We start from the raw sequence: 284,515 nt of genomic DNA on the forward strand, positions 1-284,515 counted from the left end.
GGAAGGCTGTTGCCACGGTCACAAATAATTGAGAATTATTGATAGGTGTGCCGCTGAAGGAATCAAATGGCCATCTGGGAGTTGAGATGGGAGCAGTGGAGGATTAGGAGGCAATGCAGTCCTGGGCCATGGGAAGATGGTGGAAGAGAGGGATTGGGAAGGTAAACAAGAAACATTATTTGCTGGATTCCAGGAACTCAGCCTAAAAATATGGCTGGGCGTGGTGACTCATGCCTGTTATCCCAGCACTTTGGGAGGCCAAGGTGGGAGGATTACCTGTATCAGCAATGCAAGACCAGACTGACCAACATGGTGAAACCCTGTCTCTACTAAAAATACAAAAATTAGCCAGGCATAGTGGCAGGTGCCCGTAATTCCAGCTACTCAGGAGGCTGAGGCAGGAGAATTGCTTGAGCCCAGGAGGCAGAGGTTGCAGTGAGCCAAGATCATGCCACTGCACTCCAGTCTGGGTGACAGAGCGAGACTGTCTCAAAAAAAAAAAAACTTTTTAAAATAATAATAATGCTGAGTATGACTTTGTGAATGTGTGTGCCTAAGGAACTGGGCTGTCATCCTATCAGAGAAAAATGAAAGCAATAATATTCACTGTAGATCAGAGACTCATGGACATTTAGATTTGAACAGAAGGAAACCCCTAAGAAAGGTAGAAAAGAAAAAGTGTAAATGATTCACGAGGCATCTGGGTGGAGAAACTGGGGCACAGGCCAGGAGGCTGACTGTGCTAGGTTGAACGACAAAGCTGAATCATGGATAGGATTCTGCCACACCACCAGGACCCTGACTTTCGAGATCACATATTCTGACCTTTCCAGTAAATAGAAGGCCATTCTGTGAAGGGCCTAGAATGTTTCCTGAATTCTCCTACAGTCACATAATCACAAGCCCATCTCTGGGAGAGAGGGAGGAGAGGCAGCAAGGGCAGAGGCAAGGTCCTGGAGGTTTCAGTAGCTGGCTAGTTCTTCTAAGGCCACAGTCTTCAAACGAGGGTTGGTAGCCCTGAGGGTAAGTGAAGACTCTTCAAAGGGTTCACAGGCAAGACCATCTTAAGGGCACCAGTTTCCAGGACCTCGATGTCCATATCTATGCTTTCCTAAAACTGACAGGCTTGAGAACACCTCTGTGATGAGAATGCTGGACTCTCTCTCAACTCCCCCTTCACGATTGCCCTTCTCCCACTTTTGAAAAGAAATGCATTATTTTTTCTTTCTTTCTTTTTTTCTTTTTTGAGATGGAGTCTTGCTCTGTCGCCCAGGCTGGAGAGCAGTGGCTTGATCTCAGCTCACTACAACCTTCACCTCCCGGGTTCAAGTGATTCTCCTGCCTCAGCCTCCCGAGTAGCTGGGATTATAGGCACACACCACCACGCCCAGCTAATTTTTGTATTTTTTGTAGAAACAAGATTTCACTATGTTAGCCTGGCTGGTCTCCAACTCCTGACCTCAAGTTGTTCATCAGCCTTGGCCTCTCAAAGTGCTGGGATTACAGGCATGAGCCACCACACCCAGCCGAGAAATACATGCTTCTAACGCATGCTGAATCTTATGAGAAGGCATCTCACCAGCATATGCAAACTTCCAGAATACCACACGAAGATATAATTCGATAACTAAGTATTGAAAAAGTAAATAGAGATGCTGCATAGTCCGGAGGCTGTTAGCTAGGCCTGTTCTCTCCTTTCGAATCAGAGGCTTCCGCTGCAGACATGCCCCACCAGACCCTCAGTCAGACCAAGAAGCACCTGAGTTTGATATCCTGCTTCATATTTATTGGAGCTGGGAATACTGGAGCAGCATGGTATGTCTTGTGTCTGGCATTTTCAGTCTAGATGTTAGTTGGGCCAGAAAGAATAACCCAGAACCCTGGAACAAACTGAGTCCCAATGATCAATACAAGTCCTACTCAGTGAATGTGGATTACAGCAAACTGAAGAAAGAAGGCCCAGATTTCCGAATGAAATGCTTCACTGTAAAGCTGCTTAGAATTAGGATCTTCTAGATGCCATCCACACACCTTTCCTCTTAACCAGGAAATATTTCTCCTCCACAAACATGAAATCATGTTGGTGTACTGCGTTGGACATTACACTGATTAATAAATAACTGAGACATGAAAAAAATAAAAGAAAAAGCAACTAACTTTAGAATGCCTATAAAATCCCTTTTTTGGCTTCTTGTAGAAGGAGGCTTATACTTAACTTGGTGTTTGATATAGTTTGGATGTTTGTCCCCACCAAATCTCATGTTGAAATGTGGTCCAAGGTGTTGGAGGTGGAGGCTAGTGGCAGGTGTTTGTGTCTTAGGGGCAGATCCCTCACGAATGTCCTGGTGCTGTCCCCACAGTTAATGAGTGAGTTCCTGCTCTGTTAGTTCATACAAGAGCTGGTTGTTTAAAGGACCTGGCACCTCCTCCCCATTCTCTCTTGCTTGCTGTGTTGCTGTGTAACACACCTGCTCCCCCTTCCCCTTCCTCCATGAGTAAAAGCTTCCTGAAGTCCTGACCAGAACAGATGCTGGGGCTATGCTTTTCAACCTACAGAATCATGAGCCAAATAAGCCACTTTTGTTTATAAATTACCTAGTCTTAGATATTCCTTTATAGCAATGCAGAATAGACTCACAGAAAATTGGTACTGAGAAGTGGAATGCTGCTATAAAGATACCTGAAAATATGGAAGTGGCTTTGGAACTGGGTAATGAACAGAGGCTAGAAGAGTTGGCAGGGCTCAGAAGAAGACTGGAAGGTGAGGGAGAGTTTGGAACTTCTTAGAGACTGGTTAATTGTTGTGATCAAAATGTTAATAGAAATATGGACAGTAAAGGCCAGACTGACGAGGTCTCAGAGGGAAATGAGAAATTTATTGGAAACCGCAGTAAAGGTCACCCTTGTTATGCCTTTGCAAAGAGCTTGGCTGCCTTGTGTTCATGCCCTAGAGATTTGTGGAAGGTTGAATTTAAGAATGATGACCTAGGGAACTGGGTGCAGTGGCTCACATCTGTAATCCCAGCACCTTGGGAGGCCAAGGCAGGAGGACTGCTTGAGCCCAAGAGTTTGAGAATAGCCTGGGTAACATAGTGAGACCCTGTCTCTAGAAAAAATGTAAAAATTAGCCAGGCATGGTGGCACATGCCTGTAGTCCCAACAACTTAGGAGGCTGAGGTGGGAGGATCTCTTGAGCCTAGGAGGTCGAGGCTGCAGTGAGCCATGATCAGTGCCACTGCAATCCAGCCTGAGTAACAGAGTGAGACCCTGTCTCAAAGAAAAAGAAAAATGATGATGACTTAGGGTATCAGGTGGAAAAAATTTCTAAGTAGCAAAGCATTCAAGATGTGGAGTGACTGCTTCTAAAAGCCTATGATCACATATTGGGGCAAAGGAATGACTTAAATCTGAAACTTACTAAAATGTTAGCGCAGTATAAAAATTTGAAGAATCACAACCTGGGCATGTGGCAGAGAAGAGAAAAGCGTTTTCAGGAGAATCCAAGAGGGCTGTGGAGCAACCATTTGCTAGAGAGATTTGCATGAGTACAAGGGAGGCAAGTGCTCATATCCAAGGCAATGGGAAAAAGGCTTTTAAGCCATTTCAGAAATCTTTGAGGCAGCATCTTCTATCACAGGCCCAGAGGCCTGGAGGGGTGGGGGGAATGGTTTCAGGAGCAAGGCCCTAGTCCTTGCAGGTGCCCTGCTCAGCCTCAGGACGCTGCTCCCCTAATCCCAGATGCTACAGCTACAGCCGTGTTTCAAAGGGCCCCAGGTTCAGCTCAGGCCACCATTCTAGAGGGCACAAGCCATAAGCCTTGGTGGTTTCCATGTGGTGTTAAGCCTGCAGGTGTGCAGAGTGCAAGAGTGAAGGAGGCTTGGAAGCTTCTATCTAGATTTCAAAAGATGTATGGAAAAGCCTAGGTGCCCAGGCAGATGCCTCCTGTAGGGGCAGTTCCCCCACAGAGAGCCTTTACTAGGGCAGTACTGAGGGGAAAGATGTTGGTGGAGCCCCCATACAAAGTCCCCACCAGGGCACTGCCCAGTGGAGCTGCAGGAACAGAGCCACTGCCCTCCGGATCCCAGGATGAGCCACTAGCAGCTTGCAAATCCAGCATGGAAAAGCCATTTTAACCCACGAGAGCAGCCATGTGGGCCACACCCAGCAAAGCCACAGAGGTGGAGCTTCCCAAGGCCTTGGGAGCCCACCCCTTTCACCAGTGTGCCCAGGATGCAGGACATGGAGTCAAGGATGACTGTGGAGCTTTAAGATTTAATGTCTGCCTTGCTGGGTTTTGGACTTGTGTGAGGCTTGTTGCCCCTTTCTTTTGACCAATTTCTCCCTCGTGTAATGAAATGTTTACCCAGTGCCTGTACCACTAATGTATCTTAGAAGTAAGTAACATGTTTTTTTATTTTACAGGCTCATAGGTGGAAGGAACTTGCCTGGAGTCTCAGATGAGACTTTGGACTTTGGACTTTTCAGCTGATGCTGGTACAATTAAGACTTTGGAGGACTATTGGGAAGGCATGACTGTTTTGCAAGGGGAAAAGAACATGAGATTTGGGGGGCCAGGGGAAGAATGCTGTAGTTTAGATGTTTGTCCCCTCCACGTCTCCCCACTGTTGGAGGTGAGGCCTGGTGGGAGGTATTTGGGTCATGCGGGAAGATCCCTCGTGAATGTCTTACTGCTCCCTCCATGGTAATGAGTGAATTCTTGCTCTGTCAGTTCACACAAGAGCTGGTTGTTTAAAGGAGGCTGGCACCTCCTGCCCTCTCTTGTGCTCCCTTTCTCGCCATGTGACAGGCCTGCTCCCCCTTCACCTTCCATCACGAGTAAAAGCCTCCTGAGTTCCTGACCAGAACAGACGCTGGTGCCATGCTTGCACAGCCTGCAGAACCAGGAGACAAAGAAATCTCTTTTCTTTATAAATTACCCAGTTTCAGATATTCCTTAATAACAACACAAAACAGATTAAAACAGTGTTCTTCCTCATTGTATCTTGCACAGAAGTAGATATGCTCAAGTAATACTGTTTGAGTGATTGCCAATTGTAAACTCTGCAGATGACACCTGGAGAACTAGCCCTTGCCAGTGGCAACCACACCCCAGTCACCAAGTTCATCTTGCAGGGATTCTCCAATTATCCAGACCTCCAGGAGCTTCTCTTCGGAGCCATCCTGCTCATCTATGCCATAACAGTGGTGGGCAACTTGGGAATGATGGCACTCATCTTCACAGACTCCCATCTCCAAAGCCCAATGTATTTCTTCCTCGGGGTCCTCTCTTTTCTTGATATTTGTTACTCTTCTGTGGTCACACCTAAGCTCTTGGTCAACTTCCTGGTCTCTGACAAGTCCATCTCTTTTGAGGGCTGTGTGGTCCAGCTCGCCTTCTTTGTAGTGCATGTGACAGCTGAGAGCTTCCTGCTGGCCTCCATGGCCTATGATCGCTTCATGGCCGTCTGCCAACCCCTCCATTATAGTTCTATCATGACCAGGGGGACCTGTCTCCTGCTGATAGCTGCTTCCTATGCATTCGGTGGAGCCAACTCTGCTATCCAGACTGGAAATGTCTTTGCCCTGCCTTTCTGTGGGCCCAACCAGCTAACACACTACTACTGTGACGTACTACCCCTTCTCCACCTAGCTTGTGCCAACACAGCCACAGCAAGAGTGGTCCTCTATGTCTTTTCTGCTCTGGTCACCCTTCTGCCAGCTGCAGTCATTCTCACCTCCTACTGCTTGGTCTTGGTGGCCATTGGGAGGATGCGCTCAGTAGCAGGGAGGGAGAAGGCCCTCTCCACTTGTGCCTCCCACTTTCTGGCCATTGCTATTTTCTATGGTACCGTGGTTTTCACCTACGTTCAGCCCCATGGATCTACTAACAATACCAATGGCCAAGTAGTGTCTGTCTTCTACACCATCATAATTCCCATGCTCAATCCCTTCATCTATAGCCTCCGCAACAAGGAGGTGAAGGGCGCTCTGCAGAGGAAGCTTCAGGTCAACATCTTTCCCCGCTGAGCCCTGCAAGGTGATTTGTTGGAATGAGGAAGGTGTAACATCTTCCAAAGCACACTGTGAATTAACCTAACCAACCAAGAGCAGCCCTGGTTTTGGAGGAGATAGAAAAAGTAAAGGAGAAACAGCAAATATATCTTGTACAGACCATGACAGTTTATAAGGCAGCTTCTTACCCATTATCATATCAAATTCTCACCACCATATTGTGAGGCACCCTTTGTTACAATGATCCCGTTTTACAAATGAAAGATACATGACTCAAAAAAAAATAATTACCTAAAGTCATGCCATGAGTGAGAGGATGAGTATCTAAAATCAGGGATTTCACATCACAACCAGAGATAGTTCAAGCACACCACAACCACAGTTGAGTCTCTATTGGCAGCTTATTGTTACTTCCAGGAAACATCAGACAAGGTGCAATACAGTCATTTCTGTTTTGCCACTGATTTAGTGAACTGGGAATGGGCAACAAGTGACTTAGTTCTTTTTTCCTGCTCTAAAAAGAGAGATAACCAGGTTAGAGGTGTCCTTATTTCTTATTGCAACCACATTTTGCTGAACTGCTCCATGATAACCTCAGGATCCAGAGAGATCTTTTTTTGTACATCTGTATCTTGGCCAGATGTGTGTGTGTGTGTGTGTGGCTCATAATTCTCAAGGGTTTGGTGGCAGGGGGACGTGTATGATGATTAGGCAGTTACATCATTACATTAGATACTGTGCTTTGAGAAACTGATTTTTTAAATATTTATATTCGGCCTATCTTTAAGTGTACATGTCATATGGTGAGCATAAGTGTTTTATAGAATCACACCAATGATGAAGCTGAACTTGAAGACCTAATTCAGGGTTGAGCACTGGATTAGAAAGCATACTCTTAAACCAATGCAAAGTCCTAATCTGAATGGAGTTGGTTTTAGCCTGAGATTTTTGGATTATTAAAAAGTTTTTTTTTTTTCAGATATACCTCAAGGCCGTTATTCTAAATACAGAAAATCTTACTATACACATAGGTCTATCATAGCATCATACATGAAAATGAAAAATTGGTAATGACCTAAACATTCAAAAGAGAAAAAGGATGAAATAACTTATTCCCTAGATGTATTATAACATCAACCATTACAAATTATGCTTGTGAAGACTATGTAATAACATGGAAAACAGCAGGCCAGAACATCTAGAGTGCAATCACAATAATCTAATAGAAACAAGAAGCCTGAAAAACACACAAAAATGTAAATTATAGTTTTAGAGGAGGAAAAATGTTTTTCTATTTTTCTCAAACATTTTCCAAAACCTTTTTAATGAGTTTTTTTGTTTTGTTTTGTTTTGTTTTGTTTTGTTTTGTTTTGTTTTTGAGATGAAGTTTTGCTGTTTTTGCCCAGGCTGGATTGCAATGGCGTGATCTCAGTTCACTGCAGCCTCCGCCTCCTAGGTTCAAGTGATTCTCCTGCGTCAGCCTCCCAAGTAGCTGAGATTACAGGTGCATGCCACCACACCCGGCTAATTTTGTATTTTTAGTAGAGACAGGGTTTCACCATGTTGGCCAGGCTGGCCTTGAATTCCTGGCCTCAGGTGATCCACCCACCTCGGCCTCCCAAAGTGCTGGGATTACAGGCATGAGCCATGGTGCCCAGCCTAATAAGCATGTTTAATTTTGATACTTTATTCTTGTTACTGGTGGTGAATCCATACAGGTCTGTAGCAAATTCAATCCTTGCCTCCTTGGAGGGAAAGAATTCAGCTGAGGAGCAGATGTAGGTTTAAGGAACAGGGAGAGACTGAGGTAAGTTTTAGAGCAAGAGTGAAACTTTATGAAAAACTTATGGAGCAGGAATGAAAGGAAGTAAACTTCAAAGAGGGCCAAGTGGGCAACTTGAGAGATCCAAGTGCCTTGATCAACTCTTGACTTAGGGTTTTATACATTGGCATGGTTCTGGGTCTTCTTTTCTCTGATTCTTCCCTTGGGATGGGCTGTGCACATGCGCAGTGGCCTGCCAGCACTTGGGAGGGGCCACATGCGCAGTGTGTTTACTGAAGTTGTAGGCATGTTCACTTGAGGCATTTGTCCCTTGCCAGTTAAGTGTTCCTAGAAGAAGACCACACAGCAGTTAAACTTCGCCATTTTGCCTCTTAGCATGCATGCATGAGCCCACTCGCCCCACTCCTGAGATCTTATGGGGAAGCCACTGGTCATTAGCTTCAGGTGTTTTTTTGGGGGGTGGAGGTTTAGGTTGTTTTGTTTTGTTTTGTTTTGTTTTGTTTTGTTTTGTTTTGAGATGGAGTCTCACTCTGTCACCCAGGCTGGAGTGCAGTGGCACAATCTCGGCTCACTGCAACCTCCACTTCGTGGGTTCAAGCGATTCTCTTGCGTCAGCCTCTTGAGTAGCTGGGATTACAAGTGCACACCACCACACCTAGCTAATTTTTGTATTTTCAGTAGACAATGTGTTTCGCCATGTTGGCCAGACTGGTCTCAGACTCCTGACCTCAAATGATCCACCCACCTTGGCCTCGCAAAATGTTGGGACTACAGGTGTGAACCACCGCTCCTGGCCCAGGTGTTTTCTATCTATTGGAAGACTGTCTCTCCCTGGCGTTGGCTGCAACCAGTTATTACTTTAGAGAGACAGTTGAACAACCCCCTGACCATCACTTGATGGTTGCCTGACATTCCTGGAGGGGGGACCTGTCTTGCCCTGGTCATGTCTGCCTAACTCCCTACCTACCTACTACCTGCATTCTAAAAACGAACAATTTAAAAATCCCTTCCAGGAGGCTGAGTGTGAAAATTTATCATTTTTGTCTTCTTTCATTCAGCAAATCTTTACTAAATTCCTCCTATGCTCCACCTACTTTTAACTTATAAACTAAATTTTTAGTACATTCAGTTGAAGTCAGGACTAGAATCTTATGGTAGAGATTTAGTAAAAGTTAATCTAATTCATTCGTCTGGGAAAATATTTACATGGCAATTAGGTGTGACACAATGTGGTAGGCCCTAGCTCGACAGTCAGAACATCTATTAGGCAGATTGCTTATGCCATAGTAACAAACAAACCCCAATGTCAGTGACTTCATACCACAAAGCTTTTCACCTATGCTAAATTTGAGACACATCAGGTGACTCTCGGGGAAATTTATCCAGCCAGTGACTCCATATCTGAGCCCCTCTCATGTTGCAGTCCTGCCATCTCACCCTTTGCCCTCCAAGATCTTAATGGTGGAGGAAATGGTCAAGGTCACACAGCATTTTTAAACACCTAGCCTGAGGTTGGCTCACATCATTTTGACCCATGTACCATTGGCCTGAAACCAGTCTTAGGGCAGATATATGGCAAAGGAGGCTGGGAAATGCAGTCCTTTTTTCACCCAGAGGAAGGAAAAGAAATGAGATTTAGTAAACGCATAGCTTTATGTGTCACTGGCCAATTGGACATTTGATTAGACCATCATCTGTAAGAAGTACTAAAACATCACTGGAGAAAACCAGAAATAAGGTACTGGTTAACTCATGTTTCTACATAACTGAGGTAGACTGTTTCCTTGAGTGGATATTTTAAAACACTCCTTGCCTGGACTGACCTATCTCTTTTCAGCATTTTTTAAATCACATGCCCAAGTTGCATGGTGCCACTACAAGCAGTAAAACTAATGATGAGACCAGTCATTTGATGGCTGCCTGAAGCTGGGGGTCACAGTTACCTCCTTAAATTCTAAAACTAAATAACGTACAACATAGTGGTATCTACTAAGAGTGATTTTATCTAAGTTTAACCCCATAATCTATCACCCAAGAAGTGGTACACACACAAACACATATCTCATGAAGAAAGAAGAAACTACAAAACAAAAACTCATTGGAAAACATGAAAGTCAGATAAAAATACAAAAGTTGAATGTGCATATCATGTGGCTCAACTGTACAATTTTAACTAGTAGACTATAAGTTGCTATTCACCTCAACTATATAAATATTGAATAAATACTTACAGGCTTTCAATCTGAGAGTGTTAAACTATCCTCCCTTCCACTGTTGTATCTTCTATGTGTAGAATAACACCTGGCACATGGCAGGCACTCAATAAACATCTGTTCAATAAATGAGTGAATGGGTATCCACATGCTTGTTTTCCTTGGACTAGCAACACTGTCATCACCTGGGAACTTTCAAATGTAGAATCTGGGGCCCCACTCCTGATCTGCTGAATAAGAATCTGCATTTTGGCTGGGTGCAGTGCTCACACCTGTTATGCCAACGCTTTGGGAGGCCGTGGCGGGCGGATCACCAGAGGTCAGGAGTTCGAGACCAGCCTGTCCAACATGATGAAGGCCCATCTCTACTAAAAATGCAAAAAAAAAAAAAAAAAAAAAATTATCCAGGCATGGTGGCAGGTGCCTATAATGTCAGCTACTCAGAAGTCTGAGGCAGGAGAATAGCTTGAACCTGGGAGGCAGAGGTTGCAGTGAGCCAAGATCTCACCACTGCACTCTAGTCTGGGTGACAGAGTGAGACTCTGCCTAAAAAAAATAAATAAATAAAAAGAATTTGCATTTTAACATGATCCCCATATAATTCGCATGTGAGTAAAAGTTTGAGAAGCACTGAACCATATGACTCAATCTAGTCCTAAATTTATGAACAAAGTATGCAGTTTTCCTCCTCCCAGAGCTCACAGTTTAGGCCGGGAGAGTGTTCTTAGCAGAGGGAAAAGCATAGCAAAGACCAAGAAGTGAGAAAAGAACAATGTGTCCTCTTCCCTGATCCTCTTTCACCATTGCATATGATCTACATTAAAATGAGCATTAGGAGGAGAATCAGCATTAACAGAGTCATCATGTTACCTAATGTGGGAAGTGGCATGATAGGAAAGCATAGGTTACTATTCCCATAGTGACCTATCCCCAGCAAAACTGGACAAAGTGCTATCTAAAAGTAAACTAAGTAATTTTGATAATGGCAAAAAAGTTAAGCAGTTCATATGAGTTCTCACAGCTAGTAAAGATATGAAGGACCTGGTTAGCTAATAAACATGAAAATCTCATTTTTTGAAGCAACAATTAAAAATCTCAAAATACACTTTCTTGGTTTTTGGTAAGCAATGTGGTTTGTTTTTAATTTTTTAATTGATGAATAACAATTATATGTATTAATGGGGCACATAGTGATGTTTTGATACACATAATGTATAATGATCAGATCAGGGTAATTAGTTTATCCATCATCTCAAACATTTATCGATTCTTTGTGTTGAGAATGTTCAATATCCTCCCTCTAGCTATTTGAAGCTATATGTTATTGTTAACTATAGTCATCCTACAGTGGTAAAGGACACTAGAATTTATTCCTCCTATCTAGCTGTAATTTTGTAGTCTTTAATCTTTCCCTATCCCTCCCTTCCCCCTACCCATCCCAGCCTCTAGTATCCTCTGTTCTACTTTTTACTCCTATGAGATCAACTTTTTTTAGCTTCCACGTATGAGTGAGAACATATGGTGTTTAACTCTCTGCGCCTGGCTTATTTCACTTAACATAATATCCTCCAGTTCCATCCATATTGCCAGGAATAACAGCATTTCATTCTTTTTTTATGGCTGAATAATATTCCATTGCATACATACCAATTTTCTTTATCCATTCACCTGTTGTAGAACACCCAGGTTGATTCCATACCAAGATACACTTTTATAGCCACCTAACCTCCAAAAAAATCTGACCAGCCCAGTGTTAGTGGATGTGGAATGGGGGGCGGGGTGTGAATTGGATTGACTACTTTCAACAACAATTTAGCATCAAAATGAACATTGAAGATGTATATACACTATGATCCTGCAGTTCTATTAGTAGGCATATAATCTAGAGAAATTTTGGCACATTTGCACTGTAAAACATGTACCAGAAATTTGTCATAGGAAAAAAATGAAAACAACCAATGTCCATCAACAATAGAAATTCATGCATAAGATAGGACCTATTCATGGCTGGGTGTGGTGGCTCACGCCTGTAATCCCAGCACTTTGGGAGGCCAAGGCGGTGGATCACCTGAGGTCAGGAGTTCAAGACCAGCCTGGCCAACATGGCGAAACCCCATCTCTACTAAAAATACAAAAATTAGCCGGGCATGGTGGTTGGCGCCTGTTATCTCAGCTACTAGAGGGGTGCTGAGACAGGAGAATTGCTCGAACCCGGGAGGCAGAGGTGGAAATGAGCCAAGATTGTGTCACTGCACTACAGCCTGGGCAACAGTGCAAGACTCAGTCTCAAAACAAAAGCGTATTTATACAATGGAAACTAACAAGTGGCAAAAATTAATGAACTACAGGTCTCTGTATCAACATGAATGTGGCTGTAAAACACAAGGTTGAATAAAATAAGCAAGTCATAGAGAAATGTACACTTATTTCATTTGTATAAAATTTTAAAATAGGTAAAACTAAACAGTTATAACGTTTAAAAATGTATTCACAGGTAAACTATTTCAAATAAAACAAGGAATAATTGACACAAAATTTAAGAAAGTGTCTACCTCTTATGGAGAGAAAAGGGATAGAATTAGAAGCAGCACACAGGAGCCATCTCAGATCATGCTATTCCACGCATGATCATTGGCCTACCAGTATCTGTGTCACCTAGTAGCCTGTTAGAAATACAGAATCTCCTAGGGTTTCTATAGTTTTAGGTCTAACATTTAAGTCTTTAATCCATCTTGAATTAATTTTTGTATAAGGCGTAAGGAAGGGATCCAGTTTCAGCTTTCTACTTATGGCTAGCCAGTTTTCCCAGCACCATTTATTAAACGGGGAATCCTTTCCCCATTTCTTGTTTCTGTCAAGTTTGTCAAAGATCAGATGGTTACAGATGTGTGGTATTATTTCTGAGGGCTCTGTTCTGTTCCATTGGTCTATATCTCTGTTTTGGTACCAGTACCATGCTGTTTTCGTTACTGTACCTTGTAGTATAGTTGGAAGTCAAGTAGCGCGATGCCTCCAGCTTTGTTCTTTTGGCTTAGGATTGTCTTGGCAATGCAGGGTCTGTTTTGGTTCCATATGAACTTTAAAGCAGTTTTTTCCAATTCTGTGAAGAAAGTCATTGGTAGCTTGATGGGGATGGCATTGAATCTATAAATTACCTTGGGCAGTATGGCAATTTTCATGATATTGATTCTTCCTATCCATGAGCATGGAATGTTCTTCCATTTGTTTGTGTTCTCTTTTATTTCACTGAGCAGTGGTTTGTAATTCTCCTTGAAGACATCCTCCACATCCTGTGTAAGTTGGATTCCTAGGTATTTTATTCTCTGTGAAGCAATTGTGAATGGGAGTTCACTCATGATTTGGCTGGCTGTTTGTCTGTTATTGGTGTATAGGAATGTTTGTGATTTTTGCACATTGATTTTGTATCCTGAGACTTTGCTGAAGTTGCTTATCAGCTTAAGGAGATTTTGGGCTGAGATGATGGGGTTTTCTAAATATACAATCATGTCATCTGTAAACAGGGACAAATTTACTTCCTCTTTTCCTAATTGAATACCCTTTATTTCTTCCTCTTGCCTGATTGCCCTGACCAGAACTTCCAACACTATGTTGAATAGGAGTGGTGAGAGAGGGCATCCCTGTCTTGTGCCAGTTTTCAAAGAGAATGCTTCCAGTTTTTGCCCATTCAGTATGATATTGGCTGTGGGTTTGTCATAAATAGCTCTTATTATTTTGAGATACGTCCCATCAATTCCTAATTTATTGTGAGTTTTTAGCATGAAGGGCTGTTGAATTTTGTCGAAAGCCTTTTCTGCATCTATTGAGATAATCATGTGGTTTTTGTCTTTGGTTCTGTGAAAACCTAGGCAATACCATTCAGGACATAGGCATGGGCAAGGACTTCATGTCTAAAACACCAAAAGCAATGGCAACAAAAGCCAAAATTGAGAAATGGGATTTAATTAAAGAGCTTCTGCATAGCAAAAAAAACTACCATCAGAGTGAACAGGCAACCTACAGAATGAGAGAAAGTTTTTGCAATCTACCCATCTGACAAAGGGCTAACATCCAGAATCTACAAAGAATTTAATAAATTTAAAAGAAAAAATCAAACAACCCCATCAAAAAGTGGGCAAAGGATATGAACAGACACTTTTCTTTTTTTTTTTTTTTTTTTTTTTTTTTGAGACGGAGTCTCGCTCTGTCGCCCAGGCTGGAGTGCAGTGGCCAGATCTCAGCTCACTGCAAGCTCCGCCTCCCAGGTTTACGCCATTCTCCTGCCTCAGCCTCCTGAGTAGCTGGGACTACAGGCACCCGCCACCTCACCCGGCTAGTTTTTTTGTATTGTTTTTAGTAGAGACGGGGTTTCACCGGGTTAGCCAGGATGGTCTTATCTCCTGACCTCGTGATCTGCCCGTCTTGGCCTCCCAAAGTGCTGGGATTACAGGCTTGAGACACCGCGCCCAGCTGACACTTTTCAAAAGAAGACATTTATGCAGCCAACATACACATGAAAAAATGCTCATCATCACTGGTCATCAGAGAAACTGCAAATCAAAACCACAATGAGATACCATCTCACACCTGTTAGAATGGCAATCATTAAAATGTCAGGAAGCAACAGGTACTGGAGAAGATGTGGAGAAATAGGAACAGTTTTACAATGTTGGTGGGACTGTAAACTAGTTCAACCATTGTGGAAGACGGTGTGGTGATTCCTCAAGCATCTAGAACTAGAAATACCATTTGACCCAGCGATCCCATTACTGAGGATATACTCAAAGGATTATAAATCATGCTGCTATAAAGACACATGCACACATGTGTTTATTGGGGCACTATTCACAATAGCAAAGACTTGGAACCAACCCAAATGTCCATCAATGATAGACTGGATTAAGAAAATGTGGCACATATACACCATGGAATACTATGCAGCCATAAAAAAGGATGAGTTTATGTCTTTTGTAGGGGCATGGATGCAGCTGGAAACCATCATTCTAAGCAAACTTTCGCAAGGACAGAAAACCAAACTCCGCATGTTCTCACTCAGGGTGGGAATTGAACAATGAGATCACTTGGACACAGGATGGGAAACATCACACACCAGGGCATGTCATGGGGTGGGGGGAGGGGGGAGGGATAGTATTAGGAGATATACCTAATGTAAATGACGAGTTAGTGGGTGCAGCACACCAACATGACACGTGTATAGATATGTAACAAACCTACACGTTGTGCACATGTACCCTAGAACTTAAAGTATAATAATAATAAAATAATAAAATAAAGAAATACAGAATCTCAGGCTCTTTCACATACTGAATCAGAATCCACACTTTAAAATGATCCCCAGGTGATTCATAAGCTACTAAAGATATTTGTAAAGTTCTATTTCTAATGTGGATGGTGCAAAAATGGGTGTTTATTTTAGCAATATTATTTAAATGCCAGAGGTTTTAATACACTTTTGCATTTATCATATATTTTATAATTTAATAATATTTTGGAGCCAGGCACCATGACTCACACCTGTAGTCCCAACACTTTGGGAGACCGAGGCAAGTAGATCGTTTGAGCCCAGGAGTTCAAGACCAGCCGGAGCAACATGGTGAAACCCCGTCTCTATTATAGATTTTTTTAAAAGAAAAATAGTATTTTTGAAATATATAGTTTTAATGATGTTTTATTTTAAAATATATATAAAGACAGAAACAAAAATGAAGACCACAAAGATGACAAAGAACTGAAACCAAACCCAGATATTTAGACTCAAAATCCAAGGCTATTCTCACTATAATGATAATAATAAGGCCCACTATCTTTTTTTTTTTTTTTTTTAACATCTCTTGTGCTGCATCAGTAAACAGAACTTTGGTTAGTTTTATGAAATGCACCATCTAACCCTTGTTTTCTGGGAAAAAGAAACCGCAATGACTTGGAGTTAAGAATGGCCTGGCACGGTGGTGGCTCAGGCGGGGCGCGGTGGTGGCTCACGCCTGTAATCCCAGCACTTTGGGAGGCCGAAGCAGGTGGATCACCTGAGGTCGGGAGATCGAGACCAGCCTGGCCAAAATGGTGAAACCCCGTCTCTACTAAAAATACAAAAACTAGCGAGGCGTGGTGGCGAGGGCCTGTAATCTCCGCTACTCTGGAGGCTGAGGCAGGAGAATTGCTTGAACCTGCGAGATAGAGGTTGCGGTGAGTGGAGATCATGCCATTGTACTCCAGTCTGGGCAGCAGAGTGAGACTCCGTCTCAAAAAAAAAAAACAATGTGGGCCGGGCGCGGTGGCTCAAGCCTGTAATCCCAGCACTCTGGGAGGCCGAGACGGGCGGATCACGAGGTCAGGAGATCAAGACCATCCTGGCTAACATGGTGAAACCCCGTCTCTACTAAAAATACAAAAAACTAGCCGGGCGACCTGGCGGGCGCCTGTAGTCCCAGCTACTCGGGAGGCTGAGGCAGGAGAATGGCGTGAACCCGGGAGGCGGAGCTTGCAGTGAGCTGAGATCCGGCCACTGCACTCCAGCCTGGGCGACAGAGCGAGACTCCGTCTCAAAAAAAAAAAAAAAAAAAACAATGTGGATACCACCTCCCTCGCGAACACTCATTCACAGGCTGTAAAGCATCCCTCACCCTCCTTCTAGCCGGCAAGCATACAGTACCATGTGGCAAAAGTACAGCAAAGATGGGCTTGAGACTCAGGCTCCATCTTTCTCCTCAGTAGCAAAGGAATAAGGTCCACTATCTGAGTGTTTGCCCCAAGACAGTAAGTGAACTGACTCCGATGAATTTATCCATGTCTTTTCTTTTCTTTTCTTTTTCGAGATGGAGTTTCACTCTTGTCGCCCAAGCTGGAGTGCACTGGCAGGATCTTGGCTCCCTGCAACCTCCACCTCCCAGGTTCAAGTGATTCTCCTGTCTTAGTCTCCAGAGTAGCTGGGATTACAGGTGCCTGCCACCACGCCCAGCTAACTTTTGTGTTTTGTTTTGGTTTGTTTTGTTTTGTTGAGACGGAGTCTTGCTCTGTCGCCCAGGCTGGAGTGCGGTGGCCGGATCTCAGCTCACTGCAAGCTCCGCCTCCCGGGTTCACGTCATTCTCCTGCCTCAGCCTCCCGAGTAGCTGGGACTACAGGCGCCCGCCACCTCGCCCGGCTAAGTTTTTTTTTTTTTTTTTTTTTTTTTTTTTTTTGTATTTTTAGTAGAGACGGGGTTTCACCCTGTTAGCCAGGATGGTCTCGATATCCTGACCTCGTGATCCGCCCGTCTCGGCCTCCCAAAGTGCTGGGATTACAGGCTTGAGCCACCGCGCCCGGCCAGTATTTTTTTAGTAGAGACTGTTTCACCAAGTTGGCCAGGCTGGTTTTGACGTCAGGTGATCCGCCTACCTCAGCCTCCCAAAGTGCTAGGATTACAGGTGTAAGCCACCGCACCCGGGCAAATTTATCTATTTCTAATGGTCGTGCTGCAACTGGATGGACAAAATCCCATGATGAAAATCGATAAACTACTAGAAGCTTCAGTGGTTTGATCATTTTCATTTCAATATTCTGGAATGGGGGGTGGGTATGAAAGCTATTTTCCCATTCAGACAGTCCCTGCCTTTAATAATACATAATGCTTTCCCGGAAAATGTTTTGGAAAGTAGAATGCCTGAAATTTGAACTTTATACTTAAATGTTTTATTTGGTGGGGGAAGGAGGAGGAAGGGAGGAAAGAACAGAATTCAATCCACAGAGCTAGAGAAAAAAATTAACGAAGTCTCAAACATGATATTAATGCTTAACTTGATTTTACATCTGAATGTTATACACTGTGTGCAGATATTTAAACTATTAAAAATAGATTATATTATATTTTTTTATTTATTTATATTGAGATGGGGTCTCTCTCTGTCACCGAGGCTGGAGTGTAGTGGTGTGATCTTGGCTCACTGCAACCTCCGCCTCCCGGATTCAAGCGATTCTCCTGCCTCAGCCTCCCGACTAGCTCGGACTACAGGCGTGCGCCACTACGCCCAGCTGATTTTTGTATTTTTAATAGAGACGGGATTTCACCATGTTGGTTGGCCAGGATGGTCTCAATCTCTTAACCTCGTGATCCACCCACCTCGGCCTCCCAAAGTGCTGGGATTACAGATGTGAGCCACTTCACCCAGCAAAAACAGATTACATTTTTTTGCCATCGAATTTAATTTTCTGGTGTATCCTTGCAACTCAAAATCCTTGTTCATTTAGTTTACTTGAAATGATATTTGGCATATTCCTTCTCTCAGGGTTCATAAAGCACCAAGGAATAAGAATGGGACAGAGAGGGATACCTGCATATTGGCATTTACTATAACATCTTATTCCCATTTGCTTTTCAACTGCCAAACCATGTTGATCATATTTATGACTCCATGTCCCAAAAGGAAAGCCTCTCCGGGCTCTCAGCTACTCCTTTTTCTCTCTCAGATGGCAGTGGGCACATCCATCCACTCTCCCATGCCACTCTGGGTCCATAGGAATATTGTCTCAGACCCTCTCTGCCTGGCACTGCCACATGAACATTTCTTCTCAATGTCTACACTTCAAAAAGTACAGAAGCGGCCAAATGGGGTGACTCACACCTGTAATCCGAACACTTTGGTAGGCCGAGGTGGGCAGATCACAGGTCAAGAGATAGAGACCATCCTGGCCAACATGGTGAAACCCCATCTCTACTAAAAATACAAAAAAATTAGCTGTGCTTGGTGGTGCACGCCTGTAGTCTCAGCTACTGGGGAGGCTGAGGCAGGAGAATCACTTGAACCTGGGAGGCAGAGGTTGCAGTGAGCCAAGATCATGCCACTGCACTCGAACCTGGGTGACAGAGCAAGACTCCGTCTCAAAAAAAAAAGAAAGAAAAAGAAAAAAGGTGCAGAAGTTCTAGCAAGTTGGGCCACTGGATGGATTCCTCCTTAAAGATTCACCAGACTTAGAGCTCACTTCTCCTCTGACTGCCTTCACTTTACAAGTCTAAGGAATTTGTTTCTAGTCTTTAAGAGAAAAGAAGGCACTGGAAAAACTGGCTCTGACTGATCACATATGCTTAGTGTCTGTGGTTAAGGCCTGAGTTTATTCTCTGGGTTATTCTCTGACTTTATTCTCAGGATGGTTCTAGCTTTTGAAGTTCAAAAGCTTTTTAATCACAAAGGTTTTATCTCTGCCTTGAGTTTCCAAAACGTATTTTAAACCTCAAAGGCCAAGGATTGACTTCTTTGGTATCTGCACTATGCTGCAACAACCCTATCCCGAAGCATGGCTGCCAAGAGGTCAAGTTTGAACTGGGAAGGACCCCCGGGTTAAAAAAATATGTATTATCTGGAAATAAAACCTGATATATCAAAATAATATTCTGCTACACGTAATTGTAAAGATTCACACATTTGTTCCACGACTGCACCTTATTTTTAGCCACAAGCTTTGCCAACATACTTATAACATTTTGTACATGTGTTTTAAGTTTGATTGTTTTCTTTTGTAATTGAACACAGTTGTCAGATCTGCTTAAATTTCATAAGCATCAAAATTTACTGTTTTTGGCATACTGAATGATAGCTTCCTTTGACACAATTGGAAAATCATTAACATCAGCACTTTATTTTTCCATTTCCACTATACTTTTATAAATAAGGGCAAATATGCAACCAAATGTTCAAGTAACTGCACAGACATTGCCATATTTAGATGGCAACACTGCTAAAATGAAACTATTGGCTGGCAGACGACAGTAACATAATGTAACTTGAAATAGTTATTTGTCTACTAAAATAAGAAAGTCAAAATTTGGTATAGAAAAGTTTAGACCGAGACGGGCGGATCACGAGGTCAGGAGATCGAGACCACCCTGGCTAACACGGTGAAACCCCGTCTCTATTAAAAATACAAAAACTAGCCGGGCAACGTGGCGGGCGCCTGTAGTCCCAGCTACTCGGGAGGCTGAGGCAGGAGAATGGCGTAAACCCGGGAGGCGGAGCTTGCAGTGAGCTGAGATCTGGCCACTGCACTCCAGCCTGGGCAACAGAGCGAGACTCCGCCTCAAAAAAAAAAGAAAAGAAAAGTTTAGAAGTGTTTATGTATAATATATGGAAATGATAGTCATATAAAAGCTAATGACTACCTGCATTTTGATTCATTAATTTTTGTTCATCTTCACCTGGCTCCATATCTCTTAAATATAAACAATTATTTTAAAAATTATTTGTAACAGCTTTATTTAGATACAATTCACACAACATACAATTCACCCATTTAAAGTATGTAATTCAGAGGCCAAGGTTGGTGGATCACTTGAGGTCAGGAGTTCGAGACCAGCCTGGCCAACATGGTGAAACCTTGTCTCTACTAAAAATACAAAAATTCGCGGGGCATGGTGGCAAGTGCCTGTAATCCCAGCTACTCGAGAGGCTGAGCCACGAGAATCGCTTGAACCTGGGAGGTGGAGGTTCCAGTGAACCGAGCTCATGCCATTGTACTGCAGCCTGGCCAACAAGAGTGAAACTCTCTCTCAAAAACTAAAATAAAGTAAAACTAAAGTATACAATTCAATGATTTTTAGTGTATTTACAGAGCTGTACAACCATCACCACAATCAATTTTAGAAAATTTTCATTATCCCAAAAAGAAGCCCTGTACTCTTTAGCCACCATCTGCCAATCCCTCTATACTCCGCAGTTCTTTGCAATCACTAGTCTACTTTCTGTCACAATAATTTGCCTGTTTTGACATTTTATATAAATGGAATCACAAAAAGCTATGTTAGAGATCAGTTTCTTTCACTTAACTAAATGTTTCTAAGTTTATCCATGAAGTACCTTGTATCAGTACTTCATTCCTTCTTATAGCTGAATAATATTCCATTGTATGGATACATGGCTACACTACTCTTTATTTATTTATTTATTTATCAGTTAGTAGATATTTGGATTGTTTCTACCTTTCAGCTATTGTGAACAATACTGCTATTAACATTCATGTACAAATTTTTGCATAAACATGTATTTTCAATTCTCTTGGTTATACATCTAGGAGAGGAATTGCTGGGCTATAGGGAAAGTGTGTTTAACCTTTTGAGGAATTGTCAGACTGTTTTCCAAAGTGGCTGCATCATTTTACATTTCCACCAACAGTGCCTGAGGGTTTCAATTTCCCCACATTCTCACGAACACTTGTTATTATCTGTCTTTTATTATTATAGCCATCCTAATGAGTATGAAACAGTATCTCATTGTGGTTGTGATTTGCATGTTCCTGATAACTAAAATCTCGAGCACCATTTCATGTGCTTATAGGCCATTTTGATCTCTTCTTTGGAAACAACTGTCTATTCCAATCCTGTGCTCATTATTAGTTGGGTTATTTATCTTTTTATTATTGACTTATAAGAGTTCTTATACAATCCAGATAAAAATCCTTTAACCAATATGTGATTTTCAAATATTTCACCCATTGAATAGCTTTCCTTTTCATTCTCTTCTTAATGTCCTTTAATTTATTTTTCTATGTTTTTCTAGAATTTTTTATTATTATTATACTTTAAGTTCTAGGGTACATGTGCACAACATGCAGATTTGTTACATATGTATACAGGTGTTGGTTTGCTGCACCCATTAACTCGTCATTTACATCAGGTATTTCTCCTAATGCTACCCCTCCCCCACAGCCCCACCCCATAACAGGCCCTGGTGTGTGATGTTCCCCGCCTAGTGTGCAAGTGTTCTCATTGTTCAATTCCCACCCTGAGTGAGAACATGTGGAATTTGGTTTTCTGTCCTTGCGAAAGTTTGCTTAGAATGATGGTTTCCAGCTTCATCCATGTCCCTACAAAGGACATAAACTCATCTTTTTTTATGGCTGCATAGTATTCCATGGTATATATGTGCCACATTTTCTTAATCCAGTCTATCATTGATAGACATTTGGGTTGGTTCCAAGTCTTTGCTATTGTGAATAGTGCCCCAATAAACATACGTGTGCATGTGTCTTTATAGCAGCATGATTTATAATCCTTTGGGTATATACCCAGTAATGGGATTGCTGGGTCAAAGGGCATTTCTAGTTCTAGATGCTTGAGGAATCACAACACTGTCTTCTACGATGGTTGAACCAGCTTACAGTCCCACCAACAGTGTAAAATTGTTCCTATTTCTGCACATCCTCTCCAGCACCTGTTGTTTCCTGACATTTTAATGATTGCCATTCTAACAGGTGTGAGATGGTAACTCATTGTGGTTTTGATTTGCATTTCTCTGATGGCCAGTGATGATGAGCATTTTTTCACGTGGATGTTGGCTGCATAAATGTCTTCTTTTGAAAAGTGTCTGTTCATATCCTTTGCCCACTTTTTGATGGGGTTGTTTGATTTTTTTCTTGTAAATTTGTTAAGTTCTTTGTAGATTCTGGATGTTAGCCCTTTGTCAGATGGGTAGATTGCAAAAATTTTCTCCCGTTCTGTAGGTTGCCTGTTCACTCTGATGGTAGTTTCTTTTGCTGTGCAGAAGTTCTTTAGTTTAATTATATCCCATTTGTCTATTTTAGCTTTTGTTGCAGTTGCTTTTGGTGTTTTAGTCATGAAGTCCTTGCCCATGCCTATGTCCTGAATGGTATTGCCTAGATTTTCTTCTAGGGTTTTTATGGTTTTAGGTTGAATATCTAAGTCTTTAATCCATCTTGAATTAATTTTTTTTATGAGGTGTAAGGAAGGGATCCAGTTTCAGCTTTCTTCTTATGGCTAGCCAGTTTTCCCAGCACCATTTATTAAATAGGGAACTCTTTCCCCATTTCTTGTTTTTGTCAGGTTTGTCAAAGATCAGATGGTTGTAGATGTGTGATGTGATTTCTGAGGGCTTCGTTCTGTTCCATTGGTCTATATCTCTGTTTTGGTACCAGTACCATGCTGTTTTGGTTACTGTACCTTGTAGTATAGTTGGAAGTCAGGTAGCGCGATGCCTCCAGCTTTGTTCTTTTTGCTAAGGATTGTCTTGGCAATGCGGGCTCTTTTTTGGTTCCATATGAACTTTAAATTAGCTTTTTCCAATTCTGTGAAGAAAGTCATTGGTAGCTTGATGGGGATGGCATTGAATCTATAAATTACCTTGGGCAGTATGGCAATTTTCACAATGTTGATTCTTCCTATCCATGAGCATGGAATGTTCTTCCATTTGTTTGTGTCCTCTTTTATTTCGTTGAGCAGTGGTTTGTAGTTCTCCTTGAAGAGGTCCTTCACATTCCTTGTAAGTTGGAGTCCTAGGTATTTTATTCCCTTTGTAGCAATTGTGAATGGGAGTTCACTCATGATTTGGCTCTCTGTCTGTCTGTTATTGGTGTATAAGAATGCTTGTGATTTTTGCACATTGATTGTGTGTCCTGAGACTTTGCTGAAGTTGCTTATCAGCTTAAGGAGATTTTGGGCTGAGATGATGGGGTTTTCTAAATATACAATCATGTCATCTGCAAACAGGGACAATTTGACTTCCTCTTTTCCTAATTGAATACCCTTTATTTCTTCCTCTTGCCTGATTGCCCTGGCCAGAACTTCCAACACTATGTTGAATAGCAGTGGTGAGAGAGGGCATCCCTGTCTTGTGCCAGTTTTCAAAGGGAATGCTTCCAGTTTTTGCCCATTCAGTGTGACACTGGCTGTGGGTTTGTCATAAATAGCTCTTATTATTTTGAGATACGTTCCATCAATACCTAGTTTGTTGAGAGTTTTTAGCATGAAGGGCTATTGAATTTTGTCAAAGGCCTTTTCTGCATCTATTGAGATAATCATGTGGTTTTTGTCTTTGGTTCCGTTTATGTGATGGATTACTTTTATTGATTTGAGTATTTTGAACCAGCCTTGCATCTCAGGGATGAAGCCAACTTGATCTTGGTGGATAAGCTTTTTGATGTGCTGCTGGATTCAGTTTGCCAGTATTCTATTGAGGATTTTCACATCAATGTTCATCAGGGATATTGGTCTAAAATTCTCTTTTTTTGTTGGGTCTCTGCCAGGCTTTGGTATCAGGATGATGCTGGCCTCATAAAGTGAGTTAGGGAGGATTCCTTCTTTTTCTATTGACTGGAATAGTTTCAGAAGGAATGGTACCAGCTCCTCTTTGTACCTTTGGTAGAATTCAGCTATGAATCTGTCTGGCCCTGGACTTTTTTTGGTTGGTAGGCTATTAATTATTGCCTCAATTTTAGAACTTGTTACTGGTCTATTCAGGGATTTGACTTCTTCCTGGTTTAGTTTTGGGTGGGTGTATGTGTCCAGGAATTTATCCATTTCTTCTAGATTTTCTAGTTTATTTGCATAGAGGTGTTTATAGTATTCTCTGAAGGCAGTTTGTATTTCTGTGGGATCAGTGGTGATATCCCCTTTATCTTTTTTTTTTTTTTTTTTTTTTTTTTTTTTGGTGTATTTGATTCTTCTCTCTTTTCTTCTTTATTAGTCTTGCTAGCGGTCTACCAATTTTGTTGATCTTTTCAAAAAACCAGCTCCTGGATTCATTGATTTTTTGAAGGGTTTTTGTGTCTCTAGCTCCTTCAGTTCTACTCTGATCTTAGTTATTTCTTGCCTTCTGCTAGCTTTTGAATGTGTTTGCTCTTGCTTCTCTAGTTCTTTCAATTGTGGTGTTAGGGTGTTGATTTTAGATCTTTCCTGCTTTTCTTTGTGGGCATTTAGTGCTATAAATATCCCTCTACACACTGCTTTAAATGTGTCCCAGAGATTCTGGTATGTTGTGTCTTTGTTCTTATTGGTTGCAAAGAACATCCTTATTTCTGCGCTCATTTTGTTATTTACCCAGTAGTCATTCAGGAGCAGGTTGTTCAGTTTCCATGTAGTTGTGTGGTTTTGAGTGAGTTTCTTAATCCTGAATTGTAATTTGATTGCACTGTGGTCTAAGAGACAGTTTATTGTGATTTCTATTCTTTCACATTTGCTGAGGAGTGCTTTACTTCCAACTATGTGGTCAATTTTGCAATAAGTACAATGTGGTGCTGAGAAGAATGTATATTCTGTTGATTTGAGGGTTGAGTTCTGTAGATGTCTATTAGGTCTGCTTGGAGCAGAGCTGAATTCAAGTCCTGGATATCCTTGTTAACCTTCTGTCTCATTCATCTGTCTAATATTGACAGTAGGGGGTTAAAGTCTCCCATTATTATTGTGTGGGAGTCTAAGTCTCTTTGTAGGTCTCTAAGGACTTGCTTTATGAATCTGGGTGCTCCTGTATTGGATGCATACATATTTAGGTTAGCTCTTCTTGTTGAATTGATCCCTTTACCATTATGTAATGGCCTTCTTTGTCTCTTTTGGTCTTTGTTGGTTTAAAGTCTGTTTTATCAGAGACTAGGATTGCAACCCCTGCTTTTTTTTGCTTCATTTGTTTGGTATATCTTCCTCCATCCCTTTATTTGGAGCCTATGTATGTCTCTGCACGTGAAATGGGTCTGCTGAATACAGCACACTGATGGGTCTTGACTCTTTATCCAATTTGCCAGTCTGTGTCTTTTAACTGGGGCATTTAGCCCATTTACATTTAAGATTAACATTGTTATGTGTGAATTTGATCTTGTGATTATGATGTTAGCTGGTTATTTTGCCCGTTAGTTGATGCAGTTTCCTCCTAGCATTGATGGTCTTTACAATTTGGCATGTTTTTGCAGTGGCTGGTACCAGTTGTTCCTTTCCATGTTTAGTGCTTCCTTCAGGAGCTCTTGTAAGACAGGCCTGGTGATGACAAAATCTCTCAGCATTTGCTTGTCTGTAAAGGATTTTATTTCTCCTTCACTTATGAAGCTTAGTTTGTCTGGATAGGAAATTCCAGGTTGAAAAATCTTTTATTTAAGAGTGTTGAATATTGGCCCCCACTCTCTTCTGGCTTGTAGAGTTTCTGATGAGAGATCCGCTGTTAGTCTGATGGGCTTCCCTTTGTGGGTAACCCGACCTTTCTCTCTGGCTGCCCTTAACATTTTTTCCTTCATTTCAACCTTGGTGAATCTGACAATTATGTGTCTTGGAGTTGCTCTTCTCGAGGAGTATCACTGTGGTGTTCTCTGTAGTTCCTGAATTTGGAACTATGTTGGCCTGCCTTGCTAGGTTGGAAAAGTTCTCCTGGATAATATCCTAAAGATAGTTTTCCAGCTTGGTTCCATTCTCTCCATCACTCTCAGGTACACCAATCAAGTATAGATTTGGTCTTTTCACATAGTCCCATATTTCTTGGAGGCTTTGTTTGTTTTTACTCTTTTTTCTCTAAACTTCCCTTCTCGCTTCATTTCATTAATTTGATCTTCAATCACTGAGACCCCTTCTTCCACTTGATTGAATCAGCTACTGAAGCTTGTGCATGCATCATGCAGTTCTTGTGCCATGATTTTGAGCTGCATCAGGTCATTTAAGGTCTTCTCTATACTGTTTATTCTAGTTAGCCATTCAGCTAATCTTTTTTCAAGGTTTTTAGCTTCCTTGTGATAGGTTTGAACATCCTCCTTTAGCTCGGAGAAGTTTGTTATTACTGACCTTCTGAAGCCTACTTCTGTTAACCTGTCAAAGTCATTCACTATCCAGCTTTGTTCCATTGCTTGCAAGGAGCTGCAATCCTTTGGAGGAGAAAAGGCTCTATGGTTTTTAGAATTTTCAGCTTTCCTGCTCTGGTTTCTCCCCATCTTTGTGGTTTTATCTACCTTTGGTATTTGATGATGGTAACCTACAGATGGGGTTTTGGTGTGGATGTCCTTTTTCTTGATGTTGATGCTATTCCTTTCTGTTTGTTAGTTTTTCTTCTAACAGTCAGGTCCCTCAGCTGCAGGTCTGTTGGAGTTTGCTGGAGGTCCACTCCAGACCCTGTTTGCCTAAGTATCACCAGCAGAGGCTGCAGAACAGCAAATATTGCAGAACTGAAAATATTGCTGCCTGATCCTTCCTCTGGAAGCCTCATCTCAGAGGGGCACCCAGCTGTATGAGGTGTCAGTCGGCCCCTACTTGGAGGTGTCACCAAGTTAGGCCACACGGGGGTCAGGGACCCACTTGAGGAGGCAGTCTGTCCATTCTCAGAGCTCAAACACCATGCTGGGAGAACCATGGCTCTCTCCAGAGCTGTCAGACAGGCACGTTTAAGTCTGCAGAAGTTTCTGCTGCCTTTTGTTCAGCTATGCCCTGCCCCCAGAGATGGAGTCTACAGAGGCAGGCGGGCCTCGTTGAGTTGTGGTGGGCTCCACCTAGTTTGAGCTTCCTGGCCACTTTGTTTACGTACTCAAGTCTCAGTAATAGTGGACACCCCTCCCCCAGCCAGGCTTGCCATCTCACAGTTCAATCTTGGACTGCTGTGCTAGCAGTGAGCAAGGCTCCCTGGGCATGGGACCCGCTGAGTCAGGCACGGGATATAATCTCCTGGTGTGCCGTTTGCTAAGACTGTTGGAAAAGTGCAGTATTTAGGTGGGAGTGTCCTGATTTTCCCAGTACAGTCTGTCACGGCTTCCTTTGGCTAGGAAAGGGAAATCCCCCAACCCCTTGTGCTTCCCAGGTGAGGCAGTGCCCCACCCTGCTTCGGCTCACCCTCCATGGGCTGTACCCACTGTCCAACCAGTCCCAGTGAGATGAACCAGGTACCTCAGTTGGAAATGAAGAAATCACCCGTCTTCTGCGTTGATCACGCTGGGAACTGCAGACCAGAGCTGTTCCTGTTAGGCCATCTTGAAATGCTGCAATGTCCTTTAATTTTTATCTATAAAAATCATAGCAATTTATCTATTGTTATGGACTGAATTGTGTCTCCTGCCTCCAAAATTCATGTGTTGAAGCTCTAATCCCCAGTGTAATGGTATTTGGAGATGGGGCCTTTGGGAGATAATAGATTTAGATGAGGTCATGAGGGGTAGAGCCCTCATGATGGAATTAGTGCCTTTGTAAGAAGAGACACCAGAGAATGTGCTTGCTCTGTCTCACTCTCTCCTCTGTGTGAGGACACAGTGAGAAAGTAGCTGACTGCAAGTCAGGAAGAAAGCCTTCATAAGAACGCAACCATGCTGGCACCTGATCTCAGATTTCTAGCCTCCAGAACCAATAAATTTCTGTTATTTAGGCCACCCAGACTATGGTATTTTGTCATAGCAGCTTACGCTAAAACATCTGTTTTTTCTTTTGTTTCTAATGCTTTTGATGTCCTATCCAAAAATCCATTGCCAAATCTAAGGTCATAAAGATTTACCCCCTATATTTTCTTCTAACAGTTGTATAGTTTCAGGTCTTACATTTAAGTCTTTGATCCATTTTGACTTAATGTTTATATACAGTGTGAGGTAGGAATCAGATTTCATTATTTCGCATGTGGATATCCAGGTGTCTCAACAACGTTTGTGGAAGAGATGGTTCTCTCTTCACATCAAAAATCAACTGGGGCCGGGTGCGGTGGCTCATACCTGTAATCCCAGCACTTTGGGAGGCTGAGGCAGGTGGATCACTTGAGGGCAGGAGTTTGAGACCAGCCTGGCCAATATGGTGAAACCCTCTCTCTACTAATGATACAAAAATTAGCTGGGTGTGGTGGTACACACCTGTAATCCCAACTACTTGGAAGGCTGAAGCAGGAGAATCACTTGAACCTAGGAAGTGGAGATTGTAGTGAGTTGAGGTTATGCCACTGCACTCCAGCCTGGGAGACAGAACAAGACTCCATCTCAAAAAAAAAAAAAAAAAAAAAAAAAAAAAAAAAAAAAGAAGAAGAAGAAAGGAAAAGAAAAGGAAAAAAAATAAGAAAGAAAAAGAAAAAAAAATCAATTGGCTGTAAATATACGGGCTTATTTTTGGACTCTGAGTTGTATTCCATTCTATATGTCTATTCTTATGCCACTTCCATATTGTCCTAATTACTGTAGCTTTGTAGTAAGTTCTGAAATTGGGAAGCATGAGTCCTCCAACTTTGTTTTTCTTTTTCAAGAATGTTGTGGCTACTCTAGATCCTTTGAATTCCCATATGATTTTAGGATCACCTTCTCCATTTCTGCTAAGAAGCCAGCTTGAATTTTGACAGGGACTGTGTTGATTTGAAGATCAGTTTGGGGAATATTGCCATCCTAAAAATATTAAGCCAGGCATGGTGTCTCACACCTGTAATCCCAGCACTTTGGGAGGACAAGGCAGGTGGATTGCCTGAGCTCAGGAGTTAGAGACCAGCCTGGGCAACACAGTGAAACCCTGTCTCTACTAAAATACAAAAAATTAGCCAGGGATGGCAGTGTGGTGACATGCACCTGTAATCCTAGCTACTCGGGAGGCTAAGGCAGTAGAATCTCTCGAAATTGGGAAGCAGAGGTTGCAGTGAGCAGAGATGATGTATGATGTTAGCTGTGGGTTTTTTTGTAGATGTCCTTTATCAGGTTAAGAAATTTATCTTCTATCTCTAGTTTGTTGAGTGTTTTTATCGTAAGAGCATGTTAGATTTCTGCAAATGTTTTTTTCCTGCATCTATGGGAACACACCTTTTTTTTTGTCCTATTGGTTGATTTTTGGATGCTAAACCAATCTTATAATACATTGCTAGGGCCAGGCACGGTGGCTCACGCCTGTAATCCCAGCACTTTTGGAGGCCAAGGCAGGCAGATGACCTGAGGTCAGGAGTTTGAGACCAGTCTGGTCAACATGGCAAAACCTGGTCTCTACTAAAAATATAAAAATTAGCCGAGTGTGGTGGCGGGTGCCTGTAATCACAGCTACTCAGGAGGCTGAGGCATAAGAATAACTTGAACCCAAGAGGTGGAGGTTGCAGCAAGCCAAGATTGCACCATTGCACTCCAGCCTTGGGGATAGAGCGAGGCTTTGTCTCCAAATAAATAAATCACTGGGATAAGTTTAACATGCTTATGGTGTACAAGCATTTTTATATGTTGATAAACCCTTTTTGCTAGTTGTTGTTTTTTTTTTTTTTTTTTTTTTTTGAGGATTTGGGAGTCTGTCTTCTCATTTGGGTTTTTTTGTTTGTCTGTCTTGGGGAGGGTCTTGAGACAGGGTCTTGCTCTGTCACCCAGGCTGGAGTGCAGTGGTGTGATAACAGCTCACTGCAGCCCCTACCTCCCAGGCTCAAATGATCTTCCCACTTCAGCCTCCCAAGTAGCTGGGACTACTGGCATGCACCACCACATCCAGCTAATTTTTAATTTTTTTGTAGAGATGGGGGTCTCAGTATGTTGTGCAGGCTGGCCTTGAACTCCTAGGCTCAAAGCCATTCTCTCACCTCAGCTTCTTAAAGGGCTGGGATTATAGGTGTGAGACACCATACCCAGCCAGGGTCTATATTTGTAAAGATACTGATCTGCAGTTTTATTGTTATGTCTTTGTCTGGTTTTGGTATCAGGATAATACTGACCTCACAGAATAAACTGAAAAGTGTTCATCCTTCTTTTTTTTTTTTTTTTGGATAAGTTTGTAAATATTTCTATTAATTCTTCTTTAAAAGGTTGCTACAATTTGCCAGAGAAGATATCTAGGCCTGAATGTTTGTTGTTGTTGTTGTTGTTGTTGTTGTTATTGTTGTTGGAAATTTTATGTTACTTGTCCAATATTTTTACTTGATAAAGATATATTCAAAATTTCTATTTCTTCTTGAGTCACCTTTGGTAATTTGTCTCTTTTCAGGGATTTATTCACTTTATCTAAATTATCTAATTTATTGACATACTATTGTTCATAGTATTATTTTATAATTCTTTTTATTTCCATTAGGTCAGTAGTGATATCCCTTTTTCATTTCTGATTTTAGCAATTTGAGTCTTCTCTCTCTTGCTCAGTCTAGCTAAAATGTTTGTTGATTTTGTTGACCTTTTCAAGGAATTGGCTTTTGGGTTTCATTTTTTTCTCTATTTTTTTAATTATCTATTTCATTAATTTCCACTCTAACCTTTATTATTTCCTTTATTCTGCTTGCCTTAGGTTTGGTTTTCTCTTCTTTTTCCTTAAGTGTCTTAGGGTGGAAGTTTAGTTTATTGATTTGAGATTATTCTTCTTTTATAATATAGATGTTTATAGCTAAAGATTTCCTTTAAGTACAGTTTTAGTTGTATCCCATAAGTTTAGTTTTTTGGGTTTTTTTTGTTTGTTTAGTTTGTTTTTTAGATGGGGTCTTACTCTGTTGCCCAGGCTGGAATGCAGTGGCACAGTCATAGCTCACTGCAGCCTTGATCTCTTGGGCTCAAGCAATTCTCCCACCTCAGCTCCCTGAGTAGCTGGTACTACAGGTGTGCCCCACCACTGCCCAGCTAAATTTTTTTTTTTTTTTGGTAGAAATAAGGTCTTGCAGAGAATTGCTTGAACCTGGGAGGCAGAGGTTGCAGTGAGCCGAGATCACGCCACTGCACTCCAGCCTGGGCAACAGAGCAAGACTCCGTCTCAAAAAAAAAAAAAAAAGAAAGAAAGAAGGTCTTTCTATGTTGCCTAGGCTGGTATTAAACTGGTATTAAACTTCTGAACTCAAGCAATTCCCCCACCTTGGCTTCCCAAAGTGCTGGGATTACAGGCATGAGCCACCACACCTGGCTATTTTGTCTTAGTTTTTATTCATCTCAATGAATTTTCTCTTGTATTTTGTGTGTTTTGTTGTTGTTGTTGTTGTTGTTTGTGTGTTTGTTTTTAAGACAGGGTCTCATTATGTCACTCAGACTGACCTCAAACTCCTCAGCTCCAGTGATTCTCCCAACTCAGCCTCCCCAGTAGCTGGGACTACAGGCACACACTGCACTCAGCTTCTCTTGATACTCTTCTTTAACCCACTGGTTTTTAGTGTGTTAATTTCCATGTATTTGTGAATTTCTCATATTCAGTTGTTGATTTCTCATTTCATTCCATGTAGGTGAAGAACATACTTTGAAGCATTTCAATCCTTTTAAATGTATTGAGGTTTGTTTTATGGTGTAGTATATGGTCTATTCTGACGAAAGTTTCATATGCACTTGAGAAGAATTTATATTCTGCTGCTCCTGGAGTATCTGTTAGGATTAGTTGGTTTATAATGGCCAAATATTCTGTTTCCTACTGATCTTCTGCCTACTTGTTCTATCTATTGCTGAAGGTATTGAAGTCTCCAAGGACTATTATCAAATTGTCATCTCTCCTTTCATTTCTGTCAGTTTTTGTTTCATGTATTTTGGGATGCTGTTAATAGGTGCATATATGTTTATAATTGTTATGTCTTCCTGATAGATTGGCCCTATTATTATTATAAAATATACTTCTTTATCTCTAGTAATATTTTTATTTTAAATTTTATTTTGTCTGACATTATTATAGCCACTTCAGATACCTCTGAGGCTCTGTTCATTTTTCTTCATTCTTCTGTCTTTGGATTTCATAATCTCTGCTGATCTATCTTCAAGTTCAATTCTCTCTTCCACCAGTTCAAATCTACTGTTGAGCTTCTCTAGTGACTTTATTTCAGTTACTGAAGTTTTTAACTCCACAAAATCTACTTGATTATTTTTTATAGTTTCTACCTCTTTATTAATATTCTCTACATAATAAAATATTGTCATCCTATCTTCTTTTACTTCCTTAAGCATGGTTTCCTTACTTTGATAATGGCTACTTTGAAGTCTTTGTTAAGTCTGACATCTGTCCCTCTCACAAGTAGTTTCTGTTGACTGATTTTCATCCTGCATATAGGCCACACTTTCCTGTTTCCTTGACATTAGCATAATTTCTTTTGGAAAAAAAAGCACTTCAGATGATATATTGTAGAAGTTCTGGATATCAGTCCCCTCCCTCTGCTGCCAAGGCTTGTTATTGTTATATGCCTGTTTGTATATTGTCTGGCTGGACTATTTTAGTGAAGTCTATTTCCTTCACACTGTAAAACCTCTGATGTTGTTCCTCAGAGGGTGCAACATTGGGCATATGCACAGCCACCCTAGGATGTCAGTAATGTTATTTTAGCACGGCTCTCTTCCCTTGATCACTCCCAGCTCTTATGCTTCACTAATTGTCAGCTGATTGCTCTATTGTTTGTGACAATGTCCTGGGACATAAATTGCTCCACAGCTAATCCAACTAAATTAAAACTCCCTTTCAGGGTTCATTTTTGAGATGCATGTTTAAGGTTTGCTCTGTCCCCAGGAGGGCTCTTCTTAGGAATCCTTTCCCCTGATTCTCTCTGGTAAACTAGTTGGTCAATGGGTTAGCTTGTATCTATCATAAAGCCACCAGCTGCCTCTTAATTGCTTTCTAATGAAACTGTCATTGTTTGAGAGAACTCTTAGACTTGAACTTCCCTACATCCTGTATCAAACTCCGTTTCTTATGGGAAGACTTTAGATTTATTTGTTTAGAGCCCACTTCTCCCCCTAGGAAAAACATCAGAGCCACAGTTCCAGAGCTGAGGGGTGGGGATAGAAATGACTGGTATGCTTCTCTCTGGGTAACAGCTCTGCCTTAGGCAAACTAATTTTTCCATCCTCTGACCTCCCCTCACTCTGCTCCTTGACTGTAAGTCCCCATTTGTCCTTGTTGTATTCAGAATTGAGCTCAGTTCTACACTGAAGTCTCTTTCCTCTATTGCAATAGTACTGAATAAAATCTGTCCTTACCACCTCTAGTGTCCTGCTCCATTTAACACTCCTCACATTAATATTCCTCACACAGAAGTAAAACCCCACAAAACAATTTTTTGAACACTCTGTCATATATAACTTCTAAGTTTGTAAATCCTGGAATTAAAAATTTAGAAATTGTCAAATGTGTTGGGTATCATATATATGTATTACTAGTATACTTCTAGGGCATTACACAATGTATTACATTTATTTTCATTTCATTCCCAATCCCATCCTGAGCCCATCTCTCACAAAAGCTTTTCCCTGTGAGTTTTGTTTTTGTTTTCGGTTTTTTTTTTTTTTTTTTTTTGAGATGGAGTCTCCCTCTGTTGCCCAGGCTAGAGTGCCGTGGAACGATCTCAGCTCACTGCAACCTCTGCCTCCCGGGTACAAGCAATTCTCTTGCCTCAACCTCCCAAGTAGCTGGGAGCAATTTATGTCCCAGGACATTGTCACAATGCACCACTATGCCTGGCTAATTTTTTATATTTTTTTTTTAGTATAGACAAGGTTTCACCATGTTGGCCAGGGTAGTCTAGAACTCCTGACCTCAAGTGATCGGTCTGCCTCGGTCTCCCAAAGTGCTGAGATTAGAGGCATGAGCCACTCACTGTGCCTGGCCATGATTTTAAAGTTTGTAGAATTTTACATGTCTGCTATTATTATCTCTAAAACTTTTCTGTGGGTCTCTTACCTCTCTTCTCAGCACACTGTCAGCTAACACAGGCATAGACATGCAGTTCAACTGTTAGTGGTTGGCTCAGCAGCACAACAGTGTTGAGTAAATGAAAATACAGCAAGTATCTGAGACTTACCAATGTGCATGGCATAATCCTGCTCAAAGACAACAGTCTAGACCCCCTAAGTGAGCTCTGCATTCAATACATGCTAATAATCCTAGGTAGCCACAGAGAATAAAAATGGAAGCATTACCCCATAGAACTCATCACAACTAAAAAAAATGCTACTGTGCTTCTCCCACATATATGCAAAATATAGGCAAAATGATTTTCAATGAAACATTATTGAATGGAGCAAAAATCAAAAACAACAAAAACATCCATCAACAGGGGAAAGATCAAATAAATTTAGTGTGGCCATGTAACAGAATGCTATGCATAGGGACTGATATGGGCAGATGTTCAAATCATACTGTTGAGTTGCAGAACAATACACACAGAATCGTCATTATTTATTTAAAGAAGGAAGGCAAAAGGAGGGAGGGAGGGCGGGAGGCAGGGAAGAAGGAAGAAAGGGAGGGAAGGAGGAAAGAAAGAAGAAAGGGAAGAAGGGAACTGCATGTAAAAGTATCTTTATGCCTATAAATATATAGGAGGGGTTTTGAATGAAACTCTTAACAGCAAATATTTTTCTGTGAAAAGTAACACTGGAAGTGGCGATGCAGAGGGAAAGGGAAGGCTTTGATGCTTTATGTACTTCTATGTTGTTTGAATTACCTATTCCTTAAAAAAAGTAACTAAATAGGAAAGAAAACGCACTGATATCAGGAAGAATTGAGTTGGAAATTCAGCTCTGCCACTTACTGGGTGACCTTGTACAACTCTGTCCTCTCTGCCTCAGTTTATTGTCGCTATAGTAGAGATTGGCATCAACCTCCTAGAATGTTGTGTCATTAAATGAGTAAGGTATGAGAAGGCTTCTATCAGTCTCTGGCACAGAGTTGGTACTCACTGACATTTTTAAAGATCTTGGCTGGGCACAATGGTTCATTCCTGTGATCCCAGAACTTTGGGAGGCAGAGGTGAAGGTTCACTTGAGCCCAGGAGTTCAAGACCAGCCTGGGCAACATAGTGAAACCTATTTCTACAAAAAATTAAAATAAAAATATATTAGCTGGGCATGGTGGCTCCCACCTGTGGTCCCAGATACTCAGAAGACTGAAGCAGAAAGATTGCTTGGGCCCATGAGGTTGAGGCAGCAGTGAGACCTGATTGCACCACTGCTCTCCAGCCTGGGTGACACAGCGAGACCCTCTCTCAAAAAATTTAAAAAATAAATAAAAATAATTTAAAAGACCTTCATATATCAGTGAATTGCCTTGCCAATTTAGACTCCTCTCTGCCATGTATAAATAGCTTTTCCAACACATTATTAGACAATAGCATTGAAAACTTTTTAGCTAATTTGGTAAGCCCAAAAAGTGAAAATACTTTATTGTTTTTATTTGCACTTATTTTATTACTGGAAAGAGTAAACAATTTTCCATATATGTATTTGTTCTATAGCCGCATTTATTAATTATCTGTTCAAGTCTTCTGGTTATATATATGTATATATATGATATATGTATATGTATATATCAGCTTTTCATATAATGAACACATTTAATGATTTGTCATATCTGCTGAAAATATTTTGCCATTTTTTGAATATCTCATTTTATTTTGTTTATGTAGGTAACTTTTAATGCCTGTGTACTCTATATTTTCCTTCTTGATTTACTCAATCATTTAGAAGTTTGTAAGTTACAAAAATGAAAATACAAGCCACAGACTGAAAGAAAATATTTGCAAAACACTTATCTGATAGGCCAGGTGCTGTGGCTCATGCCCATAATCCTAGCACTTTGAGAAGCTGAGGCAGGACGATCACTGAAGCCCAGGAATTCAAAAGCAGCCTAGACAACATAGTGAGACTGTAGTCCCAGCTACTCAGGAGGCTGAGACAAGAGGATCCCTCAAGCCCAGGAAGTCGAGGCTGCACTCCAGACTGGGTGAGAGTGAGACCCTGTCTGGAAAACAGCCAGCCACAGTGACTCACACCTGTAATCCCAGCACTTTCAGAGGCCAAGGCGGCAAATCACCAGAGGTCAGGAGTTTGAGACCATCCTGGAAAACGTGTTGAAACCCCATCTCTACTACAAATACAAAAGTTAGCCAGTCATGGTGGCACATGCCTGTAATCCCAGCTACTCAGGAGTCTGAGGCATGAGAATCGCTTGAACCCAGGTGGCAGAGGTCGCAGTGAGTCGAGATCACGCCACTGCACTCCAGCCTGGGCCACAGAGCGAGACTCTATTCCAAAAAAAAAAAAAAAAAATCCACTTATCTGACAAAGGATTGGTATCCAAAATATATGAACTCTTCATAGAAAAAAAATGTAAAAGGGGCAAAAGATCTGAACACTTTACCGAAGAAGATATAAAGATTATAGATATGCAGATGAAAAGATGCTCATACCATACATAATTAGGAAACTGCAAATCAAGGCAATGGTGAGAGAGAAAACAACAGGAACAAGATACCACTACACACCTATTAGAAAGACTGAAATCTAAAACATAAACATTTACACCAAGTGCTGGAGAGGATGGGGAACAGCAGGAACTCTCCCTCACTGCTGGAGGAAAAGGCAATTTCAGTTTACAATGCTAAGCACAGACTTACCACATGACTCAGCAACTGTGCCCTGTACCAGTCTGTTCTCACACTGCTATAAAGAAATACCTGAAACTGGGTAATTTATAAAGAAAAGAGGTTTAATTGTCTCATGGTTCTGCAGGCTGTACAGGCTTCTGCTTCTGGGAGGCCTCGGACAACTTAGAATCATGGCAGAAGGCAAAGGGGAAGCTGGCACATCTTACATGGCTGGAGCAGAAGAAACACAGAGAAGGAGGAGGTGCTACATACTTTTAAACAACCAGATCTCATGAGAACTCCCTCATTTTCATGAGAACAGCAAGGGGGAAATCTAACCCCATGATCCAATCACCTCCCACCAAGCCCCTCCTCCAACACTGGGGATTACAATTCAACATGAGATTTGGGTGGGGACACAAATCCATACCATATCATGCTCCTTGGTATTTACTCAAATTAACTGAAAACTTATATCCTCACAAAAACCTGCACATGAATGTTTACAGCAGTTTTATTCATAATTGCTAAAATTTGGAATCACCCCAGATGTTTTTGGTTTTGTTTATCCAGGTAAATGGATAAACTGTGGTACAGCCACACAATGGAATATTATTGAGCAAGAAGAAGAAATGAGCTATCAAACCATAACATGACAGGAAAGAGCTTTAAATGCTATTTCTAAGTAAAAGAACCCAATCTGAAAAGGCTACATACTCTAACCTTTCTGAATAATAATTTAGTACTGTATATCAAGAGTCTTAAAAATGTTCATAATTTCTGACCCAACAATTCCTCTTCTAAGGAAAAAATCCAGAAGAAAAAGATTTAGGTACAAAGATGTTTATTAACAGCAAGTTTATAATACTATACATAGGTATTACACTTACGTATCCAACAACTGAGCAAAAGTTAAATAATGGTATATTCATTTAATTAAATATCATGCAACCATGAAAAAAATATGACTTTGAAGAATTGGGAAATGTTATAAAACAATGTTAGGCAAAGAAAAGCAGGTAACTGTGTTGTATATATTGTATAATCTCTATCATTTTAAAAAATAGAAAAACACTAGATGGAAGGATGCCAGAATGTTAATAATGGTTGCCTCTGGATGGCAGGAACTAGGATTATAATTGACTTAGCCTCTACTTTAAAAAAAAAAAAAAAAAAAAAAAAAAAAAAACTTCCTGTACTTTCTTATTTACTTAAAGATGGGGTCTCACTCTGTCACCCTGGCTGTGCAGTGGTGTGATCATGGTTCACTGCAGGTTCAACCTCCTGGGTTCAAGGGATCCTCCTGCCTCAGTCTGCCAAGTATCTGGGAGCACAGGTACACGTGACCACACCCAACTAATTTATTTTTCTTCAGAGACAGGGGGTCTCACTGTGTTGCCTAGGCTGGTCTTGAACTCCTAGGCTCAAGTAATCCTCCTACCTTGGCCTCCCAAAGTGCTGAGATAACAGACATGAGCCACTGTGCCTGGCCCTTTCTGAACTCTGTAAATTATTTTCAATTATTACATTTTTAAAATTGTTTACAGCTAGTAAAAATAATATATTAAAAGTTACTCAATATGACCTTCTCTGCTCTGCTACCAGTTTGTTGTTTGTTTTTGAGACACAGTCTCACTCACTCTGTCACTCAAGTTGGAGTGCAGTGACACAATCTTGGCTCACTGCAACCTTCGCCTCCTGAGCCATTCTTCTGCCTCAGCCTCTTGAGTAGCTGGGAATACAGACATGCACCACCACACCTAGCTAATTTTTGTATTTTTAGTAGAGATGGTGCTTCACTATGTTGGCCAGGCTGGTCTCAAACTCCTACCCTCAAGTAATCCGCTCACCTTTGCCTCCCAAAGTGCTGGAATTATAGGTGTGAGCCACTGTGCCCAGCCCTGTTATCAGTTCTGTACCTCAAAGTACTTCGACCTGCTGGGATGTAAGCTTAACTCTGCAAACCTTTTTACTGTATCCTACCTAGAGGCACTTACAAGGCACTCTAACTCTGGACCGCTGGCTACCACACAGGAATAATACACCTGGATGCAAACATGCAGAAGCACAAGACATCTTGCATGGTGGAAAGCCACACCTCCAGAAGAAGGAAAGTTCCAGTCTGAATTGGGGGAAGATGAGTACAGAAATAATTGATGAGAGACGGACAGAAGAAGGAGGGAAGTGCGGCTCTCTGGGACATGACTTGGCTTTCTGAATTCAGAACTATACCTGAAAATGAAGGAGACCTGGGTCCACTGTCAGATTGTAGTGCTTCTCCATGAAGGGGCTTCACTTTAGCCCTAGAGGAAGGTAGTTGTTCTCTTTAGATAACGACCAGGACTCCAGAGTTTGAACCCCTGTAGCAGGAGTTAAGTGGCGGGAGCGGAAGATGAGATAGACTGTGAAGATAAGCTGAGTCTTTAGAGCAGAACTTCTCAAATCTTAGTGAACTTTAGAATTACCAGGGAGATTGTTCAAATTGGTGATACTGGCACCAGAAATTCTAGGATAGGACAAGAAATACCGCATTTTTTAAAAACCAACCAAACAAGCAGCAATAAAGGAATACTGTATTTTTTATCAAGAAACTCTCTGCCGTCAAATCTTCCTGATGCATTTAAATTGCAGCAGCTTTAAAATTCTAGAGACTCTCAAATGGTAGGCAAAATACTATGTGTGTGCATTTTTCTGGAGCAGGTCCATAACAATCATCAGATTCTCAAGGAGTTCCATAATTCAAGAAGGCTAAGATCTTAATGAGCACAAAAAGTAAGAACTAAAGAGGCTTCACTCAAGCATCAAGTCAGAGGGGCAAAGGCAATGTCAAGAAACTTGCATCCCGCCCACTAGGACATTGTACAGTGAAAGTCAGAGGGATAGAGATGCATAAAGATATACCTAAATGGGCCAGGCGCGGTGCCTCAAGCCTGTAATCCCCGCACTTTGGGAGGCCGAGACGGGCGGATCACGAGGTCAGGAGATCGAGACCATCCTGGCTAACACCGTGAAACCCCGTCTCTACTAAAAAATACAAAAAACTAGCCAGGCGAGGTGGCGGGCGCCTGTAGTCCCAGCTACTCAGGAGGCTGAGGCAGGAGAATGGCGGGAACCCGGGAGGCGGAGCTTGCAGTGAGCTGAGATCCGGCCACTGCACTCCAGCCTGGGCAATAGAGCGAGACTCCATCTCAAAAAAAAAAAAAAAAAAAGATATACCTAAATGATTTTCACCAAATCTGGAATTCTTTTTATTTTTAGACAAGATCTAAATGTTCTTATTTTTATTTTTAGACAAGATCTCACTTTGTCACCCAGGCTGGAGTGCAGTGGTATGATCATAGCTCACTGCAGCCTCAACCTCCCATGTTCAAATGATCCTCCTCCCTCAGCCTCCTGAGTAGCTGGGATTACAGGCACGTAACCCCAAACCCAGCTAATTTTTGGGTTTCTTGTAGAGATGGGGCCTCACTATGTTGCCCAGGGTGGTCTCAAACTCCTGGGAGCTTCCTACCTCAGCTTCCCAAAGTGTTAGGGTTACAGGTGTGAGCCACTGCACCTAGCAGAGTCTGGAATGTTAATAGTTCATTTTTATCAGCCGTAAGCAGCTTGACGCATGAGTATGTGTCCATGTGTTTTAAAAGCACAGGGCTCAGTGAGACATTACGTCTGAGGGAGATTACTAGGAGGGAAAGTCTGTGGATTTGCCTAGTCAGACAGACTCTAAGATTTCACAGAAAAGGGAAGAAGAGATGGCTAACTGTTGGGGTCTTACAGACTGGAGTTTAAGCCGCTATAAGAAGGTAGAGCACTGTCAAGTAGATGTGGTGGTGCATACTGAAAGCAGCTATAGTTGAGACAAGAGCAACAACAATACAGGTGGTTACTGTGAGCCCAAACCACTGGCATTACTCCCTGCCTCACCAAATTATCAGTTCCAGTGCACAGGAGGACAGACCAGAGACTCTGATCAAAGAAGATGCTGAGACAGTTGTAAGGGAGACATGAGCTCTCCGTGTGCTCTGCCAAGAGCCAGATAGAAGAGAAAGGAGCAGGGTTCCAGCCTATTCCCCAGTAGGTGCTAAGGACTGGCTTTGTTGTTACAAGGAGTGAGCACATTTCCAAACCCTCTTTGTTGTCTTCCCTAGGTGTAGGCCTGGGAAACAATAACTATAAATAACGTCTTAAAAGGTTTACCTCCTGGCACCAAATCTTCATTGGCTAAATTCCTCTCAAAACAAATGGCTTTATTCATTTGTCATATTAAAATAACCTCCCAGCTGATTTCCCTACCTCCAATCTTCTGCACTATGGCTCAAGTGACGGTCTTTAAAATATTCAATTGTTCTCTCAATGGCTACAGAGAAATTTTTTGAAGCCTCAGAATCCGGTTTTTAAATAAAATATTACCTGAAAGCCCAATTTAATAAAAGTTAGAAGCAAAGCTGTTCTTGTTAAAATGTCCTGGTATCCCCTCTGTTCAGCTCCTGTTCCCTATCCTTGCTCCAGAGGCTCCATCTCAGAATGCTAGGTCTCCAGGATGGTGTGAAACTCATTTGTCTGCATGAAAAGAACTTTATAGCCCAAGCACCACCCCTGCCACTGCCACTCCCTTCATAACCCCATATCCTGCTGCCCCGTATGTACCTGTGACTCAGCCACATGGAGCTAACAGATCCCAAATATACCATTTTTTAAAAAATTATTACAGGGAATTCTAATTTTAAATTTTAAATAATATACAGAAAAATCAAATAGAATACTATAATGAACCTTGGTGTACCCATACCTCAGCTTGAATTACCCATAGCCAATTGTGTCACTTGTAGCCCCATCTACTCTTCCCCCATACTTAGAAGCAAATTTCCTCATCATAACGTTTTGTCCATTAAAATTTCAGTACATTGCTCAAATTTACAATGAATTAATCATAACCCATGATACCACCGTCACATCTAAAAATAATAATCCCTGAGTAACATCAAATACCCAGTGTTCGAATTTCCAATTGTCTCATAAAATGTCCTCTTTATGTTAGGATCCGAATAAGACCCATACATTGAGATGGATATTTTTTCTTTTAATTTATAGGTCTGTCTCCATTTTTTCTTTTTCTTACAATTGATTTATTAAAGACATTGGGTCATTTGTAATTCCTCCCATTTTGCTAATTACATCCTCATGGTATAGTTTAACATTGCCCCCATCTTCTGTGTTTCCTATAAAATAGTATTTGGATCTACAAGTTTGATCAGACTCAGGATTGATATTTTTTTAAACTACTTCATAGGTGATACCGATCTCTTTTTGTGATGTTAGCAGCTGTTGATGCTCAATATCTAAGATCCCTTTATTAGGGATTGCAAAAAGATAATATTCTATTTCAATCACACCTTCAATTATGAGCTGAAATGTTTCTATAAAGAGAAACTTCCCCTTGCCTATGTGGACACCTAATGAGCCACATTCTTTTTATATTTCTGTACTCTTGCACATTATTCTGAGTTGAATGACTTCACACCGGTGGAATCTTAATTATCCTTTCAAACCAACCAAAATGTCACCTCAGTGAAGCCTTGCCCTCCTTCCTGGCAGAAGTCAACCCTCTTCTAAATGTTAAAAAGAAATCATTATAATAATGCTTACCTCATTAATGAACTTACTGCCTTCATCCCTGGGATCAGAGCTCCTCAAAGACAGGAACAGCCCTAGGCCCTAGCATCTATATGAAGTAGTTTCCCATCACTAGCAACATCGTAATGGTTGTAGTATCATAACACAATGCATTACTCATGTATTTGTGGTGATACTGGTGTAAACAAACTTACTGCACTGTCAGCCATATAAAAGTACAGCACATACAATTATGTATAGTACATAATAGTTGATAATAATAAACGATTATGTTATTGGTTTATGTATTTACTATATTTTATCATTATTTTATATATATATATTCCTCCTACTTATTAAGAAAAAGTTTAACTATGCCAGGCAGGGTGGCTCATGCTTGAAATGCCAGCATTTTGGGAGGCTAAGGCAGGAGGATTGCTTGAGCCCAGGAGTTTGAGACCAGCCTGAGTCTGGGCAACATGGTGAGACTCCAGCTCTACAAAAAAAGATACAAAACTTAGCCAGGCATGGTGGCATGCACCTGTATTCCAGCTACTCAGGAGTTTGAGATGGGAGGATCACCTGAGCCTAAGGAGTTCAAGGCTGCAGTGAGCCAAAATCGTGCCACTGCACTCCAGCCTAGGCAAGAGAACAAGACACTGTCTCAAAAATTAAGAAAGGTTAAGTGTAACATAGCCCCAGGCAGGTCCTTCAGCAGATCTTCCAGAAGAAAGCATTATTACCATAGATGACAGCTCTATGCACATTATTGCCCCTGAAGACCTAACAAGACACAATATGGAGGTGAAAGACAGTGATGATCCTGACCCCATGTAAGCCTAAGCTAACGCATGCTGTGTGCTTGTGTCTTAGTTTTGGCTTTTGTGTGTGATTGATTCATTTTGAGAGACAGGGTCTTATTCTGTCATCCAGGCTGGAGTGCAGTGGCTCACTGTAACCTGGAACTCCTGGACTCAAGGGATCCTCCTGCCTCAGCCTCCCAAGAAGCGAGGACTACAGGAGTGCATCATTGCTCCCGGCTAATTTTTTCATTTTTTTGTAGAGACGGGTTTTGCTATGTTTCCCAAGCTTGTCTTGAACTCCTGGTCTCAAGCTATCCTGCCAAAGAGCTGGAATTATGTCTTAGTTTTTAACAACAACAACAAGAAAAAATGTTTAAAGTAAAAGAACAAAATTTAAATAGAAAATAGCTTATAGAATAAGGATATGGAGAAAGAAAATATTTTGTACAGCTGTCCAATGTGTTTGCTTAAGCTGCTATTACAAAAAAGTCAAAAGTTTTTTTAATTTTTAAAGTTTATGAAGAAAAGCTATAGTAAGCTAAGGTTAATTTATTACTGAAGAAAAATAGTTTATAAATTTAGTGTAGCCTAAGTGTACTGTAATGTTGTAGGTCTTCACATGCACTCACCACTCACTCACTGACTCACCCAGAGCAACTTTCAGTCCTCAAGCTTCATTCACGTAAGTACTCTATGCAGGTATACCAGTTGTTTCATCTTTTATACCATATTTTTACTGCATCTTTTCTATGTTTAGATATGCAGATACCATATTACAACTGCCTACAGTATTCATTATTACTGTAATAATGGTACACACACGCTGTACAGGTTTGTAGCCTAGGAGTAATGGGCTATACCACATGGCCCAGGAGTGTAGTAAATGGTACCATCTAGATTTGCATAAGGACACTCTATGATGTTCCCACAACAATGAAATTGCCTAACGATGCATTTCTTAGAACATATCCTTGCCATTAAGTGATGAGTGACATTACTGATAGGGTCAGGGTTTCACTTTTTAAGTCAGTTTCGTGTAAACAACACTATGGAATGCAGGTAGCAAAGCAACTGGCAATGAGGTACCATCACTAGAATACGAGTTACCAGAATTCAAGACACTCTACAGGAAGTAAAGGTGATGTCAGAGCTGAGATACCAAATGTCCACAGTCAGACATCAGAGAGGCCCAGAAAGGGGAGTTTTGGACCTGACTTCTCCAAACTACAGAGAAGACATGAGAGTCAGGTTGAGCCAGGGTCCTTCCTGGGAACTCCATCAGAAATAAATTAGAAGCAGGCTGTAGCCTTCAAACGGCTGGCTAGGACCCAAAGCCGACTGCATTCCACCTCCTTCCTCTGCACTCATTTCACACGGTGTCAGAACTGTAGGTTTTGGGATGGCAGGCAGAGCAATCCCTATCTTCAGATAAAACGTAGGTTTAAAAAGCCAAAAATCCTCTGTGTTATGTTGCGAAGGAAGGCGGGGACAGGATACTCAGCATCTCTGCCCAGGGGCACAGCGTAGTAGGAAGCATATTTCCAAATCCTCTGGGGAAGTGAGATGGAGGTTGATAAGGCTGAACTGTCCAGAGAGGGGGCAAAACGGCCACACTGTCTGCTCATCCTAACCATAGGATCATGGGCTCTGGACTGAGGTTCCATACTGGGAAAAATGTCTCCTAAGTGGGCTATAAGACTTCCATGTTGGCCACAAAAAGGTGGCCCAGAAGAAGGAAGATACCAGGTCTAAAATGGCACAGACTTACAATGGTAAACTAGGCAATCATGAGGAAAACAAGGAAGACTAATATGCACTATGGTAGAAAGATGTCCATGACATGCTTTATGGGAAAGAAACAAAATTGCAGAATATGTACATCATACATTTCATTAAATTTTTGTGGTCGGGCACTAACTAAACTTTTCTTTTCCAACATACCCTTCTACTTGCCACTGTTTCCTGTCTCAATCAGTGGCTGATATCACCCACATATCAGAAAATCATTCTTTATGTTTTGTTTTTTTTAGATGGGGTCTCACTCTTTCACCCAGGCTGGAGTGCAGTGGCATGATCTTGGCTCACTGTAACCTCTGCCTCCCAGGCTTAAGCCATCCTCCCACCTCAGCCTCCTGAGTAACTAGGACCAGAAGCCCTGTGCCACCACACCCAGCTAATTTTTTGTATTTTTAGTAGAGACAGGGTTTCACCATGTTTCCCAGGCTGGAGGAACTCATTCTCAACTCTTCTCCTCACCCTATGTTCCACCAATTCTACCTTCTAAAGCAATCTATGTTAGTAGTGAAAAAAATAAAAAGAAAAACCCACAGCGTTTCTAATCAAACAAATCCGATCAAAAACAAAAAAATGTTTAACCTTTGTCACTGAGTGTAGCCTAAGGCAAGTTACTTAACTGCTGTAAGATGGGGAGAATCACAGAGTTGTAGTAATTAAACAAGAATAATGCATATGGCTGGGTGCGGTGGCTCATGCCTGTAATCCTAGCACTTTGGGAGGCTGAGGGGAGATCACCTGAGGTCAGGAGTTCGAGACTAGCCTGGCCAACATGGTGAAACCCCATTTCTACTACAAATACAAAAATTAGGCAGATGTGGTGGTACACGCCTGTAATCCCAGATACTTGGGAGGCTGAGGCAGGAACTGTTTGAATCTGGGAGGTGGAGGTTGCAGTGAGCCAAGATCACAGTCACTGCACTCCAGCCTGGGTGACAGAGCAAGACTCCGTCTCAAAAAAAAAAAAAAAAAAAAAAAAAAGAATGCATGTGAAGCCTAGCACAAAGTTTAGCCCCAAAATATTTGCTATTATTATATATGTTCAGGTCATTCTCCTATGTATAGGGTTCATGTGATTAAATGTCAATATATTCAAAGTACTTAGAAAGTTTTACACAGCACTAAATATTAGCTATTTACATTACTGAACTGGAAATATTCTTTTCTTTCTGTACTATATGACCTAGTCTATGCCACCATTATCCCTTGCCTAGAATCTTGCAGCTTCCTCTGATCATCCAGTCTTTTCCTCTCCACACTCTTCTCTATAGCTAGTGATCTAATGACTTCACTGCTTAAAACCCTTTGCTCTTGGAGTAATTTACCAAATGTTCCTTGAAGACATGTGCTCACTACATGTCTATCACCAGTATAGGGTCTAGCATACAACAAAGTACTTAATAAATGTATATAGCTTTTTATTCATTCTTTCATTCAATTAAATCCCTTCATATCGCTCATGAGTTCTCATGCCCAAAGAATACTCCTTTATCTCTTGAGGTTTCAGACACCCAGAAAAACCTTGATATCTTGTGAGGAAGTCTTTTCTCAAGAAAAGTCTATGTGCTGTCACAAGCACTACCAGAATAAACAGATGCTTCCACGTGGGAATGCCATATAGTAATCTCTAAGCCTTTAACATTCACTTTTGCAAGAATCATTCCTAAAGGTCCTAACACTTAAGCACCTAGAACAGAGCCTGGACAAAAGAGGTCTAAGTACCCACTGAAAGACTAAGGCTATCTTTCCCTAATCTAGGGTGTGGACATGTATACCACTTGCTTGTTATTTTGAGTTCCTCTTGAATCCCTGAAGTAGTTGGACATAACTCAGTAATCACATAACTAATTATATGCATATATATGTAAAAGTACCTGGTGATAAATACAATAGTAATAATACACTATGTGCCAGGTACTGTTTTAAGTCCAATTACATTCATATTCTCATTACATCTTCATAATATGTAGATATTATCCTTCCCATGATGAAGGGTACCAAACGCTTTAGAAATCTGCTCAAGGTCACACAGCTAAGTAGCACAGCAAGGACTTGAACTCAAACAATTTGGTTCCAGAGCCTGAATTTTGTGCTGAGTAGTTTAATATAAATGATCATTCGAAATCATCTCAAAAATCTGAGCTAGATTTCAGAGTCACTAACCTCAATAAAAAGAAAGAAAAAGCTGGGCATGGTGGCTCACACCTGTAATTCCAGCACTTTGGGAGGCCAAGATGAGCGGATCACCTGAGGTCAGGAGTTTGAGACCAGCCCGGCCAATGTGGTGAAACCCCATCTCCACTAAAAGAATACAAAAATTAGTGAGGCATGGTGGCGGGCACCTGTAATCCCAGCTACTCGGGAGGCTGAGGCAGGAGAATCGCTTGAACCCAGGAGGTGGAGGTTGCAGTGAGCAGAGATCGCACCACTGCACTCCAGCCTGGGTGACAGAGTGAGACTCCGTCTCAAAAAAATAGTAAGAAATAAAAAGATTAAAGCAAAAGGCATTTGAATAAGACAGAAGATAGCACATCTTGATCCCATATATAATCTAAGCTTGTATCACTAGTATAGACATGCTTTAAGTGTACCGTAAGGGACAGAGAAATGTCTGTTGCAAATGTGTGACATTGTAATGTACCACCAATTCAAAATTGAATCAATGTCTCCAAGTAAGCCCTTCTTAGTGCCCAGGAAATGATGATCCAGAGATGAGCTTGAATAGCCTAATGCTTCCCCATGACCTCTCCTACTCTAAAGCCAGTGGTACCTAAAAATGATACATCTTCATGTCAAAGGTTGGCCTCCAGCTTTAGTCTAGCCCTACTCTGGGTCAAACCCTTTTAGGATATGGGGAGGCTACTCAGACAAATAAGACTTTGCCATTTCATCAGCAAGGTAGGCAAGCTTTTGTACTGACTCTGTCTTTAAGCCAGGCTGACCAACTCACATAGCAGCCAATTTTTAACTTTGCTTTTATAGAAATTGTCTTGGAGCTATTTTCCTTGTCCCTATTCTTGTTCTTCACTCTGCTCTTTGCTGCACATCTACTTCACTTGACACAGGCTATGCCCCAGTGCTGTGATATGCAGGTGGGTGCTTCACCACCACCTACCACCACTGCCCTGCAGGCTCAGCTTGTTCCATCAGATGCAGCACCAGTACTAACCTTGCCCACACTCCTTTTGCTTTCTTCTCTATTTGTTTGGAGGTTATGTGTCCTATGTTCATTCTTTAGTGGTTATTCCAGCTAATACGTATTAGGTTGGTGCAAAAGTCATTGCAATTTTTGCCATTTCAATGCAATTACTTCTGTACCAATCTATTTAGTTTTTCAAGTCTTATCAGTATCTTTACTTTCCTCCTGAAGAACCTGAAAATTAGTGTTGTAATTGCTCCCTCAACTTTACATGTTCTTGTTGTCCTGCATTTTAATTCTAGTCTGTATTTCTCTCCCATAAATTACACATTCCTCTTACAGTGAAGGCTTTAGCAATCTTGTTCAGTGTTCCTTCTTGCATCTGATTCTCCATCTGAGATCATTTTCCTTCCACCTCAAGGACATCCTTTTATGAGTGGAAACTCTGCTTTTGTCTGAAAATGTTTTTATTAGCTCTTTTAAAAAAAAAAGTGTCACTGGGGGTAAGCTTCCACAATAAGTTCCTTTTTTTCTTAACATGATGAAGATAAATTTCACTGTTTCCTGGCTTTCATTGTTGACACAGAAGTCACCATCTGGCTAGTTTTCTACAGGTAGTCTGTATTTTCTCTCTAGATGCCCAAAATATTTTCTTTGGTTTTCTGCATCTCACCCTGATGTACTAGATAAGTTGGTTTATCTTGCTTGAGATTCACTGGGCTCCCTAAGTCTGAGGTTTGGTGCCTTTCATCAAACCCTAAAAAATTTCTCTTTGAATATTGCCTCCTCCTATCTCCTGATGTTCCAAATAATGTATTTTAGATCTTATTCCATTGTCATCTCAACCTCTTGCCTATTTTCCATTCTGTCTTTATCTGGAGTACATTCTGTATAATTTCTTATCTTCCAGTTCACAAATCCTCCTTCTATTTGTCTAATCTATTTAATCCATCCATTAACTTATTACCTCAAATTTGTATTTTTCACTTCTAATTCAAAAAGCCTTTTTTTCCACTAATTCAAAAAGTTCATTAGTCATTATTTCATTACAATCTGTGCAACAATGCCAACATCTGAAGTATTTAAAAGATCAGCTTCTGTGTCTGTCTCCATTTTCACTCATTGTGCCTTACTTCTTTGTTCAGTTTATAATTTTTGGGCAAGAGCACTCATTTGCCTTGAAAGTGTATCTATGGGAATTGTTCTGGGGGCTTAGAGGAATTGCATTTGCTTCTGGAAATCACCTGGAAGCATAAACAACTTTAAATTCCATAAATCACTTTAAATTCCCCAGTTAAGCTTTTTGGACCACACAGGTAGCCTAAGTTTGGACTGAAAGCCCATAGAAGGCCATTTGTGGTTATGAATTGTCAGGGCAGATACTCTATACCTTCCATGTGGCACTAAGGTTGAGACAAATGAGTTCCTTGCTGTACCCTTCTATGGAGTGTTTATTTCTTGTTCACCTTTACACTGAGGGTGTCTAGCTTTACAAGGGACCCTACTAGATTTCTCATTTCCTGTTGCCCATACTTTGTGTAATCACTAAAATAGAAGGTTATGGTCTGCTGAATTTGGCAAAAATTCTGAGGAAAAGCTGGCTTTGGCAGTTACTTCCTAGGATTCCAACTTTTGCTTCATTCTGAAGAGCTGCAGGCTCCTTACTTTCGTGCCTGCTCAGCAACATGTTTAAAAGTATTTTTTATAAATATATTTACCGAGTATCTTGGTTGCTTCAGCTGACTTTTCAGAATATCTAATCCAGCATACTGCCAAAAACAGAGCCCTGAATTAGTTCCAAATATGCACACCAACGCACTCCCCCTGCCCCGATTCTGCCAACAGCGTGAACTGTTTAAGACCAAAGCTAAGCCTGCCTTTAAGATGGAAGGAAAAAAAGAATTGAGGTGAGCTAGGCATGGTGGCTCACGCCTGTATCACTGCACTTTGGGAGGCTGAGGCAAGCAGACCACCTGAGATCGGGAGTTTGAGACCAACCTGACCAACAAGGAGAAACCCCGTCTCTACTACAAATACAAAATTAGCCAGGCATGGTGGCACATGCCTGTAATCCCAGCTACTCCAGAGGCTAAGGCAAAAGAATCGCTTGAACCTGGGAGGTGGAGGTTGCAGTGAGCCGAGATCGCGCCATGGCACTCCAGCCTGGGCAACAAGAGTGAAACTTCACCTCAAAAAAAAAAAAAAAAAAAAGAATTGAGGTGAAGATAAAAGTGCTGGAACATCACCACGGATATCTCATATTTCTTTTTCCTCAGGCACAAATGTCTTATGGCACTGTCCATTAGCACTAGAGATACTGGGGGAAAAGACAGCAGGGTAGTAATACTTTTGCGTCCTCAATAAAAATGGAATAACCTGTCCTTTTTCAACAATAAAGATAAGTTTATGGAGATAAGTATAGCACTTTTTCTCAGGTAAAAAAAATTTTTAAAGCTAGTTGCCACATGCTTATAGCTCCTACAATTATAACAAGTGTAAAGCTCTTCGTCCATTCATGGATAGCTATCCATGGTCATTTTACACTGCATAAAAGGATAAAAATATGTCAGGTTAAAATGATCAGACCAATCAATCTATCTTACCTCCTCCAACTTTCTCTTCATCCATGTCTGTCTCTAAATCCTGGACGGATCAGTTGAACTAATGCTTTAAGTGACACAGGAAACAGATGAGTCTTAAAGCTGTATGAAAAAAAAAATTGTTCCTAGCAATTATCTTGTTTCTTTTTTGAGCTTTCCTGAGGTAGCTCTCTCTGGAAGCTACCAGAGTGATTTAAGTTTCCAGATGTAGTCTCCTTGGCTTTAGCCAATGGGGCTACTTGTTCCCCAGTTGAGGTACCCTTTGTAGTTAGAAGTAACACTTAAGTCAAAGTCGGCAATTCCAGGGGATTCTCTGTGACCTAGAGGACCCGGTATTAAGGGCTAGCTTCCTGCCTCAGCAACCTGAGCATTACTTACATATGATTTTCAGGATGAGAATCTTCTCCTACCCAGATACCACACACCAACCTATCACCATTATCTCAAACTCTATTCAAAGTAATACATTCCTTTGACATAAAGTTTCCTCTATGAATGCTCTCTTAAAATGGTGATCACCACATCATATTGTCTACATTCACCATACTAGTATTACCGTCAGTGGAGTTGAAGCCAGTAATCCTGGGTTCCACTTTGAGGCTGTAACCTTAAGCAAGTCACTAGATCAGTCCCTTAAGTCACAGTTAACTGACCACACACATCAGAATATGGGCCAGGCGTGGTGGCTCACGCCTGTAATCCCAGCACTTTGGGAGGCCAAAGTGGGTGGATCACCAGAGGTCAGGAGTTCAAGACCAGCCTGGCCAACATGGTGAAACCCCGTCTCCACTAAAAATACAAATATTAGCTGGGCGTGGTGGTGGGCACCTGTAGTCCCAGCTAATCAAGAGGCCGAGGTAGGAGAATTACTTTAACCTGGGAGGCAGAGGTTGCACCAAGCTGAGATCGCGCCACTGCACTCCAGCCTGGGTGACAAGAGCGAAATTCCGTCCCCCCCCAAAAAAAGAGGATAACCTGGATGACCTACCATGATTTTAGATTCCTGAATCCCACCTACTGAATCGATTTTTGGAAATGGAACATGGGACTCTGCATTTTCAACAAGCATACAGGGAATTCTTATGTAAGTTGCTCAGGTCTATAGGGCTAGGTCTAGTCAATTCCATCTATGAAAATATTAAGAACCTTTGCTTCAGAAATAAAAATAGACAAAATGAGGAAAAAATGATATGGAAAGACTGGTCCTTAGTTCTTCCTGGGTGAGGTGTTTCCAGTTTGTAGCAAAGAATATTAGTTCAGCAAGAAAAACAAGTGGCTGGCCATGCGCAGTGGCTCATGCCTGTAATGCCAGCACTTTGGGAGGCCAAGACAGGTATATCACTTGAGGACAGGAGTTTAAGACCAGCCTGGCCAACATGGTGAAATCCTGCCTCTACTAAAAATACAAAATTAGCCAGGTGTGGTGGTACGCACCTGTAATCCCAGCTACTCAGGAGGCTGAGGCAGGAGAATCGCTTGAACCCAGGAGGCAGAGGTTGCAGTGAGCCGAGATTGCACCACTGCACTCCAACCTGGGTGACAGAGCAAGATTCTGTCTTTAAAAAAAAAAAGTGGCCAAGTGAAGTCCCAGCTTTGACCTCTGTCACAAAGTACATCAGTATCAAGAAACTTGTGAGATAGGGCCTTTACACAACATTCTGTGTAACATCTCACTGTATTTAGATACGGCACAGAGAGAAGTGTTTTTAAGATCATAGATCTTGTCTACGGCCATACCACCCTGAACGCACACGATCTCATCTCATCATAGATCTTAGCTATAGACGATTCTCATGGATTGCAATCTATGAGAAAAGATCCATCTGTTTCACTCTCTAAACCTAACCTTGACACAACACTTACCATATAGGAGATGCTTGGCAAATATTTATTGAATGAGATAAAACAAATGGACCAATCCAGGAGGAAGAGAGAAGAGTAGGGTTTGTATATCTAGCTCAATGCAGTGAATAAGAACATAACAGGGAAATAAAGTGTTGCTGACCAAGTAGCCAGGTTTTTCTATATAGACAAAAATCACCTCAAGCAGGGATATTAAAACTCTTTGGAAAGTAAACTCTAAATAGCTTTTTGGCTTTGTACTTCATCCTCTAGTCTAACACTACAATTGTTAGACACAAATCAAGCTTTAAAAGGTAGATTTCCTGGTCTCACTAGCCCATGAAAGTTTTCATACCCAAGTCCTAGTTCAATAAAACAAGACAGGACCATCATCAGGAGCAGCTATATAATTTTAATCTAAAGATTTGGGCATACAGAAAGCATTTCACATAAATTCTCTTTAGTCTTTAATTATATGACAGGACATAAAGACCTCAGAAAAATAAGTCTCTTCCCATAGATCTTAACCCTTGGTCTCTGCAGCAAAGACAGTTCCTAGGAATCCAGGTAATATGGTCTGTAAAATATTAATAAATAGGCCTGTCTACTGACTTCTGACTAAAGGACTGCATAAGCCTGAGAAGCAACATGATGGCCCAGTGGTCAGTACTTATATACATGGGCCTTTTGATCCTACATTTTCCTATTAGGTAGTTGGGATTGGTAGTTTCTCATCTTCTAGTCCTAAGTGTTATATTTAAGAGGGCTACATATTACAGTGGACCTTATTCAATGTTAGTTTTGTCAAATGTTGCAAAAGAATCCCAGTAATTAAAGTAAGTCACTAATTCTTTATGCTTCAGTTTCCTATCTCTTAAGTTAGCAATAAGCTCCCATGTTCAACTTCAGCCACATTCAATTTTTAAGAATCTTCAGAAGAAAAAAATGTTTCACATATAGTTAACAAGAATGTTGCTTAATAAGACTTGGGGCTGAGCTCAAAATAAATCTTGGTATAACCTCCTTCTGGTTGCTCTGGAAAGGACACTGATACATAAGGAAGTAACAAAGATGAAAAGCAGAGAAGAAATAACAGCTTGAAGTGAAGAAATGACACAGACCCCCCACATACACACTTTAAAAACTTTATTTATATAAAAAACTCATTTGTTTTTAAAAGCATTAACAAGACAGAAAGAAAAGAGAAAAGGTATGGAGCAGAACACAGGCCCCTTAGTAGTGTTCGGTGGGAAGGTGGGATTTTTGGTTCTCTGGAATTGAATGTTTAGTGTTTTTATAAACAAAAGAGGAAAAAAAGTTAAAGGTCCCCAAAAGCCCATGGCTGTTCTATTACCCACACCCCACCGAGAAAAAAGAGCACCAGGAACAGAGCAGAAGAGGACAAAAGAAATCAAGAGTGGAGCCGGGTCTGGATGGGGCAATTTCCCCTGTGCAGTATGCTCTTAGGGGTCACAGAGAGCAAAAGGCTCCTTTTTGCCAGAAAAGGTAGATGAAAGGGGGAAGAAATGGAAAGGGGGGAAAGGGTAAATGAGAAATTTTAATGCACGAGTAAAGGGGGTGGTGGGTTGTGCACTTTTCTCCTACCCCATAGCCTCAATATATAAGGGAAGGGGAAGAGAGGGATAAAGAACTCCAGTTGCATGGAACAGAGCTTTTAGATTAGATTAAGGGGAGTAGAAGGCAAATAAGGAAAAGGATTAAAAATAATAATAATAATCAACCCGCATAGCAGCTGATTTCTCTAGCCCAACCTGCTAATTAATATATGCTAAAGTGAGAGGAGGCAATACTGGAGGGAGGGGACAATTGGGGAGACCACTTCCCTGTAACTCCTTCAGAATGATGGTAAATTCTGGGCACCTAAGGAGTAAGAGTCACACCACTCACTTCCCTTACCAACCTTACTTTGAGATTCATCAGAATAGAATTTTGGCAAAATCCCACCCATATGCTGTTGAGCAAAAGCTTGCTATGACTGAAATCATGGCTATACCAATCCTCAGTGAAGAATCTGAGGTTCTCTAGGTCACTTCTCTTCTTTCTGCTATTTAGGGCCAATAGTAGGTAAGAAAGCAACAAAATATAATTTGCAAAATTATGAGAAATGAGACTGCAGAGGCAAAGAAAGGCACATGGAAGGGCAGGAGGAGATGCACCCCAGGCCAAAGGCACAAAGAAGAGGCAAAGCCAGGGGCAATCCCCACCTTGTAAGGGTAAAAGGGACAGGAGTTATGTACATCAAGTCCTTTAGTTTGCCAACCAATCCAGGGCAGAGGCAAGGGACAGGCCTATAAGGATAGGAAAAGGAGAAACAGGGGAGTGGGGAAGCCAGTTTCAGACTAATCGTTTCATGTACATTCCTACTAGCTCCTCCTAGAGGTCTTCTTCTTCCCAAAAACACATCTTTCTGCTCCTTCTCAACCGAAAGTCTTCCTTGACATTCTCCCCTTTCTATAGCCTCTTGGAAATGGCCAGGCCAACTCAGCAGACATATCACAGGGCGGGAGAAGTGGGTTAAGGACAGCCTCTGTTTAAGGGGCAGCAGCAATAGCCCAGGGTTGGCATGAGGCTTGCAGAAGAGATGGAGTCTGTAGGTTCTTGATGGTCCCTGCCTTGGAGATGAGGAGAGCAAGGTTTCTTAATCCCAGTTCTAGGAGACCTTCACTTACTCAAGGGTCCTTTGCCAGGTGGCATGTGCCAATGTTGCCGGCCTTCTTTGCTTCAAAAATAGCCATTAGGAATAAGGGAAGAGTTCACACTTTCCCCTCTCTAAAAGAAAATAAAAGTCCCTTCCCCACCAGGAAAAAAATCTTGATTAAGAATCATCAGTTTATCAGACTGCTGGACATTGCATATACAGCATGTAACTTCCAATTCTTCCCACGGCTTCCAGTGAAGATTGCTATTCTCTCCATCCCTCCCTCCACAAAAGGCCAAGAGTTCCAAGGAGAACTGGCAAAAAGAACTAATCTGCAGCAGTTTCTCAAAATATGCAAATAACTGAGTCAGGCTTCTTGGGAGAAAATGGAGGGAATGGGCGAGGGGGAAGCATTGAGACAATTAAACTTCACCGGAAGAAGTTGGGAGTTGATGGAAAGAAGGCAGCCACTTAGGGCTGTAAGGGCAGGAGGCAGCCTGGCAGTTGGCACAATAGTCCAGCGAAGAAAAAGGAAAATCATCAGTCAATTTCACCACCAAAAAATAAAAGTACATATAAGCCCAGATGGAATGGAGACAGTGGTGCTAAATCTTCTGCTGTGGAGAAAAAAGAAAAAGAGAGGATGTTAACAGGGTTGGGATTAAGGAGACCCCCACCCCCGCCCCGCCTCAAAAAAAGCTGAGCAAGTCTGGAGAAAGGAAAGCAGCACATAATGGAGAATCAGATTACCAGCTGCATGTCCCAGACTCTTAAGAGGTAATAATCACAAAAGCAGAACCCCTCGAGCCCCATGTGGCTGAGACTAGTTAGCCTCTGGCCTGATCAAATCAGCATGATTGACAAATTGATGGCACACAGGAGCCTCCTTCCTCAAGGACAATCTTGGGGGTGACTGAAGGACATACCATGGAGGGGTAAGACACTTGGCCCCCCTCATCATCCAAAACCAACACATCCAACTCTTCCTCCAGAGATTCCTGCCCCTCGTCCTGCTGTGAACACATGCAATTTGTTAGTATGAGTAGAGACAGGAACCTCATGTGTGTGCCAGACCTAGGGAAACTCTGAAAATTTGTAAACTCAAACAAAACAAGATATAATAGTAAGAGAAGGGCAAAACATTCATAAACAGGGAGGAAGAGGAAAAAGGTAATGTTTGAAAATAGATCAGTTAGTGTTAGTCATATCAGTAACACTTTTACAGACATGCTTCCCCCATTTTGACCACTGCAGAATAATGGCCCACGAAATCCCAACATGAGTCAAAACCCTTACTTTTTCCTAAAAACCCCTACCAGAAAAGGATGTGATCTTTCTCTGTACTTTTTTTTGTATTTCACAAAACACATAGGATTCAAAATAGAACTAGCCTTAGACAGATAGCAGTATATAAAAAGAATTTACCATCAAGGGTGTTGTTCCCTTCAATGGCTCCATGTCGCCTAGATCCCCCGATCGATCCAGTGTTCTATTGTGGTCTCCTCTCTCATTTGGTGTGGAATAGTTGTTATCTGGTTAAAAAAAAAAAAAATGTACGCAGAAATATGACATTCCCCTCTACTGTACAATGTAAATCAAGCAGATAGGTGTAATTAGGCACCACTGTTGGGAACTGAGCTTGCCAAATGCTCCAGAAAGGCATTGAAGTCTGATGGTCCCAACTTAAAGAACTTGAATCTGGCTGACCGCGGTGGCTCATGCCTGGGCGGACCACTTAAGGCCAGAAGTTCAAGATCAGCCTGGCCAACATGGCGAAACCCCATCTCTACTAAAAATATAAAAATTAGCCAGGTGTGATGGTGTACACCTGTAGTCCCAGCTACTTAGGAGGCTGAAATATGAGAATCACGCCACTGCACTCCAGCTGGGAGTGAAAAAGTGAGACTCTGTCTCAAAAACAGAACTTGAATCTTGAATCTAAGATGGAAGACAATATGTATAAAATACCCAGAATATGACATAATAAAGCTAAACAAGAGGTCTGTCTGAAAATGATATTGGAATTAAAAGAAAAGCGAGTGAAATATGCTGCAGTCATTAGAAAGGACCTGACAAGGGAGAACAGGACTTGAGTTAAACCTTTGGAGACAAAGAGAATTTGGAAAAGCAAAAGGGAAGGACATACCAGTAAGAGGTATTACATGAGCAGAACCAAACTACAGAGTGAAAAGACAGAATAGCAAGCAGAATAGTTAGGCAGAAACAGAATGTATCCATTCACTCCGGAGAAGGAGACTGGGGTAGGAATATAATGGGCTATAAGTTTAGGGACACAAACTTGAATGTGTAGTAATGGGAAAGGCATAGAAAGATTTCTGAAAACCTTTGAGCATGTAGGGATGTGAAAAAAGTAGACAGATCAGATTTTAATAAATTTCCTTACATACTTCAAAATGGAAATGATCAGCCAATGCTCTCCCAGGATAGGAAATGGTTAAGGGTGTTAGAAAAAACACTGTAGAGCTAGACAGCTCTCCTTACCCCAGTGAAATATTACTCCACATCCTTAGGCAGGAATTAATCACATACCTAGCGATTTTGTGTTTGATCCCATATTACTCATCTGAATTTCTTCCCGATCAGGCTTCTTATCTGTATGAAGTCAGAAAGTTACCCGTGTCAAAATCAATTCTTCAAAATCTGTACATATCATGAAAATTGCTCTCTGGTCCTCCTTTCTTCCCTTCATTCACACTTCTGCTTAGCACCAACTATGTGCACCACAACGCCTGGATAATTTTTAAGTTTTTTGTAGAGATGAGGTCTCACTGCATTGCTCAGGCTGGTCTCAAACTCCTGGGCTCAAGCGATCCTTGCACCTCAGTCTCCCAAAGTACTGGGATTACAGGTGTGAGCCATCACACCTGGCCCTTACAGACTCTTAAATCAAAAAACAATTCCATCTAAACTAGCAGTTTTCAAATTATTTGGTCTCAAGGTCCTTTTATAGTATTAAGAATTATGAGGATCTAAAGAACCTTCATTGGTGTGAGTTATATGTATTAATTGTTACCGTACTGAGAAGTTTAAAGTACCTATTTCACTTAAGTAAACTTATTACATGTTACCATAAACAATCTTCAATAAAATCCTTTACATTTTTGCACATCTCTTTGAAGTTTAGCTTAGATTCTCATATCTGCTTCTGCATTGAATCTGTTGTGATATGTTATTATAGTTAACGTATATCAAGAAAATCCAGCCTCACACAGATAAAAAGTTGGAAAAGAGAGGATGATTTTAATAGTCTTTTCAGATAATTGTGGTTATTATTCTTTAATAGTATATTAATTAATAGTAGTTTCTTAAAGGTTGATCGTAATGTGGAATCTATAACAATCTCTTCATACTGTTTAAAATCCATGGGTCCGTCTTGCACTTTTAATGGATCAATTACCTATGTGCAATTTTGACATATGCATTTGTCACTTGCAAAATACTGCTTCAAGTTATCCAGATGTTCAAAATGCTAACACATAGCATTATACAATATTTTGAAATCACATTTGTTAATATCACTGTTTATTTCATTAGAAATGTCGCTTTTTTTATTTTATTGATGTATTTTTTGAGACAGGGTCTTGCTCTGTTGCCTAGGCTGGAATACAGTGGCACAATCACGGCTCACTGCAGCCTTGACCACCTGGACTCAAGTGATCCCCCTGCCTCAGCCTCCCAAGTAACTGGGACTACAGGAATGTGCCACCATGCCTGGCTAATTTTTTTGTACAGACATGGTCTCATTACGTTGCTCAGGCTGGTCTCAAATTCCTGGGCTCAAATGATCCTCCTGCCTCAGTCTCCCAAAGTACTTAAATTATAAGCATGAGACACTGCACTCAGCCTAGAAAAGTCTTTTCAGTATTGGGAAGTTACCAGGCTCACAGTAGCAAATAAAAGTTTTTCAAAACTACAATTTCCACTTGAAAGCTCAGGCAGCAAACACTGTGTTCTTGTCCTCAAAGCAACAAGCTTATCGCATTCATTTTTTGAGGAAATGTCTGCCAAATGCGCGCATCTGAATAATCCCTTTGTCTACCAGACATTGTTTTCCAAGTAAAAATGGTGTTCCATTAAACAAAGTGGCTAGTGTGACTGGGTGCAGGATGTAATCCCAACACTTGACCAAGGCAGGAGGATCACTTGACACCAGGAGTTTAGGACCAGCCTGGATAACATAGAGAGACCCCATCTCAAAATAAATAAACAAACAAACAATTAAAAAGTGGCCAGTCTAACTAGTAACTGAAACAATAACATAAGTACATTTCCTTAAGACAACCATCATGCTTTAATATGCTATTTCATCAGTACAGAATATTAAAAAGATGTATACTCAAGGGTAGAAAAATAATAAAAGTGATTTTTATTTTCTTATGAGATGGAGTCTCTACTCTGTCGCCCTGGCTGGAGTGCAATGGTGCGATCTTGGCTCACTGCAACCTCCGCCTCCTGGGTTCAAGTGATTCTCCTGCCTCAGCCTCCTGAGTAGCTGGGATTATAGGGGTCCACCACCACACCTGGCTAATTTTTGTATTTTTAGTAGAGATGGGGTTTCACCGTGTTGGCCAGGCTGATCTTAAACTTCTGACCTCAGGTGATCCGCCCTCCTCAGCCTCCCAAAGTGCTAGGATTACAGGCATGAGCTACCACACCTGGCCTGATTTTTTTTCTTCTCCAATTAAGTGAAAATGGCTCTCTGCTTTTACCTATGTGAGTGGCAATGAAGACTACAATGACTCATTCAGCTTTATGTCACTGCTAAGTCACCAGAAGCATCACTACTTTCTGTGCCATAAGTACAAATGGTAACAGTCTTGGGACTCTCAGACCACACTTTAAGAACCAATAATCAAGGAAAAAGCCAGGTGTGATTAAGATAATAATGGTCACAATATACACTTCATGTGAAAAAGAAAAAAATCACAAAACAAAATATATAATTCATCTCAGAGGAAAAATGTGTTTGCTCACATGGTAAAAATGTTTAAAAAGATACAAGTGGTTTTCTCTGGATAATAGAAACAAGTGATTTTTTGTTATTTTTCTGATTGTTTATATTTTGTAATTTTAAAATAGTAACTATCTATTATAATATTTGGTATTAAATGGAAATTTAAAAGGAGAAAAAATAGAGAAAACAGACTAGAGTTCACTTTACAGTGTTTTAAGTTCACAAGCAATGATAAGGGAATCACACTCAGGTTAATTACCTGTTTTGTTTTAATTTCTAATGCTTAGACCTACCCATTTCTGCATTAGGATCCTGGAGTGGAGAATTATTCCCCTCCCCCAAAAGACTACCTAATTCAGAAATAATATATATCCTATTTGTTAGTAAGCCACCTAGAACAGCAAGAGTGGCTAAAAGGAGAGGGTGTGCCTTCTGGATACTGCACCTGATTTTTGGTTCCGGTCAATGAGAGGGAGAGTACTATCATCGTATGAATGACTGCTCTGGCTTCGGGAAGCATTGTTTAGATTCACCTAGAGGCAAACACAAATGCAATAATATCACAGAATACTGAATTCACCCATATCTTATGCTCTAATGGGCATAAACCTCTAGGTTCCTATTCCCAAATAGAATTACGAAAAACCAACTCATAAGAGTTGAATAAATAACCTAGATAGTGAAACAAACTAGGATATTATGGCTTCTATTTGTGTTCCAGAACAGGAGATTACAAAGGATCCAAATGTTGATACTATCAGAAGAAAATACAGTTTCAGAGAATAGTAAAAATTCCCTCAAAGGGCTATGGTAGATTTGGGCAAAAGTCAAAAAGGCCATCATCCTTCATTATCACCTGCACCTAAAGTATGTTATGACATAGAGGGATGCCTGAGCTGTGTCGGCAACAAATGAATTGTAGACACACATCATCCTTTTGAGGAGTAAACCAAATGTTTTTCTTTCTTTTTTTTTTTTTTTGAGACAGGGTTTAGCTATATTGCCCAGGCTGGAGTGCAGCAGTGTGATTTCGGCTCACTGCAACCTCCACCTCCTGAGCTCAAGCGATCCTCCCACCTCAGCCTCCTGAGTTGCTGGGACTACTGGCAAATGACACAACTGGCTACTTCTTTTATTTCTATTTTTGGTAGAGATGGGTTTTACCATGTTGCCCAGCCTGGTCTCACACCCCTAGGCTCAAGCAATCCACCTGCCTCAGCCTCCCAAAGTGTTCAAATACAGGTTTGAGCCAACACGCCTGGCCAAATAATTCCTAATTAAGAAATATGGGTCAAAAATAGATTTAACATGAGGCCGGGTGCAATGGCTCACGCCTGTAATCCTAGCACTTCGGGAGGCCGAGGCAGGCGGATTGCCTAAGCTCAGAGTTCAAGATTAGCCTGGCCAACATGATGAAACCTCATCTCTACTAAAAATACAAAAAATCATCTGGGCATGGTGGTGTGCACCTGTAGTCCCAGCTACTGGAGAGGCTGATGCTCAAAAATCACTTGAACCCGGGAGGTGGAGGTTGCAGTGAGCCAAGACTGCACCACTTCACTCCAGCCTGGGCGACTGAGTGAGATTCTGTCTCCAAAAAAGAAAAAAAAAAAATAGATTTAACATGATGGTGAAATGGAAGAAACCAAAGACAACAGAAGCATTATCCTGGGACCAAGAAAAAAAAAAAAAAAGTAAAAGTCTTGGTCTCAAAAGTTACTATACCTGAAAGTCTGATTTCTTCCATCCTTCTTTCTCCAGTGGCTTCCGCAGTTCCTTATATCCCCAGATTGTTTGTAATACAAGTGCTGCTGCTCGAACTTCTTTTTCTGAGCGGTTCCTTTGGAGGAAAGTAACACCATATGGAATTTGGATATAAGACCAGGAAAAAAGCTTAGACCCTATATCCTCTAATAACATAAGAATATAAAATGCCAGGGGTAGGGCATGGTGGCTTATGCCTGTAATCCCAGCACTTTGGGAGGCCAAGGCAGGTGGATCACCTGAGGTTAGGAGATGGAGACCATCCTGGATAACACGGTGAAACCCCATCTCCACAAAAATACAAAAGAGTAGCTGGGCATAGTGGCACACACCTGTAGTCCCAGCTACTCAGGAGGCTGAGCCTGGAGAATCACTTGAACCCGGGAGGTGGAGGTTGCAGTGAGCTGAGATTGCACCACTGCACTCCAGCCTGGGTGACAGAGTAAGACTCTGTCTCAAACAAACAAACAAACAAGAATATAAATGCCAAAATGGGTTAAATCAAATTTTTACCAAATCCTGTATTCTATCCCAAATAGTGACACAAAAAAAGTCTGACATATGAGCCTATTATCAATTTATGGATCAACATCAAGACAGATAATAGAGCAATAGGTCTTCACATTTTACATGTAAATAAGGGGAAATTTCCTTTTTTTTTTTTTTTGAGATGAAGTGTCGCTTTGTCGCCCAGGCTGGAGTGCAGTGGCGCGGTCTTGGCTCACTGCAAGCTCCGCCTCCCGAGTTCACACCATTCTCCTGCCTCAGCCTCCCGAGTAGCTGGGACTACAAGCGCCTGCCACTACACCTGGCTAATTTTTTCTATTTTTAGTAGAGACAGGGTTTCATCATGTTAGCCAGGATGGTCTCGATCTCCTGACCTCGTGATCTGCCCGCCTTGGCCTCCCAAAGTGCTGGGATTACAGGCATGAGACACCACGCCCGGCTTCCTTTTTCTTAGTAACCAAAAGAAGGAAACAACTCCCCACTCACTCAAATTCTTCTGATTGTAATTTTAGGTGGTACGCTCACCCTGATTTGTTGATCAACACCAGCTTCTCAATACCCTGTGTCTCTCGAAGCTTTTTGGCAGCCTCCAAGTTCTCAGCGATAACCTCATTGATAGTGTTCAAAATAGAGACCACAGTGTCCTCAGAGAAATTCCAAGAGGAGTTCTGCTGTCCTCCTGGCAGATTCTTTACCAAGTTAGGAATAGCATGTTTACCTAGTCAGAAAGAATGTATGCAGGGAGAAAAGATCAAGTCAGGTCATGAAGAGCCTTACATTATAATTAATTGCATTAATCATATCAAGTGTAGGTGCCATCCATAAGAATCAACTTCATTATCCTATAAGATTATCATCTCAAAAGGGCTAAGGACCTGAAATAGCCATGAATTTACTGTCCTACCTATTCCTTTATTTCTTTTCTACTTCAACCACATTGAAAGTGTACATACTGTATATTAGATAAGCTACACAGTACCTGAAAAGATAAAGTACCTTTCAGATACTCTAATGAAAATATCTTGAATATTATAATAATTTGATAGAAGAGTTATTATGAATTTAAAATATAAATAAACAACTGGGCTCCGCTACTAACTAGCTACATTAACTCTGGGCAATTTACTTAACTTCCATGAGTTAAGTAATTTCCTTATCCTATAAAAAAAATGGATCTTTGTAAAGTGGTGAGGATTAAATGAAAACACAGAAGCGTTTAACAATACCTAGTAACAAAGTAAGTGCTCAATAAATAATAGCAATTATTATTCTATTTTTGAAGAGTCGTCATTTGTTTTCTTTCCAAGAACCATTAAATTAAAACCCTTACCAACTCTCACATTCAGGAACTATGAAGTGGGGGAGGGTCCTTCCCTTCAGTCATTTCAATAAATTCAATAAATTATTAGGCACCTGCTGGACTACAAACACTGTACTAAATTTTGAGGTAATAGTTAGCATTCAACTCCTCACCAATTAATTCTTTGTTGCGAGCATCCACAGCCAGGTTTCTCAGTGCTCCAGACGCAGCTTTCACCACCCGTTCATGTTCATTAGTCAGGAGGTCAGCTATGGCAGAAAGAGCCTTCTCTTGACGCAGAGCAGAGCGGATGTATCGACCATACTAGAATAGCACATAGAAAGGGGTAGAACAAATTACAAATGGCAGCAAACTAGTTATCTAAGTTTTCCCATCTCCAAATCCATTTTCTAAAAGGTACTTTACCGTCCAGCGCCCAGCACACAAGTTCTGGATAGCTCCAGCTGAGGCTTCTAAGATGGCAGGAGTCTTGCTCTCCTTAAGAAGTGAGATGTATATTCGAACCACCTCTGGCTGAAATAAGAGCTCATAGCCTGCACAATAGAGAAAAAGAAGGCAGAAGGTGCTAATCGGTACCAATAAACCAGGCTCTAGCTGGCTGGAGTCCAGCCTTAATACTCCTGGTTGATGGATTTATGCTTCTATACCATCAGGTTCCCTAAACTTTCTCACACTCTCTACAGCAAATTTAGAGGCCAAATTCCATGTCTTAAGAATAATAAGGCCGGGCGCGGTGGCTCAACACCTGTAATCCCAGCACTTTGGGAGGCCGAGGCGGGCAGATCACGAGGTCAGGAGATTGAGACCATCCTAGCTAACATGGTGAAAGCCCGTCTCTACTAAAAATACAAAAAATTAGCTGGGCGTGATGGTGGGCGCCTGCAGTCCCAGCTACTCGGGAGGCTAAGGGCAGGAGAATGGGGTGAACCTGGGAGGCAGAGCTTGCAGTGAGCCAAGTTCACGCCACTGCACTCCAGCCTGGGCGACAGAGTGAGACTCCGTCTCAAAAAAAAAAAAAAAAAAAAAAAGACTAAAGAATCCATGGTAAGAGTGGAACAAATATCAACTCATTATACTCAACTCCTCTCTTTCCTTCCTTCTTGCCTCCTCTCCCATAGCTTTGCCTTTGGTTCTACCATGAGCGCTCAGGGGCTCCATTTAGCTCATTGACAGCACTCAAGGTTAAAAATTCCTCATCTCAAATCAATTATTTCTAACTTAACCCAGTCATTCTTCCCATCTTTGCAATTACTACAATGGTCCATTACAGATTAAACGTTTACAATTTTTATATCCATGGAGAGCTGTGAACTTTGGACTCACTGTATTGATGAATATAAAGATCCAAATTTCTTATAGTAAGGTGTAAAAATTATCTCTTTTTTTCTTTTTGAGACGGAGTCTCTATCTGTCGCCCACGCTGGAGTGCAGTGGCGCAATCTCAACTCACTGCAACCTCCGCCTCCCGGGTTCAAGCGATTCTCCTGCCTCAGCCTCCAGAGTAGCTGGGATTACAGGCACCCGCCACCATGCCCAGCTAATTTTTGCATTTTTAGTAGAGACAGGGTTTCACCATGTTGGCCAGGCTGGGCTCAAACACCTGACCTCAGGTGACCTGCCCGCCTCAGCCTCACAAAGTGCTGGCATTACAGTCATGAGCCACCGCGCCCAGCCTAAAAAGTATCTTTCTTAGTAAAGGAGCTTCTTTTAAAAGTGAGGTTTAAGTCTCAGGCACTGTAGTGGTCGTTTATGGTTCCCAAATTTCTGCTCTAGACCACCATCAGGACCTTATTCTATCCTCAAGTAACCTGAATAACTGCCTTAACAAGCAGTCCTTTGTAAGTTACTGCTGTAATACCATACAGCTTCCCAATCCTTTCACAATCATTTCAATCTGTAAGTTGGAAAAGAGAGGACAATAAACATATTGCATAAAGTCTGCTGTTAGATTACCAAACATCTTATCTTTGTACTATGTTTATGAGACCTCTGGAGACTGAGAAGATAACTTACCCCGAGCTGGACTCGTTCTTTTAGGGAAATCCACTGTGTCATTTGCTGGATCCTCTATGGGTTTTTTCCCTATAAAAATGAAAAAGGGCAGGAAAAGGGGTAAGTCAGTTTAAAACAGAAAAGATTCCACCTGGCACATTTTTCATTCTTCGGTCAGAACCTTTTGATCACAGATGCACCACGAGGGGCAAAGGGCGGGTGGGGGCAACTTGTTCCAGCAGGGGACTATTCAGAAACAAGGATAGAAAACAGGCAGCAGATAGGTAAGATGAGGATGACCATTGTTGATGCTATTGTCCTGAGCTCTGATAACGGGAACTGCTGTCCAGAAACAGCATGCCATGAGCTATTAGCTCCAAAGAGCTAAACCTGTTTCAGTGTCTTCCTCAACTGAACTTTCCTACATGCATAGACAGGGAAGGGTTAGGCAAGGACATACTAGGTAAGTTAAAACCAAAACATGCAAATTAGAAGTAGAATAGCACCTTAAAAGACTCCACTCACCTCTGGAGAACCACTCATCTTCCAGTGCATCACCCAAGGCAGAAAGCAGAGAAGAGAAAAGAAATAAGAAAAATGCAGGAGAAAGATGTCAGCAGAATCATGGGCAAATAAGCAGGGAAGCACAGAGAAGAAAAGAAAAACACAGAAAATGCAAAGGACGTATGGGGAAGAAGGTCCCAGATTAGTTGAGTTCTCATTTTCCACTGCCGCACTCATTGATACCACCACCACCACCCCACCACCATCACCACCAACACACCACCACCACCACCACCACCATCACCACCAACACACCACCACCACCACCCCACCACCAAACCTTGAATGAAGCACACAACACAGGAGAAGCAGCAAAGCAAAAAGACATCTGTAACCAGGCAGACTCCCATACTGCTTGCCAAGTATTTTGTACCTTAAGCTAAAGTGTTCCTTCCTTTCCCTGTCCCACATTAAAGAGTAAGAAACAGGAACCAAGACTCACCTTTGCCCTTCTTGGCCCCAAAGCAACTGGCAGCATGTGGCCCAGTATTGTTGGCAACATTGGGAGCTGCCTCTTGGTAACGCTCTGCCTGTGGGATCTCCCGGTGAACTTGATATGATAAGTTCCGAAGGAGGCAAACACAGTTCTCTACAAGCTTAGGTACACAAGATAAAAGGGCCAATGAGAAAAAAGAATGTCTATTGTGATTTCTCCACAAGTACAGGTTTCCATGACTCAGGTATTAAAATGTTGATATTCAAATGCATAACCCAATCCATAACTTCTCAGGATGCCTCTTAAGCGCTCCAGGCTTCTTGAAATCCCTGTAGCCTCAGGCTAATGGAAGGCCCAACTATGGACTAATTGGCTTCTGCCACTACTTGGTGTGTGACTGAAACTTGGATCATCATTCTTACTACTTAGACAATGTACAATTTTGGAAGACAGCTAAGCAGCTTTAAAATATATAGGTGACAGATTTTTAAAAAAAGAAAAAAAAAGCCGGGCACAGTGGCTCACACCTATAATCCCAGCACTTTGGGAGGCTGAGGCAGGTGGATCACCTGAGGTTGGGAGTTCAAAACCAGCCTGGCCAACATGGTGAAACCCTGTCTCTACTAAAATACAAAACTTAGCTGGGCATGGTGGCAGGTGCCTATAATCCCAGCTACTCGGCTGAAGCAGGAGAATCGCTTGAACCCAGGAAGGAGAGGTTGCAGTGAGCCAAGATCATGCCACTGTACTCCAGCCTGTGCGACAGAGCCAGACTCCATCTCAAAAAAACAAACAAAACACATGTTTTCTTTCAAGTTGAATGCCCACTTTAAGGAGTAGGGGCTTGGCTGGGCACAGTGGCTAATGCCTGTAATCCCAACACTTTGGGAGGCTGAAGTGGATGGATCACGTGAGGTCAAGAGTTTGAGACCAGCCTGGCCAACATGGTGAAATGTACTAAAAATACAAAAATTAGCAGCGCGTGGTGGTGGGTGCCTATAATCCCATCTACTTGGGAGGCTGAGGCACGAGAATCACTTGAACCCAGGAAGCGGAGGTTGCAGTGAGCTGAGATCACATCACTGTACCCCAGCCTGGGCAACAGAGTAAGACTCTGTCTCAAAAACAAGGGGTAGGGGCCAGTAAAAATAGTTAACATTACTTGAAAGCCTGAGATAATAGGTCTCTGACCTACAGATACTTCATAGTTGTGGTGAATGGAATTCACTCGGTCATTAAAGGTAAGACAAGCACTTACCTTGCTGTCTGAATCCTTCTGCCCAATCTCAGCCTGAACAATGAAAATGAGGGCATCAACTAAACCATCACATTCCCGAAGTTTCCGGCGAGCTTCACTCCTCTCTGAGCTTACATTCCTGAGGGGAAACCAGAAGCTTCAAGATGACTCAAATCCACCTCCCTTAAATATCCCTCAACACCTACAAGATTCCTGAATATTTTTTTCTACTCACTATAATAGTGAATACCTATCATAAGCAAGGTACTGCAGTTCAGAGAAAGTTGATTAACAGTCCCCGCCTTCTGAATGTTTATATCACTGTGGGGTAGGGGTTAATGATACATACCAGATGCAGTAATTCAAGATGGAATATACACTTCTTGTATGGAAGTATAATACATATGTAGAACAGAGCACAGAGGTGTATTCCAAAGAGAGAAAGATTATAGAGCAGCATGTATAGGATATAAAAATAATTCAGGAAAACTTTAATAAAATAAAGGCACTTGAGTTTAACCACAAAAAGATAAATAAGAAGAGAAAGGCATTCACGGAAAGAACAGACCTTCCTCACCCATGCCCTAACCTCCTAGTGCTCTGTACCCCTTTTGCTGCATTTTTCACAGCCTGACTTGAAATACAGATAACTAGGGCAAGGACATAGACAAGTCCAGGACTAGACCACCTTACATGTGGTAGATGCTGAACAAAAGCTTACCAAAGCAGATGAACAAAGTCAAAGAGGCATAAAAGTGAAGAGGATGTGTGGGGAACAGCAAGAAAACTGATACAGGTACATGTGGTATACGTAAGAGAATAGCAACAAAGGTAGAAAGACAGGTTGGAGTTACAGTATGCAATACAGATAGGAATGGAGGCTAAAGAATAGGCTAAAGAATTTTAATTGTTTTTTAAGGAAATTTAAGTCAGTCCTCAAAAATTCACCTTCATATTCTCAAAGCCCCTATCGTTACCTAAGGCAGCCAGCTGTGTTGGTGAGCACCGATTCCCACTCAATATGGCGTGGCTTACAGTCTTCATTAGGTTCCCGCTCCCAACCAGAATGAGGAATGATCACTTCATCTGTCAAGGCATGCAGTGCATGGTCCACAATCTCCATTTTGATGGAGTCATGGGATGAAAGATTCCACAGGGTTCCTGGAAGAGACAACTCATCAGATGGCTCTTGAGCATTCAAGACAACATGTCTGAAGAACATCAAAGAGAATCCCCTATTATATCATTTCTCAGTCTTCCCCAGTGACCAAATACCTTGTAGTAATATTCAAGTTTTGTTTGCGAACCTCAGCAAGAAACATGTTCTACATTACAGCTCATAATAAACATACAGATCATGAAATAAGGTTTTGTAAAGCAATATTTAACGATAAACAATGCTCTCTGATCTATCTATACCAGAGTTTTTCAACCTCAGCACCACTGACATTTTGAGCCAGATAATTCTTTGCTATGAGGAGCTGTCTTGTCTATTGCTGGATGTTTAGCAGTATACCTAGCCTTTACTCACCAGATGCCAGTAGCACTCCCTCTCTCCTGTTCTAAGTTATAACAACCAAAAATATCTCCAACACTACAAATGTCCGAATGTCCTCAGGGCAGGGCAGGCAAAATGGCCCACAACTGAGAAGCAATGGTCTATATTACTTTTTCTTTATTCCTTTCCCTTGGAATGCTGATTATGCTCCACAAAATTGTGTTTTATTCACTAATGGATCACACAAATAGATCACAACCCACAATCTGAAAAACTACTGTTCTAAATAAAGCAAGGACCACAGGCTTAAATGTCTATATGGGCCAAGCAGGTGAGTCAAGAGAGGAAGATATTTAAAAGAAATTACAAGCATGTGAAAAAATAGCAGTTGACAGCTCCATGTTTGGGAAACAACATCCTAAACGGCTGTAGTTGGTCAGATAATAGAATGTGTTGGAGATTAGTGTAAATTAGAGAACACATGCTCCAATCAGTTCAGACCAAATACTGCTAGGAAAGAAAAGAGATCCATTGTTAACAACTTTTCCACATTTTTAATAGAAGCCAAGAATCTGGAATTTTAAGTGAAATCTTCTGAATTTTAAACATCAGCAACCAGTTCTTTAAAATTTCAAAAATGCTGTGTGATCCAAACAAATCTGTGAGATGGATTTGACCCAAGGCCACCAGTTCACAACCTTCCATCAAAAGTAAAAGGTCTGGAAATCCCTCTAGTTCTTAACATCACTAGAGAGTAACAGTGACTTAGCAATTTTCCTTAGGCCTAGAACTCACCAGTAATGACTTCAGTAAGGTCCATATCACGAGCCTTTCGGAGCAATCGCACAAGGGCAGGCACACCATCACAGTTTTTTATGGCAATCTTGTTATCCTGGTCACGTCCAAAAGAGATATTCTTGAGAGCTCCACAGGCTCCAAGGTGCACTTCCTTTTTGGGATGGTCTAACAATCCCACCAGTACTGGGATGCCCTTGAGCTTCCGCACGTCAGTCTTCACCTTGTCATTGCGGTAGCATAAGTGTTGCAGGTATGCAGCTGCATTGGACTTGACAGCATCCAAGCGGAATCCAAGCATGGCGATCACCTCTGGCAGCTCTGGCTGTCTCCAGTTAGGAGGTGGGGGCCCTCCTTTGCGCAGGCTATCCAAGCTTGCTAAACTTCCTCGCTCATGCTGGGCCAAAGGAGCCCAATAGTATTGATCCGATGGCACCTCCTCACCAATCATGTCTTCGTAGCTCCTGAGAAGTTTCGGAATAACCAAGAGAATACATCAAGTCATTATGGCTAGCTTCCTGGACATTCCCATTACCCTCAACTGCAAAGCAGGATTAAATGGAGTTTCAGTGTGCTCATCTTCTCTCTCCTTTGCATGAATAATATACTGACCAATTTTCCTCAATGGGTTAGGAAAAATAAAAGGTAATAATCTTAAAGACACCTACAATTTAATTAAAACTACACTTTTTTCTTTGAAGTCTGCAGGCTTAGAAAGTAACAAGCATTCAGGAGAGGCTAATCAAAAAGAAAGAACCAAATCCTTATTACTTATCATTTATTTGAATGATACCTGACAGCTATTAACTTTTCTAGGTAGAGATCAGGATAAACTCTCAAAAAGCAGAATTAACCAAAGTAACTGACTCAATGCCACAGAAGTCTGAGAACAGTTCCTTAACCAAACAGGAAATTAGGCATTTATACACAGGAAACAACTGGTGGGTTAAGACCTTTAAATACATTTCATATTTAAGCTTCTCCTTATCCTATTTTGGAAATTATAAAAGATGGATTGATAGAGAAAAACTAATAAAGGGCTTCCTGCTACATTATAGGAGGATCTGGGTTTGGTACTGATGAAGTATAAATTTGAAAAGTAATTTTCACAGTCATCCCAAGGTCATGTCTGCTACTCAACAAATGTGTTAGCGGTAAGATTCCATCCTCCAATTTCTAAAGACAATACCTCCAGTTCTTTCAAAATGGAGCCTATTCACCAACATCACATTTGGGAAGCCCAGCCACTAGGAACAGAGAAAGCAATTGAAAGTAAGAAAAATCAAACCAGGAGACAATTCTTCCTGTTTCAGTACTACCAACAACCACTAGAGGGTGAGTCTGTCACACTATTATTTATTCATAACTACCAGGAAGAAAGAAACCCATTATCTGTGAGCTCATCTCTTTCTGGCTCCCACAGGAGAGGAGAATCTATTGTGTGGAGCTCTCCAAATAAGCCGTTGTTTGTTCTACAAAACCACTCCCACTGTCACCAAATACTCAAGGTTGCCCTGAGCAGAAGAGCTGCCTCACAGGTATCAACATCAACTATGCAACAGTGATTCAGATAGACAAAGCATTTAGTAAAACATGACCAAGATGGTCTTAAAATAACACGGAAACAGGACCAGGCGTGGTGGCTCACATCTGTAATCCCAGCACTTTGGGAGGCTGAGGTGGGCGGATTACCTGAGGTCAGAAGTTCAAGACCAGCATAGCCAACATGGCAAAACCCTATCTCTACTAAAAATATAAAAATTAGCTGGGCGTGGTGGTAGGCACCTGTAATCCCAGCTACTTGGGAGGCTAAGGCAGGAGAATCACTTGAACCCAGGAGGTGGAGGTTGCACTGCACTCCAGCCTGGGCAACAGAGCAAGGCTCCATCTCAAAAAACAAACAAACACAGAAACAAAATGAATAGCTTAGATAGCTAAGTTTTAAAAGTAGGCTATTGAGCAGTATGTTAAGATTCCATTTTTGTAGAGGGAAAATAGGATACAGTTACATGTACAATAAAAAAACCTCAAAGGATATGCAAGAAAATGTTAACAGTGGTTCTTTATCAATAGGTGGTATGCTTCTCTGGGTTTTTCAGGTTCCGTATTGAACATGTTTAACCTCTATTATTAATATACAGAATTATAAGAACAATTACCATAACCAAAATTTCCAAATAACTCTATCTTATATCTTTTTCTATATAGAGGCAGTGGATTGGACATTCTTTCCTCTGTTTTACAAGTAACAAAGCTGTGCCCAAGAAGACCAAATGACTTGCTTGAGGCTACTTAGCTAGTGGCAAAGGCACAACTAGAACCAAGGTCTCAGGGTTCAGTGCTTTTTCCACTAATCACTGCCTCACTGTTTAAGTTTGACCTTGTATTACTCTTCTAGCCTAGAACGGGAAGCGGCAAATATTCTTGCTAGTCAAGCAGGTTTCCAAGTCCATTGCTACCCTGGAACAAACCCAACCAAGAACGGCCCAAAACTCTATGTGAACTAGCACAATTAGGGACGGCAGAGAATGACCTGGCCACCCACACCCATCTGGGTCCAATCACTCTTTACTAATGAGGAAGTCAGAAAAAGCAGACTTGCAGTAGAGCCAACACCCTGGACAGACTGCTTCAATGATGGCTGTTATCTACCACTGTTCTAGGTTGCACCAGCCGAGGTCTGGTGCTCCTGGAGGAATAAAAATGACTAACATGGGAGTTGGATTAGCTATCCAAGATACCTGAAAGGTGAGTGACTCAGTCTTAGATAATGGGGCCTCTACCCCTAGGCCCAGCCCTGTTCACTCTTAACCAAAGCTACCTAATATATGAGGAAAATTAGCACCAAGGCATTTGCTTTAAAAGGTCATGACCCCATATAGAGAAATTCAGCAACAGCTGCTAGGATATCCTTACCATCAATACAACCATAAATCATCCCTTGTTTCTTATCATTTCTCTTTGCGTGGAAAACACTGTTTCTAATTTATTCTGAAGCAGCATTGGCAATCCATGGGCCAAACCTGTTTTTGTACACCCCCAGAATGCTTTATATATATATATATATATATTTTTTTTTTTTTTTTTTTTTTTTTTCTTTGAGGCGGAGTCTCGCTCTGTCACCCAGGCTGGAGTGCAGTGGCGCGATCTCGGCTCACTGCAAGCTCCGCCTCCCGGGTTCCCGCCATTCTCCTGCCTCAGCCTCCGAGTAGCTGGGACTACAGGCGCCCGCCACCGCGCCTGGCTAGTTTTTTGTATTTTTAGTAGAGACGGGGTTTCACCGTGTTCGATCCGCCCGTCTCGGCCTCCCAAAGTGCTGGGATTACAGGATTGAGCCACCGCGCCCGGCCTTGCTTTTTATATTTTTAAAAGATTGTTTGAAAAAAAGGACAACAACATATGACAAAGATGATACATGGCCTGCAAAGCCTAAAATAGTTCTACATGGTCCTTTTCAGGGGTCTGTCGACCCCATTCTAAAGCATTCTCTCAAGGCAACAAGGCAAACCACATACCAGTCCAAACATCAATCACTCCTTTTTTCACATCACCAAATAAATCTCCAGGGACAAGTAGTAAAGTCAGAGTAGGCAGCTGCTTAGTGACCTTTCAGAGTGTTGCTAATGTACCCCCCAACCCCCACCCAAGGATGCCACCACAATTTCACTTTACAATCAAATAATAAGACCCTAAGCACAGAATGTCAAGGCCCTTGTGAGGTCAAAGTTTGTTTTTAACTTTGGGATTAAAAACACAAGAAAGTTCTTATATATATCCTTAACTGTCTCTTTTGGTCCTGTATTCCTAAAACCTTCAATTTTGTTTTGTTTTGTTTTGAGACAGTCTCACTCTGTTGCCCAGGCTGGAGTGCAGTGGCGGCATCTTGGCTCACTGTAGCCTCTGCCTCCTGGGTTCAAGTGATTCTCCTGCCTCAGCCTCCTGAGTAGCTGGGACTACAGGCACGAGCCACCACACCCGGCTAATTTTTGTATTTTTAGTAGAGACAGGGTTTCACTGTGTTAGCCAGGATGATCTCGATCTCCTGATATCGTGATCTGCCCGCCTCAGCCTCCCAAAGTGCTGGGATTACAGGTGTGAACCACCATGCCCGACCGACTCTGTTCTTAATACCAAACCAGAAGCTAAAGAAATTCCCAAGAAGAAGTGAGCAAGAATTCCATGGCCCCAGACATCAGAATCCTCTGCCTAACACCAAAAGGGGGTCACATCTTAGCCAGAAACAGTAAAAACTTCAGCATAGAAGCAGAAGCAAAATTCAGTCTTCAGGACATAGACTAATAAAAATCACAAGTTGTTTTCGTTTTTTTATTTTTTGAGATGGAGTTTCGCTCTTGTTGCCCAGGCTGGAGTGCAATGGCACGATCTTGGCTCACCACAACCTCCGCCTCCCGGGTTCACATGATTTTCCTGCCTCAGCCTCCCGAGTAGTTGGGATTGCAGGCATGTGTCACCATGCCCAGCTAATTTTGTATTTTTAGTAAAGACGGGATTTCTCCATGTTGGTCAGGCTGGTCTCGAACTCGAGACCTCAGGTGATCCACCTACCTAGGTCTCCAAAAGCGCTGGGATTACAGGCATGAGCCACCGTGCCTGGCCCATATATTCAAATTGTGGACCAGGCATGGTGGCTCATGCCTGTAATCCCAGCACTTTTGGAGGCCAAGGCGGGTGGATCACCGAGGTCAGGAGTTTGAGACCAGCCTGGCCAACAGGGTGAAACCGCATCTCTATTAAAAATATAAAAATTAGCCGGGCGTGATGGTGCTTGCCTGTAGTCCCAGCAACTAGGGAGACTGAGACACGAGAAACACTTGAACCCAGGAAGTGGAGGTAGCAGGTGAACCAAGATGGCACCACTGCACTCCAGCCTGGGTGAAAAAGCAAGACTCTGTCCCTAAAAAATAAAATTAGAATATATTATTTTCATTTAAAAAATTATATATATATTTATATTATATATATACACATTTATATTTTATATATATAGCAAGTCAATACTAAGCCAAGTCAGAAAAGGGAAAAACGGGGTAGCCTTTCACCCCAAAAAAAAGCAGAGGGGAGGAGGCCACAAGTATCTCTGATCCCAAAAAGCTCGTAGAAGTTGAAGGAAAAGCTACCCCTTACCCCTGGTTTTGGAAAGACCCTTTTCTCTTCCCTATTCCTGCCTACCTGAGGCGCCGACGAGGGTCAGAGGGTGTCCCAGTCCGACGGGCAGTGCCATAATCAGACATCATACCATAATCCAGGTCATCATAGCCCATACTACGCTGGTCATCCTCTAGCCCATAAGGCTCTGGATGAAAGCGATGCAGATCCACGCTGCTCCCACCTACCCGAACCTGGGGTTGGGGCCCATACACATCCTGTCTACTAGGTGCCCGGTAGCCTTCCATGCTGGGCCTATACCGCTCCTCAATGCGGGTCACCCGGGACAGACTGCCATAGTTATCACTGCCACCTGGATAACCATCTTCATAGTGGCGGCTATAACCATCAGGAGGGTAGTGGAAGTTCCTAGGAAGGGTAGCAGTGCCGGCTTGCCCCACATAGGGACCAGGTCCCCCATTGCCATTCTTGCGGAAGTCACGACCCAAAGTCTGGATATAGTTGTTAGAAACTGATGAAGCATCCACAGGCAACCCGTCTGGTCCCATAGCGACTGGCTGTACTGTCCGTGTTGTCACAGTCTTCACTACTTTCTTGACCTGCAAGTAGGAAACAAGAAAAAGAAAAACTGATTAAGAAAGTGAGCAATTAAATTCTTTTTTTTTTTTTTTTTTTTTTTTTGGAGACGGAGTCTTGCACTGTCGCCCTGGCTGTAGTGCAATGGTGTGCTCTCAGCTCACTAAAATCTCCGCCTCCCGGGTTCACGTGATTCTACCTCAGCCTCCCGAGTAGCTGGTATTACAGGCACACACCAACACACTTGGCTAATTTTTTGTGTTTTTAGTAAAGACGGGGTTTCACTATGTTGTCCAGACTGGTCTCGAACTTCTGACCTTATGATCCGCCCACCTCCACCTCCCACAGTGCTAGGATTACAGGCATGAGCCACCGCGCCTAGCCATGAACAATTAAATTCTATACCACTCTAAAAGAAACAAACCTTTACATCCCTAGGACACTTTACCTAGAAATGCCTTAAGGCCTACCATCTATCTTTCTTTCCATCCTGTAGGAAGTCCCCAAGTAGGAAAATTGCCCTGACAGTAACTATGCCTATAAGGGAAGCTACTATATATACCTCTCTCTTCCCTATGCCATTAGATTTTCCCATATCTCTTCATCCTTTCTATATGGCCAGAGATCACTGTATGCAATCAGATCAATAATGGCGTTATCAGTCCTCCATTTTAATTAAGTGCTTAACCCCTCCCCTAATAGAGAATAAAAGACCTCTTATCACTTCCGGATCTTACACACGTCTTGGTTTACCGTGGTCTCTGTGCGCCGAGTGGTCCCATCATCTGAGGTCTCCACAGAGACTACAGACATGGCTCCCTCAGGATCCTCCTCCGTGTAGGTCTCCACAATCTGCCCCGGCTCCTGCATCCTGGGGATGGTGCTATATAGAAGGTGACTGTGATCCTATATGCAAAAGAGAAAAGAGAAGAAACTACTATTAAGCACTATGTATTAACAAGCCATCCTAATAAGAAGCGTTAAGTAGTGACCCTAGAAACAGGGACTCCTCATGCATCTTCTATAGGCCTCAGGATTTTTAGATGGGTGGCCGTCATCTTTTGAACTTATACAAAAGGACAGCAGACATAATTTCCCAGTTGTAGTCATTTAACAAACATGAACTGAGTTAACTATAGCCACATCAACATCCAAGTGACAGACAGTAGATTTAACTTCCCAGCTGTGGTCATCTAAGTGAACAGGAACTGTGTTAACTGCAGTTTCATCTATATCTGAGTGACCCCTCAAAAGAGCAGCTCACCCAATAAATAAATAACTTTTATTTATTTATTTGAGATAGGGTCTCACTCTGTCACACAAGCTCGAGTGCAGTGGCATGATCATAGCTCACTGGAGCCCCAACCTCCCAGGCTCAAGCAATCTTACCATTTCAGCCTCCTGAGTAGCTAGAACTACAGGCTCATGCCACCATGCCTGGCTAATTTTATTTTTTTTTACAGAGACAGGGTCTCACTATGTTGCCCAGGCTGGTCTTGAACTCCTGGGCTCAAGCAATCCTCCAGCCTCAGCCTCCCAAAGTGCTGGAATTACAGGAATGAGCAGACCATGCCTGGCCAAAATAAAGAACTTTTTTTTTTTTTTTTTTTGAGATGGAGTTTTGCTCTGCCTTGGCCTCCCAAAGTGCTGGAATTACAGGCATGAGATGCCACGCCCAGCCTAAAATAAAGAACTTTTTTTTTTTTGAGATGGAGTTTTGCTCTTGTTGCCCAGGATGGAGTACAATGGCATGATCTCAGCTCACCACAATCTCCACCTCCTGGCTTCAAGCAATTCTCCTGCCTCAGCCTCCCGAGTAGCTGGGATTACAGGCGTGTGCTACCACGCCCGGCTAATTTTGTATTTTCAGTAGAGATGGGGTTTCTCTATGTTGGTCAGGTTGGTCTTGAACTCCTGACCTGAGGTGATCTGCCCACCTCAGCCTCCCAAAGTGCTGGGATTACAGGCGTAAGCCAACATAGCTGGCCAAAAATAAAGAACTTTTAAGACAAACCTGAAAATCCCAGTAAGAGCCATCTTTTGACTGGCTTTATGTTACTCTTCAGACACTATCTAAAAGGCTCAAGACCAGCCAGATTTTAGGTAGCGTTTTCTGCTGCAGAGTAGAAGCCTACTGGCTCTAGAAAAGAAACGCAGTACTTAGGGATCAAATGGGGTGGCAGTGGGGAAAAGGAATAGTCATAAAGATCAATGGTCATTAAAATTCACTTCAAAACAAAACTACATATATACTTTGGAGCTCCACTTCTTTGTTTTCATAAATGAAAGAAACTAATTGACGAGTGTGTACAATGTGCCAGGCACTTTACAAGACACAAATATGCTCTTATAGGCTGGGGAAATAAGAAAATATGAATGAAGCAACTCACGTCTTGAGCCAAAGAATTACCTGGGGTCCGTTGAGTTTCAAATCTGAAAATTTCTGTCTCTCAAGGTCAGCATCGCCCACAAACCGGCCGTTCTGAAAGAAACACAGTTCACAAGAAGACAATTCATTTTGTGGCCTTCTTTTGCTCTACCAAACACAAATGATCTTTTTTTCAAACAGGAAGAGGGCTTTCAAGAAGATATGTGTGGCCTGGAGTCCTTGTGTCAGTACTCATAAAAGAACCATATCACTCTTTAGTCTTAGCACTTTCCTCAAAATTGAAAATCAGGCCTGGAACTCTGGCAGACAGGGTCTCTGGAACATAAGAATGTAAGCTCCATGAGGGCAGAGGGTTTTTGGGATTAGTTTAGTGATATATTCCCTAGTGCCTTGAGCAGTGCCTGCACATAACAGGTGCTCAAAAACTATATGCTGAATAAACAGCACAGACCTAGATAATTTCCCCTACATGCAACCTTTTTGGAAAGCCATAAAAATGTACGGAAAGTTGGAAGGGCTAAGTTGGGGAGTTTCCAAAGAGCTTTACAGTCTCATGAATCTTCATGCAGTACTACCACTGGAAACTCCCATTCCCGGCAGCTTTTTAAAGAAAGAAGCAAGATGGCTATCATGTCCTAATGTAAAAAATAGAAATTTAATTAAAGAAAAAAGCAAGAGATACGAGTCTCCCTTTCCAAGTATAAAAACAAGCACCCCTACTCCTCTCAAGAAAAGAGAAGGCTCAACATCTTTACCAACAATTATTAGAGCCACAGAATACATTCCAAAATGTCATCCAGAAGTTGCTCTGTCTTAAGCAGCAGGAAATAATCTTTATACCACATAAAAATGTATTTGCCTGCTCCTCTTCCAGTAGAACAGTGAGATCCAACCACTTTGGGAGACTCTTCCTCCACCCCACTCCCATTACATAGAGTGTAATGCTGCAGGGAGAGGAAGTTAAACATTACTTTCAGGAAGAAGGAAGGGTGTGGTTTTACTGCTAAGCAGAAGTTAAAAATAAGAGAGAAACCACATACTGAATCCTGGAATTCCCCATGACCTCCAAACCTAAGCAGTCCTGCTTTCCTCTTTCAATATAATTTCATACCTAACTTTCTATTGTAGTTCCTGTAAAAATCCCAGGAACACTGCAAGCATGCTGCCTCCCTCAGACTCCTTGATCCTCCAATTGGAATTCTGTTCTTTTTGCAAGGTTCCTCAGTATGAGGGACTTTCTCTATCTCAAAAAAAAAAAAAAAAATTACTCGGCCAGTGCGGTAGCTCACGCCTGTAATCCCAGCACTTTGGGAGGCCAAGGCGGGCGGATCACAAGGTCAAGAGATCGAGACCATCCTGGCCAACATGGTGAAACGCCATTTCTACTAAAAATACAAAAATTGGCTGGGTGTGGTGGCATGCACCTGTAGTCCCAGCTACTCGGGAGGTTGAGGGAGGAGAAACGCTTGAACCCGGGAGGCGGAGGATGCAGTGAGCCAAGATTGCGCCACTGCACTCCAGCCTGGAGACAGAGCGAGATTCTGTCATAAATAAATAAATAAATAAATAAATAAATAAATAAATAAATAATTACTCAATGAAAAGGGCTGTAAGGGCATGAGCACTGTTCTGGTTCCCACCCAGAAATCTCTCGTAAGATGCAATCTATCAGGCAATGCCTACCACACACACACATGCACACACACACACACAGGAAGACAGACAAAACCTCAGACAGATTACATCACAGCAAAGTCAGACTAGAAAAACCAGAGGAAACATAAGATACTTCTTATTTCTAACACCAGCTCTCCCAAGTCACATCACAGAGTCAGCCAACCCAGAGACCACTGGCTCCTGTGGTTATTTGGGTTAAACAGCAGCATGATGCTCCCTCTCCAACTCTAACCAACAGAATGAACAATGACCCCTTCCTCCAACACATGATTTACATAGCCAACAAAAAGAGCACACAAGGACAATATAGAGCAGGAGTACACAATTTATGGATACTGCCACACCTGGGTACAGACTGTTCCCTCAGGGAGACTGAACTAGAGCTGAGCGCACAAGATGCCCAACCACTACGCGGGCATTTACTTTCCTGATTTTTTGATACCAAGGAAAAAAAATTCAGAAAAGTAACTTGAGTACAGCTGCAAACTACACTATCTACCATTACTTGAATTGTAGCCCATCCCAAAAAACCTACTCCGGCAAAACAGGAAGTCAGATGGATGCTTCTAGAGATAGTAACTCCACCCAACTCAGTCCAGCAGCAATATTCCTTGTCTTAAATCCCTGGAAGAACGGGCACTAGATAGCCCATCACCAAAAGGAGAGTAGCTTCCCAGAAAGGATCATAGCCTCTCTGTGATCATGTCAAAGTCCTACCTGCACATCTGATGGAGAGAGGGGTTACCTGATGCCGGCGGGTGAGTGTGCCGTTGGCCATGAGTGGGTTGGCATCTTGTGGTGAGACCCGGACGCGTTCCAGCTGCGCCGAGACGTGGCGCCGTTCCTCCTCCAGCGCCCGGGTCAGCTTCTCAAACTGGGCCTCTTGTTCCTTCACAGAGGCCAAGATGCTGGCGGTCGACTCCACCTCTGAGTCGTCCATGAAGGTAAGGGGCGGAGCCGCCGCAGGGCAGGGTAAAAGGGAAGGTGAATCACAGAGGAAGGAGAAGGAGGGAGAGAGACCCCCTCACTTCACACTACCGGGAAAGGGTAAGAGAAAGGAGAGAAAAGGTCACAGGTCAGAGAAGACAGATGAATTATTAATCCCAGAGCCAAAGATGCCCTCTTGTGGTTTTACTGCAGTGCAGAAAGCAAGCCACCACCAAGCCTGGGAGCCCATCACCAGTGTCTGTTCAAGCGGAATCCTCTGCCCACTATGCTCTCTTGAACCTCCCACCAGAAATAACTACTGAAAAGAACGGTGCAATTAAATCTAAGTCTCTACACTTAGGAGAGGGAGAATGTGCTGTAGTTATGTGATTGGATTATTTTTCCCTGAAAAAAATCTGCTGGTATCAACTCAGTGAAATGTGTAACTCCATGGTACAGACAAGCATTCACTATCCTGCAGGGACAAGCCACGTTTAGAGATAACAGGGCAATACAGATCTTACTTAAACTCTCCCACATCTAACACTAAAACTGCTGAAGTGGCAGCAAATTTAAAAAAAAATTACTATGCTAAACTAAAATGCCAATTAAGAAATGAAAAGGCCAGGCACTGTGGCTCACGCCTGTAATCCCAGCACTTTGGGAAGCCGAGGCAGGCGGATCACAAGGTCAGAAGTTCGAGACCAGTCTGGCCAACATAGTGAAACCCGTCTCTACTGAAAAAATACAAAAAAAGGCCGGGCACGGTGGCTTATGCCTATAATCCCAGCACTTTGGGAGGCCGAGGCGGGTGGATCACGAGGTCAGTAGATCGAGACCATCCTGGTTAACACGGTGAAACCCTGTCTCTACTAAAAATACAAAAAATTAGCCAGGCGTGGTGGCGGGAGCCTGTAGTCCCAGCTACTTGGGAGGCTGAGACAGGAGAATGGCATGAACCCGGGAGGTGGAACTTACAGTGAGCTGAGATCGCGCTACTACACTCCAGCCTGGGTGACAGAGCAAGACTCTGTCTCAAAAAAAAAAAAAAAAAAAAAAAATTTGGCCGGGTGCAGTGTACGCCTATAATCCCATCAACTCGGGAGACTGAGACAGGAGAATAGTGTGAATCCGGGAGACAGAGGTTGCAGTGAGCCAAGATTGCACCATTGCACTCCAGCCAGGAACACAGTGCAAGACTCCGTCTCGGGGGAAAAAAAAAAAAAAGAAATCAAAGTAGGCTGGGTGCAGTGGCTCACACCTGTAATCCCAGCACTTTAAGAGGCCAAGGTGGGTAGATCACTTGAGGTCAGGTTCACTTGGTCAAGACCAGCCTGGCCAACATGGGGAAACCTTATCTCTACTAAAAAAAACAAAAATTAGCCAGGCATGGGGGTAGGCACCTGTAATCCCAGCTGAGGCATGAGAATTGCGTGAACCCAGGAGACGGAGGTTGCAGTGAGTCAAGATGGCACCACTGCACTCTAGGCTGGGCAACAGAGCAAGACTCTGCCTCCAAAAATATAATAATACATTCATAAAAGGGCCTTTCTATTTTCCAAAACCATACTACTATAGTTTGTTAAATATAATATTGATGGCAAAACGTGTTCCTTGACTAATGGAGACAACAGAGTAATAGAACCACAAAAAACTCTGTAAAAAAGCACTGAAGTTTAAGGAAACTTCACCTCCTTGGGAAGTAGGAAAAGAAGTATTAGCCTCAACCTCTGAAAGTGCACCTCACAGTAGTTCATATCCTAACCTCCACAAGTCAATGGCTGAAGTTCCTACATTTCTGTAATCCTGCAGAAAGCTCTAACTCAAGCTTGTCCAACCCACAGCCTGCGGGACACACGCAGCCCAGGACAGCTTTGAATGCGGCCCAATACAAATTTGCAAACTTTCTTAAAACATTATGAGATTTTTTTTTTAGCTCATTGGCTATTCTTAGTGTACATTATGTATGGCCCAAGACAATTCTTCTTTCAGTGTAGCCCAGGGAAGCCAAAAGATTGGGCACCCTTGTTCTAAATAGACTATATTTTACCCTTTTATTTGTTCCAACTCAGGATAAATATCCAAGTATCTAAGGGTCTATGTGTGCTATCTATACAATAAAATATAGTTATATAGAAATGAAGAGTTCTCCATACCATTATATAAACAGGAGGTTTAACAGGCATTAGTGATACTCTGTTGGACTCAATGGGTTTTTTTCTCTCTTATAGCTATGAGAGACTTTATGCCAGTCCAAAATATACAATGTTGAAAGACAGGTTTTGAAATAAATATTCTCCCCAATTCCCACCCTCTCACCAACCCATAAAGATAAAAGGTATTTAAAAAGATTTCTTTCTGCTATGACATGAGAGAAATAAAAATACCTATTTCTTAAAAATATTTTTCATTCTTAATAAACATATTTCCATACACACCTGTTAAGAGAAGGTCGCAACTGATTGGTTTAACACAGAGAACAGCCCAGTCTAGATTCAAAAAATCATGGAAGAAGCATCCCAGCCACCACAGCAAGGAGGAAGCAGGAAGGAGAGAGCTGCAGAAATATTTGAAGGAAAAATGGGAATGAGAGAAAAATAAAATATACCCAATACATAGAAACAAGAAGAGCAAGGGGCAACATAAGGAATGAAAGGAAGTAATTTAAAATATGACTTGGAATTGCTTAATGTGACAGACAAGTGCCCTTTAGACCTTGCTGTGTTCAGATACCTAGGCCTTGGATGTTACTTTCATTAAAACCTGGATTCTACTGTCGTGTGAGTTCCTCTACTTGTATTTCCATATATAACCAGAACAGGTTATAATATGCATAAAAATCCATTTACCCTGTTTCCAGCAACCAAATTGGGGAAAAAGAAAAAAACTGCTGTTGGAATGCCCTTCCCCCTCCCTTCCCACCCGTAAGGCAGAAACCTCAAAGCCCAGTCCCAGCATGCCCACAAAGACATTGAGAAACCAATGCAAAAGTTGTGTGGGGAAGACATGTGGGAACTAGCCTAGGCTGAGCCTTTTGCTTCAGTTCCCTTTCCCACGCTCCCCAGAGCCCCACCAAGCACAAATGCTTGGTCCTGTTTGCCTTAGAGTGTATGCAGAAGTCAGCAAGCAAGAGTACCCAAAGGAACTGATTAATAAGTACCCAATAAACTCCTGAATCAATCCAGTCCCTAAGTTTAAAGAACGTGGTCGCCCTTCCCTAAATTCCTCCTACGCCAGCTTGGAGTTCCCATAATCACTTATCAACTCTTCTTCCTTTCAGTCTAAAACCCATTGCCACTTTCTCATATTCCCAACCTACATTCCATTAGGCCACCCAAAGGTCTTTCTTGAATAAGCACCCTTATTAAAAAAACAAAACAAAAAACAAAAGTGCTCCCCTTTCATCTCCATTTCTTAAGTACTTGCCCTTATCCACTATGTACAATGACCTATGAACCTTCCACACCAAGAGGACTCTGAGCTCAAAAAGAGACTCTTCCAGTTACTGAATTTCAACAGGGTCTGAAGTGCAATTACCACTCCAGCAGCATCCACCCTATAATCTTCTTTGCTAATAAAAGCCCAAATTACTGCTACCATGGAGGATACAGTGACATTCCCTGCTGCAAAGAGAAAGTGTACAGATGGCCATAAATGGCCCTGCAACTTAAATTCAGTGAAGAAGGTTAGGAAGGGAGATAGGAAAAATGCTCAGGGTTCTAGGTCAGAAAGCAGTATCTGGAGAAACATTAGCTTCCACCATCTTCTTAAAGCTGACCACCTGGCTCTAATTTGGAAAAGAAGACAGCACAATTAAACAAAAAGATCAGATTCCTAGGTCTAAAAGCATAGGGATATATTCTGCCTGAAAGAGGGCAGAAGCAGAGGCCATATGAGATAGAACACAATTCAGAAGACTGGTCCCAGTTCTGGCTTTACTACTACCCAACAATGGCAGTAAGCCTGTCATGTTCTCACTTGTAAGATGCCAAATCCATTTACCCCATTTCCAGCAACCAAATTGGGGAAAAAGAAAAACAAAATTGCTGCTTCCCAGGAGTTAGGAAATTAGCCCAGTCTAACTCAGAGTTGTGAGGATCAGGTGAGACAACATTATATACAAATGTCAGGTATTAAGTTGTTTCAAAAGTTGGTTTAACACTTCCAATTACATTACTTCACAGTATGTCTCAGCCTCAAACTATTTTGTGAACTAGTAGATGAAATCAACTGGATCAAAAACATAACTAGGTTCTAAGGGGTGAATGGGCTGGTTTCCCTACTCCTAATCTATTTACTAGGAGGTCCCACCTATACCAGTGGTTCTGGGACAAAGGCTCTAGTGCTTGGAAGTCATCACATCATTACACATCTGTCATAATAAGTTCTTGATTCTGTATTTGAGGCCTTAACAATTTATCACCTTGGAGAAAGAGAATGTGAAACAAACTAATGATTACTGAATGTTTTACATTTACTATCTTGGCAATCCTTACAACAACCCTAAGGAAGTTTTACTGCAAATAAGGCTCATGGGTGAAGAAACTACCCAAGGTCTCACAGTTAATAGCAAATTTTGAATTTAAACCCAGGTCTATGCCATTCCAAAGCCTGTTTCTCTTTCTATGCCATGGTGTCCAGTCCAAATAGAAGTGCAGTCAATACCAGCTGGATGGTCCAGAGCCTCTCCTCTACAACCTTTGAGAGCTTTCTTCTTAACTATCACAGGAAAACAGGAAAAGAAAAGGGTTCTACTTTGTTTTTTTTAGGCTCAAGAGTTACCCATAATATCTACATATAAGTGAGAAAACAAAAAAAAATGGAAGGAAAAAGAATGTATGAGCGGGGAAAGAATGAAGCTGTTAGGCAGGCTACAGTAAATGGTCTCATAACTTGGAGACTTAAGGAAAAAAAGATTCTTCTCCATGCCATATGCATCAAAAAGATTACACTACAAACCTTCAGCTGACTTTGGCAGACAGTCAGGAGTCGTAATTACAAGTCCAGCCTAATACCTTTCCAGGTTTGCCACTTATTTTTTCTTTTTTTTTTTTTTTTGAGACAGAGTCTCGCTCAGTGGCCCAGGCTAGAGTGCTGTGGCACAATCTCAGCTCACTGCAACCTCCACCTCCCAGGTTCAGGCGATTCTGCTGCCTCAGCCTCCCGAGTAGCTGGGACTACAGGCGCACGCCACCACGCTGGGCTAATTTTTTGTATTTTTAGTGGAGACGGGGTTTCACTGTGTCAGCCAGGATGGTCTGGATCTCCTGACCTCGTGATCCACCTGCCTCAGCCTCCCATAGTGCTGGGATTACAGGCATGAGCCACCGCAGCCAGCTACCACTTACTTAGATTTAAACAGATTACATTTGCTCTCACAAAAAAAAAAAAAAAAAAAAAAAAAAAGAATTCCTGAAGTCAGGGGGTTGAGGAGACATAAAGTGAAACTTGTTATTTCCCCTTAAGATTTCTGGCCGGGGGTGCTCAGCAGATCCGCCTTGGGAGCCGAGACGGGCGATCACGAGGAGAATCGAGACATCGGCTACATGGTTTTACACCGTCTCTCTAATAAGCCGGGCACCTGCGGCGCTTAGCACTTCGGAGGCTGAGCAAGAATGGCGCAACCGGGGCTCTGCAGTGAGCTGAGATCCCACTGCACTCCGCTGGGCGAAAGCGAACTCCGTCTCAAAAAAAAAAAAAAAAAGATATTTTGAGATACCTAGTTTACTCTTATAGCCATAAGTCCATACTGCTCCACCCACTAGAAGATTCCTATTATCCAATCCATAGCCATAGTAAAGATCCTTATACATGCTGATAAAAACTCAGTCTCTTCTGTAAGCACTCCAAACCAAAGTAAGTTAAATTAAATCAAATACCCAGAAGGACCAAACAACTAGACAATGCTAACCAGATAGGAGGTTAAAAAAAAAAAAAAAATCACTTACCAGCTGGGCACAGTGGCTCATGTCTGTAATCCCAGCACTTTGGGAGGCCGAGATGAGCAGATCACAAGGTCAGGGGTTTGAGACCAGCGTGACCAACATGGTGAAACCCCATCTCTACTAAAAATACAAAAATCAGCCAGGCGTGGGGGTGCGCACCTGTAATCCCAGCTACACAGGAGGCTGAGGCAGGAGAATCACTTGAACCCAGGAGGCGGAAGTTGCAGTGAGCCGAGATCATGCCACTGCACATCAGCCTGGGTGACAGAGCGAGACTCAGTACCCCCACAAAAAATCACCTACCAATAGCACAGTCCCTGGAATGATTTCTTCTACTGTAAACTGGCTAAAGAAATACAAATTGGAATTATGATTCTTAAGGGGTTAAGCGTATAGGCTTTGTTATCTGCCTGGGTTTAAGTATAAGATCTATCACTTTTAGCTATATGACTTTGGGCAAAGTATCAACCACTCGAAAGTGCAGCTTTCTTTTCTGTAAAATGGAGGAATAAAAATACATAGGGTGGTTGTGAAGATTAAATGAGGCATTTCATGTAAAGTGCTTAGAAAAATGTCTTGACGCACAGAAAGCCAGTAATACTGTTACAACTACAGGAACTAGAGCTTGGGTGTGGTTGGTAGAGTTTTTGAAGTTTGTAAACCAGCCTCCCCAGGCTCCCCTCTTCCATTTGCAGCAGACCTGAAAACTACAGGAATTATTCACTTTTAGAGGGAAAAACAAAATAAAACTCCAGATTAGGGCTCAAAAGACTGGGAGTCCAAGTCCTGCCTCCTCCAAAAACTAGCTAGGAGACCTTGGAAAAGGTATAACCCCTGTAAGCTTCCATTTCTATTACTCTTCATGGTTTAGTTTTAATGAGCTAATATATATAAAACCACAGCCTGTGCGAACTCTGAAGTTCACCAATCTTTGGGTTTTTGCAAAAATAATTTTGTCTCCGGCAGCCAGTCTCAAAGGCAACTCTCCTCCTATCTTCCTATTTATTCATTATAAAATCAAAACCAATGTCACGGCCGGGCACCGCGGCTCATACCTGCAATCACAGCACTTTAGGAGACCAAGATGGGAGGATCACTTGAGGTTGGGAGTTCAAACCCAGCCTGGTCAACATGGTGAAACCCCATCTTTACTTAAAATACAAAAAAATTAGCCAGGCATGTTGGCACACACCTGTAATCCCAGCTCCTCAGAAGGCTGAGGCAGGAGGATCCCTTGAACTCAGGAGGCAGAGGTTTCAGTGAGCCGAGATTGCGCCACTGCACTCCAGCCTGGACGACAGAGTGAGACTCTGTCTCAAAAACAACAACAACAAAACGAATGTCACATATTTACGCTCTCCCTCTAAAAACAATGACAGGCAAAACTCCACTTCCATGTCATTCTAGGAAATTTTTTTTTTTTTTTGGGGACAGGGTCTCGCTCTTGTCGCCCTGACTAGAGTGCAGAGGTGTGATCACAGCTCACTACAGTGTGTACCTTGTGGGCTCAAGCAATCCTCCCGCCTTAGCCTCCCAAAGTGCAGGGATTACTGGCATGCGCCACTGTGCCCAGCCATTCTAGGGACTGCAAATGGCTTTTTTCAAAAGCACATTGGGCTGGGCGCAGTGGCTCACACCTGTAATCCCAGCACTTTGGGAGGCCAAGGTGGGCAGATCACTTGAGCCCAGGAGATTAAAGACTGGCCTGGGCAACATGGCGAAAACCCGCCTCTACAAAAAAATTACAAAAATTAGCTGGGCGTGGTGGTGCACACTGTAGTCCCAGTTACTCAGGAGGCTGAGGTGGGAGTATTGCTTGAGTCTAGGAGGTCCAGACCGCAGTGAGCCACAATCACTACATTGCCACCTGGGCGACCCTGTCTCAAAAATAAATAAGTAAATAAATAAATACCATACCGAGCCTCCTACTATAGAATACTAAATCAACAAAATATAGCACCTGTAACACTACAGAACTGTATTACATAACATTCAAGCCAGAAAGGGGCCCTCCAGATACCTAAAAGGCATTTATTTGCCTTAACTGGCACCTGACCCCAAATTTGAAGAAATTACTCCGGTTCAACCACAAACAAAGAAAACTGCCATTCTGTTTCTAAATCAAAGAAATATATTTTGTCAAGATTTTCTATGGCTTCTTATCAGTGCTTGTACCAGAGTCCAAAGTCGAAGTACCCCACCTACGTTCACTTGATGTTCCACCTTTTTTTTTTGAGATGGAGTCTTGCCCTGTCGCCCAGGTACAATGCTGTGATCTCGGCTCACTGCAACCTCCACCTCCCAGGTTCAAGTGATTCTCCTGCCTCAGCCTTCCAAGTAGCTGGGACTATAGGCATGTGCCACTATGCCCAGTTAATTTTTGTATTTTTAGTAGAGACACAGTTTCACCACATTGGCCAGGCTGGTCTTGAACTCCTGACCTCAAGTGATCTGCCAGCCTCAGCCACCCAAAGTGCTGGGATTACAGGCTGAGCCACCATGCCCCGCCATGTTCCACCTTCATGCTCAGTCAGAACAGTTCTAGTATTTCTCACTTCACTGGGAAGACTCACCTTCTGTTAATTCCAAGTCCCTTAAGCTGATTTGCATTAAGATTAAAAGGACTGTGCTCACTTCACAATCTCAACTAAGCACTACTCAAGTCACAAAACCTGTATTATTCTGGATATGGTCTTCTCCTTCTCCTAGTGTTCACTGTTTCTATGCTTCCTCATGGATCTGCTTCCTGCTAGGCCCAACTTCTCCATTTAGAGGTGTTAAATCAAGTTTAGCCTAAAGTTGCCTCCTTACATATTTTAAGTTTGGCCTAAAGATTTCTCTGTACATAATGAACTATAACCTAAATGGTGGTAGAAATAGACTGTAACCTACTCTTGTGCCAATCCCTGAGTTTTGGCCAATCAAAGGGGGCCCAACTGTTCAAACCATGAACAAATAAAGTGACTGCCGGCCGGGCCATAACCAATTCAGCCGTTTCTATACCTCACTTCCATTTTTTGTTCATCACTTTCCTTTTTCTGTCCATAAATCTTCTACCACATGACTGCGCTGGAGTCTCTGAGCCTGGCTCAGAATGCTCCCCAATTCGTGAATTGTTCTTTGCTCAATTAAACACTGTTAAATTTAATTTGGTTAAGGATTTTCTTTTAAAAGAGAGTAAAAGGCTGACAAAAGAAGTCTTATTTTCATGAGGAAAAACTAGGTGTCCACCAGGAATCTCTCTCATGAATTAAGGAAGGCTCTGGGCAAACCACCCTCCTCTTAGGAAAGAGTGATGCATTCTCTCTGATTGGAATGTCAGAGAAAGAATTTTTTAAAAAACAAAGATATAAACTTTTTTTAATACTCCTTGTTAAAAGGAATTTGAGCTGACAACCTCTATACATCACCAGGGTACCTTAAACTCCCTTTAGTCTTATAATCCTTACTCAAAGCTACCTGTCAACATTCAAAGTTTTTACTGTAACTTAAAAAAAATTCACCTCCACCATCACGACCTCCTAAATTCTGAGACCAAATAGAACATTCTTCTCTTTCTCTTTACCCCTCCCAAGTATTCTGAGAACCCCCTCTAAACCATAACGTACTAAAATGGCTTAGTGCTGGGCTGGCTTTGAAGCCAAGGAAGGGTGCGGCTCTCAGCTAGTGAGGGGGCCCAGGACTGAAAGGGTACAGAAAGAAACAAAACCTGCTTCTCTATGGAGCATGCATGACGCACACACAGGACTGGTCTAACAAGTCCTGATCTCTCAGGCCAGGCCGCCTCCTTCTCCTCCCCCATTATCCACATGCCTCTCCAAGGCCCTCCACTGGGACAGTTAACATTGAGTTTTCTCTTATCCTGAGAAGAGACTGAGTTACTTACCTGGATCCCTGTGCAACCTTGCCAAAGGCACCTCACCTAGCCTTAAAAGGAGAAAGCAGGGCTTTAGGGAGAGGCCGATAAGGAAACAAAGATAAGAGGGAGGGGCAAAAAAAACAGCGAGGTGTTAGACTAAAGGAAGGGGAGAAGCCAAATGCCTTTCTCCTTCCTACAAGAGGAGAAAGATTAGGTACACTATGAAAAATAAGAAAAAACCTAATTGAAATGCAAAGGTATTGTTTAGGTCTCATGTCATAAAAGAGAAATCCTAAAATTAACTAAGACACCTTATACCCTTCCATACCCTAGGCTAGGGGAAAAAAAAGTATTCGTGGAAAAGCTTAACCTTAGAATTTACTAGGGGTCACCCAAGTGTTTGAGCTCACATTCCTTTCTTAAATAGCAGCTTCTCAGCCGGGCGCGGTGGCTCAGGCCTGTAATCCCAGCACTTTGGGAGGCTGAGGCAGGCGGATCACCAGGTCAGGAGTTTGTGACTAGCCTGGTCAACATGGTGAAACCCTGTCTCTACTGAAAATACAAAAATTAGCCTGGCGTGGTGGCGGGTGCCTGTAATCCTAGCTACCCGGGAGGCTGAGGCAGGAGAATCGCTTGAACCCAGGAGGTGGAGGTTGCAGTGAGACGAGATCCCGCCATTGCACTCCAGCCTGGGCAACAAGAGCGAAAACTCCGTCTAAGAAAGAAAGAAAGAGAGGAAAGAAAGAAAGAAAGGAAAGGAAGAAAGGAAAGAAAGAAAGGAAAGGAAGAAAGAGAGAAAGAGAGAGAGAAAGAGAAAAAGAGAAAGAGAAAGAAAGGGAGAGAAAGAGAGAGAGAAAGAAAGAAAAAGAAAGAAAGAAAGAAAGAAAGAAAGAAAGAAAGAAAGAAAGAAAGAAAGAAAGAAAGAAAGAAAGAAAGAAAGAAAGAAAGAAAGAGGAAAGAAAGAAAGAAAATAGCAGCTTCTCACCAAACTTCCTGACTTTCAATCTATGGCATTTCCCCACCTCTTTGCCCATCATTTGAAAATAACTTGGAAAAGGTGGAAGCATGTAATTGAGCCATATTTACACAGTCCCAATTTCTCAAAATCCTGAAAAGACCAATAAGGCACTCTTTTCATCAAGTTTAGAGTATGTCTTCTTTTTGAGACAAGCAACAGGGAGACAGAACATGTCAATCTATAAATAAATCAATCAGAAGTGTTAAGGTCCTTTCTCAGCTTTAGGACAGAGAGCAGGAGGAAATGTTTCTCCTTATCTGAAAGAAGAAAATCCTACTTTGAAGGGGAAGAAAAGTTGTGTATTATTGCTCTTCCCCTTGAAGTTATCATATAATCCTTTCAACACCTGCTGAGGTAATGGCCTCTTTTTACAAATAAGCATACTGCCTATATATCACAAGTATTTAGTATCTTGCCCAAGCTCATCAACTAGTAGTAAGTAGTGGAAACTCCTATTTTATTCCAAGTCCATGTTCCTTCTTGATAAAGTGGAAAGAGTGTGAATTTTCTATGCTTCCTGTGGTTAAAAGTCATTCTTAGGGCCAGGCGAGGTGGCTCAAGCCTATAATCCCAGCACTTTGGGAGGCTGAGGCGGGCAGACAGCTTGAGCTCAGCAGTTCGAGACCAGCCTGGGCAAAATGGCAAGACACCATCTCTACAAAAAAATTAGCCGGGTGTAGTGGCACGTGCCTGTAGTTCCAGTTGCTCGGGAGGCTGAGGTGGGAGAATCACTTGAGCCTGGGGGTTCCAGGCTGTAGTCAGCCGAGATTGTGCCACTGTACTCCAGCCTGGATGACAGAGTAAGACCCTGTCTCCAAAAAATTAAAAAAAAAAAAAATGACATTCTAGTTCCAATTGAGAAGTAAACCCAAAGTTAACATTTTTTTACGGAGAGGGGAAGGAGGCAAGAGAAGGTGGAATGGAGCCAGCTAGACTTTTGGGTCTTACCTTCACTTTAAAGAACAAAACCTTACTCAATTTGGGAAGAGTAGCTTGCAGTCTACCTCAGATTTGTCTCCCCTTTTATAAGGACCTAGTACTCGGGAGGAAAGGTGCTAAGAACAAAAGAGGCACTACTCTGTAAAAATCACCTACCTTACCACTGGCAAGCCTGCTCTAGAAAGCTGGCTACATGTCACATTCTCTGATCACCCCCCTCAACCCTACCACAAGAAAAAAAAATCCAATCACAAATATCCCTACTCTCATTTTTAGTGTGACATCTCACTAAGCCAAAAGCAAAGATCAGAGCTGGGGTGGGAAACAGAAGGAACTAGAGGCAGTAAAGATTGTGCTAGCCAGCATAAGAACAGAGAAGAAGGATTGTTCTAGTGGTATGTTAGCAATCTGCCTCTAGGGCAGCTGTCCTCCTGGACAATCAAAGGCGGGTTTGTGTGTGTGCTCAGGAACCAGCCAGCTTGGCTCAAAGTTAAGGACTCAGCCACCCAATCTACAAAGTGAGAAAAGATGCCTGTTTCACAGCTGGAATGGAAGGCAGGGAAAACACAAAACAAGGGAGAAAAGAGGGAAGGAAGAGAGAGAGTATTGCAGGTGCTATTTCAGTCTAGACATAGGGAAGAAAAATCCCAGGAAACTACCAACCACTGTCTAGTCATGTTCAAACATTAGGGAATTGCTAGTAACTCTTAATACTAAAGTAGGTAGGTTTCTCTGATCTGTATGTAGTAGGGTGCCAACTGGAAGGATGAGACCTAAAATGTAAAGGACCTCAGCAGCCCCTGAGGTCCTTTACATTTCTGTCGCTTTTAAACCCAACAAGGTACCTGCAATATACACAGCAAATGAACATTCCTTAACGTCTATTTCCTTCTAGAATTCCTTTCTTAATTAAATCCTAGAGATCCACAAAAAATAGTAGCACACACAAAACTCAGTAAGCTTCCCAGTGCTAAGAGATCGAGGCCATTTATATAACTCAAGTGCTAAAACGCAAAAGGCCACAGTCAGAATTCACACTCCCTAATCCCTCGGAGTAGCTAGATGCTCAGAGACCCATTAGACACACAAAGGCTGCTCTCTTCTCGGCAGAGCTCTGCAGCAGAGCTGCTCTCCAGGGACAAAGAGATTTCACAGGAGAACCACAAAGACATCGACCCTCTCTGTTCCCCCACTCCCAGCTTTCTCACTTCCTGTCACAGTAGCACCAGACCACAGTCTCCCAGAAACAAACAAATACAAAGTGCTGGATTCTGGGCTTCAGGCCAACCGCATTCCAGGGCATCCTGTCTACCAATCACAGGCCAGAGCCCCCACTTTGCCCTGCTCAGCCCCTTATCATGTTCAGGGAAAACAACCCTCCTCTCTGCCCCAAGCCAACACTACGTAGGACAAAGCTCAGGCCTTCAAGAATCAGCAGAAAGATACTGTGTGTGGATCTAAGAGTTTGGAGGGGGTGAGGGAAATTTTTAAAATTCCTACTTGGCAAGTTTCTTCACTTTGGAGGCACTGCATTAGGGATTTTAAAGCTACTGCTGCTGTTAATTCTGCTCAGCTACATGTGACACATCCCATTATGGCAATGTGATTACCAGCCTAGGTGAATGGAATATTCCTATTTGGAGAACTACTTCAGGAACTTCACCTTCCCTATCATCCACCTCTGTTTTCAGCCTTTCAAACTTTTTCCCTACAAGCATAGAGTTGATTACTAAGACAGGCTCCACAGAGAACAAACAAAGGCAGCAGACTCCACCCTACAAAAAGGCAGTTTAATCAGGTGCTGGGAGCAAAGTTCCCATTTCCCTAGAGAATGAGAGGACAACCACTAGGAATCACACAGAAGCCAAATCCTGGCAGCAAAGAGGTCAAGACAGCAACATCAGCTTTTCCTGCTCACAACCTCCTGAAGTGGGTCAGGGGCTGCAAATTTGGAGCCTAGTCAGAAAAGAAAGCCTCCTCTCCTAATAAGGGTCCTCCACTAACTCCAAGAATGAGATAAATGATAGACTTTTCTATTATCTTGTACAACCCATTGGAAATTAGCCCTAAGTCACAGAAGCAAAACTGCAGACAGAGGTTAAGCTGCATAAGCTAGAGATTCTTGAAATCCAAAGAAGCAACACCCTCTGCCCAAAGGGCTCAATTCCCTTTGCATAAAAATAGCATGATGCTCAGCAGAGTCCTCCAACCAGAGGGGCATACCAGAAACTAACTAGTAGTATGCTATCACTTCTCATCTGTTCTTCTCCCTTTATTTTTCTTATATTTCTTTCATCTTCTTAAGATCTGCTAGAAGTAGTATGAGCCGAACCCTCGTCTAAAGCAGCACATGATACAAAAGAACTAAGTCTAAAACAGACAACATAGAAGGATTTAGTCCTTGGCCAGGCACGGTGGCTCAAGCCTGTTGTAATCCCAGCACTTTGGGAGGCTGAGGCAGGCAAACCACTGGAGGTCAGGAGTTCAAGACCAGGCTGGCCAACATAGTGAAACCGTATCTCTACTAAAAATAAAAAAATTAGCTGGGCATGGTGGTGTACACCTGTAATCCCAGCTACTCCAGGTGGCTAAGGCAGGGGAATCACTTGAGCCTAGGAGGCAGAGGTTGCAGTGAGCTGAGATCATGCCACTACACTCCAGCCTGGGTGACTAAAAAAAAAAAAAAAAAAAAGAAGGATTTAGTCCTTATCTGGATCTGGTATGACCAGGTAGCAAGGGTAGGGCAGTAATATACACAATAGCCATTCTAGGGTGGGATAGAAAAGAATATTTAGCAACACTATGGAACTTCAGCAGCAGAGCCTAGCCATTGCAAACTCTATCACTGAAGCATACACAAAAAAAAGTTAACAATCTCTTACTTGGCATGGAATCAGACTAACTCCCTTTATCTCTCAAGAATACTGAACAATTAGTTATGACAGTTAGTATTCTTACCCAGTTCTTCCTCATGCATAGCCCAGGCCAAATAATTAGAGTTAATTAAGTACCACAGTGTGAAGTAGATATACTAAAGCAGATAAAAATAGTAGCTTTTAGTAGGGGAGAGTTTTCTGAGATACTAAAAAAAAAAGTTGTAAAAGACACACCCAGGCAGAGAACTGAACACACCCACATCAATGCTGCTAATCCAAAAGGATGCTTGGCAAGTTCTCTGCATCAAATTGAGCAGGTGAGACAGAAAAGGAGTGCTGACTCAGAAATATAGTAATCCTGGGGTGTGAGAGAGGGAAGAAGACAAGTATAGCCAACCAATTACAGTTCAACTTAACTTCACCAGAGGTCCCAGTTCTAATTGTATTTAGGCTCTTTGCAGACATATTTAGAAACCCCAACTAAAGGAATAATGAATGGATATGAAGAAAGCCTCTGGAGGGCCCAAGACGTAAGCTGAATACTCAACGGGTAGGAAGGATGAATCTGTTCTGTTGTCTAACTTCCCACATCCCTCTCTCTCCAAAGCAGGCCCAACACTGAAAGAATTACAGGGAGGGGAGGCAGAAGAAAGAATGTGACTGGGAAAGGTTTAGCTACATTCCAACTAGCCAACATCCCACATAGCATTAAGAGTGCCTGAGAATTCAAACCCACTACATAAGAGTTGCTGAGACTCTGCTAACACGCATCCAATTCCTGTGCCACCAACCCCCACCCCCAAACACTCTGAAAAGAAGAGTAATTGAGATAGCTCGATGAAGGCACCAGCTGTTTCCACCACCACCCTCCCTCGCTCGCTCCCTCCCCTCCTGAGACCTCAGTTCAAACTCACATCAAACACTTAATACAATTGACTGGTCAGTAGGAAGGAGAAGCCTGGACTAAAATAGCAGTAGGAGTGCCAACTGGCCCCACTTAAAGGAATGCTTTCTTGGCTCAATTCAAAAATAAGAAACCTCTGTCATCCACTCCCCTCTGCCCAATTATGTTCTCCTTTCCACAACTTACCCTGCTCCGTGTCAAATGAGTTTCAGTTTCTTCCCTCCAAATCCTTGGTCTATTTTCAAATGTCAGAAAATACAAGGCAGGTGTATATAAGGTTGAATGTAAAAGTACTACCGGAGAGATTAGGCTTCCCAGACTAAATCCAAACCTAGTATAGGGCTCCCATATAAGAACAAGGAGACAGGGGTACATCCAGCACCCATCTATGTGTTTCAAGTGAGGAAAAGAGTAAACCTTAAGCGGCTATACACAAACATTAGTGGTAACACGATTACTAACATGACCAGCCCCTCCCCCACCCATATTCCAAGTTGGCCAGAGTTAACCAAGGAGGAAGGGAAGGAAGCCAGCACTTCCTTTTCAGACAGGAAGTAACATTGGCCCTTCCTGTCCAGTTTTAAACAAATTGTCCAGCTAAGTTTCAATGCTAACATCCTCTCCTGAATTTGTTCCACAATGTAAAACCACAGATACAGTCTAAAGATTTCTCTTCCTCCCAACAGGCCAGTCCTCCATACCATGCTAAGTGTTAGCATAACCCCCAAATCAAGAGGTAACATCTTTAATTCCAAAACAATACAGGACACAGAGGTAAATCACTTCACTTCAAATTAACGACTTTCTCGTCATGTCTACTACAATAAACCATGTTCTATACTTCTCTTTTCTTTTTTTTTTTGAGACGGGGTCTCCCTATATTGCCTAAGCTGGTGTCAAACTCCTGGACTCAAGTGATCCTCCCTCTTTAGCTTCCTAAGTAGCTGGGACCAAAGGCACAGGCCACCATGTCTGGCTCTACTTCTCACCCTAACTAAATAACCATCCACCTGAGAAATAACATATACATGTAGCTTAATTCAAACATTCAGGTTTTGTGATCCTGAATCGTGAATGATCAGAATCACCTAGGAGTTTTTTGAAAAAATTAAATCCCCCTTCTACGTCAGTTTCTACAGGGAAGTCTGGGAATTCATGTTTTTTTTTAAAAAAAAAAAAAAAAAAAAAAAACCCTCATAGGCTGGGCGCGGTGGCTCACACCTGTAATCCCAGCACTTTGGGAGGCTGAGGCAGGCAGATCACCTGAGGTCAGGAGTTCGAGACCAGCCTGGCCAACATGGCAAAACCCCACCTCTACTAAAAATACAAAAATTAGACAGGTATAGTGGCACACGCCTGTAATCCCAGCTACTCAGGAGGCTGAGGCACGAGAATCACTTGAACCTGGGAGGCAGAGGTTGCAGTGAGCCGAGATCGTGCCACTGCACTCCAGCCTGAGCAACAGAGTAAGACTCCATCTAAAAAATAAATAAATAAATAAATATTTAAAAACCCCTCATAGACTCTTAACGCCTGTTGTGAACCACTGTAGTGGCCTATCCCTAACAACCCACTGACCTTCTTGCTAAAAGGGCACTGGTTATTTTACCAAATACCTTATTTGGGCCAAATACATTATTTGGGCCAGTTTTACTGCTCACCAGACAGCTCAGATCATTATTCAGTCTAGATTAGAGGCTCTTTGAAAGCATGAATCTAAATATAAGGATGGCTGCAATGGCACAGTCCTAACTCCTGTACTGCAGACTCAGAACCTAGAAGGAAGAACTGTCTAACTTGACAGCACCATCTTCTCTGGAATCCTGAGTTGCTACATTGTAGGATAGCCCTCTGTACACTGCAGATTGGAGAACCCAATTAAGTTGAAAACATCTTAGATGGCCTTCAGGGAACAGAGAGCTATGCCAAATTTTCAAAGGCTGGTTCCACATTCTATCCCAAAAGAACTCCAGAGTCTTAAATCTACCATTAAAGATCCTAGATAATTCTAAACCACCTGACAAGAGACAGAACCAGAAACTCCGGATTCAAGCGGTTACCTCTGACACTTACGCAAGCCACTTTAACTTCTGGTTTGAGTAAGAGCAAGCGAGTAACAAAAGGTCTTTAAAAGAACTAAAAAGTGAAACACTCCTACAGTGTCACTGAAGACTCAAGAACATGTGTCACTGTCAACATGTGTCACTGAAGACTCAAGAAACAAGAATGGCATTAAAAGACATACTCTCTCCCAGATCCCAAAGTCAAACAATAAAGGTACATTTAAGCCAGACGCGGTGGCTCAAGCCTGTAATCCCAGCACTTTGGGAGGCCGAGACGGGCGGATCACGAGGTCAGGAGATCGAGACCATCCTGGCTAACACGGTGAAACCCCGTCTCTACTAAAAAAATACAAAAAACTAGCCGGGTGCCGTGGCGGGCGCCTGTAGTCCCAGCTACTCGGGAGGCTGAGGCAGGAGAATGGCGTAAACCCGGGAGGCGGAGCTTGCAGTGAGCTGAGATCCGGCCACTGCACTCCAGCCCGGACGGCAGAGCGAGACTCCGTCTCAAAAAAAAAAACTCCAAAGAGAGAGGAGAAAAGGAGTGGGAGAGAGAGAGAGAGACAAAGAGAAAGTAAGAGGGACAGGGAGAGGGAGAGAGACAGAGGAGACAGAGAGAGACAAAGAAAGAGAAGGAGACAGAGACTCTCACTGAGGGGCAGACCAGCTAAACCAGAATTCTTAAGAGGGAAAGTAACAGTGGGTGATTCAAAACATAGGTACTCAATCAGATATCCTTTTACTTTCCTATATGGGGTTGCCATAGAACATCAAATCACTAAATAGTTGGTGCTTCTTCCTCAACTCCATCAAAGTCAACTAGGTAAAGTGGCTCAGGATGTGCTTTAATAACCTCTAATGCCTAAACAAACATATGGAAAGGGAAAGTGGAGACATCAGTTAGTCATCAGGGATAATTGTCTCTCCTGATGTGCAAGACAGAAATATGGATATGGTGACCTATAAAGGGGTCCTCAAAACCATGAATTCTCAACAATGAAGGCGTGGGGAAGCAGGAGCTTTTTGGTCAAATGAGCAAAAGGAGCAGCAGCAGATAAGTGGGGCAAGCCTATTTAGTCAAAAGCACATAAACCAAACCAATAAATGTTGTGCTCAAAAGGAAACTGTACAGGTCTAGGCTGTCACTCCTGCTCATAGAAAACGACTAGGTAGCCGGGCGCGGTGGCTCAAGCCTGTAATCCCAGCACTTTGGGAGGCCGAGACGGGCGGATCACGAGGTCAGGAGATCAAGACCATCCTGGCTAACATGGTGAAACCCCGTCTCTACTAAAAATACAAAAAACTAGCCGGGCGACCTGGCGGGCGCCTGTAGTCCCAGCTACTCGGGAGGCTGAGGCAGGAGAATGGCGTGAACCCGGGAGGCGGAGCTTGCAGTGAGCTGAGATCCGGCCACTGCACTCCAGCCTGGGCGACAGAGCAAGACTCCGTCTCAAAAAAAAAAAAAAAAAAAAAAAAAGAAAACGACTAGGTAGACAAGAAGATGGAGAAATATACAGCATTTCTCTGGGAAGGAAAAATTTAGGGGCTGGGCACAGTGGCTCACACCTGTAATCCCAGCACTTTGGGAGGCTGAGGCAGGCAGATCTGAGCTTGAGCTCAGAAGTTTGAGACTAGCCTGGGCAACATGGCAAAACCCCGTCTCTACAAGAAAAAAAAAAAAAAAACCAATTAGCTGGGTGTAGTAGTGCATGCCTACAGTCCCAGCTACTCAGGAGGCTGAGGTGGGAGGATGGCTTGAGCGTGGGAGGCAGAGGCTGCACTGAGCTGAGATTGTGACACCGCAGAGACAGACCTTGTATCAAAAAAAAAAAAAAAAAAAAAACGAAAAATTTTGATCTCACTTCCCAAAAACAAATAAGCTTATTCTAAGTAGCTGCCTTATTATTATCATTCTCTAAGAGAAGGGTAATTAACCTATGCAAAATCAGCTACTATGCAAATTATCTGCTAACTATATTTTCATGGAGATTCCACAATGGGAGAAATATGGAGGTTGGGTCAGGTGCTACCTCCAGTTACAAGAAAGACACAAAAATTCGGTAACAGCCATTGCCTCTGGGGTTTGAAGTGGAGATAATTTTTTTTGGTACAATATAATACACAACAAGACACTACATTATTCCCCTTCCCCCAAAATACATTCCCAGTGGACCTCTCTGGACAGGTCTCTTACTTCTCCTTCCCTCCTCTCAATTTCTTTTTTTCACTGGCAATAACCAGCCTCAGGGCCTTTGCACTTCCTACTCCTCATACCTACATGACTCCATCCTTCATTTCTCTTGGTCTCTGTCAAACATACCTTACACATGAGACCCTCCCTGACCACTCTATATAAAATAACCTCACTCCCACCCTGGAACTTCTTATCCTCCACACTACTCATTCTACTTTACTTTTTTCTCAATAATATTATCACAATCTGACATACTACATATTTACTTGCTTATTATTTGTCTCTCACAACTAGAATGTAAGCTCTTTGAGAACAGTAGGTCTATTTTGTTTGTTGTTGTACTTCAGTGTATGGCATACAACAGACTCTCAAATTTCTTTTGAATGGAGATGTTTTTGCTTCCTTCTTCAATGAATACAAAAAGTTAAATTTTAGAAAAAATAAACCAACTTTGTTTTCTTTTTCTATACTTTTTTTTTTTTTCCAACTGTGATCTTAGTTAGGCCTACGAAGAGGCTTAGGTGGCCTTACCTGCCTATTTGGCTGACCTTCAGCAGGGTAGACATCCAAGAGGCCAACTGTGCTCCAGTTAACAAAGTAGTCAATGGAGAGCAGAACAGCAAAGAGGTTACAGAACTTCCCCCATTCCAACAAAGCAGGAAAGAAATCAGATTGGCACCAATTTCTCTTTTTAAAATAGGCTATTTTAAAAGTGTACTGAATATACACCAGCTACTTTATTTCAATGAGATTTACTTCACTTGCAATGAAATGGGAACTGCGGGTGCTTTGATAAAGGTATTGAGAAGTTGACCTAGTTTCTATAACAACGTCTTATGTCCTCAAACATGAGAATACATTTTAGTTTCTTAAAATATGAGCTTCCTAGAACAAAAATCTTTTCTCTCTTTTTCTTTTTTTTTTTTTTTTTTTTTGAGACGGAGTCTCACTCTCTCACCAGGCTGGAGTGCGGTGGCGCGATTTTGGCTCATTGCAGCCTCTGCCTCCCAGCTTCAAGTGATTCTCCTGCCTCAGCCTCCCAAGGAGCAGGGACTATAGGCACGCGCCACCACACCCAGCTAATTTTTGAAATTTTAGTAGAGACAGGGTTTCACCATGTTGGCCAGGATGGTCTCGATCTCTTGACCTCATGACCCGCCTGCCTTGGCCTCCCAAAGTGCTAGGATTACAGGTGTAAGCCACTGTGCCCGACCATGTAACAAAAATCTTTTCACTCCATAAAGATACCTCCTAATGTGCTACTGCACTACAATATAGAACAACATAGAAAGCACAAATAAAAAACAGATAATTTACTCTGGAGAAAGTAAATTTTTTTTGCTCAACTGTCAACTAAACCAAAATGAGTAATTAATCAAGAAATGTGGATGAAATCTAAAAATCAAAGATAAAACCAATCTGAATCACTAGAAGAGACCAGTCTTCTTGGATTACAATTGATTCCTAAACTAGATCTAACTGAAATGAAGTGGTATCCTAACAGTTGTACCTTTAGCACACGGGTACAGTTTATTCTAGAGTAAAAATCAGAAATACTTCTTTTTTTTTTTTTTGAGACAGAGTCTTGCTGTGTCGCCCAGGCTGGAGTGCAGTGGCACAATCTCCGCTCACTGCAAGCTCCACCTCCCGGGTTCACGCCATTCTCCTGCCTCAGCCTCCCGAGTAGCTGGGACTATAGGCGCTCGCTACTACACCCGGCTAATTTTTTGTATTCTTTAGTAGAGACGGGGTTTCACTGTGTTAGCCAGGATGGTCTCGATCTCCTGACCTCATGATCCAACTGCCTCAGCCTCCCAAAGTGCTGGGATTACAGGGCTGAGCTACCGCGCCCAGCCAGAAATACTTCTTTATATTAACTGTGAGTGAGGCAAAGCAATGCCCATGAAGACCTAAGGGAAAACCTAAGGGGAAAAAAAGGAAACCCAACCTAAAAGAAAAAAAAAAGATAAGGGAGGCAAGAGGAAGCAAAGAGAGACAAAGGAAGACACCACAGAGAATAGGAAAGCAAAAGAAAAGGAGAAAATACAGGAGAATTGGTAGAAGAAATTGTAGGTAAAATAAATGTGGGGAACTGAGTGTGGGAGGCTATGGGGTGCCAACAGAAATTAGCTTAAATAGCCAGGCAAGGTGGTGTGTGCCTGTAGTCCTAGCTACTCCAGGGGCTGAAGTATGAGGATCACTTAAGTCCAGGAGTTGGAGACAGGACAACATACCAAGACTCTTTTTTTTTTTTTTTTGAGACAGAGTCTCACCCTGTCACCCAGGCTGGGGTGCAATGACATGATATCAGCTCACTGCAACCTCCACCTCCCGGATTCAAGCGATTCTCCTGCCTCAGCCTTCCGAGTAGCTGGGGTTACAGGCATGTGCCACCGTGTCCAGCTAACTTTTTTTTTTTTTTGGTATCTTTAGTACAGACGGGGTTTCATCATGTTGGCCAGGCTGGTCTCCAACCCCTGACCTCAAGTGATCCGCCTGCCTCAGCTTCCCAAAGTGCTGGGATTACAGGTGTGAGCCACGATGCCCGGCCTCTGTCTCATTTTTAAAATAAAAATGTAAAATAAAGAAAAAGTCTTCAAAGAAATTGGCCAAGTATTATTTAGAACACTACTTTCATGGGTTCTTTAGTATGAAGAAAAGGGAGGAAAAAAGAAGGAAAATTCCTAGGCTGGAATAAACCTGCAAGTTTCTAGGCAAGGTTGCATCTAACACACATGTATTTCCCACAGACTACAGCTTGCCTTTTTCACATATAAAAGCTGACCCCTTTCTTAGAAGCACACTTCTCACAGGAAGCATTTATGAACTCATGTCACAGTTTTACAAATGTCCACAAATAAGTGTTGCAAACACAGAATGATGTCCACAAATTATTCTGTTTATCCTCTTCCCACTAACACTTCACTTTACTAAAGTTATCCATTCTCATACTACTGTTGAACTTCACCCACACAACTCTCCAATATTACCTACTACTAAAAATAATTTTTTCCCATTTAAAAAATTTCAAAGTTAGCTTTTACTCAGGAAGCCCGTATATTCTGTAATGCAAGCACCTACATCTACCACAGATTCTCAGGTTTTAAGAGACCTTTGGCCGGGCATGGTGGCTCACACCTGTAATCCCAGCACTTTGGGAGTCCGAGGTGGGTGATCATTTGAGGTCAGGAGTTCAAGACCAGCCTGGCCAATATGGTGAAACCCCCCCCTCCCCCCGCCCGCCGACTAAAAATACAAAAATCAGCCAGGGGTGGTGGCAGGCACCTGTAGTCCCAGCTACTCGGGAAGCTGACGCAGGAGAATTGCTTGAACCCGGGAGGCGGAGGTTGCAGCAAGCAAAGATCACACCACTGCACTCCAGCCTGGGAGACAGAGCGAGACTCTGTCTCAAAAAAAAAAAAAATTTAAAAAAAAAATCTTCAAGGGCATTAGTTCAACAGACAAATGAAATTTGAATTCTTTAAAGCATCCATTCTAATAGCAAACACAAGATATTACTATGAGCTGTGCATTACTCTATAAGTTTTACATATGTTAAACAACTTTAGTGTCACAACAATCCTGTAAGATGGTTGATATTATCCCCATTTTACAGACAAGGAGGCCAAGGCAGAGAGAGATTAAGCAATTTGCCCTAGGTTACATGGTACCTCCGTGGCAGTCTGGCTCCCCATCCATGCTCTTAATCATTATGTTATGCTCCCTTGCCTCACCATATTGTGGAAGTCTCAGATTGGAAACTCCCTTTTTGGTTAGCATATTGACCAAAAAATATAGAATAAACATTTGTGGCAACATGTTAACAAATGATACCTAGGCAAATGAAGGGTATACCGGAGTTACTGTGAGCAACTTTCCGCAAGTTTGAAATAAAAAGTTGAAAAGTGCTTTTGTCAACACATCACATCACATCAAACATCATGGGACATGTTTTGTGAAAGTCATAACCAAATTACCTACTGTTGACCAGCAAGGAAGGCTTTAAGATAAAATTATGGCCGGGCGCAGTGGCTCATGACTCTAATCCCAGCACTCTGGGAGGCCAAGGTGGGCAGATCATGAGATCAAGAGTTCAAGACCAACCTGGCAATTACGGTGAAACCCATCTCTACTAAAAATACAAAAAATTAGCAGGGCGTGGTGGCGTGTGCCTGTAGTCCCAGCTACTTGGGAGGCTGAGGCAGGAGAATCATTTGAATCCAGGAGGTAGAGGTTGCAGTCAGCCGAGATCATGCCACTGCACTCCACCCTGGGCAACAAAGCAAGATTCCATCTCAAAAAAAAAAAAAAAAAAAAAAAAAGATAAGAAAATTATTTGGCTCTTTATAATTCCCCCACTATATGCCTGATCTAAATTAACCACACCACACCAATCAAACTGAAGGGCTCCCTGGTGAGGAAGTGGCCCTAAAAACAGGGAACACTATCCCTGAATAAAATGGTAAATTCAGGCCCCATTCTCAGTACTTAATATTTAATAATAACATGCAATTCCAAGTAGAATTAGGGAAAAAATTACTTCCAAAAAATACATTAAACAATTAAATACAAGTCAATCCATACCCTAATTTCCCCCTCATTAGTTCTAACCAGAACAGTTGTTCTTGCCTTCTTACAATCCCCCTGCCAGGCTATATCAATGCTCTATTGGAAACCTTGGAGGCAGCTGCATAGTTTAGGCAGAGCAATTCCCACTTCAGCTTTGTGTGGCATTTAACCCTTCTTTGAGGGAAGAGAACGTGAAAGAATATTTGTAGTTATTCACATCCTTAATACCTACAACAGTTCACTCCTTTAGGCAAGTTCCTTGTTAATACCTTTTAAATAACCCAAGAAAACTAATTTCGGTTCTTAAACTCATAAGCTTCCCAACACACGAACAAAATTTAAAGTTTTGTGGCTAAAGCAGTGATTTAAAGAATACACTGATATTCAAACATACTTTCTTTGAAACACTGATGTTCAAAACTATCATCCCAAGCTCTTAATGTTTTTATTAACAAGCATAGAAACCATTCACCTCCAAACAGGGCTGAAAGCAAACTCTTCTGCTGATGTCTTAATATATTCTCCCCTAAGAAATAGCTACATTTAAGGTTTTCAGTTGTTGAAGTTCATTATGAAATGAACTGACTAGGATACTTTATTTTTTTTGAGATAGGATCTGGCTCTGCAAGTCCCCCTAAGTCTGGAGGGCAGTGGCACGAGCTCGGCTTGCTGCAACCTCCACCTCCCAGGCTCAAGCTGTCCTCCCACCTCAGCCTCCCCAGTAGCTGGGACTACAGGCACACTCCACCACACCCAGCTAATTTTTGTATTTTTTGTAAAGAGGAGGCTTCACCATGTTGCCCAGTGATCCACCTACCTGGACCTCTCAAAATGCTGGGATCACAAGCGTGAGCCACTGCACCAGGCCAGATCCTTACTTTTTATACTATTCTTTGTACCACTTGCCAAGAAAGGAACAGGATTAAAGAAATGCTAAAATTTAAAATCCTCCATTATCTCCAGAAACTTTGCTTAAAAATATAAGGGAGGGCCAGGTGTGGTAGGGCACACCTATAATCACAGCACTTTGGGAGGCCGAGGTAGGAGGATGGCTTGAGCCCAGGTGTTTGAGACCAGCCTAGACTACATAGAGAGACCCCATCTCCACAAAAATATACAAAAATTAGCCAGGCATAGTGGTGTGCACCCATAGTCCTAGCTACTCAGAAGACTGAGATAGGAGCACCATTTGAGCCCAGGAGTTTGAGGCTGCAGTGAGCCATGATTTCACCACTGCACTCCAGCCTGGGTGACAGAACAAGACCCTGTCTCAAAAAAAAAAAAAAAAAATTAAGGGAGGAGAGGCATAAAAGGTTGAAACTACAGACTACAGTAAAAGTTGCAAAAGTACATTGCAATTTGATTAATCTATGTTGTTTTGCTTCCTTTCAAACCTTCCCCACAAATCAGTCCCTCACTGATTCTCACCAAATGCCTTATTTAACCAAGGCTTACTGAGCACTTCAGTATGTAGCAGACACTAAGACAGGTGCTAAAAAGATACAGAGATAAGGAAAGTACCTACACCCAAGCTGCTCATAGTCTAGAGGGAAGACAAGAATATCTGAACTACCTCCTCCTACAAGCCTATCTCTGCAAATTGATGACATCCTATCATTCCAAACCACATACCTAAAAATTCTCTGGAAGAAATTTTACTGATAATTGAACAATGTGTGACACAATTCCAGGAAGTTTAAGAAATTAGGACAGCAATGGTGGGCATATGGATATAGAAAGATTCTCGTTCTAAAGATTAAAATAATATCCATTCTAGCACATCCAGCTCCCCATGGGCTCTATGGAAAATAGATCTTTTACATACATTATCCCAACAGGGGTAGTGGGGAGTTGGAGGGGGTTGGAAATTTAAGTACTGCCCCCGTGCCAAGATGAAACACTCCTGCCTCTAACAAGGGCTCATTTTAGTTCGAGCTGTTGTTTCCATTCTCTCTGGTGAATGGCAGTATATTAGTGGTTAAGTCCATGGACTTTGTAGTCAGTCAGAGCAGGGTTAATCCTGGCCTCAACCATTTACAGGCAGTGAGATTTTCACCAAACCTCAGCTTCTCTGAGGGTCAAATTCCTTAAAAAACAAAACAAAACAAAACAAAAAAAATGGTGGTGGGAAATTAATAGCTTACGCAAAATGCTTAGAATACACTAAAAACAAGGTGTGGGGAGGTAGAGGGGAATGAGGGCCTTGGCAGTTACTAACGGGTACCAAAATAGGAGATAAATTATACAAAGCTAATCATTTTGTTATTCCAATTGATAGTGATCTATTTGCATCCATCCTATCTCATCCATCCCTAAAGAGCAACTACTTCATAAACCTAAGGCTGGATTGTAATTACTTAGTGCTTTTCTTTTTGTTAATATCTCCAAATAGTCTCAATTTTACCCTAGCTCAGAGAACATGTTGAAGCTTCTCTCCATGCTGGAACCTTGAGAAAGGTACTAGAACTCCAACCACCTAAAAGAGAACCGCCCCCCCTCTGCCCCCCAATCTGGAACACAGACCACTACCTTACTCACATAACAAAGAAACCAACCGTATATAGGAGGCAAACAAGGAAAGAAAAATCTGAACAGCTCATACTTACCTGTCATCATTTTTTACCCCAAAACCAAGACGAGGAGCAAAACAAAAAAATTTTAAAAATAAAAGATTTACTTATCTGCATCCCTTATAATTCCTGAAAGAACCAGTAGAGGTGAGGTAAAAGACAAATCTTCCATCTTATCACCCCAAAGGCTCTGTACTACACACCAGTCAAAACAACGCCTTAGTTCGTGGAAATAGTCCTGGACACTAGGTTAACCAGGATGCTCACTTCAGCTACACAAAGCCCACTATTTAAAGCTAAACCCAAATCACCACCACTCAGTCATCCAGAACCTATTTTCAAACTGCCTTTGTACTCCTCCTTCAGATTCCCTCATCCCTCCCCCTAAAGGTTGAGTGGGAAACAGACACTCTGGAAGCAACATGACCAACACTCTAAAGATCCAAGAAACCTCCCCAGGCTGGAGTCAAGGCAGAGAGAACATTTGAAAGAAAATTTGGAAAATACTAAACAGACTATACACGTTGTATTTTTTTTCTTTCTTTTTAACTGTACTTATTATAATTATGAGATCCAGACATCAAAAATTTCCTGCAGCCTTTGCCTAGATTATATTCAAAGGAGGAACAAAGTTCTGTTTCCTCCTGAAGCCACAACTTCACAAGGATGAAATAATCTTTCAAGAAATACCCTCATTCTAGAAAAGAAATTCAAGGAAGTCTCGTCTTAAAAAAAATTTGCGGCAGGAGGGGTGGGGGGTGGAACGAAATCAGATTATTAAAGATACATACCAGTTTAAAGCTAATGAGCAGCTTACACACTAAAGCCCATCTTGTTACAATTAGGACGGTATCTATAATTTTCAGGCTGATTCGCATTTTCAAAAAGAGAAGAGAATACCCTAGTTTTTCAGCTAGTGATGAGTTGGCTATATAATTATCTAGAATCAGTACTTTTGCAAGAATGTATTTGCGAAAACAAAACAAATCTTAAGATTAAATATATGAAAGCACAGTCATAGGCCTTCAGCTCTAAGAGATTTAAGATTTCATGGTAAATTAACTAAACGATAAACTCCAAAAAACAACTTTCAGTTTGGTTTAAAAATAAAAATCTCCCTTGTGTTTTCTGAAACGTATTTTAAACACTAAACTTTGTATAAATGGTTTTTCTAAACCTAATTTTATTCCAGCCATGGCCCTTTCAGAGTGCAGAAAGCTGAAAATATTTTCAGGTGTGTAGTCACTTTACTCAGGTGAAATAAAAAGCATGATTAGAATTTCCTTATCCCTTTAAACACATAAACCAAACGTTGTCGTATTTGCAGATTTAACAAACACCTCCACAAATCTTTGCTATCAAAGGTAGTTTGGAAGGAAGAAGGAGATGGCAATTCAGTTAACATTGTTCCGTATGTTTTCTTTCATAAGCCAAAGCAGGGAGACTACATCCAGCAGGAGAATGAGGCTCCCACCCACCGCACCTGGAAAAGTAAGAGGGATCCACCCAGGAACAGCAGGGCTGAAACCGATACGGGCCGTTCAAACTCTCTGGGGGAAAAACAATACCATTTACGCTGCAAAGCTCCCTGCAACTTTCCACTTCCACAAATCCAATGATAAAGAAAAAAAAAGTTTGAAACATATGAAGAACCATCTGTATAACTAGGTTCCGACACGGACAAATTCCTTTCCCAACCCACATGCAACATGCCAAAAAACCAACTTTTGGGCTCTGAAAACAGAAATATGTTAGCTTAATCCAGAAAAAAACAAAACAAAACAAAAACATAAAATCAAAGAACACACCAAAATGTAAATTTTCAAACCTGCTCTTACCCCTCTGGATCTACTCAGCTTCCTGTATTAGAGAGACCTAGAAGTTTGTTTCCAGGTCTTGTATATTTCACCTTATTAAATATAATAAAATACCAAAATCTACCCCGCCAAAGTGTTGAAAGTAGAAAGAAAAATAATTGCTTAAAAGTTACTCATCAGCATAACACTCTCTCCCGTTTTTTAATTCCCTCCCGTTACCGTAAGACAAAAATTCGACTTGCTTATCCTCCTTTTCCCGTCAGTACATACATTTTCTTTAAAAGCCACACACCTCAAATGTGGAGTTCTAAAAACCAGTCCTTTAAGAAAGAAACCCAAGGCTTCGCCAAGGTGCTGAGAAAGACAAATCCAGCAAGGCAGTTGATTTTTCGCCACCTCTTCCTCCTTTCAGGATCTTTCCTGCTCTTCTTTCTCTCTCTCTCCCTCTCTCTTTTTTTTCCCCCTCAGATCCAACACCTAAAATGGAAGTTGCACCCAGCCAAAGGCAAGGGAGCCTGGGTGGTGACAAACTGATCTGGCAGCCCTACCCCCTTCGCTTTCCTAAGTGATGTCAGCCCCTGTGAGCTTCCAATAGGAGTCAGGCATAAATCAGGGAGCTGACCTTATCCAATAGGAAACTTTATTATAGAAAATTAAAAAAAAGAGAGGAGGAGAGAAAGACACGGGGGGAAGTTTATACATATATATTTATATTTATATATTTATATTTAAAGTGGAGAGACTGTACAATCTCTGAGGAATTACTGCAGAGCTGAGGGGGGCGGGGGAGGCAAGGGAGACAAGGAACAAGGGCTTTTCAGAATGGCACGCCTAAGTCTCAGTTCTCTTTGATGATGGGTTCTTGCTCCCTCTTCCGTACTATCCCAGTGGGGAAATAGAAAAGAACTGATTTTACTTGCCTGCTGCTGTTTGGTTTGTTGCTTCCTACCCCAAAGCATTTCCCTAAAGGAAGATGGGAAAGAAAGGAGAGAGAAATCCTAGAAACAGGACTACTATATGTTGACCGGGATGGTAGGGGATATCTGAGGTAAACCCAGTTTCACTGTTTTGGATTGGTTGCATTAGAGCTAATTTTTTTTTTTTTTTTAATTTCTAGACTTGTTAACAGTTTTTAGTCTCTATACTCTGAATTAGAAGGAAGCAGAATCCACTGGGCTGTTAAAGAAAATCACCGTCTTCCCAATGTGTCCCCAAATCAAAATAATGTGGGTTTGTTGGGAAGAGGAAATGAAATCCAATAAACAAACAATATATTTAGAGGGAATAACAGCATAGGTAAAGAAAGTAAACATCATGTCAAGAACATTTTATTTCTTTGTGAACTTCAAGCTTAAGATGATCTAGTTCATACATTCTCTTTTTACATTTGACCTAATTAAAGGATTATTGGGGTATTATTTTTCTGAGTTAGGACATATTTTTAAACTTAGACCATGATGGACAGAGGCTGGATTTTTTTTTTTTTTTACATGCTCGACAAAGATTAGCATTTTATGATTATTCCCTGATTACTAAAACAAAGACAATGATGAATAAAAGATTTCCTTCTACTTTCTTACTAATAAATCTAAAATTTATGCTATAGACTGCTGCCAAATGAGTCTTCATGAAGTTTTCATAATCTAGAATAGAAATATGAAACTTTGGCTGGGCACAGTGGCTCACACCTGTAATCCCAGCGCTTTGGGAGGCCGAGGTGGGTGGATCACCTGAGGTCAAAAGTTCGAGACCAGCCTGACCCAACATGGCGAAACCCTATCTCTATGAAAAATACAAAAATTAACCGGGCATGGTGGTGGGCACCTGTAGTCCCAACTACTCAGGAGGCTGAGGGAGGAGAATCACTTGAACCCAGGAGGTGGAGGTTGCAGTGAGCCGAGATCACACCATTGCACTCTAGTGTGGGTGACAAAGCGAGACTCCCTCTCAAAAAAAAAAAAAAAAAAAAGAAAAATATGAAACCTTAAGAACATAGGTTTTCACAGTCAAACTGCCTAGCTTCAAACTCCACCTCTGTAAGTACACTTACTCAAATATATGTACTATTATGTGACCTTGACCCAAATTAAATAATCTGAGCCTCAGTTTCCTTAACTATAAAATGGAGATAACTATCTCTCTCACACAAGACTGTTGTGAGAATTAAAATACACAAAAAGTTCTTTGGGCCAGGCTCCGTAGTTTAAGCCTGTAATCCCGGCACTTCGGGAGGCCGAGGCAGGCGGATCACCTGAGCTCAGGAGTTCCAGACCAGCCTAGCCAATAGGGCAAAGTCCCGTCTCTACTAAAAATACAAAAATTAGCCAGGCGTGGTGGCACACACCTGTAGTCCCAGCTACCCAGGATGCTGAGGTGGGAAAATCGCTTGAACCCAGGAGGCAGAGGTTAAAGTGAGCTGCGCTTGTGTCACTGGGCAACAGCCTGGGCAACAGAGCAAGACTCCAATTCAAAACAAAAAAAATTTCTTAGTGTATGGCATATAGAATAAACTCACTAAGAATGCATTATCATTATTTTTATTATTCAGTAACTACCCTGCCCAAAACCCTGCAGTGGTGAGCCACTCCCAATGATAGCAACCAATGATGAAGTGTCTACCACGTAAGAGGTATTTTGGGCTCATTGCCTCAAACTTCTAAAACATGACCACAGAAATAGTACTACAACCATTCCACAGATGAGGAAATCAAGGTTCAACAAGATAAAGAAATTTGCCTGATCTCATCTGGCTAAGCAAACCCCCACCAATCTGACTCCACAGCCCATGCTCTTTCTATTACGTTACACTATGGTCACGATAAAGGTCAAGAGAAATCCTAGAAAAAGGACTACTGTATGTTGACTGGGATGGTAGGGGACTATCATGTGTTTTCAAGGCACCACATTTATTCATTCAGTACATTAAAGTAACACATTATTAACCATAATCTGACCTTTACCTAGCTAAATCTTTACCAAGCTAAACTGGAATTCAACTCCTCAGCATGAATGTGCTTTTAATCATGCTGATGTAGTCATTATCCACTCCGTTATATATGGTTTATCGTCTCATAGACCTATATTTGGTCTATGGTGGCCAAAAAAGGACTTTCCTCAGAAGTGTTGAAAAACCAAACATGCATTACAGCACTTGTTTGATGGGGCTTAAACAAACTACAGCTGAAAATGAATACATTATAACACAGATATGAACAGCCTTTAAGCCTCGTTACCTAAAAATCTCCTTTTATTTTATCACATTTTCTACCTCTATTCCCCATCAATTCCTAGTCCTCCATAGCAAGTTCAAAAGCCAAAGATAATTATCAAAGGAAAACAATCAGCACAAAAATGTTTCTTGATTCATTTGTTCCTAGATCAGAGCCACATACTAGAATGTTATATGATTTTCTACAGGCAGATTGGTCTTGTTTGTTTCCTTCACATCACTGCTTACAACTTGAAAGTATTTTGTCTTCCTTTTTCTTTTGTTTTCGTTTGTGTGTATGTATATTTCTGTCTCCCCCATCAGCAGATAAGCTCTATGGGCTGGGCGCGGTGGCTCACGGCTGTAATCCCAGCACTTTGGGAGGCCAAGGCGGGCAGATCACGATTTCAGGAGTTTGAGACCAGCCTGGTCAACATGGTAAAACCCGTCTCTACTAAAGATACAAAAAATTAGCCAGGCGTGGTGCGTGGTGGCACACGCCTGTAATCCCAGCTACTCCGGAGGCTGAGGCAGGAGAATTGCTTGAAACCAGGAGGCAGAGGTTGCAGTGAGCCGAGATCGCACCATTGCACTCCAGCCTGGGTGACGGTGAGACTCTGTCTCAAAAAAAAAAAAGAAGATAAGCTCCATGAATAGTGTCTTTCTTGTTCATGGTCTATCCCCAGAGCTCAACCTTGTATCTCATATTTAGCAACAACTAAATGAGTGAATAAAGTCTCTTAGCTTGCTAGTTATATATTCCTGGTCAAGTTATTTAAAATTAATGAACATTTAAAATAGGCCAGGCATGGTGGCTCAAGCCTGTAATCCCAGCACTTTGGGAGGCCGAGGCAGGTGGATCACTTGAGGTCAGGAGTTCGAGACCAGCCTGGCCAACATGGTGAAACCCCTTCTCTACTAAAAATACAAAAATTAGCCGAGTGTGGTGGCACGTGCCTGTAATCCCATCTACTTGGGAGGCTGAGGCAGAAGAATCTCTTGAACCCAGGAGGTAGAGATTGCAATGGGTCAAGATTGCACCACTGTACTCCAGCCTGGGTGACAGAGACTCCATCTCAAAAAAAAAATAATAAAATAAAATAGAATTACATACAAATCAAAAAAGATAACTTAGTGGTGAAAAATACGTTAAAATTTAAATTTATCTGAAACAGGAAAACTGTCTCTACAAAAAAATAAAGATTAGCCAGGTGTGGTGGGACAAGCCTGTGATTCCAGCTACTTGGGAGGCTGAGGTGGGAGGATCACTTGAGCCTGGGAGGTTAAGGCTGTGGTAAGCTGTGATCACACCATTGCATTCCAGCCTGGATGACAGAGCAAGACCCTGTCTCCCTCAATAAATCAGTAAATAATCCAAAATGGCTATCTCAAAATAAAGTATAATAAGCATTAATACACACTGACTGAGGGAAAAACAGTTCACACTCAATTAATAGAAAATAAAAAGACTAGTTCCACTTGGGTGTTTTTGAGCACCTACTGTGAGCCAGGTACTCCACCAGGTGTCAAGGATAACAAGATTAGAAAAGTTTCCTGTTTTCGGCCGGGTGCGGTGGCTCAAGCCTGTAATCCCAGCACTTTGGGAGGCCGAGGCGGGTGGACCACGAGGTCAGGAGATCGAGACCCTCCTGGCTAACACGGTGAAACCCCGTCTCTACTAAAAATACAAAAAACTAGCAGGGCGCGGTGGCGGGCGCCTGTAGTCCCAGCTACTCGGAGGCTGAGGCGGGAGAATGGCGGAAACCCGGGAGGCGGAGCTGGCAGTGAGCCGAGATCGCGCCACTGCACTCCAGCCTGGGCGACACAGCGAGACTCCGTCTCAAAAAAAAAAAAAAAAAAAGAAAAGTTTCCTGTTTTCATAGAGAATAGGAAAGAATTCTTTCTCTAGGAAAGAATGAGAGGATTAATAAACAAAAGTCAAATGGACCACTATGTTGATTTCAGACAGATTGATGGGAATGACTGTGGCTTGCTCCAGATTGGATGTCAGGTGCAAACTCTCTGGAGAGGTGACATTTAAATTGAAATCTTTAGCCACATGTGGTGCCGTGTGCCTGTAGTCCCAGCTACTCAGGAGGCTGAGGTGGGAGGATCACTTGACCCTGAGAAATTAAGGCTGCAGTGAGCCATGACTGCGCCACTGCACTCCAGCCGGGGCAACAGGGGAGACCTTGCTTCCAAAAAAAAAGAAAAAAAGAAAGAAAATGTTGAAATCTGCCAGGCGCAGTGGCTCATGCCTGTAATTACAGCACTGTGGGAGGCCAAGGCGGGCAGATCACCTGAGGTCAGGAGTTTGAGACCAGCCTGACCAACATGGAGAAATCCCGTCTCTACTACAAACACAAAATTAGCCGAGCGTGGTGGTGCATGCCTGTAATCCCAGCTACTTGGGAGACTGAGACAGGAGAATCGCTTGAACCCGGGAGGCAGAGGTTGCTGTGAGCGGAGAATGCGCCATTGCACTCCATCTCAAACAAGAGAAAACTCCGTCTCAAAAAAACAAAAAGAAAAGAAAATGTTGAAATCTAAATGATAAGAAGCAGCCAAGTAAGTAAGAAGATATAAGCCCTGAGGTATGGAGCTGAAACATACTGGACCCAGCAGAGAGCATTGGAAACAAGGAGGATGGAGGAATAGATGAGAATCAGACTGTGAAGTTTTCTATAGTTCAGAGAATAAAGTTTGTATTTTTATTCTTAGGTAGAGGAAAACCTATGGGGTTTTTTGTTTTGTTTTGTTTTGTTTGTTTTTTGTTATTGTTGTTGTTTTTGAGACGGAGTCTCCCTCTGTCACCCAGGCTGGAGTGCAGTGGTGTGATCTCAGCTCACTGCAACCTCCACCTCTCAGGTTCAACCAATTATCCTGCCTCAGCCTCCCAAGTAGCTGAGATTACAGGTGCCTGCCACCATGCCCAGCTAATTTGTGTATTTTTAGTAGAGATGGGGTTTCACCATCTTGGCCAGGCTGGTCTTGAACTCCTGACCTCGTGATCCACCTGCCTCGGCCTCCTAAAGTGCTGGGATGACAGGTTTGAGCCGCCATGCCCGGCCAGGGGGTTTTAAACAGAATGACATGATCACATTTTTAAAAGATCTGGGTGGGTACAATAGCTCATGCCAGTAATCCAAGCACTTTGAGAGGCTGAGGCAGGAGTTCAAGACAGCCTGGGCAACATAGCAAGACCTCATCTCTATAAAACAGCAAGACCTCATCTCTATAAAATAAAATAAAAATAAAAATAAAAATAAAAATAATTAGCTAGGTGTGGTGGCATGAGCCTGTGGTTCTAGCTCCTCAGAAGGCTGAGGCGGGAGGATCACTTGAACCCAGGAGTTCCAGGCTGCAATGAGCCATGATCAGGCCACTGCACTCCAGCCTGGGTGACAGAGCGCAACCCTATCTCCAAAAAAAAAAAAAGAAAAAAAAAGAAAGAAAGAATTGAGCAGCGGGCACCGTGGCTCATGCCTGTAATCCCAGCACTTTGGGAGTCCAAGGCGGGTGAATCACGAGCTCAGGAGTTGAAGACCAGCCTGGCCACGATGGTGAAACCCTGTCTCTACTAAAAATACAAAAAAGTTAGCTGGGTGTGGCAGCAGGAACCGTAATCCCAGCTACTCAAGAGGCTGAGGCAGAGAATTGCTGGAACCCGGGAGGTGGAGGTTGCAGTGAGCCAAGATCACACCACTGCACTCCAGCCTGGGTGACACAGCGAGACTCCGTCTCAAAAAAAAAAAAAAAAGAAAGAAAGAAATGGTCTTTGATAGATTTATGCAAAAATAGATTAAAGAGGGATACGAGTGAAAGCAAGACAAGTTAATTTATTTATTTATTTTTTATTTTTTTGAGACAGAGTCTCACTCTGTTGCCCAGGCTAGAGTGCCGTGGTGCCATCTCAGCTGACTATAACCTCCACCTCCTGGGTTCAAGCGATTCTTCTGCCTCAGCCTCCCCAGTAGCTGATTACATGCATGAACCACCACACCCAACTGATCTCTGTTTTTTTTTTTTTTTTTTTTTTTTGAGACAGAGTCTTGCTCTGTCGCCCAGGCTGGGGTGCAGTGGTGCAATCTAGGCTCACTGCAAGCTCAGCCTTCGGGTTCACGCCATTCTCCTGCCTCAGCCTCCCAAGTAGCTGGGACTATAGGCGCCCGCCACCTCGCCCGGCTAGTTTTTTGTATTTTTTTAGTAGAGACGGGGTTTCACCGTGTTAGCCAGGATGGTCTCGATCTCCTGACCTCGTGATCCGCCCGCCTCGGCCTCCCAAAGTGCTGGGATTACAGGCGTGAGCCACCACACCCCGCCGATTTCTGTATTTTTAATAGAGACTGGGTTTTGCCATGTTGGCCAGGCTAGTCTGAAACTCCTGACCTCAAGTGATCTGCTTGCTTTGGCCTCCCAAAGTGCCATGATTACGGATGTGAACTACTACGCCTGGTCCAAGAGGAGTTTAAAGGCTATTGTACTGGTCAAGCTGCAGTGACAGGGATTTGGATTAGGGCAGCGGTAAAAATGGAGAGAAGTCAATAGACAGAAGATGTGTTTTAGCCATACAGAATTGTTTTATGTTTTTTTCTTTCTTTTTTTCTTTTGTTTTGATGTATGGAATATTACACTCTGTGCTCAGTTTTACAAACCCTCAAAGTTTCATGTCCCCATCTACAATCATTACCACATACAAAACCAGAAAAACAAGATACCATAAAATGGTTAAATATTAAGAAAAAGCCAAGAGAGGAAAAAAAAGTGTGTTTTAGGCCAGGCTCGGTGGCTCAAGCCTGTAATCCCAGCACTTTGGGAGGCCGAGACGGGCGGATCACGAGGTCTGGAGATCGAGACCATCCTGGTTTAACACGGTGAAACCCCGTCTCTACTAAAAAAAAAAAAAAAAAAAAAAAACTAGCCGGGCGAGGTGGAGGGCACCTGTAGTCCCAGTTACTCAGGAGGCTGAGGCAGGAGAATGGCGTAAACCCGGGAGGCGGAGCTTGCAGTGAGCTGAGATCCGGCCACTGCACTCCAGCCTGGGTGACAGAGCAAGACTCTGTCTCAAAAAAAAAAAAAAGTGTGTTTTAAAAAGAAGTATTAAAATTATTATATAGTGCAGAGTGTTATGCTGTGATTATTCTAGTTCTAAAATAGACTAAAACAGCCAGGTACAGTGGCTAATGCCTGTAATCCCTGCATTTTGGAGGCCAAGGCAGGAGGATCATTTAAGCCCAGGAGTTCAAGACCAGCCTGGGAAACACAGCAAGACCCTCACCTCTACAAAAAAAATCTTTAAAAAAACAATTAGCAGGGCATAGTGGTGCATACCTGTGGTCCCAGCTAATTTGGGAGGCTGAGGTAGGAGGATTGCTTAAGCTCAGGAGTTCAAGGCTGCAGTGAGCTGTGTTTGTGCCACTGCACTCCAGCCTAGGTGATAAAGTGAGACCCTGTCTCAAAAATAAAATAAGGCTGGGTGCGGTAGCTCACACCTGTAATCCCAGCACTTTGGGAGGCCAAGGCAGGTGGATCACCAAAGGTCAAGAGTTCCCGATCAGCCTGACCAATATGGTGAAACCTCATCTCTACTAAAAATACAAAAATTAGCCAGGCGTGGTGTCATGCACCTGTAGTCCCAGCTACTCGGGAGGCTGAGACAGGAGAATTGCTTGAACTCAGGAGGTGGAGGTTGCAGTGAGCCAAGATTGTGCCTGCACTCCAGCCTGGGAGACAGAGCGAGCCTCTGAATGCCAAGAATAACTTTTAAAAATTCAACTCCAAAACCCCACTGGTTATCCATACAAAGAAAAACAAAATATTTTTACTCCTTTCTACCCTCTGGTGGTTACACATTACAATCAAAGTTTGTCATTTTTGAAGCCCTGGATAGGATGGCCATTTATCAATCCCTTTAGAAGTTATTTTTATCTCTCTTTCTTTCTTTTTTTTTTTTTTTTTTTTTTTGAAACAGAGTCTTGCTCTGTCGCCTAGGCTGAAGTGCAGTGGTGTGATGTCAGCTCACTGCAACCTCTGCCTACTAGGTTCATGCAATTCTCCTGCCTCAGCCTCCCAAGTAGCTGGGATTATAGGTGCCCACCACCATGCCCGGCTAATTTTTGTATTTTTAGTAGAGACAGGTTTTCGCCATGTTGGCCAGGCTGGTCTCGAACTCCTGACCTCAGGTGATCTGCCTGCCTCAGCCTCAACAAAGTGCTGGGATTACCGGCCTGAGCCACCTTAAGAAATTCTACCAACACAAGATTTAACTAAAATGATGTTAGATTAAAAAAATAAGTCCTCTCCACTTCTTGAAAATTAATTTAATCCTCATGGCAATATATTAATGAGAAGATATACATTTGTAATTTCCTTACACTTCCACACAATCATCTATACTGGTACTCTACCTGCCCAATCAAGTTCTGATTCTACATAACAGATGCCATAAACAAAGGTTGTTCTGCCTTCTCTTTTGTTTTCCTTGCTTGTTTACGTGTGTGTGTGTTGTGCTATTGTTGCTGCTACTGACATCTAAAATCTGTCCTCCTTCTGCTAAGTTTTATGTCCTCTCACTAATTGCCTCTTCTTCAAAGTAAGACAATGGCAATCAAAAATGTTTTCTGTTCCTTGTTTTTTTTCCATCTCAACATCAGAGGCCTCAGCCTAGGGGAAATAGTACCTGACTTGGAAATGCACTCCCCACACCACCATTTCAACCAACCTCAAATCATTTTTGAAAAGGTGTTAGATATCAATTAAGACATTTGGGCACACTGTACCCTCACCCCTCTACGTTTTGTCCCTCTGCACGTTCCCCTTGTCTTAGGCATCTTTCTTCCTTTTCTACCTCCAGTTGACCTCAGTAGGAGCTGGTTCGTTTCAATGCACCCCACTTTGTCACCAGCAGCTTTGGACTCAGCCATTCTCACCCAGAGCTGGACATCACAGAGTATCTACTGACGGGCAATAACTGAAGCCAGGGCCCAGGTCCTAACCCACAAAGGGGAAAGAACTGCTGTCCAGAATTATACCATGGGTTGGCATTCTCTGTATATATTTAATCTTGAGATAATTAGGCCAGGCACGGTGACTCATGCCTGTAATCCCAGCACTTTGGGAAGCCGAGGCACACGGATCACCTGAGGTCAGGAGTTTGAGACCAGCCTGGCCAACACGGTGAGACCCTACCTCTACTAAAAATACAAAAATTAGCCAGGCGTGGTGGTGAGTGCCTATAATCCCAGCTACTTGGGAGGCTGAGGCTGGAGAATCACTTGAACCCAGGAGGCGGAGGTGGCAGTGAGCCAAGATCATGCCACTGCACTCCAGCCTGGGCAACAGAGGGAGACTCAGTCTTAAAAAAAAAAAAAAAAAAAAAAAACTTTAGATAATTTAATTTTAGTATCATCCCTGAAAACAGCTGATTCCAGTCAGGAACTGAGCTAAATAAATTGTCTCTGGGTCGGGCTCGGTGGCTAATGCCTGTAATGCCAGCACTTTGGGAGGCCAAGGTGGGAGGATTGATTGAGCCCAGGAGTTTGAGACCAGCCCGGGCAATGTAGGGAGACCCTGTCTTCATTTTATTTTATTTTATTTATTTATTCATTTATTTTGAGATGGAGTCTTGCTCTGTCACGCAGGCTGGAGTGCAGTGGCATGATCTTGGCTGACTCCAACCTCTTCCTCCTGGGTTCAAGCCATTCTCCTGGCTCAGCCGCCCCAGCAGCTGGGATTACAGGTGTGTGCCACCATGCCCAGCTAATTTTTGTATTTTTAGCAGAGACAGGGTTTCATCATGTTGCCCAGGCTTGTCTCAAACCCCTGACCTCGTGATCCACCCGCCTCAGCCTCCCAAAGTGTTGGGATTACAGGCGTGAGCCACCACGCCCGGCAGACCCTGTCTCTATTTTTAAAAAGAAAAGAACGAACGAAAAGAGTAAAAGAATGAAAGAATGAACGAAAGAAAGAACATACTGAAGAAAGAAGAAAAAAAGAAAGGAGGAAAGAAGGAAGGAAGGAAGGGATGGAGGGAAGGAAGGAAGGAAGGAAGGAAGGAAGGAAGGAAGGAAGGAAGGAAGGAAGGAAGGAAGGAAGGGAGGGAGGGAAAAGAAAAGAAAGAGAACAAGAGAAAGAAAGGAGGAAGGAAGGGAGAGAGAGAAGGGGAAAAAGAAAGAAAGAGAAAAGAAGAAAAAGAAAATCAGTCCAAGTGCGGTAGCTCACGCCTGTAATTCCAGCACTTTGGGAGGCCAAGGCAGGTGGATCACCTGACGCCACGAGTTCGAAACCAGTCTGGCCAATATGGTGTAACCCTGTCTCTACTAAAAATACAAAACTTAGCTGGGCATGGTGGTGCATGCCTGTAATCCCAGCTACTCAGGAGGCTGAGGCAGGAGAATTGCTTGAACCGGAGGTGAAGGTTGCAGTGAGCCAAGATCATGCCTTGCATATCAGCCTGAAAAAAAAGAGCGAAACTCTGTTTCCAAAAAAAAAGAAAGAAAAGAAAAACAATTAAATCAGCCAGGCGTGGTGGCACTCGCCAACAGCCTCAGCTACTTGGGAGGCTGAGGTGGAAGGATTGCTGGAGCTCCAGAGGTCGAGGCTGCAGTGAGCTGGGATCGCGTCACAGCCTGGGAAACATTAACTACTTTTTTTATTTTTCCCCGAGACTGAGTCTTGCTCTGTCACCCAGGCTGGAGTGCAGTGGCGCAATCTCGGCTCACTGCAGCCTCTGCCTCCCGGGTTCAAACGATTTTCCTGCCTCAACCTCCCGAGTAGCTGGGATTACAGGCATGCGCCACCAGGCCCGGCTAATTTCTTGTATTTTTAGTAGAGACGGGGTTTCGCCATGTTGGCCAGGCTGGTCTCGAACTCCTGACCTCGTGATCCGCCCCACTCAGTCTCCCAAAGTCCTGGAATTACAGGCGTGAACAACAGCAACCGGCCTAATTAACTTTTTTTTTTTTAATCGTCGCTCTAAGGATAATGGAGACCGTTCCGGGGGGCGTGATTTCTGCAAAATCCCTGGGTCATTAATTCTCCAAGATTTGGGGTTGGAGTGGAATCAGTAAAGAAACTGAATTCAGAAACTGCCCAATGACCTCATTCCAGAACATCTCCGATCTTAAGGGATTTCTAAATTAGCGATATGGGGGACCCGGTGTTAGCAGAGCCATCCAGAGACCTCTTCCTCCACGAAGCCTAGAGCGCTCCTAGCAGAGCCAAGGGTATCTGCTGCCTCTTCAAGGGGAAGATGGACATGACTCTTAACCGCCTTGGCGCCCTCTCTACTACAGCATCCCTACCCTCTTTTTCGGTGTGTTTTCATCGAGTGCTGAGGAAGACGACGGCTTTCACAAGAATTCCTCCCCGGTGGGCCCATCCGCCTGCCTCTTGCAGACCAGCCATCTTCCCTCAGCCCTCAAGTCCCTCGAGACTTAGCCTCCCGCCCAAAGCGCTCCTCCTGCTCTGATTGGTTCTCCCGGGAGCCTTCGGCCAATGGGGATGACGTATTCCACGGGACGTAGGCCCGAGGGCTCGGAAGGCGGAGGGGCGTAGGGTTCTGCGACGCGCAGCAGGCTAGGGCGGTGGCACGAGGTGTGTGGCGCCGGCCGCGTGGCCTCACAACCCTCGCTATCACCACCACCCAGTGCATGTGGGTGCCAAGGCCCGCAGAGATACAAGGGCCTTTGCAGCCAGGGGCTGCCTGCAAAATCTGTGCTGGTGGAGGTGGCCGTGACGGGAAGTCCTGAATTTGGGCCTCCCGGATCCCCACGCTCCATTCCCAGAAACCCTCGCGCCTAGAAATCTTTCTTCAAAGGAGTTGGGCCAGGGCGCCCAAGCGTGCGGGGCACCCCGCTTTGCAGGGCTCTCCCTGAAGCCCCGCTTTTTCCGCCAACACCGATTCCCTTGCTTCTGGGCGGGGAGGTGAAGCACTCAGCCGTTGGCCCACCTGCGCTTCTTTGCTCAGCCTCCCGACTCAACGCTGGACAGTGAGAGGAAGCAAGGCAGGCTGGACAGAGGACAAGCACAGAGAGGGCAACAGGAGCAAAGTCTACCGCAAAGCTATTCCAGGTTGGGTCTGGGGGCAAGGCCGGGCGCTCGTGGATTGGGAAGCTTCCCCAGGGCCCTTGCAACAGCTGCCATCCTCCATCCACATCTCTCTTACTGGGATGGGAATTTTTTATTTATTTTTTTATTTTTTAATTAATTAATTTATTTTTTGAGACGGAGTCTCGCTCTGTCGCCCAGGCTGGAGTGCAGTGGCTCTATCTGCAACCTCCGCCTCCCAGGTTCAAGCGATTCTCCCACCTCAGCCTCCCGAGTAGCTGGGATTACAGGCGCCTGCCACCATGCCCGGCTAATTTTCTTATTTTTAGTAGAGACAGGAGTCACCATGTTGGCCAGACTGGCCTCGAACTCCTAACCTCAGGTGATCCACCTGCCTCGGCCTCCCAAAGTGCTGGGATAACAGGCGTGAGCCACCGCGCCCGGCCAAGCCTGCCTTCTCTTAATTTACCTTTTCACTCTTCTTTCCTGATAGTTTTGACGTGAACTGTTCGGACCCTCAGTGCTACCTCATAGAAAACTGCATTCCAGGAAAGGAACACAGCTGTGCAGTGAGTGGGGGGGTTTCAATGCTAAAAAGCTGGACGTAAACCTGAAGTCAGAATACTCAGTTTGTTTGGGGAGGGGTAAAATGCTTAACTATCCTTGCTCCATTGTTAGCCTGGTAATTAACTATACAAACCTAAAGGCCAAATTCTTTGCCTACTGCCAGGGTCAGTCAGGCTCACTTTGGTCAAGTACACCCAGCCAAGGGTGGCAATGTCCTCGGTTCTGTGAGAGACCTTCCCGCAGTCAGAGGCTTCTCTTCTTTATTGTGCACCCTCTGCTGGTTAGTGTGATACAGTGAGCTCAGAGAAAAGGTGCATAGGACTTACTAGAGATAATTTTATACCCAGTAGTGTTTCCTTAAAAGTGTTAAATTGAAGATTATACCTATGGAGCTAGGATGTGGTGCTCAGGAAGAGTATGAGTAGTCAGCATTGTAGCAGTTGAGTCTCAGTGGTAATGGAAATGAGGAAGGTTGAAGGATAATAATAGCTACCATTTGGGGCATGGTAGTTATTTTGTGCCAGGCACTCACTGTGCTAAGCAACTTTACCTTCACTGACTCATTTAATCTTTAAAACAACCCTACAAGGTAAGTACTATTATTCCATTTCATGAATAGGAAAGTGAGACTCAGAGAAGTTAGGTCACCTGTGTGAGATTATACAGCCAGGGTAATAAATAGAGTCGAGACCCAAACCTACGCTTATCTCTGAGCTCCCACATGTAACCACTATGATAATTTTCTTTCATGAGATATCCTTGGCACAATTTCTGGGCTGATGTTTCCTCAACTCATATACTATTATCTCTCATGTTCAAAATTTCCCTGCCATTTCAAAGACAAAAAACAAATTAGATATAACCATGCCTCTGAAATGTATTATCTCACCTACAGAAGTCTGATCTGTGAAAACCTAGAAGGTTTGTTAAGACTCTGCCAACATGTGTTCTCCTGCCAGTCCCAAAATCCTATACAAGAACCCCCGGTTCCTCAGGTTAGCTTTTCTGCAGCTTCATCACCAGCAGCAGAGTGATGTGTTCTGTGATGTCCTTCTGCAGGCAGAAGGTAAGAGACTGGTGGGAATTCAACTGAAAACTCACCATAGAATAAGATAAAACAAGTTCAGGGCCAGAGGGTAAAGGACAAAATCAGCAAAATGTTACTGCCTATGACCACTGTAAACTAGTTGGTAAAGGGCTGTTTGTGTCTAGGACAATTACTACTGTTTTCAAGAGTGAAATTGTTACTTCGCTTCTTTCTCTTAAATAATGAATCTAATTGGCCGGGCGCGGTGGCTCAAGCCTGTAATCCCAGCACTCTGGGAGGCCGAGACGGGCGGATCACGAGGTCAGGAGATCGAGACCATCCTGGCTAATACGGTGAAACCCCGTCTCTACTAAAAAATACAAAAAACGGCCGGGCGCGGTGGCTCAAGCCTGTAATCCCAGCACTTTGGGAGGCCGAGATGGGCGGATCACGAGGTCAGGAGATCGAGACCATCCTGGCTAACATGGTGAAACCCCGTCTCTACTAAAAATACAAAAAACTAGCCGGGCGAGATGGCGGGCGCCTGTAGTCCCAGCTGCTCCGGAGGCTGAGGTGGAGCTTGCAGTGAGCTGAGATCTGGCCACTGCACTCCAGCCCCATCTCAAAAAAAAAAAAAAAAAAAAAAAACAAAAAACTAGCCAGGCGATGAGGCGGGCGCCTGTAGTCCCAGCTACTCAGGAGGCTGGGACAGGAGAATGGCGTGAACGCGGGAGGCGGAGCTTGCAGTGAGCTGAGAGCTGGCCACTGCACTCCAGCCTGGGCGGCAGAGCAAGACTCCGTCTCAAAAAACAAAAACAAACAAACAAAAAAAAAATAATGAATCTAATTGTAAAGTTTTATAAGCAGATAAATTCTATATAACATAGATAATATTCCAATGGGATGGCTGTGAAGATTAAGAGTTAACGTGGGTAAGCACTTAGAATAGTGCTTTTAATGTACCAACCACAGTATGTGTTAGATGATACTATTATGCTTTCCTTTTTTTGAGTCTCACTCTCTTGCCCAGGCAGGAGTGTGGTGGCACAGTCACAGCTCCCTGCAACCTCCACCTCCTGGGTTCAAGTGATTCTCATGCCTTAGCCTTCTCAAGTAGCTGGGATTACAGGCATGCACCACTAGGCCCAGCTAATTTTTGTATTTTTAGTAGAGATGAGGTTCTGCCATGATGGCCAGGCTGGTCTCAAACTCCTGGCCTCAAGTGATCCACCCGCCTCGGCCTCCCAAAGTGCTGGGATTACAGACGTGAGCCACCACGTCCAACCCCATTTTCCCATTTTCTTTTCTTTTCTTTTCTTTTTTTTGAGACAGAGTCTCACTCTGTCACTCAGGCTGGAGTGCAATGGCTTGGTCTCGGCTCACTGCAACTTCCACCTCCCGGGTTCAAGCAGTTCTCCCGCCTCAGCCTCCCGAGTAGCTGGGACAACAGGTGTGTGCCACCACACCCGGCTAATTTTTTGTATTTTTAGTAGAGATGGGGTTTCACTGTGTTGGCCAGGCTGGTCTCAAACTCCTGACCTCATGATTTGCCCGCCTCAGCCTCCCAAAGTGCTGGGATTACAGGCGTGAGCCTCTGCACCTGGCCTGCTTAATTTTTTAATCTTCAAATTGATGACTTTTGCTGTTTGTTGCTAAAACTAAAAATGTATAGCTTATTTCCACCCCTTCACTTCACACTGGAAATTTTTTTGTTGTTGTTTGTTTTTTTTTGTTTTTTTTTGTTTTTGAGACGGAGTCTTGCTCTGTCTCCCAGGCTGGAGTGCAGTGGCCGGATCTCAGCTCACTGCAAGCTCCTCCTCCCGGGTTTACGCCATTCTCTCGCCTCAGCCTCCCAAGTAGCTGGGACTACAGGCGCCCGCCACATCGCCCGGCTAAGTTTTTGTATTTCTTTAGTAGAGACGGGGTTTCACCGTGTTAGCCAGGATGGTCTCGATCTCCTGACCTCGTGATCCGCCCGTCTCGGCCTCCCAAAGTGCTGGGATTACAGGCTTGAGCCACCGCGCCCGGCCCACACTGGAAATATTAATTCAGCATAAAGTAGACCCTGATATATAATGTACAAGGCCCAAGATTAGAAGACAGTTACTTAGTAACTGTCAAATGGGCAGGTAACTTCATCTCTCTGGGGCTCAATTTCTTCATTTATAAAAAGAATTATGATAACCAATATTGTATACCACTCTACAGTTTGTGGAGTACATACAGTATAGTGTCTCATTTGATTCTAAGTCTTGTAAGAGAAGTCTTAGCTATATAGTTCCAATTCTACATAGGAATGAGTTGAGGACTACAGTTAAGTGACTTGCTTGCTGCTTCTCTTAGTAAGTGCAGAGCTGAGATTGACTCTTTAATTCCAAATAAAGAAAAAAACTATCAGTTGCCTGTTGTATGCTAAACACTGCTAGCGTGGTCATATAAAAGTTCCTCTTCTTAAGGAAATCTTGTAAGGGGAAGACATTCAAATATCCAATGCATTCAAGTAACTGTACAATATATTAAAAATATAATTGGGTAAGTATAGGCAGACTTAGGATAAAAAAGGAACATCCTTCACAGACTTGAGGAGACTGAGAGACAAGGTTAGGGAACTTTTCTTGGAATAACCCCTTAGGTGAGATGTGAAGGACAAACAAGTGGGAGGAAGCAGGGAACAATTTTTCTTGGCAGAAAGCAGCATGTATACAGGTTCAGAGATGTGACCAAGGGATTTGTTCATTATTACTAGAGCAGACTATAAAAGGTGTATTGACCAGAGAGGAAAAGAGAAATTAGTAAACATGTGAGGTCTGAAGTGTCATGCAAAGGAAGTAGGTATTTCAGGACACTGGGAAATGTACTGAACAGTTTTATGCAGGAGGTTATAATCTGATACCTGCTTTAGAAACAACATTCAGCCATTACTGGTTACTGAGCCTAGATAGGCAGCTGTTTCATAATCCAGGAGAGAAGGGACGGTGGTCTGAATTAAGGCATTGAGAAGATAAAAATATGAGCTATTAGAGTTTACAAAAATTGCTGAAGTGGTTAAGGGCATAGACTCTGTAGCCAGACTCTCTGGGCTCAGACTTTTTTTTTCTTTTTAGAGACAGGGTCTCACTGTTTTGCCTAGGTTAGTCTCCAACTCCTGTGCTCAAGTGATCCTCCCACCTCAGCCTCCCAAAGTGCTGGGATTACAGGCGTAAGCCACCACACCCAGCCAGGGTTGTTTTGTTTTGGTTTTTGAGACAGGGTCTCGCTCTGCCAACCAGGCTGGAGCAGTGACACAATCATAGCTCACTGCAAACTCAACCTCCCAGGCTCCGGTGGTTATCCTACCTCAGCCTCCTGAGTAGCTGGGACTACAGGCATATACCACCCAGTCAGCTAATTGTTTGTATTTTTAATAGAAACAGGGTTTTGCCATATTGCCTAGGCTGATCTCAAACTCCTGGGCTAAAGCAATCTGTCTGCCCTGGAGGCCGAGGCGGGTGGATCACCTTAGGTCAGGAGTTAAAGACCAGCCTGGCCAACATGGTGAAACCCCCTCTCTACTAAAAATACAAAAATTAGCCAGGCACGGTGGCGGACGGCTGTAATCCCAGCTACTCGGGAGGCTGAGGCAGGAGAATTGCCTGAACCCAGGAGGCAGAGGTTGCAGTGAGCTGAGATCGCTCCACTGCACTCCAGCCTGTGCCACAGAGTGAGATTCTGTCTCAAAAAAAAAAAAAAAAAAAAAAAAAAAACCAACAACCCTGATACTTAAATTAGATGTGATGGGAAAGGGAGGGGAAATTAAAAATGACTTCTGGTTTTCAAGATCAGGCAACTGGGTGAATATGATGCCTCACTTTGAAGTAGAAAATGAGAGAGGTTTTTGGGGTGGGGAATAAGTTCATTTTCTGGAAAAGTTGCATTCAAGGTGCTGGTGAGGCATATATGTAGACATGCCAGCTGTGGTATGTTTACTCCCTCAGGAAAGGGATCTAGGCAGAGGTATGGATCTGGGAATCATCAGCAAGCCTTTTGTAATTAAAGCCATGGAAGAAACGAATTGAGATTACCTGGGAAGTGCCCATTAAATAAGAAGGGGGCTTAGAACAGACGGCTAGAGCACAGCAGATAGTCCACCTCCATAGCTCTTTCTGTTAGACCACAAGTTGCTTCTATAAAAGTTTTTGAAGTCTTGTGAGTCAATAAAATTAAATTTAGCAAGAATGATGATCCTCTATTTTGTGTCAGGCACTGAATATATCTCAGTGAGAAAGACAGATATGGTCCCTGTCCTCACAGAGTTACAGCCTAGTGAAGGAGATGGATAATTACAATACAGATAGCTAAGTGCCATGATAACTACAGAGTACCTCTGCCCAGGAACACCTAACTCAGACTTGTGGTGGGGTGAAGGAAGGCTTTTTTTTTTTTTTTTTTTTTGAGTCAAGGTATCACTGTGTTGCCCAGGCTAGTCTCAAAGTCCTGGACTCAAGCAATCTTCCTGCCGCAGCCTCCCTAGTAGTTGGGATTACAAGCATGTGGCACAGCCCCAGGAGGCTTTCTGAAGGAAGTGATGACAAAGGTAGATTTTGAGAATAAAGAAACAAGTTAGTGGGCTGGACACGGTGGTTCACAAGGCCTGTAATTCCAGCACTCTGGGAGGTCGAGGCAGGTGGATCACCTGAGGTCAGGAGTTCGAGACCAGCCTGACCAACAAGGTGAAACCCCGTCTCTACTAAAAATACAAAAATTAGCCGGGTGTGGCGGCGTGTGCCTGTAATCCCAGCTACTCGGGAGGCTGAGGCAGGAGAACTGCTTGAACCCGGGAGGCGGAGGTTGCAGTGAGCTGATATTGCACCACTGCACTCCAGCCTGGGTGACCGAAGTGAGAGTATCCTAAAAAAAAAAAAAGTTAGCTAGGCAAAAGGTAATGGCAGAAGCTTCCAGGCAGGCAGAAGAATAATTTTCTTTTACTTGAAGTCCCATGGAAGGAAGAGAAGGGGCAGTACATTTGGGTAGTAATGTCTGTGCTTACCCCATGAACATGCCAGTCTACCTAAGATAACAAAAGTATTTGGGTTTCCCTTCAGGTGAGGCAGTTCCAGCTCACTGCTGCATCCTGTCAGCTTACAGCCCCTTCTTCACAGAGCGCCTGGAGCGGGAGAGGCCAGCTCAGGGTCGGAAGGTGGTGCTGGAGCTGGGCGGCCTGAAGATCAGCACACTTAGGAAGCTGGTGGACTTCCTGTATACCTCAGAAATGGAAGTATCTCAAGAAGAAGCCCAGGATGTGCTATCTGCTGCCCGTCAGCTCCGTGTGTCTGAGCTGGAATCCCTTCAGCTTGAGGGTGGAAAATTGGTGAAGGCCCCACAGGGCCGAAGACTGAACCGGGAGTGCTTACAACCAATAAGTGCTGCACCAATCTCTGCCAGAGTGGTGACACCCAGCCACCACCCTCACACCCCAATGCCTGCTACTCGGACTCCTTGTCCTCTTGGGGCAATAAGTTTGGGGAAGAAAGAGGGGCCTCAGGAGAACAACCGACAGAATGCAGACAGTATGTCTGGCACTCTTCTGCTGAAGAGGAAGGCCAGAGCCTGCCCAACTCCACGAGAAAAAAGCTCTTCACCATCAAGTCATAGTCAAGGGCCTAGAGAGAACAAGAATGACACTGCCCTTCATCCTACAGTGCTCTCCCCACCCAGCCTGTACCCCTCCGTGGACAAACACCTGTTGCCCAGAAAGATCAGGCTCAGTCGCTCAAAGCCACCTCCTGATATCTGTACATCAAAGCCTTCCAGCATTTTAAGTGGATCTAGCTCAGTACCTGCAACCCCTGGCCGGCGTCTTTGGCGGCAGAGGAGTGTAAATAAAGAAGCACCAGAGGACAAGCTAAAACCAGGGAGAGCTAGTCCTCTACAGACCACCCCAAGCCCATCTGGTCTGGGAAAGACAGGTGGGAGCAAGAAGCGGAGCCCTGAAGTCAGGGCACCTAACTCAAACTCTGCAGAGGAGGGGCAGGTTGGGAGAGTTAAACTTAGGAAGATTGTCAATGGAACTTGCTGGGAAGTGGTGCAAGAACCTCCCCTCAAAAACTCTCAAGATAGCCCCCAGATCCCAGATCCTGGAGACTTCCAAGAGCCTTCAGGAACTCAGCCATTCTCCAGTAATGAGCAGGAAATATCATCTAGTAGAATACAACTGTGTCAGGACTCCCCCGTGTGCACTAGGCTACAAGACATTCTGGTCTCTGCTAGCCACTCCCCAGACCACCCAGTGGTGAAGTCAGAGTTTGGGTCCAGTCCAGAACTGGTAGAGAAGGAACCTATGTTGGCTATTGACTGCAGAGAGCCCTATGCATTTGACACAGCCTTGCTGGAGCAACCCTGTGAGGCTGAGGAGTACCGAATCACAAGTGCTGCTGCCACCAGTGAGCTGGAGGAGATCCTGGACTTCATGCTCTGTGGCTCAGACATTGAACCACCTATAGGGTCTCTGGAGAGTCCTGGGGCTGAGGGCTGCAGAACCCCTACCTACCATCTGACAGAAACAGGAAAGAACTGGATGGAAGGGGAAGAATGGTGTCTACCAGACATGGAACTCTGGCCCAGGGAGCTCACAGAATTGGAAAAGGAACCTGCTGGTGAGAACAAAGAGCCAGCTGAGCTCCTCAGCCCCCTTGTCATGCCCTCTGAGGTGAGTGGAGAAGTGCTTTCAGTAGAAGGCTCTTGGACACCAGACCTTGACATTACCAGCTCCCAGCCACTGGATGGTCAGGAAGACAAACTTCTCCATGTCAGCTCCCTTGATATTCCCCAGAGGTCTTATGGGGACCTCTCACCTCCCTGCTCAAACTGGGTGGAGACTGGGCTGGAAGTCTCCCTGACTACAGATGAGTTATTATACCCTTCTCCCAAGGCAGGCAAGGAGGTATCTGGTCACTATGAACTACTAGGCTCACTTCCTGCGAGCTCTGAAGAGGAAGAGATTGATGTGGTGGACTGGACAGCAGAGGGGAGGCTGGTACCCACTAGTGTTCCCTCCATATGGCCTGACCCTTCCTCAGAGTCAGAAACAGAGGTAGATATACTAACATAGTGGAGGGGGGAGGGCAGGTGAGGGGCCCTGGGAGGGTGGGAAGTGTTAGCTAGCAAAAAGCTTACTGACAGAGAAGCTGGCACATGCCCTCTCCTCTTGGCACAAGAGGCAGGTGTACCCCTGGCTCTTTGTAGGTCCCTTCCTCTCCTCCCTGCCTCGGAAGCCAGGCAGAAGCCAAGAGTACCACACATAGAAAATTATGAATTTGAACCATCTTATTTCTTTGTAATCTATTTTCCAGTTAGTGACAACTTAACAAACTGTGTGCTCCCCAGTTCTAGTGGGTCATAGGTAATAGCCAAGGTCAGGTCTCTCAGGTCATAAGGCATCCAGTCACTAGTTATTTAGGAAAAGCTGGGAAAGAACACCTGTGGTGGTGTACTGTTTAAGAAAATGTTCCAGAGGAAGGTGTGAAACAGTGTTGGGTGGAATACTAAGTGGGTAGGAGTGATGGATGCTGTCCAGCACCTAACATGGGGCTTATTCACTGCCAGTATTAGGAAGTCTAGCTAAAACCTCTGCAGGGGACAAGAAGATGTACTTCCATCATTACTTCCAAAAAGTAAGTTGAAAAAGATAGTTGCTTTTTTTAAAATATAAATTATTTACTTTGCTGCCATAATTTTTACAAGTATTTTTCATGTTTTACCAGAGACCCTAAAAGTTCCAGGTCAGGCCAGGTATGGTGGCTCATCATGCCTGTTAACCCCAGCACTGTGGGAGGTCAAGGCAGGTGTATCACTTGAGGTCAGGAGTTTTGAGACCAGCCTGGCCAACATGGTGAACACTGCCTTTCCTAAAAATAAAATAAAATAGGTATTAGCCAGGCGTGGTGCTGTGCAACTGTGATCCCAGCTACTCAGGAGACTGAGGCAGGAGAATTGCTTGAACCTGGGAGACAGAGGTTGCAGAGAGCACCACTATACTCCAGCGTGGGTGACGAAGTGAGACTCTGGCTCTTAAAAAAACAATTTTTTTTTTTTTAAAGTTCCAGGTCATATGGCTATCTTGGGCTATGAAAAACACAAGGACTACCAACTCCACGAGGCTGGCTTTGTCCATCCCTTAAAATTAAGTTTTACTCTATTACTCAAATACTTTATTTCAACTTTTATTAAACCAAATCCAGTAACTTTTGCAATGCCTTACTAGAGGGTTGCCCCACAACTCAACCTTCATTTCTGGCGGGGAAGAAACCATGGCTTCAGGCACATGACTGAAGTTTGGCCATGTTCCATCATTAATGTTCCAACATCACCAGGGACACAAAGCTGCAAAAATGAGAAAGGAAATAAGGTTAGAGAAAGGATCCAGGCAATGATAAGGACTGAGGAAGTCACGTTCCCCAACCCTTGAACTCACAAACCCTGGAGCTCAAGGATTGCATCCTTCCTGCAAATCTCACTCAACATAAGTGCAGAACATGCCAAAACGCTGTATGAAGCACTAGGGACAAAGACAGGGTCAAAATCCTTGTAACCAAATGTGATGGTATTGTAGTGCAGTGTTAACACGGGGGACAGTAACAGAACACCCTAGAACCAAACAGAAGAGTGTAGGGAGAAACATAAATGAAGTAACATGAAATAAACTTCCAAATGGAAAACTTGTCCATACCCCCAGGGCAACAGTCAACTACAGTCTTCCAAAGGACATAAATTGCACTTAGGGCACACTAGATAGAAAACAATATTGTGTCTTTTTTTTTTTTCTCAAATAGACGGAGTCTCCCTATGTTGGCCATTCACTCCTGCCTCGACCTCCCAGAATGCTGGGACTGCAGGTGTGAGCTACCCACGCCAGGTGGGTACTTGTAGCCACACCAAGATTAATCCCTTCTCTTCCTCAACAGCGCCCGCGCCCCCCCCACTTCCCATTTCAAACCTCAGCATGAGGACTTCTACCCAAATCTCCCTACGACAGGTACTTCTTCAACTCTTCCACCACCTCTTGAGGCTCAGGGAATTTCAGTTTACGTGGGGGCCCCTTCTTAATCCCAGTCCAGAGCTCCGCACCTGCGAAAGGACAAAATGAAGCGAAGTTACAATACTTCGGAACCCACCGGCACGTCTCTGAAGTCATGAGACTGCCGCGGTTTCTGAGAATAGCGCTTCCTCTCTTCGGAACCCACGTCGCTCTCCCCTCCGCCCCCCTCCCCCACACCCACGTCCCCACTTACTGCTGCCGTCCGGGCGCAGCAGCGTCACCTCGAAGCTGCCCCTTCGGGGCTTGGTCGGGTTCACCTTTACTGGAAGCTCTGGGGCCTCCAGGCGCAGCGCCTGACTCAGGGCCGCAGCGTTGCGCCCATAGACGCGTCAGCTCGTGCTAGGGAGAGAAGGGGAGGTTAGAGACCGGGGCCCCTGGCCCCGCCGCGCCACTGTTCCCTCTCCCCCGTTACTCTCCAGGCCCCTCACCAATGCTCGATAACAACGGTTGCCTCCTCCATTCCCTCCCCGCTGTCTGCCAGCTTCTCTCGCTTCTCGGCTGCGGCGACCATCGCGGCCTCAGCCTTCCGCTTCCTACTGCGGGGGGCCATGGCGCCTAGAGCCCGGCCGAGAATGCAGTGGGCCTGGTGGGTGGGGTGCAAAGACGGCAGCCCGGAAGCTACCCTCCTGCAGCGGAAACCTCTCCCCAAGGAACGGAAAGCGTGGTCCGCAGCGCCCACGTGGCCTGGAGGCGGACCGTGGGGCACAACCACTTTGCAAGCAGGGAGAGGGGAGGTGCGGGAAGCGCCAGACGGAACCACCCATCGCTTCGGGTCGACGAGACGGGACGCTGGGATGGTGAACACAGCAGGAAGGGGCGGAGACAAGAAAGGTCCTATTGCAAGCCTCGCTTCACGCCGTCTTTTCTGTACTTTTGCGTCGCGCTACATGTTGTGTGCAACGATGCGCCGCCAAACTCTCCTCCCTGGCAACTGCGAACCAATCCCAAACTAAACCCACCACCTAACAACAGTGGCCCCTATTCTAGGCTTATGGAAACTAGCCTTCTGCAACTCTTGCCAATCCTGGGGATCAACGCCCGGCCTTTGGTAAAACCGAATAGGATGACCTTTGACGTCAAGATGGGCAATTCCTCTGCAGTTGCCAGGCTTTTCTAATACAGGAACACACAAAGGCGCAATCAAAAGGAAATCCCAATCTTTTTATTGTGGAAAACCATCAACTGGGTGTGGGGAGTAGGTCAGAGGGTTAGTGAAAGTCCAGGGGATTTCTCCTCCAAGTCCTATCACACAAAGGAAAGCCTCAAGCCTCTATTCACCCCTTTTCAATCCCCACAAAATAAGGGGTATTCAATATCGTCTTCAATGATAAAAACTTTGTGGTTAAAGGTTTCTCCTTAGGACTAGTGACAAAGTTAGGCTTATGCTTTTAGTAAAGACCATAAACCAAGCCAGAAGGGCTTAAGGAACCAAGAGTCCTTGAGGGAAAATTCTTAGCTTTCTATACCCCAGCATCTTAGCTTAGGGTTAAATCTAGGTCTAACCAGGCTGTGCAGGTCAAGTAAGAAGGAATAATGAAACCATAGTTTCATAGAGAAACCATGGAGATGTCTGAAGAGTTGATAACACACTGACCCAAGCTTGGAGGAAACCCATTTCCCCCTCCATCATAGGAGATCTCTTTCTTTCTTGCTCCAGTGAAACAGTTGGCCACCGCATGGCAGGCCTTCTTGTAGGGTGCCTGACAATTCCCTAGATGCCTCTTTAAAATCAGAAGCAGCATCCTGCCCCACCCAGTCACAGCCAAATGGAAAACACAAATAAAAGGCTGTAGCCTCAGGCTTGTGGTTATGGAAGGAGCCTGGAATTGACAGGAGAGGAAGCACTGCCAAAGTGAGGATCTTATTTGTCCTTCTTGCTTTCCCCATCAGACACTCTGATGGGGGTTGGAGCCACAGGCTGCTCCTCGGGGATATTGTCTCCAGCCTTTGATAGCTTCTTGGCCCGCTGGTATAGCTCATTTAAGTTAAATTCTCGGATCACATTCTCCTGCACAAAAGAGATGCACAAATCAGGATCTGGGTTGGAAGGGAGAGTAAAGAGCCTGGGAAGTAAGGTATTTTACACACAGTCTGGGAAAGGAAGGAGTAAGCAAAGGACAAAAATCTTCCCTAACCTTCCTCTTTTTTAGGTACCCAGAAAAGTCAACTAATAGTTAAATACCCATTATGTGCCAATGGGTATTTAACTATTCAATGGGTATTTATTCACTGTGCCAAGAATTATATATACCTAAATTATTTAATGTAATCTGCAAAGCAATCCTGTAAGCCAGGGGTTATTACCTCCAATTAACTGACAAGGAACCTAACACCTACAGACAATATGTTCAGGGGCCTTCGAGACCAAATCTTTTTTTTTTTTTCCTGATGGAGTTTCGCTCTTGTTGCCCAGGCTGGAGCACAATGGCACAATCTCAGCTCACTGCAACCTCCGCCTCCCAGGTTCAAGCGATTCTCCTGCCTCAGCTTCCTAAGTAGCTGGGATTACAGGCATAAGCCAGCACACTTGGCTAATTTTGTATTTTTAGTAGAGATGGGGTTTCTCCATGTTGGTCAGGCTGGTCTCGAACTCCTGACCTCAAGTGATCTGCCAGCCTCGGCCTCCCAAAGTGCTGGGATTACAGGCATGAGCCACCATACCTGGCCTGAGACCAAATCTTAAACTAATAATTGTTCCCCAGTACTAGCAGGTCTGGCACATAATATATATTTGCTAAGTGAATTAATACACGAGGTCTAGTAACTAGTCCACACCCTCAAAGCTAATGGGCAAGTGGCAGAACTGTGAATCAAAGCTGGGTAGGGCTCAAAAGCCCACCTACTGTTCTACACCCTTCATGCACCTGCCCTTCCTTTCAGGTACCTCAGAGAAGGTCCATGAGACAGCCCGTCCTTTCTTGTCAATCTGTGGCCGCCGCATTACCTCCTTGCCACCTTGGAACAGGATCAGGGTAGGGAGCTGCTTGGTGAGGGGTGATGTGCTCACTTTGTACCTGCAGGGCCCAGAAAGTTCTCTAAATGCCCCTGTGTATAACACTCAAAGTGATTCCCTGCTCAGACCCTCTGCCCAGGTCTTTACATACCGCGTACTAACATCAGTATAGCATCCAACATCCACCTTCCCAAAATTTAACCCTGTACAGTTGTACCTGAAAAGAATATATTATTTAATATACTGAAAAAAAAAAAAACAATGGATCAAGGAAAGTGGAAGTATCGATATTTAAGAGGGGAGAGGGAGATGCCTTTGGTTGCCAAGTGTAAAAATCAAGGACAAAAGAAAAAAAAAACAACAGTGAGAGGGAAGGCACAGCATCTTCATTTCCACCATCTCTCCTTTTGCACTACTCACTTGAGGGAGAGGTCAGCATAGATAGGAGCAAATGATTGGCAGTCATTAGACCAGTTGGCAAAGAACTCCACAATCCAAGTGACCCTCTTGTCCCGTTCTAGTTCCTCCTGCCAAATACAGGGAAGAAAAGTGAGCTGGATCCACATAGCCTCCTGGGAAGTTTTACACCTTAGCATCTAATTCCTCATCCTGGGGTTCCCTCTCCCCCGGCTCTCATAATGAACCACAGTGCCCTTGATATCCATTTTGAAGCACTGTTGTTCCTCCTAGTGAATGCAGAGCACAACTACAAAATCACCCACAAGGGACCCAAGAAACAGAAAAGGGGAAGAGCACTCACATCAATGGTTTTATCATTGAAGTACTTGATATACTCAGGGCCCATATATAGGGGGGGTTTGCACGTCATCAGGAACACTAAACACAGAAAGAAGATGTCAGAGGAAACATAAAAAGCCTTACACAGGGAATTTACTTCCAAACCAACCCAAGGATTTCAGCCCCCAAAGAATACATACACACTTGTGGATGTATGTAGATGACCAACACATTCCCTACCTCTACAAATACAGTCTCTGTAAACTGTTATCATCTGAGCTACATATATAATTAATTAGGTACGAGATATGGAAGAAGGGTATGGAGAAACATGTTTGGGATTGCAACTGTTGGGACTGTGGTTTCCACAATCAAGTCTATCAACACAGTCTTTTTTTTTTTTTTTTTTGAGACAGTCTCGCTCTGTCACCCGGGCTGGAGTACAGTGGCCTGATCTCAGCTCACTGCAAGCTCCGCCTCCCGGGTTTACACCATTCTCCTGCCTCAGCCTCCTGAGTAGCTGGGACTACAGGTGCCCGCCACTTCGCCCGGCTAGTTTTTTGTATTTTTTAGTAGAGACGGGGTTTCACCATGTTGGCCAGGATGGTCTCGATCTCCTGACCTCATGATCCGCCCGTCTCGGCCTCCCAAAGTGCTGGGATTACAGGCTTGAGCCACCGCGCCCGGCTATCAACACAGTCTTACAAAAAAAAAAAAAAAAAAAAACAAGGTAGTCTCCTTACCTATGCAGAGTGTGATGTAAAGCAGGCCCATGCGAATATCCAAGCGGAAGAAAAGAATTGCGTTGGCCACTTTACTAAACATGAAAATATTGCCTATATGTTGCTCCACAGTGACTGAAACACAGAGATGTCACAGGGTCAGGCTGGGCTGTGCACTCCTATATGCCATTCTTTGTCCCTCTTCATGGGGCACTTTGATATAGGAGACGGGGAGGAATAGGTCCAAGTTCAAATTCAGCTTTGGAATTAAATGTAGGACAAATTTACCAAATGATTGCCACTCTCTTAACACGAAGGAAAGGACCTCCAAAGGGCATTAGATCTAACCTTATGACTGAGAAGTGGGCTAAACTTACTGGATCTGCGGTTCTTCATCATCACAATGGCACTGAGAAACATCAGGATCTCCACTTCTCTCTGGAACAGAATCAAAGTATTATAACAGGAATGCAGTGACTAGAGCTAATTTAGGTGGGAAAGGGAACTAAATATGTAATAAAAACCAATAGTGATCCAAACTGGGAATGGTAACAAGAACGAACGAACTGCAATTAGGTAAGGTGTACTGGGATAAACATCAGTCAGAAGACCTGGATTCAGGTTCTACTCCTGCCACAAACTTGCTGGTGCTTTCCTTTTTTCTTTTTGAGATGGAGTTTCACTCTTGTTGCCCAGGCTGGAGTACAATGGTGCAATCTTGGCTCACTGCAACCTCTGCCTCCCAGGTTAAAGTGTTTCTCCTATCTCAGCCTCACAAGTAGTCGGGATTACAGGTGCCTGCCACCACACTCGGCTAATTTTTTGTATTTTTAGTAGAGAGTGGGTTTCACCATATTGGCCAGGCTGGTCTCAAACTCCTGACCTCAGGTGATCCACCTGCCTTGGCCTCCCAAAGTGCTGGGATTACAGGCGTAAGCCACGGCGCCCAGCCTGCTGGTGCTTTTCAACAAAGCACTTAATTCCTTAGCTTTGGCTTCCTCAACTGAACAGTATCGATTTCAAAATGCTACTGGGGAATTAAATAATAGATTAAAAAGAGTTGTATAAAGCATGATATGGTATAAAATCGTAAGATTAGGCCGGGCGCGGTGGCTCAATCCTGTAATCCCAGCACTTTGGGAGGCCGAGACAGGCCGATCATAAGGTCAGATCGAGACCATCCTGGCTAACATGGTGAAACCCCGTCTCTACTAAAAAATACAAAAAAACTAGCCGGGTGAGGTGGCGGCCGCCTGTAGTCCCAGCTACTCGGGAGGCTGAGGCAGGAGAATGGCGTAAAAAACCCGGGAGGCGGAGCTTGCAGTGAGCTGAGATCCGGCCACTGCAGTCCAGCCTGGGCGACAGAGCAAGACTCCGTCTCAAAAAAAAAAAAAAAAAAAAAAAAAAATCGTAAGATTATTAAGATCAACTCAGTGTGACCCCTGTAGAATAAAACTTTTCCATGTAAGTTTTCTTGATAATAGCCCATTAATATAATATCTAGCTATTCCATGTGTTTAATTTTTTATTTTTGAGACAGTCTTGCTCTGTCGCCCAGGCTGGAATGCAATGGTGCAATCTTGGCTCACTGAAATCTCCGCCACCTGGGCTCATGTTTCTCCTCACTCGGCCTCCCAAGTAGCTGGGACTACAGGTGCACACTACTGCACCTGGCTATTTTTTGTAGAGACCAGGTTTCCTCATGTTGCCCAGGCTGGTATGGAACTCCTGAGCTCAGATGATCCACCTGCTTCGGTCTCCTAAAGTGCTGCGATTACAGGTGTGTCCACCGAACCCAGCGCCCATATGTTTAATTTTACTTAATCATTCCTCCCCACCCAATATTCATGGTGATAATCCACGTACTTTTGATATAATTTGAGAGCTGAAAGGGGCTTTCAGAGCTCTCAAAAGCCCTTTTCAATACTCTTGTCTTACAGTTTTCTCACCTTCTAGAACAACCTTATGGTCCAACCTGTGGCTCACATGCAGCCCAGAATGGCTTCGAATGGGGTCCAACACAAATTCATAAACTTCCTTAAAACATTATGAGATGTTATATATATATATATATATATATATATATTTTTTTTTTTTTTTTTCTTCCAGTGTGGCCCAGGGAAGCCAAAAGATTGGATAACCCTGTTCTAGAATGTAACCACCAAATGAGCAAGTGAGACATAATAAACATGACAAAGACACTGAGAAGTAATAAAATTCTAAGCCTTGAAGTGACTAAACAGACTCCCTCTTGGCTAAGGGGACCCCAGAAAAACCTTGAAAACTGAGTTCTTGGCCGTGACAGGGTGTGAGGTCAGACACCTCTTTATACCCCCTCCTTCACTTACCACCACTAGGCTTTCTTAAACAGAAAGTTAAACAGAAACCAGCCCTTTGAAAAGACTTGCTCCACCTGACATCAACCAACTGCCTGACACTGCCCCTCCCTTTTGCAGTCAGGACAAAACAACTAACCAGCATTGCTTCCTGGTAAAAGACCAGTGACCATGCAGTGGATCTGGCCAGGCTAAGGAGAATGCAGTTTCTGTGTCCTCTGCTTCACCTTTTGACTTGAGAGGGCTGAAAACTCCACCTCAGATCACACTAACATTACTTACCACTTTTGAACATGGGTCTTATGGACAGACATGAAGCTCAACTGAACATGCACATGTTTCTCCTTTCATAAATATTCATGACTCTGCCAATAGATTATTAAATATGTGTATTTGACCACCTTGCTTAGCATAAATTCCTGTTTCCTTTTACCCCGCACTCCCAAGTGTCTGTTTTTGGCTTCTGAGCGGAGGCTCTGCTTCTCTGCCTGACAGGATAGCCTGCAAGCTGCAAACGTTTATGAGAAATAAAGCTCTTCTGGCCGGGCGCGGTGGCTCAAGCCTGTAATCTCAGCACTTTGGGAGGCCAAGGTGGGTGGATCACCCGAGATTAGTCAAAATGGCAAAACTCCATCTCTACTAAAAAATACAAAAAAAGTAGCCAGGCACGGTGGCATGTGCCTGTAATCCCAGCTACTTGGGAGGCTGAGGCAGGAGAATCGCAGAGGTTGCAGTGAGCCGATATCGTGCCACTACACTCCAGCCTGGGCAACAAAGAGTGAAACTTCGTCTCAAAAAAAAGGAAAATAGGGGTGAGGGAGTATGACAGACTTTAGTAAATATTATACCCAAGACAGAAATTAGGAAAGATTTTGTTTTTTTTTTTTGAGATGGAGTCTTGCTCTGTTGCCCAGGCTAGAGTGCAGTGGTGCAATCTCAGCTTACTGCGGCCTCCACCTCCCAGGTTTAAGTGATTCTCCTGCTTCAGCCTCCCAAGTAGCTGGGACTACAGGTGTGCGCCACCATGCCCAGCTAATTTTTGTATTTTTAGTAGAGACGGGGTTTTACCATGTTGGCCAGGATGGTCTTGATCTCTTGACCTTGTGATCTGCCCACCTCGGCCTCCCAAAGTGCTGGGATTACAGCCATGAGCCACCCTGCCCTGCCAGGAAAGAGTTTCATGAATGAAACTAGGTGGGTTAGAATTAGGAATGAAAGTTGTGGAAAGGTTAATTTTATTTTAATTTAATTTAATTTTCTTTTTTTTTTTTGAGACGGAGGAGTCTTGCCCTGTCGCCCAGGCTGGAGTGCAATGGCACAACCTCGGCTCACTGCAACCTTTGCCTCCCGGATTCAAGCGATTCTCCTGCCTCAGCCTCCTGAGTAGCTGGGATTACAGGCACCTGCCACCATGCCCAGTGAACTTTTGTATTTTTGGTAGAGATAGGGTTTCACCATGTTGGCCAGGCTAGTCTCAAACTCCTAGCCTCAAGTGATCCACCTGCCTCTACCTCCCAAAGTGCTGGGATTATAGGCGTGAGCCACTGCTCCCGGCTGAAAGATGAATTTTAAAAGAGAGTTGTAGTTAACCAGGAGACCAAAGGTAGGACCAACATAAATTCTTTTTTTTTTTTTTTTTTTTTTTTTTGAGATGGAGTCTCGCTCTATGGCCCAGGCTGGAGTGCAGTGGCCGGATCTCAGCTCACTGCAAGCTCCGCCTCCCGGGTTTACGCCATTCTCCTGTCTCAGCCTCCCGAGTAGCTGGGACTACAGGCGCCTGCCACCTCGCCCAGCTAGTTTTTTGTATTTTTTTTTTTTTTTTTAGTAGAGACGGGGTTTCACAGTGTTAGCCAGGATGGTCTCGATCTCCTGACCTTGTGATCCACCCGTCTCGGCCTCCCAAAGTGCTGGGATTACAGGCTTGAGCCACCGCGCCCGGCCCCAAAATAAATTCTCAAAGGACAGACAATGGTCTATGGAGGGACTAGTTATTGCTACTGCAAACTTCATTTCTTTTCTTCCCCATACTGCAACTAGACTCTCTCCCTGCTTCTTTGCATCCAGGTAGAACTGTTTGACTAGTACTCGAGAATGGAATGTGAATAAAAGTGATTTACCACTTCTGGGTTCAAGGCAGTTAACAAAGGGTGTGCCCTTGCATTCCAGCTTTTCTTCATTTGCTGGCTAGATGATGCTGGGATGACCCAAGGCCACAGGTTGAAGACAAAATGAGCCTTGGGTTCTAGGATGACTCTATAATGCAGAGTCCTTGGTTGGTCTATTTAATTGTTTTAAAACTTTTTATTGTGGATAATTTGAAGCATACAGAAGAGAGGATAATTGAATGAACCCCTATTACCCAGCTCCAACAGTAACCAATATTTTGCCACTGTGATTTCCAATTCATATATACTACCCATTTTTTTTTCTTAGAGAAACTTAAAGCAAATTCCAGCTACATCGTTTCATCTGTAAATTCCTCACTATCAGCTGGGTGCGGTGGCTTACGCCTGTAATCCCAGCACTTTGGGAGGCTGCGGCGGGTGGATCACCTGAGGTCAGGAATTCGAGACCAGCCTGGCCTCCAGGGTGAAACCCGTCTCTACTAAAAACACACAAAAAGTCAGCTGGGTGTGGTGGCAGGCGCCTGTAATCCCAGCTACTCGAGAGGCTGAGGCAGGAGAATCGCTTGAACCCGGGAGGCAGATGTTGCAGTAAGCGGAGGTTGCAGTGAGTGGAAATTGTACCACTGCACTCCAGCCTGAGAGACAGAGCGAAACTTCGTCTCAAAAAAAAAAGAGAAAGAGTAGCACTTTTAAGGTATCAATTTGAAGAATGTTAAAGAAAACACAGTGCAGAATTTAAACATTTAAAAAGTTCTTGAACTAAAAATAATATTTGCAATAAAATCTTGTTTTAGCTAATTTAAGTTTTATGTTAGTGCATTTTTTTTTTTTTTTTTTTTTTTTTTTTTTTTTTTTTTTTTAGATGGAGTCTTGCTCTGTCACCCAGGCTGGAGTGCAGTGGCCGGATCTCAGCTCACTGCAAGCTCCGCCTCCCGGGTTCCCGCCATTCTCCTGCCTCAGCCTCCCGAGTAGCTGGGACTACAGGCGCCACCACCTCGCCCGGCTAGTTTTTTGTATTTTTTAGTAGAGACGGGGTTTCACCGTGTTAACCAGGATGGTCTCGATCTCCTGACCTCGTGATCCGCCCGTCTCGGCCTCCCAAAGTGCTGGGATTACAGGCTTGAGCCACCGCGCCCGGCCGTTAGTGCATTTTTATAAATAAAGACTAATCTCTTTTTTTTTTTTTTTTTTTTTTTGAGACGGAGTCTCGCTCTGTCGCCCGGGCTGGAGTGCAGTGGTCGGATCTCAGCTCACTGCAAGCTCCGCCTCCCGGGTTTACGCCATTCTCCTGCCTCAGCCTCCGAGTAGCTGGGACTACAGGCGCCAGCCACCTCACCCGGCTAGTTTTTTGTATTTTTTTTAGTAGAGATGGGATTACAGGCTTGAGCCACCGCGCCCGGCCAAAAAGACTAATCTCTAGAAAGGTATGTTTTCCTTTAATCATAGCCAACTGAATTATACAACCCCTTTAAAAATTCCTTCTTACTAACCTTATTATGACTTACATAGACCATTCACAGTGGTTAGGCTGTTTTACCCTAAATCTTTCTCTAGCAACCCAGTTATTTTATTTGAGGGTAAAAATTCACTCTACAAGATTCTTGGTTTCTGTTTGTTTTGAGACGGAGTTTCACTCTGGTTTTTTTGTTTGCTTGCTTGTTTTTGAGATGGAGTCTCGCTCTGTCACCTAGGCTGAAGTGCAGTGGCTCAGTCTTTGGCTCACTGCAAGCTCCGCCTCCCGGGTTCAATTCTCCTGCCTCAGCCTCCTGAGTAGCTGGAACTACAGGCACCTGCCACCACACACGGCTAATGTTTTATATTTTTTAGTAGAGACGGGGTTTCACCGTGTTAGCCAGGATGGTCTCGATCTCCTGACCCTAGTGGTCCGCCCGCCTCGGCCTCCCAAAGTGCTGGGATTACAGGTGTGAGCTGTAACTGTGCCCAACCTGAGACGCAGTTTCACTCTTGTTGCCCAGGCTGGAGTGCAATGGTGCGATCTCGGCTCACTGCAACCTCCGCCTTATGGGTTCAAGCGATTCTCCTGCATCAGCCTCCCAAGTAGTTGGGATTACAGGCGCCCACCACCAATGCCTAGCTAATTTTTATATTTTTAGTAGAGATGGGGTTTCACCATGTTGGCCAGGCTGATCTCGAACTCCTGACCTCAGATGATCTGCCTGCCTCGGCCTCCCAAAGTGCTGGGATTACAGGCATGAGCTACCATGCCTGGGCTTTGTTGTTGTTGTTTTTGAGACGCAGTTTCACTCTTGTTGCCCAGCCTGGAGTGCAATGGGGTGATCTCAGCTCACGGCAACCTCCACCTCCCGGGTTCAAGCGATTCTCCTGCCTCAGCCTCCCAAGTACCTAGGATTATAGGCGCCCACCACCATGCCCGACTAATTTTTGTACTTTTAGTAGAGATGGGGTTTCACCATGTTGGCCAGGCTGGTCTGGAACTCCTGACAGGTGATCCACTGGCCTCGGCCTCCCAAAGTACTGGGATTATGTGAGGCATCATACCCGCTGCATGCATATATATATATATATGTGTGTGGCTTACCACAACCTCCATCTCCTGGGTTCAAACGATTCTCCTGCCTCAGTCTTAGTAGCTGGGACTACAGGTGCACGCCAACAGGCCCGGCTAATTTTTGTATTTTTAGTAGAGACGGGGTTTCACCATGTTGGCCAGGCTGTTCTCGAACTCTTGACCTTGTGATCCAACCTGTCTCGGCTTCCCAAAAGTGCTGGGATTACAGGCATGAGCCACTGCGCCCTACCTGCTTTTATGTATTTTTAAGCCAATTAATTAGAGCTCTTTATATATTTTCAGTAGTGAAAATATTGTATACACACACATAAATATACAGACTTATTAGGTATGCCGATAGAAGCACACGGCATTGACTCATAACGACCTCCTTTTTTTTCCATTTTTAAAAATCTTACACTAGGCAGCTGTCAGCTAAATGGCCTTAAATTTGCATATTAAAGGCAACTCAGGTGAACATCAGCAAAATTTACATCATAAGGTAAGAAGAGAAAGTCTAGTGTGCTAGAGGGAGATTAAAAGGGTTTCAATTGCCAATTGAATGTAAAATTATATGTCTATTTTAAAGGCCTTTAAATACACACACACACACTTACACACTTCCCATAGCTATTAATTCAGTACTTTCGCCATAAGACAAATACAACTTCACCGACTTGCAAAAAAACAGAGAACAGTGGTTTTTAAGTTGAAAAGTAACAGCCGATTTAAAGCGGGCAGAAAAAAAACCAGAACCTAGGACTCGTTTTCAGTTCGACCTTAGGACTCTTTTTCTTTAATGCAAATGTGCACAAAGACCATATTACTTCCATTTTATATCAACTCTGGCAAGTAGAGATGCCAAGAAACCTACGGAGGGCCCAAAAAGGGGACATCTCCTCATTTTCTCCTTATTCTTAGATTTGTTCCCTGCCCTTTTTTTTTTCCTTAGAAAGAGGAGCTGAGCTGTAGCCTCGAGTTCTTGTGTGGTGGATTGATGCATGCTGCTTGTGGGCAGGACTCCACAGTGTCACCACTGAGTCGTTTCTGCCCTCTTATCTGTCTCTCTCCAGAGGTCTGTAACCTCCAAGAGGGCTCAAAATGCTGGGTGATCAGCCCTTACATGCATTTCCTGGATAAACCATTTTTAAAATTGTTTTTGGGGGATTTCCCAAGTGCAGGGCCACTGTATGTCTTGGGAGTCAACCCCCTGGACACTCCCATGAGGCCCCCAGTCATCCAAGGGTACCTTTCGGCTGGGAAGAGCAAATGCCCTTTCTCTTCAGAGCTGGAAAACTCAGTCTCTATGAAAACAACAGTTCAGTTCCGCACACAAATGCACACAGAAGAACCGAATCAAGATAAATTTTAGGAGAAAAAGCAATAGAGAATTCCCTTCAGAATGCATATCCAAACTACAATTAGGATCCTTAAACAACAAGTTCCTAGGAGAAAACCAGCTCAGAATAAATCAAGGACCATCAGCCCTTGAAGGGGGAGGTCCAGGGCTCAGGACAACTTAACAGTTCCACCCGAGGAGAAGCTCGAACTCAGTGGGGCTTCAACGGGCTCCTGCTGGTACCTTACCTCCGGTTTCGGGCAACTCCTTCGGGGTTCTGAGTCTTCTCTGAGACCCACGTTGGGCACCATATTATTGTTGCCAAAAAGAGTCAAACTCACAGTGAAACCCCGTCTCTACTAAAAATACAAAAAATTAGCTGGGCGTGGTGGCGGGTGCCTGTCCTCCCAGCTACTCGGGAGGCTGAAGTAGAAGAATGGCTGAACCCGGGAGGCAGAGGTTGCAGTGAGATCATGCCACTGCACTCCAGCCTGGGCAACAGAGCAAGACACCGTCTCAAAAACAAAAAAACAAACAAAAAAAAACTCTGTAAAATATTTTAAGAGATTTATTCTGAGCCAAATATGAGTGACCACGCCCCATGACACAGCCCTCAGGAGGTCCTGAGAACATGTGCCCAAGGTGGTCAGGGTACAGCTTGGTTTAATATTTTAGGGAGGCATGAGACATCAATCAAATACATTTAAGAAATACACTGGTTTCGTTCAGAAGGGCAGGACAACTCAAAGCGGGGGCTTCCAGGCTACTGGTAAATTTAAACATTTTCTGGCAGACAATTGGTTGAGTCGTCTAAAGATGGGATTCACAGAAAGGAATGTTCAGGTTATGATAAAGGACTGTGGAGGCCAAGTTTTATTGTGCAGAGGAAGCTCTCAGCAGACTTCTTAGACAGCAGGTTGTAAATTGTCTCTTACTGGGCTTAAAAGGGTGCCCAGCTCTTAGGTGATTATCTCCTGGATCTGGAAAGGAAAGAAGGAAGGAAAACAAAGGGGAGAAGGGATTCTCTATACAATGTGGATTTTTCCCAGAAGAGACTTTGCAGGGCAATTTTAAGGTATGGGAAGGAAAGAGATTTTGGGGTAAAACATTTTTAGTCTTCCTTGTTATGCCAGAGTCAGATTGGAAAGTAAGTCACAATAGATATCCAGGGTTAAATAAAACCTGTCTGATGAGAATTTATGGTTTGTAGGGCATGACTCCCCAGACCCTTTAGAAAGGAATTTGGGCAAGATAAAAAAAAAAAAAAAAAAAAAAAAAAAAATCACAGCTTAGTCCTCAGTCCCTCCTCTTGGCCAAAAAGCATTCCATAGAATATATGTGTAGGCCAACGAACACCAGCAGGTCCCAACGCACTAGGAAACCTCATTCCTAGAGTTGTTTGATTTGGCCATCTGACAGGGTCCCACAGGACTAGGAAGGCTTGTTTCTAGAGTCCTTTTGATTTGATGGTCATAGTTTTAAATATTAGCGATTTGGATAATGGAGGGAGGACATGGTATGACCTGATGTAATAACCAGTTGTTTAAGGGATGAAATGGGGTCAGGCTTAGTCTAAAAAAATCCCAGATCAGATCTATTTGCTGAGCTATTATGATCTGGGTCTTTAACTGTGCATTTCCCTTTTGCTGTATCTGGCATAATATTTACAAGAAATATCTAATGCTAATAACAAATATCATAAAGACAGTGAAGATTTGGGCGTTCAGGGTTATAGGTAGAATCTGAGGGCAGTCAACAACCCAATCAGCCAGGAAAAATCCTGCATGCCTCATCATATTCTTTGAATAGACTTACAATTTGTTTATACTCCTTATTAAGGGTTATTTGCACCCTGTGATAAATCTTACTTGAAAATTGTGATACCAACATTAAATTAGAATGTAATACATTTATTCTCGCTTCCGGCCAATTTATCTCCACAGGTATAGCATTCTGAGGGAGAATATAAATTAAATGGGAGAAATGCCTGGTCCTTGGTTTTTAAATTGTTACAGACTTATTAAAAGTAGACAAACCTATTTTTCCCACAACTTTTGTATTGCACCATATACTGGTATTTGGAAGAAAAGGTTTTGTCACAGAAGTCATATAATTCTACAGTCTTTTTTCCTCGGCAGGACTCCCTATGGCTGAGGGCCTTGAGAGTCAAAAGACTTACAGTCAATTAATTGTCTTAGGCCATATAGGAATGGATGTGGACAGGCATTCATTACTTCTTAAAATTATTATTTTTAAGTTAAAAAAAAAAAGCCGACAATAAACCCAAAAAACAAAGTTACAAGACTGACTTTTATTTTTTTAAGTTAAAAAATTTTTTAAATTTTTTATTAAATTATTTTAAAATTATTATTTAAAATTTTTTATTTATTTATTTATTTTTTTTTTTTTGAGACGGAGTCTGGCTCTGTCGCCCAGGCTGGAGTGAGGTGGCTGGATCTCAGCTCACTGCAAGCTCCGCCTCCCGGGTTTACGCCATTCTCCTGCCTCCGCCTCCCAAGTAGCTGGGACTACAGGCGCCCGCCTCGTCGCCCAGCTAGTTTTTTTTTTTTTTTTTGTATTCTTTAGTAGAGACGGGGTTTCACCGTATTAGCCAGGGTGGTCTCGATCTCCTGACCTCGTGATCCGCCCGTCTCGGCCTCCCAAAGTGCTGGAATTACAGGCTTGAGCCACCGCGCCCGGCCTAAAATTTTTTATTTTCTTAAAATAATTTTAAGTTTTTAAAAAAAAGCCGACAATAAACCCAAAAAACAAAGTTACAAGACTGACTTCTTTTTTTTTTATTTTATTTTTTATGGAAACGGAGTCTGGCTCTGTCGCCCAGGCTGAAGTGCAGTGGCGTGATCTCAGCTCACTGCAACCTCCACCTCCTGGCTTCAAGCAATTCTCCTACCTCAGCCTCCCGAGTAGCTGGGACTACAGGCTCACACCACCACGCCTGGCTAATTTTTTGTTTTTTTGTAGAGATGGGGTTTCACCATGTTGCCCAGGCTGGTCTCAAACTCCTGAGCTCAGGCAATCCACCCACCTCGGCCTACCAAAGTGCTAGGATTACAGGAGTGAGCCACCACACCCAGCAGACTGACTTATGTTTAACTTTTATGTGTTGAGCTACTGTAAGCTTGGTTTCTGTTACAGACTTATAGCAATTAGCTATACAAAACATAAGCATCATTCTGAAAAATAATTAAAAATATGTATATATACATATCTGTATCTGTAGATACATTTATCTTCACAACTTATAATTCAGAGTATTATACCCAGCAGGCTTTGTCCACAGTATTTTATCATGTCAGTAAATATTTTTCCTTAATTTTATAGTAAGCAGAAAATTTTTATGGTTAGGTTGGATGCAAAAGTGACACATAATAGTTTAGAAGGCAACCAATTTTGTTTTACCAGCTGTTTGGGCATTTTTAGTACCCCCTTCGTGATTTGGAGGGTTTAATCTTGACCTTTTTTTTTTTTCTTTGAGACAGAGCCTCGCTCTGTCAACCAGCTTGGAGTGCAATGGCACAATCTCCGTTCACTGCAACCTCCACCTCCTGGGTTCAAGTGATTCTCCTGCCTCAGCCTCCCAAGTAGCTGGGATTACAGGCATGTGCCACCACACCCGGCTAATTTTTTGTAATTTTAGTAGAGACAGGGTTTCATTCTGTCAGCCAGGCTGGTCTCAAACTCCTGACCGCAAGTGATCCACCCGCCTCGGTCTCCCAAAGTGCTGGGATTACAGGCATGAGCCATCTCAACCAGCCAATCTTGACCTAATTTTATCCCTCAAAACCATCCCTTATAACCTTATGCGCCCACCTCTTCCAAGATAGTCCTTGGGCCTAGAGGGAGGCAGCTTGTATAGTTTTAGCAGCAGAGCATTAGCAGTGAAACAGATCCAGGGTCAATGGGATACCAAATAAGGGAGATTCATGTTTCTACTTTTCAGAATACCACGATTTTGGTTTCCTTCAAAGTAAAACAAGGAGAGATAAATAATGGCTTAATCTGCACTTAAAAAGTTAGGGCTGAGGCTGGACACGGTGGCTCACGCCTGTAATCCCGGCACTTTGGGAGGCAGGAGTGGGCGGATCACCTGAGGTCAGGAGTTCGAGACCAGCCTGGCCAACATGGTGAAACCAGTCTCTACTAAAAATCCAAAAATCAGCCAGGCGTGGTAGAGGGCGCCTGTAATCCCAGCTATTTGGTAGGCAGAGGCAGGAGAATTGCTTGAACCTGGGAGGCAGAGGTTGCAGTGAGCTGAGACTGTGCCATTGCACTCCAGCCTGGGCAAAAAGAGTGTCTGAGAATCCATCCCAAAAAACAACAAAACAAAACAGGGCTGAAATCTAGTATTAAGTATCACACTTTTCCCTTAAAACAATTATTTTTTAACTATTATTGAACTTATGCAGACAACTATACTGTTATAAAATTATAGTTCTAAGTTTGGAGACCTTGGGCAAGGTAAATTTGCTTACAAGTACATACTTTACCCAAATAACTTAAAAGAAAAAGATTCTTCCGGACCCTCCTTTTTTTTTTTTTTTTTTGAGACAGCGTCAAAAAAAAAAAAAATTGAAAAGTACTTAGTTTTTGCTATCAGCCTCAATAAATGCTCCACACAAAAGACTATGCAATGGAGGATTTACATGATCTGATTTACGTCTTCAGTTTTATAGTACTAGAAAGGGAAAACATCCCCCAATTAGATATAGTACCCATTTTTTTTTTGAGACAGAGTCTCACTCTATTGCCCAGGTTGGAGTGCAGTAGTGCGATCTCAGCTCACTGCAACCTCTGCCACCCAGGTTTAAGTGATTCTCCTGCCTCAGCCTCCCAAGTAACTGGGATTACAGGTGCCTGCCACCACGCCTGGCTAATTTTTTTATTTTTAGTAGAGACAGGGTTTCACCATCTTGGCCAGGCTCCTGACCTTGTGATCCACCCGCCTTGGCCTCCCAAAGTGCTGGGATTACAGGTGTGAGCCACCGTGCCCAACCTTATAGTACCCATTTTCATAAGACATTGAGGTAAAAGGAATTACAACTACCTTACATAAAGCTTGTTTAAACATCTTACATTTTACAGTTCTATTAACCTGAATGTTTTTATGTTTTGGTCCCAGGAAGCTTTTTTTTTTTTTAAATCCCCAAACCATTTTACCTTTTCTGGTGCAAAGGGCTTGGGTTCTCAGCAGGGGGTTGCATCTATAAGACCTATGAAGGATAAGATATTTGATAAGGCTTCTTAAACAGACCCATGATTCTGTGGGACGGGCACCCATGTAAAACAGGCCCTCTTAACCTACAAATTTACCATGACCTGGGTAACAGACATAGTTGGTGGGAGGATATCCCAGTTAGCATAAAGCTAGTCCAACATGGCTTGTATATGAAACATACTAACTGCTTCATCTCGGGTACTTCACTTGGTATTTCAAAGGGAGAGTTGGGCAATTCCCTTCTCAGGGCAAACAGACCTTATAATGGCATTATCTGGCCCACGAGCTGATTGCTTTTTTCAGGAATAAACCTCCTGTGCGTTTGGATCATGTATACTCAGTGACTGTTCAGTAATGAGCTGTGGGTCCTGCATTAATCCAAACAAGCTCTTAAATTCTGTAGCATTTAAAATTAAGAATTTTGTCCTTAAAGTGGTTATTTTTACAATTCACTATAATAAAGTTTTTTTTTTAAAAAAAGAAGCTGAATGATACTAATCTACAAGATGGAACAATTCCTTTACATTACACCCTTTGGTTTTAAATAGTTACTTGGTTTTGCCCTTCCCCTATATCGACTATTTTCTTGGTAACCTGTTACCCTGGCTTGTTTTGTTTCACTTTTTTTTTTTTTAATCCATTTAGTTTTATCTGTATATTTTTCTTCATTATAAAGCAACTCCTAGCTTATTTTTATTTTTATTTTTTTTAAGGCAGAGTCTTGCTCTGTCGCCCAGGCTGGGGTGCAGTGGCATGATCACAGCTCACTGCAACCTCCACCTCCCGGGTTCAATCAATTCTCCTGTCTCAGCCTCCAGAGTAGCTGGAATTACAGGCACACGGCACCATGCCCGGCTAATTTTTGTATTTTTTTAGTAGAGATGGGGTTTCACCAGGTTGGCCAGGCTGGTCTTGAACTCCTGACCTAGTGATCCGCCTGCCTCAGCCTCCCAAAGTGCTGGGATTACAGGCATGAGCCACTTAGTTTCTTTTTGTGTGTGTGTGATGGAGTTTCGCCCTTGTTGCCCAGGCTGGAGTGCAATGGCACAATCCCGGCTCACTGCAACCTCTGCCTCCCGGGTTCAAGTGATTCTCCTGTCTCAGCCTCCCGAGTAGCTGGGATTACAGGCGCACGCCACCATACCCAGCTAATTTTTTTTGTATTTTTAGTAGAGATGGGATTTCATCATGTTGGTCAGGCTGGTCTCCAACTCCTGACCTCAGGTGATCCACCTGCCCCAGCCTCCCAAAGTGCTGGGATTACAGGCGTGAGCCACTGCACCCAGCCCAAGCCACTTAGTTTCTTAACAAAAAAGAAACTTACATTTTTTTGAGAATTGACATCTTGTGTTTATTTATTTATTTTTTTTTGAGACGGAGTCTCGCTCTGTCGCCCGGGCTGGAGTGCAGTGGCCGGATCTCAGCTCACTGCAAGCTCCACCTCCCGGGTTTACGCCATTCTCCTGCTTCAGCCTCCCCAGTAGCTGGGACTACAGGCACCCACCACCTCGCCCGGCTAGTTTTTTGTATTTTTTAGTAGAGACGGGGTTTCACCATGTTAGCCAGGATGGTCTCGATCTCCTGACCTCGTGATCCACCCGTCTCGGCGTCCCAAAGTGCTGCGATTACAGGCTTGAGCCACCGCAACCGGCCTGACATCTTGTATATATATATATATTTTTTTTTTTTTTTTTTTGGAGACAGTCTCGCTCTGTCCCCCAAGCTGGAGTGCAGTGGCCGGATCTCAGGTCACTGCAAGCTCCGCCTCCCGGGTTTACGCCATTCTCCTGCCTCAGCCTCCAGAGTAGCTGGAACTACAGGCGCCCGCCACCACGCCCCGCTAGTTTTTTTTTTTGTTTGTTTGTTTGTTTTTTTGTATTTTTTAGTAGCGACGGAGTTTCAACGGGTTAGCCAGGATGGTCTCGATCTCCTGACCTCGTGACCTCCTGATCTCGTGATCCGCCCGTCTCGGCCTCCCAAAGTGCTGGGATTACAGGTTTGAGCCACCGCGCCCGGCCTTTTTTCTTTTTTTTTTTTTTTGAGACGGAGTCTTGCTCTATCCTCCAGGGTGGAGTGCATTGGCGCAATCTCGGCTCACTGCAACCTCCGCCTTCCCGGTTCAAGGGATTCTCCTGCCTCAGCCTCCCAAGTAGCTGGGATTACAGGTGCACACCACCACACCCGGCTAATTTTGTATTTTTGTACAGACGGGGTTTTGCCATGTTGACCAGGCTGGTCCCAAACTCCTGACCTCAGGCGATCCGCCCACCTCAGCCTCCCAAAGTGCTGGGATTACAGGCTTGAGCCACTGCGCCCGGCTGATAAAATTTTAATAAAAGCGTATTTTATGTTTCTACTGTCTTAACTTCTAGTAACCCAGATTTCCAGTGGGGAAAAAAAACTTGAGGGTTTAAACATGACTTTAAGATTTTTAAATTACTGGAGAGTTTTACCAAGGTTATGTAAATTAAAAGGCATCTGAGCTAGCTTTTACCAATCTGATAAGCACTTACATTTTTTAAATTACTTGATTAGAGCTCTTTCATGTAGTTTGGTAGTGAAATATCACTTCTATATGACATATATAAAGATACAGATGTTAACAGGCATGCAGAATAAAAGCCATGTTCAAAAGATACTTTATTTGCCTGTTTTCAAAAACAATTTTTCTCCCTTACTTTAGATAATTAGTAAAAGTTACAGGACACAACAAAAGGTGAAGGAGAGAGCCATCTTTCAAGGCCTTTTCAAAAAGAAAGAGGGCCGGGTGCTCATGCCTGATTTTATTGTCTCAACTTTTTTATCTTTTTCTTTTCCTTTTTTTTTGAGACAGAATCTCGCTCTGTCGCCCAGGCAGTAGCCGGATCTCAGCTCAATGCAAGCTCCGTCTCCTGGGTTTACACCATTCTCCTGCCTCAGCCTCAGGAGTAGCTGGGACTACAGGCGCCCACCACCTCGCCCAGCTAGTTTTTTTTTTTTTTTTTTTTTGGTATTTTTTAGTAGAGACGGGGTTTCACTGTGTTAGCCAGGATGGTCTCGATCTCCTGAACTCGTGATCCGCCTGTCTCGGCCTCCCAAAGTGCCGGGATTACAGGCTTGAGCCACTGCGCCCAGCCTTTCTTTTCCTTTTTAAAAAATTCCTTCACTGAAGCTGGGCGCAGTAGCTCACACCCGTAATCCTAGCACTTTGGGAGGATCACTTCAGCTCAGGAGTTCGAGACCAGTCTAGGCAACAAAGTGAGACCTCCTCTCCACAAATGATTTTTAAAAATTAGCTGGCATGTATGTTGGCACGTGCCTGTAGTCCCATCTGCTTGACAGGCTGAGGCGTGAAGATGGCTTAAGCGCAGCAGGTTGAGGCTGTAGTGAGCTGTGATCATGCCACTGCACTGTAGCGTGGGTAAGACAGCGAGACCCTGTCTGCCCCCTCAATTTTTAAAATTTAATTTAAAAAATAAATGAAATTACTTCACTGAGAAGGAAGAAGTCTCAACTCTTATTGCCTGGTTAGTCCTGGGCGAGTCCAATCCAAGGAGGGCCTCCCTGGTGTCTATTAATGGGTCTATGATTGGCAGCCCCCCACATATTGGTGGGATACTACAGGAACCACACACATAAACACCATCCTTAACTGTCTATGACAACAAGAGTCTTTCGCTATCTTAGCCTATCTTTGAAAGTGAATGTTTTGGGGGAATGTGAGGGTTATATCATCTGGTATTCTGAACCTAGAAAGTTACCTCTGAGACTTACCATGAAAAAAGCTTATTGGCTTAAGTCGCTAATTGGCTTTATTTAAAAAACATTTGAGGCCAGGCATGGTGGCTCACACCTGTAATCCCAGCACTTTGGGAGGCCAAGGCTGGTGGATCACCTGAGGTTGGGAGTTCAAGAATAGCCTGATCAACATGGAAAACTCCATGTCTACTAAAAATACAAAATTAGCCAGGCATGGTGGCGCATGCCTGTAATCCTAGCTACTCAGGAGGCTGAGACAGGAGAATCGCTTGAACCTGGCAGGTGGAGGTTGCAGTGAGCCGAGACTGAGCCACTGCACTCCAGCCTGGGCAACAAGAGCAAAACTCCATCTCAAAAAAAAAAAAAACACACACACACACATTTATTTATTTATTTATTTATTTAAATAAAACGATTGTTTGATTGATTGACTGACTGACTGACTGGAGATGGAGTCTCACTCTGTCACCCAGGCTGGATCTCGGCTCACTGCAACCTCTGCCTCCCAGTTCAAGCAATTCTCCTGCCTCAACCTCCCGGGTAGCTGAGACTGCAGGCACACACCACCACACCCAGCTAATATTTTGTATTTTAGTAGAGACAGGGTTTCATCATGTTGCCCAGGCTGGTCTCGAACTCCTGAGCTCAGGCAATCCACTAGCCTCGGCCTCCCAAAGTGTTAGGATTACAGGCATAAGCCACTGTAATAGGCCTGAAAAAAAAATATTTAGATAGCTCTTATCTTAAACAGCTATCTTTCTGGAACCTATAAAAAGATACAGAAAGAACACAGCCTTGGAAACTCCCTTGGCAAGATTTTTAAAAGACAGAAATCAGATTCAAAACACAAGTTAAAATTCTTTGTACACTCAAACTGCTTGTTTTGGATCCCTTGAAGGGCCTGCAAAAAGGCACTGTGATCTGTGCTCTAGTGGCTGGCAATAAAATGGTTCACTGCTGCAGTTTGGGTTCAATTCCTCATAAGGTACTAGTCCACTGCAGATACAAGTCTTTTAACTCAGGGGAAAAAAAAGAAACACTTATAAAAATTAGTTTGAGGCCAGGCATGATGGCTCACGCCTGTAATCCCAGCACTGTGGGAGGCCAAAGCGGGCGGATGGCTTGAAGCCAGGAGTTCGAGACCAGCCTGACCAACGTGGCGAAACTGTCTCCGCTAAAATACAAAAATTAGCCATGTGTGATGGTGCACACCTGTGATCCCAGCTACTCAGGAGGCTGAGGTATGAGAATTGCTTGAATCTGGAGGCAGAGGTTGCATGCTAAAGGACTCCAGCCTGGGTGATAGAGCAAGACTCTATTTAAAAAAAAAAAAAAAAATTGTTTTAAATTTCCATTTGTGACTCCTGACTTTTGGGGGTACTCATTCGTTATTGGTACCATATAGACAATATATAATAAACACATGTATAGACACGCACATACGTATATAGGCACATGTATCTATACAAAAGCCAAAGACTAGAGAGTTTAATTCAAAAGAGAAGAGTTTTAAACTTGACATGAACCCATTAGTGACTTTTGGAGCTCTATGAGGAAAACAAGAGGCCCCAAAAGAGAGAGTCAGTGGCACCTTTTTCCTTTTTTTTTTTTTTTTTTTTTTTTTGTATTTTTAGTAGAGATGGGGTTTCACCTCGTTGGCCAGGCTAGTTTTGAACTTCTGACCTCAGGTAATCCACCCACCTCAGCCGCCCAAAGTGCTGCGATTATAGGCATAAGCCACCACACCCTTTTTTTGTCTTCCTCAAGGGGTCTCAGGGTTGTCAGAAGTCCCATCTAGACCCCTTCAAGGGTTATCAAAAGTGGCAAAAGAAAGAAGTAAAAGTACATGGAAGAACAAGTTTTGGAGAAGTCAATTTTAAGCTTCCCAAAAAGGCTAATGAAATTTTACATTTTCTTTTTTTTTTTTTTTTGAGACGGAGTCTCACTCTGTCACCGGGGCTGGAGTGCAGTGGCCGGATCTCAGCTTACTGCAAGCTCCGCCTCCTGGGTTTACGCCATTCTCCTGCCTCAGCCTCCCAAGTAGCTGGGACTACAGGCGCCCGCCACATCGCCCGGCTAGTTTTTTGTATTTTTTTTAGTAGAGACGGGGTTTCACAGTGTTAGCCAGGATGGTCTCGATCTCCTGACCTCGTGATCCGCCCGTCTCGGCCTCCCAAAGTGCTGGGATTACAGGGTTGAGCCACCGTGCCCGGCCGAAATTTTACATTTTCAAGGCAGGGTGCAGTAGTTCATGCCTGTAGTCCCAGCACTTTGGGAAGCTGAGGGAAATGTACCACTTGAGCCCAGGAGTTCAAGATCAGCCTGGGCAACATGGTGAAACCCCATCTCTACAAAAAATACAAAAATTAGCCAGGCGCGGTGGTATGTGCCTGTAATCCCAGCTACTCAGAAGGCTGAGGTGGAACCCGGGGGGTGTCAAGGTTGCTGTAAGGTGAGATCTCACCACTATACTCCAGCCTAGGCAACAGAATGAGACCCTGTCACAAAAAACAAACAAACAAACAAAAAAGAAATTTTACATTTTTCTCAGCAAAGATCATGCCAACAAGAAAGGAAGTGAACACAAGGACTAAACATAATTTTTTTCTTTTTTAAAGGGGGTTTCAGTCAACTGAAAAAATTTCCAGGGCATGAGATCCAAAAGATCCAAAAGAGAAAAAGCAGAAAACCTTCAAAAAATAAAAAAACTGGCCAGGCGCAATGGCTCACGCCTGTTATCCCAGCACTTTGGGAGGCTGAGGCAGCTGGATCACGAGGTCAGGAGAGGGAGACCATCCTGGCCAACATGGTGAAAACCTGTCTCTATTAAAAATACAAAAAATTAGCCGGGCATAGTGGCGTATGCCTGTAGCTCCAGCTACTCTGGAGGCTGAGGCAGGAGAATCGCTTGAACCTGGGAGGCGGAGGTTGCAGTGAGCCGAGATTGCACCACTGCACTCCAGCCTGGGAGACAGAGCGAGACTCTGTATCCAAAAAAAAAAATTAGAGCCTGAATATCAGCTTTTAGTTAAGCCAACTTCTGACCAGAAAGCTCTTTTTAAAAATCCTTTGTGGCCGGGCGCAGTGGCTCACACCTGTAATCCCACCACTTTGGGAGGCCAAGGCAGGCAGATCATGAGGTCAGGAGTTAGAGACCAGCCTGGCCAACATGGTGAAACCCCATCTCTACTAAAAATACAAAATTTAGCCAGACGTGGTGGTAGGCACCTGTAGTCCCACCTTCTCGGGAGGCTGAGGCAGGAAAATCGCTTGAACCCAGGAGGTGGAGGTGGTTGCAGTGAGCCAAGATCATGCCACTGCACTCCAGCCTGGGCGACAGAGTGAGACTCCATCTTAAGACAAAAAAAAAAAAATCCTTTTTTTTTTTTTTTTTTTAAATTTTTTGTTTGAGATAGGGTCTTACTCTTCACCCAGGTTGCAGTGAAGTAGAGGGATCTCAGCGCACTGTAACCTAGGCCTCCTGGGCTCAAGGGATCCTTCCTCCTCAGCCTCCTGAGTTGCTGGGACTACAGTCATGCACTACAATGCCTGCCTAATTTTTAATTTTTTGTAGAGATGGGGTCTCGCCATGTTGCTCAGGCTGTTTTAAATCTTTTATTATCAGGCCAGGCATGGTGGCTCAAGCCTGTAATCTCATCACTTTGGGAGGCCAAGGTGGGTGGATCACTTGAGGTCACGAGTTTGAGACCAACCTGGCCAACATGGCGAAACACTGTCTTTATTAAAAACACAAAAATTAGCTGAGCATGGTAGCGGGTACCTGAAATTCCAGCTATTTGGGAGACTGAGGCAGGAGAATCACTTGAACCCAGAAGGTGGACGTTGCAGTGAGCCAAGATCACGCCACTGAACTCCAGCCTGGGCAACAGAGCGAGACTCCATCTCAAAAAGGGGGGGTTGTTTCAGAATAAATGAATGGAGGAAAACAATGATATAGATAAAACTAAATAGATACAAAAAGTTGAGCAAAGAGGCTTTGCCGCCACCACTAGGAGCCCTGTACTATCAGCCATGGTCAACCCCACCATGTTCTTCGACATCACCGTGGATGGTGAGCCCCTGGGCCGTGTCTCCTTCGAGCTGTTTGCAGACAAGGTTCCAAGGACAACAGAAAACTTTTGTGCTCTGAGCACTGGACAAAAAGGATTTGGTTATCAGGGTTCCTACTTTCACAGAATTATTCCAGGGTTTATGTGTCAGGGTGGTGACTTCACACGCCATAATGGCACTGGTGGCAAGTCCATCTACGGGGAGAAATTTGAAGATGAGAACTTCATCCCATAGCATACAGGTCCTGGCATCTTGTCCATGGAAAATGCTGGATCCAACACAAACGGTCCAGTCTTTCATCTACACTGCCAAGACTAAGTGGTTGGATGGCAAGCATGTGGTCTTTGGCAAGATGAAAGAAGGCATGAATATTGTAGAGGCCATGGAGCGCTTTGGGTCCAGGAATGGCAAGACCAGCAAGAAGATCACCATTGCTGACTGTGGATAACTCTAGTAAGTTTGACTTGTGTTTTAGCTTAACCACCAGACCATTCCTTCTGTGCTCTCCTCTCAGGGGAGCACCCCTCCACCCCATTTGCTAGCAGTATCCTAGAATCTTTGTGCTCTCGCTGCAGTTCCCTTTGGGTTCCACGTTTTCCTTGTTCCCTTCCATGCCTAGCTGGATTCCAGAGTTAAGTTTATGATTATGAAATAAAAACTAAATAACAACAACAAAAAGCTGGGGAAACAAAAGAAAGAATGAAAACAAATTCTAAGAGGTTATAAAAGGTTTATGGAAATTTTATCTTGTGTAGTCAAAGCCGATCAAGATTAGACAGATTTGTTTGTAAAGTTTATTAAAATTAGCATTAGTATTAAAAGCACATTAATATATAGCATATATTATATATATGTATTTTTTATTTTATTGATTGATTGATTTTGAGCCAGAATTTTGCTCTTGTTGCCCAGGCTTGAGTGCAATGGCACGATCCTGGCTCACTGCAACCTCTGCCTCTCGGATTCAAGTGATTCTCCTGCCTCAGCCTCCGAAGTAGCTGAGATTACAGGCACCCGCCACCACACCCAGCTAATTTTCTGTATTTTTAGTAGAGACGGGGTTACACCATGTTGGCCAGGCTGGTCTCCAACTCTTGAGCTCAGGAAATCCACCTGCCTCAGCCTCCCAAAGTGCTGGGATTACAGATGTCAGCCACCACGCCTGGCCGAGTGTCTTATTTTCAAGGAGGCTCTTGGAAAGCATGGGAAGAATTCTGACAAATACAGGTTTCTGATAACTTCGAAACTGCATCATTGGACTGGGTAAAAATTTCCAAAGTCTAAGGAAAATAAAAGAAAACTGGACTCATAAAATTGCTAACCTCCAGACTAATGTTTCCCATTTTTCACCCACTCTTCTGACTTAGAATCACTAAAAATTAAAACAGCCTTTTTTTTGACTTGGTGCAGTGGCTCATGCCTGTAAATCCCAGCTCCTTAGGACCAGCCTGGGCAACATAAAGAGACCCCACCTCGAAAAACATTTTTAAAAATTAGCCAGGTGTGTAGTGCATGCCTTTGGTTCCAGCTACCTGGGAGGCTGAGGTGGCAGGATGGCTTTGCCCAGGAGGTTAAGACTACAGTGAGCCATGATCACACCACTGCACTCCAGCTTGCATAACACAGCAAGATCTTGTCTCAAAAAAACCCGAAAAAACTAAAAACCCTGCCTTTTTCCTAAGGCCTTACCAGCTAAAGCTAGTCAACTTGTCTTTGAAAAAAAAAAAAAAAAAAAAATCACCATAACAGCTTATATTTGGACAAACTTTACACACAACCTACAATCTAGGAAAATAGATTGCTATTAATCTTCCCAACTGACTGCCCTCCAGACTCTAAAGAAACTAGTTTATACACTATACCAGATATTAAGCTTTGCCTTGTTCCATAGAAATGTCTCTCTTATTAAATCTGTTTGCCTACATCATGTATAGAGGCCTAGCTTTGAGAACTCATCTACAATGCCATCTTCTGAAAGGAGACACAGCAATTTAACTGAACTGGCCTATCCCCCAAAATGAGAGACTGGTTTAATGGGATCCTTTGCGGCTCAATTACTAGCCCGATTTCTCTCTCCACAGACACCAACTCAGCTTTCATAGGGAAACTTCTAAGGAAGTTTCAGACAAAGGAAATAAAGGAGACCAGGGACTCACAGCCCAAAATATGGCATCCTGTATGCTAATTATTTTAAATTAAAGGTCCCTGGATACCAGCAGATACTGGAAGCAGCTTTACTCTGATAACTACCTTATCTGCCTAAAGTCCAGACCTGTCAAAGAAGAAAACAATTACTTCTGGACTCTTCCCTGAGTTTTCATTAACTTAACTCATAGTACAGGAAGAAAGACTGAAGCCTGTCGACACACCCGGACAGATTTTTGTCAGAAACCACTGTCTGCTTTGCAGGCCCGACAGTCATTGTCCCACACCACTGTATGTTCTCCAGGCCACTGAATCACTCTAAAAATCATTTACGATCCACCTTAAAATCACCCACATTTCCCCATCTCCCATATTCCTATGAAGAAGGGTATATAAGCCTCTGTACCCCACTGGGTCATTCTCCTTCAATTCCCTCATGCTGTGCAAGTTACAATAAAATTTCTGTGCCTTTCTCCTATTAACGTGCCCTTTGTCGGCTGATTTTTCAACAAACCCTCAGAGAGCAAAGGGGGAGCTTTTCCTTGGCCCTTACATGCTATATGGCAGAGGGCAAAGTGCTTTAAGTTCATGTTCTGAGCAGTCCTTCCACCCATTCCAAGGAAGCACAGCAAGGAGCTTGGGACACTTCTCAAAGAAATCCCAAAGATTTCTTTACAACTTATTTTTTACAATTGCTTTACAGTAGCCCCAAAATTTTATCCACTTTCGCATCCTCAGGATCAAGCAGAGTGCCTAGAGTGTACACTCTAGAAATGTTGATTGAATTAAGAAACGGCTGACAGTATGTGCAGGTAGTGTGGCCAGAAGAATAGTTTCAAGTCCCAGGCACTCATTAGTTGTATGACCTGGGGCAAGTCGCCTAAATATACCAAGATCCATTTCTTCACCAATGAAACAGGAATACTACTACTTGCCTTCCCTACCTTACTGGCTCCTCAAGAGGCTTTACATAATGAGCTGCACTGTAAAATGCTATACACGTGTATGTAAGTTTTGACAGGGCTGTTTCTTAGTCTAAATGGTGAAATGGAAAGAAACCTGGACTCAACAGTCAGAAGCTGTTGGGCCGTTGTACAGGGCTACGACTAACAGGTTCCGTTTTCCCATATTAAACACAAAGTTTAGTCTCGACGATGGTTCGGACTCTGCACTTTATAGTCTGTATAAGTCCGCTACAGGCTCAGAACCTCAGGTGTCCTCAGAAAGGTAAACCCCAGGGTTCCCAGATGCACCTGCAAGGGCAGGGACAGTCAAGGTCGCGGGGTACTAAGACGCAGGACGCTCACCCAGTCAAAGTCACACGGGTTACCGTCTTCGCGTTGGGTGGGCAGACCGTGGCAGAGTGGCGGCAGTTTCCTCACGAGTAGGAAGGCAGCAGAGAGCAGGACCGACACAAGGTAGTAAGGTTGGGCAAGCCATCGTGAAAGTCGCGGCACCGAATACACCAGAGCAATTAGAGGAGCCAAGACCGCCATCTTTTCGGCCGCAACGGCTACTGCTCAGCGGCGTCGTAGGTCCGGCCCCGCCTCCCCCACCATAGCGACTGCTATTGGGCTACATCTCAAACGTACGGCCTCTAAACCCGGATGTAGTTCTCTCAACGCTGTGGTATGTCAGAACGCAAAAAAAAACTTAATACTTTATTGGTTGGTCTAGCTGTCGCTTTATCAGCCTAAGTCATTTTATTGGACTGTAGCTAGCGTAGCTAGCAGAAGACTAATAAGGTTAAATAGCACTTCCTGAACGTTCACAGAGGGCGACGGAAGTAGTTGCTGAAACAAGGTAGGCGGTGCCTGAGGTATCCAATGACAAGCGGTTCCTTGAGAAGGAGGGGGCTACTCCTTAAAAGCGTTGTCCAATGAAAATTACCAACGCCAGACACCGAGACAGAGCCGGGGCGGAGGGGACGATGGAGAATTTCACGGCACTGTTTGGGGCTCAGGCTGACCCACCACCGCCCCCAACCGCACTCGGCTTCGGACCAGGAAAGCCTCCACCCCCGCCACCGCCTCCTCCTGGCGGGGGACCCGGCACGGCTCCGCCTCCCACCGCGGCCACGGCCCCTCCCGGCGCAGACAAGTCAGGAGCTGGCTGTGGCCCTTTTTACCTCATGAGGGAACTGCCAGGTGAGTACTCGGCCTTGCCAAAGCCAGCCAATCAAATCTTAGAGAGGAGGTGTTGGGCGTGGCTCTCAGCCAGCTAACGGAGGTGCGAGGTAACCTAGGCAACGCATACCCTGCCTGTGGAGCCCTAAGTCGAAAGGGCTGTTAGGATTCACAAGCAGAGAGATGACTTGAATTCAACCAGGATGAGTTGAATTCAACCAAAGGGATGAATGGCGGGGAGGGGGGTAGTGCATCTCCGTGACTGTCTTTTGCACCATGTCCAGGCTCTGTTCCTGACACTGGTTTATGTCGCCCTAAAAAATGATCTAGGGCTGGGCGCAGTGGCTCACGCCTGTAATCCCAACACTCTGGGAGGCGGAGGCGGGTTAATCACCTAAGGTCAGGAGTTCGAGACCAGCCTGGCCAACATGATGCAACTCTGTCTCTACTAAAAATACAAAAATTATTTGGACGTGGTGGCTTATACCTTTAATTCCAGCTCTCGGAACCCGGGAGGCTGAGGTTGCAGTGAGCCGGGATTGCTCCACTGCACTCCAGCCTGGGCTATAGAACGAGACTCCGTCTCAAAACAAAAACAAACAAACAAAAAATCAACAGTTTGAGTTTGGAACTTGAGAGGCCTGATTTAATATCTTTGGGGACCCAAAGTTTTAGTTACAAGTCTCCCACAGACTTGCTGTGGGTTTGGGGCAAGTGCCACTCTTCCTTCTAAGGTTTCCACGTTTCCTGGTCTCATCAAAGAAGGGGTAAGAATCGAACCAAACTCTTTTCATTCAAAAAATTATTTTGTTGAGTACCTATGTACCAAGCACTTTTCTAAATGCTGGAGATACAGTTGTGAACAAGACTGACAAGATGCTTGCCTTTTTTGGAATGTACATTTCAGTGTAGGAGGCATTGTAAACAAGATAATGTCAGAGAGTGGTTAATGCTAGGAAGAGAAAACATGATAAAGAATTGAAGGTGGCCAGGCGCGTTGCTCACGCCTGTAATCCCAGCGCTTTGGGAGGCCGAGGCAGGAGGATCCCTTGAGCCCAGGAGTTTGAGACCAGCCTGGGCAACATGGCGAGACCCAGTCTCTACAAAACATAGAATATTAGCCGGCCGTGGTAGTGCTTGCCTGTAGTCCCAGCTACTCAGGAGACTAAGGGAGGAGAATTGCTTGAACACAGGAGGTCAAGGCTGCAGTGAACCAAGATTGTGCCACTGCACTCCAGCCTAGGCAACAGATGAGACCCTGTCTCTTAAAAGAAAAAAAAAAAATTGAGGGGCAGAACTACTTTAGTTAGAGTGGCCAGAGATGCTCTCTCCACATAGCTAACATTTGAACTAAAATGTAAGCATAGACAAAGGGCCAGCCAGCTATGGACAGGAGGGAGAGATAATTCTAGATACAGGAAATGAGGTCAGAAACCCTGATGTGAGAAAAAGCTTAGAATATCTGAGGGACAGAAAATCAGTTGGACTCCAGTGAAGTGAACAAAAGGAAAGAATGTTAGGAGAGAGATGAAGCTGGGAGAGTTAGGCAGAGGCTTTTATAAAGCAATAAAGGCATTTAGATTGTAAATACAAAAGGAAGCCATTTAAAACAATTTTTTATAGAGACAAGGTCTCATTGTGTCACCCAGGCTGGACTGCAGTGGTACAGTCATAGCTCACTGTAACCTCCAATTCCTAGGCTCATGCTGTCCTCCCACCTCAGCCTCCCAAGTAGCTAGGACTACAGGCATGCGCCACCACAGTTGGCTAACTTAAAAATTTTTTGTAGAGACTGAGTCTTACTGTGTTGCCCAAGCTGGTCTTTTTTTTTTTTTTTTTTTTTTTTTTTTTGTGAGATGGAGTCTTGCTCTGTCACCCAGGCTGGAGTGCAGTGGCCGGATCTCAGCTTACTGCAAGCTCCACCTCCCGGGTTCACGCCATTCTCCTGCCTCAGCCTCCGGAGTAGCTGGGACTACAGGCGCCCGCCACCTCGCCCGGCTAGTTTTTCATATTTTTTTTTCAGTAGAGACGGGGTTTCACCATATTAGCCAGGATGGTCTCGATCTCCTGACCTCGTGATCCGCCCGTCTCGACCTCCCAAAGTGCTGGGATTACAGACTTGAGCCACCGCGCCCGGCCCCCAAGCTGGTCTTGAACTCCTGGCCAATGACAGTCCTCCTGCCTTGGCCACCCAAAGTGCTAGGATTATAGGCCTGAGCCACTGTGCCTAGCCAAGGAAAGCCATTTTAACATAGGAACTTGGTCAAATGTACTTATTTAGAGAAGTAAATGGATACAGGGTGTTAGACGTAGAGCTGAGAAGCTAAATATAGGGCCAGGCACTGTGGCTAACGCCAGTAATCCCAGCACTTTGGGAGGCTGAGGTGGGAGGACTACTTGAGCCCAAAAGTTTGAGACCAGCCTGGGCAACATAATGAGACCCCATCTCTACAAAAAATAAAAGTAAATTAGCTAGGGATAGCAGCGTACACCTGTAGTCTCAGCTACTTAGGAAGCTGAGGTGGTAGAATCACTTGAGCCCAGGAAGTTGAGGCTGCAGTTGAGTGGAGTACAGTGCCACTGTGTTCCAGCTTAGATGATAGAGGAAGAAGCTGTCTCAGTTAAAAATATATATTGTATATAGAAGTGAAGGAGATAGAGGAATTGATGCCTTTTTAAGTTTTCAGCTTGAATAATTGGGTGTATGGGTACGGAGACTTGGAAGATGAGGAAGGAACAAGTTTGAAGAGGTGGAAATCAAGAGTTGTTTTGGACATGTTTGGTCTCCAAGATGCTGCCTTTCTCTCTCTCTTTTTTTTTTTTTTTTCCTGAGACAGAGTTTTGCTCTTGTTGCGCAGGCTGGAGTGCAGTGGCGCAATTTTGGCTCACTGAAACCTCCACCTCCCAGGTTCAGGCAATTCTCATGCCTCAGCCTCCCAAGTAGCTGGGATCACAGGCATGCGCCCCCATACCCAGCTAATTTTTTATTTTTAGTAGAGACGGGGTTTCTCCCTGTTGGTCAGGCTGATCTCAAACTCCCGACCTCAGGTGATCCACCCACCTTGGCCTCCCAAAGTGCCAGGATTACAGGTGTGAGCCACCACGCCTGGCCTCCCAGATGCCTTTCATTGTCTCAAGTCTTATTTCTGCATCATGACTTGAGGGAAGTAGCGACAGATATTGGTATGGTACTTCAAAGTTCACAACACACTTATATGAAGTAGTATTTAATACTTAGAATAGCTCTTTGAGGTAGGATTATTATCTACATTTTATAATTGAAAAAACTGAAACATGGAGAAGTTGACATCCCTTTGATTAGTTAGTGATTGATGTCCACCAGCAGTTTCTTTTAATCTTTCTTTTGCCTTCCCTATTCTGATTGTAGCTATTTGTATCAGTCAGTTGACAGATTGAATATCTGTTCTGGGCAAATGCTGGGTGTATGAGGAGGGTGAGATGGAGAGAGAGATTAGTAATGCTGGTCATTGCTTTTCAAGGAGTTTAGTTAGGAATGTAAAATTTGTGGTTTAAGGATAGTGACTATATTTCCTGTCAACTCCATCTCATTTTGTGCTCATACCTCACAACAGCAATTAACAATATCTTAGCCATCAATATTAAGAACTATCTAATGGTTTTCAAAGTGTGTTGCTATCCAAAATGACAGTAAGAATAAAATGTCACTTGAGCTAGACCTTGAATAATTCATGTTGGTGAAGAAAAATTAGGAAGAATTTTCCTAAAATGAAATAATGTGAGCGGTGTATTTTTGAGGTGATAGGGAGATTCATTTGGACAGATCAGAAATTTTGCATAGAGGAGTAGTGGTTGATGAGGCCCCAAAGCTAAGTTGGAGTAAGATGTAATTAGCCTTGAGTGCCAGTCAAAAGGAATTTGAGCATTCTCCTGAGGGCAAAAAGAAACCATTAAGATTTGTGAACCGAGGAGTACTGCTTTCCAAAAATATCTGGAACATGTGGGTGCCATGGATTGAAATAGAGAAGCCATGAGTGATGTTGGCAAGGTTTGGAATTTCAAAACAGAAAAAAAATTTTTTTTTTTAATCTTGTTGGGCAGGGTGGTTCATGCCTGTAATCCTAACACTTTGGGAGGCTGAGGCAGGCAGATTGTTTGAGTCTAGGAGTTCAAGACCAGTCTGGGCAACATAGGGAGATCCCTGTCTCTACAAAAAGTATAAAAATTAGCCCAGCATGGCAGTGTATACATGTAGTTCCAGCTACTTGGGAGGCTGAGGCAGGAAAATAGTTTGAGCCCAGGATGCAGAGATTACAGTGAGCCAAGATCATGCCATTGCACTCCAGCCTGGGTGACAGAGCGATACCATCTCAAAAAATAAATAAATAAAAATTAAAAATAATGCTTGTAGAGTAGTTGAAACTGGAATTTGAACTCTCAAGTTTAGAAAAAACCCAGACTGCCTTCTCACCTGGGTCTTAAGGATAACCATCTGGACAGAGGAGAGCTGGCGGAGCAGGGGAAATTCAGAAGATTGTAATGGCAAGAGGCAGTCCCCAGAGTTATGAGGAGAGATACTGTGACATTGGGTCTCCTGCCATTACCCTCGCTCAGTCTGCTGAGTTGTTTGGTAGTAAAGGGAAGGAAAAGGGTGAAATAAGGCCTAGCGGTATAGAGGGAAAGTGTCTTGTTTATTTAATAAGTATTTATTAAGCACCTAATGTGTGTACTGTACTAGGCACTAGCGATACATGAATGAACAAGACATTGTCTGTGCCTCCAAGGAGCTTACAGTTCAGTACCTGTTTTCCCGAGTGAATGATTATAAACAAGCCATTTTTGTCATTTGTACCCCTCTGTGTCTATCATAATTACAAATGAAGTTGTAGTTAGCCATTTCTTCCTTATTAAGTTACTAATAAATGTATATATTTTTTAAAAAGTCAGACATGCAATATTTATATAGATAGTGCCTTGCATATATATAATACTTTTTTTTTTTTTTTTTTTGAGATGGAATCTGACTCTCCCACCCAGGCTAGAGTGCAGTGGTGCAAACTCAGCTCACCACAACTTCCGCCTCCCGGGTTCAAGGAGTTCTCCTGCCTCAGCCTCCCAAGTAGCTGTGACTACAGGCGCATGCCACCACACCCAGCTAATTTTTGTATTTTTAGTAGAGATGAGGTTTCACCATGTTGGCCAGGCTGGTCTCGAACTCCTGACCTCAAGTGATCTGCCTTCCTTGGCCTCCCAAAGTGCCGGGATTACAGGCATGAACCACTGTGCCAGGCCTGATACTTTATGCTTTTTAGTATATTTTCATTTGCACCTTGGGATAAAATGATGTGTATGTAAGATAGCTATTATTCCATTCCACAGATAAGAGGAAACTGAGGCATGGAAGACAGCCAGAATAATTCTAGTTGCCTGACTTGTTTTTTTTGTTTTTTGAGACAGGGTCTCACTCTCACACCCAGACTGGAGTGCAGTAGCCTGATCTCAGCTCACTGCAACCTCCGTCTCGCAGGGATTACAGGTGTGCGCCACTATTGCCCAGGCTGGTCTTGAACTCCTGACCGCCTTGGTTTCCCAAAGTGCTGGGATTACAGGCGTGAGCCACCTCACCTGGTCATTAGTTGACTGACTTCTAATAAAACATTTCTTCCTGGACGTGCATGGTGGCTCACACCTGTAATCCCAGCACTTTGGGAAGTCGAGGCGGGTGGATCACTTGAGGTCAGGAGTTCAAGACCAGCCTAGCCAACATGATGAAACTCCATCTCTACTAAAAAAAAAAAAAAAAAATACAAAAATTAGCCAGGCATGGTGGTGCGTGCATGTAATCCCAGCTACTTGGGAGGCTGAGGTGGGAGAATCATTTGAACCCGGGAGGTGGAGGTTGCAGTGAGCCAAGATCGTACCCCGCTGCACTCCAGCCGAGGCAACAGAGCAAAACTCCCGTCTCAAAAACAAAAAACATTTATTCCTTTTAGGCAAGGCATCATACTCAGTATCATGAGGAAGAATAAAGATGTTGGTAACAATTTAGGCAGTGGTAGCTAGAAAAATCTCCCAGTTCTTTTCTTATGTAAAGGTGATTAGTGTTTCTTGCTAGTACAAAAATATGTCCTTGACAAGACCCTTAAGTCACTGGGTCATATTTAGCCCCCTTAGCATGGTTGTAGCTAAGCTGTGAGGTAGTATTTTCCTGGCTGTTGCAGAGAATATTATTTTTCACTAGTACATTTTATGAGAAGCACTCAGAACAGCATTTACCATGAAGCAAGCAAGCATGTAAATCAACTCTAGTTAATCTAAGAGAGTAGAGTGTCTCCTTCATTGGACTAGAGCAGTTCCTGTCTCTGCCCTGTTGGATTTTTGCCTGTTTTTCCCCTTCCCATTGGAAGCTACCATTGTGTTGTATTATATTTTTCATGTTATTTACTTTTGCTGTGTTTTTCTTTTTTTTTCTGAGACAAGAGGCTCACTGTCGCCCAGGCTGGAGTGCAGTGGCGCAATCTCAGCTCACTGCAACCTCCACCTCCCAGGTTCAAGTGATTCTCCTGCCTCAGCCTACTAAATAGCTGGGTACAGGTACATGCTACCACAACCAGCTAATTTTTTGTATGTTTAGTAGAGACAAGGTTTCACTGTGTTAGCCAGGATGGTCTCAATCTCCTGACCTCATGATCCGCCCGCCTCGGCCTCCCAAAGTTCTGGGATTACAGGCAAGAGCCACCGTGACCGGCCTGCTCTGTTTCTTTAAAAATAAATTTTAAATTTTAAAATCTGCACTTAAAAATTCCTTATTTAGGTTAATATATAGTCCTTCACTCCCTGGGTCTACTTTGAAGACTGATCTTTTTTTATTTTTATTCTGCGTTGTCTAGGTAGCACAGAGCTGACGGGCAGCACAAATCTGATCACACACTACAACTTGGAACAAGCCTATAATAAATTCTGTGGGAAGAAGGTGAAGGAGAAGCTAAGTAACTTCCTGCCTGACCTGCCAGGGATGATTGATTTGCCTGGTTCCCATGATAATAGCAGCCTCCGCTCTCTCATTGAGAAGCCCCCTATTCTCAGTAGCTCTTTTAATCCTATCACAGGGACCATGCTGGCCGGCTTCCGCCTCCACACTGGCCCGGTGAGTCCTGTTGGAGGAAGAAGGCAAATGGGGAGGCCTAAACATGGAGATGGTTTTTCTGTCCAAGTCTGTTCCTTCATAATGGAGCAGAACGGATGATAGGAGGAGGAGAGATTTCCTCCCTCTACTCACCTGGACCTTCCTTTGGTTCCTTCAGTTGCCAGAGCAGTGTCGTCTGATGCATATTCAGCCTCCCAAGAAGAAGAATAAGCACAAGCATAAACAGAGCCGTACCCAGGATCCTGTCCCCCCAGGTAAGAAGCAGTTCTATTCAAACCAAGAAAAAAAAACCTGACCTGAATCTGGTTTGAACTTCCATAGGTAAACCCAGTTAAGTTCAGTATGGAGCTCTGGACTCCTAAATTCCCCTGAAGAGGAAACCAATGTACTGTGGTCTCTTGGGACTTGGGACAAGGACTGTAGCAGCACCTCTGTATCCCTTCTGGCCATTTGGACAAAAGCAGTTGCCCCTGATTTGGGATTTTCCTGTAGTTTTCAGTGGTTCATAACAGCAGAGGATTTTAAGCTTTACAGGTGATAGGTACCTAATGTCTCCTACAGAAACACCATCTGATTCAGATCACAAGAAGAAGAAAAAGAAAAAAGAAGAGGATCCTGAACGGAAAAGGAAGAAGAAAGAGAAGAAGAAAAAGAAGGTAGAGTAGAGGCCTATTGCCACAACCCAGTGAGTTTCCCTAGATCTCACCCCTGTCCTAAATACCCTAAAGAGTTCTTTGCCTCAGGTTGGACCCAAGATTGAAAACCCAAGGCAGGTTGCAGGTTTCTCCTGTACAGCCTGATCAAAGCCAAGGCTAGTTCCTAGTTGTTCTTACCCCTCCTTCTTTCTCTCCCAGAACCGGCATAGTCCAGACCACCCAGGTATGGGCAGCTCCCAAGCCAGCAGCAGCAGCAGCCTACGCTAACAGGACCACTGGACTCTTTGCCAGGATGGCTTTTCCTGCTGTACTGAACCTGCTGACAAAAGCTGCCTTCCAGGCTCCTGGACACTGCCTTGGGAGCATCCTGCAGCTGGGACAGAGACCAGCTCCTGTTGGGCTCAGTTGAGACTAAGTACATTAGGAGAGAGAGGGACATGCTTTTGTAGGCTTATCCTAGTTGGTTTTCTCATGGACATCTCCCAGGAAGCTTACAATTTTCTTCTCTCTCTCTTGTGCAAGTTGTCTGATTTAGGACTTGTTCTGTTTTTTCTTAAAAAAAAAAAAAAATTACATTTATCAAACTGGCTGAAGTGTGACTGCTGTTAAGAGGTATGTGCCTTTCTGTGAGTCAGGATTTAAGACAAGGCATTGCTAAGACTTGAGGGGATTTGGGTCTTGTCATTACATTATGCAGGGAACCAACCAACATGAAAAATGACCCAAGCTTACTAATACTCCACAGCAGACACAGAACACTCTGCCCGTTATGTTGAGAACCAGGTGCCTGGGTGATCTCAGGCTCCATCTGAAGAGCTGATCCAGGTAGGGCTCAACGGTGTATTCTAGGTCAATTATGTGTTGAAACAGAATAGCCAACTGAAAACACATGGACAGTCACCCATGTATTTCAACAAGATTGGTTCTTAGGTCAGAAGCCTGTGATCTTTTGAAATGAACTTCTGGCAAGCAAAGGTAAATGCTTCTCTTCTCTTTACAATAACTTTTGACCTGCTTCACTCCTTAGTTAAGACAATAAAGTTACTTAGCTGATGTGAAAACATTTCTAAAACAGCAACAAAATGTAACCTAACCTATCAAAATGTTAGAAAAAAAGAAAAACCTTTAGTTTTTCCAGCTGGTTAGGTAACTGAAAACATTCATGAGAAAACTTGAATTAATGTAACCTGACTTTAAATTTAACACACAGTTAAAATCTGTTGCTGTGAAAGCCAAGGTTGTTCCTGAATCAGTGGGTGGAAAACCACTCATTCAACTGGTGTAAATCCAGATTTCAGAATAAGAGTTTGCTGGGGGTTTTGTTTGTTTGTTTGTTTTTTGACAGAGTCTCACTCTGTTACGCAGGAATGCAGTGGCGTGATCTCGGCTCACTGCAACCTCAGCCTCCCAAGTGGCTGGGACTACAAGTGCGTGCCACCATGCCTGGCTAATTTTTGTGTATATATATATATATATATATTTTTTTTTTTTAAATTAATTTTGGAGACAGAGTCTTGCTCTGTCACCCACGCTGGAGTGCAGTAGTGCAATCTCAGCTCACTGCAACCTGTGCCTCCTGGGTTCAAGTGATTCTCTCACCTCAGCCTCCCAAATAACCAGGATTATAGGTACCCGTGACCAATACCTAGCTCATTTTTGCATTTTTAGTACAGATGGGGTTTCACCATGTTGTCCAGGCTGGTCTTGAACTCCTGACCTCAAGTGCTCTACCCACCTCAGCCTCCCAAAGTGCTGGGATTACAGGCGTGAGCCACCGCACCCAAATAAGAGTTTATATTCTTACATTTTGAGTAATTAAAGGGTTCTGGCCAACTGCTTGAGATTTAGTGTCTAAGGATACCTACTGAAAATTAAGAGCACAGCTTTTGTCCAATAGAAGACAAGTCTATCTAATTGAACTGACACCAGTATCTAGTTAACCTGCTTTCAACAGGCTTTCATATCTATCTCACCTTTGGCTGTTTCCAAAATTAGCTTTACTTTCCAGAGACTAAATCCTATATTAAAAAAACAACTGTAGGCTGGGCGCGGTGGCTCACACCTGTAATCCCAGCACTTTGGGAGGCGGGGGCGGGTGGATCATGAGATCAGGAGAGCGAGACCATCCTGGCTAACACGGTGAAACCCCGTCTCTACCAAAAATGCAAAAAATTAGGCAGGCATAGCGGCGGGCGCCTGTAGTCCCAGCTGCTTGGTAGGCTGAGGCAGAATGGCGTGAACCCGGGAGGCGGAGCTTGCAGTGAGCCAAGATCATGCCACTGTACTCCAGCCTGGGCGACTGAGCGAGACTCCATCTCAAAAAAAAAAAAAAAAAAAAAAGCTGTAGCTGGGCATGGTGGCTCATGCCTGTAATCCCAACGCTTTGGGAGGCCAAGGCAGGAGGATTGCTCAAGGCCAGAAGTTCGAGACCAGCCTGGGCAAAACTGGTCGAGAGCCCATCTCTACTGAAAAAAAAAAAGCTAAGCATGGTGGCATGCTGCTGTTAAGTCCTAGCTTCTCAGAAGGTTGAGGTGGGAAGACCCTTGAGGCCAGGAGTTTGAGGGTATAGTGATCTGATTGTGCCACTGCCCTCCAGCCTAAGCAACCAGAATGAGGCTCTGTCTCTTAAAAGAAAGAAAGAAACAACTTTTAAGAGTTCTCTGAGCTTTCAAATAACAGCTTTGGTGGTTTCAAGAGACTTTTTTTCCAGGTATTTTTTAATTAAATTACCCAAATAAAAACAGGACCTGTTGTTTTTAGAAATTGAGTCTCTATGTTGCCAAGGTTGGCCTGGAACTCCTGGGTTCATGTGATCCTCCTGCCTCAGCCTCCCTCAGTGCTGGGATTACAGGCGTGAGCCACCGTACTCGGTCTCTATTTTTTTAGTAGTTGTTGTTTTAAGTGGCTAATTTCATTATAGTCTTGCCTAAAGAAGGGCTGGGACCAGAGAAGCTTATGAGGTTGTCACTGTGGTAACTTCCCACCAGAAATTGTTCACCTTGTCTCAACCAGACAAAATAACACAAGTCAGGGGGCGCTGGTTAGATCAGGATTTCTTTTTATTCCTCGCTGGTTTAAAATGGCTAATCAGAATAAAAAATAAAAGGGCCTCTTTGTGGAGGCTGGGATCTCCCCTATTTAGAGGTTAGAACCCAGGTATCCCCTCTACCCAGCACCATAGTGAGGTGGGCTGAGGGGTAACCCCCAAGGGACAATTGGAGGGGCCTAGGCCTACCACTCCTTCTCTCTATCCCCCGTTTTTGGCATGTGATGAAAAATATTGCTTTTTGGATTCTTCTCTCCTGGCCTTGGATTTTAAAATCAAGTTAACTGTGTAAGCTAGGGGAGGCTCCAAGGGGCCAGTAGAAGGAGCCCACTCAAATCCCTCTCCCACAAGGAGGAGATTATCCAACATTGTTTGAGCTAGGCCAAGTTATTTTCCTGATCTCCCCCCACCACCAGTGTCTTGAAGTTTTGACCCCTTTCCTAGGGAAACTAAATGCCAATGAACCTAGAAAACTAATTCTCCTCTCCAAGTCCCCCCCTCTTGTGACCAAAATCCCAGACTCGCCTCTCCCCAGGCTTCTTCCTAATCACACTTAGCACCAACAGAGGATGCTATTTCCTTAGTAACTGGAACAAATGAGAGGGAACCACAGGGAAAAGACTGACGTCTCCCCTCTTTTCCTGCTGGTCTGAGGAATGGGAAGAGTAAGATCCCCCTCTGTATATGTATCCCTCCCTCATTTTCCCATCCCAGGATAGATATATAATTTCTTTGATATTTATAATATATATATATATATATTATATGTACACACACACCTGGTAATGCAGAAGAGGAAAAAAATAGAATCCGTAACAATAATAAAAAAAATTATTTCTGGTTTAAAAATGATCTGGTTCCCTCCAGGGCGAGCAATTGCACAAATGTCCACTGAGTCTGGTCCAGGGATCAAGGAAGGGAAGGTCTTAAAAGATAAGAGGAGGGGGTTGCTACCCCAGTCTCAGGGCCCCAACTCTCCGACTCCCCAAGCCCACTGCATTTTAGAAAACACTCCTCATCCTCTTGGAATTGGTGGTTTAAAAAATGTCCATGCAGGGGAGGAGAGCCCCTTGAGGGAAGGAAGGTGGCCACCTGGGGCCCTTTGGTGTAGGCGCAGAGGCGTTGGGGAGGGGAGGCGCCGAAGGCTCACACCGAAATTTCATAGGTGGTACCACCAACCCCTGACACCTTCTTGACTCCTCCCCTCGTGGGGCTACTGAGAGATGGCTGGCCTGGGCCAGGGGAGGCTGAGCCTAAGCTCTTGGGCTGCCCGTTGGATTTGCTGTAGGCGGTCTTCAGCTGTACTTCATCTCTGGAAAGAAGAGACGAGACAGGTGTCAGGAAATGGGACACAAAACATCGGAAAGGGAGACAGTTTCAAAGGTTCAGAGAAAAAAATGATGTTCTTTTCTATATCCATACTTTCTTACCCAAACGTTCCCCTTTATTGCTCTGCTTAAAATAAGCCTGATTCTCAATCTCTCCTATTTACTACTACTCTCTAGTAACAGCTATAACATGTACTTACTCCCAGGCAAATACTTTTAGGAAGATAGGATTGTGGAAAAAGTATTAATCTTCAGTCTCTTAACAGGAATTGCCCATGAAGGCAGGTGGAGTCAAAGTGAAAATAAAGAGCTACCAGGATACCCATGGGTCCACCTACATTAGGATGTACAACAGAAGCCCTAATGGCTTTTGCAGAGCAGTATGCCAATTTGAAATTGGCTAAGGGTCAGGATAGTACTAATACTTACTTGGGTGTCAGTAATGGCTGCAAGGCCACTTCTTCTGTCTCAGAAACACCAGGTTGGGCTTTTTGGCTGCTGTAAGACATCGATCGGCCCAGGTATGAGGCCGTTGGGCCTGGTTCAGGGGACCCTACTCCCCGGCCCCTTAGCCCATCTGGCTTGCCAAAACGGGGGGCAGCTGGGCGTCCCAGTGGAGTCTTGCCCAAAGGTGATCTCTTTGAATCATCTGAGGAGGAACTAGTACGAGGGGCATGGCCTGAGCCTGGTGTTGACTGAATGCCTGAGTCCCCCAAGCCTGGTTCTTCCTCACGGCCTGGGAGTGGGGGTGACTGGCGCAGCAACTTCTCTCGTTCCTGGAGGGAGGCCACAATGTGGCGTGACAGATTGTCGTAACGGACTGGTGAGGGCTCTCGGTGTGTTGGGCCAGTTGGCACCAAACGTGGGTGTCTCTCAGCTTCCCGTTGCTGGGCCAGCCTGGCTGACAGGAAGGGAGAGGTATAGCCTAAAGGTGGGTCTGGCTCAGGCCCTGCCTGCACTGACTCAAAATCAGGGCTGTCTGAAGGTGTGAGCAAGCTGTCATAAGATAGGCTTCCATTGCGTGTCTGGTTGGCCAGGCTCTTATAGGAGGTGGAGGTGGTGCCCTCTGAACGAATGGATTGCAACTGGCCCAGCTCAAAGCCTGTGCCCTGGGCTGACTTGAGGCTGGAGGAGCGTGAGCCACTGGATAGTGGATCGAAGTGAAAACTTTTGCCAAAGGTAGGAGAACGGAAGCTCTCTGGTTCCAAGCTGGGCTCTGAGCGGTAGCTGGGATGACGGCTGCTCTCTGCAATTGAGGTTGGCTCCTTCAAGCTGTCCCCACGACTCAACTAAGGAAGAAAGTAAAGCAGGCTCTTAGTGCTCCTCTTGTGACAGAAGCTAGATCCCAGAGCCCAAGGAGTTGGTCAAAAAGAGGATTATGTGCTAGTAATATGCTTAGAACTCTTAAATGCATTATGTGGGTTAATCCCGCAAGAAAAACTGAATTCAAACAAATATCATCTCATTTTCAGATACAGAAACCAAGGCGTACAAAGGTTAAGTATCTCGCCCGTGGGCAGAACTGGGTTATAAACTCAGATCAAGCACTAATCTATTATGCTATATTGCCCAGTCTGATGAAGGACACAGTATCAAGGAGATTCAGTTCCACGAATGCCAACAATTAGTGAAATGTCCTTTGTTTTCTTCTCTTCCCTTCCCCTAATCTTTTTTTCCCAGAACAGTTGGCATGTATTTTGTGTGTATGTGTGTGTGTTTTTGAGGCACAGTCTCACCCTGTCGCCCAGTCTGGAGTGTGATGGCACAATCTTGGCTCACTTCACCCTCAGCCTCCCAGGTTCAAACGATTCTCCTGCCTCAGCTTCCCAAGTAGCTGGGATTACAGGCGCCTGCCACCACGCCCAGCTAATTTTTGTATTTTTAGTAGAGATAGGGTTTCACCATGTTGGCCAGGCTGGTCTCAAACTCCTGACCTCAGGTGGTCTGCCCACCTCGGCCTCCCAAGGTGCTGGGATTACAGGCTTGAGCCACCATGCTCGACCTTTTTTTAATTTTTTTTTTTTTTTGAGGTGGAGTCTCACTCTGTCACCAGACTGGAATCCAGCGGTGGGATCTCGGCTCACTGCAGCCTCCCGAGTAGCTGGGACTACAGGTACATACCACCACGTCCAGCTAACTTTTTTTTTTTTTTTTGAGACGGAGTCTCACCCTGTCGCCCAGACTGGAGTGCAGTGGCGCAATCTCGGCTCACTGCAACCTCTACCTCCCAGATTCAAGCGATTCTCCTGCCTCAGCCTCCTGAGTAGCTGGGATTACAGGTGCTCCACCACCACCACGCCCAGCTAATTTCTGTATTTATTTATTTTTTTGAGACAAGGTCTCAGGCTGGAGTGCAGTGGCGCAATCTCAGCTAACTGCAAGCTCCGCCTCCCGGGTTCACGCCATTCTCCTGGCTCAGCCTCCCGAGTAGCTGGGACTACAGGCACCAGCCACCACGCCTGACTAATTTTTTTGTATTTTTAGTAGAGACAGGGTTTCACCGTGTTAGCCAGGGTCGTCTTGATCTCCTGACCTCGTGATTCGCCTGCCTTGGCTTCCCAAAGTGCTGGGATTACAGGCGTGAGCCACTGCATCCCGCAATTTTTGTATTTTTAGTAGAGATGGGGTTTCACCATATTGGCCAGGCTGGTCTCGAACTCCTGACCTTGTGATCCACCATGCCTGGCCTAATTTTTGTATTTTCAGTAGAGACGGAGTTTCACCACGTTGGCCAGGATGGTCTCAATCCCTTGACCTTGTGATCCACCCACCTTGGCCTCCCAAAGTGCTGGGATTATAGGTATGAGCCACTGTGTCCAGTCAGTTGGCATGTTATTACCCCACCTCTTAGAGTACTCAGTACCTTGGCGCTGGAGGAATGCGGCATGGCAGCTGATGTACTGCTGCTACTGTAACCCGGCCGATACTTGTACATGGTAGGTGTCGGGGGGCTGTCCTTGCCCAGTAAGCTGCTATCTGCAAGAAAAAAGGCCAAGGGGGCACTACTTTACAAGCGGTGTTTTGGTTTAAGAGACAGGGTCTCATTCTGCTGTCCACGCTGGAGTGCAGTGGCACGATTATAGCTCACTGGAGCCTTGAACTCCTGGGCTCCCACCTCAGCCTCCCACCTCAGCCTCCTGAGTAGCTGGATTGCAGACATATGCCACCATGCCCAGCTAATTTTTTTTTTTATTTTTTGTAGAGACAGTCTTGCTATGTTGTCCAGGGTGGTCTTGAACTCCTGGGCTCAAGCAATCCTCCTGCATTGGCCTCCCAAAGTGCTGGGATCACAGGTGTGAGCCACTGTGTCTAGCCTATGAGTGGTTCACTTTATCTGCCTAGGGTTCCTTAAGTACAGGGAGAGGACAAGGTAGGGATATACCCTTCGCTGAAATCAAGACTAAAGACTTAAACCAGCCCAGAACTCAGAGTGGGTAAATGCACCAAAAAGGTCCTATGATGTTCTCTGGTCTGCCTAGAGGCTGATCATTTTCCCGGCAAAAGTCCCAATCACTGCCAATAGCTAAATGGCATCTCTTCTCTTCCAGTTGCAAAGTGGCACAAGTACCACCTGTTGGGTATTTAAAGTCACAACACAAGAAATATCTCCCAGCCCTTGCATGTCCTCTAAAGCTCATAACCTTCTCAATCCTGCCCCTAGTTCTAGTATCTTACAAATCAAGGCAGCCCTTACCCTCATTAGTAGCCAGGCCGAGGTGTGTTCGCAGCCCCGTATAACGGCTCAGGTCTGGCTTAGGAGGAGGTGGAGGTTCAGCATCTGCAGACTGGCTCTCTGTTATCTCCAGGCTTCCCTTAGACTGGATTGATGAGGGGAGGGAATAGTCAGATTTGGAAATTGAGCATTACGGCAACTCAAAGTATTAAATTGGTATAAGAGAGAGGTATTTGGGAGTCAATTCTCATGTATTTCTTTTTTTTTTTTTTCTTTTGAGACAAGGTCTCACTCTTGCCCAGGCTGCAGTACAGTGGCACGCACGATCATGGCTCACTGCAGCCTGCAACTCTTAGGCTCAAGTGCTCCCTTGAGCCTTGAGCCTTCAGCCTTCAACCTCAGCCTCCCAAGTAGCTGGGATTACAGGTACATGTCACCTCACCCAGTTAATTTATTTTACTTTATTTTGTAGAGACGGGGGTCTCGCCATGTTGCCCAAGCTGGTCTTGAACCCCTAACCTCAAGCAATACCACCCCACTTTGGCCACCCAAAGTGTTGGGATTATAGACATGAGCCACTGCCTATCATATATTTCTAAACCAGACTGGAAGACAAGGCACAAGAATCAGTTTGGGTATAGTATTAGATGAAGAAAATTTTTTTTTTTTTTTTTTTAAATGGAGTCTTGCTCAGTCACCCAGGCTGGAGTGCAGTGGCGTGATCTTGGCTCACTGCAACCTCTGGCTTGCAGGTTCAAGCAGTTCTCATGCCTCAGCCTCCCAATCAGCTAGAATTACAGGCATGTGCCACCACGCCTGGCTAATTTTTTTTTTTTTTTTTTTTTTTTTGAGATGGAGTTTCGCTCTTGTTGCCCATGCTGGAGTGCAACAGGCATGATCTCGGCTCACTGCAACCTCCACCTCCCGGCTTCAAGCAGTTCTCCTGCCTCAGCCTCCCAAGTATCTGGGATTACAGGCAAGGGCCACCACACCCGACTAATTTTATATTTTTAATAGAGATGGGGTTTCTCCATGTTGGTCAGGCTGGTCTTGAGCTCCTGACCTCAGGTGATCCACCCACCTCAGCCTCCCAAAGTGCTGGGATTACAGACGTGAGCCACTGTGCTCAGCCAGAAAAGTTTTCTATTTTTTATTTTAGTCTGTTTTAGAGATGGAGTCTTGCTATGTTGTCCAGGCTGAGCTCCTGAACTCAAGCGATCTTCCCACCTCAGCCTTGCAAAGTGCTGGGATTATAGGCATGAGTTACTGTACCCGGCAGAAGAAAGGTTTAAAAAAGGTTTTAGGCCGGGCGCGGTGGCTCAAGCCTGTAATCCCAGCACTTTGGGAGGCCGAGACGGGCGGATCACGAGGTCAGGAGATCGAGACCATCCTGGCTAACACGGTGAAACCCCGTCTCTACTAAAAAGACAAAAAACTAGCCGGGCGAGGTGGCGGCGCCTGTAGTCCCAGCTACTCGGGAGGCTGAGGCAGGAGAATGGTGTGAACCCGGGAGGCGGAGCTTGCAGTGAGCTGAGATCTGGCCACTGCACTCCAGCCTGGGTGACAGAGTGAGACTCCGTCTCAAAAAAAAAAAAGGTTTTAATTCTGTCACTTATTTGCCCATTTAAACCAACAACTACTTGTTTAGCTCCTACCATCTAGCTGTAAGCTGCTAAGTCCTATGAAGACATGGAAATTAATGAATTCATTTTTTATTGTTAATGAACTTAAAATCTAATATAGGGCCAGGTGCAGTGGCTCACGCCTGTAATTCCAGCACTTTGGGAGGCTGAGGGAGGTGGATCAATTCAGGTCAGGAGTTCGAGACCAGCCTGGCCAACATAGGAAAACCCTGCCTCTACCAAAAATACAAAAATTAGCAGGGCGTGGTGGCATGCGCCTGTAGTCCCAGCTACTTGGGTGGCTGAGGCATGAGAATCGCTTGAACCTGGGAGGAAGAGGTTGCAGTGAGCTGAGATCATACCACAGGAGTCCAGCCTGGGTAACAGACCAAGACTTCCTCTCAAAAAAAAAAGCCAATGTAGAAAACAAGATTTATATTGAAGTAATTTTAACACAAATCAGTAAGTGATAAACACTGTAAGAAATATGGGCCAGGCGCAGTGGCTCATGACTGTAATCCCAGTACTTTGGGAGGCCAAGGTGGGCGGATCACCTGAGGTCAGGGGGTCGAGACCAGCCTGGCCAACATGGCAAAACCCCATCTCTACTAAAAATACAAAAATTAGCCAGGCAAGGTGGCAGGCACCTGTAATCCCAGCTATTCTGGAGGCTGAGGCAGGAGAATTGCTTGAACACGGGAGGCAGAGTTTGCAGTGAGCCGAGATCGCACCACTGTACTCCAGCCTGGGCAACAGAGCAAGACTCTGTCTCAAAAGAAAAAAAAAAAAGCAAACTAAAGCAAGCTTCCATCCCTTTGCCTTGAGTTAGATTTCCATGTTATCTAGCTTGACTTCCCTAAATTCCTCACCTTTGTTCTCCTCAGCTCTCCCTGGATGCCATTATCCATGATCTTCACAGTTATCTGCCCATCTGAAACTTCTGGTCGAAGGAAGGGAGGTCTGATTACAATTGTCTTCTCTTTCTTTGGTCTCCCCAAATACCTAAGTGTCAAGAGAGAGAGCTTTCATTCATTTATTTTCAAGTATCTACAGTTTGCGTAAAGCATTTTTATTAGGTTGGTGCAAAAGTAATTGCAGTTTTGGTCATCACTTACTTAGCAATAAACAGATTTCTTTGATTCTGTGAAGGACTGAAGCAAGACTAGGCCTTTCTGAGCAGATACCTAGCTCAAGGAAAGCACTTTAGAGTGTATCTTATTCACTCTCAATTTTCAAAGGAGATTTACCTTAATACCTGAAGAATATCAATGGAATTCACAGTGTCCACTAAAGCAGGGGTCCCCAACCCCTGGGCCACAGACCAGTACCGGTTCGTGGCCTGTTAGGAACTGGGCCACACAGCAGGAGGTGAGCAGTGGGCCAGCGAGCATTACCACCTAAGCTCCACCTCCTGTCAGATCAGTGAAGGCATGAGATTCTCCTAGGAGCGCAAACCCTAGAACCCTGTTGTAAACTACACATGCAAGGGATCTAGGTTGTATGTGTGTGATCTCAGCTCACTGCAACCTCTGCCTCCCGGATTCAGGCTATTCTCCTGCCTCAGCCTCCCAAGTAGCTGGGATTACAGGTGCCTGCCACCTTGCCCAGCTAATTTTTGTATTTTTAGTAGAGACGGGGTTTCACTATATTGGCCAGGCTGCACTCAAACTTCTGACCTCAAGTGATTCACTCACCTTGGCCTCCCAAAGTGCTGGGATTACAGGTGTAAGCCGCCACACCCAGCCATGAGAATCTAATGCCTCATGATCTGAGGTGGAACAGTTTCATCCTGAAACCACCCCGCCCTAGCCCCCATCTCTGGAAAAACCGTCTCCCATGAAACTGGTCCCTACTGCCAAAAAGGTTAGGGACCACTGCACTAAAGGATGGTCATGTAGGTACTTACCATTCTAAGATAGAGAACCCTTCCTAAAGGCTGTCTCCCACCAGATCCCTCCTTTACCAGAACAAGCCCAAAGAAGATAAAAGTTCTGACCAATGGTAAACACTAGACCAAAGGGATAGGTGTACCTGGGTGCTGGAGAACTGCAGAGAACACGGCTGACATTGTTACAGCAGCCATTGGTGAAGGGGTTCACACCTCCCCGGAATTTACCCGTAACCTAGAGGGAGGAAAAAAATACCAGGTTAGAAGATGAGACCTTAGGCCGGGCGCGGTGGCTCAAGCCTGTAATCCCAGCACTTTGGGAGGCCGAGACGGGCAGATCACAAGGTCAGGAGATCGAGACCATCCTGGCTAATACGGTGAAAGCCCGTCTCTACTAAAGAATACAAAAAACTAGCCGGGCGACGAGGCGGGCGCCTGTAGTCCCAGCTACTTGGGAGGCGGAGGCAGGAGAATGGCGTGAACCTGGGAGGCGGAGCTTGCAGTGAGCTGAGATCCGGCCACCGCACTCCAGCCTGGGCGACAGAGCCAGACTCCGTCTCAAAAAAAAAAAAAAAAAAAGAAGATGAGACCTTGACTTCCAAAGGCCAAAATACAAATCTATTACAAATTATTGTGCACTCACTATCTGAGGGATACGCAAATGAGTAAAACACAAGAAATTTATATATGTTATGGTTAAGAGCAGGGAATCTACAGTCAGAGTCCTTAGTTCAAATCCTAGGTCTACCTCATGGTTGCTGACCCAAAACCTCAGTTTCCTCATATAAAATGGGATAGCTTTCTAAATATTGAAAACTAAGATAAAGAATAAGCAATTAAGGGCTGGGCATGGTGGCTCACACCTGTAATCCCAGCACTTTGGGAGGCTGAGGCAAGTGGATCACCTGAGGTCAGGAATTCGAGACCAACCTGGCCAACGTGGCAAAACCTGTCTCTACTATAAAAAGATATAAAAATTAGCCGGGCGTGCTGTCAGGCACCTGCAATCCCAGCTACTTGGGTAGCGGAGGCAGGAGAATTGCTCAAAGCCAGGAGGCAGAGGTTGCAGTGAGCCGAGATCCTGCCACTGCGCCCCAGCCACTGGGCTCCCGCCTGGGTGACAGAGCGATACTCCGTCTCAAAAAAGAAAAAAAAAGCAATTAAGGTTAGCTACTATTATATGCACAAAAATCATTGCTTTCCTGTAAGCAGCACTATAAGTTTCTTGAGGGCTAGTCCAACTCTTTTGTTGTTTCTATAAACTGAGAGCCTAAATTCTCCAGTATCCAGTGGGCATACAGTAAATGTCTGTTAACTAAGAAATGGCTCTTTTTTTTTTTTTTTTTTGCAGGAAGATCTTAAATACATGCATATGATGAGCATATATATACATATACATATATGTCTTGCCACACTTTAAACTATTAATATAATTTTTGACAAACTAAATAAAGAATACTATTATTTGGATACCAAGTTCTATGGTGAGTATTGTTTAAAAAACTATCATCTTATTCTTTATGCTATATTGTCTAATTTCAGTTTGGTTTGGATCTCTCAATTGATATTTCAGGTGATGATGCCAAACCATCCAAGAGTTTCTTTGGAGATAGACATTATTTTGTTACAAAAGATATTTTAGCACTTTCGGAGGCCGAGGTGGGTGGATCATCTGAGGTCAGGAGTTCGAGACCAACCTGGCCAACATGGTGAAACCCTGTCTCTACTAAAAATACAAAAATTAGCTGGGCGTGGTGATGCACACCTGTAATCTCAGCTACTGGGGAGCCTGAGGCAGAAGAATCACTTGAACCCAGGAGGCGGAGATTGCAGTGAGCCAAGATCACGCCACTGGACACCAGCCTGGGCGACAGAGTGAGACTCTGTCTCAAAAAAAAAAGATATTTTAGGGCAAAATTCAGCCTTTATCTCTATTGTCTTAGCATCTCTTTGAGAATTTATTTTCTTTTTTTTTATTATACTTTAAGTTCTAGGGTACATGTGCACAATATGCAGGTTTGTTACATATGTATACCTGTGCCATGTTGGTGTGCTGTACCCATTAACTCGTCATTTACATTAGGTATATCTCCTAATGCTATCCCTCCCCCACCCCACAACAGGCCCCAGTGTGTGATGTTCCCCACCCTGTGTCCAAGTGTTTTCATTGTTCAATTCCCACCTATAAGTGAGAACATGCGGTGTTTGGTTTTCTGTCCTTGAAACAGTTTGCCCAGAATGATGGTTTCCAGCTTCATCCATGTCCCTACAAAGGACATGAACTCATCCTTTTTTATGGCTTCATAGTATTCCATGGTGTATATGTGAGAAATGGCCTCTATTCTTACATGGCCTCTATGCTTACATGAGGAATTAGGACTACCTCACTCCCTACCATTAATCTCTACATAATCATGAAAAGTATTCACTAAGCATCTCTTTGTGGAAGCACTACACTGCACACTAATCAGAGGGCTAAAGACACATGCCCTGCTCTTCAGGGGTCTCTCGTCACTTCTCTCCATACCTGTTCATTGGTTGTGCGTCCCCTGGCCACCAGCACCACGTGAAATCCCGTGAGGCCAGCTACAGGGATGAAGAATAAGCCAGCCACACACATTACTGCCATTCTGATGCCAAACAATCAAGGAGAACAGAGCAACATGATCTCACTTTCCCCAGCCCCTACTGCAGCCATTTTCCCTTTAGCCCTCATTCCTCCCCCTTCCAGTCCCACAACCTAAAAGGCCTTGAAGGATACGTGACAGCCGTGCGGACCCCTGAGAGTTCCTCTATGTGGTAGAGGACATAAAGGAGGCCAAAGCCAAACACACCCATAATGTGGGCTGTCAGGGAAAGGAGGAAGAGGAAGAAATAACGGTAGTTCCGGCGACCAATACAGTTGTTCACCCAGGGGCAGTGATGATCAAATTCCTAGGGACAAAAAGAGACAGATGAGAGGTATCCCTGGACCACAGCATTAAATTACTTCTGTCAAGAAAAGAAACAAATGGCAGCTAAGTTTTGGTTTTAGTAATTTATGATCATGGTCACCAATTAGTTCAAAATTAAATCCAGTTTATTTTGCTCTATAAATCTGCAAGGGAGACCTTCCAGAGGTTGGTCAAAGGCCAAGGCCAAACCAGCCGTAGTGGTGCACACTTGTAGTCCCAGCTACTTGGGAGGCTGGGGCTTGAGCCCAGGAGTTCAAGGCTGTAGTGAACTATGATGACTGCCTGTGAATAGCCACTATACTGGGCAACACAGCAAGACCCCACCTCTAAAAAAAAAAAAAAGAAAAGGCCAAGGCCAGTTCTCAAAGCTTATCCTATGTGACCAAAGAACTCTAAAAGTGATGAATGTCAGCGGCTTTGCAAAAACATCAAGATTCATAAGAGGATTGGATGGAGAATTTGGCAGGTAACTGCTTACAGCCAAATGAAAATGGAATGGAAAAAGGACAAGGGATACAGAAGGACAGGCAGGAAAAGAACTACAACAAATTGAAACACAATGGCATGATTTTCTGGAAGAGAAAACTCAAAGCCAGGATAAATAACCAAAGATGAGCCAACAGCTAGAAGGCTAGAACTATAAATCTTGGTGTCAAGAGAGCCTACACCCTGCTGGTGCAATGGCTCATGCCTGTAATCCCAGCACTCTGGGAGGCCAGGGCATGAGAATCACTTGAAGCCAGGAATTTGAGACAGTCCAAGCAACACAGGGAGACCTCATCACTACAGAAAGTATAAGTAAATAAAAAAGAAAGTCTATGCCCATACTGAGTTAAAGCTTCCCTCCTACAATAATATTTATGCTCTGCCTCTCCTGTTATGTCATTACTAACACCATGTGACAGAGCTGGACCATGTGGCCAACGTAGGCAGGACTATACCACATCCAAAGCTAAGAATCTATTATATGGTTAGGATGAAGACAATGAAGGTTAAGCATGAAGTCTTACCCCACCTAGGGTGCTTACCTCCACACAGTTGTCACAGACACTGCAGTGGGAACATCGAGGGGGACGGTAGAAGCGGCAGGTGGCACACCATTTCATGCGCACCTGGATGCCCTTGATCTCCACTGTTTTGTAAAGGGGAGCTCGGAAATCATCTTCCTTGTCCTCATCCTCCTCAGCTGTAGAGAGGAAAAGTCAATTAAAAACAACTATGCCAGAACTGTAGTAAGTGCTAGGGATCCAATGATGTTTAAAATATAGCTTCTGCCTTTGAGGAATTCACATTCTAATGAGTGAGACTAGGAACTAGGAACTATAAGACTGTGAGGTCAGGTTTTTATACAACACTATGGGAACACGGATGAGGAAGCAATTTATTCTGCATTGGGAAGTGAGGTTCAAGATAAAATGATTCAAGAGGTAGCTCTTGTATGCATCTGCTGGTGTTATTTGGCTTAAGTATATGAATATATTTTAAACAAATAGTTTACATATCCAAAGCACATACATAATGAGTTTACATAAGAGTTCAGTATCTATATTTATATGAGTGAACTATAGCAATTCAAGAGAGGAACTAACATCAACCTTTTTTTCCAGGCACAAATCCTTTGCCCAGCCAACCATGGTGGCTCATGCCTGTAATCCCAGCACTTTGGGAGGCCGAGAAGGGCGGACTGCCTGAACTCAGGAGTTCAAAACCAGCATGGCCAACATGGTGAAACCTCGTCTCTACTAAAAATACAAAAGTTAGCCGGGTGTGGTGGCGGGCGCCTGTAGTCCCAGCTACTCAGGAGGCTGAGGCAAGAGAATCGCTTGAACCCAGGAGCCGGAGGTTGCAGTGAGCTGAGGTCACGCCACTGCACTCCAGCCTGGGCAACAGAGCGAGACTCCATCTTCATCTTAAAAAAAAAAGAAAAAAACCAAATCCCTTCCCAAAATCTCTTCCCCTACTCTATGAATTTTCTATATATACACATATTTCAGTATTATTTGTTGCACAAGCATAAATGCCCTTTCTCTCAATTTTCAGCTATCAGAAACCCACCATCCCATTTCAAAACTTAAAAGACATTATTTGCCTTCTCATATACAATTAGCAATTTTTTTTTGTTTTTTGTTTTTTGTTGTTGTTTTGTTTTTTGAGATGGAGTCTTGCTCTGTTGCCCAGGCTGGAGTGCAAGGACGTGATCTTGGCTCACTGCAACCTCCCCCTCCCGGGTTCAAGTGATACTTCTGTCTCAGCCTCCCAATAGCTGGGATTACAGACACATGCCACCTCAGCGGCTAATTTTTTGTATTTTTAGTAGAGACAGGGTTTTACCGTGTTCCCCAGGCTGGTCTCAAACTCCTGAGCTCAGGCAATCCACCCACCTCAGCCTCCCAAAGTGCTAGGATTACAGGCATGGGCCACCACACCCAGAGCAATTTTTATTTTTTATTAACCTAGAAAAAAAAATGTGGGAAGGAAAAATTAAATAAATGATAGTGTGGGATTAAAAATTAAGTTTTCAAATTTTACTGATTTCTTTTCATAGCATTTTTTCATATTTACATGGCAAGAAATGCTAGGTAAAGAACTGTACAGCCGAGTGTGGTGGCTCATGCCTATAATCCCACTTTGGGATTATAAGCACTTTGGGAGGCCAAGGAGGGCAGATCACATGAGGCCAGGAGTTCAAGACCAGTCTGGCCAAAATGGTGAAACCCAATCTCTACAAAAACACATAAAAATTAACCAGGGGTGGTGGCACACGCCTGTAATCCCAGCTACTTGGGAGGCTGAGGCAGGAGAATGGCTTGAATCTGGGAGGCAAAGGTTGCAGTAAGCCAAGATCATGCCACTGCACTCCAGCCTGGGTGACAGAGTAAGACACTGTCTAAAAAAAAAAAAAAAAACCACACACATAAATATATACTGCAGATACAGATATATGGTATACATAAATATACACACATATTTTTTAAGTCTTCAAAATATTGCGAGGATATATACCACAAGAGTAGTTAGCTCTGGTCTGTGAAATTATAGGTAATGTTTTGTCTTTTTTATACTTTGTACGTAATGAATGTGCACTACTTATTAAAATCTTTAAATAAAAGATTTTTTCTTTTGGTCAGGCACAGTGGCTCATGCCTGTAATCCCAGCACTTTGGGAGGCCGAGGCAGCTGGATCATTTGAGGTCAGGAGTTCCAGAGTAGCTTAGCCAACATGGTGAGACCCCATCTCTACTAAAAATACAAAAATTAGCTGGGCCTAGTGGCACGCTCCTGTAATTCCAGCAACTCGGGAGGCTGAGGTAGAGTAATTGCTTGAACCCGAAAGGCAGAGGTTGCAGTGAGCCAAGATGGCGCCACTGCACTTTAGCCTGGGCAACAGAGAGAGACTGCGTCTCAAAATAAGATTTTTTTCTTTTAAAGGGAAAAAATTCAAATGCTATTTTTCTTTTAAGAGAATCTTGCTCTATCACCCATGTTGGAGTGCTGTGCTGCAACCACAGCTCACTGCAGCCCTGAACTCCTGGGCTCAACTGATCCTCCAACCTCAGCCTCCCAAGTAGCTAGAACTGCAGATGGGCGCCAGCATGCCCAGTTGACATGCTCCTTATTTTGAAATGTCTGATCGTTCTACATTATCATCTACCAGAAGTGATCTCTTTGATTACTCTTACAACTTATCACAATGTATTTTTTGTTTGTTTTGAAACATAGTCTCGCACTATTGCTGGAGTGCAGTGGCGCAATCTCGGCTCACGGTAACCTCTGCCTCCTGGCTTCAAGTGATTCTCCTGCCTCAGCCTCCCAAGTAGCTGGGATTACAGGCATGCACCACCACGCCTAGCTAATTTTGTATTTTTAGAAGAGACAGGGTTTCTCCATGTTGGTCAGGCTTGTCTCAAACTCTCGACCTCAGGTGATCCACTCACCTGGGCCTCCCAAAGAGCTGGGATTACAAGCGTGAGACACCGCACCTGGCCCACAGTGTATTTGTTTATAGAGGTGTCTTCCTATCTTCCTTTCCAGTCTGAGCTATTTGAAAGGAAGGACCTTTTTATTTTTTATTTATTTTTCTTGAGATGGAGTTTTGCTCGTCGCCCAGGCTGGAGTGCAATGGGGTGATCTCAGCTTACCACAACTTCCACCTCCCAGGTTCAAGCAATTCTCCTGCCTCAGCCTCCCAAGGAGCTAAGGTTATAGGCATGTGCACCACCATACCTGGCTAATTTCTGTATTTTTAGTAGAGGTGGGGTTTCGCCATGTTGGCCAGACTGGTCTCGAACTCCTGACCTCAAGTGATCCGCCCCGGTCCTCCCAAAGTGCTGAGATTACAAGGGTAAGCCACCGCACCTGGCCAGCAATGACCTTCTTAAAAACATCACCCCAAATGACCATCATAGTGCCTTCCATATTACATCAATAAATATTTGATGAATGAATATTAAAGGCTCATTAAAATAGCCTTCCTTGGCTTTAGGGACACAAAGTTCCTTTCCCTCACCCTCACTTCAATCTTTGAAGGGAAGTCACAAATGAAGCACAATGATGTAGGCTTTGGGAGCACAATGAGTTTCTTTTTTTCTTTCTTTTTGAGACAGAGTCTTGCTCTGTTGCCCAGGCTGGAATGCAATGGTGCAATCTCGGCTCACTGCAACCTCCTCCTCCCCCGTTCAAGCGATTCTCCTGCCTCAGCCTCCCGAGTAGCTGGGATCACAGGAACCGGCCACCATGCCGGGCTAATTTTTGTGTTTTTCAGTGGAAACGGGGTTTTACCATGTTGGCCAGGCTGGTCTTGAACTCCTGACCTCAGGTGATCTGCCCACCTTGGCCTCCCAAAGTGCTGGGATTAAGATATAAGCCACCGGCCGGGCGCGGTGGCTCAAGCCTGTAATCCCAGCACTTTGGGAGGCCGAGACGGGCGGATCATGAGGTCAGGAGATCGAGACCATCCTGGCTAATACGGTGAAACCCCATCTCTACTAAAAAATACAAAAAAAAAACTAGCCGGGCGACGAGGCGGGCGCCTGTAGTCCCAGCTACTCGGGAGGCTGAGACAGGAGAATGGCGGGAACCCGGGAGGTGGAGCTTGCAGTGAGCTGAGATCCGGCCACAGCACTCCAGCCTGGGCGGCAGAGCAAGACTCCGTCTCAAAAAAAAAAAAAAAAAAAAAAAAATATAAGCCACCACGCCCAGCCCACAGTGAATTTCAGAAACACTTCATCTCACCAGAGTTGCTAGCCCGAAACTACTTGTCTCACTCTTGCAAAATAACCTCACATTTGAGAGGAAAACTACATGTCATCAGTGACAACCTTTGTCAACTTATCTTCTTTCCACCTTTTAGTCCACTGATGATAGTTCTCTCCCCTCCTATTCCAGAAAGAGCCTACTTCTTCTGCAAGCATAACCTTCAGATATGTACTGGAAAGCATCTCCTTCCTCTAAAAGTCCAATTTCAATTATCACCTTTCTTCAGTCTCAGCTTGTCTCTCCTCTGGTTCCATCTCTTCACGCCACAAACAAGTTAAATTCTGTATCCTAAAAAACCCTCCCCTTCTCCCATACGGTATTACTCCAACTTCTGCCTTCATGGCTTTTCTTTGTTTTGTTTTGTTTTGTTTTGAGACAGAGTCTTGCTCTTGTTGCCTAGGCTGGAGTGCAATGGCGAGATCTCAGCTCCCTGCAACCTCTGTCTCCTGGGTTCAAGCAATTCTCCTGCCTCAGCCTCCCGAGTAACTGGGATTACAGGCATATGCCACCATGCCCAGCTAATTTTTTGTATTTTTAGTAGAGATGGATTTTCTCCATGTTTGTCAGGCTGGTCTCAAACTCCCGACCTCGGGTGATCTGCCCACCTCAGCCTCCCAAAGTGCTGGGATTATAGGCATGAGCCACTGTGCCTAGCCAGCTTACTTCTTAAGACAGTAATTTTGGGCCAGGCGCAGTGGCTCATGCCTATAATCGCAGCACATTGGGAGGTTGAGGCAGGCGGATCACAAGGTCAGGAGTTCGATACCAGCCTGGCCAATATGGAAACCCCATCTCTACTAAAAATACAAAAATTAGCTGGGCGTGCTGGTGGGAGTCTACAGTCCCAGCTATTCGGGAGGCTGAGGCAGGAGAATTGCTTGAATCCAGGAAGCAGAGGTTATAGTGAGCCGAGATTGCGCCATGGCACTCCAGCCTAGGCAACAGAGCGAGACCCCGTCTCAAAAAAAAAAGAAAAAGAGTAATTTTGATAGTCATTGCCTGTTTTCTCATTTCTCACTCACTGCCTTCCAAACCTATACAACTTAGATATTTAGCAGTATCTCTTCCTCATACACACATATATCTATTTTTGTTATAATTAATTATTTCAGGCCAGGTATGGTGGCTCATGCCCATAATCCTAGCACTTTGGGAGGCTGAGGCGAGTGGACTGTTTGTGCCTGGGAGTTTGACACCAGCCTGGGCCACATGGCGAAACCCCATCTACCAAAAACAGGTATAGAAAAATTAGCTGGGTGTGGTGGCCGGTGCCTGTAGTCCCAGCAATTCCAGAGGCTAAAGTGGGAGGATCACCTGAGCCCAGGGGGTCAAGGCTGCAGTGAGCCGTGAGGACGCCACTGCACTCCACTCCATCCTGGACAACCGAGTGAGACCCTGTCTCAAAAAAAAAAAAAAAAAAAAAACAGGCCGGGCACAGTGGCTCACGCCTGCAATCCTAGCACTTTGGGAGGCCGAGGCGGGTGGATCACAAGGTCAGGAGATGGACACTATCCTGGCGAACACGGTGAAACCCCGTTTCTACTAAAAATACAAAAACTTAGCCAGGCGTGGTGGCGGGCGCCTGTAGTCCCAGCTACTTGAGAGGCTGAGGCAGGAGAACGGTGTGAACCCGGGAGGCGGAGGTTGCAGTGAGCTGAGATCGCGTCACTGCACTCCGGCCTGGGCGACAGTCAGACTTTGTCCCCCCCCCAAAAAAATTATTTCTTAGTTACCAAAAGAAATGGGAAATTTGAGTTTCCATACTACTGGAGCTCTCTAATTTCAATACTGCCAACCATCAGCTACCTGATGAATTTTCCTTAGTTCCCACTTTGTTCTATTTCTCCTCCTACTAACTCTTCTCACTCAATCCTTCCTCTTCCTCCTCCTCTGATCGTTACAGAAATGTCAGTGCTGATCAGATCTAACCTCAGTTCTTTCATAATCTCACAGTATTTTCTCTGGACAATCTTACTCCTGTTGCTTCAAATATCACATGGATGAAGATTATTAAATCAAGGTCTTCAACACTGACTATTCAATTGCCCACTGGGTAACTCTACCTGGCTGATTCAAGTATATCAAATTCAACACGTCTAAGAGTATTTATTCTCTGTCTTCCCTCCAAACCCATTTGACATTCTTGTATCTCATATTCTGGTTTATAAAAATCAGTATTCAACTTATCTCCCAGTTATGAACCTTGAAACTACTCTAGATAATTCCTCCACTTTCTCTCTCTTGCCAAATAAAATCATGAAAAGTCATGAAAAACTGTTGAGTCTACTACTAAAAAATCTGTAAATTCAGCCTTGAATTCAAGTGCTCATCTGGTTTATTTCCATAGCCTCCCAAAAGGCAGGTCTTTTTTTTTTTTTTGAGACGGAGTCTTGCTTTGTCCCCCACACTGGAGTGCAATGGCGCGATCGTGGCTCACTGCCACCTCTGCCTCCTGGGTTCAAGCGATTCTCCTGCCTCAGCCTCCTGAGTAGCTGAGATTATAGGCACCCACCACCATGCCCAGCTAATTTTTGTAATTTTAGTAGAGACAGGGTTTCACCATGTTGGTCAGACTGGTCTCAAACTCCTGACGTCAGGTGATCCGCCCGCCTCGGCCTCCCAAAGTGCTGGGATTACAGGCGTAAGCCACTGCGCCTGGCCTGTAATTCTTATAAGAATTATTTTTGTGTGGTCGGGCGCGGTGGCTCAAGCCTGTAATCCCAGCACTTTGGGAGGTTGAGACAGGCAGATCACGAGGTCAGGAGATCGAGACCATCCTGGCTAACATGGTGAAACCCCGTCTCGACTAAAAAAAATACAAAAAACTAGCCGGGTGAGGTGGCGGGCGCCTGTAGTCCCAGCTACTCGGGAGGCTGAGGCAGGAGAATGGCATAAACCCAGGAGGCAGAGTTTGCAGTGAGCTGAGATCTGGCCACTGCACTCCAGCCTGGGCGACAGAGCGAGACTCCGTCTCAAAAAAAAAAAAAAAAAAAAAAAAAAAAGAATTATTTTTCTAAAAGGAATACTGATGTTAAGTCCTCCAATTAAAGACCTCTTCCTATCCAAAGGAAAAAGTATGATCTATTTAACTTAGTATATAAAGTCCTTGACAATTTGGCTCTGGGTTTACTTCCCATCCCTCTGGTCGCACCATGCATAACATCCTCTAGCCCCACTAAGTTTGCCATTTCATAGCTATAAGCTTCTGCATGTGCTGTTTCCTCTGCCTAAAAATGCCCTTCCCTCCTATATTCTACTTGTTAAAGTCCTTCCCACCTATTTTCAGCAGCATTTCCCCAATTTATATGGGCAAAATATGTTCTCATATTTCTTTGTTCTCAATGTTTTATATTCTCACAGAACCTTGCTCATGCCTCCACTATAGTCTGCATCACACTGTTATAAGTGTCTTAATTCACTGTGGGTATTACTGTACCTAAAAATAGCATCCAACCCATATGCTTTAAATAAATTTCTGCTGAACAAATAACTAAAACTCAAAGATTTGACCCAAAGTGAATCATAGGACTAGAAGTTATGACATATATTCCTGAAGGCCCTGACCTGATTTTCATCATCAGAGAAGGATAAAAGTATCCCAAAATCCCCGGACTTTAAGGCCCAAGATCAACAGCGTATGCCCAAATCATTATTTTTCATATCCCAAAATCTCAGGACTCTTAAGGCCCAAGATCAACTGCGTAGGGCCAAATCATTGTTTTTCAAAGGTGCTTTTCAAAGGTGCTTCTAAGACAGAAGCAGATCTTACCTCGAGGGAAAATCCCTGGGTCCATGAAGGTGGCCATGCTAAAGTTGGCCAACACAAAGAGAAACATAATTGCATTGTAGATGGGCACTGCAGGTGACACATACAGGCTTAGTCCTGGACACCTGCACAGACAATAAAGAAAATGAGGGGTTGCCTGTAATATTTTGGACACGAACCATACACACAAAAATCAGTAAAGACTTAGCCCCCTACCTATAGATAAATCTTGTATGGTTTACCCTTGCCACCCCAAATTATTATCTTTATCTTTCCCACCAAGTGAGTCTAGTTTTCTATGGGAACTGCTCACTTTAGATAAAAGTACAAGACTCAGAATCTCTCCCATCTTAACCCCTTGCACTAAGGTCTTTGTGCTTCCGATTCATTCTTTTTTTTTTTTTTTTTTTTTTTTTTGTGAGACGGAGTCTGACTCTGTCACCCAGGCTGGAGTGCAGTGGCCGGATCTCAGCTCACTGCAAGCTCCGCCTCCCAGGTTCACGCCATTCTCCTGCCTCCGCCTCCCAAGTAGCTGGGACTACAGGCGCCCACCTCGTCGCCCGGCTAGTTTTTTGTATTCTTTAGTAGAGACGGGGTTTCACCGTGTTAGCCAGGATGGTCTCGATCTCCTGACCTTGTGATCCGCCCGTCTCGGCCTCCCAAAGTGCTGGGATTACAGGCTTGAGCCACCGCGCCCGGCCCCCAATTCATTCTTACCCTGTGGATCTTCCCACATGTTTTGAGATCTGTCCTTATCTCCTTTCTAACCAGACATGAGAACTAGGTACTAACTATGTAACTGATACCAGCTACACTCCCTTCTCTGGAGCAGCCTGAGGTTTCACGATCCCAGCCACGTCCCACTGACCTGCACATTGGCCCAAAGCATGGGATACCACCTACCTCTCTAGCCCCCGCTCCCCCTTGCCAGGTGACTCTGAACCACTCAAGTGCCTAAAGTTTCTTCATTGCATTGGATATGCCTGAGAGTTTATTCAACCAGAGGCCAGTTCCTAAGGTCGGGAAATTCTTTTAAAACACACAGATGGGAATGGATATCAAGACACAGAAGTAAACTCTTTGATGTCTAAAAATGAAGCAGGAATGGGGGAGGATAGAGACTAACAGACCAAAGAAGTCCTCAATTTTGTAGGAAAAAGAAACTACCCAAACATACCCAGTATTCCACAGCAATCAACTCAAGAGACATGCTTCAAGGTAACTTTTCTTGACCAATAAACAATTCTCTAGTCCAGAATTAAACTCAGTTTCTTTCAGGATATGAATCTACATAGGAATGCTTCCAGAGCTCTTCCTTTCTCTGCTGATTTCCTGGGAGCTAGAAGTTTTGGAAGAACATGATGTACTGCTTGTTTTGTCAGTAGTATCAAACACTCTTGTCACAGCTCAGGGAGAACTTCCCACTACCAAGACAGTGGCTAAATACTCTAATCTACTTTGTGGCTGAGAACTTAATCTCCAGAATGAGGACAGCATCTGTCCTTGTCCCCTTTATCTGGACCAGTCAAAGGAAGGAAGAACTCACTGAAGGAAAGGAAGAAGAGGACAGGAGGACAAGACAGCATATGATTCTAGAGAATTAATCCACAGCAGTCCTGGATTCTGTGAAGAAAAGATATCTGCACCCACCAAAACAAAAAGCACAGCCCTGACACTGACTCAGAGCAGTTTGGAGGAACTCAGTTCCTTAACGAGATATAAGTAAACCAAAGATAAGAGACAAAACTGTCACAAAGCATCTCACAAATCTTTACCACCACCATCTATTTATTCAAATTCCATTCAGCCATTCATTTAAAAAAGTTTTTAATATTTATTATATGCCAGGCTTTTTAGATAGTAAATATCAATTAGCTGTTTGGTTCTCTTGATATGTCAGTACACAGTTAGAAGACAAAATAATGAAGCTGGAGCGAGGGCCTCAATTATAGGGACTAAAGAGACCTTCAGTCACAGTTCTATACTATCCTCAAAGAAAGCCCCCCATAGAAGCTTCTTCCTCTATGAGTTCTTTGGTTCAGAAAAGATGTCTCCATACATTGGCAGGGTTTGGAGTGGAATATAAGCAAAAAGAAGAGTTCCTGCACTGCCTCACCCCAAAGCCTGATCTCCTAGGTTCCTTAAGAGGGAGGGAGAGAAACTGAAAACCAGTCATCCAGGTCAGAGCCCCTCCCTAGTACTAAGTTGTCACTTCAATTTCCGCCTGGGGAAGAAGAGAAAGGGTGACTCACTTGACTCCTACTGCCTGGGAAGATAATTAGAAGGGAAAAAGAAATTAAATCCTTAGAACACTGAGGTGCCCATGATTTAAAAGTCTCATTCCTACAACTGGCCACTGTGGCCTCTTGAGCTTCTGAAAGAAATATTCACCTTAGTCTCCATCCCTGAGGGAAACTAAGGAGAATAAGAACAAGATATGAAACCTCTTGCAGGCTCATGTCAATCTTTCCGACTCAACTCTTTCTTCAGTTTTGTTTTTTGAGACAGGGTCTCGCTCTCTTGCCCAGGCTGCAGTGCAGTGGCAAGATCACAGCCCACTGCAGCCTCAAACTCCTGAGCTCAAGTGATCCTCGACACCAGCCTCCTGAGGAGCTGGGACTACAGATGCACATCACCACGCCCGGCTAATTTTTTGTAGAAACAGGGTTTCACCATGTTGCCCAGGCTGGACTCAACCACTGAGCTCAAAGCGATTTGCCCGCCTTGGCCTCCCAAAGTGCTGGGATTACAGACATGAGCCACCATGCCCAGCCAGTTTTATTTTTAAGCAAAGCAACTCAATTTCTTGAGGATCCTGCTAACCTACCCCTGGATGATGAACTTGACCCCTACAACCTTCTGGATATCAACTTGTTCCAGATAAAGTGTGTAATCCTGGAATGGAATTCCAGTATCTGTTGCCAAAATGAAGTCTGCCCCCACAGTGCCAGAATCTAGAAATGATGCAAATAACAACTTCATGGGCAATATTTGCTCCTAGATTCACAGAACCATTGCTTCCAATCAGCACTGTAAGGAACACCCCACCAAGGAGAGGCATGTGTGAGCAGAGCCTGTTCTTGCCATATCCCAAATTCTGCTTGATTTAAGGAGAGGTTTTCCGTTGCTATGGTACTTTGCCAGATTCCTAGGTGACTACCCCAAGTGGCCTGTATGAATCTGTTGCCTTTGATGGAAGATGAGGCCAGAGCTCAGGAGTTGTTGGGGCTTGTCCTTAGACTATGGCAATGATCATAAAGCTCTAAAGCCTAGGGAGTGGCCACAGCCCAGAAGGCTGGCTGACTCATTGACAGGACTACCAGACCTATACCATCTCAGGTAGAACAGGTTCTTCTGCCCATCCATTCAGCACTCCTGTTTTCAAGGCCAAACAAAATTGGGAGAATGGGGCCAGGCACAGTGGCTCACGCCTGTAACCCTGGCACTTTGGGATGCCAAGGCAGGTGGATCACCTGAGGTCAGGAGTTCGAGACCAGCCTGGCCAACATGGTAAAACCCCGTCTCTACTAAAAATACAAAAATTATCTGGGCATGGTGGTGAGCACCAGTAATCCCAGCTACTCAGGAGGCTGAGGCAAGACGATCGCTTGAACCCGGGGGGCAGAGGTTGCAGTGAGCCAAGATTGCACCACTTCACTCCAGCCTGGGCGTACGAGTGAAACTCCATCTCAAAATAAATATATAAAACAAAATAAAAATAAAATTGGGAGAATGGATTCCAATATCCACACTCCTGAAACCCTGTTTCCTAGCACTCCCTAACGCATCCTATCACAAAAAAATGGTTAAGTTCTTAGAAAGAAACACAAAGTAGGAGTCAAGAATCTTTAGATTTTAATCCTGCCTCAATTAATACTTTGCTATGCAAGGCCTTAGGTAATCCACATGAAACTCTCCACCTTGTTACTTCAGCAACATAGTACAAATATGAGAAGGAAGGAGAAAGATCTTCATTCAAAATACATTAGAATTCATTTTTTTGGAGACAGGGTCTTGCTCTGTCACCCACGCTGGAGTGCAGTGGTGTGATCTTGGCTCACTGAAATCACCCCCCGGACTCAAGCAACCCTCCTGCCTCACCCTCCCAAGTAGCTGGGACTACAGGTGCATGCCACATGCCACCATGACCAGCTGACTTTGCTTGTTTTTTGTAGAGACAGGTCTCACTATGTTGGCCAGGCTGGTCTCAAACTCCTGGGCTCAGCGATCCTCCCACCCCTGCCTCCCAAAGTACTGGGATTACAGGTATAAGCCACTTGTAAGCCACTGCTCCCAGCCTCTAGCATTCTTTTTTTTTTTTTTTTTTTTGAGAAGGAGTCTCACTCTGTCACCCAGACTGGAGTGCAGCGGCACAGTCTTGGCTCACTGCAAGTTCCGCCTCCTGGGTTCACGCCATTCTCCAGTCTCAGCCTCCCGATTAGCTGGAACTACAGGTGCCCACCACCACGTCCGGCTAATTTTTTTGTATTTTTAGTAGAGATGGGGTTTCACTGTGTTAGCCAGGATGGTCTTGATCTCCTGACCTCGTGATTCACCCATCTCGGCCTCCCAAAGTGCTAGAATTCTTTTTAAACTAGCTGGCTTGATACTGAGCATTCAGTGGACAGAAGACAAAAGAAAACATTATTAACTATCACCATCATTACCATCATCATCAATTATCCCAGCTCTACCTTCCCCTATCTTGAAATACTAGGGATTCAAGGACACTTAAAACAGAGACACTAAGCTCCTAAAGAATAGGTCTATGCATTCCACTCATGCCCAGCATATTGCTTGAGCATATGACTAGTGTTCCCTGTTGATGAGAGAAGGCTGAAATGAATGTTCCACTTCCTGCCCAGGGGGATCCTCATTTAGAAATGCTTTCCTCAAAATTCTATGAGAAAACAATTTCTCCCTTTACAAGTAGGCAACCCAGTTTCTCTGAAAACACCTCATTTGTGGTACCTCTGTAACCCAGACTTTCAACCAGCTGAATGTGAGACGTAGGACCTGGGCACTTATTCCTGAATAAGAAACCAATGTGAGAAGGAAAAGGAACAACCACTGCTCCATTAATGTGCTAAATCACAAGGCAGCTCCCACTCAAATCAAGTGCTAATACCTCTGCAGGTTGGGGGGCAGGCAGAGAGAAATCCATGGAGGTTGGCCAACTTCCTGTGGGTAAAAGGGTTGGAAGAGGACTGAGGCAGAAACTGAAAAGCCACAAGCTATATCATAGATGGGAGCCTGAGAAGACCATCATGGATTTCCAGACAACTCTGACTTTATCCTTCCCTTAGAAGATCACATGAAGTGGCCAGGCGCAGTGGATCACGACTGTAATCCCAGCACTCTGAGAGGCCGAGGTTGGTGGATCACCTGAAGTCAGGAGTTTGAGGCCAGCCTGGTCATTATGGTGAAACCCCATCTCTACTAAAAATACAAAAATTAGCTGGGCGTAGTGGCAGGCACCTGTAATTCCAGCTACTCAGGAGGTTGAGGTAGGAGAATCGCTTGAACCCAGGAGGCGGAGGTTGCAGTGAGCCAAGATCACACTACCATACTCCAGCCTGGGTGACAAAGTAAGACTCAATCTCAAAAAAAAAAAAAATCACATGAAGCAGAGATCTTATCCCTGCCCCCTCCCCACCAGCTTTAGAAATGGATAAAATAAGACCTTAAATGGACTAGTTCACAGTTTGATGAGACTTTAAACAAGATACAATTCAAAGTGATTCCAAATGGTGTTACCAGGAGCACTAGAAGGTCTCAGGGGATCCTACAGGGTAAAGAGGCAATACCAAGGGGCTGGGCCTCTACATGCCAGCCTCACTTGAACCAGAGCAGCCCTACTTTTTATGTTTTTCTTTTTGTATATAAGATTTAATTTGAAAAAGGGTCATGTTGCTTATGCAAACTGCTGTAGGTCAACGTTCTCCTTATAGACAGGAAGAACTTAGGTCCACAAAGGTTAACAGACTTTACCAGAATCAATCTCCTAAACTCCCCCAAAGAGTGCTTATCCCACTTACATAGCACTGCCCCTCTGCCAGTCAAAAAAGGAGTTAAACTAAGATAGATAAGCATCGAAGTAGTTATCCTAAACGAAGTCTAGCAACTAACTGGGAGGTAGAAGGTTACTTCAGCAGACACTCTGCCTCTCAAATAGTGAAAACGGAAAAGAATTAAGACAGGATCCGCGCCATTCCTTAGTTTTAGTGCTGGACGAATTCAGGGAATGAGAGGGATTAGGGTTCCGGGAGGAAGGCTTCAATTGTTCTGTTCAAGATTCTCTAGGGCAAAAGATCACTATTTCTTTGATGCAAACTCAACTGGTAATTTCTGCTCATAGCTTTCCCTAACTTAAAGAAACATGGGGCCGGGCGCGGTGGCTCAAGCCTGTAATCCCAGCACTTTGGGAGGCCGAGACGGGCGGATCACGAGGTCAGGAGATCGAGACCATCCTGGCTAACATGGTGAAACCCCGTCTCTACTAAAAAAATACAAAAAACTAGCCGGGCGAGGTGGCGGGCGCCTGTAGTCCCAGCTACTTGGGAGGCTGAGGCAGGAGAATGGCGTAAACCCGGGAGACGGAGCTTGCAGTGAGCTGAGATCCGGCCACTGCACTCCAGCCCGGGCGACAGAGCGAGACTCCGTCTCAAAAAAAAAAAAAAAAAAAAAAAAAAAAAAAAAAAAAAAAAAAGAAACATGGAAGGTAAATTGTTCCTAATTAGTTGAAGCCTACATGCCTCCACTAATTAAGTCTGTTACCTGAAAGGGACTCTCCCTCCTACTCACAGTCCTCTAGATCCCAAAGTAATTCTCACCTGGGGCTTCTAATAATGTAGCTAGTTGTAGCCTAGTGAAAAGAATAAGAGGATGATAGAGTAGTTACAGATTTACAGCCCCACATAGGAGCTAGTTCAGAGAGATTTCCTCTTGCCTCTCCATTTGAAACCCAGAACTCTTTTTTAGGTTGTGTATGATTTTAAACAGGGGATTCTCCAAGGAACTGAACCTCAAAAGAGGTAGAATACATGATAGGATAGTTTTTAAGAACAGTGGTGCCTCGGCCCGTTTTAAGAACGCTTATAGAGGAAATACTCTAGTCAGATGGAGAAGAGATGAGAATTTCAGAATTACCAGAGCTAGGTGCTCGAGTAAGATAAACACGGTGTTTATGCCCCCACAAGGTGAACAGGGGAGATGCATAGGAAAAGAGGGAGCCCAGAAATTGGTTCTGTGAAAACTAACGCCAGGGGGAAGGAACTCCAGCTATGACTTGGGGTTCTTCTAACTTTGGATGAGAGGCAATAATTCCAAATAGGGTCAATATTGTCCTCCAAAATCCTCTTTCCTAGAGTTAAGAGACCATGGAATAAGGAGGGTTCCTACTTTACTGGCACCAGGGAATGGGAAAGTAGGTTAAACAGCTTCAACTATCAGCTGAGAAAATGCCTATGTCAGGACAACTCTTTGTAGGCAAACTGGTATAACCAGTCAAACACTTCAATGGTTCCAGATTAGCAAATTAAAAACAAGGATTCTGCTTGCCCTATCTCAAAAAGAGGGAGTTTGAAAGACAGAATCACTTAGTCCCCTCAATTTCCTTCTCCGAAGGCTTTGTCTCTTAAAGGAAAATAGACCCTCCCCAGTTGAGCAGAGCTAAGGGTGTCAAACTGGTCTTGTACATCCCCTTCTTGACCCAGAATCAAAATTGCTACAAGGATACTAAGATACAATATAAATGTCCCTGTGTTAAAATTTTGATTCTACTTACTGGCCATATTAGCAAAAACCAAAACCAGTTCTAACACCAAAGACTCACCCCTGTTTCTGGTAGTAAATACATGAAGAAGGACAGAACAGTGAACATGTTGAGTTTAAGCAAGAGAAAAAGATTATGAAAAAAATATTAAGTCAGAGAAGAGCAGCACTGTCTCTAGATCCTTGAGAGCCTCCAGCAGGTATGCTCAGGCTCAGAGCTGGGGGTCAAAAAATCTACAATTTCTCCGCTTCAGAGAAGGTGAGAAGCAGGATGGTGTTCATGCCTTAGATAGTGATTCTTTCCCTCCTTGTTTAAAAACTAGAAAAATATATCAGTATTACTTTGCTGACTCTTTAGACAATGTGACCCACATTTTTCAGAATATCTTTTGGCTTCTAAAGCTCAATATGGGGGGTTTTCCTTCCCTCCTACCTCAGATTTAACTTCTGTGTATAACTGCCTCCACCCCAACAATCTCTACTTCAATGAGCCCAAGTGTTTTTTTTTTTTTTTTTTTTTTTTTTTTTTTTTTTTTTTAATTTTTTTTTTGAGACGGAGTCTCGCTCTGTCGCCCAGGCTGGAGTGCAGTGGCCGGATCTCAGCTCACTGCAAGCTCCGCCTCCCGGGTTCACGCCATTCTCCTGCCTCAGCCTCCCAAGTAGCTGGGACTACAGGCGCTCGCCACCTCGCCTGGCTAGTTTTTTGTATTTTTAGTAGAGACGGGGTTTCACCGTGTTAGCCAGGATGGTCTCGATCTCCTGACCTCGTGATCCGCCCGTCTCGGCCTCCCAAAGTGCTGGGATTACAGGCTTGAGCCACCGCGCCCGGCCTGAGCCCAAGTGTTTTTATTCCCTACCACTTCAATTCACTTTCTTCCTCTTTCCAGCAACCTCATGTTGCCCTAAATGGCACTTCTCAACTAGGTTTGAGCCTGAACCATGACAAAGTAACTTCCCAGAAGATCCAGCATGCTCTGACGATTCCAAGAGGTGCAACTAGAGCGCTAAATCAATGACTCAACAGTATAAAGCTCAGAAGCCTGGTACATGTTAATTTATAAACAGGTAACAGCAAGGATGCTTTCCAGATGGTCAAGAGCTTAAAAAAAAAAAAAAAACTGAGGAAAAAGGGAAGGGTAAATCACTCAGTCTCTTCCAATAACAAGTAAATGAACAAAGTCTGAAGATCAAAGTGAGAATGATGCAGATCCTAGATCCTAAATGGGAAATTTTTTCATACCAACTGCTTTTCCCAACAGAACCAAGTAATGGGAGAATTACTGTCATTCCCTCAGCAGAAACTAACATAAAGGAACTCTTTTAGGACTCTCTTCCCAAATACAACTTACCCTTTCCTTTCTCATTGGCCTTCACTTCTCCAGGCTTCTGCTCTTAAGAGTACAAAGAAAATCATCTGGGTAACACTAAAAGCCAAAACTGTCTCATTGGTATATCTTATAAATCAATTCTGAAATTTTCCAGTACTCTCAGTTTCCACAATCTCAAACCTAAGCTTCAGACATCCTGGAAAAAAGCCATTAGCATTTAAAAAGCCTTTAGTCAACCCAGCAAGGTGGTTCACACTGAGGGGGGACAGATCACTTGAGGTCAGGAGTTTGAAACCAGCCTGGCTAATATGGTGAAACCCCATCTCTACTGAAAATACAAAAATTAGCCCAGCGTGGTGGTGGGCACTTTTAATCCCAGGTATTCAGGAGGCTGAGGCAGGAGAATCGCTTGAACTTGGGAGGCGGAGGTTGCAGTGAGCTGAGACCACGCCACTGCACTCCAGCCTGAGTGACAGAGTGATGCTGTCTCAAAAAAAAAAAAAAAAAAAAGCCTTTAGTCTAGTCTAGTTCTCTTTCTCATAGAATTGACTGCTTAAACTGCTTTAAGCCTCTCTGGTGGTTTCCTCCCACTTCCTTCCTAGTTTAGGATCATCTAATGATGGAGCTGGGTAGAAAAATATGAAGACATCTATGATTCCAAAATAAAGGAGGAAAGGGTAGGTAGAAGATTCAGCAGAATTTCAGTAAAATGTATAACAAGGCTGAAAGGACAGGCTTTTTCTCACTTTTCTTACATATCTCTGGGATTTGGATTTACCTGTACCAGACACTGAGCCCTCTCAGTCACTTGGCTTTGCAAAACTCAAGAGAAAGCATACCTCCTCACTTCCCATGGAGTATCCACCCACCCAAACATCCCTGCTGGGAGAAAACTCACGTAAAGGCAAAGAAGAGTGTCGTAGCTCCCACTAGGAAGATGGCGGCTGCAGAGACCGGGACATACTTGCTGGGTTTGAATCTCTTTCCAGACTCTGCGGGCATGTTGGAGCTCTGATGGGAAATCTGCCCTGCCGCATAGCCCAGGCCCACACAGCGGCAGAACAGACAAGAAAATGGGAGGAGGGAAGCAACAGAAAGGAGTACAAAAGGAAACCAGGGAAACAGAAAACTTTATCACCCTTCCCCCTCCCAAATAAAGCCAAAGGTCAAAAGATCTCAAATGAAGGAAAGCACATGGGAGGGGGAAAGGTGATTCCAAATGATGAATAACCACCTCTCCAGAACAAGGCAGAAGGGAAGATTAAGAAACACAACTTGTACAGTTTAAAAATTGGAGACAAACAGTAGGCTGTACAAATGCAAATGGTTGCAGGCGGAAAACATGGACAGTCAGACAGATCAAGATACAGCTCATGGATGGAGGCAGGTCTTCAAAAGAAGGGGAGAATATCAGGGTATGGCAAAAAAACTTTGGGCAAAGAAAAATTCTTCTGAGGAGATACTATAGTACCTCCACAACTACAGTTCCATAAAATGTGAGCTGCACCTAAAAGAGGTGTGCCCTGTGTTTCGATTTCAATCCAAGAAGGAACCTGAGGCCCCTTCCAACTTTTAAAGAAGAGTTGTGTTTACTGCAGTCTTTGTCTCTTTTAGGCAGTCTTCTCAATGCCACCACTCCCACACCCTGACTTCACCAGGGCTTGCAGTCTGGCAACGGTGGTTTATTTCTCTCTTAATGGCTAAAGCTGGACAACAACTGTGGTAAGTTTGAGTTGTAAATCCTTTTCTTTGAAGGGGCAAGGAAAACAGGGCAAGCTTGTCTGTCTTCAATCTCTTGTTATTCCCAAGCCCTTTAAGGGCTCTGTTTCCTACAGAGTTCATGTAAAACTAAAGGGAAACTTAAAATCCTTGAAGCCATGTTCTTCCCAATAGGCAGAATAAGATGAAGAAATCAATTCCACTTGATGACACTTAAAAAGTTTACTGTGGATGAAAACGAAGTTCCAAAGACGTCCCTGTTTCCAGACTAGTCAATGTCTCTTATCTTTCTTCAGTCTTCAGCTTTCCAGATGCAGAGTTCAACCGGGTTATTGTGCCTCACCTGGAGAAAAACAAGTATCTTTATCAGAGAATTCTTTCAGGGTATTTCTTAGACACCAAGGCTAAAATTCCACAGGCTGCTGTTAAAAAGTACTTTCTGAAAGAAAGACTGTTTTCCATTTCACTTACAAGTATGTAGGTAAGAAAGGACTCTGAATTGGGAGGAAAACTGATTCAGAATCCTTTGCTCTGTTCAGACTGGAAGGAGAACATGGCTTAATCTGGTCAAAAGTCATCAAAGGACTAGTTCTTGTAATGGGCCCATCTCACCTGACAGAGATGGTAGTAACAAATACCAAGAATATCAAAACCACAAACAAGGGCACGGCAGTGAAGGGCAGTCCTAGAACAAAGATTTCTCTTTGGACAAGAAAAATGTTTATTGCTATAGTGAAAAAAGAAAAAATTAACCTCAAAATTAGGAAAGCAAGTCTCATTTTCTTTCTCTGTGTGTTTCTCTTGCTCCTCTATGCTTTTTAGTTACAATCCTGAAGAGGCAGAGGCTGAATTTTTGGTCTTCTGGAATCACCCATTAGAACACTGGGTAAGAAATGTTCTTGCATAGAAAGGCATGATGCCCTCTATGAGAAACTGAATAAAGCATAGGGTTGGTCCTTTTTTCCCAATTCAACAGTTTATTATTCCTATATTGGCCTAAGGTAATTGAGCCCCACCTGCCCAATATGATTAAGAATAACAATGACGGGCGCGGTGGCTCAAGCCTGTAATCCCAGCACTTTGGGAGGCCGAGAAGGGCGGATCACGAGGTCAGGAGATCGAGACCATCCTGGCTAACACGGTGAAACCCCGTCTCTACTAAAAATACAAAAAAAAAACTAGCCGGGCGAGGTGGCGGGCGCCTGTAGTCCCAGCTACTTGGGAGGCTGAGGCAGGAGAATGGCGTAAACCTGGGAGGCGGAGCTTGCAGTGAGCTGAGATCCGGCCACTGCACTCCAGTCCGGGCGACAGAGCAAGACTCCGCCTCAAAAAAAAAAAATAATAATAATTAAAAAAAAAAAAAGAATAACAATGACTTCTGTTGATGACAGTAACAAACTAACACCAGCATCTTGGGATTTTATAAGATGCTTTTCATCTGGTGATCTCAAAGCACTTTACTCACATTATCTGGTGACGCAGTCCCTTATCCACTCTTTAAAATTGAAGGCTACAGAATGCCTGAGGACATTCCACTGAATCACTTGAGGTTCAGAACCCAAGAGGTCACATGCCCCTTTGGTGACACAAACCCTTTCTACCTTTTCCTCCACTACCTGCCCAGAGATGACAACTTGGAATCTGCAAGCCAAAAATTTTAAGTTAGAACTTTAAAAGTAGTTTTATTCCCTTCTCTACTAAAAATACAAAAATTAGCCAGGCGGGCGCCTGTAGTCCCAGCTTACTCAGGAGGCTGAGGCAGGAGAATCACCTGAACCCAGGAGGCAGAGGTTGCAGTGAGCCACTGCACTCCAGCCTGGGCGACACAGCAAGACTCTGTCTCAAAAAAAAAAAAAAATTCAGAAGATTAAGATAACAAAATATAAATATGCCCTATAATTTACCGCTTCCTCTCTCACCTGTGGCATGGAAAGAAAAGGTGCCTTCCCTTATGATTCATTTCTTTCTTTAAAATGTGAGTTTCAGAGGGCCAAACAGCAGTATTAGAATACAGTGAGCGCCCAGAAATTCTAAGAAATTGTTATAGTCCTAGAAAACATAAAACCTCTCTAGTCTCTGATTTAATGATTATTTAACTCTCAGTTTCCTACAGGAATCAAAGCTAACATTTGGAATGTAGCCCTCAGCAACTTTGTTAACAAAAGCAAATTCTTGGTTTGTAGACAATCTGTACTTTGTTTTTTTTAAACACAGTTTCCCTCTGTCACCCAGGCTGAAGTGCATGGTGTGATCTCAGCTCACTGCAAACTCCACTTCCCCGATTCAAGCAATTCTCCTGCCTTAGCCTCCTGAGCAGTTGGGATTACAGGAGGGCACCACCACATCCAGCTAATTTTGTATCTTTAGTAGAGACGGGGTTTCACTATGTTGCCCAGGCCGGTCTCAAACTCCTGATCTCCAGGTGATCTGCCCACTCACCCAAAGTGCTGGGATTACAGGTGTGAGCCACCCTGCCTGGCCAACATGTACTATTAAAGCAAACTTTTCCCTCAAAATCCCAAAGACTAGAAAAGATGGAAAATTACACTACTTAAATTTTATCTAGAGTAGAATATCATTTAGATACTATATATTACTTCATATATTTTCCACAGGAAAAAAGTCACATGGACTAATACTGACATAGCAACACAGAGTCATGAAAGGCCATGCAATTTTGGGAGTATAATACTGGGAATACAAAAGAGATCCACATCTGAGATGCTTGGGGGGGCTACACAATAGAAGATAAACCATAAAACCTAAGAATTTACTGGGTATAAATAAAGATGAACCAATTCTTAGCAGAAGGATATGCTGCAGATAGTAGGATGAAACCACAAGGGTGAGCGTCGTTCATCAGAGTCAAGAGTCCGAATCCATACTAGTATCAAAAAAGTAAACAAGAATATGTATGCCGGCCAGGCGCGGTGGCTCATGCCTGTAATCCCAGCACTTTGGGAGGCTGAGGCGGGCGGATCATTGGAGGTCAGGAGTTCGAGACCAGCCTGGCCAACATGCCAAAACCCTGTCTCTACTAAAAATACAAACAAATGAGCAGGGCGTGATGGCGCACGCCTGAAATCCCAGCTACTAGGGAGGCTGAGGCGCAAGAATCGCTTGAACCCGGGAGGTGGAGGTTGCAGTGAGCCAAGAACGCAGCCACTGCACTCCAGCCTGGGTGACAGAGCCAGACTCCGTCTCAAAAAATAATAATAATAATAATAATATGTATGCCATATTGAGGCACAGAGTAAACTATGAAATGGAAATATGTATATGTAAAACAATACAGGATATGTGGTTTGAAGGCTTTAATAAGGTTTAATATAGGTATTTCCTTAAACAGGTGGATACCAGCAGTACCAAGGACAACACAACTATTTTTTGTTGAAATAAGTGGTGTAACAGTACAATAGAGTAAATCTAAATACACAACAATAAAGGTACCATGGAATAATTCACATGTCAAGGTATGGGAGAAAGAGCCAAGAAGTTTAATGTGGGTGTTATCATTATATACTGAGATCGTAAAATACATGGCAATATAATTTTGTAAACATTAAGTTTATAGAAAGGGTGATAATGAGCATTCTGAAGATATTTGATCCAGGACAGAGGGATACTGAGATAAAAGGATGATACGAAAATGTTAGATAAACTTGCTCAAGATGGCATTAACCAGGAAGTGAAGAATCCAAGGCAGAAAAACAGTCTAGAGTATAACATATATGTGATCCTACAACTGCCTTCATAACTTTTAGCAACTTTCTTACTTATTTCAGTGTTTCATTTGGCCAAGTGGGTAAAACACTTTCCACCTCCCTGCCCCAAAAAGAAATTTACATAGGTAAAATATTGACAAACGCATTCGAGTTCCACTTTAAAAAGTACAAAGTACTAAAAACATGGAGCACTCGGCTGTTGGCGGTAGGAGGAGGAAGCGGACGGGTGAGAGAGAACAGGTAACAGAATGAAGCTTGAGCCAAAATAAGTATCAGCAGAGTGGAGCAAGGGAATCGAACCGCAGAGCGGTAAAAAGGAAACAGCACGCGGTCCCCACCACCGGACGGGGGCAAAGAGAATCACCCGTTAGGGCAGGACTGACGACCGCTGAAACCGAGAAGGAATCCACGGCGGCCAGGCCCACCGAGGTTGAGAGAGCGGGCAGCAGGGACCGCAGAGCCCGAGGGCGCAGGGCCGGGGGCGGAAGGGGCGGCGGCTGGGCGCCAGGCACCGGGGACTGTGGTCTCGAGCTGAGTGGCCGGCTCTAACCCGTTCCGAACCGTGGTGGCCGTGGATCCCCGGCCTCTACTCGTCGTCCGTTTCCAGGGCCCACGGGTCCCGCCGCGGTTGGAAGACCCGGCCCGAAGGAGAAATTGGGCCTTAACCCCCTGCCCGTCGTCGGTCCCCCTTCCCTAGAGGTCACCCTCCCCTCCCACCTCACTGGTCCGGCACTTCCGGTTCCGCAGGGACCGGTGTCCTCGGCACTCACCCCCGAGCCCGGTGCCCGTCACCACCACCGTCGTTGTCACCGCCGCCTCCCGGCAGTGCCGTCCTGCCTCAGAGAAGCAGTGCGCGGCCCCCGCACGCTCCACGCCCGCCCCGCTGCCGCGCGCTCCCGCCAGGCGACGCTCGACTCGGAGCCGGCGCGCGGCCGTTGCCCTCAGTGCCGGGTCTCGAACCCTTCCAGCGTTCCCATTGGTTCCCTGGTCCGGGCTCGCGCGACGTCTCGCGCGGCGCACGTTTGTCTCATTCATGCGGCTCGCGCTGCCGCGCCCACCCCCGCTCACTCTCCCATTCACCCATAGCCCCCACCCCGACTCCGATCTGGGGCGTGCGCGCGAACCCTGGCGACCGGGGCGACCTCGCGGTCTGATTGGCTGCAGCAACACAGCGTCGTACGCACTCGAGGAGTCGAGAGCGCGCACGTAAGGCCGTGGGGTTGCGGAGACGACTAAGAGACAAGGATTGGCCTAATGCACAGGAGTCAGGAATGAGGAAATGGCCAGGCGAGTCTTCCCTTCTCCTGCGTCCTGTTGTATTCCCACTGAATCCAAGCAAAAACCCTCGGAAAGAAGAAAAGAATTATGTGTGTGTACTGGAAGTACTCAAAAGCAAGCAGCTACCTTCTCGAATTCAGCAACCCCCTCTCCCAGTGAGGTGGTACAGTCCAGACAGGCTTCCAGTGCAGCCAATTACTGACGGAGTTTTGCCGCTTCCTGCTTCAGCCCCTTCGCGACGGATTGGCCAACCATTTGGTGACTAGGCCTCCCTTTTCTCCTTCCCACCTCCTTTTTTTTTTTTTTTTTTCAGACGGCGAAAACTTTATTTAAAACAATCTTGCTGGAGAAATCTTCAGTCCGGCGAGGTCGCTGGTCCAGGCAGAATCCAGGGTGATGGAATGCTCTGGGCTGTAGCTCCCACATGAAAGGGACGCCCGGACTTGAAGAGCCATTGTAGGGCGAGTCACCTGCCAAGGGCCGGGGAGGGAGATGAAGAAGAGCAGGCGCCAGCCTTTGAGCCGTAGCGCTAACCGTGAAAGGGAAGCCTAAAGAGCGCGCGACCTGAGGCGGTGGCAGCACGCTCCCGCACCCGGCGTGCGAGCCGGGAGGTGAACTCCCTGAATTCCATTAGTTTCCCACTGCCACAGGTGGAGTGGGCGCCCGCATCCCTCACCTCACCCAATCCGAGAATACAAAGCTGGAAGCAAAAGGTTCTCTAGGTCCCTGGCGAGCTCATTCTGCATAGGTCACAGTGCTACGCTTTGCCCTGATTAGCCCAAGACAGCTGTGAACCCAATAGCAATGCCACGTGTTCTCTCCCCGTTCAGTTCGAGGCTGTTTCTTTTTTGGAAAGCAACTCTGGCTATTACATAATGGCCCCTCAAAAAGGTGTTTCACGAGCCACTTCCCTGAAGCCGAGGCCCCTTACCTGTCTGTAAAATCCTGAGGCCTGGCCTCGGGTTTGGTCTCAAATGTTGCTGGCTTTACTGTGGTTCTGACACTTTAGTATCAGGCAGCAAGGTAAAGGAGAACTACCTTCTCCTGTTTTCTGGAGTCTAATTCCTTCTCTGACATGGAGTTCTAGTTTATTCTTGTTAACAGCGTCAATCCAGCATTTATTGCAACACACTTGAGAGTTCTTTATAACGACTTTGTATTTTTAAAACTCTTTAGACCTGGCCTGGCGTGGTGGTTCACGCCTGTAATCCCAGCACTTTGGGAGGCCAAGGCGGGCGGATCACGAGGTCAGGAGTTCGAGACCACCCTGGCCAACATACTGAAACTCCGTCTCTACTAAAAATACAAAAATCAGTCAGGCATGGTGGGGGGCGCCTGTAATCCCAGCTACTCGGTAGGCTGAGGCAAGAGAATTGCTTGAATCCAGGAGGCAGAGGTTGCAGTGAACCGAGATCACACAACTTCACTCCAGCCTGGGACACAGCAAGACTCCCTCTTAAAACAAAACAAAACCTCTTTAGATCATATGAAAGGTAAATTTAAGGCATTATTGAAGATACAATACTGGTATTTCATTTTTGATTTTTTGAGAGGGAGTCTCACACCGTCACCCAGGCTAGAGTGCAGTGGCACGACCTCAGCTCATGGCAACCTCCTCCTCCCTGGTTCAAGCAATTCTCATGCCTCAGCCTCCCGAGTAGCTGGGATCACAGGCATGCGCCACCACACCCGGCTAATTTTTGTATTTTTAGTAGAGATGGGGTTTCACCATGTTGGCCAGACTGGTCCAGAACTCCTGACCTCAAATAATCCTCCCACCTCGGCCTCCCAAGGTGTTGGGATTACAGGCGTGAGCCACGGTGCCTAACCTGATACTGGTATTTTCTACCTGTAAGCCATGTTTCTTTAAGATTAAGTCAGCTTTCATTTTTCTGTTGCATATTTTTCTTGGATTTTTAGACTTCCTGATTTCCTCCACTTCACAAATTAGGCATTTTTACTTCCCTTTCAGCTCTCTAAGAACTTGTAAATAGTGGTGTCTCTTGGCTAGACAGTGCTAAATGGAAAAAAAAAAAAAATCAGTCTTCCACCATCCAACCAAACTCAACTCCCCTGGGATACTAGCTTGGCTTGGCAAGCTTTCTTAGGTGGATGAGCACTAACAGAGGAATAATCACTGTCTCAAAGTTGAAAGACAGAGATTCCACTTGTCCAGTTTTCCTTGGGATCACTCAAGGTATTTCTTGGAAAGAACGTTTAATAGAAGAACATAAAGTTGAAAGTGCCAGCTACTTCTGAAAAGTATCCAGAGTAAAATCTAGGCTAAAACAGTGGGATATCCAGACCACTCAAACTTCAAATTACTTTAATATGTTTATCGATTAATACCTTATAGGTTTTTGTTTTCTTTTTTGAGACAGGGTCTGGCTCTGTCACCCAGCTGGAGTATAGTGGAGCTATCTCAGCTGACAACAACCTCCCCCTTCCATTCTCAAGCAATCCTCCCACCTCAGCTTCCTGAGTAGCTGTGCCACCATGCTTGGCTAATTTTTTAAGATTTTTGTATAGATGAGGTCTCACTAAGTAATGCCCAGGCTGGTCTCGAACTCCTAGACTCAAGATCCTCCTACCTCAGCCCCTCAAAGTGCTGAGATTACAGGCATAAGCCACTGCACCCGGCCCTTTAGTTTTTCTAGCGTAGCTTATCTACACTTTTCCAAATTGTCTTCGGTTGCATTTTCTCATGCCTATAGATGGCAAACCACTGGGTCATTTTTAGTTCAACTCACTAGTAAATAAATATGCAAATAAGGACAAAATGCTGCCCTGGGGTTTAGAAGCAATCAGAGAGGAATGCCCTGCCTTTCAGCACCAAACCAACCAACAACCTCTTTATGTATGTTTGTTTGTTTGTTTTTGTTGAGACAGGGTTTCACTCCTGTCACCCAGGCTGGAGTACAGTGGTGTGATCTAGAATCACTGCAACCTCCATCTCCCAGGCTCAAGTGATTCTCATGCCTCAGCCTCCAGAGTAGCTGGGACTACAGGCACATGCCACCCCACCCAGCTAATTTTTATGTTTTTTTTTAATTCATGAACTATTTATTAAAATAACACATTTAGGGGAAAAAATCAATACAATGTGTACATCATCAGTGAAAACTATACCATCATACAAAAAAAGATTTTATTTGGAGAAACTGTTTTCTAATTTATGGCAAGTTTTACTTTCAGAAATAAAACCACAGAACAACACAATCTAATTCAACCTTAAAGGCTGGCATGCTGAGCAAGGAATGTTCTTCTTCTTTCTAGGAGCTCCTTCTTTACACTGTCAGGTACCAGGGTTCTGCCTTTTGGAGTGATTTCAACCACCAAGTCATCAACAGTATCGTGTTCTAGTCCTTTTTCTTTAATTACCTCTTTACAGTGTGCCTTCAACTGATCCTTCCAGCCTCATTCAATTAATTTAGCTCTCAGCAACTCTTTGAAGCGTTCTCTTTCTCCAGTTCCTATCAACTTTTGGTTAATCACTCCTCTCATCTGCGCATCTTTGTTCATCTTGCTAACCACACTCTGGCTGCCCAGACTTAGACCCTCAGTAGCTTGGGCACCTAAGCACACAGAAAGCTAGAACACGCATTTCCCAATTTTTGTGTTTTTAGTAAAGATGGGGTTTCACCATGTTGGCCAGGGTAGTCTCCAGCTGCTGAGCTCAAGTGATCTGCCTGCCTCAGCCTCCCAAAGTGCTGGGATTACAGGTGTGAGTCAGTGCTCCTGGTCAACCTCTTCGTGTTTAAATACTGCTATCTTTCTTCCTGTCCTTGTGAAATGTCTATGTGTTAAAAAGTAGTTCTTACCTTTGTGCTGTGGATCCTACCTCCTTCGCTCCTGCATTTTTTTTGGCGGGGGAGAAGGGGATGGAGTCTCGCTCTGTCACCGAGGCTGGAGTGCAGTGGCACGATCTCGGCTCACTGCAACCTCCGCCTCCCATGGACAATTTATAGCTCAAATTTAACACTGCCAAAAAACTTGACATTTCCTTCCCCCCTCCCTAAGTTTCCCTTGTCCCTCAAGGGACAACTCCCTGAGTTTCCCCAATCTCATGTCTAACCTAGTGTCTCTTGTTAAAAAAAATCTAGGATGCATCCTTGATTCCATCGTTTTCCTCACCACTCCATTAGGAAGTCCTACCTTCAGAATATCCTCTCACCAGCTCTACCTGTACTGCCCTAGTATTTCATCCCCCACCAGTTCTCACATTCACACTCTTACAAAACTCTCCTAATTACTGTCCTTGCTTCTACACTTGCCCTATAACCCACTCTCTCCAAAACAGTGATCTTTTCAAAATTTAAAGTCATCAGCCAGGCTAATCCCAGCAGTTTGGGAGGCAAAGGTGGATGGATCACTTGAGGTCAGGAGGTCGAGACCAGCCTGGCCAACATGGCAAAACCCCATCTCTACTAAAAATACAAAAATTCGCCAAGCATGGTGGCACATGCTACTCAGCTACTCAGGAGGCTGAGGCAGGAGGATAACTTGAACCCGGCAGGCAGAGGTTGCAGTGCACCAAGGTCATGCCACTGCACTCCAGCCTGGGTGACATAGTAAAACTCAGAAGGAGGGAAGGAAGGTGGGGGAGGGAAGGGGAGGAGAGAGGAGGGGAGGTGAGGGAAGGAAAGGAGGGAATAGGAAGGAAGGGGAAGGAATGAAAAGAAAGAAAAAAGAAGGAAAGAGAAGAAAAAGAGAAAGAAAAAGCAGGAAGGAGGGAGAAAGGAAAGGAAAGAAAAAGAAAGAGAGAAGGAAGGAAGGAAAGAAAGAGGGAAGGGAAGGAGGAGATCAGCCAGGCGCGCTGACTCACGCCTGTAATCCCAGCACTTTGGGAGGCCAAGGCGGGCGGGTCACCCAAGGTCAGGAGTTCGAGACAAGCCTGACCAACACGGAGAAACCCCATCTCTACTAAAAATACAAAATTAGCCGGGCACGGTAGCGTATGCCTGTAATCCCAGTTACTTGGGAGGCTGAGGCAGGAGATTCGCTTGAACCTGGGAGGCGGAGGTTGCGGTGAGCCAGATTGCACCGTTGCACTCCAGCCTGGGCAACAAGAGTGAAACTCCATCTCCCCCGCCCCCCCCCCCAAAAAAAAAGAGAAGATCAAATAATTACTCTACTTAACTACCTCTCCCCACTGGTTCCCATTGCTCTTAAGAGTAAAATCCATTCTTAAACCATGCGCTGTGGCATGAGCCTGTAGTGCCAGCTACTCAGGAGATTAAGATGGGCGGATCACTTAAGCCCAGAAGTTCAAAGCCAGCTTGGGCAACATAGTGAGACCCTCCCCCCATCTCTCTCTTTTTTTTTTTTTGGAGATGGAGTTTCGCTCTTGCTGCCTAGGCTGGAGTGCCGTGGCGTGATCTTGGCTCACAGCAACCTCCGCCTTCCAGGTTCAAGCGATTCTCCTGCCTCAGCCTCCCAAGTAGCTGGGATTACAGGCATGCACCACCACGCTAAGCTAATTTTTTGCTATTTTTTTTTTTTTTGTATTTTTAGTAGAGACGGGGTTCCACCATGTTGGTTAGGCTGGTCTCAAACTCCTGACCTCAAGTGATCCACCCACCTCAGCCTCCCAAAGTGCTGGGATTACAGACATGAGCCCCCATGCCTGGCTGAGATCCCTATCTCCTAAAAAGAAAAAAAAAAAATCCCTATTCTTTTTGAGACAGAGTGTCATTCTGTCACCCAGGCTGGAATGCAGTGATGCAATCGGAGCTTACTGCAACCTCCACCTCTCGGGTTCAAGGAATTCTCAGCCTCCTGAGTGGCTGGGGTTAAAGGCGTGGCCACCACCCAGAGCACCTGGGCCAAAAAATCCATTCTTCACCCCAGTTTACAAAAGCCCTACATTATCTGGTCTTTCCTGCCCCCTCCAGCCTCATCCTGTACAGTCTCTCTTGGTTCCACGCTTCAACCACACTGGTTTTTCTCTTCACCTAGCTCACCAAGCTTGTTCCTTTATTCGGGTTTTGCAGGTTTTTTTCACCAGGAAGGTTTTGCCCCAGACTTCACACAGCCATTTGAGTCTTGGTCCAAAATGTATGCTCAGGAAGGGCCTTACCTGAACACCCAGTCAAAAGTAGCCTCTAGTCACTCTGTCTCATATCCCCCAAATTTAAGTCTCTGCATAGCACTTGCCTTTTTAAATGTGTTTATTCTATAATGTAAGCTCCATAAAACTTTTGTCTATCTTGTTCCCCATCTAGAATGGCTCCTGACAAACAGTAGGTCCTCAGCAAACATTTATGGAAAGAAGGAATGGATGAATGGCATCAGATACTTAAGTAATCCAAGTCCAAACCAGGGACACCAAACAATCATTTGCAAGAGATCGAAAAGAATGGGCTTTCCCAGCTTCTTACCACCTGAAAGCTCAAGTTATACTTTGACTTAGGGTCTAGTTCCAATCAAATAGACAAGAAGGATAGCTGTATTGGAAGGAAAATGAGCTATCTCTGGAAAATGATTAGATATGATGAAATCTCATTCCAAGATTATCACCAGCCTCTAACTCCCCACAGTAAATCCAGCACTGACAGCAGATTTACCATCTATTTACCTAAGCACAGAGGAAAGGGGAACTATCATAAGAACTCACGGCCAGGGCCAGGCGTGGTGGCTCACGCCTGTAATCCCAGCACTTTGGGGGGTCGAGGTGGGTGGATCACGAGGTCAGGAGATCGAGACCATCCTGGCTAACATGGTGAAACCCCCTCTCTACTAAAAATACAAAACAAAACAAAAAAATTAGCCGGGCGCGGTGGCGGGCACTTGTGGTCCCAGCTACTCAGGAGGCTGAGGCAGGAGAATTGCGTGAACCCGGGAGGCGAAGCTTGCAGTGAGCCGACATTGCACCACTGCACTCCAGCCTGGGCAACAGAGCGAGCACAGAGTCTCACACCTGTAATCCCAGCACTTTGGGAGGCCAAGGTGGGCAGATCATGAGGTCAGGAGTTTAAGACCAGCCTGGCCAACATAGTGAAACCCTGTCTCTACTAAAAAAAATACAAAAAATTAGCTGGGCGTGGTAGCAGGCACCTGTAACCCCAGCTACTTGGGAGGCTGAGACAGGAGAATTGCTGGAACCCGGGAGGCAGAGGTTGTGAGCCGAGATCGCACCACTGCACTCCAGCCTGGGTGACAGTGCGAGACTCTGTCACAAAAAAAAAAAAAAAAAAACTCACTTGGCTCACAGGTAGGTTTCTTGGTTTTCCCCTCCTCTAAGCATTTTAGCAATAAATCATTCCAATGATATTTCTATAACACTTAGAGGAAAAATAAATAAATTATACCAACTTCTATGACATGGCAAAAATATTTATTAAAATGATTTTTAAGTTTGAACTTTATTGGAAAGAGTCCCTCTAATTCACACTTTCATTCTAGATAAATGGGTAAGAACCCTATATGGAATATAAAGCATTGGTTTTTAAAAACCACAAAGTAGCACAGTGAAAGAAATGCAATTCTCCAGGGTCTTAGAGAATTCAAAGTGGCATCTTAGGTAGTCTAAGCAACCAATTAGAGTCTCATGGTTTTCCTTTTGGTTCAAGATTAGAAGAGTCAGGTTACCACTACCTGTTTTTAGAGGTAGAATATGAACTTCTACTAGTCCACAGTTTACTGGTCAAGTGGCCCCAACAGAGTCTCTTATCTCAGCCCATCTGCCTCTAGGGGTGGCCAGAAGATCTCTATGTCCCAGGCAGCAAGGCTTCCTGCTGATCTCTACTTCAGATCCATGAACCGGATGTCCATGATGAGAAGGAAGTTCTTAGGCAGTGGGCGGGGGGCTGGAGACAGAACAGTAAACACCTGATGCTCCAGGTCCACACTGGTCACCACAATGAAGCCAGCTACACTCGTCTCGGACAGGTTCTCCTCTGTGCCCTCGGCAGTGCTAACACTCAGTAGGTGGTGCACCATATCTCGCCCAGGAGTGACGGGTACTAGCTTGAGCTGATTATCCTCTTGAGACATGCCCAAAGGTAAACAGGAGTCTGGGATGGTGGGTGCCCCAACTTTGTAGATTTTCACATCTGAAAATTTGACATTGAAGGCATGGGGATAGAAACAGCCTCGGAATCCATAAAAATACTCACGGATACGCTCATCCCTACATTCCCGCCGGAAGTCCTTGGAGCGCTCCACCACACCCCCAGATTTAGGGAGCAGCACGGTGCGTACAAAGTGGGGGAGGTCCCGTTTCAGTTCATTGTACAGTCGTTCTTGATCCAGAACCACAACGACATCCACCTCAAAAGCTGAGGCTGCATGCACCAGAGCCTGGTAACCAGAGCCCTTGACCCAGCCACAGGTGTTAATGACACAGCCACTCACAGATGCCCTTCGATTCACCTCACACCTTTGGTTGAACACATCTGCTAAACGAGATGTAATCTGCAAAAGAGAGGATCCAGGTAAGAACAAAAATACCCAGACAAACCCATGGCTACTTTGTTCCCCTTTAGAATAAGTGCTTTTAGATATAAGAAAAATGACTTTTTTTTTTTTGAAATGGAGTCTCACTGTCTTGCCCAGGCTGGAGTGCAGTGGTGCGATCTCAGCTCACTGCAACCTCCACCTCCGGGGTTCAAGTGATTCTCCTGCCTCAGCCTCCCGAACAGCTGGGATTACAGTCATCAGCCACCACGCCTGGCTAATTTTTGTATTTTCAGTAGAGATGAGGTTTCACCATGTTGGCCAGGCTGCTCTCCAACTTCTGACCTCAGGTGATCCACCTGCCTCAGCCTCCCAGGTTGTGGGATTAGAGGCATGAGCCACTGCACCCAGCCTGAAAAAATGACACTTTTAATGGCTGTAGTTTTGGCAACATAACATGGATTTCATTTTTATGTTGCTGCTTCTACCTCCTGTTTTATGCCATAAGTAAAAATCCAACAAATTACTAAGAATAGATCCACAGAAATGTTTAACAATCTGAGACTGACTTATATTTGGAACTGCCTTTTCTGAAGTAATGCAGCAGAAATACCAGCTGAGAAAATGCAGTGTTAACTAGTAAACTTCCCCAGTTTCCTACCCTGATAGCAACCCTTCCCTCCACTTCACCTTTCTCTGGCTCTGACCTTATTATAAAGCTTGATGTTGGTGCCAGGAGTGGTGGAACCAAAATGATACACCAGAGGGGCCTGGATAGAGAAACCCTCTTCCACGTCTGCAGGCCGCTCAATGTAGAGGGCCCCCATGGTACCAGGGATGGACACAGAACCCTGGCCCACATCCAGCTCCACATAAGTGGGACGGCGGCCCAAACGCACTGCATAGTTGAGCAGAAGGCGACACACTGTAGACTTGCCCACATCAGTGGGGCCCACTACCATCACACGGGGACCTCGCTCTTCTTCCTTTTCCGCTTGCCTCCGCATCTGTTCCAAGGCTGTGTGAGTGTTGAGGTAAAGCAACATAGGAGTGTCCTTGGAGACATAAGCCACCTCAGTGCGGCCGCTCAGTTGCACAGAACAGCCATGCCAAGTGAAAACAGCCACCTTGGCACCAGCATCAAAGGTGAATTTCTTGTTTCGGGTCAGCTCTGTGCCAAAGATCTCTGCCATGCCAGTTAACAACTCCAACTGAACTGACTGAGATGCCTCCACCTCAAAGCGAAGTTCTGTTTCTCGCTCTAGTTCAAATTTAGTGGTTGGCTTCTTGTCATCATTAGCCTCTTCTCCCATCTCTTCTGTGTAGCTGCTGCGCCTAGAACATAAATTAAATATCAGACCTAATTGTAAGTCAGTCCTCTGTTACAAAAACACCCAATGGGGCCAGGCGTGGTGACTCATGCCTATAATCCCAGCACTTTGGGAAGCTGAGGTGGCTGGACCACTTGAAGTCGGGAGTTCAAGACTAGCCTGGCCAACATGGTGAACCCCGTCTCTACTAAACAAACAAAAAAAAAAATTAGCCAGGCATGGTGGTGGGTGCCTGTAATCCTAGCTCTTTGGGATGCCAAGGCAGGAGAATCACTTGAACCCAGGTGGCAGAGGTTGCAGTGAGCCGAGATTGCACCACTGCATGCCAGCCTGGGCAACAGAGCAAGACTCCATCTCAAAAAAAAAGAAAAGAAAAGAAATCATCCAATGGGCCAGGCACAGTAGCTTAGGCCTGTAATCCCAGCACTTTGGGGCACTGAGTTGGGCAGATCCCCTGAGCTCAAGAGTACAAGACCAGCCTGGGCAACATGTTGAAACCCCATCTCCACAAAAAATGCAAAAATTGGCCAGGCCTGGTGGCTCACGCCTGTAATCCCAGTACTTTGGGAGGCCAAGGCGGGCAGATCACCTGAAGTCACGAGTTCAAGATCCGCTTGGCCAACATGGTGAAATCTCACCTTTACTAAAAAATACAAAAATTAGCCAGGCATGGTGGTGAGTACCTGTTGTCCAAGCTACTCAGGAGACTGAGTCAGAAGAATCACTTGAACCTGGGAGGTGGAGGTTGCAGGGTTGCAGTGAGGTGAGATCGCACCACTGTACTCCCGCCTGGGCGACAGAGCAAGGCTCTGTCTCAAAACAAAACAAAACAAAAACATACAATCAATGTTTCCCCTTACCTTGCTTTAATTCTCTCCATATTTCTTATCACCATCTGTCTCACTATATATTATGTCTTCCCCGCCTTCCCCACCCCAAAATGTAAGACTTGGGCATTTTTGTTTGCTACTGTATACTACTTAGAATAGAGCTTGACAGACTGTAGACACCTCAATACATTGAGTGAATTAATGTCTCAGACATCAGAGAAAAACCATACCTACAGATGGACAGAAGATTTAATTATATCACCCTCCATCACTCTATTGGTAAACTCCAGACTTGAGAAGGTAACAGATGCCCAGACCCCAATCATCTTAGTCAACAGGAAAGGGCGTCTACAATACGGATGCAAAGCAAAGAACACCTGGTTTGAACTCAGAAAACAGCATAAGCCTCGGTTCTGTAACTACTAGTAGTGTCTTTAGACAATCACTTAACTTCTCTGAACCTTTGAAGCTGTCGACTGGAAAGGACTTACACTTCCTCAAATACAGTGCTGTTCTTGGTGTTTATAGGAATTGTGGGAGGAAAAAAAAGCACTTCGTAAACTAGAAAACGACAAGGAAACGATATGAACTATTTCTGATCCTGGACTGCAGCTCTAGGTTCAGCATTTGTCCCAACATCCCCAGACACTAAAATCTCCCCGGACCCCAAGGAGGCGACAGTTGCGTTCCTGCCCTTTTTTAACTCACCTGCGCAGCCAGGAGCCCAACAGGTAAACCCAGAAGGTCCTCCAGTGCAGAACTTAAACCAAACTACAAGCTGTTCTTGCCCAGACCCACGCCGGAAACAAACGCAGTTCCGCACTTGCGCTATGAAAGGCCACGCGGTCGCGCGCTGCCCTTTGGGACGTGTAGTTTGCCGGAACAGTCGAGAGCGGGTGCACTCGCTAAGCCGCTCGGCCTTCTGGGAGTTGTAGTCAAAGGATTGTTTTGAACTTGACGCCAAGGGTGGGAGGGGCGGCGGCCGTCGTTATTCGTGAGGCCGGAGGGAGGCGTGAGGAGGCGAGGCGGTTGCGCCCCCGCGCTGGGCAGCAACAGGTCGAGGGACCTGGCTTAGGCCGTGCGCGTCCGCGGCGGGAATCTCGCCCCAGATTCCCTGCTCCCCTGCAGCCCAGGAAAGAGAAGGGATGCCCGGAAGAGAGGGGGACTTACTGTCTAGGTCTAGGTCCCGCGACGGCCTGCTTTCCTGGACAAGCCACGAAGCACAAAATCCTGTTTGGGCAGGGGGAAACCTAGCGGTAGGGAAAGGGAGGAAAACAGCCCGACAGAGGTTGCACCGAGTTGTTGTCTCCCACCTGACACAGTCCTTGGCACATGGAAGGCATTTCAAAATTTTTTTCTTTAATAAAAGAATAAAAATCCGATGATTTCTTCCAGCTACAAGTCAGTCATTACCCAACAACCTCTCTCCCACTAAACGAGGATTTTTGTTGGTCACTCATTTCCCTCCATAAATCCCTGACAGTTACAGGTCAGTCATTTGCCCCGCAGCCAACAGGTTCCACCACGTCTATAAACCTCTTTTAACTAACTTGGGCTTTGGAATCTTATATTATTTGCTATACTGCTTACATCACTGTGTGACTTTGAGCAAATCACAGGCTTCATCTCTCTGAGATCGTTTTTTTGTTTGTTTGTTTTTGTTTTTTTAATTTTTGAGACAGGGTCTCGCTCTCTCGCCCAGGCTGGAGTACAGTGCCGCGAACATGGCTCACTGCAGCCTCGACCTCCTGGGCTCAAGCATGACATCGTTTTTTGTCTGCAAAGTGGGGATAATAACAGTGCCCAACCTAAAGTTGTTTTGACGATTGCAGGAATGTGCCTGTAAAGTACTAAGTACAATGTCTGTAATACAGAAAAATCTGATGTCAGCTTTTACGTTTTTATTATAGGCTGGGGGGAAGGGACTATACCATTCATTCGTGCAATACTTAACATTTTTCAGATCCCTTTCAGGCATCTTCTTTCACAGCCGCCCTGTAAAGTCAGCTTTATTATATCCAATTTCAGATGGGGGAGGAGACTAAGATAGGTGCAGAGATTTGTCCAAACATTAACATAACCGAGTCCAGTTATGATAATAGTAAACATTTAAGCCGGGCGCGGTGGCTCACGCTTGCAATCCCAGCACTTTGGGAGGCCGAGACGGGCGGATCACCTGAGGTCGGGAGCTCGAGACCAGTCTGACCAACATGGTGAAACCCCATCTCTACTAAAAATAGAAAAATTAGCTAGGTGTGGTGGCGGGCGCCTGTAATCCCAGCTACTGGGGAGGCTGAGGCAGGAGAATCGCTTGAACCCGGGAGGCAGAGGTTGCAGTGAACCGAGATCAAGTCACTGTACACCAGCCTAGGCAACAGAGCAAGACTCTGTCTCAAAAAAACAAACATATTTATATATTTTTATATGCCAGATACTGGTCTATGGACTTTTCGGGTGTAAATTCATTTAATCATCGCCAGAATCCTACGCAGTAGGTACTGTAATTGTCATCTTCACTTTACATGTGAGTACTTTTTTCAGTCCTGCTCACGTAGTTAATTCATATTGAGACTGGGAAGATTTTCTGGTTGGTTCGCCAGAAAGATTTTCTCCTGCTGGTCCTACTTAGCAGCACTCCCCAAGCAGTGCCATCCTCACTTGTCACTTCTGAGTTTTCTTTGATGGTTTGCTTTAATTATTTCATTCATTCAACATGTATGCCTTAGCTTTTTTTTTTTTTTTGAGATGGAGTTTTGCTCTGTTGCCCAGGCTAGAGTGAAGTTATGCAATTTCAGCTCATTGCAACCTCTGCCTCCTGGGTTCAGGTGATTCTCCTGCCTCAGCCTCCCAAGTAGCTTGGATTACAGGCGCGCGTCACCATGCCCAGCTAATTTTTGTATTTTTACTAGAGATGGGGTTTTCACCATCAAGTGATCCGCCCGCCTTGGCCTCCCAAAGTACTGGGAATACAGGCGTGAGCCACCGTGCCCAGCCTATGCATTAGTTTTTCAATTAACTATTGGGTGTCCCCGATCTTCTCTTCTTTAAAAATTCAGTTCCAGTCTTCCATTTGCAAATTTTCTCCCTGAGTGGGCTTATCCTCGCCTTTTTCCATGCAATCTATCTCCCAGATCTGTTTCTTCACCTCTACTGTCTCCCTTGAGGCAGTTTCTCCCAGTTACCTGAAAGTCATTTTTATTTGGAGATTGTATAACCATCTCAAGCTGAACTTAGGGGAAAAAACCCCTCCCTTCCTTTAGACTGCTCTCCATTTTGCTTCTAAAATACAGAAAGAGTCAGGACACAACATTTAAAGCATCTGTGCTTGACTACACTCTCTTCTCTCACTTTTTTTTTAATTGTTATTTTGAGATGGAGTCTTACTCTATCTCCTAGACTGGATTGCAGTGGTGCGATCTCAGCTCACTGTAACCTCCATCTCCCGGATTCAAGCTGTTCTCCTGCCGCAGCCTCCCAAGTAGCTGGGATTATAGGCTTCCACCACCGCACCTGGCTAATTTTTCTATTTTTAGTAGAGACAGGGTTTCACCATGTTGGTCAGGCTGGTCTCGAACTCCTGACCTCAGGTGATCCACCTACGTCAGTCTCCCAAAGTGTTGGGATTACAGGCATGAGCCACAGCACCCAGCTCTTTTCTCAGTTTTAATCTTTCACCAAGCACTCCTGCCATCTCCACCCCACCCCCAAACAATACTGTCATCATATGTTCTTATTCTCCTCTCCGGCTAGATCCTTGATCATTTTCTTTTTGCTTCCAAACTTTCTTTCTCTCTCCCTTCCTCCCTTTCCCTCTCTCTCTCTCCCTCCCTCCCTCCCTTTCCCTCTCTCTCTCTCTCTCTTTTTCTTTCTTTCTTTCTTTTTGAGACATAATTTTGCTCTTGTTGCCCAGGCTGGAGTGAAGTGGCATGATCTCGGCTCACTGCAGCCTGCACCTCACGGGTTCAAGCAATTCTCCTGCCTCATCCTCCCAAGTAGCTGAGATTACAGGCATCCACCACCATGCCCAGCTAATTTTTGTACTTTCAGTAGAGAAGGGGTTTTGTCATGTTAGCCACGATGGTATTGAACTCCTGACCTAAGGTGATCTACCCACCTCAGCCTCCCAAAGTGCTGGGATTACAGGCATGAACCACTGTGCCCAGCCTGCTTCCAAACTTTCAATCCGAGCTGGGCCCAGTGGCTCACGCCTGTAATCCCAGCACCTTGGGAGGTGGGTGGATCACTTGAGGTCAGGAGTTTGAGACCGGCATGACCAATATGGCAAAATCCCGTCTCTACTAAAAACACAAAAATTAGCCAGGCATGGTGGCGCATGCCTGTAATCCCAGCTACTCAGGAAGGTGAGGTGGGAGAATCACTTGAACCCAGGAGGTGGAGGTTGCAGTGATTCGCAATCACGCCATTGCACTCCAGCCTGGGAAACAGAGCGAGCTTCCATTTCAGAAAACAAACAAAACAAAATAACTTTCCATCCATGCCCTGAAAACTAACCATCTGCCTTTTCCCACTTCTCATTGTTCTCCTCAACAATTGCTTTTCAAATTCTTTTTCTACTTTTATTTCCCCTCTCTTCTGCTGCCCAAACAAGAGCACTTCTCTCTTCTTTCTTTACCTAGCTTTTTCTCTCAATTCCAAATCTCTGGTACTATCCCTCAAGACACCCACGTTGTCTTTTCAGAATTTACTTTAAACCCCAGAATCTTCCCTGATTAAATATTTAGAATTTCTTTTTATTTTCATGCTCAACTAGCAATGTCTCCCATTACCCATATTTCCCTGCCTTAACTTTTTTCCCCCTCTTTACGTGTGAGAAGAAAAACCACCCACAAGCACTGCTTTCTAGACATCCCTATCTTTGTCGTACTTCATTTGCTAAATGCTAGCCTCTGTTAGAAATCAGGGTTTTTGTCTTAGGGCATATGTTCTGTGTTCACATACTTTAGTAACATGCACAGGACAGCATCCCATGAGAAATGAATTCTGAGTCAAATGAAATTTAACTGGAAGCTGCTAGAAAAATAGCAACAGAAGAAATAATTTCTTCATAAGACAAAAATTTGGCATGTCTCTTGAATTTAGTAATAAATCCTCCCTGGGTTTTGGGGGTCATACACTGAGAATGCTGTTTTGGTTTCATTTTTGTTTTTTTTGAGACGGAGTCTCCCTTTGTTGCCCAGGCTGGAGTGCAGTGGCCCCATCTTGGCTCACTGCAACCTCCACTTCCTGGGTTCAAGTGATTCTTCTGCCTCAGCCTCCCAAGTAGCTGGGATTACAGGTGCACGCCACAACGTCTGGCTAATTTTTTGTATTTTTAGTGGAGACAGGGATTTCACCGTGTTAGCCAGGATGGTCTCGAACTCCTGACTTCAGGTGATTCGCCTGCCTCGGCCTTCCAAAGTGCTGGGATTACAAGGTGTGAGCCACCGCACCCAGCCAAGAATGCTGGGGTTTTTTGTTTGTTCGTTTTTGTTTTTGTTTTGTTTTGTTTTTGAAACAGAGTCTCGCTCTGTCACCAGGCTGGCGGGGGCACAGTGGCGCGATCTCAACTCACTGCAACCTCCGACTTCCTGTTCAAGCGGTTCTCCTGCCTCAGGCTCTCGAGTAGCTGGGATTACAGGCACGTGCCGCCATGTCCAGCTAATTTTTTTTTTTTTTTTTTTTTTTTGAGACAGAGTCTCGCTCTGTCACCCAGGCTGGAGTGCTATGGCCGGATCTCAGCTCACTGCAAGCTCCGCCTCCCGGGTTCACGCCATTCTCCTGTCTCAGCCTCCCGGGTAGCTGGGACTACAGGCGCCGCCACGTCCCCCGGCTAGTTTTTTGTATTTTTTAGTAGAGACGGGGTTTCACCGAGGTTAGCCAGGATGGTCTCGATCTCCTGACCTCGTGATCCGCCCGTCTCGGCCTCCCAAAGTGCTGGGATTACAGGCTTGAGCCACCGCGCCCGGCCTAATTTTTGTATTTTTATTAGGGAAGGGGTTTCACCATGTTGGCCAGGATGGTCTCGATCTCCTAACCTAGTGATCCGCCTGCCTCAGTCTCCCAAAGTGCTGGGATTACAGGCGTGAACTACCGTACCTGGCGAGAATGCTGTTGTTTTTTGTTTTTGTTTTTGTTTTTGTTTGAGACGGAGTCTTGCTTTGTCGCCCAGGCTGGAGGGAAGTGGTGCCATCTCAGCTCACTGCAAGCTCTGCCTCCCGGGTTCATGCCATTCTCCTGCCTCAGCCTCTGAGTAGCTGGGACTACAGGCGCGCACCACCACGCCCGGCTAATTTTTTGTATTTTTAGTAGAGACGGGGTTTCACCATGTTAGCCAGGATGGTCTCGATCTCCTGACCTCGTGATCCGCCCGCCTCGGCCTCCCAAAGTGCTGGGATTACAGGCGTGAGCCACCACGCCCGGTGAGAATGCTGTTTTGAAATGACACTAGGGTTTACTGCCTATCATGTGCCAGGCACTTTTCAGGCATTTAAATGTTATATCACTTTAGTTTACATCTCCATGAGGTAAATATTATTAACTTCATTTAGCAGAAGAGTAAGACTAAGGCACAAAGAGTATCAGTAATTTGCCTAGTGGCTCCTGCCGAGTAATTGGCACAGCTAAGATTCTAATTCAGTCTCTTTGAAGCCAAAGCCAGACACTTGGTTTATGTCTGAAGATGCAACTCAACCACTCTATTAATCAGGGTTCTCTAGAGGGACAGAACTAATGGGATAGATGTATAAATAAGTCGGAGTTATTACGGAATATTGACTCACATGATCACAAGGTACGGTCCCACAGTAGGCTGTCTGCAAGCTGAAGAGCAGGGAAGCCAGTCCGAATCCCAAAGTTGAAGACCTTGGAGTTCCATGTTCGAGGGCAAGAAGTGTCCAGCATGGGAGAAAGATGTAGGCTCAGAGGCTAAACCAGTCTGGTCTTTCCACGTTCTTCTGTCTGCTTTTATTCTGGCTCAGTTGATTAGATTGTGCCCACCCAGATTGAGGATGTGTCTGCCTTTCCCAGTCCGTTGACTCAAATGTTAATCACCTTTGGCAATACCCTCACAGACACACCCAGGAACAATTCTTTGCATCTTTCTTTCTTTCTTTCTTTCTTTTTTTTTTTTGAGACGGAGTCTGGCTCTGTCGCCCAGGCTGGAGTGCAGTGGTCGGATCTCAGCTCACTGCAAGCTCCGCCTCCTGGGTTTATGCCATTCTTCTGCCTCAGCCTCCCGAGTAGCTGGGACTACAGGCGCCCGCCACCTCACCCGACTAGTTTTTTTTTTGTATTTTTTAGTAGAGACGGGGTTTCACCATGTTAGCCAGGATGGTCTCGATCTCCTGACCTAGTGATCCGCCCGTCTCGGCCTCCCAAAGTGCTGGGATTACAGGCTTGAGCCACCGCGCCCGGCCTCTTTGCATCTTTCAATCCAATCAAGTTGACAATATTAACCATCACAAGTCCACCCGTTGTCAACTTGAACCCATACACGTCTCCTAAAATCATACATCATCTTCAAATAAAGACAATAATAAGGCCATAATTACGCTTAACATAATACAGCTATCCTTCGTACAACCGGAAACACACCAATCCCCAACCCAAATGCTATTACATAGAGGTAACAACACTTAAATGCTGATATCAAGTCAGTAAGTCTTATGTCACGTGATAAAGGCAAAAGAAAGGAAATAAAATGAAGATATTTTCTTAGTACAAGTGTATACATGCACAAACATGTTCCTAACAAAAGGAGGAGGCAATACTCATGACAGTTACAGTCCTCATTTCTGCAACTGGTCACGTGGTCATAGCTCGTATTGATGACTACTTTCTTTGACTACCCATTCTGTATTCCGTTTGCCTTCAGCTAGCACCTCAGCAGATTATGTTTTCTTAACCTGGTGGAGTGACCTAAACCTTGATTCCTGAAGGGTCTGGGCCATTTGTAATCCTGCCTGGATTGTGCTGTTGTAGTTTCCCATTGACCTTAATCACAGGGCACGGTAATATTAAGAGACACCCTATGGGATCTCCTGTATTCCATGCATACTTCCTTACCTCCATTGTGGAGCAGTAGACTGATTTCATCTTGATAGTCTGGGTCAGTCACCCCAGCCAACACTGTAACTCCCTTCTTAGCTAGTTGACTTAAAGGTAAGAATAACCCAAAGTGGACAGGTGGCAATCTTAACCTCCAGTTTAATGGAATCATTGTTGTGTCTCTTGGTGGCAGCGTTCCTCCCTCTGGAACTAAGACTTCTAGGCCAGCAGAACATCATGCCACGGAAACAACTATTTTGGAAACATCTAAATGCATGGGTCTGTACGAGGCATTGCGGTCCTGGGATGTAGAGAGAAATTTCCCAGAAGGCCTGTCTCAGGAAGTTTACAGCCCAATGGAGAATTTCATATAATGTAGGTGTCTCCATTCATGAAGCACACATAATTTGGAGGTAGCTGTTAAGAGGTTTCTGCATGCAAAATGTCATATTGGGTCTACAACTCCTTCAGGAGTATTAAACTGAGGCTTTAAGGCTTGGTACAAGTTTGGGGGCACAGTTTGCCATCCATGACATTAGCACATCTGTCTTTTCCCTGCTTCAGGGCTGGTGTCCAAGCTGAAATGGGAAAGTGTATCATCTTAAATGTGTGTGTGCTGCCTCACTCTGCATCCATATCTTCCTTCACCAGCCTTGCCACCTCCTTTCCTCCAGGCCTGCCACCCTCACTGCATCCTTGCCCAGCCCTGTCCTTCCCCCAGGTTCTTCCTATCTCCTTGGCCACACTGCCTTCCTCCTTAACTTGCCTCTCCCCTTGCCCACCATCGCCGCCCCATCCCTCGGCCCCCACTCCTCTAGCCCCATCCTTTGATGCCTGCCCCCTCCCTTCCTTCCGACCCGCCTCCTGTGTCTCCCAGCCCTGCTCTGACGTGGGAGGTGAGGGGGGGTGGGGGGGATGGATGACTCACAGTGTTATGATGCAGTTCCACAACACACAGCCACATTCACCCACAGACCGAGGTACAGAACGAGAGACAACCTCTGCCCCCCCCCAGCAGCTGGCCAGCTTTGCAGCCCCAGTCTTGAGTCCCCAACTACCCTCCCCCCACCCACCCCCATTCCCTTCCCAATTGAAGGAGCGGAAAGAGAAGAGAGAAGAGTGAGCAGAGAGATTGAGAGATTGAGAGAGAGAGAGAGAGATAGACGGAGATCTCTGGAGCAGACCTCAAGGTGAGGGGGCAGCCCTTCTCCAAATGAATTTTTTTTCTCTTTGCAAATTTCCCCCTCCTGCTGCGTGTTGCTTTCTCCCCTTTGCAAAAGCATTATTCATCCACCCTTTGTCCTCCCTTCCCCCTCCCTGCTGCCTCCGCTCCTCTCTCTCGGTTCTTCCATCCCTCTCCAAGGTCTGACGATTCCCGCACTTATTTCCCGGCAACTTTGGCTGTAGCATCAGGCATTACTGTTTATTGTTTTGCTGCTGGTGCAGACCCCCAAAGCCTGCCCTGGGAGCTGGCAGTGCTGCTAATTATTTGGACCATACCATACTGAGAATACCAGCCTGGGGGGTGCCAAAACCTCAGAGCAGATGAGAAAATCCATTGTGAGCAGGTGTCCCCCTCCCTTTCTTTCCCCCCTAAGAAGCACGAGATTCGCACCTGGTTCCTCCAGCCTCTGCCTCGGTGCCTCTGTTGTCAGCTGTCAGTTGCCGCCCCCCCCCGCCCCCAGCCCTCCCTCTCCCCTTCCTCCCACGGTCCAGCCCCATCTCACTTCAGGGGAACATCTCTCCCCAGCACTCGGCTTGCCTTTGTTTTTTCTCCAGTCATTTGCCCAACTTGCTTCTCCCTGTGATCCGAGATGGGTGAAAAAATGATCCCTACTCCCCTTTCTGTGATTCTCTGGCCTTCCTTGCAGCCTCTCCTTGGCTTGACTGGGAATTAGGGGAAAGGGAGGGAGGTGTGACGGCTGGAGGCTGGAGAAGGAGCCCAAGATTGGGGACCCAAGCTGCCCCGTTCCCCATGCCCCTTGAAGGTGTTTCAAGGTAGTGCATGTCAGAGGGGAACTCGCAGGCAAAGTTGAAGGCAGCCCTGTGAAGCAGAGACTGAAAGGTGGTCTCTTGGCAAGGAGGGCCCGTTTCCTGCAGCCGGAGCCCAATGTCACCCTGAACTCAGCCCAAGGTGTTTTCCTGGGGCCCAGCCAGGAGGAGAGGACCTGAAATTGAAGATAGTCTCTATGGAGGTTTTGCGGAGAGACTGCCTGGCGGCCTTCAGAGTGTGGAACAGCTGGGTGCTTGTGGCCACTGCGGAGGACAGGACGAGGAGAGTCTGTATGCCCTGGCTAACCGCAGCCAACACTGTCTCGCCTCTGCTTAGTGCTCTAGCATTGCCATAGTGCCCAGCTGTCATCTCTGAACCAGACTTAGGCTAACCACCCACAGCGGGCTGGGAAGCTCTATGAAGCAGAAAGCAGCAGCTCACCTGCTTATCGGAGCCCACAGGGGCCACCTCCCTTCTTATCCTCTCCTCCAGCACCTTCAGCCACTCGGAAGCTGGCGTGTGGGCAGAAGGCAATCTTCCTCTATTCCTAATCAGAACCCAGCAATTACTTCATCTTCAGTCACCCACAGTCACTGCTGTTTGTCCCTGCCCCTGGGAGAAGGTAGAAACATTTTCTGCCTTGTGCCCCAAAGCACAGCTATTAAAAATAAGAGTCCCCCTTCTGCTGTTCGTTGTGGCCGTTGCTCTCACCCTACCACACAGCCCTGCCCAGCCCAGGAATCAGGCTCGTCTGACACGCTACCCATTTCCCATTGGCTCCAGCTGTCAGATTGCCTGAGAAAATGTATTTTCTGCCTAAGTCTTTAACCAAGGGATAAAGCAACAGTTAGTAAAGAATAGGAAAGAGAAAGACCAAGGGGCCCAGAGGCTGGGAAGACAAGCAGGTGCTTATTCTGGGCCAGAATGAGTGAACCAAGGTGCGGGAATGGGCGGCCACATGTGAGGGCTTTGGTACTGCTGGAAACAACTATAAAGTTCTAGTGAAGAGTCCCAGAGCGCAGGGCCCTGACCTCAGGAGAGAACTGAATCAGGGTTTGTATACCTGCCTGCATGCTCCCCCTCCCCTCACCTTACACCTCCCCCGCCAAAATACATAAAGGATCAATTGTATTGCAAACAAAGGCCATGTAAAAGAAAGACCTTCAGGCATCCCCAACTCTTAAAAGACTCTGATCCCCTGAGACACGGTGCCTACCAATGCCTGTGCGCTGCAGAGCCTCACGAAGAACTGAAAACCAAGGAGAGGGCACTTGCAGATGACGTTGCTCCCATGGCAGCGTCTGTGCCCGTGGGCTTCTCTCTGTGGAAAATGGTGGAGGCTGCTTCTGTCCCAGGAGGGAGAAACACCGACTCCCTGGCTTTGGTGCCAGAAGCCTGGATCGGCTGCCAGGTTTGCCAGAGCAGGATGGGGATCCAGGGGACAGGGCGACAGTGCAACTGGATGCCGGGGGGAGGGTCAATGGTGATGGGAGAAGTAGAGGTATGGGTGAGCTGAGCCCCTTTTCCTCCATTCCCTCAGGACGGGCCCTCCTGAGATCACGGCTCCCCTGATGTCCTTTCCCCTCTTCCCAGGTGACTTCTGTTTCTATCTGATTCTCGTCTGGGGGGGCCCTCGCCGGGCAGCCCCCCAACACTCCTCCTGCCCTGAAACACGGCTCTAGCCAACCTGCTCCGCTGCTTCACCTGCGACCGTCTCTGCGGGGGCTGCACAGCGCCAGCCCCTCCAGCCCGCCAGGGCATTGTCCTCCAGCCCGTCATGCCCAGCTGTGACCCCGGTCCAGGCCCTGCCTGCCTCCCCACCAAGACTTTCCGCAGCTACCTGCCCCGCTGCCACCGCACTTACAGCTGTGTCCACTGCCGTGCACACCTGGCCAAACACGATGAGCTTATTTCCAAGGTACACGAAGCGGGGGCCTATCATTCCCCTGTTCTCGAGCATCAGGTTAGCCTGAACATCACCCAGGGGTGAGGCAGCGAAGCTCTTCCTCTCTCCCACACACCCCTGCGGGGATTCAGGCAGTGGGGCTGAGGCTGCTTGGTAGTCACTGTCTGTCCTATGTCTCCACAGTCCTTCCAAGGAAGCCATGGCCGAGCCTACCTGTTTAACTCCGTGTGAGTCTACCTCTTTCCTTGTGCGTGTGCTTGTGCTTATGTGTGAGTGAATAATTTTCCTCTGTGGAGAAAGGGGGGAATCCATCAGGTGATCTTGTGCCTTCAGTCTTTGCCTCCCCTTTTGCAAAGGGGTTCTCAGTCTGAAGTTCTCACATGGGGAGCCCGGGGAGAACTGAAATCATAACATTGGAAAAAGAAGGCCCAGGCTCTAGACTTAAAGGGTGGATTATCAAAGGCAGGGGCTGTCCAGTTCTCTCCAGTTGGAAGTTCCCTTGGGCTGTCTGGGGACTGGACTGACAGTGCAATCCCACTGGGTGCTGGGTCCTTCCTGTTTCCTGAGACAGGGTCAATGTGGGTTGCGGGCCAGCTGAACAGCGCCTCTTGCTCACGGGGCTCCACTCGGTAGCTGACATTTTCTGTGAGAGCTGCAAAACCACACTGGGCTGGAAATATGTAAGTACCTGAGGAAGAGGGTCACCCTCTAAAGTGGAAGTCCCCACGGCCCTTCAAGCCCCAGTGACCACATCAGGTCCTTGCATGGTCCAAAGAGGAAAGAAAGAACTAGTTACTGGGTTGGGCTAGGTGGATGAGCCTTGGGGTGGGGGCCATACAGGTGGTAGTGGGGCCTGGAAGGAAACTGCTTTGTCCTACAATCACTGCTTTCTCCTTCACCAGGAACAAGCTTTTGAGACGAGCCAGAAGTACAAGGAAGGGAAATACATCATTGAAATGTCACACATGGTGAAAGACAACGGCTGGGACTGAGGGGCTCAGGCAGGCTGTGCCCTTCCTCCGCATGCCCCTCCTCCCCATGGCCCTGCCAAGCAGTCTATACCAGCATGAGTACTGCCCCACCCCTGGGGGAAACCTGGCTCCAACCAACCCCCCCCACCTCCACCATATCCACTACCAGGCACCCTTTGGAACAGGGGTCTGGGGGTACCCCAGGGGTGTTAAGGCTCAGGAGTGGGCAGCAGTCAGGGAGAGACAGAACTGGGGGAAAGGGATGGTTATGGGTCCTTCTGTTCTCAAGTTCCTGAAAGTTGAGGCGATGGCAGGGCGTAGACTCAGGCAGAGAGGATTGTGGGAGGAATCCGTTTTTGCTCCACCTCTTTTTGAGTGAACAGAGGACAAATCTTGGGTCACGGGGCTAGTAGATGGTGGACCACAGAATAGCAAATGAGAAAAGGCTTGGGTTGGAGTGAAATTCTGGTCTCAGGCAGCAGAACAGACCAGAGTCTCTGAGGATGAAGTTTCCCACCCCTATTTGTAGGGAAAAGGACTCACGTGCAGGGAAAACTCAAATCCCAGGCCCTGGGAACTAGTAAAAGAATCAAAGGGGTTTCCATTTCACTCCACTTGTTAGTTTATCTTGGCACTGAAGAGGCACTTTCGAATATCTAACTTTTGCCGTTGGGTGGGGTAGGGACAGCTGCACGCGGAACAGCCCCCACCCCCAGTCGGCTGCTTCCAGAACAAGCAGTCTTTATGGGCTTTCTCTGAGGCCCAGTCACTGCTCCTGGGACCCAGTCCCCTGGAGGGGAGGTGGAAAATCAGTGCTACGGGTCATCTTTCCCGTGGCTGCCACCAGCGAATGAAACTTTTGTATGATACATAAAGTGCTTGGGTCTATTTTTAATAAAAAGGGAAAAAGCAACTTGAGGCAACCTGTCCTCTGACTTTCTTTCCCCTAACTGTCCCCGTCACACACAACCCCCCCCTCACCCACCAGGGCCTGTCCCTTTAGACCACTAGGGGGCAGCAGTTGCCGTATCCATGGCAAGACTACTGCTTGAGCTTTTACCAGAGGATAAACTTCAGGTGAGGTTTTGCCTAATAAGAGGGGTGGGTTTTGTGAGCTATTCCATCGAGAGCATCCAAAACCGCTTCTGTCTGCTGGCACCCCTGACAGTAAGTCCATTTTTGCCTACATCAGGATTGGGCAACTGAAAGAGGCTCATCTCAGAATAAGGATTTACTTGAGTCCCATGGCTTTTCAGCCCAGTTCTGTAATGTTCTGGTCAGTTCATGGGCACACTTAAGGCTAAAAGGAAAATCAATCAGCCAAAGTGCTGCCCTGGCAGTTGATGGGAAGTGAAGCAAAACAGCTCGAAAATTAGGCCGAGCGCGATGGCTCACGCCTGCAATTCCAGCACTTGGAGAAGCCAGGGCTGGTGGATCACCTGATGTCAGGAGTTTGAGATCAGCCTGACCAACATGGTGAAACCCTGTTTCTACTAAAAATTCAAAAATTGGCCAGGCATGATTGCACGTGCCTGTAATCCCAGCTACTCGGGAGGCTGAGGCAGGAGAATCGCTTGAACCCAGGAGGTACAGGTTGCAGTGAGCCAAGATCGTGCTGTTGCACTCCAGCCTGGCAACAGGGTGAGACTCCATCTCAAAAAGAAAAGCTCAAAATCGCAACGTCAATGCCACCATGTGGCCCAAGGGGCATTTTACTGGCAGTGATATGAAATCCCTACTGTTGCTGGGTGCCCAACAGTTACAGGGGAGACCATATACATCATAAAGATCACTTTTTGGTAAGCTATAATATTCCTTCCAGATTCATTCATTAATACTCCAAATATTTATAAAGCACCTATTACTTGCCAGGCATTGTGTTAAGCCCTGGATGTTAAGCACATGGTGAAGATAAGGCAGCTGTGGCCTGACTTCCTGGAGCTTTCTGTCCAGTAGGAGATGCAATAACCAGGCAATCACTGTAGAAGAGGATAATAAGGGCTCTAAGCAGGGATGCAGAGGAAGCTTGGGAGCTCATACGAAAGGAACTCAGGCTAGATTTAAGGAGTCAAGGAAGGCTTCACAAAAGTGATGACTACGATGGCATTTGAAAGATAAGAAGTTAGGTGGCAAAGGCAAAAGTGATGGAAGTATTTCAGACAGAGGGAACTATATGTGTCGGGTAACTTATGTTTAGTTAGTTGAAGGAAATAAAAGTCTCTTGTGGGCTGAAAACAGTGGCTCATGCCTTAATTCCAGCACTTTAGGAAGCCAAGGCTGGAGGCTTGCTTGAGGCCGAAGTTTGAGTTTAGACTGGGCAATGTAGCAAGATCTTGTCTCAATAAAAAGAGCCATACTCGCCACCTGTAGTCTCGACTACTCAGGAGGCTGAGCAGGAGGATCACTTGAGCCCAGGAGGCCGAGGCTGCAGTGAGCCATGATCACGCCACTGCACTCCAGCCTGGGGAACAGAGCAAAACTTTGTCTCCTTAAAAAACATTTCCTGTGGCTGGAGTATAGGCAGCAAGTGGGTGAAAGATGAGATGAAAGACAAGCAGGAACCATAAACTATTTAGGGAATCCAGATTTTATCCCAATGGTATTAGGGAAATATGGAAAAACTATTGTTTTTTTCAAGTGGAGTGGCAGTATCAAATGGCTATTTGTGCCCAGACAAGAGGCTCAAATAGAAGTTTTAATAGACTGGAGAAAGTAAGGAACATATGGAAAGGCACAGTGGCTCACACCCATAATCCCAGCACTTTGGGAGGCTGAGGTGGGCAATCACTCGAGGCCAAGAGTTTGAGACCAGCTTGGGCAACAAAAATTAGCCAGGCGTGGTGGCGCATACCTGTAATCCCAGCTACTCAGGCGGCTGAGGCAGGAGAATCACTTGAACCCATGAGGCAGAGGGTGCAGTGGGCCGAGATCACGCCACTGCACTCCAGCCTGGGCGACACAGAGAGATTCTGTCTTAAAAAAAAACAAAAGAACAAAAAACGGAGAGGCTGTCTGGGCAGGAGAAAGGAGGACGAGAACTGGAAGGCGCATAAGTAAAAGGGGAAGTGAAAAAGGCAAGCCGTGGAGAAATGTCCAACACCCCCCAACTAAGGCCTTCGGGTAGCCTGACCCATCTTTCGGTTTCTGCGTGCCTAGTGATGCCAAGACCCCTCTTGGGGTTCAGCAGAGGTCCTCAAAACCCTATCCCTCTTGGACCCACTTCTTGCACCAAAGTTTAGAAAGATTTCTCAAGTCCCAACCTCTGCTCTTGAAAACCAGGCACAAACTAGCTGCCTTCTTAAAGAAGCTCCCCAAATATTCCTCTCATTCAATTTATTTTAGCATGTTCTAATTAAGCCTACTAGGCGCTGTGGGAGACAGAAAAGTAAATGGCAGAGTCGTTGCTCTCAAATTTCTTTCTGTCTTTTTTTTTTTTGAGATGGAGTCTTGCTCTGTTGCCCAGGCTGGAGTGCAGTGGCGCAATCTCAGCTCACTGCAACCTCCGCCTCCCAGATTCATTCTCCTGCCTCAGCCATCCAAGTAGCTGAGAGTACAGGCGTGCATCACCACGCCTGGCTAATTTTTGTGTTTTTAGTAGATACAGGGTTTCACCATGTTGGCCAGGCTGGTCTTGAACACCTGACCTCAGGTGATCGGCCTGCCTCGGCCTCCCAAAGTGCTGGGATTACAGGCATGAGCCACCGCACCCGGCCTCAATTTCCTTGTAATTGGTCCTGGAAGAATTGTTCTGTTGATTCAAGGGATTCTATTAATCTCTAAAATTAAGTCATGGGCAATGCTGTCCAAATCTTGGATGCCCAGACAGGTGTGCCCTCAAGCAGCATTATCATCAAACACCTGGTGACCAAAAGAGAGTGGTGTAGAGAAAGGCAAGTGGATTTAGGAAGCAGCTGCAGGTATGGGATGCCAGGAGCACACAGGTCCTTTTCCTTGGGGAGCAATCCTTTTGAGTTAACCCCTTTTCCTTTCTGGTGCATTCCTTTTTTTCTCAAATAGGCCTACTCTGTACCTAATAGTGATTCTCCTAATCTTTTCCCACTCACTCTCCATTCCAGGCTGAGTCTGGGAACGCTTATCCTTCTTAGCCTAGGAGGTGCCACCACTTGTGGTCCTTAAAGGCTTGAGGCGTTGGATGATACCCTCATACAACCAGCAGATGGCATCAAAACCTTCCATCCCTCAGCTCAGGCCATCTCCCAATTTAAAGAACCTACTCAGATCTCTCCAGATGGGTCTACAAAAAGATGAGTGAGCTGTCAAGACTTAAAACAGGGTTGTATCTAGGCTTTGCAACCTAAGAGCACCACAGTCTTAGCCAAACTGTTTAAACCTTTCCGACCCTCAGTTTTTTCGTCCATAAAATGGGGCTGTTACCTCCCAAGAAGTTATTAGGGTTTACAGTAACAGAGGCAGTGTCTATCACAAGCAATGCACACAGAAGTAGCTCCATAAATGTGAGCTATTAGTATAACTACCAAGTGAGGTTTCCCAGATTCCCACCAGGGTAGCTGACTGGTGCCCAGATGGGAGAGGAAATTGCAATGCTGAGGAGGCAGCCAGCGCTGGGTAGCACTACACGGCCAATGCCCTTTTAACATTGCACTGCTAGTGACAGGTGCAGACAGTAGCACAATGTGAAAAGAGCTCTGGCCAGCAGCAGAGGCATGCCGGCCCTGCCTCCTCACTCCTTCTCCCAGTCCCCGGCCCACTCAGCTCACAGGCTCCCTCTGCCCCTGCTTTGCTTCAATACAGCTTTTTCCCCTTTTATTCCATTCTTAGTGTTAATTCTATTTTTTCACCACTCTTCCTTTCACCTTCTTCCTCACCGCGCCCCTCCTGCCCCCAGCACAGAGACCACCTTTTTCTTGGAGGTTTTGGGATGGGAGGTTAGGACCCACTAAGGCAGCTGCAGGGATACTTTGGGCCTGATGCTCAGTCCTCAAAGAAAATGGTTATTAGCAATCCCCAAAGTCTGGAGGTCACTCGCATGAGGCTGTGTTCATCTGGATTTGCATTTCTGCCAGCTTCCCTCCTAGAGAGGAGCTTGCTGCTCAAGACTACAGAACCTTCTACTCTTATCTGAGTTTCCATCTCCTTTTCAATTTAGATAAACGGGAGCTCTAGGCCTCAAGGCAACACTCTCAGATGACCTTCCAGGACCAGAGAGGTGGGAGCCTGTAGTCACAGCTCCCCACATAGTTGAGAGAAACTTCCAGGCAGGAGGTAAAAGCTGCCGGTGAAGCCCCACCCCTGCATCTCCTTTTGGAGGTCCTGACAGCACCTTGCAGATTCAGCATTAAAATGGTGAGGGTGATTCCCTCATAGTTAGTGAGAGTTAGGGATAGGGTTTCACTGGCAGTGGGATTCAAATCTGAGTTACTTCCTGTTTTACCCAGGGACCCTTGGTTGGGGAGTCTTCAAGCTCATCCTAGCACTTCCCCATCCTATCCGACCCTAAGCAGGCTTCAATCCAGGACAAACAGTCCCGGGAGGATTAACACCCAAAGCCAGAAGGACACCTGGATATCTGGAGGCTCAGACCCAGGCAGGCTCTATTGTGGCACATTCCAGCTAGGGCCACAGCCCCGGAGCCCAGCTCCAGTTCTGACCTGGTGAACTTTGTGCAGCCCAAAGAAACAGAGGCTGGAGGGTGATTCCTCCAGTGCCCTGATCAACAAAAGGCAACGGTGTGGCCTCTGGGAGATGCCTTCTACACTACTCCACAGCCCCCATAAGGAATAGAGGACAGAATTCCAGTTGGAAGCTCTTCCTCTGGGCTTCCCCTCTAGCTTCGTCCCACCCCCTCAGGAAGCAGCAGAAGTTCCCTCCCGCCCTCCCAGGCAGAGTTTGTTCCCGTAATCTGCAAACATGGGGCCCTGCCCCACAGTTTGCACAGTTTTAATGGGCGGAATCCAAGACCCCTCGAGGGTCAGTCACCAGGCCTCCCTGCTCCGGGGTTGGGCAAACCAGTCCCAGCTGGGAACTGGATCACACCAACAGGCGGCAGAGGGACAAAGATAAAGCTGCACAGCAAGCTTCAGGGAGGCGGGGGGAAGAGTCTTCCCCAAGAAGTTTCCAGGTCTCTCCTTAGGGAGTGCAGGGAGAAAGGGCCAAGAGCCCCTCAGCTCTCATACACCCAACTCATTCCTGAGGAGCAGGCCCAGCGACTCACCAGCCAGCAGGACCCCTCCCCCACCTTGGGCCCAGGAGCCAGCCCCCAGCTCCTTCCAGAAGCGAGTGTAGAGACCGAGGAGGAAATGGGGGAGGGGAAGCCCCGGCTCAAGTTCTCTCCTCTCCCCCTCCTCATTGGCCACCATCTTCCGGCCCCTGCCCCCAGAGCAGCAGGGGATGGGGCCCAGCCTGCGGAAAGGAGAGAAAGGGCAGGTGGGGGGTTAGCTGGAGCAGCAGGGGCAGGGGGCTGGCCCCAACTGTCTCCTCCCACCCCCTCCTCGCAGCCATGGCGACGGGAGGAGGAGACCAGGAGGGTCCTGAAAGCCATGTTCTGTGAATGGGATGAGAGAGGCAGCTGGGAAGTGGGGGGTGAGGGGCGCTCTCCTTCAACACCCAGCTGTGCTCCCCCCAACACACACACCTCGAGGCTGGACCACACAGGCGCGCGTACACACCACACACACACACACACACACACACACACACACACACAAACTCTGAGCCATACTTGCACAACTCAGCCCTCACTACACACCCAAACAACAAGAACTGGAGTGTGAGCACACGCCCCCCACACACACATCCATGCACCCCTCAACACTGCACAACTATCAGCTCGAAAGCCAGTCTCACACCCCCACACCGCCCCTGGCTCACCCTACAACTTCTGGAGGTGCAGAACTCCCTGCCCAGCTCCAGCCCTTCGGCCCCCGGCTCCCTCGGAACACTCCACGCCCTCGCACACAGCCCAGGTGGAGACAGATGGCCCAGCTTGGCCGTGCCCAGCGGAGCCCCCCATGCCTTCCCCACCACGCCCCCCACTGGAAAATGACAGTGAGGCCACATCAGAAAGACACGCCTGGTACTTCCCAGTTACAGTGTTTCGAAAGGAAAAAATAGAAAAGATGCCCACGAGTGGAGAATGAGGAGGGAAAAAGGAAGACGAGAGAAAGAGCCCAGACCGCCCCCCTCCCTTCCCTAAGAGAGAATAAAACCGAGAATCGGTGTCGTTACCCTTCGGGAAGCTCTCGATACCTACACATTGCTCTTCGTTAGGATCCTCTGCCTGCCACCTCCTTCTTCCCGGGCTCTTTCTCTGCCCTTCCCTCCCTCTTGGCTCCCCTCCCTGGCCTCGCTCCCCCTCGCTCACGCCCTCTCGCACCCCGCCAGCCCCTCTCCCGGGCCGGGCTCGGATCCCCAGCGGCCGCCTCGCCATCCGCCGGCCGGGACCGAGGTTGCGAGGCCGGTGGGCCGCGGAGCCCCTTTACTCTGCCGATCTCGCTCTTCCCCCCTCGCCCCCTTTCTCCTTCCACACTCCCTGCCGTCCATCTTGAATACTTGGGATTCTTGAATGGAGTGAGCAGGATCCGCTCCCCCAAGCTCCCATTGGCTGTGGGTTAACCCTTTTGAAACGAGATCCTCCCTCCGATTGGCTGCCAGGCTCCCCTCTTCTCCCCCAACCCCCATCCCCTCCGCCTTCCAACAGCCCGCGAGGTCAGGGCGCTCCCGGAGCCCCCTCCCCTGGCCTCTCACCCCCACAACCCCCGCACCAGGATGCCCCTCTCCCGGCTCCTTCCGTCACGCTCCCCACAGGGCTGCAGGTGAAGGCAAATCCAGTTCCCGCCAAATGCGGCCCCAAGGTGGGGCCGGCAGAAACCGTGTTCCCAGATGCCCCTCGTGCTGGATTTGGAGACCTTGGAAGATAGAAGGGGTGCAATTTGCTGCCCGTCTCCAACCCCTCCTTGACCAGAAGTACTTCTCCAACAGGGGATCCACTCAGCCTTTCAGCCTCACCCAAGGCGATGGGAGAGCTCTCCTGAACGCCCACTCCCCTTGGGCTGGTCAGGAAGAGGGCAGCTCTAGAAAGAAGATCTAGGGCTCTTCACAGGAGCTAATTCCCCGAGTGCCGCAGGGTAGGCCTGACCCGATCAGGAATGTGCAGCATCTGGAGCTCCGTTCCGTCAAAAACATCCCCTCAGACCAGCCCTGCCCCGCCTGGGCCAACGTGCTGTGCGCCCACAAGGGGCTCAGAGGTGGGGGAGCCAGAGAGGAAGGCGGCAGCAAGGACGAGGCCGGTATGTCAGGCCTTGGAGTAAGGTCCAGGGTTTTAGGCCTAGATCTGTCATTAAGATGCTTGGGGAGGCTGGGCGCGGTGGTTGACGCCTATAATCCAAGCACTTTGAGAGGCTGAGGTGGGAGGATTGCTTGAGCCCAGGAGTTCCAAACCTGCCTGGGCAACACACTGAGACCCCATCTCTACAAAAAATAAAAAAATTAGCTGGGCGTCGTGGTGTGGCCTATGGTCCCAGCTACTAGGGAGGTTGAGATGGGAGGATCACTTAAGCCTAGGAGTTTCAGGTTGCAATGAGCTATGATCAGGCTCGGTGGCTCATGCCTGTAATCCCAGCACTTTGGGAGGCCTAAGCGGGTGGATCGCCTGAGTTCAGGAGTTCAAGACCAGCCTGGCCAACATGATGAAACCCCGTCTCTACTAAAAATACAAAAATTATCCGGGCCTGGTGGTGATTGCCTGTAATCCCAGCTACTTGGGAGGCTGAGGCAGGAGAATCGCTTGAACCCAGGAGGCAGAAGTTGCGGTGAGCTAAGACCACACCATTGCACTCCAGTCTGGGTGACAAGAGCGAAACTCCATTTCAAAAAAAAAAAGCTTGGCGAGGTCATGTTTCCTCTTTAGCTTCAGTTTCCTCGTTTGCAAAACGTTGGTCTGGAACAGCACAGTCCTGATAGAAGTTTCTGTGAGAAGATGGAAATGTTCTATATCTGCATCATTGTCCAAAATTACATATATCCTGGTCCATTTTTAAAATAAATTGCCTCAAATAGGCCTGGGTCCACAAACCACAGGAGAACAAGATCCACTAAGCCCCTACCTTAATAGCTGTCATCTGCTGATTGGGGCCCCTTAGCTGCCCTCACCCGAACCAAAGAGTTTAGTTTAGCTTGAAAGATAGCTAACTTTATCAGCTTGCCTGATCATACCTGGATCATTAGTCAAATAGTTAAAGGACCCCCAAGATGGCTGCAATGCATTATGGGCTGCAACAAAATGCAGCGGGGCAATCCTAAAGAAAACACCTAAAGCCCCAACCCAACAACCAGTAGGTGATGCTGGGGAAGATTGTGACCCCATAGTACTCAGCCTATGAGGATCGCGGGGAGGGACTTGCGTACTAGGGGATAAATTGCTTGTTGTAACTGTCCTGGTTGTGCCTGCCTATCAGACACCCAATCTTGCAAGACTGTCGTTAAAAGTCTCACTTTTGCTGTTCCTCGTGCCTCTAGTTCCATTCTTTGGGTTTAGATGGGTGAGCATGTTTCTCTCAGTCATCAAACAATATGGTAGCCACTAGCTACATGTGACTCTTGAGCACTTAAATGTGCTACAGTGACTGAGGAAGTGGCTTTTAAATTTTATTTCATTTTATTTACTTTATACAGCCACATGAGGCTAGTGGCTACTATACTGAACGGTCTAGAAAATCTTTGTGGTATTGCTAACGAGAATAAGATTCTATGACCCCCTTTCTTTTTTCTTTTTTTGGAGACAGGGTCTTGATGTGTTGTCCAGGCTGGAGTCCATCACAGCTCACTGCAGTCTAGACCTCTCAGGCGCAAGTGATTTTCCTGCCTCAGTCTCCCAAGTAGCTGAGACTACAGATATGTGCCACCACACCCAACTAATTTTTTTTTTTTTTTTAAGGAAGACTTGCTATGTTGCTCAGGTTGGTGTTGAACTCCTGGGTTCAAGCAATCTTCCCACTTTGACCTCCCAAAGTGCTGGGATTACAGGCATGAGCCACTGCACCTACTGGCCCATTCTATGATTCTTTTTTTATTTTTTTGAGACAGAGTCTGGCTTTGTTGCCCAGGCTGGAGAGCAGTGGCATGATCTGCAACCTCCGCCTCCTGGGTTCAAGCAATTCTCCTGCCTCAGCCTCCTGAATAGCCTGGATTACAGGTGTGCACCACCACGCCTGGCCCCTAGTAGAGATGGGGTTTCCCCATGTTGGTCAAGCTGGTCTCAAATTCCTGACCTTGTGATCCACCCACCTTGGCCTCCCAAAATGCTGGGATTACAGGCATGAGCCACCGCGCCTGGCCATGAGACACTGCACCTGGCTCATTCTGTGATTCTTGTCTGGGAAAAAAAAAATCCATTCTTTTCATCCTCAGGCATGAACTCCTCCATGTCCAAATCACAAATCGTCAGGGCGTCAATTCCCAGGAAATGAGGTTCAAACTCCTGTCACTTTTGTCAGGAATCCTTTCCTTTTTTTTTTTTTTTTTTTTTTTTGAGATGGAGTCTCGCTCAGTCGCCCAGGCTGGAGTGCAGTGGCTGGATCTCGGCTCACTGCAAGCTCCGCCTCCCGGGTTTACGCCATTCTCCTGCCTCAGCCTCCCGAGTAGCTGGGACTACAGGCGCCCGCCGCCAAGCCCGGCTAATTTTTTGCATTTTTGGTAGAGACTGGGTTTCACCGTGTTAGCCAGGATGGTCTCGATCTCCTGACCTCATGATCCACCCGCCTCGGCCTCCCAAAGTGCTGGGATTACAGGCGAGAGCCACCGCGCCCGGCATGGAATCCTTTCCTTATGAATGTCAACCACTTTTCTGAGAAGTGAGCTGAGATACACTCACCCCACTACACAGTGAGAGATTGTGGCTAAAAGGGAATTTGCAGGTTTGTCCAACCTTCTTGTTTTTTCTTTTTTTTTTTTTTTTTTTTTTTTTTGAGACGGAGTCTCGCTCTGTCACCCAGGCTGGAGTGCAGTGGCTAGATCTCAGCTCACTGCAAGCTCCGCCTCCCGGGTTCACGCCATTCTCCTGCCTCAGCCTCCCGAGTAGCTGGGACTACAGGCGCCGCCACCTCGCCCGGCTAGTTTTTTTTTTTGTATTTTTAGTAGAGACGGGGTTTCACCGTGTTAGCCAGGATGGTCTCGATCTCCTGACCTTGTGATCCGCCCGTCTCGGCCTCCCAAAGTGCTGGGATTACAGGCTTGAGCCACCGCGCCCGGCCCCTTCTTGTTTTTTCAAAAATAGAAACCAAGAAGTTGACAGGGGTGGGGATAGGGGCTGTCACTTGCCCAAGGATGGTCAGGACAGCAGGTTGATGTGTTCACTCACGAGTTAACATGCACCTGTAAAGTTAGTCCATCTCTTTGGGGCTCTTGTGGAAGCACACACATACATGTACATCATTAAGTTCATTCAAGAAACATACTTCTCTGACCTTGGCCAAATGAGAGCCAAGATTTAAATCAGCCAGTGTGGCTGATACTAAGAGATGGTCAGCTCCATGAGAGGGCCACATGGGTCCTCCAACTGGCATGTGGAAATCCAGAGCTCCTGGGTGTGCCAGGATTACAAGAAGATGGACAGCCCAGAGCCCACTCCCTGAATATGGTTGAGGGACCCCCTTGTGGCATTGCCACCATGAGAAAAAGGAAGCTGAGGGGTGGAAGAAGAATGACTCTGAGTTTATCCTTGCACTGACCAAGACACAGAATTAGCTGGGATTTCTGGAGGATGAGGAGGGCAGGGTGCCCAGGATTTTGGTAGCTACAGGCTATGACTTGTACATGCAGGGCCCTAACCTAACAGAGAGAGAAAACCATTGCAGGGAGTTAACAAAGGAGATGGCTGCACTGGCCTGAGCTTATACAGTGTTTGTCCAGTCTTGCTTCTGGAGAGCCTTTGCCTGGGTAATGTGCATGAGGGGAAACACAGAACTTCCTGGGAAATGGCTGCTGTCTTCAATATTTCCTTACTACTAGGAGACATTACTAAATGACTGCTCTAGTGAGAGATATAAGGAGTTCAGAGAAAGGAAGGATTGCTCCCAGTGGGGAATGGAATCCAAGAAGGCTTCCTGGAGGAAGCAGCATCTGAGACTTGAAAGTATTTAGACACAAGAAGATGAGAAAATGAAGACAAGGAAATGCCAAGGAGAGAGAACAACACAAAGGCTGAGAGGTGGGGAAATGGTGGGATTGGTTGGAGATTCAGTGGGAACCTAGGGTGTCTGAAGGGGAATAGAAAGGAAGAAAAGGCAGCTGGGACAGATCATGGAGGGCTTGGACACATCTCTCTAGCCTCTACTCTGCTCCAAAGACATCATTTTCCTTGAACAAACTTTCATCTTTTTCCTCACCAAGACACACCCCTCAGCTATTCATTCAGCTGCCCCAGCGCCTCCACGCTCAGCTCTCTGCCTCTTTTGCCTTAGACTACAGGCCCGTCTGTGTTCCACAGACATCTTTCCCTGGACAAAATGGGTTCCAGTTGCCCAGTAGAGAATGGACTCTCATTGGTGCCTCTCAGTTCAGTCTCCTGTCTCTGGATTCCCAGTGTGTAGGTATGAGCTGCATGAGGGACCCTCCTTTTTCACTCATCACCTTCCAAACCCCCACATGGCCCCACCCCTTCTCAGGAGAGTCAAAAATGGAGGCCAGGAACAGCTAGACATGGTCCAACCTGTTACAGGAGTGTAAAAAATGCACCCAGGAGCTACTTGGCTCCTAGCCACCCTACCCCACCTCCACATTCTTCACTCTTCTTATGAGAATTTCAGAATGCACCTGGGCTTTGCAGGAACCTCCCTTTCCCACCACCCCCACAGCAATCCAAGACTATTCTGGAGGTGCTTTCTTTGCCTTCCTCCCTAACCTCCATTGTCCTATACAGATATGGGTCCCTCCATGCCTATTTGGGTAAATTGCACAGAAAAGAAGGATTGCTCCCAGTGGGGAATGGAATCCAAGAAGGCTTCCTGGAGGAAGCAGCATCTGAGTCTTGAAGAATAGAAAGTATCACATAGAATACTATAAATGTGAGACAAGGAGACCATCTGCCCTAAACCTCTGCCTCTTGGAAGAACTGAATCTGAAACGCTGGAGAGAGTTGCCTCCTTGCTTAAACACCAGTGGAGGTAACTCAATTGCTAATAACACACGACTTTTTTTTTTTTTTTTTTTTTTTTTTTTTGAGACAGAGTCCTGCTTTGTCACCCAGGCTGAAGTGCAGGGGTGCCATCATGGCTCACTGCAGCCTTGACCTCCTGAGATCAAGCAACACTCCTGCCTCAGCCAACCAGATGGGACTACAGGAACATGCAACCGCACCTAGCTAATTTTTTTTTTTTTTGTAGAGACAGGGTCTCCTTATGTTGCCCAGGCTGGTCTCAAACCCCTAGGCTCAAGCCATCCTCCTGCCTCAGGCTCCCAAAGTGCCGGGATTATGGATGTGAGCCACCATGTCTGGCTAACACAGCTCCTAGTTCACTTGAGATGATGATACAGGCTTTTCCATGTGAGCCTCTTTCATTTCCCCTTCTTCCACAGTAAGGTGCCTCTTCACCTTTACCATCCTGCTTCTCTCAAACGCTGCTATGTCTGAGCACTGCCTGTATGGAAGGCTCTGGAACCATTGCTGGGAAACACTGCCGGCCCAGAAGGTGCTCACATTTGAGAAGAGTGCAAGGCAGACACATAAAGAGGAAGTCACGGCCGACTGCGGTGGCTCACGCCTGTAATCCCAGCACTTTGGGAGGCCGAGGATCACCTGAGGTCAGGAGTTCAAGACCAGTCTGACCAACATGGTGAAATCCCATCTCTACTAAAAATACAAAAATTATCTAGGCGTGGTGGCACGTGCCTGTAATTGCAGCTACTCTGGAGAATTGCTTGAACCCGGAAGGTGGAGGTTGCGGTGAGCCAAGATCGCGCCATTGCACTCCAGCCCGGGCAACAAGAGCAAAACTCCATCTCAAAAAAAAAGAAAAAAAGAAAAAGAGAAAGTCACACTGTGACAGGTGCCCAGATAGACCTAAGTACCTTCTTTCTGAGGTAAACCTCTTTCCTTGAGGTCTAGCTCTCATCCTTTACTCCATCAACTGCCCCATTTATTGCATCTCCAATCACTTTCCATAAACCTAGGGCAAGGGTCAGCCAACTACAGCCCACAGGACTAAATCCTGCCTCTGCCTGTTTTTTGGTAAATAAAGTTTATTGGAACACAGCCATGCTCACTTGTTTACACATTGTCTATGGCTGCTTTCTACAACCACGACAATGGCAGAGTTAAGTGGTTGCGACAGAGACCATACGACCAACAAAAGCCTGGCATATTTACTGTCCAGCTCTTTACAATAGAAGTTTGCCAACTCCTAAATTTATGGGCAGCTTTGGACCCTGCCATCTCAGAAAGATGTAATGGAACTCAAGAAAGACAACTGAAATTACTCCGAGATGGGAGTGAAAGGACGCAGCCCAGGCTTCTCATCTCAGCATCTCTTTTCATATGCTCAAGTCTTCCCTCAACCTGTCGTGAAGCTTCTCGAAATGCTAGTTGGCTCTCTGTATTACCTCTCCTTCATGGCTCGCTCATTCCTTTTTTTTTTTTTTTTTTTTTTTTGAGACAGAGTCTTACTCTGTCACCCAGACTGGAGTGCAATGGTACAATCTTGGCTCACTGCAACCTCTGCCTCCTGGATTCAAGTGATTCTCCTGCCTCAGCCTCCTGAGTAGCTGGGATTACAGGTGCCCACCCTCACATCCAGCTAATTTTTGTATTTTTAGTAAACATGGGGTTTCACCATGTTGGCCAGGCTGGTCTCGAACTCCTGACCTAAAGTGATCCTCCCACCTCTGCCTCCCAAAGTGCTGGGATTACAGGTGTGAGCCACCACACCCAGCCCATGTCTCTCTCAGTCTTAAATCTGTGCAATCTGACTTCTACCCCCCAATTTCCACCGAAATGGTTCCCACTAGGATGCCAATGACTTCTTTATTACTGATCCACCATTTTCCTCTCAATTCACATCACATGCAGCCTCTCTTTAGCACTTGCCACTATTGACTATATCAGTCTTGAAATGCCCATGGCTTCTGGCAGACTGGCCTCTCCTGGATTCCCTCCTGCCTCTCCAACTGTTCCTTCTCAGCTCCTTTCCTGTGAGTCTTCTTTACTCCCTTGTTGCCTAAATATACAGATTCTGTGTGGATTAGTCCTTGGTCTTCTTTTCCATCTATACTCTCTCGGTGGACAAAATCATCCACATGCCTGATTTCAACAGTCACTCACATAGACCCAGATTTCTAACAGAAGGTTGCAAGTCCTCAGATGTATGTCTTACCAGCCAACTAAGCTGAATTTGGGCAACATCAAACATATGTCTTCCTACACCTCTGCCTTCACCTAATCACCTTTGTCTCTTTTTCCATCTGCCCCTTAATTGTTGCCATTCCCGAGAGATCTGCCCTTGACTCTCCTCTCTTTGGGGGAAATTTCAGCCATTCTTACAGTTTTAACAATCACCTATACATGAATCACTGCCAAATCTATATCTCTAGTTGTATTGCCAGCTCCTTACATTCACAAATAGATGTGTGAGGTGAGCAGCTGGTGCTTTTGGCTGCTCAGATATTCCATCCCCCTTCTGGTAACTACATCTTAGTTTTCCTTTGGGAAGACGGCTGTTCTCTGACCTCAGTCCACATAGTTCACATGAGACTGACTTCATCTACCCCTTCAGGGACAGTCACACAATCCAGATATATTAGTTGTCTATTGCTGCATAACAAATTAATCCAAAACGTGGTAACTTAAAACAACACACACTTATTTTCTTGGTTTCTGTGGATCAGGAATCTGGGCAGAGGTTAGCTGGGTCCCCATAGTCTCTCATGCAGCTGCAATCAAAGTGTCATCCAGGGGTGGGGGTCTAGTCTGAAGCTTCAGTGGGGACCAGATCTGCTTCCAAGTTCACTTTCATAGTTTTTGGAAAGATCCAGTTCCTCAAGGGCTGTTGGACTGTGGATCTCAGTTCTTTGTTCACTGTTGGCTGGAGGCCATGCTAGGTTCCTTGCAATGTGGGCCTTTCCAACATGAAAGCTTGCATTGTCAAAGCCAGCAAGAGAGAGAGTCTGCTAGCAAGATGAAATCACAATATTTTGTAACCTAATCACAGAAGTGACAACCTCTCCACATTGCCATATTCTACTGTTAGAAGTCAGTTACTCAAGAGGAGAGGATTACACAAAGCCATGATTACTAGGGAGTAGGATCACGTCACTGGGGGCTGTCTTAGAGGCTATCACCCACACTAGACTTAGCCAATTAAGTCATAATAATTGGATCAAGGATGGGTGTCCAATCAGAGTCAATCACAATTAGGCCTAAGGTGTTTGCTGTAATCTTTGGGAAAGTGGTATTGCCAGCTCCGTTATGCGGGTAGACAAACCTTGAAACTGCTGATGGCCATAACTGCTGCCGAATGAGGGAAGATCTGCCTAAATGCCAACATAACAGGGCAAAGCAGAGGCAAGAGATGGAGAGAGACAGGTGCCTGGGAACCTGACAGAGCCATGTCTGCAGGCGAACCTCTTGAGTTTTTTTGTTTGTTTGTTTGTTTGTTTTTGTTTTGAGACGGAGTTTTGCTCTTGTTGCCCAGGCTGGAGTGCAGTGGCGCGATCTTGGCTCACTGCAACCTCCGCTTCCCGGTTTCAAGCGATTATCCTGCCTCAGCCTCCAGAGTAGCTGGGACTACAGGCACATGCCACCACACCCAGCTAATTTTTTGTATTTTTTAGCAGAGATGGGGTTTCACCATATTGGCCAGGATGGTCTCCATCTCTTAACCTCATGATCTGCCTGCCTCAGCCTCCCAAAGTGCTGGGATTACAGGCATGAGCCACTGTGCCCGGCATTTTTTTTTTTTTTTTTGAGACGGAGTCTCGCTCTGTTGCCCAGGCTGGAGTGCAGTGCTGCGATCTCGGCTCACTGCAAGCTCCGCCTCCTGAGTTCATGCCATTCTCCTGCCTCAGCTTCCCAAGTAGCTGGGACTACAGGTGCCCACCACCACATCCAGCTAATTTTTTTGTATTTTTAGTAGAGACGGAGTTTCACCATGTTAGCCAGATGGTCTCGATCTTATGACCTTGTGATCTGCCCACCTCGGCCTCCCAAAGTGCTGGAATTACGGGCATAAGCCACTGTGCCCGGTCCTGTTGAGTTTTTTATTATGTAAGCCACAACATTTCCTCTTCTTCTTACGTTAGTCTCAGTTGGCTTTTGTCACTCATAACCAAAAAATATCTGACTGATAAAATGTCATAGAGATGTCTTGGATGCAGTTTGCTCAAACCCAGTTTCATTGTCTTACCTTCACCTTCCCCACAAACCTGCTTTTCTTCTTAGATTCTATTTCACAATTAAAAGTATAACACAGTTGTTTAGGCTGAAAACCATCACAGGATCATCCTCATTGACTGTGCCAATAAGGAGGAGTAGCCCATGTAACATGGGTTGCAAATTGGAGTGTCCCATGAAACATGATCTTAAATACTGATAAGTTACTCTAGGCTGTTAGAATCTTACAGAATTTCTGGCTGTGAGTCACATGATTTAGAGGATAATAGTGTATCTGACTCTCCTATCTGAACACAGCATGGACTAAAATGAAATTCTGACAAACTGCCTGATGAGCTTGTGGATCAGAAGACACCTGGGGTTTGATTTGTGAAACAATTCTTTTTTTTTTTTTTTGAGACGGAGTCTCGCTCTGTTGCCCAGGCTGGAGTGGGGTGGTGCAATCTTGGCTCACTGCCAGCTCTGCCTCCCGGGTTCACGCCATTCTCCTGCCTCAGCCTCTGAACAGCCGGGACCACAGGCGCCCGCCACCATGCCTCACTAATTTTTTGTATTTTTAGTAGAGACAAGGTTTCACTGTGCTAGCCAGGATGGTCTCGATCTTCTGACCTCGTGATCCTCCCACCTCGGCCTCCCAAAGTGCTGGGATTACAGGCATGAACCACTGTGCCCGGCCATGAAACTATTCTTTCTGTCTCCAGGCAGATTAAAAGAATTTGTGTAGTTTCAAAGTCAATCATAATTTCTTTTACATCTTTTATCTTAGGGTTGCAATCATAATTCTAATCCTTACTTTTCTTTTTTTTTTTTTTTTTTTTTTTTGAGACGGAGTCTTGCTCTGCCGCCCAGGCTGGAGTGCAGTGGCCGGCTCTCAGCTCACTGCAAGCTCCGCCTCCCGGGTTTACGCCATTCTCCTGTCTCAGCCTCCCGAGTAGCTGGGACTACAGGCGCCCGCCTCGTCGCCCGGCTGTTTTTTTGTATTTTTTAGTAGAGACGGGGTTTCACCGTATTAGCCAGGATGGTCTCGATCTCCTGACCTCGTGATCCACCCGTCTCGGCCTCCCAAAGTGCTGGGATTACAGGCTTGAGCCACCGCGCCCGGCCTATCCTTACTTTTCTTAATCTCTGCCACCTTCACCCAAATTGCCCTAAGTCCTGTGCATTCTGCCTCTTAGATGAGTCCTTTTCTCTCCATTCCCCTGCCCCTTGGGACTTTGTGTCATCCTCTGAATAACTTTCCTTTCAACCCCCGTTCCATCAGAGTGTAAGTCTAAAACACAAACCTCGGATCATTCGTGTGTCCCAAATTATGATGGCTCCCTCGTATTTATTTATTTTAATTTATTTTATTTTTTGAGACAGGGTTTCACTCTCTTGCGCAGGCTGGAGTGTAGTGACGCAATCACGGCTCACTGCAACTTCTGCCTCCCAGGTTCAAGCGATTCTCCTGTCTCAGCCTCCAGAGAAGCTGGGACTATAGGCGCTTGCCACCACGCCCAGGTAATTTTTGTATTTTTAGTAGAGATGGGATTTCGCCATGTTGGCCAGGTTGGTCTCCAACTCCTGACCTCAGGTGATCCGCCCGCCTCAACCTCCCGAAGTGCTGGGATTACAGGCGTGAGCGACCACACCTGGCCTAATTTTTGTATTTTTTTAGTAGAGAATGGTGTTTCACCATGTTGGCCAGACTGGTCTCAAACTCCTGACCTCAGGTGATCTGCCCACCTTGGCCTCCCAGAGTGCTGGGATATCAGGTGTGAGCCACCGTGCCTGGCCCCTAGTATTTAGATAATGCTTCCTAAACATTATTGGATCACGGACACTTAAAAAAAAAAAAAAAGCCGATGACACCTATGGGTGACTCTAGAAAAATCCGTCTTTTTGTATTACGGTATTGATATAGTTTGGCTCCGTGTCCCCACTGAAATCTCATGTTGAATTATAATTCCCAGTGTTGGGGGAGGGATCTGGTGGGAGGCGATTGGATCACGGGGGTGGATTTCCCCCTTGCTGTTCTGGTGATAGTGATTGAGTCCTCACAAGATCTGATGGCTTAAACCTGCATAGCATTTCTCCCTCTCTCTCCTGCCACCATGTGAAGAAGGAGCTTGCTTCCCCTTCGACTTCCGCCATCGTCGTACATTAACTGAGGCCTCACAGTCATGCTTCCTGTTAAGCCTGTGGAACTGAGAGTCAATTAAACCTCTTTTCTTCATAAATTACCAAGTCTTACGTAGTTCTTTATGGCAGTGTGAGAACGGACTAATACAGGTATACATCTCAAAGGGATCACGAACCCTCTGGAGTTCATTCACATGCCACTCCCCTCAACACATGCTCTCATCTCCTCCAGGTCAGAACTTCTTCAAGAGGATACTTTCCAAACTTCTTAGCGTGGAATTCAAGGCCTTCCAAGCTTATTCCGAGTTGCCTGTCCAGCTGCACCTACCACCTGTGCTGTTATGGTTATTTTATGTCTAATTCCTCATCAGACCAAGATGCTTCCTGAGAGCAGAGATTGTGCCCTTTCATTTTTCCTTTTTACATCTCCCCAGATGGAATGACAGTTTCTCAGGAGTAATCTGAACCCTTAACCTAGCTAGAAAAATTGTTGGTTGTCTGCTAGATATTACTAATTTCCAGCCAGCCAAAGGGTTTTAGGGTCACGAGCCTAGTGAATATAACGACAATGTTCTATTCTCCAAATATATTTGGGGAGAGCTTTGATTCACACTTTTCAGTTTTAGTGGATCCCATACATATGGAGACTTCTCAGACCTTGTGCCATGATTTTAGTTTATAAAAAATATAAACTAGTGGTGAAGTTACCACATTTGCCAGTTAATTAGTGCCAGGGATCTCCTTTTGGTAGCTACAGCTCTTTGGACCCTGGAGAAACTGAAAGAATAGTCTGGTTGGTGGATTCTTAGGAGAGTTTACTGATTTCATAATGTAGCCCTGACCTAATCCCAAACCCCAAGACAAGCCAGGGCAGGACTGTCTCCCACATTACTCCAAAATGGACGTTCTAAGGAAATCTTAGGCAAGAGAAAATCACTCTTCCATGGCCACATTTCAAAATTTTCCCCACATTTCAATTGTTTTCCCACATCCCCTACACACTGGGACACTTCGTATCACATGGAGAGAAGTGAAGGGAGACATTACCAGTCCATTAAAGTTCCGAGAACAAGAGCTCTGTCTGTCTTGTTGAACAGTTTGTCTACCGCCACAACAGTGCCTAGCACAAGTAAGTACTCAATTAAAATTTGAATAAATCAATGGGAAAATGGGAGAAGTCCTGACCTCAGATGATCCACCCGCCTTGACCTCCCAAAGTGCTGGGATTACAGGTGTGAGCCACCACGCCTGGCCTCTTTAAAAAAAAAAAAGAATGTGTGTGTGTGTGTGTGTGTGTGTATAACTTTAGGAGGCTGAGGCATGTAGATCACAAGGTCAGGAGTTTGAGACCAGCCTGGCCAATATGGTGAAACCCCGTTGCTACTAAAAATACAAAAATTAGTTGGGCGTGGTGGTGGGCGCCTGTAGTCCCAACTACTCGGGAGGCTGAGGCAAGAGAATTGCTGAACCCAGGAGGTGGAGGTTGCAGTGAGCCGAGATCGTGCCACTGCACTCCAACCTGGGTGACAGAGCAAGACTCTGTCTCAAAAAAAAAAAAAGATTTTAAATAGCTGGGTATGGTGGTATGGGCCTGTGGTCCCAGCTACTCAGGAAGCTGAGGTGGGACCTGAACTTGAGCCCAGGACCTCAAGGCTGCAGTGATCTATGATTGAGGCAGGAGAATAGGGCCTGGAGGCAGAGAACCTAAGCACTTTCTAGAACTAAATCAAATGGAAACACTTCAGCTGTGACAGGAAATATCCTCTTGTTTACATAGGTGTATAAAGAGTAAATGACTTTGTAACTTTCCTTCATCCTCTTCATTTACATAAGGCATACACCAAGTAACCAATGGAAACCTTGGCTCACTGCAACCTTGGCCTCCCAGGTTCTAGCGATTCTCCTGCTTCAGCCTCTTGAGTAGCTGTGATTATAGGTGTGTACCACCACACCTGGCTAATATTTGTATTTTTAGTAGGGACGGGCTTTCTCCATGTTGGCCAGGCTGGTCTTGAACACATGACCTCAGGTGATCCACTCTCCTCGGCCTCCCAAAGTTCTGGGATTACAGGCGTGAGCCACCGCACCCAGCCAGTAGATAATATATATAAATTAGCAGAAAGCAAGAAGGCGTCCTAGGACAACAACAAAGTACAGAGTCTCTTTAGACAGCTATTTGAGTAGATGAGGCAATTCACAGGACTGTGGCTTTGTTTAATCCTAGAGCAATTCCAGACTCCAGGTCCTTACTTACTTAAATGGTAAGAATCATCTTCACCCCTTCTGACTAAAGCCATGGAGTCCTGATCCCAAGAATCAAAGACACGGGGCAGCAAAGAGGAGGAAAGACCATCCAAACACAGAGGTATAATTCCTCTAGTTGAACGGTAACCAGTAAGGCAAAACCTTAGCTGATAATGACTATGAGAAGCTATGCTTTAGTATTCCTAGCTACACCCATCTCCGGAGGAGATGCATAAAATAAGAATAACATTAATGTCATCATTGTAAAATAAAAAAACTTTGCTTGGCTGGGTGCGGTGGCTCACGCCTGTAATCCCAGCACTTTGGGAGACTGAGGCAGGTGGATCATCTGAGGTCAGGAGTTCAAGACCAGCCTGGCCAACATAGTGAAACCCCGTCTCTACTAAAAATACAAAAAATTAGCCAGGCATGGTGGCAGGTGCCTGTAATCCCAGCTACTTGGGAGGCTGAGGCAGGAGAATCGCTTGAACCCAGGAGGCGGAGCTGGCAATGAGCTGAGATCGTGCCAACTCCAGCCTGGGCAACAAGTGCAAAACTTTGTCTCTAAACAAAACAAAACTTTGCTCAAATATAGACACTGCACACTTTGAATCAAAAGTGTTTGCTGACCATTTATAGGCATAGGTGAGACCAGAGATGTCCTGAATCAGATTCACAAGGAGTTTCATAGTGGTTGGAGTGGAAAGCCAAATATTTGTGTACATGCTACTGATTTTACATGGCAGTGTAAGTTCAGCACTGCGTCTAAAGATGGAGGAGGTGCTATTGGCTGGGAAAAGCAGGAAACACTGTTGGAGAATGGGAATTTGCCCTGGACTTAGAAGAATGGCAGCATTTAAACGAACAGGATCTGTAGAGACTGGGCTGGTGGCTCATGCCTATAATCCCAGCACTTTGGGAGGCCGAGGCGAGCAGATCACTTGATGTCGGGAGTTAGAGACCAACCTAGCCAATGTGGTGAAACCCCCATCTCTACTAAAAATGCAAAAATCAGTCGGGCATGGTGGCATGTGCCTCTAATCACAGCTACTTGGGAGGCTGAGGCAGGAGAATCACTTGAACCCAGGAGGCCAGAGGTTGCAGTGAGCTAAGATCATGCCACTGCACTCCAGCCTGGGCAGCAGAGTGAAACTCCATCTCGATAAATAAATAAATAAATAGGATCTGGAAATGAGTTTTTGTTTTGTTTTGTTTTGCTTTAGCCAATATGTACTGAGTGTCAACTCTGTAGGTTCCAGGCTCCATCCTCAGAGCAGAGAGGATAATGACAAAAAGATATGGTCCCTGCCTTCCAGGAGATTTTCAAAATTATTTCAGCAAAAGGGCAAGTTTTCTAGTGAGGTTCACTCTGGGCCCCAGAGGAATCTCCAGGAAACTCCATTCTGATGAAGCAGAGCTAGATGGACAGGGACTGGGGTTCCAGACCAGACCGTCTGGCTGTACCAGCAGAGTAGGAATTGGCTCTGATGCTGCTCCCTGAAGCCAGTTGGCAAACAGGCTCACTGTGACCATGACCACACCATCGTGGTCCATGGGTAGGAACCATCCTCACCCTGTTGGTCCTGTTAACATGCATTTTCTTCTCAGCCCCTGACCCATAGCCCTTGGGAATGGTATTTGGTCTACTATATTAGTCTACTCTGGGACTAATATAGACTTTGGTTCTTTTTATTTATTTCTTTTTTAAGACAGAGTCTCAGTCTGTTGCCCAGACTGGAGTGCAGTGGAGTGATCTCAGCTCACTGCAATCTCTGCCTCCCAGGGCTCAGGTGATCTTCCCACCTCAGCCTCCTGAGTACCTGGGACCACAGAGTAGCTGGTACCACAGGTGCGCACCACCACATCCATCTAATTTTTATACTTTCTGTGGAGATGGGGTTTTGCCATGTTTCCCAGTTTGGTCTCGAACTCCTGGGCTTAAGCAATCTGCCCACCTCAGCCTCCTGAAGTGCTGGGATTACAGGGTGAGCCACCACACCTGGCTGACTTTGGCTTTTTAAAAAATTACTGTTATAAGAGACATGTTCTGCCTTTGTTGCCCAGGCTGGAGTGCAGTAGCTATTCTTAGGCACAATCCTGCTACTGATCAGCAAGAAGGTTTTAAAAGACTTTGACTTTTAAGTTGACTTAGGAGAGAAGATGAGGAAGAGGTACTTGTGGGACTTCCAAGAGGAAATGCCCAGTCACGGAGCAGGCCCTTTAAACTTAAGACAGTGAATTGGGGCATCCTGAGGTAGGAGAAGGAGTAGAGAAGACCCAGAAGATATGCAAATAGCAGACCTTGGTTTGAATGTAACCTCTGCCTTTCCCAGCTGAATCATCCTGGGCAAATTCCTTCCTTCCTTCCTTCCTTCCTTCCTTCCTTCCTTCCTTCCTTCCTTCCTTCCTTCCTTCCTTCCTTCCTTCCTTCCTTCCTTCCTTCTCTCTCTCTCTCTTTCTCTTTCTTTCTTTCTTTTTTTGAGACAGGGTCTTTCTTTGTCATCCAGGCTGGAGTGCAGTGGTCTGAACACAGCTCACTGCAGCCTTGACCTCCCAGGCTCAGGTGATCCTCCCAACTCCTTAGTAGTTGGGCCCTCAAGCATGTGCCACTATGCCCAGCTAATTTCTGTATTATTTTGGGAGAGACGGGGCTTTGCTATGTTGCCCAGGCTGGTCTCAAACTCCTGGGCTCAAGCAGTCCTTCTGCCTTGGCCTCTCAAAATGTTGGGATTATAGGCATGAGCCACTGTCCCCAGTCCAAATTATTTCTTGGAGGCTCCTTTTCTTCATTTGCAAATCTGGCAAAACAATACCAATAATGGGATTATTGCAAAGTTCCCATTATTAATGCTGAAAATAAAGGCTAGAATGGGGCACATGTAAAAGCCAACTGAAAGTGGATTCACACACGGGTGGGGGCTATTGGGGAGCTTCACAGGAGCTCTCAGGGTGTGTAGAGAGATGAGCAGAAGGTGTCCAGCTGAGCCTGGCCACGCCTATATTTACGTTTTTTGGGAGGATTGAATATTTGGCCAAACGCTTTTCAGATCTGCAGTCACTCAAGGAAAAATGGAATGGAATGGGGGAGGGGGCTAGGAGGCCAAGAGGCAGGCTGCACGGCCACCCTGTCACTCCAGGATGATGGATGAGCCTATTTCAAGGTTTGTAATTAATGATGACTAGCTCTGAGATCCTTCCCGTGAAGACTCACGTATTCCCTGCTCCTCTGTGCCCAGGAAGCCCTCCTTAGGAATTGGGGCTGGGACTGGGATGTAAAGTTTGTCCCCAAACTCTGGCAGACTTCTAGAGGATGGTGTGCATGTGCTTTTGTACATGTGCATAAATACAAGTATGTGTATATTTTTGGTGCTTCTATCAGTGTATGTGTACATGTATGCACATATGTGTGTTGTGTGTATCTACATGTTTACGAGTGCACATATGTGCTAAATTGCTAGTCAAGAGAAAGTTTTTGGTTGTTTTTTTTTTTTTTGAGATGGAGTCTCGCTCTGTCACCCAGGCTGGAGTGCAGTGGCCGGATCTCAGCTCACTGCAAGCTCCGCCTCCCGGGTTCACGCCATTCTCCTGCCTCAGCCTCCTGAGTAGCTGGGACTACAGGCGCCCGCCACGTCGCCCGGCTAGTTTTATGTATTTTTTAGTAGAGACGGGGTTTCACCGTGTTAGCCAGGATGGTCTCGATCTCCTGACCTCGTGATCCGCCCGTCTCGGCCTCCCAAAGTGCTGGGATTACAGGCTTGAGCCACCGCACCCGGCCTGGTTGTTTTTTTTTGAGATGGAGTCTCGCTCTGTCGCCCAGGCTGGAGTGCAGTGACACAATCTTGGCTCACTGCAATCTCCACCTCCTGGGTTCAAGTGATTCTCCTACCTCAACCTGCCGAGCAGCTGGGATTACAGGTGCCCGCCACCACACCTGGCTAATTTTTGCATTTTTATTACAGACAAGGTTTCACTATGTTAGCCAGGCTGGTCTCAAACTCCTGACCTCAAGTGATCCGTCCACGTCAGCCTCCCAAAGAGCTGGGATTACAAGCATGAGCCACCGTGCCTGGCCCAAGAGAAAGATTAAATAGGGTAAGAAATGAGAAGAATGGGTCAGGTGCGGTGGCTCATGCCTATAATCCCAGCACTTTGGTAGGCTGAGGCGGGTGAATCACAAGGTCAGGAGTTCGAGACCAGCATGGCCAGTATGGTGAAACCCCATCTCTACTAATAGTACAAAAGTTAGCTGGGTGTGGTGGCACGTGCCTGTAGTCCCAGCTGCTTAGGAGGCTGAGGCAGGAGAATCACTTGAACCCGGGAGGCAGAGGTTGCAGTGAGCCGAGATTGCATCACTGCACTCCAGCCTGGGCGACAGAGCAAGATTCTGTCTCAAAAAAAAAAAAAGATCAGGCGCGGTGGCTCACGCCTGTAATCCCAGCACTTTGGGAGACCAAGGCAGGTGGATCATGAGGTCAGGAGATCGAGATCATCCTGGCTAACATGGTGAAACTCCGTCTCTACTAAAAATACAAAAAATCAGGCGGCCGTGGCGGCGAGCGCCTATAGTCCCAGGTACTCAGGAGGCTGAGGCAGGGGAATGGTGTGAACCCAGGAAGCGGAGCTTCCAGTGAGCTGAGATTGTGCCACTGCACTCCAGCCTGGAAGACAGAGCGAGACTCCATCTCAAAAAAAAAAAAAAAAAAAAAAAAAGAAACGAGAAGAATGCTTAAATTCTACACTGCTGTCTGGGTCACATGAAGCAGACTCTCAGTTTCAGAGAAGTTACTTGACTATGACTAGATCCTGTAAATATGCAAATGTGGTAGGCAGACCCTGTTCCAGTGGAGGAAATAATAGAGGCTTCTGTGCTTCTATGGAAGCTAGCACTTGCTATGGTTCCTGGTAGTCAAAGCAGCTCAGGAGAGAAGAGGTGTCCCAATTTGCAAAAGGGTTTTTTTTTAGAATAAGGGGGATCCATATTTCTCCCAACATTTCTTCCTAAGATTCAAAATTATGGAGAGCTTTTGGGATGGATGGGTGTAATTTCTTTTTCTTTTTTTTTTTTTTTTTTGAGACGGAGTCTCACTCTGTCGCCTGGGCTGGAGTGCAGTGGCCGGATCTCAGCTCACTGCAAGCTCCGCCTCCCGGGTTCACGCCATTCTCCTGCCTCAGCCTCCCGAGTAGCTGGGACTACAGGCGCCTGCCACCTCGCCTGGCTAGTTTTTTTGTAGTTTTTAGTAGAGACAGGGTTTCACCGTGTTAGCCAGGATGGTCTCGATCTCCTGACCTCATGATCCGCCCATCTCGGCCTCCCAAAGTGCTGGGATTACAGGCTTGAGCCACTGCGCCCGGCCGGATGGGTGTAATTTCAACAAAAGTTCAGGACAAGGACCATCACTGAGTTCTCTAACATGAAATTACATTTTGACAAATGAAAGCTTGGTTATTGAGCACAAGTTCTAGAGTCAGATACTGGGGTCTACTCCTACTTCCACTATTTATCATCTCTGAGATCTTTTTTTTTTTGAGACGGAGTCTCACTCCATCACCCAGGCTGGAGTGCAGTGGTGCGACCTCAGTTCACCGCAACCTCTGCCTCCCAGATTTAAGCGATTCTCTTGCCTCAGTCTCCTGAGTAGCTGGGATTACAGGTGCCCACCACCACACCCGAGTAATTTTTGGTAGAGATGTGGTTTCATCATGTTGGCCAGGCTGGTCTCGAACTCCTGACCTCAAGTGATCCACCCACTTTGGCCTCCCAAAGTGCTGAGATTACAAGCATGAGTCACCGCTCCTGGCCTTCTGAAATCTTGAATGAGTAGATCAATTGCACTCTAAGGTTTCATTTTTCATCTATAAAAGAGGATAATAACGAAGTGGTGCTACTTTATATTATATAAATTTGAATTATACAAACTTGAAAAACTGAAAATCTCCCTAAATTAAAAAAAAATCATCAAGGGTTGCATAATTTCACAATTGGTGGGCTGCGTGGATTGTAAACTGCACTCATAACTATTGGTACATGACAGTGGCACTTGAGCTGGCGAACGTAAATAACTGCCATCAATGCTCATACTTGTGTGCATCAGCTATTTATGTACATCATAAATTCTGATAGTGACATTTATGAATGATGTGCTGTTATTTTAACATTCAGCTTTATCATTTAAAATATTTCCTGTATTCTACAATGATGTTATCTCAGAGTTCATTCATTAAGTCATGGCATTAGTGCTAAAAACACCCTCCAAAATCAGTAAGTTTGTAATGAAAGTTAGATATGATAAGGCACTACGAAAAAGCCCAAATAGCTGTCCTGACATGCTAAGCAGTTAATTTAAGAGTGCTTACTCTGAGAAATATTGGAGATTTTTGTATTTAGAAAATAAACAATAGTGTGAAGACAAGAAATCCTACAATGGTTGAATTCTCTCTCTACCTTTTACATTCATTATTCTGGAAAACTTAGTGTCAAATTACCTAAATTTTGAATTATCTAATATCTTCAGTAACATATCCTTTACCTAAGTTGTGATCTCTCTTAAGTGACATAACACAATCCATGTAACATTCTTAGCACAGTGCCTGAGAGCATGGCAAATGGTTAATGCATGTTAGGTAGATATGTGGCTGATGTGGTTATCAACCATGAGTCAAGACAATGTCTTAAGGGTTCGTAGGGATGAGGCTGATTCTGACAGAGCCTATGGCTCATGTTGGAAGCCTTCCAGAATCCAGAGAGAACCTGAAGGTATTGATCTTTGAGAAACAGTAGCTGAACAAGTATAAACTGTAAACTTTGGAATCAAAGTTTAAGTCCCCACATCAGCTGTCTAAGAATCTGGAACTGGCCAGGCGTAGTGGCTCACACCTGTAATCCCAACACTTTGGGAGGCCAAGGTGGGTGGATCACTTGAGGTCAGGAGTTTGAGACCAGCCTGGACAACATGGTAAAACCCCATCTTTACTAAAAATACAAAAATTAGCTGGACAGGTGGTGGGTGCCTATAATCCCTGCTACTCAGGAAGCTGAGGCAGGAGAATCCCTTGAACCTGGGAAACGGAGGTTGCAGTGAGCCAAGATTGCACCATTGCACTCCAGCCTGGGCAACAGAGACAGATTCTGTCTCAAAAAAAAAAAAAAAAGGCCGGGTGCGGTGGCTCACGCCTGTAATCCCAGCACTTTGGGAGGCCGAGGCGGGCGGATCACAAGGTCAGGAGATCGGGACCACGGTGAAACCTCGTCTCTACTAAAAATACAAAAAAAAAATTAGCCGGGCGCGGTGGCGGGCGCCTATAGTCCCAGCTATTCAGGAGGCTGAGGCAGGAGAATGGCGTGAACCCGGGAGGCGGAGCTTGCAGTGAGCCGAGATCGCGCCACTGCACTCTAGCCTGGGGGACAGAGCCAGACTCCCTCTCAAAAAAAAAAAAAAAATGCAACAGCAAAAACACCTCCCTGAAAAGGCAAGTGTCCATGGGGCTATGCAGGACAAGGCTTCAACAGTGACACCAAGTGGCAGCAAAGACTCATTGCAATGGAACCCTAATCTCACGTCAAGGTTCTTCCTAGAACTTCCCCAAGCAAATCCACATGTGGAGGAGTCTACAGTTGGGGACAGGAAACAGATCACTGAAAATGGATCTGTGGATATACAGGCCTTTGTCTACCCCAGAGTAGAATTGCAGGGCAGGGCAGAAAGGTGGGTGTTGTAGGGGTGTGTGTATGTGTCTATGAGTACATAGCCCTCTGTCCATCCTTCTCAAGGGAAATGGAAATCAAGATAACTTATTTATTTATTATTATGAATACACAGGCAACTGTGTATTTATAATAATTTATTCTATGACACAGGCAGCTAGAAGAGCCAGAGATTGTTAAATATGCCACAGAGATAGCAACAGAGGATTCAATTTATAGGCAAAGAACTTGAAACTTCATGTAACGAAGTGTTTCTAATATTATAATGATCTTGACAAAATCCCTTGATTCTTTAGGGAAAGATAGAGCAGCAGGTTGCTGGGGAAAGTTGCTAATAGTTGTCTGCAACTGTGTAAGACCACATATGGTATACTGGAAAAGTGGCCAGAATTATTCACATTTCCTTATATTAATGCCCTTAGCAGAATGACTTTGCAGGTCTTTTCTTTAACAGGTAGAGATTATTTCCTTACCTTGAATCTAAACTGGTCTGGTGACTTGCTTTGGCTGCTAGAATGAGGCAGAAGTGATGTTCTATTAGTTCATAGCTTCGGATTCAAGAGGCTGTGCATGCATGCCTCTGCTTGCTTTCTTGGACTTTTGCAACCTTCATATGAATAAGCCAGACTACCTTCCTGGAAGACCAGAGATCACTCGCATCAGAATTGGTGAGCTGGTTGATCCCAGCCAAAGTCCAAAACATGTGAAAGAGCCTATGCAAGCTCAGTGAACTCAAACCTCATCAGACCTTCAGCTAACCCCCAGCTTGACTGCAGCAGGTACATAACCAAGGCTACCCTAGATCTGCCATGCCCACACTGACTCAATGACTAATTAGCAAAATAAATGTTCAGGCCAGGTGCGGTGGCTCATACCTGTAATCCTGGCACTTTAGGAGGCCAAGGCGAGTAGATCACCTGAGGTCAGGAGTTCGAGACTAGCCTGGCCAACATAGTGAAACCTCGTTTCTACTAAAGATGCAAAAATTAGCCAGGCATGGTGGCACACGACTGTAGTCCCAGCTACTCAGGAGGCTGAGACAGGAGAATCACTTGAACCTGGGAGGCAGAAGTTGCAGTGAGCTGAGATTGTGTCACTGCACTCCAGCCTGGGCAAGACAGAGCAAGACTCCTTCTCAAAAACAAAAAACAAAAAAAAAAAAAACCAAAAAAACCAAACATAGCAAAATAAATGTTCATTGTTTTAAACAAACAAAAAAAGTGACACATGCCCTCTTATAAGAAAAGCTTCAGAAGAGAAAATATTTAAATTATCTTGGGTGTGGTGGCTCACACCAGTAATCCCAACATTTTGGGAGGCCAAGGCTAGAGGATCACTTGAGTCCAGGAGTTCCAGACCAGCTTGGGCAACATGGTGAGACCTGTTTTTTTTTTTTTTTTTTTTTTAATTTTTTTCCGAGGCAGTCTTGCTCTGTCCTCCAGACTGGAGTGCAGTGGCATGATCTCAGCTCACTGCAACCTCCACCTCTTGGGTTCAAGTGATTCTCCTGCCTCAGCCTACAAGTAGCTAGGATTACAGGTGCCTACCACCACGCCTTGTTAATTTTTGTATTTTTAATAGAGACGAGATTTCACCATGTGGGCCAGACTAGTCTTGAACTCCTGACCTCAGGTGATCTACCTGCCTTGGCCTCCCAAAGTGCTGGGATTATAGGCGTGAGCTACTGTGCCCAGCCAAGACCCAGTCTTTATGAAAAACAAAAAAATTAGCCAAGGATGGGCCGGGCGCGGTGGCTCAAGCCTGTAATCCCAGCACTTTGGGAGGCCGAGACGGGCGGATCACAAGGTCAGGAGATCGAGACCATCCTGGCTAACACGGTGAAACCCCGTCTCTACTAAAGAATACAAAAAAAAACTAGCCGGGCGACGAGGTGGGCGCCTGTAGTCCCAGCTACTTGGGAGGCGGAGGCAGGAGAATGGCGTAAACCCGGGAGGCGGAGCTTGCAGTGAGCTGAGATCCGGCCACTGCACTCCAGCCTGGGCGACAGAGCCAGACTCCCTCTCAAAAAAAAAAAAAAAAAAAAAAAAAAAAATTAGCCAAGGATGGTGGTGCACACTTGTGGTCCCTGCTACTCAGGAGGCTGAAGTGGAAGGATCATCTGAGCCCAGGAGGTCAAGGCTGCAGTGAACCATGTTCAAGCCACTGTACTCCAGCCTGGGCGACAGAGCAAGACTCTGTCTCAAAAAATAATAAAATAAATAAATTCTCTTCATTTCCGTATTTTTCTGTGCTTTCTAGATGGGTAGGAATCTCCTCTTTCCCTCTACCTGGATATGATAACTCGTTCATTTAATCATTCATTTCATAGTTTTTTTTTTGAGACAGTCTCTTGCTCTGTCACCCAGGCTGGAGTGGAGTGGTGCAATCTCGACTCACTGCAACCTCTGTCTTCCAGGTTAAAGTGATTCTCATGCCTCAGCCTTCCGAGTAGCTGGGATTACAGGCATGCACCACAACACTCGGCTCATTTTGTTATTTTTTAATAGAGACAGGGTTTCGCCATGTTGCCCAGGCTGGTCTCAAAACCCTGGCCTCAAGTGATCTGCCTGCCTCGGTCTCCCAAAGTGCTGGCATTATAGGCGTGAGCCACTATGCCCGGCCTCCATAGTTTTTTTCTTTTTTCTTTTTAAGTGCAAGATACTTTGATAGGCTCTGTAGGGTCACATGGTGCAGGGAGTAAGAAGACACAAATTTAAGTTATAGTCAAGTTTGGGCACAAAGGAAATAAGCCTGCCCAAATAAATCACCTACTACATTTGAATTTGGATAATGTCAGATCAATTTGCAGCAGTCTGACCTTTAGATAGTTACTTAACCTGAGTTTTGGCTTCCTCATTTCACAAACGGGAACATTACCTGGCTTAGCATGATTGGAAGGGTCAAAGAGATTTGCAAGGTCCTGTGCCCACAGGGGTCAGAATCACCTTCCACCTCCTGACTTTGTTGGTTCACAATTCAGGTTAGTGCTGAGCACCACCTTCATCATGTCAGGATCTCCCCAAGGAGAGGGGAATCTTCCTGAATTTGTTTTCACTAGGCCGGGCACAGTGGCTCACACCTGTAATCCCAGCACTTTGGGAGGCTGAGGTGGGCAGATCACTTGAGGCCAGGAGTTCAAGACCAGCCTGGCCCATATGGTGAAACCCCGTCTCTATTAAAAATACAAAAGTTAGCCAGGCATGGTGGCGGGCTCCTGCAATCCCGGCTACTTGGGAGACTGAGGCAGGAGAACTGCTTGAACCCGGGAAGTGGAGGTTGCTGTGAGCCAAGATTGCACCGCTGTACTCCAGCCTGGCCGACACAGCAAGACTCCGCCTCAAGAAAAGAAAAGAAAAGAAAAAAATAGAAACTCTGTCTCTACTAAAAATACAAAATTAGCCAGGTGTGGTAGTGCATGCCTGTAATCCCTGCTACTTGGGAGGCTGAGGCGGGAGAATCACTTGAACCCGGGAGGCAGAGGTTGCAGAGAGCCGAGATCGTGCCATTGTACTCAAGCCTGGGCAACAAGAGTGGAACTTCGTCTCAAAAAAAAAAAAAAAAAAAAAAAAAGTCATAAGAGGTGCTGTTACATCTCAGTTTCATCATTTCCTAACTACAGGACTTTGAACAAGACTTAGCCTCTCTGAATTTACCATATACATTTAAATTTATTGTGAGGATTAAATGCCTACAAAACTCCTAGTAGACGGCCCAACAATGTTAGCTACTGTTATTGCTGTTGTCAGAGTTGTTGCATCTAATAAGCAAGATAGGGGCCATGAGAAATGGACTGCATTAATAGTCTCCAGTTAATGACTCTTTGCCCTGTCACTTTGTAGTGCTTTTCCAGTCTAACTCTAGGTTTGGTCCTGTGATTTGCTTTGGCTGCCAGGACAGTGGTAAACTTGACACAAGCAGAGGTGTGAAAAAGAGACTGCCTGTTTGACTCTTTTCCATTACAGGGTAGCCTGCTGGGAGGACATACAAGACGTGTAGAAGAGCCAAGTTGTCTTGATGTCCTGACTGAGGCCACAGAAGACCAGTCATCCCCTAACCAACCCAACAACTATACCTTACAGATGTATGAATGAGCCCAGGGAAGATCAGCCAGGTCCAGCCCAGATCAGCAAAACCACCTAGTCAACTCTGAAACTTACATGAAATAACAAACGGTTGCTGTTTGAAGCCTCTAAGTTTAATGTAACTTATTATACAGCAATAGCTGGCTGATACAGGAACCATGGGAGCTCTTGTCCTTTAATATTGAAGCAGCTGATATTCAAAGGCAAGAGAGAGGTATGGTGTGATGGCTCATGCCTACAATCCCAGCACTTTGGGAGGCTGTGTTAGGATGATTGCTTGAGCCCAGAAGTTGGAGACCAGCCTAGGCAACATAGTAAGACCCTGTCTCTACAAAAAATTTAAAAATTAGCTGGGCATGGTGGCAAACCCATGCGGTTCTGCCTATTTAGGAGGCTGAGGTGGTAGGACTGCTTGAACTCAGGAGGTTAAGGCTGCAGTGAACCATGATCTCACCACTGTACTCTAGCCTGGGTGACAGAGTGAGACCCTGCCTAAAAAATAATAAAAAATAACAAATAAACAACAAAGGCAAAGCAGAGAAAGTCATGGTCTGCCAGGTTTTATTTGTAGAGTCTGGTGAACTTGAACAAGAGAAAGCTGCAAAAAGTGGTTTGGAGACCATGGCAGGGCCATGGAGAAGGGCTGATAGAAGCCAAGGGTGGCCAGACCCTCAGGGAGCCCTTTTGGTGGAGAGCAGACACCTGAGGCAGGAGGTGGCAGCGGCCAAGTCCAGGCAGGCAGCAGCAGGGCTGCAACTGAGAGCTGAGGCTGGAGAGGTAGCGCTCGCCCTAACCTGACCCTGCAGGTCTCAAGCCCTGGGGTCATATACTCGCCCCATGAAGACAGGAAACTTGTGTTGCTGGTCCCAGAGCAGGAAGAGGAAGGGCTGCTGCACTTCAAAGATGAGCAGGGTGCGGGCCACAGAGATAGCAGAGGCTGCAGCCGCCTCCACCCCAGTCTCTGTCAGTTCCAGCACTGTCTGGTGCTGCATCGCAGAAACCTGAAGATCTGGGTCCTCTGTCAGCCCACACAGGTTGAGGTCATAAGAAAAGTCAAAGAATTCTAGGGCAAAACCAGAGAAAAACAGAGTCAGAGGTCAGCATAAAACCCTCAGCTGATGGAGACCTTTGTCCTGAATTCTCTGGGTTCATCCTGAGTCCCAGTGCTCTCTTCCTCTTTCCTTGTTTGCCAGATTACATACTATACCCTCTGGTCCAGTTCGTGGGATCCTCTATTAGTGGGCCCAACACTGCCACTCTCTCAAGGTGAGAGGCCTTGCCCCCCATCCCTAAAACAACCCTGAAAAATGATGTCATTGTCTCCTTGTCTCCTAGGACCTTGGAAGTGAGGTAACAGATCAGAGATAGTTCATATATGAAAAAATGAGGTTATATGCAATGCTATGATGCTGTGAAATAATGGGAAAATATGCTATAGGAGCATCTTTAGCTCCAAATATTAGGCCATCTAATATTTGGTCTCAGATCCCAGTTCCTGACACAGAGCTACTAGATCCCTTGGAATTTCCTGGGTCATAGGAATGCCTTTTGTGCTAACGAGGCTACTCCTGCTGGCTCCTGGATGGGGGCTGGTCACCAGGAAGACTAAGTGTGATTAGAGCTTGGAACTTTCAGCCCCTCTGTCCATCCTCTGGGGAGAAGAGAGGAGCTGGAGATTGGGTAATAATCAATCACGCCTACATGATGAAGCCTCCTAAAGTACAGCGTTCTGAGAGCTTCTGGTTGGTGAACACATACATGTGTCAGGAAGGTAGCAAACCAAACTCCACAGGATAGATGCTCCTGGGCCCAGGACCCTTCGAGATTTTGCCCTGTGTATCTCTTCATCTGGCTGTTCATCTGCATCCTTTACTTAATCCCTTATATAATAAACCAGTAAACGTGTCTCCTGAGTTTTGTCAGCTATTCTAGCAAATGATGAAACCCTTACAGGGAGTCGTGGGAACCTCCAAATTATAGCTGGTTGGTCTGATGCACAGATGACAACCTGGTCTTGTAACTGACATTGGAAACAGGGGGAAATCTGGTGGGGCTGAGCCCTTAAACTGCGTGGGATCTGATGTTATTTCCAGGTAGAGAGTGTTAGAATTGGATTCAATTGTAGGACACCTAGTTGGTGTTCCCAGAGAACTGGAGAATTGCTTAGAAAACACTCCCACACCTATTTGGTGGCCAGCAGTGTTGAATGAAAATAAAAAAGAGATTTTCTTCCTATACAGATGGCATATACAAGGAAATGGTATCATGCATTAGGTAGTCAAGTTCTCTAACAAGGAATGAAGTGACGGGGTTGGACATGAGATCAAAGGTTAGAAAATGAAGCTGGGCACAGTGGCTCACACCTGTAATCCCAGCACTTTGGGAAGCCAAGGTGGGCAGATCACTTGAGGCCAGGAGTTCAAGACCAGCCTGGCCAGCATGGTGAAACCCCACCTCTACCAAAAATACAAAAAAATTAGCTGGGCATGGTGGTAGGTGCCTGTAATCCCAGCTACTTGGGAGGCTGAGGTAGGAGAATCACTGGAACCCAGGAGGTGGAGGTTGCAGTGAGCCAAGATCATGCCACTGCACTCCAGCCTGGGTGACAGAGTGAAGTTCCATTTCAAAAACAAACAAACAAACAAAAAAACAAAGGTTAGAAAGTGGAATCTCTGGGCCAGGCACGGTGGCTCACGCCTGTAATTCCTGCACTTTGGGAGGCCGAGGCGGGCAGATCACGAGGTCAGGAGATCGAGACTATCCTGGTTAACACAGTGAAACCCCGTCCCAACTAAAAATACAAAAACAAAATTAGCTGGGCGTGGTGGCGGGTGTCTGTAGTCCCAGCTACTCAGGAGGCTGAGGCGGGAGAATGGCATGAACCCAGGAGGCGGATCTTACAGTGAGCAGATATCGCGGCACTGCACTCCAGCCTGGGTGACAGAGAGAGACTCCGTCTCATAAAAAAAAAGAAAGAAAAAGAAAAAAGAAAATGGAGTCTCTGTTGCCTCTCGTAAACTCAGAAGCCTCCAGACCTGCATTTCCAGATAGCTTCTTGCATATTCCATGGTGTGGTTGACTGTTTTGAAATATGTCTGGGGAAGAAGCATCCATAATTCACCTTGGGGAATTACCTGTACCACTGTTCCACTGCCTGTGTCACAAGGAACCATAGAAAAAACTCAGGAGAGCTGGAGACCCGGATCAGTGTTCTGGTTTGCCTCTGACTAGCTCAAGGGTAAATCATGGAATCTTTGGGTAAGTCACATAAAACTTCTGGGCCTTCATTTCCACAATGATCCAATGGGATAATAGCACCTACCCTTGTAACTGGCAGGGTTGCAGAACAAACTGAGATTATGGATGTAAAAAATACTCTAGAGAATGCTAACTACATCTTAGGGATCCCCCTTTCTCCTCTGATGGCCTGGGAGTAACTCCAAGCTGCCAGAGCTTACCCAATTTCTCCATGATTGACAGCATATCCTGGCTGGTCGTCACTTTGATGCGGGGCAGTGCTAGGAGAGTAGGCTGGAACTTGGACATTTCCAGCTTCTTCATGATGGCCTTGAAAACAGAAGGGCTGAGAGCCTGTTCTATGTCTTCAAGATGATGTTTCAGGTTCTGGGGTACCAGGATCACCAAACTCAGATTATGGGAGAGCTGCAGCTGCCCCACCTAGAAAATAAGAGATGCACCTTAACAGTCTTCCTACCGCAGCTCTCTCCTGGCCCTACCCTCTGTGTCACAAGGCTGTCCTGCAGTCTGCTGCCACAGTCTGTATTTCAACAAGCAGCAGTCAGACCTAGGCTTCCAGGCTTTACCATGAAATAGGGATATCAGATATCAGCTTAGATCAGTGCTGATCTAACTCTGTGCTGGGGAGAGGTAGAGGAAGAAGCATGAGTTTCTGATTATATCCTGACTCTACTACTGACGAGCTATGTAATATGGGCAAGTAATTTGATTTCTCTGAGCCCTGTTCCCTTCCTTCCAAATGTGTTGTGCATGTAGTATATTGCATGCACATTGAACCACCACGAGTTATCAGGTCAGCCTCTTTAAAACTACTGACGGCTCTTCACTGCCTATGAGATTAGGTACAAATATCAGTATGGCATTCAAGATTGTTCACAGGCTGGTCTTAGCCTACCTTTCCACTTTGCTATTAGAAGGACTTTCAACCATGCACAGTGGCTCACGCCTGTAATTCCAGCACTTTGGGAGGCCGAGGCAGGTGGATGACCAGGTCAAGAGATTGAGACCATCCCGGCCACCATGATGAAACCCCATCTCTACTAAAAATACAAAAATTAGCTGGGCGTGATGGCGCGTGCCTGTAGTCCCAGCTACTCAGGAGGCTGAGGCAGGAGAATCGCTTAAACCCAGGAGGTGGAGGTTGCAGTGAGCCGAGATCGCGCCACTGCACTCCAGCCTGGCGACAGAGTGAGACTCCATCTCAAAAAAAAAAAAGAAGGACTTTCAACTGGTGACCAGACAAAACTTGTAAGAAGTGCAGGGCCCATGGGTTTAATACAGGGGCTGTCAACTCAGAGTGCATTTGCCTCTCAGTGGACATTTGGTAATGTTTGGAGACATTCTGGTTGTCATAGCTGGCAGTGGGCAGGGAGGACGTGAACCCAGTGCTACTGGCTTCTAGTGAGTAGAAGCTAAGGATGATGCTAAATTCTACAATGCACAGGACAAAGAATTATCTGACCCAGTATGTCAATAGTGCCAAGGCTGAGAAACCCTAGTCTAATAGGATATGAGACTGTCATTAAATGGTATTATGATTGAGGCTGAAAGAACAAAAAGAATCTAGAAGAATGCAGAATTCAACTGGGCAATAAAGAAGTTAACTGAAAGCAATCAATTGTTGGAACCTGAATAGCCCAGAAAAAGTAGGTTGTAAGCCAATTTCGGCTGAAGAGGATGGACATGGGGTCCCTGCTGACACAGGACTCAAGTTGGATATACTTATTTGAGTAGCATGTGCCCTTCAGGTCCTATGTATGAACCTTGAATCTCTGAACAAAAATTTACCATGCTGTGGTCCTAAATTTTCAAGCCAGTAACCTCGGTGTACCTGAGCTGGTAAATCTCACCCCCTTCCTTGGGTAAATATCCTTAAGTGCCAGGAAGATTTAGAATTTAGTATGGGAATGACAAAAGAAAGCAACTTCATCATGTTAAAACCAGGTGTTAAGTTCAGGGTAACCTGTATGTTTGTTATTTAAAATAGTGATTGTAATTTTTAAGAGAATCTGACATGCTAGTTTTAGGCTTTTAAGCAAAGTTGTAGGATAATTTCATTAAGTGTGAGAATGATATTGGAAAGTTGGCTAGAAGTTAATTCACTCTTCAAATTTAATTTTTAGTTTACAAGTGAGCTTTAGGTGCTGGGATGATATGGCCAAGCAGAGTTGTAATTATGACCTGTCCCGTATTAGATGTGTTTAAAAAGGGTATCAGCTGGGTGAGGTGGCTCATGCCTGTAATCTCAGCTACTTAAGAGGCTAAGGTGGGAGGACTGCTTCATCCCAAGGAGCCTGGGTTACATAAGCTATGATTGTACAGTCACTGTACTCCAGACTGGGTGATAGAAAAAGACCCTGTCTGGTAAAACTACATAAATACATTAAAAAAAACAGAAAATCGGGCATATTAAATTTTTAAAGGGAGCTTAAAATGCTTATGGGAATATGAATTATGTTTGTAGACAGAACAAATGGTTTAAAGGAGTTTAATCTGTTCAATATGGCAATTAATTCAAGAACAAATGAGAGTTAGTATTTTTATTTAAAAACACTATTCTTTTATAAAATTTTATTAAAAAACCCTATTCTTGTTTTTTTTTTTTTTTAAGACAAGGTCTCACTCTGTCACTCAGGCTGGAGTGTAGTGTCGATCTCGGCTCACTGCAACTTCTGCCTCCCGGGTTCACGTGATTTTCCTGTTCTAGCCTCCCAAGTAGCTGGGATTACAGGCGTGCACCACCACGCCTGGCTTATTTTTTGTATTTTTAGTGGAGACAGGGTTTCACCATGGTGGTCAGGCTGGTCTTGAACTCCTGACCTCAGGTATCTACCCGCCTTGGCCTCCCAAAGTGCTGGGATTATAGGCGTGAGCCACTGCACCTGGTCTATTCTTTGTCTGTGTTTTGAGACAGTCTTACTGTGTTGCCCAGGTTGGAGTGCAGTGGCATGATCTTGGCTCACCACAACCTCTGCCTCCCAGGTTCAAGCAGTTCTGTGCCTTAGCCTCCTGAGTAGCTGGGACTACAGACATGCACCACCATGCCTAGTTAATTTTTGTATTTTTGGTAGAGACAGAGTTCCACCACGTTAGCCAGGCTGGTCTCAAACTCTTAGCTTCAAGTGATCCGCCTGCCTCAGCCTCCTAAAGTGCTAGGATTTCAGGCATGAGCCACCCGCGCCCAGCCAAATCACCCTACTCTTAATGTAGCAAGTTCAGCTTAAAATTAAAAGGCAAAAGTAAAATTTTAATTTTGCATTTGTCAATACATTAAATTAATTATCTGTTTAAAACCCAAGGAACTCTAAATAGTGGCTTTTTAAAAGTACTCCTCCTCCTTTGGCTTAAAAAAGAGAACTCAGGCTGGGTGCAGTGGCTCACGCCTGTAATGCCAACATTTTAGGAGGCCGAAGTGGGCCGATCACTTGAAGTCAGGAGTTCATGACCATCCTGGCCAACATGGTGAAACCTCGTCTCTACTAAAAATACAAAAATTAGCTGGGAGTGGTGGCAGGTGCCTATAATCCCAGCTACTGGGGAGGCTAAGGCAGGAGAATCGCTTGAACCTGAGAGGCAGAGGTTGCAGAGAGCTGGGATTGTGCACTGCACTCCAGCCTGGGCAACAGAATAAGACTTTGTCTCAAAAGAAAAACAAACAAACAGACAAAACTCATATTGGCTTTGGGAGATAGAAATTACTCTTCATATTATACCTCCTTTGTATTTGAGTATTTATTATCGATATTATATGTTCAGAATGCTTACCTCAACCTATCACCTCACCTCAATGGCTACAACAGTCTATCCTAAGGGATTTTTACAATGATTTTTGGTTTAGACTTTTGTGTGAGACTTTAATAACATTTCTAGAGAGGAAATACTGGTTCTTATAATTCAAATAATTACATTTAAACCTAACTTGTTAAGTTCTTAATTCTTAACTTTCTACCTAACATCTATGGCTTTGATTAAATAGCTATTCTAATTGGTCTGAAAAAATCTCATATTTATACCTCCCTCCACGTATCTTGAATTTGAACAATGCCCTGGACCTGTCACATATATTCACTCTTCTGTGCCTTATATGCGCTGTCCTGGTTCTGCTAAATGAGTCATGAATGGTCAAATACATTAGATAGGGATGGATAGATGGGTGGATAAGTACCTGAGTAGATAAATAAGTGAGCAAAGAATAGTCAAAAATAATCTCCTCAGCCGGGTGCTGTGGCTCATGCCTGTAATCCCAGCACTTCGGGAGGCTGAAGGTGTGGATCACTTGAGGTCAGGAGTTCGAGACCAGCTTGGCTAACATGGTGAAACCCCAGCTCTACTAAAAATACAAAAATTAGCCAGGTGTGGTCGCAGGCACCTGTAGTCCCAGCTACTTGGGAGGCTGAGGCATGAGAACTGCTTGAACCCGGGAGACGGAGATTGCAGCGAGCCGAGATCGTGCCAAGGTACTCCAGCTTGAGCAACAAAGTTAGACCCTGTCTCAAAAAAAAAACCTCCTCTATGAAGTCTTCCAGCCACTTTTACTAAGTGAGTAGCTCCCTTTGGCACCCTCTATTTCATTAATTCATTTATTCAACAAACACTGAATGAGCACCTATGATAGGTGGCATTGTTCTAGGCACTACAGATACAGAAGGAAACAAGACAATTCCTGTATTCAAGTAGACAGACAATATCTTAGGGAGACAGACAATATCCTAATCAAATAAGCAAATAAATGACATAATTTCAGATGGTGATGAATGTCATGAATATAATAAAACAGCAGTGATATTACAGGGTAAGGAGGAGGCTACTTTAAGGGGTGAAGACCTCTCCACCAAGGTGACCTCTGAGCTGACACCCAAATGACCAGAAGGAACAAGCTATGTGAGCATCTGAGTGAAGAGGGATCCAGGCAGAAAGAAAAGCTAAGGAAAGCTCCCAATGTGGAACCAAGCCTAGCATGTTCCAAGAACACAGCCTTTGTTTCCTAGTCAGGTACTGAGACATTGTGACAGGTCTGTGTTTTGCCATGCTAAAAAGGTGGAAATATCTGGTAACTGAGCATGAGATAGCTTACCAACTGGAATCCTCTGGGCTCCATGTTCTGTCTTCTCTCCCTCCCTATTCACCAAACTAAATTGTTCAATTTCTGCTAATGCACTTAAGTCATTTAACTCATGTGCACACATGCACTTACCACATATATGCATATCCAAGGATATACTGATACATGTGTACACATGTATATGTATGCTGTACACAGGTACACACATACACACATACACACAGGACTTGCTAAGCACCAGGGTCTTCTGATGAGTTGACTGGAAAAAGAAACATGTGTAGAATAGGAACACAACTCACATTTTGCCATTCAATGTAGTAGAAATGCATGAAGAAACTTGAGAATCCTGTTTCCAGCCTAAAATACACAATGCCTGCCTTGGCCAAGGCTAGAGAAAGGAGAAGGAGAAAAGATAGGGTGAAAATACAGATGGAAGGAGTAGAAATGATGAATTTGTAAGCATGTACCCCAAAATGATGGGACGACAGCAGAAAAAAATGTCAGGAGACTCAAGTGGGTTTCAAACAGGAGAAGGAAAGGTTAAGAACTTACCTTGGCCTTCAAAGTTTGGTCAATGAAATGGGCCACAGGGTACTTCTTGCTATTCATCATGGGCACTTTTATAACCGAGTTTTTGAAGTGAAAAGTTTCCATTCTGGTTTTTTTGGGATCGAATGTTGTCTTCCACTTGGCTAGAGGGAAGAGGTGGGAGAGGTGCTCTAATGCACGTAGGAAAAGGAAAAAGAGGAGCTAAAAGCCTTGTGAGCAAAGGGTGGGGCAGGGACATTGAGATCTGATTGTAGAACTTGGGGTTAGGTGGGTTTTGAAGCCATGAGGGGAAGAAGGATCCAGAATGGGAAGACCAACTGGCTAAGGGCCCCCTTACCACTCAGGTAGATAGCATTGAGGAGGACAAGGCGGGTATCGGAGGGCAGGCTGTCTAGCAGCTGGCTGATCTTGTTGTTGGTGTTCTTGGCCACCCAGGTGTTGATGAGCTCCAGGTTGGCATCACTGTCATTGCTCAGGACTCTGGGGCTGCTGCTGTACAGGGTCCGAGAGGCATTCACAAAGGTGTCCCTTATGACCAGGTCTGGGGGTATGTTGAGAAAGGGAGGCATGAGTCCCCTGAACACATCGTTCCTTTCCATGAGCAAGATTTGAGAGTGAGCATGCTTCCTATGGCTCTATCTGCTCACTCTAGTGAACACGGCATGGTGGAGCGGTCCAGCCCACTCCTCTTACAGATGTGCCAAATGAGGCCCAAGAAGGCAAACTCAGAACCAGGAATCAGAGAAGTAGCCCTAAGCCTTTGCTGCCTCAGCTTGCTATGTTACTATGGCTCTGCAAGATAATCTTTTTGAGATATTAAATTCCATTTGTCTATATTTTTCCTCTTTTCTTCCCTTAATTTGGCATGGGATAGACTGCTTCCTGGCCTCGGTGGAAGTTTGTGACAAAACTTTCTGGCTTTTGCTCTCCAAAAGCCTTCAGTCCACTGGAAAAAAGAAAAAGCACTCGAAAGATAATTTTTCTAGGACTAAGTAGATTAAAGATACTTTCCCAGCTGGGCATGGTGGCTCACGCCTGTAATCTCAGCACTTTGGGAGACCAAGGTGGGAGGATCACTTGAGGCCACGAGTTCAAGACCAGCCTGGCCAACATGGTGAAACTTCGTCTCTAATAAAAATACAGAAATTAGCTGGGCATGTGGTCGTGGGCACCTGTAATCCCAGCTTATTTGGGAGGCTGAGGCAGGAGAATCACTTGAATCTGGGAGACGGAGGTTGCAGTGAGCTGAGATGGCGCCACCGCATTCCAGCATGGGTAACAGGGTGAGATCCTGTCTCAAAAAAAAAGAGATGGCCAGGGGCGGTGGCTCAAGCCTGTAATCCCAGCATTTTGGGAGGCCAAGACGGGCGGATCACGAGGTCAGGGGATCGAGACCATCCTGGCTAACACGGTGAAACCCCGTCTCTACTAAAAAAATACAAAAAACTAGCCGGGCGCGGTGGTGGGCGCCTGTAGTCCCAGCTACTCGGGAGGCTGAGGCAGGAGAATGGCGTAAACCCGGGAGGCGGAGTTTGCAGTGAGCTGAGATCCGGCCATTGCACTCCAGCCTGGGCAATAGAGCGAGACTCTGTCTCAAAAAAAAAAAAAAAGAGATATTTTCACAGGCTTTGCTGGCACCTATGTACAACATAAGACCAAGAACCTTGCTTGGCACAGCTCCAGGGTGCAGCTAGATGGGGATAGAAGCCCTAACATATTGAATGCTGTTACATTTTTCGCCTACCTAGCAAGACAGCGGGATAAAGCTGACTTACAGCTTTGTAAGTAATAAATAAATGCAACGTTTCTTAAACACCTCTGAGCCATATTTTTCCCACATCTAAAAGAGGGTTGTTTTTTAGATGATGGGGTGATAGGTGAGTTTTTTATTTTTATTTTTATTTTTTATTTTTTTAGAGACAGGGTCCTACTCTGTCACCCAGGCTGGAGTACAGCGGCATAAACATAGCTCACTCTAACTGAATTCCTTGGTTGAAGCAATCCTCCTGTCTCAGTCCTTCACAGCTGGAACTACAGGCATGCACCACACCTGGATAATTTAAAAAATTTTTGTAGAGATGAGCTCTCTCTATGTTGCCCAGAGGCTAGTCTCGAAATTCTAGCCTCAAGCAATCCTCCTACCTCAGCCTCTCAGTGTTGGAATTACAAGCACAGTGCGCCAGACCTGAGTATTGTTTTTATAGCTTTAAAAAAAAAAAACAGCTTGAAAAAAAGTTTTCCTTTTTTTCAAAAAGGGAGGTGGGTAGATTAGTGTAATGGTTATTAAACATTTTAAAGCAGCAGAACTACTTTCAAACAAAGGCATGTCTGAAGCTCACAATATAAAATGGGCCGTGGATAAGGCTGGGTGGGGAGCTCAGAGCCCAGCTGGTCCGTCTCCCTCTCACAGGAAGTAGTGAACCCTTCCCCACCGCTGAGGCTCCCACACCCCACTCCCACTATGACTCCAGAAACAGCTTTGCAGAGCCCTAGGGCTCTGAGGTACAAAGTCGGAAAACAACTACATTAGATCGTTTTGTAAGTTCATTATTACTATTATCATTATTACCTACTTAATAACATAATACATGTAAAATGATAACAAATTCACATAACACAAAAATAAAAAGAATGAGAGTCCCAAGACTCCTTTGACCCAAAAATTAGCGAAACAATTTTTTGTCTCTTTTATGTCTATAGCTCGCTAGCCCTCTAGCCCTATCTATTAATGAATGCATATGGGTATTCTTATTCTTTTTTTTTTTTTTGAGACAGAGTCTCGGTCTGTCGCCCAGGCTGGTATACAGCGGTGCGATCTCGGCTGACTGCAACCTCTGCCTCCCAGGTTCAAGTTATTCTCCTGCTGGGACTACAGGAACATGCCACCACACCTGGCTAATTTCTGTATTTTTAGCAGAGACAGGGTTTCCTCATGTTGGCCAGGCTGGTTTTGAAATCCTGACCTCCAGTGATTCGCCCACCTCAGCCTCCCAAAGTGCTGGGATTACAGGCAGGAGACACCGTGCCTGGCCTGCCTACCCCATATTTTCTTTTCTTTTTTTTTTTTTTGAGACGGAGTCTTGCTCTGTCGCTCAGGCTGGACGGTACAATCTTGGCTTACTGCAACCTCCGCCTCCTGGGTTCAAGTGATTCTCCTGCTTCAGCCTCCCGAGTAGCTGGGATTATAGGCGCACACTACCACGCCTGGGTAATTTTTTGTATTTTCAGTAGAGATGCGGTTTCACTATGTTGGTCAGACTGGTCTCGACCTCCTGACCTCATGAATCGCCTGCCCCGACCTGCCAAAGTGTTGGGATTACAGGTGTGAGTCACTGTGCCTGGCCTTTTCTTTTCTTTTCTTCCTTTTCCTTTCTTTCTTTCCCTTCCTTCCTTCCTTCCTGCCCTCCCTCCCTCTCTCCCTCCCTCCTCCTTTCTCTTTCTCACTCTTCTCTTTTTTCTTTCTTTCCTTCCTTCTTTCCTTCCTCCCTCCCTCCCTCCCTCCCTCTCTCTCTCTCTCTCTTTCTTGGAGTTTTGCTTTCACTCAGGCTGGAATGAAGTGGCATGATCCGGCTCACTGCAACCTTCACTCTCCTGGGTTCAAGCAATTCTCCTGACTCAGCCTCCTAAGTAGCTGGAATTATAGGCGCCCGCCACCATGCCAGGCTAATTTTTGTATTTTTGGTATAGACAGGGTTTCGCCATGTTGGCCAGGCTGGTCTTGAACTCCTGACCTCAGGTGAGTCACCCATCTCGGCCTCCCAAAGTGCTGGGATTACAGGTATGAGCCACCACGCCCAGCCCTAGCCCCAACATTTTTTTTTTTTTTAATAGAGACGGGGTTTCGCCATGTTGCCCAGTCTGGTCTTGAAGGCCTTGGCCTCCCAAAGTGTTAGCATTACAGACGTGAGCCACCATACCTGCCTGGTTAATTTTATTCTAAAGCAGTTGATGAATGCCAGAGACTTGCCTAAGGTCTCACTAGAAGAACAATCCAGTTCCTGCAGTGACCTGATGCTCCTCCTGCCAAGGTCTTCACTTGCTCCGCAGTCCATCCCTGATACTGTAGCTCCAACATTCCCTCTGTCCTTTCTTTTCCCAGTGCTGGGTTCCCCTTCAGAGTCCTCTCAGGACCCTCCTCTGCAGACACTGCCCCTTCCTGGGCACTCACCTGGGCTGTGGAAGATCTGAGAGACTGAGGTGACACCTTTGGTCATGAAGCCCTTCAGAGCCTGGTGGACACAGGTGAAGTCCTTGGGGTAGGAGAGGACGCTTTCCAGGTTTGTTTTGGTGTTCTCCCCAGCCCCTGCAACAAAGGGCAGAGATGAAAGATACTTGCAGGATGAGTCGGGGGACCTTCCTTGGGAATGAGGGTTGGGGACCAGGCTGGAATAGAGGGTATTCCCTGCTTCGGAGGGGTCACAGATCATCTGAGCTGAAAGTGTTCTCTCTCTTTTTTTTTTTTTTTTTTTTTTTTTTGAGACAGTCTTGCTCTGTTGCCCAGGCTGGAATGCAGTGGTGCAATCTCAGCTCACTTGAATCTCCAGGTTCAAGCAATCCTCCCGCCTCTGCCTCCCAAGTAACTGGGACAATAGGCACGCGCCACCATGTCTGGCTAATTTTTCTATTTTTAGTAGAGATGGGATTTCAACATGTTGGCCAGGCTGGTCTCGAACTCCTGCCTTGGCCTCCCAAAGTGCCGGGTTTACAGGTGTGAGTCACCGTGCCCAGCCAAGAAAGATTCTGTAGCCTTTTTAGAATTCTCTCCGGGGAGTAATAGCTCTCTCCTCACTGCTTGTAGTAATTTGTTTGTTCATTTCCTAGGGTAATTACCCAATGGGACTTGACAGTAATCCCTCAGGATGGCAGAGGATTTACATTTTTTTGACCTCCCACTAAGTCAGACGCTAGGCTATCTGCTTCCTTTTTTTTTTTCTTTTTTTTGAGACAGAGTCTCGCTCAGTCTTCCCAGGCTGGACTGCAGTGGTGTGATTTCGGCTCACTGCAACCTCCACCTCTTGGGTTCAAGCGATTCTCCTGCCTCAGCCTCCCGAGTAGCTGGGGTTACAGGTGTCCGCCACAACACCTGGCTAATCTTTTTGTACTTTTAGTAGAGATGGGGTTTCACCATGTTAGTCAGGCTGGTCTCGAACTCCTGAGCTCATGATCCGCCCACCTCAGCCTACCAAAGTGCTAGGATTACAGGTGTGAGCCACCGCGCCCAGCTCAGCTTTCTGGTTATTAATCTTTTGAGGTAGATAGCATCATCACTATTTTACACAAGAGGACTCAAGGCTCAGAGAGGTTAAAGTGAATTGCCCAAGGTCACAGAGCTAGAATGCAGTACTAACCACATCTACTCTAGGTCTATCTCTGATGATGTTTTTTTTTTTTTTTTTTTTTTTTTTTTTTAGACAGAGTCTCACTCTGTTACCCAGACTGGAGTGCAGTGGTTTGGTCTCGGCTCACTGCAACCTCTGCCTCCTAGGTTCAAGCGATTCTCCTGCCTCAGCTGCCCAAGTAGCTGGGATTACAGCATGCACCACCACTCCCGGATAATTTTTGTATTTTTAGCAGAGACAGGGTTTCATCATGTTGGCCAGGCTGGTCTTGAACTCCTGACCTCAGGTTATCCACCTGCCTTGGCCTTCCAAAGTGCTGGGATTACAGGCGTGAGCCACTGTGCCTGATTTCATCTTTCTTATCACCTCTCCTTGCCATGAAACATGGTTAGTGGCTGGGACCTTGTTTTATATGTTCTTGTATAGTCACAGGGTTTTACAAGCAATAGGTTTGCCTATTAAATCATTGTTAAATGATAGAATTTTCAAGAATGAAAAGATACTTCCCTCTATACCCCCAATGTATAGCCCATTTTTACAGCTTCTTCCCAGAGACATGGCTTTGTAAGTGTCTGGGTTGGTGACCCTTACGGGAGTGTCCAACAAATGACCTGGAGAGAATGCAGTCAGGGTCTTACCGAGCAGGACCTGGGTGAGGAGGCTGGCAATGCTGAATGGGGAAAAGGCCATGTTGGTCTCTGCCTTCTTCATTGCTGAGAAGGCGTGGTAGAGCTTCAGGGAGAAATCTACCAAAGCGTCCCCCAACATGGCCTCTGTTGAATGACTCTCCAGGTCAGAGCAGAGAGTAACAGGTCCTGGGCAGAAGGGACCAGTAGTGGGCTGAGTAGGAGAATCTGTGGGGAGCTGGGTAGTTGGTTGGATGGGTTGGATGGTGGGTTGGGCGGTGGGTTGGGTGGTGGGTTCATCAGTGGTATTAGCTGTTATTTTGGTGGTTGAATTGGTTGTTGAGTTGGTTGTTGGCAAGCTGGAAGCCTCCAGGATAGATTCAATGAATAGCATCTTGGAGTTATCTGGCACTGCGATCTTCCCTTCGCTTCCCTCTTGCAAACTCTCTGGATCCCAGGAGCTGGAGCTGGTAGCATTTGGATTTGAGGAGGCTCTATCCTGTGGTTCAAGAAACTGAGTTTCATTTTTTTCTTACTACGAGGCACAGTCCTCTAAAATACTGAAAGCAGTTAGAGAAGGTGTGGATGTGGAAAATGTCCTGTACAAGAGAGTAATTTCTGACAGTGTGGCGGATGAGGAACCTGTCTTGGAACCACCACCACTATTTCCTCAGAGAAGGGGAGATACAGGGTGAGGGTGGGGATGCACAGGAATGTGCTCTGCAGAAGATGAGGGATAGTCAGGGACTCTGTAATCTCTGACCAATTACTGCCCTGTAGGAAGTTGTTTTCCAAACAGTGAAATTGGCTGTTAATTGCCATTTATCTATGTTCTTGCAATTTCCTGTAAATATCTACCTGTTTGACTCACTCGCTTGGCTAGTACAGACATTTGAACTTGTGCTCCTGGATTTAGAACAGTAAATTTTCAAACTATGGGTTGCAGCCCATTAGTGGGGGTGGAAAAACAATACACATTAGGAAGGGAACAAAGAAAGGGAAGGAGGGAAGAAGGGAGGCAGGAAGGGAGGGAGCGATAAGTAGTATAGGCCAGCAGCTCTGAAACAATTTTGACTCCCAGGGAATATTTAGCAATGTCTAGAGACAGTTTTGGTTGTCATAGGGAGACAGCAGGGAAGATGCTACCACAATCTAGTGCATACAGGCTAGAGATACTGCAAAACACCCTAAGATGCACAGGGTAGCCCCTCAGCAATGAATTATCCAGCCCCAGTGTCAACAGATCCTCCACTGAGAAACCATGCATTAGCCCCATTTCACAGGTAGAGAAACTGATGCTGACACGTATTAACTAGTCCAGGGTCTCACAGAAATGGGAGAAACAGCTACAGGTCAAAACAAGGTCTCTGATTCCAAACTCCCTGCTCATAACTACATCATCTGCTGAGTATGTCACGCCAACTTGTGCGGGCACACACGCACATACACACACCCCTACCTACCTTTCTCCTGGGATCCCACACTTCTTAGCCTTCTTTCTAGTCCACGACCTCCCAGACCACTGGGACCTCTCACTGCTATTGACCCCCACCCAGACCCAGGTACGTTTGCTACCATTCTTCCCTATCTTCACAGGCCCTAGCCTGGGACCACCAGCGGTCAC

At 44.8% G+C, this 284,515-nt stretch overlaps 10 protein-coding genes and 2 pseudogenes across 33 annotated transcripts in view; 5 read left to right on the plus strand and 7 right to left on the minus strand.

Annotated features, from left to right (window-relative positions):
- Positions 1-1,723: 1,723 nt before the first annotated feature.
- Positions 1,724-2,016, plus strand: LOC115893628 (annotated as a pseudogene).
- Positions 2,017-5,067: 3,051 nt separating this feature from the next.
- LOC104677693 (olfactory receptor 146-like) lies at positions 5,068-6,027 on the plus strand. Its single transcript, XM_010382813.1, has one exon. It carries the CDS (start codon positions 5,068-5,070, stop codon positions 6,025-6,027), a length of 960 nt encoding a protein of 319 aa, XP_010381115.1.
- Positions 6,028-53,152: 47,125 nt separating this feature from the next.
- CTNND1 (catenin delta 1) lies at positions 53,153-110,537 on the minus strand. 17 transcript variants are annotated; one of them, XM_010382792.1, is made up of 20 exons: positions 110,248-110,537; positions 83,643-83,761; positions 81,023-81,311; positions 78,622-78,693; positions 76,965-77,117; positions 75,699-76,234; positions 70,509-70,972; positions 69,193-69,376; positions 68,237-68,354; positions 66,985-67,138; positions 66,000-66,068; positions 64,392-64,519; positions 64,139-64,289; positions 63,191-63,383; positions 62,120-62,234; positions 60,840-60,927; positions 57,970-58,032; positions 56,845-56,951; positions 56,346-56,432; positions 53,153-56,033 (listed from the first exon to the last, which is right to left on the minus strand). In XM_010382792.1, exons 3-20 carry the CDS (start codon positions 81,215-81,217, stop codon positions 56,025-56,027), a joined length of 2,886 nt encoding a protein of 961 aa, XP_010381094.1. In that variant the 5' UTR covers positions 81,218-81,311; positions 83,643-83,761; positions 110,248-110,537; the 3' UTR covers positions 53,153-56,024. The 17 variants fall into 17 exon arrangements, with proteins under 17 accessions (XP_010381094.1, XP_010381093.1, XP_010381098.1 ...); XM_010382791.1 differs by having other exon boundaries at positions 53,153-56,036; XM_010382796.1 differs by lacking the exon at positions 56,346-56,432.
- A 13,590-nt stretch (positions 110,538-124,127) lies between these two features.
- On the plus strand, positions 124,128-132,513 carry BTBD18 (BTB domain containing 18). The gene is made up of 3 exons (XM_010382800.1): positions 124,128-124,366; positions 124,673-124,843; positions 129,886-132,513. Exons 2-3 carry the CDS (start codon positions 124,720-124,722, stop codon positions 131,889-131,891), a joined length of 2,130 nt encoding a protein of 709 aa, XP_010381102.1. The 5' UTR covers positions 124,128-124,366; positions 124,673-124,719; the 3' UTR covers positions 131,892-132,513.
- Positions 132,514-132,986: 473 nt separating this feature from the next.
- SELENOH (selenoprotein H) lies at positions 132,987-134,655 on the minus strand. The gene is made up of 4 exons (XM_010382801.2): positions 134,306-134,655; positions 134,071-134,216; positions 133,776-133,906; positions 132,987-133,162 (listed from the first exon to the last, which is right to left on the minus strand). The coding sequence occupies exons 1-3, from the start codon at positions 134,425-134,427 to the stop codon at positions 133,806-133,808; spliced, it is 369 nt and encodes a 122-aa protein (XP_010381103.2). The 5' UTR covers positions 134,428-134,655; the 3' UTR covers positions 132,987-133,162; positions 133,776-133,805.
- Positions 134,656-135,017: 362 nt separating this feature from the next.
- On the minus strand, positions 135,018-163,403 carry TMX2 (thioredoxin related transmembrane protein 2). Of its 4 annotated transcripts, XM_030917834.1 has the most exons (9): positions 163,119-163,255; positions 151,800-151,852; positions 138,668-138,728; positions 138,312-138,425; positions 137,591-137,667; positions 137,251-137,357; positions 136,982-137,047; positions 136,762-136,891; positions 135,024-135,885 (listed from the first exon to the last, which is right to left on the minus strand). In XM_030917834.1, exons 3-9 carry the CDS (start codon positions 138,708-138,710, stop codon positions 135,739-135,741), a joined length of 684 nt encoding a protein of 227 aa, XP_030773694.1. In that variant the 5' UTR covers positions 138,711-138,728; positions 151,800-151,852; positions 163,119-163,255; the 3' UTR covers positions 135,024-135,738. The 4 variants fall into 4 exon arrangements, with proteins under 4 accessions (XP_010381104.1, XP_010381105.1, XP_030773694.1 ...); XM_010382802.2 differs by lacking the exon at positions 151,800-151,852 and having other exon boundaries at positions 135,018-135,885; positions 163,119-163,356; XM_010382803.1 differs by lacking the exons at positions 136,982-137,047; positions 151,800-151,852 and having other exon boundaries at positions 135,018-135,885; positions 163,119-163,403.
- Positions 163,404-163,600: 197 nt separating this feature from the next.
- MED19 (mediator complex subunit 19) lies at positions 163,601-172,307 on the plus strand. Its single transcript, XM_010382805.1, has 5 exons — positions 163,601-163,958; positions 170,807-171,063; positions 171,221-171,317; positions 171,625-171,719; positions 171,918-172,307. The coding sequence occupies exons 1-5, from the start codon at positions 163,691-163,693 to the stop codon at positions 171,984-171,986; spliced, it is 786 nt and encodes a 261-aa protein (XP_010381107.1). The 5' UTR covers positions 163,601-163,690; the 3' UTR covers positions 171,987-172,307.
- A 2,453-nt stretch (positions 172,308-174,760) lies between these two features.
- Positions 174,761-210,919, minus strand: ZDHHC5 (zinc finger DHHC-type containing 5). Of its 3 annotated transcripts, none has more exons than XM_010382806.2 (12): positions 210,568-210,919; positions 205,252-206,415; positions 195,256-195,377; positions 187,259-187,416; positions 186,038-186,210; positions 185,804-185,906; positions 183,420-183,511; positions 182,258-182,390; positions 179,788-179,911; positions 178,957-179,069; positions 176,523-177,382; positions 174,761-176,077 (listed from the first exon to the last, which is right to left on the minus strand). In XM_010382806.2, the coding sequence occupies exons 2-12, from the start codon at positions 205,353-205,355 to the stop codon at positions 175,912-175,914; spliced, it is 2,148 nt and encodes a 715-aa protein (XP_010381108.1). In that variant the 5' UTR covers positions 205,356-206,415; positions 210,568-210,919; the 3' UTR covers positions 174,761-175,911. The 3 variants fall into 3 exon arrangements, with proteins under 3 accessions (XP_010381108.1, XP_030773696.1, XP_030773697.1); XM_030917836.1 differs by lacking the exon at positions 210,568-210,919 and adding an exon at positions 210,515-210,533 and having other exon boundaries at positions 175,579-176,077; XM_030917837.1 differs by lacking the exon at positions 210,568-210,919 and adding an exon at positions 210,162-210,393 and having other exon boundaries at positions 175,579-176,077.
- A 3,320-nt stretch (positions 210,920-214,239) lies between these two features.
- Positions 214,240-215,448, minus strand: LOC115893620 (annotated as a pseudogene).
- Positions 215,449-218,392: 2,944 nt separating this feature from the next.
- Positions 218,393-223,043, minus strand: CLP1 (cleavage and polyadenylation factor I subunit 1). Of its 2 annotated transcripts, none has more exons than XM_010382807.2 (3): positions 222,342-223,043; positions 220,180-220,807; positions 218,393-219,490 (listed from the first exon to the last, which is right to left on the minus strand). In XM_010382807.2, exons 2-3 carry the CDS (start codon positions 220,783-220,785, stop codon positions 218,819-218,821), a joined length of 1,278 nt encoding a protein of 425 aa, XP_010381109.1. In that variant the 5' UTR covers positions 220,786-220,807; positions 222,342-223,043; the 3' UTR covers positions 218,393-218,818. The 2 variants fall into 2 exon arrangements, with proteins under 2 accessions (XP_010381109.1, XP_030774388.1); XM_030918528.1 differs by lacking the exon at positions 222,342-223,043 and adding an exon at positions 221,487-221,545 and having other exon boundaries at positions 218,819-219,490.
- A 7,564-nt stretch (positions 223,044-230,607) lies between these two features.
- YPEL4 (yippee like 4) lies at positions 230,608-235,467 on the plus strand. 2 transcript variants are annotated; one of them, XM_030918529.1, is made up of 6 exons: positions 230,659-230,869; positions 232,908-233,083; positions 233,266-233,590; positions 233,762-233,805; positions 234,150-234,258; positions 234,481-235,467. In XM_030918529.1, the coding sequence occupies exons 3-6, from the start codon at positions 233,450-233,452 to the stop codon at positions 234,568-234,570; spliced, it is 384 nt and encodes a 127-aa protein (XP_030774389.1). In that variant the 5' UTR covers positions 230,659-230,869; positions 232,908-233,083; positions 233,266-233,449; the 3' UTR covers positions 234,571-235,467. The 2 variants fall into 2 exon arrangements, with proteins under 2 accessions (XP_010381110.1, XP_030774389.1); XM_010382808.2 differs by lacking the exon at positions 232,908-233,083 and having other exon boundaries at positions 230,608-230,869.
- Positions 235,468-268,601: 33,134 nt separating this feature from the next.
- The window catches only part of SERPING1 (serpin family G member 1), a 17,150-nt gene continuing 1,236 nt past the window's right edge, over positions 268,602-284,515 (minus strand). Inside the window, exons 3-8 of the mRNA XM_010382811.2 lie at positions 282,904-283,390; positions 281,095-281,229; positions 277,264-277,467; positions 276,930-277,069; positions 271,516-271,735; positions 268,602-269,120 (exon numbers count right to left, since the gene is read on the minus strand). Of these exons, the coding sequence (XP_010381113.2) occupies positions 268,867-269,120; positions 271,516-271,735; positions 276,930-277,069; positions 277,264-277,467; positions 281,095-281,229; positions 282,904-283,390 (1,440 nt within the window). The 3' untranslated portion in view covers positions 268,602-268,866. The remainder of the gene's footprint in view (positions 269,121-271,515; positions 271,736-276,929; positions 277,070-277,263; positions 277,468-281,094; positions 281,230-282,903; positions 283,391-284,515) is intronic.

This window comes from Rhinopithecus roxellana, chromosome 15, assembly GCF_007565055.1.
Source record: "Rhinopithecus roxellana isolate Shanxi Qingling chromosome 15, ASM756505v1, whole genome shotgun sequence".
Lineage (NCBI taxonomy): Eukaryota > Metazoa > Chordata > Mammalia > Primates > Cercopithecidae > Rhinopithecus > Rhinopithecus roxellana.

What these genes read in the sequence shown, in the direction of transcription:
- CTNND1 (XM_030917823.1), bottom strand. Translation starts at nt 81,217, where the DNA reads ATGGACGACTCAGAGGTGGAGTCGACCGCCAGCATCTTGGCCTCTGTG. An exon ending in AAGAACGAGTCCAGCTCGGG is followed by an intron (nt 64,520 to 65,999) that starts GTAAGTTATCTT and finishes TCTATTGTGCAG; the next exon opens with GCTATGAGCTCTTATTTCAG. An exon ending in TCGCAACAAAGAATTAATTG is followed by an intron (nt 63,384 to 64,138) that starts GTGAGGAGTTGA and finishes CTTTCTGACTAG; the next exon opens with GTAAACATGCTATTCCTAAC.
- CLP1 (XM_010382807.2), bottom strand. Translation starts at nt 220,785, where the DNA reads ATGGGAGAAGAGGCTAATGATGACAAGAAGCCAACCACTAAATTTGAA. An exon ending in ACATCAAGCTTTATAATAAG is followed by an intron (nt 219,491 to 220,179) that starts GTCAGAGCCAGA and finishes TCTCTTTTGCAG; the next exon opens with ATTACATCTCGTTTAGCAGA.
- MED19 (XM_010382805.1), top strand. Translation starts at nt 163,691, where the DNA reads ATGAAAATTACCAACGCCAGACACCGAGACAGAGCCGGGGCGGAGGGG. An exon ending in TCCGCCTCCACACTGGCCCG is followed by an intron (nt 171,064 to 171,220) that starts GTGAGTCCTGTT and finishes TGGTTCCTTCAG; the next exon opens with TTGCCAGAGCAGTGTCGTCT. An exon ending in CCAGGATCCTGTCCCCCCAG is followed by an intron (nt 171,318 to 171,624) that starts GTAAGAAGCAGT and finishes TGTCTCCTACAG; the next exon opens with AAACACCATCTGATTCAGAT.
- BTBD18 (XM_010382800.1), top strand. Translation starts at nt 124,720, where the DNA reads ATGTGTTCTCCTGCCAGTCCCAAAATCCTATACAAGAACCCCCGGTTC. An exon ending in TGTCCTTCTGCAGGCAGAAG is followed by an intron (nt 124,844 to 129,885) that starts GTAAGAGACTGG and finishes GTTTCCCTTCAG; the next exon opens with GTGAGGCAGTTCCAGCTCAC.
- ZDHHC5 (XM_010382806.2), bottom strand. Translation starts at nt 205,355, where the DNA reads ATGCCCGCAGAGTCTGGAAAGAGATTCAAACCCAGCAAGTATGTCCCG. An exon ending in GGGGTCCGCACGGCTGTCAC is followed by an intron (nt 185,907 to 186,037) that starts GTATCCTTCAAG and finishes GTTTGGCATCAG; the next exon opens with AATGGCAGTAATGTGTGTGG. An exon ending in CGCATTCCTCCAGCGCCAAG is followed by an intron (nt 177,383 to 178,956) that starts GTACTGAGTACT and finishes TTTCTTCCTTAG; the next exon opens with TTGAGTCGTGGGGACAGCTT.
- TMX2 (XM_010382802.2), bottom strand. Translation starts at nt 163,307, where the DNA reads ATGGCGGTCTTGGCTCCTCTAATTGCTCTGGTGTATTCGGTGCCGCGA. An exon ending in TCAATGATAAAACCATTGAT is followed by an intron (nt 137,358 to 137,590) that starts GTGAGTGCTCTT and finishes TGTATTTGGCAG; the next exon opens with GAGGAACTAGAACGGGACAA. An exon ending in TCTCATGGACCTTCTCTGAG is followed by an intron (nt 135,886 to 136,761) that starts GTACCTGAAAGG and finishes TCTTTTGTGCAG; the next exon opens with GAGAATGTGATCCGAGAATT.
- LOC104677693 (XM_010382813.1), top strand. Translation starts at nt 5,068, where the DNA reads ATGACACCTGGAGAACTAGCCCTTGCCAGTGGCAACCACACCCCAGTC.
- YPEL4 (XM_010382808.2), top strand. Translation starts at nt 233,450, where the DNA reads ATGCCCAGCTGTGACCCCGGTCCAGGCCCTGCCTGCCTCCCCACCAAG. An exon ending in GCCTACCTGTTTAACTCCGT is followed by an intron (nt 233,806 to 234,149) that starts GTGAGTCTACCT and finishes TTCCTGAGACAG; the next exon opens with GGTCAATGTGGGTTGCGGGC. An exon ending in CCACACTGGGCTGGAAATAT is followed by an intron (nt 234,259 to 234,480) that starts GTAAGTACCTGA and finishes CTCCTTCACCAG; the next exon opens with GAACAAGCTTTTGAGACGAG.